Source organism: Hesperophylax consimilis, chromosome 25 (genome assembly GCF_061612785.1).
Source record: "Hesperophylax consimilis isolate HC1 chromosome 25, BYU_Hcon_1.0, whole genome shotgun sequence".
In the NCBI taxonomy this organism is placed as follows: Eukaryota; Metazoa; Arthropoda; class Insecta; order Trichoptera; family Limnephilidae; genus Hesperophylax; species Hesperophylax consimilis.
The window spans coordinates 14,198,957-14,487,314 of NC_142860.1; the positions used below are offsets into that span (position 1 = coordinate 14,198,957).

The window sequence follows — 288,358 nt, forward strand, 5'->3', positions numbered from 1 at the left end:
GATAAGCCGAGTGATAGCATAGCCAAAAATTACTACTACACTACACTCAGGGCCGAAAACGGCGCCTTGCATAAATAAAATTTTGGTATTTTTTTCCTCGTCAAAACCAACAGACGTTTAGGTCCGTAGGCATAGGTCCGGCCCTGACTACACCGGTCATATATCTTTACACTCGCTAATACCCCTTCAGACAGAGCGATTTTAGTTGAACGACAAAAGCCAGACATGAAAAAGAATCCCCGTTGCCAGGTATCTTTGCGTAATTTGTAACTTAGTTTTTGCTGGGACAGCCGCGCGCATAATTGTGTTCTGTTTTTGGATTTTTTTAAATTTAGACAACAGTACATCACATTGTTCTTCTGAAATTCGCAAATGATTGCAATAGCCTTCGGTCTCTTCTAACGCCATCTCTCAATATAGCATTAGAAGCACCCAATTCGTTTCTCCTTATAATCCATTATCTGGCCCAAATACAACGTTTTTTGCGCTTTTTCATATTCTAAAGTTCGTTCCGTATAAGGTGAAAAATCATAGGGACTCACGCAGCGATATCTTCACTCGACGCCAACTAACTTCTCTTGATTAACATTATCGGTATTATATTCCATTTTATTTGATATTTTGTTCAATTTTTGTCGTTTAATAAAAGTCGTTCAACGAAAATCGCTTGTCTGAATGGATTATTATTTAAAAAAGTACTCAAATGTTGTGTTATTGCATTATTTATGGGCATGTCTACTGTTTCTCATGTCTATGGGTTTCATGTAATTTTATCTATGCGTTTTCAACAATTCACATTAAAATGTTGGCAGTACTTTTAAAGCAAAGAAAAAATATACTTAGTTATCAAAGAAATGTCAAAACCGTCTGATTCTCAGCTGGACTTTTGCGAGAAACAATCAAACATAATCATTCCTGGGAAGGAGTCAAAATGAAATTCGCTGAGCACTTAGGTGCTCACATCACGCCAGAATGGAGGAAACAATATATCAATTACGATGTGAGTACACATTTTCAATTATCTCTAATCGAAGGAATTCATTCGCTCCTTTAAATTGCTCTGTTTTCCTTATTTAATTGATAGCGATATTTTGTTCAATTGTGTTTAATTTTCTGTGATGTCTTTGTCAACATTCGGCAACAGTTTAATACTTTTAAACTAATTGTTTATTTATTTACCCATTTTCTAATTATATTGTTTACAATAATAATAATTATGTTATTATTTATTTTTTTAGGAGATGAAAACTATGCTGTACTCCGCGGTGGAGGCAGCACCATCAGCAGAAAATGTAGAACAGGAGATTGTTTCCAGGCATTTTGCAAACTTTGACGAAAACTTTTTCCATTATTGCGATCAGGAATTAAAGAAAATAAACACCTTCTATTCTGGTAAGTATTTGCCACAACAAATCAAATAATTCACACAGTGGTCAAATTCTTGTAAAATTCTTTCGATTTCTTTCAATCGAAGAACCAAGTTTTAAATTGCAAAAAAATCGTGAATGCAGCTCTGCAACCCAAACTTCAATACGTTTTTCTATTAACTTCCATGTTTTAATTTCTAATTTACATTCTTTAAACACTTCATATTGAACATCTTTAAATGTCCCGACTATCTCAGAGTTAACGGACTTAAATTACAGATTTACTTTTAAGGTATATAGCTAATATAAATAATATCTCCATCGAAGCTAGAGTCAAGTTAGCCTATCAGAAGCTGGGCATACTGTACAGGGCCTACAGAAACCATACACAATTGCTGATCCTGTAGAAATCATAAGCGCAATTCACTTTTGAATTTGGCGGCTCCTTTGGTCTGTATCCCCAAAACACTTTTAAAAACCCATGACTTTTCAGAAACTGGAGGGCTGTTTGATAAATTCCCCTATAATAATAATAATAATAACAGAAATGCACAAAATAATTTGCAAGGCAGATAGAAATATTACACCTTTAAATTTATACGATGAGAATGGCAACATTTTTATAAATCCCAACCAGGAATTATTAGATTCCTGGTCAAATAAAATTTTACACGCAAAACACTTCAATTATCTCAACCAAACGTATGTTGACACATTTTCGTCAAACAAATGGTTGAGTATTGGAGAGTTGAGCACAGAAATAGAAGGATTTATGCTTGCCATTCAGGATAGAGTCATTAAGAGCGTTGTTTTCGTGGACGAAATTTCGACTCCCGAAAAATAATTATTGTCCTGTGTCCCTCTCTAACGGAGCGTGCAGCGGGGAACGGAGAGGGAGTACCTGGCTTTTAGTACGGCTGACGTTGCTAGCGATCAAAAAAAGTTAGATAATATGAGATTAAATAAAAAAGAAATTAAGTTATCTGACCTATTCTCTTAATAGTATTGGTATATGCACATGTACACGTTAGGCACTGACAATATCACGCACTGAAGGCCAGTAAAAGAGAAATGCTTTTTTTCTTTTGTGCGTGAATATATTTGCATCAAAACGGGGAATCACCCTTTTGTTTAGTTCATTTAAATTAGCAGATACGTGTATTATTGTAGGAGATACGGAAATTGTACACGTGCATTGTACATGTGGCAGCGGGCCACAGACGAAATTATAATAATAGTAATAATAGGTGTATAAGTTTATAAATTAGATAAGTACATAGAATTAACAGCAGTAAATAATATATGAACAGTAAGTAATATAATTGTAGAGAATAGAAATATACACTTACTTAAAATTTGTGTGAGTGCACCGGTAAAGGCCTTACCGTTACTGTTGACATAATCTTTTAATTTTTACATTACCTTTGAAATTTTTTTGTGAATCACATTTTTTTTATTTTATCTGGAAGAATGTTATAAAGTCGTGTCGCTGTGTATATAATTCCGAACACGCACTGACTTTATCACTGGGATTTTGGTCGAGATTATTTTTAAGTGTTGTGTAAGAAGAATATTATGTGAACAACAAAATTAAGTAATACAACTATAAATAAAAATAACAATAAAAATAGCAGCACAATAATAAAACAATAACAGCAAGAATAATAGCATCAAGCATATTTTATTAAAAATATTCAATGAATCGGTATAATTATTTCCGTCCATTCTAGGCAGTGAGGAATACATTTATGGTAGTTAGTCCCAGATTTTTTATACTGAAAAAAATCCTATTTTATAATCTACACAATACATGTGCACAAGGTGAAAAATAAAAAAAAGTCGGACAGGTAGTAGTTGTATAGTAAGAACAGACTCCAATATAAATAAGCAAATAAATAATTACATAAATATCAGAAAATTATCACACAATCAAAGAGGACCATCGTATGTGTATAAGAAATTGCATTTTCGAAGACACAAACTGTTCAAGCAAAATAATTCAAGTTTCTTTAAAATATCTTTAAAACATCACGTAATTAAAGTGGATATTAATCACAGGTAGATAATAATACAATTACAATTAGGACGTATTTCACTACCAATCTCTCAATAAGTTGTCAACAAGCTGTATAGCTTACCGTTTGCTCAAAATCCCACAATTCACATCGATGTTAGCATCAAAAAAATCCTTGTTGGCAAATTTAGCCTGACAATCTTCAACATCATTTACGGAACTGAAAACAACAAAAAGACATTACATTTTTACCGTAAAAAATAAATACTTATAATAAATATTGATTTAAATATTTCATTTAATTTTCACCTGTTCCGAGTTCTTTCTGTCTTTTTGACATTGCATTTCCTCTTTTTCCGGTGCATACTGGGTGGCTTACCGTGTATCCACTTTCGACCTAAAACACAAATAACATTTTATAAAAATCAATAACGTAAGTACCCTAATTCATAACCTAATTATCATTGTTAAAAATGCTCAAATAATGATTACTTACCCATGTTGAATGAAATAAATTATTTGGGGATGCTTCGGTTAAAAACTGTGGAGTTTAAAAATAATATTATTCGTAAACAAAGTAACAAATTCGTCAATTATATATCCGCGCGGGCTGACTGCGAGCGAATGTCCGACTAACACATATACATACACTAGCAATAATAATAAAAAATGACTCTAAGGACGATTGACGTAGGTATGTATGCATGTATTTGTTAGGCGGGCGATCTCTCTCGAGCCCCTGCCCCCCGGCCCGTGCTCCACCTACTCTAGCCAGCCCGACTCAAGAAAGTGCGAATGAGACAATAACAAAAAAGCTAGTTAAATATACGTTGAATTTGTGGCCACCAAATTCGGCTTTTGAAGCAAATAAAACTTTTTTCAGTGAAGATTCAAATTTTATTGTATAGTTCATTATATGCCTGAGACGGGATATGTGAGATTTTTTCAAAAAATATCTTTCATTTGGTCACAAAAAATTGCCAAAGATGCCTCGTAAAATCATGTAAAATCGTCATCTTCTGGGGCCTATATTCTATAATTTAAGGCAAAAATCGAAAATCTGATCCATATCTGTACTTTATATATACCATGTCTCTTAACTAAAAAAAAAAAAAACAGTTTACTCTAGTATTTTAGCCGTAAATCCAAATTTAAATTTTGTATGAAACAGGCACCGCAGCCGTTCCTCTTAATACTAAAAATTATAGGAAGCATATAATCAAAGATACAAATCAAATTGATGATTTGTGTAGAAAATGTTTGGCTATTCCGGAAACTATAGAACATATTATATCGGGATGTTCTATATTAGCACCGTCCGAGTATACATTTAGGCACAATCAAGTTTTTAAAATAATTCACCAAAGTTTGGTAATTAAACATAACTTGATTGACTGCCGTAATATAGTACCATATTATGAATACGAACCAAATTCGTTTTCTAGAAAACGAATTTTATAAAATATATTATGATAAAACTATACTAACAGACCGAACGATTAGTCATAATAGACCCGATATAGTTTTACATGACAAAATTAACTTATATCATTGATGTCACTATTCCAAATTCCTGTAATATTCAAAAATCTGTTAATGAAAAAATAAGAAAATACACAGATTTAGGAAATGAAATAAAAAGAATTTGGCGTTCTCAGACTATAAAAATATTACCATTCGTTATTTCGGCTACTGGCATTATAACTAGGTCTCTCATTAAAAATTTAGGCGTATTAGATCTATCAAAAAATTTATATATAAAGATGCAAAAGTCAGTCATTTTGAATATTGTTGGCGGCCGGCATAGTCCAGTGGCAACGCATTGGACTGCCATTCCGAAGGTCGCGGGTTCGAACCCGGCGTGCGCAAATAAATTTTATTTGATTGATTTGTGTTATTTCACAATTAATTAATTAAATTAATATATAGTATATTTGCGGAGAAGAATTGAAACGTTGCTCCAAATGGCTTTAGCCGTGTTTAGTGACTAGATCTGAATAGCCAGGTACTTCCCCACCTTCCTCTTTCCCTTCCCCACTTACCTTCAGCCTCACAACATCCCCCAATTGGGGATGCCATAGTCTCACTGGCTCCAGACGGGAGCAGTTGGGACTCTTGTGAGGTATTCACTATAAAAAAAATGTAGGATAACGAAAGATTTTTTAAATATTTATGTTGAGGGATCAGTAGGATTTATAGACCCTGTTAGAAGTTCTACCGAGCCGAACCCTCTGATATGAAAATATCTGGAGTGGGTGAATTATTTTCCCATTTGATCTCTGGTGAGTTGACGTGTTGTTCTTGTTTTATTTTGCTTATATAATGCACTTGCATAATGTTGATTGACTAGATGATCATTTGTGGAAAAGTGTGTGGAAGGGTTAAGTTTTTCCTATGGGGAAGATTTAACCCGGACAATAAAATCGGAAGTTCAAAAAATAATTGGACAATTTTTATAGCGCCGCTTTTGTGAGTTATCACCTCAGGGGCGCCTTAACAAACATGTTCTAATCTTTAGGGCATGGATGGGAATACTGTCCTTGTTCTATCATGTTTAATATTGTATGTATGCACACGGTTGACATTTGTCAATTGAGAATGGGTCGTTTCTTGAGTTCAACAGCTCAACTGTGGAACGATTTGTTCTGTTTTTCCTCCCTCTTACAGCATGGATCTCTTCAGAGTTGGGTACCAGATATGAATAGGACGAGGGGAAGATGAAATTAGAATTAAAAAATCGGAAATCAATAGAATGTATTTATATTCGAGTAGCAGAACTGCATTTGCGATTTTGTTGCAATTTATAATACGTTGACAAGAATTTGGCTGCTAGTGCGAGGATTGGTTAAACTGCTTTAATGTTACTGTGGTAACACAGGAAGATAAAAATAACTCTTTCTATCCTATTATTTATCAAAAAATTTATCTGTTTTTTCTTTACAGAGAAGTTAGCCGAAGCCACTAGGAAATTTGCAAACCTCCAGAGCGAAATGAAAATATCCTCCGAGGGTCACAAGCAAAGATCCGATGGCAAAAAGCAAGTTCTACCCAATAGGAAGGTTCAAGAACTAAAGTTGGCCTTCAGTGAGTTTTACCTTAGCCTTATACTGCTGCAGAATTACCAGAACCTAAATCATACCGGATTCAGGAAGATCCTAAAGAAACACGATAAGGTAGGTACTTGAATATTTTCGTCTTAAAATTGTAATTTTTAACACCAACCCTGATAGCAGTGGGATATGTAACTACCAGAGAAACGATGAAAGTAGACTGAATACTGCAGAAATGAGATCCCTAAGGCGTATGTGTGGTTTTTTTAAAAGATAGGTAGACAAATATTTCCGAGTTACGTGACAAAGTGATGTGGCAGTCCATCCTCTCTCCCTACCGAAAAAAGTTATTTGTCTTTTTTACTCCTACCATCATGTAAAATCACCTCCCAAAGTTAGCGCACTTTATTCCCGGACACCCTGTATATATATTCATATTATTCAAAACATTTATTATAGTTATTCAACGTGAATATGAATGCATTTGAAACTTATTAAAGTAAAATTTCTATCGCAGGGGTAGGGAGAGAATATGGACTGCCACACCACTTTGTCATGGCGCACAATCCTGACTTCATTCCCACATTTTTTTTTATTTTATAGAATATACAAAAACATTACAATAATTTACAAATGTAGATATTTCGAGGCTGATTGCGAAAAATTAGAAATTTTTAACGAAACTGCCCAACTCAATTGAGAAATTATTTCTCGTGTTGGAGTTGGGGAGTGTTGGGAGTCATTATGGTTTAAAGGTAGTAAAATTTCATTAATTGATGTACCTAAAAAGTTGTCTCGTATTACTCCTATTTTATTCTGACTATTGACATGACTTGACAAAAGTATTTAATTCATTTGACTGTGCAATGTCTTCCTCGGTGTCCCTGATTTCTTCTGCCATTCACTTTCGCTTCATGTATTCTCTTCATACGTCTCGCTCCTCATGCTCAAATCATCTGAGCATGCTTGATGACAAAATTGTGCTGTAAAGACATCCAGACATACAGACCAGACATCCTGGCTGAAATACAATTCTGTGTCCTGGATAATTTCACTCGAGGCCGCCAACACAGGCTTCTGATTCTTCCCAGATAACTTACTAATTCTGATACCCCTGGGAAGACATAATAGGTTAATTAACTGCCTCTCAGGAAATGTGTAAATTTTCACACGGTGTGTATATTTAAACATAAAAAAATCTTCAGCACGGGAGATCCCAGTGAAGATATTATCATCTTTATTTGTCACAAGAAAAAGAAGATAATAAAACATTTATTATTATTATCTAGAATTGATAAAAATTGGCAATTTTTATTTTTATATTTTGAAAGGTGATTTTTTTTCATTTTAAGTTTTGATTTGATAAAATGTTATATTTTTGGTAGCATGAAAAATTATCAAATAACTACCAATTGTTATCAAGCATCAAAGTTTTAATTCAGGTCTGAAAGGGTTAATTGTATGTGCCTACATCCATCATTTTTGTCCTACATGAGACCTGCTGATATTTTATGCTGACTATATTTTTTGTAATTTTGTATGTATTGGTTTTTGTACTGTCAATTAAAAATACAGTTATGTAAGATAAATAAATACATTTTGCCTTTCACCATTAATCAAGAATATTATTGCACAATTTCATTAGAAAACTATAACAAAGCTAAAACCACAAAGTAAACCACAGAATTTTATCTTTTGCCAAAAAAAGTTTGATTCTCCACATACAAAAACCATTAATCATCTATCTGATGACTGTTTCAATTTAAACTTCATCCAATGAAAATACAGTAAGCCTTGTTTTATCAAAATTGACCTCCATATTAATCAATTACAACAGAACTCACAATGTCATCATCAGAAGTCATCAAAATTGAATGTTACCTATTGATTTTAAATTTGAAATGATTAACCGAATGTGAATCGAATTTTTACAATAGTGGTTGATGCCCTCAGTATTGCCTTGATGAAATTCCATCATTCAGAATTTAACGTTGCTTGAAATGACGTTAGCCGTGTTTGGTGACCAGATCTGACGAAGGAAGGGTGCTTCCGAAACCGGTAGAGTGCAATTAAAATTAAAGTGGTCTAAAACAAATTGATATTTTTAATTGTACTTAATTCAGTCGGCTCTCTGAGTTACCCGGGAAATGTTAAGATATTTTGGTATTTAGCATGTATAAATGATTTCGTTTTTGAATCATATTTACTGCGCTATATATTTGCGTGAATTTGGTAGGGAAAACTAACTAGCCATCACGCCGTTACTTAGCAGGAGTAGGCAGATAATATAGACCGCCACAAAACTCTGTCTTCTCACACACTCCTTGCTTCATTTCAATACTTTTCTGTTATTCTGGTTCTTGACATAACCTGACGCAAGAATTTGATTCACTTTTTTGTGCCACGTTCCTCGGGTATCCCCGACTTCTTCTAATGTTATCTTTCTTATATTTTCCTGATCGCTGGGTGCTGATTTTCCTCATATTTCTATACAGTGTGGAAACATGGACACTTAGAGCCAGCGAAAGGAAACAGAGAGATGTCCATGTAATGTGATGCTGGAGAAAAATACTAAAGACAGCAGAAACACTAATATATCCACTATGGAATAGCTAAGCATAAACAATAGGCTGCCGTATTTAAAAATATTTTCGACACGTTTCTCGCCAAATTGAGGACTGGAGAGACTCACGTTCACTGGCAAGTGTTTGTCAGACCAAGTATCACAGCTAAGTACATCAGTGTCCTTAGCTCATCACGCAGCACAGAACGGCAAAGAGTGGACAAGCCTTATCCACCACGGAAATTCCTCAGCAATGAGGAAGGAGAAGACTTTCCCTTACACTCCTTTCTTCGTTCATCCCCTCCACGTGCCCAAACCATCTAACCGTTAATAGAAAATAGTTTTCTCATGATACAAAGCAATCAATGATATTTTTTAATCTACCGATGTTTGCTCCTCATTCAGATAGACAAAACCACTTGCTAATAGTGTTGTCTTATCTAATCTAAGAAGTGCAAACATTAACTGTGAGATATTTCTCGTGTGTGCTCAATGAGACGATAATATCACACTTTGTTTACACAGATTATCCGAAGTTATTTAAGATGCACAGATTCCTAATAAGGTCTTCTGTATTGTAAAGGATTTCGTAGAAGATTAGAGAAATGCATCTACAAACAAAATTTTGTTAAAAAGCGATTTTGTAACAGGATTATTAAATAAATGCACAGTTTTAATGTTGAATACAATTAGTCTTTATTTTGGGTACAATCAATTTGCAAGTATGACACGTATTTATAGCAGTTCAACAATAGTAATACAGTGTAATAAACTTTTACATCCATTTTATGGGTTCATTGAGAAACAGGTTACACATATATCGGTCCTCCCAAAGAAAACGTAATATGATTCCTTAAGGCCCCGTAGTAAGCGTTCAAAGATGGTTTGAAAGGGAGATATGTAAATACGAATGTTAGAGGGAGCGCGCTAATATTAAAAAACGATAATAATTAAGCGAAAATGGTGAAAATATTTAATAAAACACGACTTGTTTGAGATAGAGCAAAAATCTCTCAACCAATGTTTTAGTCGCATTTAAAGATACGCTGTGAATATTTTCATGCCTATAACATATTAAATAACAGAACAAAACGTGTTTTTAATAATTTTCAGAGCTTACTTTGCGATTTTTTTCTATCGAGGGAATTTCATATAATTAACGTTTCTCAACGGGTCTCAAAGGGCCTCAACGAGTATTTTCTCTCTCTGGGTTAGTTAGATGTTTGTTACACTATATTAGTATTGTTATTATTATTCCACATTGATACATTGTCTCTTTCATACTCTTCTGTTATTCTCAATCTTAACTTTATCGGACTTAAGTATCTGATTTACTTTTTCAATTCAATTTAAATTTTTAATTTTAGTGTGTTTTTAAATACATTTGTAAAGAAGAATTATCATATAAATATAAATAGTGGAAATATTAACTATATATACTAGTAATAACGGAGTTTGCCTTTTAGGCGGCTTCATTGATGCTAAATATCTCAATATCTAAATTGATTTTATTCGACAGCAAGATTGCTCTCCCCAGTGGTATGACCATAGGCAAGTTACTCCTGCAGGCTGGAAGATAGATTAGTCGATGCTGTCGGTGACCGAGATATCCACTGGGAATATAGAAACGAATGCTCTCTATGATAGACGAGTTTTCTAACCATCCACGAATCAGTCTGATGAAATGTGTATTAATTAATCATGCCACCTTTTCCACGGGCATCACTGACTTCTTCCACCATTCACTACTGGGTTTATCTCTATTTCTCATCAAACTCAATACAATTATTCTACTGAATTACTTCAGCATCATATTATGACCTGTACCATAGAATAAAGAATAATACTAGAAGTTCCTTCCATACAAATTTTAATAGCCGTTCCGTCTCATTTACGCCCATCTGGCGTCGTGGATTTCCATCCCATTTCATAAACACAGGTTTGTATTAGAAATTTAAGCATCGATTACGCAAATATTTGGATGACGAAAAGCACCCGTAAGGCACTTCTTGTGTTGTTCTTTTTTCTATGACCTGTACTAATTGTCCTCCATCAAACGAAGAAGTAAAATAAGAATATTTTATTTAAATAATGCTTTTTTCCAGTTGTTAAATGTGTCGGTCGGTGCAAAATGGCGCACCGAAAACGTGGAGCAGTCTCACTTCTACATCAACAAGGATATCGACCGGCTTATCAACGATACGGAGGCGGCAGTGACCAGCGAACTGGAGGGCGGAGACCGCCAGCGCGCCATGAAACGGCTTCGCGTACCCCCGCTGGGCGAACAACAGAGTCCGTGGACCACCTTCAAAGTGGGACTGTTTTCTGGATCATTCATCGTACTGGTTATTTCTGTGATCCTTTCAGGTAATTTATATTAAATATTCTTCTTATGTCTTCATAAGCCTCTAATGCTCAGTTTTTGATAACCATAGATATTTGGCCTCTTCCAAATGTCAATGGACCTCATTGAACAAAGTGGGACTGTTTATCATGGTGATTATTTCTGTGATACTAGTGGATCCCCCACAATGCTTCCTTATTGCTAATGTCTTTCTGGGGCACCTCCGACTTCTTCCACTATTCACTGCGACATACCACAATGTTACTGTTAAAACTACATTACATTGACTTTATTTCAACTCACTACGGTGCAGATTGCGTTAAGTATTCTTCAGGCGTCCCTCACTTCTTCTACCATTTAAACATCTCTAAACACTATTGGCGCTAATAAAAAAAAACTTTGAAATTTTCAGTGATATCGGTCGACTACTTTTGAGTTTTGCCTTCACAAACATATGCAGGCTGAATTTTTACATACTATGATTAGAAACCAGTTAGAATCTAAATCAACCATTTGGAAACATAGACATATGAATATTAGTAGACCTGCCCTAAGTGATTAAAAGCGTATTATTCCCCACTCCCCATACCGGTTCCATTGGAGCCGGCTGGGCGAGTATGGCTTCCCGTGAATCTTGAGAATGTGACGTCATCATTCTTGTTCGAACTAGCGTCGAGCTATGGTCGAGGCATTTTACGAAATAACACGGCAAAATGGTGGCTTAGCTATGAAAACTTGTAAAAAATAGATGTTAAAAAGAGAATAAACCCAATTGTCGTATTACATTCCATATGTAAGCATTATTTTAAGCGTAATTACATCGTATAATATGGATCAGTTTGTAGAAACATATACTATCACATCGAGATATATCTGTACGCATCGTTGGTTACTGGGAACTAAATTATGAACACTTATAAAAGTGTCTTAACTAAATACGTAAACAAAATATAATCGTAAATAAATATAATCGACTCTGAAAATAGAAGAAATTTTTTTTTGCCGAATTTGGACTTCGCAAATTTGTTCATAACGTGGCGAGTAATTTGCGCTCCCATGTAAAAATGTCTATTCATTCAAAAGCAGATTTTACTTTTAAGAACTAAATGGTGATATTATAATGCGAGATGCCTATATACTGTCAGATTGATTTATTGACGAATCACAGTCAGCTTTACCCCCTTCGTTCTTCAACAGTTGATTTTACCCCTCACCTTTAATTTCTAGTCTATATATTCATATGTCTGTGATTTGGAAAGCATTTTATAAGAAATCTAAAATTATCCTATATTTAAAGCTGGAACCAACCGCACACATTCACAAAATTTCATTAAAATCGGATGGGCGGTTTCGGAGATTAGCGTGTAGAACACAGTGACACGTGATTTTTATATATTAAGAAATTCTTCTTCATATATCATCCTTCTGGCAGCCAGCTTTTATTTTTCAAATAAGGAATTAAATAATCTTCAGGCTGGTAGGTACCATGATGTTGATTATTCCGATTTGACAGTTCGTAGTAGGAACCGCGATGGTGGGAACTTTGACAGGATAAAAGGTAGTATCCAAAACTGCAACTACAATGAACCGGAACCGGAAAATAACAATTAAATTGCAGACGGATGAAATTCCAAACGGTTGAGTTAAAAAAAGACTTTGCTAAGCTCGGTTAGTAAAAAAAATGCGCCTCTTTTTACAGGACTCTTCCACAGCACTTCCGAAGAAGTCATCATGGCTCTGCGGCTATACCGCGGTCCTTTCCTCATGATCGTGTTCCTCTTCCTCATCGGGGTCAACGTCTATGGCTGGCGTTCCTCGGGAGTGAACCACGTCCTGATCTTCGAGCTGGACCCTCGGAACCACCTGTCGGAGCAGCATCTGATGGAGATGGCGGCTGTCTTCGGAGTGGTCTGGGCTCTCAGCCTGCTGAGCTTCTTCTACAGCTCCAGTTTGAGTGTTCCCCCGCTGGTCAATCCGCTGGTTCTCACCGGGATGATGTTTGTGTTTATTTTGAACCCCTTGAGGATATTTAAACACGAAGCTCGCTTCTGGTTCTTGAAGATAATTGTAAGTATATTCTTTTACGCTCTGATTTTTATTATTATTATTACGAGGGCAGATCCGAGAAAATAATAATTGTAAGATTTGTAAAGTTGAAAGTAATTTGCCTCAGGATCATTGCCTTTCAAAAGAAGAAATTTACCTTTCTTTTTAACTTGAAAAATTACGAAATCTATCCAATGACATCATAAAAATACAAGACATGTTATTTTTATACTAATCGAACAAAAAATGTAGCGCCGTTTATGAATAGGATGGCTATTCAAAGAATATGTGTGTACAAATGAAATAGCTATATGAACGGCCAACTAAAGTATGTCCACTGGACCTAGTTCAGTGAAATCACGTACGTTGTCTCAGTAATGTATCTTTCCTCTATAAATTCATATAAGCAGCTGTCAAACATTTAAACATAGCAAATACACACTTTGACATAAACATTATTATGATACTACCTATGCGCCAACAATCGACATTAGTATGTTTAATCAATTCCCATGCAATCTCGAGTGCTTTTTCTTCATATGATTCTTTTCTAAACGACTTTGTAATGATTTTTTCTGCTATATCTTTTAATGGACTCCCTTTTTAAAATAACAGAAGGGACTTGAAAATTAGCGAATTCTCTTAATAAACACAAAGAAGAGCGAAAGAAGAAATGAATACGGCTAGAATTTGACCTAATTATTAATCCACCCTTGTATGTCCTACATTGGCTCTATGCTGTTGTGTATATCAACTGATTAAAACCTACCCTGGTCCCATCCTCACAGCAGGTAGGCTCTTAACTCCCCAAAATACCACGCCCCTGATGGTCCCGCGTAACATGTTTTTAATTGAAGTTGAAAGTAAGCAGTATTTATTGTTTTAAATGTTAAAATTATCCTATAATTTGTGCAGTATTCAAACAATCCCTGTTACAATAGTGTGTTACCTAATTTCTGAAGACAATCGTCTCCTACTTAATTTTCTCTAATCAGTTTCCACTTTCAATTTTGCTTTGATTTTTTCAATTAACAGAATATTTGTATTTGCTAATCTCTGTTTGTGCGTGAGTTGACACAAAGATTAGCCCCAGACCACAGAAGTTAGCTAATAATGCCTTATCTTGTGCACATTTAGCTTTAATACTGTTTGAATTGTTTGTTGACAAACACAATATTTAACTAGTGTTAGATACTTTGTTGCCAACATTTTTTTCATATTTTGAATGCCTTTTCTGCAAATTAATTATGTACATACCATAGACATATGAATATTAGTAGACCTGCCCTAAGTGATTAAAAGCGTATTATTCCCCACTCCCCATACCGGTTCCATTGGAGCCGGCTGTGCTCGCGTATGGCCTCAAGTGAATTTAGAAAACGTGACGTCATCATTCTTGTGCGAACTATGGTCGAGGCATCATCGGTTCATTTTACGAAATAACACGGCAAAATGGTGGCTTGCGGTATGAAAACTTGTAAAAATAGATGTGAAAATGAGAATAAACCCAATTGTCGTATTTCATTCCATATATAAGCATTATTTTACTTTATTTTAAGCATATCCACATCGTATAATATGGATCAGTTGTAGAAACATATACTATCACATCGAGATACGTCTGGACGCGAAACACAAAGCTGGTTGGTTGCTGGGAAGTAAATTATGAACATTTATAAAAGTGTCTTAACTAAATACGTAAACGAAATATTCGACTCTGAAAATAGAAGAAATTTATTTTTGCCGAATTTGGACTTCGCAAATTTGTTCATAACGTGGCGAGTAATTTGCGCTCCCATGTAAAAATGTCTATTCATTCAAAAGCAGATTTTACTTTTAAGAACTAAATGGTGATATTATAATGCGAGATGCCTATATACTGTCAGATTGATTTATTGACGAATCACAGTCAGCTTTACCCCCTTCGTTCTTCAACAGTTGATTTTACCCCTCATCTTTAATTTCTAGTCTATATATTCATATGTCTGTGGTACATACATACCATATCATTACATGATTATATATTTTCATACAGAGACAGTGATTAACTCCTGTAAGCACTCGGTCCATAGACCAGTTGTGATGTCTCTCATGTTTCACCTTGTTCCAATGGTGGTAACCCAGTCCCCTTAACCCTTGAATGCCAGCTTGTACGTAGCGGATATGCTAGTAGCTCACCGCACTTGCTTTCATTTTATGGTATTTCGAACCTTAAAAAATGCTCCTAGCATACTAAAATATATTTTATGCTCTTGGCAAGGAAATATTATAATTTTATTTTAGCTTGTCAGTTCGTCACTTGCAAACGTATTTAATTTATCTGTGAAAAAGCGCATCGCAAATTCCAAGTCGAATGTGTGACTGTGTGTTATTTACGGTAAAGCCTCTTATTACTTATTTTTATTTTGAAGAATGCTTATTTAGCTAGAATATATAATTAAACTCCAGAATATTTTTGTATTTCTTAAATTATATATTTTTTTAAACGTAATAGATGAAAACAAAACATTTCTCTGAATATAAGTAGCTATCATGATTTATCTCATTTTTATAAATATGTTTTCTAGTAAGCCGGTACAATTATACTACGAAAATAGTTTCAGCCAGCGCATGGCGTGCTTCTCAGCATTTTAGCTTGGCTTTCCAAGGGTTTAAAGAAGGTTGACATAGTCTCCTGGTTCCACAAAATGCCCATAAATCTGAGCCTTCTTCCCCACAGGTGGGATATTGGCGCTCATTTTCTTGAGTGATAGGATGTTTACAAAATTAATTCCTTGAGCGATGTAGATTTCCAGGCAATCGGTTTTGGATTTGGCCGCTCTCAATTAAAAAATCATACCTCCGAATACATAAAAACTGCTTACTGTACTTTAAAGCTATGAATCCACCTATATTTCGTTGTTTATCCCATATTTATAGGTTTTATAATTGAGCTGTTTGCGGGAATTTCGAAATAAATTCTAAAAAAATTGTCTACCTAAATTTACGCAGCCATCGCTCAAGGCCCAGAGCGATGAGACCTAATGTCTGAATTACATCTGCCATGTACTCGGCCGAGACAGTGCATTCGGCCGAGTGCTCGGCTGATGTGATCAGTACAGTCAGTACTCGGCCTAGTAGCGGGCCTGTGAAAAAAAAGCCTGTGCTGCCTAGTTCTGGTGAAGTTGTCGGGACATAAAGCGTAAAACGTTCGAGAACATCAGGATGGCAAAGTCTTACTAATACCATTGCAATTTTTCTGCTAATGCTTAGACGATCTAGTCCTAGCTTTCCAGCGAGAAAGTCCGTGGGATACCTAAACTCTTGCATGATAAGATATTGCATAAACTTTTTTTTGCACCATTTGAGTATACGGTATCTTCGGGTCGCCATATTTCTCAGCAAATCTGCGAGAATCAGCAAGAATGCTGCAAACCAGAGTAAAGAAAAGCATTTTTATGACTGCCACATTAGAAAAAGATTTTGGATTGCAGATTACAAAACCTAGCAAAACTTAAATGCATAAAATGGATTATATTGACAATGGAGACATAGTGCATCTAATTTTAATTATTCATACATAGACCTACATTGCAAAATGTATTGTAATTTATTCATATTGTTATCTTATATTTATAAGAGTTATTGATATGGAAAACCTGTTGGAAAATACTAGTTTTATTGAAAAATCAATGCTGCATTGTGTTGTGAATAATTGTGTTATCAGGCACATATTTTATGCTGCGGTTAATTGTCATAACAATTTTTGGTATGGGCGTGAGAAGGCTATTGAATAAAGAGTGTCACGTAATGTTAATTTTGCGAAGGCCATTGAGTAATCTATTTCTAGGTTAACACGGAATTATGCTACCAAATCTATTTTTATTGAATAGTTTGCATTAAAATGCAAATCTAATAGTAATATTCAATAATCTCGATGTAGGAAATATGTACACGATAAAGTGAATGATATACTTGAGTCGGGTCATTTTTTTGTTTTTTTTTTTAATGTACACAACTAATGGTTAAGGCGAAATAGGTAGACTTGACCTGAAATTTGGCATTTTTGAGGCCACTTTTAGACGTATGGACACTTTTCTAAAACAAAACACAAATTGATTTCGAAAGATCGTTATTTTATCTAGTAAAGTAAGATGTTAAATTTTGAAAAATAAAATTATTTTCATATCATAATAAAGTGTTATCGTTGGACGATGCGCAGACATATTGCATTTTCAAAGGTGAATTGTATTATACAACAAATATTTCAAATCATATAATAATACAGTATAAACAATCAATAAATTATCTACCAGAAGTATGTATAAGAATTTTGTTTTTATTTCAAATAAAATTACTAATAAATAAATCCGAGCACGCGTTTTGTGACGAAAATCCCTCAATTGGACTATTTATTTATGGTCTTACAAATTGGTATAGTTCAGATTTTATTACAAAAATAATTTACCAAGACATTATTGAAACATTAGAAATAATTTATGACCAAAAAATATATTCTTAAAGTATATAATAGTAATTAATTTCGATTCGCATTTGTGCATTTTTATTAACTCGGCACAAGACAAAATTTTGTCAGTCTCCGCCGCGACCGGGTGGCGAGCGGACGTCTAATCCACACCAGTCTAGTTAATGACATTTTAAAGAAATTCCTCGCTTAAAAATGGGGAGGAAAATACACTTGGAAAAAAGTTTTATTAGAAAACACAAATTACGACATCAAAAATGTACGTGGGAGATATATTTTCAGAAAAAACAAAGGTTAGTGATATTTAATTATCCGTGTACATTGTACGTACTTATATGCTACAGGGTCGTTCGAAAGAATCAGTCAGAGTAAGCACATATTTTTTATAACATTTGGCGATAATTTTGTGTTGTTTAATTTCCAGGGAAAAGAATCAACTATGGACTATCAGGAGTTCATTCTGACATCGATGTTTCATGTATAAATGTTAAAACTTATGCCAAAGTACGTGAAACTGTTTGTGATTGGTGGTCAAAAAGTGCCACGAACCAAATGAATTTTGATTCGTGATGTGCGATTCAAATCATCTTTGTTCATAATTTCTATTTCATTGTCCAATTCACTATTACATTGGTATAATTCAACATATTTAATATTTTTTGTGTTACTTTTTGTCAGTTTCATAATGTCATATTGTGAATTGAGCTTCTTGTTTTAGGAAAAAACACGAGGTTGTTTTTGACATACTAACCTATGATTTTTTAATCACAATTTACCTCGTGAAGTTAATAACATTTCGACATTTGACGACATTAGACGAGTCAGGTCGCTCCGTTAACTATGAAAACAAATACATGAAAGCGATACAATATTATGCAATCGCATAACTACATATGTAGGTAGGTACCGTAGAAAATAGTTGGAAATAAAACCTAGTTTTAATATATATACTACTTCAGTTGTAAGGAATAAACCTTATTTTAAATGTCATACATATCAAATCAAGTAATACTTTAAAGATAAGTATTAGAAATAAAACTTACCGGTAATACCTTTCGGACAAACGAATAAATAAGTTAAACAAAAGATTTTTACTCACCTTTGGAAAACTCATGTAAAATATTAAAAAAAAAACAAATTAAACAAATATTTGAAATGTTTTTAAATGTATATTCATATACCTACATATTTTATATCTACCATGTCAACAAACTGCACTTGTATCTTATTTATGTTTACGCACTCCGATGTATAATTTACAAATATGTATGTAACTACCAGAGATGTGCTTTATTTCAAATAAATCCATTTCAAATGGAAATGCAAAATGCAAAATGGGTATTTTCCATTTTGCATTTTGCATTTTAAATGCTTTTCTCAATGCATTTTCCATTTTAAATGCTTTTTTGCAACATTCTTCCTACTATCTCCACTAATCTTTTTTTCATAAGCCCCAAATATCAGTCGGTCCTCAACCTCGCTATGAGAGATAATTTACATTTGTCAAGTTGCTCCCCGGTAGGAGCCCTGGCAATTGAGTGATACCATTACAAAAAATACTGATTCAAATACTGAACATGGGGCCATGTCGCTGTAATATTAACTGCTAAGTTTCTATGTTTTTACGTTGGCAACATTAGTCCCGCGCAAATTTTTTGTGGTTTCATAATCTGTAGTCGTGGTGTTTTTGGATTTACCATCATGTAATATGTTTGTTCTACATTGATATCCATTATTAAATGACAAAATTGTTAAAAATTCTATAAATATTTTATTGTTTGACTTGAGAAACCATTTTGCATTTTCAATGCATTTTGAAAATGGGTATTTTGCATTTTGAATTTGAAATGCTTTTCTAAAAACCATTTTGCATTTTGCATTTTCAAATGGAAAAATTTTGACCCATTTCCATTTTGCATTTCAAATGGTTTTGGGTACCCATTTTGCACATCTCTGGTAACTACTTATTAGGAAGAAAGCTACAACCGAGAATTCAACAACAATAATTGTTATTTCATCGGAACCATGCTGTAGTTTTCGTCAGCCCCCCGAGTGTACGGTTCGCAGTGGAATGAATTCGGTATTTCTGTCTCGTTCTAAAAAAACGTCCGATCGCAAGACCGTCTTTTAACGAAATTTGAATTCTCGTCCGCTGGTTAAGACGCCTTAACATAAAAAAAATTAGAACGAATATATACCAACTGCCCGACAACGGTGTACAACAATAATGTAAACATAAAACAACAAGTATAACAAGACATATAAGAAATTTCATATCAATATTCAGAATAACAGAAGAGTGCTCTAAGACAGAAATATCATAGAGATAGCAGTCCATTGTCTAGATTCTGATACATCATAGAGATAGCAGTCCATTGTCTAGATTCTGATATATTATAGAGATAGCAGTCCATCATCTAGATTCTAATCCATCATAGAGATAGCAGTCCATTGTCTAGATTCTGATACATCATAGAGATAGCAGTCCATCGCACAGTGGTCCCTCGGTAGGTCATAGCCATAAAATATTGATGACCTCATTATAAGGTTTTTATTGTACGTAAGTCTTGCCTAATTACCAAACTAACTGCGTGTATAAATACAATTTATTTATTTATTTATTTTGTAGAGAGACAAACAGCTTTAACAGAGCAAATATAAATATATATATGTTAATTATAGTCAAGCCAAAAAAGTCTCCTATGTTAGAATTGATTGGAGATGGAGTTTTATTGCATAAAAAAAATATATATATATATATATATAAATATATTATAGGTGAGGAGGGGAGGAATAGGAATTAAGGATGAGGATAGGAGATGCTCTGGATACATTCCATACTATTGTATTAATTTTCGATTGTACGAGTTACTTATAATCGATATTTGTGAAGTGTATTGCTAAAATAGTCTATGTTTTGAAATTTAGTATTATATTGGGCACATATACGTGGAATGGGTGAATTTTGCCAAAGATTTTATTATTTTATTTGAAATCCCGGTTTGCCAAAGATTTTATTAGTATTTCGGCTTCGAAAGTGATCTGATTGCTGGAAGTGCTAAATTACTATTATCAGAGCCCTTATTAGTCACCGTGTTTACCGTTGCTAATTTGTTGTAATTTTTTATTTGTGAGTGTTGTTTTACAATGGAATTTCAAGTTGAAGGTATGTTAAATTATTTTTATAATTTTTTTAATTTATAAATAAATAGGATATGAATTATACGCCTGCTACGCGCGTATAAATTTCTTGGTTATATTTAAATTTGTATTTGTGTTTCCATAAACTTTTAACTACTTTACCAAACGATTCCACTAGTGTTATTTAATGAAAAATGTTCTTTAGAATTAGCAGTTTAGGAGATACTTTTTTTTTACCGCACATTCATGCTCTGTTTTTAATTATGGGTCATCTACGCCGTTCGTAAACCGTCGTAGAAGTTACGGTCTACGCAAAAACATACGTATGGTTGGTAATCGGTTTATGTACGCGTCATCCAAGCGCCGCGCGCCGGTTTACGACGTTCTACGTAAAAATCATATGTACATATAGTTTTGAATTTAAAATAAACGATTAGAATTTAAGGCAAAATCTCTTAATTTTATCAATTATTTTATCATTACCAAATTAAACATCTCTATTACCATAAATTCCTGCAAAATTGCAATAAACACTCCATGCACAGTACTTAAAAATTATTTAAGTAATTAGTTATTAGTTTACGTACTGAATAATTCCAAAAATATCAATAAACCATTACTTGAGAAATTAGACAATAAGTATCTCTACTGCATTGGCAAATATCACATTCATTATTAATATAAATTAATACCTGGAAAATAACATTAAGCAACAATGTAAATTATTAAGGGAATAACACAATATACTAATAATATGGGTTATTCCCAATAGTAATTAGTAAAATAAATCTAAATTTTAAGTCATTGAAAACAGGTAATAATGCTAGTACCAAACAATTTTAAATTTAAGTCCTCAAGCAATAAGGGTGGAAAACCCCTTTGGAAAAACAGCTATCTAGCAGTTTAACGGGACTATTGTGATTATGTAATAGATTTAAATAAAAAGTCCTAAAATATACACATAATTATATTATTAGCATTCACCAACCATTCAAAATATATAATCTCTTTATAAAATCAACCACAATCACTTTTACACAAATTATATAGTTTTAAATAATTAATAAAGCCATATATGTATATATAGTTAACAAACTAATTGTTTTTATTAAGTATTTATCAATATAACGCATTTTAAAATACAATAGCACATGATTTCAATGTTTATCACAACGTCAACATGCTATAACCGCCCTCCCTTGAGCGCTGGCCCACTGTGCATCGTCTAGATTCTGATATATTATAGAGATAGCAGTCCATCGACTAGATTCTGATACATCATAGAGATAGCAGTCCATCGTCTCTGCTTACTCCTCTGGAGAAACGGCATGATGGTTGAATATGATTAAGATTTTCACGGCCAAAAGTATTATAGTGATTAATTTTTGGGTTATTATGCCGTGTTGCGCTTCCTTCTTTACTAGTCAACATTTCGGACAGCGTTACAATGTCCATCATCAGGGCAGAACAATGCCTATGTTATTTGTTAAAAACACAGTATATCGAGTATCCAAAGCAAAAACACACTATATTCTTCGACTATATTGTTTATTTTTTTTTGCTCATGTAACTGGAACACCTACTGTCTTATTGCTTAGTACTACTGCCATTTTTGTGAAGAAATGAAAACCAATGTGACATTTTTTACACTGAAATAAATGTCATATGTACTGCTATTTTCTTTAATGTAAGGGGTCCAGAATTTAATGTAGAACATTTTTTCCTCGTACATATTTATTTCAATTTGTGATTTTTTTTAAATATCTGCCTTTTTACTGATGAATGCATTATAGGTTTCCCAACACTCCTTAATCTTTCGGCTTCTTCGCATTTCTTCCAAACATGCTGCATATCCCGCCCAGCGGGGTCGTCTCAGTTTAATAATTTTTTTTACACATTGGCCTATGTCTTCAGTTCATACATCATTTTGTTTTTCAGGGAAGAATGATAGCCGCTCCATTCTTCCAAGTGGCCTTTGCTGATTTCTGGATGGCGGATCAGCTCAATTCTCTCGTCACCGCTCTGCTGGACTTCCAGTACATGACTTGCTTCTATATCACCAACGGGATATCTTGGGTGCCTGGTTGTAAGTAAATTTTGTAAAAATCTAACTATCTCATACATAGTCTGTTTACTATCAGTAATAACATAACATTTATATAGCCCTGTTTTGTGTTATTTCACTTCAAGTGCGCTTTACTATAACAAACTTAAAAATAATATTTTAGGACATGTTGTATCACAGAATTTGAACAATTCCTCAAATTCCAATGTCGATTTTCAAGATCTGTGAAGTTTCTATTCAAGTTCTGTTATTCTGACTCTTGACATGACGCATCTTAAGTATTTATTTCACTTGATCATACAATGTCTTCCTCCGGGTATCCCATACTTCTTCTGCCATAAACTTCTTCTCACCCCACAGCCGGCGAGATCCTGGAATCATCCTCCTGTATGGAGAAGTCGTTCTTCATCCGTCCGATTGTTAACTGCCTGCCGGCGTGGTTCCGCTTTGCGCAGTGTGTGCGCCGATACCGAGACACGCGTGACGCCTTCCCGCATCTACTGAATGCGGGAAAGTACTTCACCACGTTTGTGGTGGTGCTGGCCACCACTCTCAAGAATTACAACGAAGGTGAGTGGGTGGATTATAATTATATTAATAGGAATAAAATTAAAGTGATAATAAAATGGTTATTTACCAATTTAATAAAGTATTAACAATAACAAACATTATAAGCAAGTACCTAACATGTGTACACATTAATGATTGACCCTTCCCTGCCGGTGCTGTCAATTGATTCGACATGTCTATAATTATTTCTATATTTATACTACTTTTCCGTTAGAAGCATTAAATTTACTTGTGGATGGAGTGGAACATTTGAAAAAAAACAGTTTAACAATGTATCGTACATGCCTAGTTTTTTTAAATAGTATATTTTTCTGTTTGAATTAAGGACTTTAAAAAATATAAATATAGTTAACACACTTCTGCCGGGAAAGGTAGTTCTACCGGTTCGGTCGATTGATGCTTAAGGCCGGGAAGGGTAGTTCTACCTTTTGCGCTGGCCTCATTTTAATGGCAGAAAAGACGGAATTATTCAATGTTTTTACATTATTAACTCTTTGCACGCGGCCGTATCAACTGTTGTTACGGCAAAAAGTCCATATTCACACGCGGTTGTATCAACAGTTGATACGGAAACTTTGAATGCCGATAATCCAGCGGTCTTTCGACATAAATTTATTTCCCACTCGCTTGAACATTCGTAGAACTATCACGATGCTGACATCTACAAGAATTTCTCGAAAATAAAATTTTATTTCATTAAAAAATATCGATAATCAAGTGAGCCTCTTTGCGCCTTCGAGTGCTATAGTTTACAATTTTGTCAACGGATGGCGTTAGTCCAATTTTGTTATTATATTAAGTGACATAAAATTTAAGTGTTCAGTTTTAGAAAAAGTTTTCATAACTAAAAATGATAAGTGCTCATGGTGTCCCACTTGTGTCTATCACCTAAGTACACACACGCCGAGTGAATGGCGGGACCACATTCAAAAGATACGGTACGTCTTTGTATGAAATTTTATGTTTTTGTTTTTATAAACATCTAAGAGTGTTGACACACGAGGATTTGTTTTCATATTGTGGAGATTAATTGCGTGCATAGGTATTTGAAAATATGTACCGCGTACGGTTATAGATAAAACAGAGCAAATTAACGCGTTCAAAAGGTTAATATTATATACCAATCTCTTTGTAAAGGTCCCAACTATATGTAATAATTATCGAATCGTAATGCAAGTCTTTTTTTAAATTTATTTTTGTGCCTTTCGTATACATCGGTATTTCAACAAAAGGTTAGTATATTATTTGTTAGTGAAATAATTAAATTCCTGGAATGAGGGTTTTTATGACCGTGAAACCCGATTCGAATCTCTTTCTCCGTTCTGCACCCACTCAACTCCTATGTGCAAGCGAGTAAGAGATGTCGGGCGTATTTAAAGAAAGCAGGTATGAGTAAATACCGATATGCGGACCGTAATAAACTTATTACAAGATTAATAGAGTTGCATTTTAAATAATATTCGATTTTAGTTTAGTACGTTTATAGCTTGGATATGCGGAGTTACAATGTACAAATTTTTATTAAAATATTTTAATTATTTTCGAAGAGATAGCGATTTAAGACAAATTAAAGAAATTCTCACGGGACATTATTTTCGCCTGGACTCAGCATAGCACCAGCTCAAAAAATACCCGGCCGTAATGTATACTATGATATGTAATGTCTTGTGGACGTTTTTATGTAATGCTTTTTTTGTCATACCAAACCCATATGAATAATCTTTGCTTAACTTAATCTTTGACCGGTCGGTGGCCGAGTTGACATCGCGTTTGGGTCCCACCCAGGCGTAGTGTGTTCAATTCCTCGGCTGGCTAAAGTCCTCCATCACAACAAAAGCAACATTTTCAGCTTACTGTGGTGGTAGTAGGAGATTTTCAAATATTGCCAGGTTATTTGTAACCCGGGAATGTTTGTCTTTCTTTTAAAAAAAAAAATATTAACATTATTATAACACAATTATTTTCAAAATTATGATTTCATAGATATTTGCCATTTTCGAAGAAGTAATATTTTGGGGTTTATTGTAAAAAAATGGCAACACCTTGAACAAATAAGAGAAAAAAATACTAATGAAGTTTTTTAAATAAAGCAGTTCTAATTCCAAAATAATAATAAAAATTATCTAGGGTAATCGTAGCTTTACTTTTGCGAGTCGTAATGCACGTGTTAGTATAACATCTGGGAGGTGTTAGGTACATGCCTAGTAACAGCGGTTATTTCTTTTGGAAACTTGTTACAACCCCCCAAAGTTTCTTGGTGTGTATATAAATTTATTGAGAACCTTATTTCTACATACGTACGTGCTAAGATTCAAAACTTCTACCGGTAACACTGCGTTACATGATGGCGATACAAAGGTATTTCTTTTCGCCGTTAAGGTAAAATTTATGAATAATTTAATAAAATGCAATGATGATGAGTTGTCTAATAATGTCCGCCATCTTAAACTGTACGAAAATCGGTACCAACATAGAACACATTTTTTTTTTTAATCTTGAATCCATTTGAAAAGATGACCCATGTGAAAACTGGATGAAAAAAACATGTTACATTTGCCATTCCAGGAACCTACACGAGCTACTTCGACAGCCCATACTTCTACATGTGGATCCTGTCCCAGTTTATTTCCTCCATGTATGCTTACCTGTGGGACCTGAAGATGGACTGGGGTCTTTTTGACGGCAATTCCGAGAACAAAATACTGCGGGAGGAGATTGTCTACAGTTCTAATGTAAGTTTACCCTTCTATTAACTACCCTTAAAATGGTTATCCAAGTATTAGGCTGATAATAATTTCAAGCGCACGTCGGTCGCTGACCATCAGTCTATGCTATGATGCCGCGGTTACTTGCCAAAGTCACCTGAGTACAGTCATCTTTAATTGATTTAGTTGTTTTAATTTAATATAATAATATAATACATACAACCGACATGTTTCATGAGCAATGCTCACCTCATCAGGGTTTACTTGGAGTTTCAACCCTTCAGGCTAATTTGTTCGCTTTTGGGAGCAACTCATACTGTCTCCCTTACTCTAATGGTGATAAATATGATCTAAACAGTGTTAGAAAGAGAAAACACCACACTTTATATTCAAATCAAGAAGTTAATAACAGAAGAATAAAAATATGCACCTTTATGAAACCAAAGGTTCCGAATGCAATTTGAAACAAAATTGTGAATATTTGTGAATTTTTCGTTAATCATTTTTATAAAGTAAAGACAGAAAAATGAGGTGACAGTAACGTTTGTAATACACATCTAATAAAATGCATTATCTTTAGTTGTTCAAAATATGAATATCAATTTTGCCTGTCCTGGAATTCCTTCTAGTTAGACAGACAAAACATTTTTCACATGTATATAATAAATAATAACCTGTACTAAATTAAATAAATACATATTTTTTCTTTCTCAGTAATTTTAGTTACGAAAAATGCCATTTTTATGTTCCCATTCAAAATTTTTATGTATCAAAAATCATATTTTTATTTATAATTATAAAATTTTAAAGCATGTTTTATCACCTTTCAAAATCAGTTTTTAGTTTTCGGATACATTCAGAAATATTCCATTTATTTGGATTTTATTACAAACGGAAATATGGCAGAGGTAAGAGTTAAGTAAACCCTGGTGGGGTGAACATTGATTGGGGTGTCACGAAACATGTCAGTTGTATTGGTAAAAGTGTTTAAAACTAAGTTATTATTATTTTATATTAAAATGGTACCACAAAATAAGTTTGCTTTGTTAGAAGAAGTAAGTAAGTAACAGCTCATATGGTCTCATAGAAATCGTTGCCTCCCTTTCTGTCATGGTGAGAAATATCATCTAAACGGTGTTAGAAAGAGACAACACCAAGCTTTATATTCAAATCTAGAAGTTAACCACATAAGAATTAAAATGTACAACTCTATGAAACCATATCTACAATTTGGGAGGTGGGTTTGGGTACCGCCGCCCTGGGAACCATTTATTGGATAAACAACACCTCTGCCATAGGTCACCCCAAGTGGTTTGCTACGTTTGGTGACTTAGCAGGGGTGCCCGGGTTCATCGGGTGAGGTGTGTTCAGAATGCGCCTGCCCAGCTGCATTGCGTGCCAGATCCGGAGAGGCTAGTTCGGGGAGACCCTTGGATACACGGATCCCTAGATTCCTACCTAACCCTCATACCTTTTACCTTCCCAAAACTTCCCAGAAAAAAAAGACCCTCCACACAGCATCCCAAAAGATGAGATGAGAGAAATTATTTTCATCGGGCCCTCCTGTGTGGGGTTAATGTAAAAAAAAGGTTCTGATTTGAAAAAAAAATTTTGAAATTTTATGTGATTTTTTATTAATTTTATATGAAACGAAAAAAGATGGTGAGAATAATGTTTAAAATACATTTGTCAAAATGTCTGTTTTTTAGTTCAATGTTTAGGCGAAAAAACGTAAAGTATAACATAAGTTGTTTTTCTAGAACTACTACTACTTCGCAATCATTGAGGATGCCATCCTGAGATTCCTGTGGGGAGTGTCCTTTCTGGTGGTCCAGAACAACTGGATTAATGGAGAGATTATGGTCTCCATACAAGCGGTCATGGAAGTCTTCAGGTGACTATGAATTTTTTTTTACAATCTACGCGGTAAGCTCCTTGACCCCAGGTCCAGAAATCATCTGGCGTGATCAAATAAAATTTATGTGTATTATTTTACAAGTAGTATCTCGTTACGGTGTGTAAATTTTTTTTTCTTTTTCGCCCTGGTGTTAAGATCTCTATTAAAAAAAATTATATTGCTCGAAATAGCTGATGATACGTCGTTGATTGCTAATAGTATGGAAATTCTACAGTCTCTCGTGTCTAGGATGAATGAAGTATGTATGAAGAATGAGTTAATGATGAATGTAAGTAAGTCTAAAGTCATTGTACTTGTATGCCTTTCGTGAAAGAACTGAGTTTTTATAAGGTTTAAACTATTTATTCATATTGCGTTTGTACGGGCGCAAATGAATAATTCGTCTTAATATTTTAGAGTATAACTTGCAAAAAGTGTATTTTATTAAAATAATTAAACCCCATCTACGAACGCGTAGATTTTGATGAGCGTTACGCTTACCCTTAATTGGATTTTATTGCGAAACGGAAATACTCTGACCTTTTGAAAGAATATGCTAGGGGCCTGAATGTTTAAGGTCAAAGCCATTGATGAGTATTTTATTGTGATGTATGCAATATTAAGATGTTGCGATCTGACTTAAATGATTCAAGCACTGTTTCAAAGATTGTAGATCTATATATATTAATTTTTCTTGCAGACGTTTTATCTGGAACTTCTTCCGCCTGGAGAATGAGCACCTCAACAACTGTGGTCAGTTCCGAGCCGTGCGGGATATCTCTGTGGCTCCGCTGGACTCCTCGGACCAGATCACCATCCTCAGGATGATGGACGAGGAGAACGGAGTAGTCAACAGGTACAGTTAAACGGAGATCACTGAAAATCCATACATTTTAAGTTCTATCCCTCGACGACAGCGTAATTATTATTATTGATTTGGAATGCTGTGTAGAGGGTCTTTTTAAGTAAATGAGGGTTGGGTAGGAATCTGGTGGTGTCCAGGAGTGACGGACATCTGAATTCATTCCTCCGACTGACTTGCAAAGCGATTGGTCAAGAAAGTCCAGCTGGAGATGTCAAAGGGTCTCCTTCAAACGGCCACGCAGCTGGCGGGCAGACGCTAAGGCCACCAGGACCTAGACAAACCTCACCCCCATGAACCTGGACACCCCTGCTAAGTTACCAAACGTAGCTTGCGACTTGGGGTGACCTTTAGCAGAGGTGTTGGTTATCCAACGAATGTTTCCCCTGGCGGCGGTACCCGTAACCGCCTCACAAATTACAAATTTCTATTCATATTGAATGTAGTTGCCCAGTTCATTTTTGGTATGGGCAGTTAAGAAGACTTTAAATTATCTAATTCTGAGTGTTTTCTCCTTTATCTTATTGACTATCCTGTATTAATTGATTATTGTTTTCAGGCATCTAAAGAAGAAAACACCCAAAAAGAACAAGGATCCAGAGAAAAGGGCCTTGATCAAAAAAGACTCCATCCACGACATGCAGCTTGAGATGGACCTCACTTCCAAAAAGTTATAGCAAAAAAACACCTAGAGGTCTGAAAGACAACATTCTTCTAGATATGGAAATTCACAAATTGGTCATCATTATTTCTTTTTAATGATTTTGAAACCAGGTTTTTTTATAAAGTAGGGATGCAATTCCGATGCACCGTAATCGCTGGTAAAGTAAGTTTTTTGTGTCACGTAATTACCAGTAATCAGTATGATTAGGCATGTAATAGATTTTTTGCTAAGCGTTAACCGATAATCAGTTTCCTTAGGAAATCCTATTTTCTATACCCGCCTATACATTTTATTTTTTATGAATATATCTGTACATTTTATTGAACTCTTTGTATTGTGTTAGATTTGTTAAAAATGTTTAAGTATTTCATACAACATTAATTTAGATGTTGTATCAATCAATAATGTATGAAGTGTTGAAAGTTATATTTGGAATCATTTTATCAGCAATAATCGTGGGTTTATTAATTTGAATAATCGTAACTGTTATGGTACTTTTATTGATTGAAAAGACATAACGGTATATTATAGTAATTATGCGTGATTGAATAATCGTAATGGTACATTATCGGAGTCACGCATTATTGAATAATCGTGATGGTGATACTTTAATTGATTGGGTAATTGTTCGTTTATTGATTGATAATCGTAACGGTATAATTTATTATTTATGGAATACAGTAAAACTCGCAGTGCCAATCACTCCTATGGGCAGCCAATCGTATGAATTTTAATGGTAACAAAAGCTCCTGGCAGCGAATGTGTTAAGAAGTTTGGTTTTTTCAGTCCCTTATATATTTTTTTTCTCGGTCCTCTTCTCAGTTTTCTTCTTAAGAGGGTTTCACTGTAATCATAACGGTACATTATCGATGCGTTTATTGATAATTAATCGTAATGTTACTTTATCATATCATTAGTTCATTCATTGAATAAATAATCATAATGGTAACGGTACGATTATTGATTGAAAACTTGTAATGGTAGTTTATTGATTGATTATCATAGTTATACATTTATTGATTGAAAAATCGTAATCACAATCATTAAATAAGAATATTTGCTTCACATCATTTTATTTACTCTTCTTCTATGTTACTGACATTCCTTATGCTATATTTACGATGCTTGAATATTACTTTTTTTAAATTAAATTTGTCTTTGATTTAGGTTTTTTAAAATCCGTTTATCTACATTTTTATATATCACAATTACCATGAGCCTGTAAATGTGAACACTTTTTGAACAGATTTTGTGAAAGTTAATAATTTAATTTATTTTAAAATTAACTAAATTTCTTTGTGCCCTTAAAACTCATATGTATTATGTTAAATAGAAACATTATCATATATTGTGTGTACATATGTATACAAAATTTCAGCCAAAGTTTGGCAGTAAAATTTGTAATTATTACATATTACAGTTTCCTTGGTAAATACTACAAAATATTAAAATTTAAAAAATGTATGTTGACTTCTGTAGTTCTTGGTATTGCCACAAGCTCTCAGTGGTGGGAGTGTATCTATAAGATGTTGTGCAAAGTTGACTTGATCACATACGTGTCTTAAATGAGTATGTAGAATGACTTTTTCAGAATGTATAACATACGTACAAGTATAATTGAATCTAATCTGAAGTTTTTGTAACTCGATTAAATGTTGTGATGGAAACAATAGCTTGCTGTAGAATTATTACTGTAGAACTTCCCTGTAAGATTCTTTATGATTCCCAAAGTTGGTGGGATCACCCCTTCGGGAGTGTGTTGTTTGTTAAATAAAATATTTTTCCATATGACTACAATAATCACATATTGTCGTAAGAATCATGTCTATAGCGGCCGCTACACTACTCGCTTCGACGAAGTCCTCGACGAAGTTCGAAGTGCGTGCCCACACACTCGTGTACTTCGCGAGTAACTCAGTCCAACCAGTCAGTGATTGGTTTATTTATGCCGTGACGTTTCGAGTCCTTTGACTCGGGCGCATTTACCGACAACAATCGGAAGTCTTGCGAAGCGAAGCGAAGATGCCCGAAGCGAAGCGAAGTTCGTGCCCACACTATCGTATTCGGTCAACTTCGATCAACTTCGCGAGTAGTGTAGCTGGGCTATATGAATAATTGTAACATTTGTTTCAGCATGGTTTATTTTATGTGTAAAATGTACATAATTCATATTCTTACAACTAAATCAATTTTCATGCAGGTGTTATAAATCTCAAAATTAAAGGCGACCAACAAATACAACAACGATTGTGTGTATTGCTGATACTTCCGATAGTGATCTCCTGGCGAAACGTCACTGAGAAACAGCCTTTTGTCTTGCTTACACGTACTTATTGTTTTTAGAGTGTGTTCTTTTTATTATATTAATTTTTTATTTTTTATTATCACCGGAATTTTCTTTTCTAAAGTTGAATAACAAGGTTGAAAGATGCTGTATACAACAATACATCTGTGTGATTAGTTACTGTATTCACATCAACTTTCACTGGGATATCTATAACAAACGCACTTTCGATGATTTATTTTTTTATCTGTTTGTTTTAGTAAATCTCTTTAAAATTCACTAAGCTAACTAACTGACCTTCACACCCTTTCTTGTAGGGGTAGGCAGAGAGGGTGGAACGCCACACAACTCTTTATTGGCACACACTTCTTGCTTCATTTACACTCATACATTGTTAGTATTAATCAAAAAATATATTTGAAAAGGAGTGGTGAGCCAATAAGTTTGGAAAATTCTGATTTAGGTAATGAATATTTGTTATTTTGTAGGGTTTTAAAATTAAGCTTTAAAATCGTGCGAAAATCTATATTTCGATTTGTAAAAATAATTTTGTTACTTTCAAAATTTGTGAATTTCGTATATCCATTTAAGAAAAATTAGAATCTATGTCTTTATTTTTAGTTTTTAAAAAGTATTATATTTTTATAAAATAATATTAAGATTTGTAGAAGAGAATTATCATTAGGTATAAAGTTTAGAAATTATTGTTTAGGCAAACAACAAAACTAATAATTATTTTATGTAATGAAAATGTATACAACTTTATTTTATACTTTGTCAATTTAAAGTAGTCAAGTACATATTTATCTTAACTGCAAATATAAATCTTTAATAATTAAGGCATAATTCTCTTAACATCTCCAAATCGTCATTCAAAATTATCTAACTACAGTAGAACCTCGTTAATTCAAAATCCACGGGACATCAAAAATCAAATTTCGAATTAACGAATTCCCACGTATTTCGAAATTTTGAAAAAAAAAGGCCTCGAAATTTGGTTCGTCGGCCGCCCCTTCAAATTCAGGTAGTATCTTTGGAGTGAATTCGTAATAATACGAATTATTCCCGTGTAAATCGAATTTTCGCAGCCGATTACTGCCGCGGTCGGCCCTTCAAGTTCAGTTATTCAAAGTAAATTGGTAAAAATACCACACATTTCTGCGTAAATCAAATTTTCGCGGCCGATTTCCGTCGCGGCCGGCCCTATAAATTGAGATATTCTAGGTAATTTCTTAAAAATATGATATATTTCCGCGTAAATCGAGCATTCGTGGTCGATTTCCTTCACCGCACCTTTAAATTCAGATATTTGATGTTAAATTCAGAAATTCGAAAAATGGGGTTCTACTGTATAGAAGAATTGTTTTCGCCATCCAGTGTCCTTTGTAGAGCATTTTGCTCAACAATTCCGCTGAACAAATAATCTCTAGAAGTGTGATTTATACCGATTTAAAATACTGATGTTGACAATTCATATAAGACATTTTGGCTTTCAGACCCTCCACTAAAATTGATTTTTTTCAAGGTAAAATTTCGACATTTAAAATTCATTTGATTAACTTCACCATTAACCACTCAGAACATTAGAACGTCAAAAGACGTAAATATGATAATAGCCGTCAAGACATTAGAACGTCTTTTCACGTAAATGCGCGAGATTTTACAAAAATCGATTTATTTCCATCACTAGTATACGGATTGCCATGATTTAAAAAACAGAGTATCGATAATGAATAACGCTAAGCGTCTGTATTCAAGAATATCTATGGAACGTTGAGTTGCATTATCTAAGCCGATTGAATCTGTCATCTTGTTCGTTCATAATTTATTGCGTTTCTAAATAATTTATTAAAAATATTTTAGTTTGAACGGTTAATATTTTGAGGTGACTAATAGTTTCTAATTATATTTCTTCAATATATAAAGTGTTATTTCTTTATGATACTCAGAAAAAAGTACATTTTTCAAAGCTTTGAAATAATTGTAAGCGATTTTTACATTTTTTTGACGTTTTCATAAAATGTATATTTAGAAACGCAAATATTTACGTATTACAACACAATGCGATAGTTGATTTCATAATCTTTCCAAAACATTTTTTAGAATGAGGCTACGTTTCCCAAAACGTGAGTTATGAAGCTTTTAGCAAAACTCGTAAATAACACAAAAATTATCACGTTTTGACAGTTCTCAAAGGAACACATAGTAGATAAAAGTCTTTGTCTGAGAGGTTAAGTAATGTAAATTTGCTTACTTTGGGTACAAGGACACGCTGACAACACTTCTATAGGTTTATATCTTCGGTGGTCTAATATTTAGATGAAGTCTAGCTGAGGTCTCCGGCGTTGCCCGGGCTTTATACAGAGTTTTTCGAACTCTAATAAAGACGGTGACCTTCCTCTTGTTTTGAAGGACAAGAGTATAAAATTTCATCACTTTGAATAAAACTTTAGATTTGTAAATCAAATCCACGCCACTCACCACAGACGCTCTTCTTTATATAAATAGATAGATTACGCTAATGAATGATTTAAGTGAGGTTTACTAAACTTTAACTTTCCTTTAATTATCATTTACGTACTGGATAGTGCTAATAAGAGGTGAAAAAGTGCAACATAAATTTTAATTTAAGTAGATGACGATAATTACAGTTCCATGCTAACTCAACACAGTGACAATTCAACACACTTTTAAAAAGTGATATAAAGTCATTAGAAACGATGAAAAATTTTTTTTTTTAACCTAACCTTACCTAACCTACTCCCAGTTAATAAAGTTTTTGTTTCATCATTTTCCATGACTTTATATAACTTTTTAAAGATGTGATGATTTATCCGGTCACCGATAATTACGTATCCGAATCCTATCCACTCAAGCGATAGCCACCCAAATTTAGGAAGTGATTTTTATTATTTAAAATTAATTATAAATTTAATAATTTTTTTGAAATCTCTAAATAGTATAAAATAAAGTCACTATCTGCGTCTGTCTGCTTGTGCGCTTATTTTTAAACTATTCAACGGAGTTTGATAGGATTTTTCCGAATAATTTCTTCCGGAAGGTTTATATATATATATAATATATGGATATTATATTTTAATATATTATAATAAAACAAATAAAAAACTTTATTCCACTTAATTTTATCAATTAATTGGGGGAATTCCAGCAATAACAGAGCGGTTTACTGGAAATATATCTAGAATGGGACTAAACGATAAATTAATTTGGTAACCAAATTGACGAAGGAAAGGTGCTTAATTTATATAAAATTAAGTGGAATAAAGTTTTTTATTTGTTTTATTATAATATATTATAATGGAATTCCACCACGAATTATCGGTCTCAAAAATAGAGATATTATATTTATTGAAAGTAGAGAAAAGTTGTGCAACGTCGGGTACACGTCAGCTAGTATTTTTATAAACCTAAAAATATGGGATAAAAAATGAAATCTAGTTGTATGTATTGGCTTTAACCGCAGTAAGCAGTTTATATGTTTCCATATTAACATTTGGAGGTATAATATTAATGTAAATGAATGGCCGAATCAAAAACCGAACACCCAGAAATCACCATTGCTTGAGTGAGTTTGAAGAATGAGATTTGGTAAAGTAGCCCTATAGTGTAGAAAAATATGTCAATGAACTTCTTGCCTTTGTAAAAAAATTTAAATGTGCATTTTAGGAGACTTTTGATGCTGTATGAATGTGGATGAAGTGAAATAGATGTTTTTGTGTGATAGCTGCGTGCAAAAAACAAATAGTTTGTTTTGGTACCAATTTACGTAATTTGGAGTACAGTTTGTTAAAATACCATACACAATACTAGCAAAATGTTTTAGCCTTAAAGAATATTATTGTAGGGATAAAAAATTATAAAACGTCGTAGTCGAAGTATTGCGACTTTGTGAAATGTTCCAAAATACAGGTTTTCCAATAAGAGGTGTTATTTTGAATAGCCCGCTATTTCGGTAGATGTTACTTTTGAAGCTGTCATTTGACAAGTAGAAACTACGCCATTAATAGAAATGGAACGATACACGCTTCAACAACGCATTGAAATTATTAAAATTCACTTGAGTGAATCAAATGCAAATCATCTTGAGTGATGAGGCCCATTTCCACCTCGGTGGCTTTGTCAACAAGCAAAATTGTCACATCCGGGGCTCGGAAAACCCAAGAGTTATTGTTGAAAAGCCTCTCTATCCTCAACGTGTGACTGTCTGGTGCGGTTTATGGTCCGGCGGAGTCATTGGACCTCACTTTTTCGAAAATGAGGCTGGAGCAATAGTTACGGTGAATGGATTGGGCTATCGAGAGATGATTAATGATTTTTTATGGCCGGAATTGGATGGTATTGATCTGTACAACGTTTACTTTCAACAAGACGGCGCTACGTGCCACACAAGCAATGAAACCATTGATCTTTTACGATTGAATATCAAAATAACACCTCTTATTGGAAAACCCTGTATAATATTTTGTCGCGATTAGATTATCGAATTCTTGTATTATTTTTTAATGAAATTGTAGTTTTTTGCATTACCCTTCCAATGGGCTTAAAGTTATTATTCTCCTATAACCTTTGCAAGCCGAGCTCCCGCGACCTAATATATACATCTATAATGTGCAAAATACCATAATCAGAATGTATTATTGTCAGATTACCATACGGATGTACCGGCGCTCAACGGATGGGTACTTTTGACGCTTGAGAAGTTGCACCTTTTTGACGGTAAATGAGTTTTGAGAATAACGGTTCAAATATGGACATGTTTGGATGATGTAGATCACTATAAACTTTCTTTATTCCACTATTTATGTCCTTTTACATGAAATGGCAAAGTCAGTGCCAGCAAGAGAGTTCTGTGAAGGTTTTAGCGCAGTCAAAATAGCAAATGTGCATCAGAACACAATTATTTCAAATACATTTAACTGTCATCAAAAATGTATTAAAATAATACGAGAATCTTGATTAGACACCAGAAAATGTGGATTTTTTTAAACAGAGTGTGATCATTATTTATATAAATAGGTTAGGTTGCCGCTATTCCTGCCGCATTCTTCTTTTCGAATAGGTACCCATTACTTAAATACAGTCTGACATTTAATAGTCGACAAAAAATTAGGGCGCTGCGATCGTTTAAAAGGATATAAATGGCAACACCAAGATGGCTCATAGGACGAACACTAAACATCAAATACCCTTGGTGTTGCCATACTATTGAAAAATTTTATATTTAAATGCCTAACTGTATCGGTGCTCGTATTTTGCTGATAGAATACAATTTCTGTAAGCAGTATCTAAAAACATATAGAATAATCAAGCTATAAAATATTTTACGGGAAATCCATGTGATACGATTGTACCACCCTAGCCAGGAGTACTACTGTCCTGGTGCGACTAGTATACCACCAGGGGGTACTGTATCGAGGAAGGAGATTGGAGCAAATTTTTTTTATTTTATTTGCAATTTAAGTTATTCAAATCATACTTTTTTTTAGAATGATATAATTAAGTAGCTAGTAATAGTGCCAATTTATCAGTATTGTTATTTTATAAAAATTGTTTATTATTAATTAATAAATAATTGTTTTACTTTTTATATATAAAAAGATTTCATTTTAAGATTCATTAAAACACATATTTTGTCTATGAATTTTTTTTTAAATACTAATATACTCTACTAAAATATTATTACATTTATATTCAATTTAACCCTTGGAATACCAACGTGTCCGTAGCGGATTTGCTAGGAACTCACCGCACTTGCCTCGATTTTTTGGTATTTTGTACTCTAAAAAATGCTCCTGGCATACTAAAATATAGTATATTCCCTTGGAAAGGAAATAATGAAAGTTTGTTGTTTCGTCATTTACAAACATATTAATTTTATCTGTGAAAAGACGCTTTTATTCAGATTTTCAAAAGTCATGTTAATAATGATGGTTGGATTATTTGTATAGCGCCGTTTTCGTGAGAAAATCACCTCAAGGGCATGTTATTGTATTTATTTACAAAAAAGCCTCATTTGACTTATTTTATTGTGAAGAATGCTTATTTAGCTGGAAAGTATAATAAAACAAAAGAATATTTTTGTATTATATTTTTTTATAACATTAGATAAAAAAAAAAACATTTCTCTGAATATAATATGTAGCTATCCTGGGACATTGGATAGATACATATACAATTTTAATACTATGTACAAAAACATAAGTTTGCAAAAAACAAGTAAGTTATTACGAAAATAGTCAGCCGACGCATGACGGGCCACTCGGCTTGTATCCTGGCATTCCAAGGGTTAAGAGTAATTAAGATTTGCTTGTTTTTGATGCAAACATAAAAGACAGTATATAAAACATTATTTAAACTGAAGGAAATCGAAAAAAAAAAAAACATTAATTCAATCTATATTATGTCAAATGTGAAAACTAAATAAAAACATCACGAAAATGTCATTAAACCTTTTTTTAATGTATCCGAAAACTAAAAACTGTTTTTAACCCTTTAAATGCTGGAAGGTATTTTGCTCGGATGTACCGACAGGCCGCGAATTTTTTAGCTTTAAAAGAAGCTTCATTTAGATCACTCTAAAGTCGATATAATCTATGAACTGTTACATTATAATTATTACTTCATCTTCTCAATAGATGAAACCGTGGGTTCCATATTTTAGATTTTTCAAATTACAAGTTTGACAAGCAAAATCGTCATATAGAACAGCGTGTTAACGCGCTCATTTTGTATGGCCGGCCTTGTGAGCACGGCTACCTAGAGCGCGTAAACACGCTTAAGGCACACAACTGGTTAAAGGTAATGAAATAGGCTTTTAAATTTTATCATTAGAAATAAACATATCATTTGTAAAGTATAAAAATTTTGAAATCAAACAAAAAAAGTTTTAAAAATGGCTCATCTTGCGTTGTTTCGTCTAAACACTGAACTAAAATTACTGATAGCAAAAAAATACACTGTATTATACGCATTATGGCCACCTCACTTTTTTTCATTTCATATAAAAATAATTAATTAAAAATTTACAAACTTACATAAATTTTTCTCAAATTGCTATTGAAATTTTTTGTTTCATATAGGTGTATATTTTGATTAATCTGTGGTTAACTTCTATATTTGAATTTAAAGCTTGGTGTTTTCTCTTTCTAACACCGTTTAGTTCTTATTTCAAACTATTGCGGGAAGGGAGACAACGATTTGAAAACTGACAAAATTATCCTTAGGAGTCAAGTACCACATTTGACATGTCACAATTCTGCATTCAGCGCCATTTTGATATTGGGTTGGTCACCAAACTGTCGATTCAGCCTGTGAGCATTTATTTAATTTTTGGTGACCATTATGCTTGTCAGCTTAATCAACAACCGATCTAACTATCCAACATAAAATTTGACAAACCAATTTGGTCGAAGATCATCAGTTAATGGGGACCGCTAGCCATGTTTTTAAATGGAACTCTTTGTCAATTCGTGACCAAGTCAAATGTGATGGTCGGTCAACAACTAACCCTAAATATTGATTAACATTTTCACGACATATAATATACAATGCTATTTATTTTTATGTATTGTCAAAACAATAATATTATGGGTAAATTTAATGTTATATATTATTTGTAAATTATTAATTCCTTCCCTTAAAAAATAGTTTTAGCGGCGATAAATACTATCTTTTTCCGTGTGCTTAACTATTATTCATGTTAATTTAGAATTATAATCTAATTTATACTCTGCAACACCAAAACTTACCTTTTTATTACCTACTCCATCCTGTAAATAAATATAAACTCAAAGAAAAATTATATTGGTGTGTAGGTAGGTACATACTTAAAAATATTGCTTTAAAAAGTGACTTTATGAAAAATGCACAAATAATCATTGAAATGGAAAAATAAATGATAAAAGTTGTAGGCTGATTCTAATTAGAATAAATTATTTTTGTAAATACTGATTTTGATGCTGAAATCAAATCTTATTATTTGTGCATTAAGGCGATGCCATACGTAGTAATGCAAAATCATGTGTTTTTGGTTTGAAAATTTGGTCGCCTAGAAATGTTTCAGATGCTTTAAGTAAATGCTGCGAGTAGAATACATCTTGGCCTTCGAAATAATTGAGTGTTTTTTAGATAAGTCTTTTTATAAGCCCAGAAAAAAATATAAAAGGCCTATGAAAACTGCTTTAAAGTTCAAAATCTCCTACTTACGAACCCATTTTCGGTTATGATTTTATTGTATAGTGTGGCAAATTAAGTTATTTATAAAATGATCGAAAAAAAATTAAATATTTATGCCTGAACATCCACAAAATAAAATAAAAGGCACTTTTTGGCCATGTTTTTTTCTTGCATAAATCAAAACAGGCGGATGGTGTTAAGCGGGAATTTAAACCTTATCGCCATCTACGTAAGGCTTGTTATTGATAACGGCTCAATTTAAAATATTACAAGACGTAGTGCATCGCCTTAAAATGAAAAACTACAAATTTTTACTCACCAAAATGAGGTATAAGATTCCAATCATGTTTTTTAATATTTTTTCTACCTTTCTTATCGAAGGCATAAAACAACACGATTTAAAATTCATAATTCTGTCACTTATAATATTGTTTAAACCTTTTTTCGTATGTTGCCATTATAAAAAATTATAATTCATTTTTCTCTGGTGTTGCTTGTGTTAGAAATAAGAACCTTTTTGTCCATGCTTTTTATGTTTTTTTTAGGGCTCATGTGAAGTCTTCCATTATACATATATTTTTGAAGTAAATAAATAACATTATATATTTGTATTATGTTAAGTTATTGGGATCAATTGAAAAAGCGATAGTGATAAAGGGAGGTGCTTAATGTGATTGTTTATTTATCCCTAGTTGGTTATTAGTTTAGTAAGTATTGAAATGTTGAATAAATCACGAATTTAATGATTGGTCTCTTTCATTACAACAAAAACGGGTAAAATAACCATACTTCTGTTCCTAATATGCGCAAATTATTTAAATACCACTTCGTTTCAGCTTAATTACTAGAAGGAACCATTATTTACATTGGGGAAGATGGCAAAAGACGCGTTAAAGCTTTTTTGTTTCAAAGTTCAAAATTTTCCTTGTTTTGATGCCATTTTCAAACATGGCTAGATCAATCTTGTTAGTATGATGTTACGTTTGCCAAAAGGTTCTGCTTCAATCTAAATACCCACAAATTATTTAAATGCCCTAAACTAATAACCTGTTTTTTCCATTTCTATCTCCCCCAGCATAAATAGTTATTTTTTGCAATAATTAAGTTGAAACGAAGTGTTTTTTTCAATAATTTGGGCATAACAAAAACTATTGTTTTAGGATAAACCACCCGTGTTTTTAATAATAATACAAATAGTTCATTTATATACATAGGAGCAGTTTTGTAAAGGTTTACCTTAAGTTTAAAAAGAAGAAGAAAATTCAACCCAAGGTTTGAGTGTGAGAAAACAATATTATTGATTAGATATTATTTCAGTAAATAATAAAAGAAAAAAATGTTTGTAACCTGTAAAAATTGACTGATTGTTAAAATTCACAATATTTAGGAAAGGTAATATAGATATATACACATCAATAAAAGCACATATTTATACATACACATTTTCATGTTATTATTTTATTTTCCAGTTTTTCATACATTCCAGTAATCCGGCACCATATTTTTTTTAGTTTCTACTGTACAGCCATAATATAAGATCTCATTTCAGAATGGTACATTCTCTCAATATCGGCCCTGTGAAAGACCACCATTCAGAAATCGAAAAGTTGCTTGAAATGGCATTATATAACTATATCTGAATAGCCAGGTACATTTTTCCCAACTTGCTTTCCCATGTAGTTACCCTCCCTTCAGTCTCACAATGTACCCAAATCGGAGATGCTATAGTACTATTATTTCTGGGCAGATGGGACTCTTATGCAGTAGTCACAAAACAAATTATAGTATACTAATAGTAGTAAGTTAGAATTTAATTTAATTTTTTGGTACGTAATTATTCTTATGTCCAAATTCAAACTTTAATCTTAACTCTCCCACCTTAGTTTTAGGCAATATATTTGGAATCCATTGTATACAGAATGGGTTAGGTACTTTTTGTTCTGGTGCGGTGTTGCCAACCTTTAAATATGTAAGAAACATTTCACGCGGGGTAATTTTGATCGGTTGGCTATGGTTATTATCATTTAATTTATTTTTGTTTGCTTTGGTTTCTTTCGCCTTTGGTTGATATGATTTTTTCTGCTTGAGACTTGGGTTTTCAATGTGTGTGTAGGTACCATCGGAATTTTGCTTGAAAAATCTTGTGATATCCAATGCGATCTGGAATGAAATATTAAAAACAATTTATTTTTTTAATCTTTATGTTGCCTAAAATTAACTCCTTACGGCCTGAAAAAATTACTTTCCTACTTTTCAGTACCTAAAAAATCACGCATATCTTGCACTTATCTTTGGAAGATACTCATAGTATCGCCCTGGTGAACTATCAGAATCTAAATGTTGTTTGAAATGGCTTTAAAACTGCACAGTTATCTACAAATAACAAAATATACTGTTGTTTTATGCTGATTGATGAGTCAAAGTGCCTTAAAAATAAATTTATTTTTATTGCATAATATTTCACGGGTAAAATTTTCTTAAAACGCCAACATTGGCTTCAGGGATTTGCCAATGTGTGAGGGCTCGCGTATGTCAGTTTCATCACTGTTGACGCAAAACAACACGGAGAAACTCTCTTTCGACCCTTTACCACCGTGGCAGGACTCCCCCTTTAAAGTCAATAGGCCTTTCTAGTTTTCGAAGATTTTCCGCACAGTAAATAGATTGCATGTGCGTACTGCCGTGTTTGACGTCTAACAATCTAATGACTAATGTCAAAAATTTCGAATGTTCCTCTCGTTATTTTAAACCGAGCATATTTACCTACGAAATATGGTTTTTTGTGTTCACATTTTGAAAAATGATTGATCGAGAAAATATTTAGTACAAAATCTGTGTGCTTTAAACGACAAATGCGGTTAAACAATACATGGAGAAACCGTCGATGCAATCTATTTTTTCGAGTTTTTTATGAAATTAATTCAGTGCTGAAAGAAATAAATAACAAATGCGAAAAAACGATTATTCGGTTTACAATCGAGCGAAAATTCACCGTATATCCAATTAAACAATAAAGAAAAACCAAAACTTACATCCGCTGTATCAAAAATCTTCTTGACCTGGAAGACATTAATGATATTCCAAGTGTACATGGTGAACTTGCCTAACGGGACTGCCTTCTTCCTGACAAACTCCGAAGTAATGTTGGGCAAGCGCTTCTTGGTACCGAAATTACTGATCCTCTCTTGGAGACAGTCGAAGAATACCTGAAAACAAAACATGTAAAGTATAAGGTGCAGTTTTGCGGAGTTGTTTCGAGCTACAGGATGCATAGTGAAGATTGCCTGCTGGCCAGTAAAGGACGCCAGAGGAAGAATAATATTGTTTTACAGGGTGGCGCAAAATGACCTACAAGGTTTAAATTCGTTATAACTTTATATTTCAATAATTTTTTTTTTGTCAGAATTTTGCTAACAAGACTTTTGGGGAATTTAATAATTAGATAACGAAAGAATGAACAAAAATCATTGACTCTTTTACGGTTACCAGGGACATCTACGACGAGCGCATTATTTCTTGCAGTGGCAACTTCAATTAACCACCGCGTTCACCGGATTTAATGTGCCTATTTGAAAGAAAGAGGGTACGTCAATAGACCAGCGACCATCCCCAACTGAAAACCATATTACAATGTGTGCAATGAACTCTGTGTGCCATAACACCTGACATAATCTTTCACGTTTAGGTCAATAAAATTCCGTATTTTTATACTGTACTTAAATAAACGTACATACTAAAATATATTATAATTTACTCATAATAAATTCAAACCATGAAGGGTCATTTTCCAACTTCCAAAAGCTAGTATAAGCCGCTTTTCTTCAGATTGATTAAAAAGCAATACATATAGACAGATTTTGGCATTGTTTGCAGCACAAACAGGCAATCTTAACAAACAGATTTCGGTCTTAAAACATAGATGAAAATGCTTTATTTATTCTACCAGTATTACGATGGACAGTGCTCCAAAGAACTAGCACCATTGATCTCTTCACAGATGGGTGACACGTCAAACGCTTGCTCAACAATAAATTTCCACATTAGAATGAGATATGACACAAAACTGCACTATATAAATGCTATGTTATTATTATTGGAATGATTTGCCGGCTTAAGTTTACTTGTTTCTTTCCAAAAAAGAGCCTCCACACAGCATCCCCAAAGAGGTTTCCCCCGGGGCCCATATTATCATTGTTGGACAGGGTGGAAGTATATAAAATAAATAAGAAGTAGAAGAAAACAATACCTGTGGAATGTGAAACACCAGTGCATCTGGTTTACCATTGCACTGATAATGCATGGATTGGTTAACGCTCTCCGTAGCACTGGACAACCAACTTAAAAAACTAAAGTTTGCATCGTATTGAGGACCGGGCTCCTTGCTAACAGCCGACTCATTATTCTCCAGCGTTTTCAATTTCTTCACTGCCTTTTTCTGCACATCCTTATTCGAAGTGAGAAAATATTTAGTTGAATAATTCGACAGATTTATTACATTCGATGGATTAACAATTTCGCTCTTTTCAGGTTCGTTCAATGTAATTATATTAGAAATCATTCCGTTACTACTAGGAAGAAAAGTTTCTGTGGAATTATCAAGATAAATATCGGTATTGTTATCTATATGTACCGTCGGAGTTTGGCTAAAATTAAAATTATTGTTTTCGACGAATTCGAAACATTGGCCATTGTTTAAGTTATCCATAACTGTAAAACTAGATTTGCTCTTATCACAGTTGGTAGTTTTCTTTCTCTTCTTGCAATTCTTAACTAAAATATTAGATTCGCATTGTATATTTGTAAGCAATTCATAGTTGTTGTCTAATGAAAATAACCCTTCATCTGCGTCTGGGATATAAATATTGTGGAATGTGTTTTGTTTGCTCACTTCATTGTCTTGACACATGGAATCATCGTTGTTTAAATTCTCGACTGAATTATCTATAAGTGTACTGTTAAAATTATAACCGGCGCTTTCGTTGCAATCTGAATTTGAGAATGAGTTTGAATCGTTTGCTTTTGTAAACAAGGATTCGTACTGCTCGAGCGATATGATTTTTAATGAGGTGTCGTCACCCGCAACGGTGTAGATATCGTTTGAAAAACTGGGTTTTTGAAGAGCTACTTCTTGAATGTTGATAATTTCACTGTTATTTTGTAGAAAACCCTCGCCGTTATTTAGTTGGTAACTTTGCCCGTTTGTGACGTTGGTTTCAGAACTATCTTCGACGATATCTGACAAACTGATCAAATTTCCGTTGTCTGATAGCAAAATTTGTATGTCTAGCGGTCCTAAAGATGACAGATTCCTTTTATTTGTGTTGAGTAGATTGTCAGCGCTGTTTGCTAGTAAAACATCGCAAGCCTTGACAACTTCGTTGCTGTTGAAATTAGACTTGCATATAATGACATCATTGTTTTGTTGATTCTCTGCCAACAAATCTCTTGGAGAATGCTGAAGATCTGCTTGCAGCTCTATCATGTGTCCGTTGCCATCAGGTAGTTCTATCATCTGCGATACGAAGGGAGAAAGAATGTTCTCTGTCATTTCTTGAGAAGAAATATTCTCAGCCAATTGAATCAGATTATCGTCAGGATTCATACTTGATAGAAAGATATCTTCACCACCTGGAAGAAGTAAATGTTTATGAACTCACTACGAAATTTATTAAAGAGATGCGGTATGTAACAAGGTGTAGCTTATTACTTTTATCAGGGCTGTGTCTATACGTGTTTATGTGTGTGTATACTGGTACTCTTCTGTTATTCTGAGTTTTACGTGACCCGACCGAAGTATTTCTGTTTGTCTGTTTGTACGTCTTATGATATTCTCCCGATTCCTTTGTCCATTCACTCTACATGTCCAAAGTATCTAAGCGACCCTTTCTTAATGTTAAATTAAGCTAGTGTGACCTTCCATTCTTTTTGAATCTGCTTCTTTGTAATACAGTCATTTACATGGTTTTATCGCATTCGTCTGGCAGTTCCATGCCTCCCTACAATAGGGTTGGTATAAAAACTCCATAGTGAACTGCCAGCCTCACCGCTTTTGACAACTTTTTATTAGAGACTACTGCATTCACTGAATTCAGTGAATTAATTAGTGATTAAGAAATCAATTGTCTCGACGAACAACGTCAGATGTGTAAATTGATAAATCTTGTAGGAAAAAATAGTGTTAACTAACTAAACAGTTTTCTTGCAGAGATAAGGATAGAGGATGGACTGCCAAACAACTCGATCTTGGCACACACTCCTTACTTCATTCACATTCATATATTGTCTTATACATGTAATTCTGACTCTTGACAAAGCCTGACTCAAATATTTGGTTCACTTGATCGTGCCATATCATTCTCAGGCGTTCCAGACTTCTACCATTCACATTACCCTATACATATATGTATTGTACTTACACTCCTTTCTTCATTGATTAGCTCTACATGCCCAAACCATCTAAGCGTCCCTTTCTTAATCTTACTCATTACGCTTACATCAGCCTTTGTATTATTTGCAAATATCCACACTTCTCACACTATCATACATGGTTTTATTACACATACACCTTAGGGATCTCATTTCTACAGCATTAAGTCTACTTTAATTCTACTCTTCCAGTTCCTTGCCTCACTGCCATACATCAGGGTAGTTACCAGAACTCTATTATAGGCTGCTTGCTTCGCTTCTTTGGACAATTTTAGTAATAATAGTTGACTAATTTAATAGGGCCGTTTTCGTGAAAAATCAACTCAAGGGAGCTAGTTAAAGCCAATTACACAGCTCTAATGCAACGTTAAAACCACATTGCTTGTTGGGACAATAGAAATTATTGACTAAGCTTAGCGAAGTTCTGGCTTAACTCGACCTTTTTGCACATAAATGGACTTTTTTGTATGAAACAAATTTGTCCTAAAAAACCATAGATATGCCAATATATAGACAGTAAAATTCTCATTCGGAGCCTACTTATTATACTATACACCAATGAAAAACTTTGAAAGTTTATTCCAGAGTTTTTCATTGGTGGAAATAGTTAGGCAAACATTTGACGACACAATATTTCGGTTCAAATTTGCATTTCGTCAATCCGTAAATTTGTATGTTCCGTTTCCAGATGGTGGCCGTTTTAATGGTTCAGTAAATATTCTTTTTTCAAATGTGAAATTGTCATATTTAGAATTTCTTATACGCATTTTTTCAATACTGTTGTACCTACCTGCCTGAAGAAAGTTTGATAAAAGAATTGTTATTGCAATGATGACATTTCTTTGGACAAATTGTATAATTCTATTTAAAATAAAAATAAAGTTACGTAAAATATTTATGGCTTGCAAATAAGTAGGTAGGTATTTAAGTGCCTACTTACAAGTCTTGACATTTAAAATTTTGGTTTCGATTTATTAAATAAGAAAAAAATAAAAACATATTTTTTTGGACACATGGTCAGCAAACTGTTCACAGAACTTACTAGGGTTAATTGTAGTTTATACATACCCAAGTCGCTTTCCTGGAAATTAGGTAGGCCTAAGTTGACATATGTTTTAAATTCTTGAAATAGATTGCGATTGGAGGCAAAAGCGCAAACACACAAATAGAAATGAAGGCAATGCTGCAAAGTTCTCTTCAGATTATTTTCTGTTGTGCCTTTTCGATCCAAGGTTTTTCTCTTCAAATCGTTTCCATTAAAATCACAATTACAAGAATATCTGGGAACAAAATGATAACATTAAATCGAACATTTAGTATTTTGGAAAACTAGGCAACTAAAATTTAAGAAATGCCGTTATATTATCACACTAACATGGAAAATTAAATAAAATAAACTACTGAAAAATGTGTCGTGTTTTATTACATTTTTAACAGTTGAATAGATATTTCAAAGTTCCGTACTCCTCACTAACACAAAGTGGGGACTGTCTACATTGTTCTGTTTTCTGAAATAAAAAAAACTGACACTGTGCTGTTTGTGACTTATACCCATGACATAAACCGTTTTAGTAATTTTTCACGCAGTTATTGACTTTACCCACAGAGGCGGTGTTCAAAATTAAGTACTTTGACGAGTCTAAAAATGTTTTTACCAAAAATGGTAGTGATTTTTTTCTCCACGGCGACGACACACAAGCATATCGATACAGCCAGGCAAAAACTACCAATTTTATTATTGATTATATTTATATCATATTCTATTTATTTTACTTAAATATATGCATAAATTTAAAATACATTTTATGTAATAAATTAATATTTTGATGTTGTTTACTTACGGTGCATTATTTTTACCAGATATGAAAAAAGAAATATGCAAATATCCCAGATGGTGTTTCTTGGTAATGGGGGTTCGCACCACCATGACCCGAGGCCCTACCCTCTGCACCAGGGGGCATGTGGCGTCGGAGTTCAGCTTCCGAATCTCCTGTTGCATGCGCTCATTTATTGTCAGCATGTTGAACACGGATTGCTTTATGTTCAGCGACTCTGAAAGAAAGAATAATGAATTCAAGTAATTTTTTTTTTAATGAATTTTCTATTTCTAACTTTTAATGTCGATTTCATTGTTAAAATAATTTTCAAACTTTGCATTTTTCAAAGACCGCCAAAACAATTGAAATCTGGCAGGGTACGCGTGACGTCATTCGTACCTCGGGTCAGTATGAAATCAACAAATCCCAATTAAAATATTAAGAAAGATTTTCAAAAAACATGAATTGTTTTGAAATAATTTGTATACCGCAGTGGTGAATCATGTGCTAGTCTACGCAGCGCAACGTTGCACAAAGTTAGTCTGCATTCTTAATGCACGCGGCCGGCTTCTTCATTCCCTAATTTTGCCTGAACTTTTCATTCCTATGGTACCTACCTGTATGAAGAAAGTTTGAAAAAAAAAAATGTCATTGAGATAGTGACATTTCTGTGAACGAATAGTATAATTTGACAATAGAAATAAAAAATGTTACATACAATATTATATGGTTCGTAATTAAGTACCTACTTACAAATTTTAATTTATTAATAAGAGAAAATTAGAAAAATACTTTGTTGTATGCGAGGTTTACTGTTCACAGAACTACTAAAAAACATATAAATATCCTAATAAAATGTAAAATACAAATACATAAATAACGTAAGCGAAGAGAAATAAATAATAATAGAGCGCACTTCACAATGGCGCTATACAAATTATCCAATCATTATTTAAGATGTAACAATATTTACCTGCAACAGTGGAGCAATTCATGGCTGCCTCAATATGTGTACAGCGAGGCAATTTACTAGGCGCATCAGTCGAATTGGAAATTGTCGAGCGAACACAAAACGTAAAACTACATCTTGCAGACACTACAGTCAAACTTAATTTGGAGTTACTTTGACTATTTTGAATTTTATTTACTTCTACAAAAGCCCTATAATCCGGTCCTTTATTCCTCACTCTAACACTTACGCATTTCGGCGAGGCAAAATTTGTTATTATTTGGCATGATTCAACTGGAGATATTTTGCCGTTTGCTTTAGGTTTTAATGGATGATTACATTTCTTATTTCCGCACACGTTAGCTCTGTAGCCGTTGAAATGTTCGCATTGTGGACATCTGCGGATACTTTTCATGGTATAACGCGGCAAGTCGGAAAACATTTTCATTAAATAAATCTATAACTAATTGAAAGTTTTCAAATTAATAAAAATCATAAATGATTACACTCATTAGTTAATTATTTATTGTCTTATTATTAATTTCTCAGAATTCATTTTTCGCTCTTCGGTTTGTTTTGACATAATTTTGACGTTATTGCAAATGTTGCCAAATGTGAAAAATCAAAAAATTACAATTATTGACCGGAACACTACTTTGGCAGCATTGCCACCTCAATTTTTAAAATAAGCCCGTCGTCCCACGGGTCGGTAAGCAATATAAACCGAGTGATATAAGACCCTGCGCAGAAAATTAAGTTCATTATAGTTAGGCAACGGTCTGCAGCGCAGTTTTATGTGGAACTTTTCTGCACAGGGTCTTAGAGCATTTGGTTTATGACGGTTGCTTACCGATCCATCGTGCTAAGTCTAGAAGTTACCCGAAATGGAAGCAAAGTTGAAACAGAAAATTTTTCACCCTTGGATTGGCTAGAAATACCAGAATTTTCAACACAAAAATAACAGATAAGACAAATATGATTGGTAATTATTTACCTAACCACCGTACTTTTAGTCGCGGATTTTAAAGAAAATTACACCTTGTTTCACCAATTACTACAATAAACAACTATTTACGTGCACAAAATAGGTGTTTAGGTTCTTAATTTGGGTTAGTTAGATAATCTCTACGTATTTAGATTGACTTTCGAAAGTGTTTAAACAGGACCAAATTACGGCGCGTAACGCCGCTTGCAGATGCTTCGTTCCTTTCCTGTAATTCGTGGCTTGGCTCGCGGAAATTTTGTCGTAGCTCTCATATCACAGATTCAGAACAATACAAACTCAGAATAGTACATTTTCAGCACACTTTTTGCAGATTCACTGTTACTATGTTACTAATAGACACGGGCCAAAACTTGCCTTCAAGTGTATGGCTGTTCAAGCTTGTCAAAACCATAGACAATAAATATTTAGAACGTAGGTACCTACTTTTGGAGAGAGGTTTATTTATGGTCGACAGAGATGGGAGTAGCGCCTACTGCGGCAAATCAGCGAACTAAACTTAGGGGCGGAAGCATTTGAATGTGATGCAACAGTTTATTGTAATACTGGTTGATACTATATCACAATTACTATAGTACTGTACTTATGTCATGGGGGATATTTCAATAATGAAAAAAATGTACCTTAATAATTTTATTTGTATAATAATGTAAAATATGGAAGTGCCTACCCTCCCAAATAAAGACTCCATTGAAATGCTTTGAGTAAGTATATCAGACCAGTTCGAGTATCAGGGCTCTACAGAAGCCCAAGTTAATCTAAGATACCTAGAAAAAATTAATACTTGGCTTCAATCAAATATCTCAGGAATTGGAACTATATTAATTAAGGAATTGTATTACTTTCCTCTCAATATTACCTACTAAGAATATACATTGTGTATGTAATACACTATGTACTAACCAAGAAGGGTTAATATGGACACACAATTATAATATTAGCGAGTGAATTATTCTTACGGACAGGCTTTGTGAGAACACTCTTCTCTTCGTTATTTAACATAAAATAGATAAACTTCATTTCAATAGTAATTTACTATTTTCTTTCTACTTTACTGTTATATTTACTGAAAATAATTAGTATTATTCAAAAAGGTTTTCAGACTTGGATACATATGTCATTGTAACTCGCACATACTTATCAACAGTTTACCATATTTTTAAATTGGCTTACCTAGTAACACATACTCACTTTGTGCTATATGTATATAATTTTAATAACTTCTTATATATGTGTATTTTTTTTCTTTAAATTCTTTACTTTTTACGCATTACAAAATATATTGAAATTGTACAGCAGAACCCTGTTGTTTTCTGTATTATTTGATAAAAAATGTGATGTCTTCATGTTAAATATATTTTTTTATGATCACACCATTGTTTTCTTAGATATAATTTGTCTTATTCTTTGGAAATAATACAAATATGGTGGGGCGAGACCCAACAAAAAGGGCCTGTATAAATGTTGGCGATGGGGCTTGTTTGCACAGCAACTGAATTCAACATAATAATTAAAATAATAAAACCCAAACACACAAATAATATGCAGAGAACAAAATAACAAAATGGAAAAAAAGACAATTAAAAGTATAAACATTTAACGGAAATAATTTTGAACAGCTCTACCGGCTACAAAATCTGGGTTAATTCTAACAGCGCCAGACCCACGCTCAGCACCTATTCCACCAGCAATCAGTTCTAAATCTAGATTATGATCAATCACATATTTTGGAAGATCAAATTTATCATCTACACACATATTATTGTGAAGCACAATGCATGCATTGATAACTTTGGACGCCTTTTCGGGAGAAATCAAAAATGTATATTTTATTAAAAAATAAATAAACGAAACTTAAGGTGATGGTTTAGGTAAGTTGAACTGACTTTTTTAAAGGTATCACCTCACAACGTTGCATTCCTCTCAGCAGGCCAACAGCCGAGAGGAAAAATACCTAACCAATTCACTTCTCACCAAAGAGGAGGATCTCCTCGTGGAGGGCCCGATTTGAATTTGCCCTATAAATAGAGAGCCAAATTCTATGAAAAGTCAGTTTAACAACTACCTCTGAAAGAGAATCCTTTCTACTGAAGAACCATAACCAAGTCTCCAAGTAATCTATTCAAGTGTTTTATTAAGTAAATAAATTCAGTTTTTGACCAGTTCATTCATTTCGTCAATACAGATTTGGAAACCAATTCCTTTCTACACTTGACTTAGCCTCACTCCCCGAGACTGATACGTGACAAGTGTGCACAGCACCCTATTCATCTACAGTATCTGTGCGGACGATTAATTGTCTCGTACAACATGAAAAGATCAAATTTCTAGGTTCATCCATTACGCTGGGCCGCGTGTCAAATTTTTTTTTTCATGACTTTTTCACTTATGTCGTTAAGATTCCCACATTATTTTAGAGATTTTCTAGGGCAAATTCAACTGTAGGTTTGTTCAATACACAAGGGCTAAACGTTGCATAATTTTGTGCATGCTTCTTCACTTACGCCGGTAAGATACCAACTATATTTTAGGCTATTGTCCTGTCTTAACCTTTCCGGGAGTAAGTTATGTAATGCTGGCCGTGCTCTGGGGAGTGAGTTTTTTTTACAAAAATAAAAAAATATATTTTTTGATTAAATTTTATGATAGTATGGAAAATAAATAACAGCCAATATCTCTGTCGATAATGATGTAAAATGTTTAAAATTGGTATAAAGTAACAGTAATATGCCCATAGATAGCAATACGATGCATATTTACAGAATATGCAACCCCTGTCGTCCATACTCCTTTGGCGAAAGTGTGTACCGTCGTCCATTAGCGTCCATACTCCCGGAAAGGTTAAACTCTTTTGGTTTTCTTTTTCTTTCAATTTGTCGGGCACACACACATGCCTAAAAACACACTTCTAACAGTGACTTATATTACTTTCTTATTTTAGGGTATTGTCGCGCCTTAAGAATCTTTGTTATGTTTTCTCTATACTTCTGTCCTGGAAATATGGACAACTAACAATTACCACGGAAGTTAGAAGCTTTTGAAATGTGGATATACAGTGTCCTGAAACTAGTGGTACAAGTGGGGAACCGATGAATCTACACCATACCCAAAGATTTAAAACAACATTAGGGCTGGGTCTACGCTTTGGCGTCTTTTAAAGGACAATAAACAGCTGACATTATTGATTAAATTTTGAAAAGTCTAAACCATGATAAAAAAATTATGTCCTGATCGAATGACAAGTTGGTTTTGCTTAGAGTCGTGCTTATTTTGGTAATGAAGCTGTTTAATGATCAAAATTTTGACACAAAACAAAAAAAGGAACAGTAAAAATTCTTGATCCCCATGAAGACTAGTGTAAAAAGTAGCTCGAAAAGATTGAGAACCCTTGGCTTATGGAATCCCCAATTTGGTGGAGCTGAAGGGAGTGGAAAGTAGGAGATTTGAAAGAGAAAGTTTAAGAAGTACCTGGCTATCCTGATCTGGTCACTCAACACGTCTAAAGCAATTTCAAGGGAATATTGATGGAAGGTGTGTTGTCAAGGAAGTTGCCATGCTTCAAGGTGAAAATAAAACAATAGATTTAACTTGAAAATAACATCGCTGTTTATCTGTTTCCAATATACATAATATGATACATTACAACATTATACCCAAGTATTGGATTATTCATTATGGTTAAACGTAACGTAAGTTATAATCTACGCATTCATATATGGCGTAAATTTAATTATTTTATGAAAATACACTTGTTGCAAGTTATACTTTGAAATATTAATACAAATTATTTGTTTGCACCTGAACATAATATGCTATATAACACAATTCTTTCAAGGCACAAACATACAATATTGCATCGTTGATTAAATCCAATTTTGTATTTGTTTGCCTTTCTTGAAATAATTCAGTTGTATACAGGTAAAACTATCTATTCATATTCATATTGCGTATCTACGGGTGCAAACAAATAATTTGTCCTAATATTTCAAAGCATAACTTGCAAAAAGTGTGTGTTCCATAAAATAATTAAATTACATAATGCCATCTATGAACAGAAAGATAATAAATTATGTTCGTTTAACCTTAACGTGATATTAATTAGTCCATATTCGTAATAATAATATATTTATATTTAAATCGATACATGATGATGATTATTAAAAAAGTCACTATCAAGAATATAATATTATGATACAAGTAACACAAAAGGGTAATACAGATTTATAAGACATGAGATTTAATATACAAAAATCAGCACTTGTTAAAATTATTTATCAATAGTAGGTACAGTTATTTTTTCATATAATAAGGACAAAAGGCATTATTTTAATTTCATATTTATGTATTGCGTAAAAATATTTTAAAAAGGTGATGCGGCAATATACAACAAATCTAAAAACATTTAGACGAACGCAGACAGTTGAAGTAGGGATGGAAATCGTAAAGGAAGGAAGACATCGGCTAGAAATGATATCTCCAAGGCAAATGCATATAGGTTCTTCCCAATCTTCATTCTTCTTATATCAACTTCCTTTAGCATCAAAACATCTGAAAAGTGAATGTCATAGTTCTACTAGATCCGGGCAGTTAGTTTATTAAAAATTTTCGGCTACGTCAATGATGTCGTATTTTGCAATTTTAACACTCAAGCTCACACAAGTAACGTGTCGTCACTGATTTGGACTCGTGTGTTGTAATTGCATGAGTGTTTACGTAACACGAACGAGAAATCGGAAAAGAATGCAAGGTTTAATTTTAAACGCCATCAACGTAACATGCATATATCTCATTATGCCGTGCAGGGCCCGCCCTGGCGCGAGTAATATTTTGGTGCTCCTTGTCAAATTGCCTTTTGTGTAAAAATGAATTCAAATAAAGCAAGTGTTAGGAAAATCTGGGCAGTATGAATCATATTACATACAGGTATAGTGAATAAGATTAATAAAGGGATATTTTGATCGCTTGGACGTGTATAGTGGATGGATGAAGTAATGGGTGAAGGATAATGTATGACATGAAAGGAGTCAGGGATGACACGGAAATTCTTGGTGCGATCAGTGGATAAGAATAAAGGGATATTTTGATCGCTTGGACGTGTATAGTGGATAGATGAAGTAATGATTGACCGGTCGGTGGCCGAGTTGACATCGCGTTTGGGTCCCACCCAAGCGTAGTGTGTTCAATTCCTCGGCTGTCAAGTCCTCCATCAAAACACAAGCAACATTTTCCGCTTACTGTGGTGGTAATAGGAGATTTTTCAAACATTGGCAGGTTATTCGTAACCCGGGAATGTTTGTCTTTCTTTTTTAAATAATTCAACAATGAGTTGAAGGAGAACGTATGACATGAGAGGAGTCATGGATGACACGGCAAGACTTGGTACGATTGAGTGAATCAAAGTATTGAGTCGGGTCATGTCACTAGTAGAGTCCTAGGATAAATTAGAAGTGGAAAATAAACAAAGTATAGATCTACTGGGATATTTTGATTCCACTTTCCATGTTTGCATATTTTTAGAGGTGACTGCAACATTATAGAATATAGGATTAATATTAATTATGTATAAACAAGCTGAAAATATGTTTTTGTTCGGATAAATTATTGCAAAGGTCTTTAAATTTAATAAATCATTTAAGGTTTGTAAATTCTCAGGGCAAAGCACATGGTACATACATATTTGTATGTTGATGGACTTTCAGGATTTGGCCAATTTTACAATTTCTGATGGACACCTCAAAAATTGTCCTCATATTCATAGGTGATGTAAAAAGTCAGAATAGAAACATCATTTATTACCACTGAACAAACTGTATCTTTACAGTGATTTATTTATGAGGTATTATGACGTGTTTCGCTACCTCCTTTTTTAGCCAACATTTCGGAGAGCGTTACAGTTGTGTAATAATTACATATCTGACCTGCTGAACGCTGGCTAAAGAAGAAGGTAGAGCAACACGGCATAATACCCCAAAAATATATCACAATAATACTTTTGGCTGTGAAAATCTCAAATTATATCAAACCATACCTTGATCAAACTTCTACATATAAAAAATAATATTTGGATGATTTATATAGCATCATTTTTGAGCAAAATCACCTCAAGGAGCAAGAGCAATTTCGTTAAAAAAAAAGACTTTTCGCTGTGAACTTAACCCAACTAGTCAGAGTTTTTATCGAAAGTTATTAGGGCAGCAATTAACTTCCACAAATTCAAAGATATAACATCTGAAAAAATCTAGCTCTTAATCTAAAATGCCGATGGTTCAAACGTTACCCAATATTTTAAGAAAAATGAAGAATCAATTTTTACATTAACATAAGGTCAGCAATAGATTAAAGCGTGAAGAAGATTTAGACGGCGTATGTCATTTCATTTTCATCACTAATTATATAAACAATAACGTTTTCAGCTTCAAATTCCACATTCCCAGTAACAACTGCAATCATTGTGAATTTCTTCTTCTTCTGAATTGATTTAACATGCATACATGTCTTAATGCTTTGTGAGTTGAAGCGTGTATACATACAGGGTGTATCGGCAAGAACCCGACAAACTTTAACCAGCTATTCCTCAGCACATTTGGAGTAAAAAATGTTATGGGCGCTTTGCTGTCCGGTAACATTTTTTTCCCATTAAAAATAAAAAATAAATAAAAAATCCACACTCCGTCACTGTCATTTGCATTGTTTCTCGAGTTCAACAGCTGTTATTAGCAAGTGTGTCAAAAAGTGTCCTCGCTCTTTCGTACACACTAAATAATAATAGTTAAAAATGAGACGAATGGTGCCGTGCCATTTCGTTGTGATTGTAAAAGCGCGCCAACGTAGGTACGTATGTACATTATTCAACGAAACTCGAACAAAATATTGCCAGACGGGTTTTCAAACTTTGACGAAGGATAAAACATTGGTGACATGTGGTGAAAATATGAATAGTAAATTTTTTATTAAAAAAAATGTTACCAGACAGCAAAGTGCCCATAAATTTTTTTACTCCAAATGTGCAAAGGAATAGCTGGTTAAAGTTTGTCAGGTACGTGCCGATACACCCTGTATATGTCATTACAGTTCAAAGGGTTAAATCAATTATTATTAATAATCAATCAAAATATGTTTTAAAGAGAAAATCAAAGTCTTAAATCTATGAATCTATGAGCGATATTCATTATTTTGTGGTTTATAAAATTTTTGCCTTTTGTGTAAAAATGAATTCAAACAAAGCAAGAGTTCGGAAAATCTAGACAGTAAGAATCATAATATAGGATTAACAATCACAGTTTTATAAACATTATAATTAATTAAAACAATATTGGTTACTCAATTTTATAATCTAAACCTTGCGGTACATTAAATATAATCATTTTATTTTCTATCTATTTACTTTATGTACAGAAAACACTAACACATTAAATTATATAGCCTAGTCACAAAAAATAATTCCAGTCAAATAGTTAAAGAAAAAATAATACAAATTACTTATTCCTTTTTTCTTTACATTCAGTCAAACATTACAATAAGGATTAAAATAACTTAATTATGTAAATATTTTTAATGGGGGATAAAATTAGGTTCTTAACAATAACTTATCGTATTCATTGATAGTCATTAAAATTTGTTATTTTATAAAATGAAAATTTAATATGAGAAAAAATGGGCAGCAGCATTTTTTAGATTGTTGTGTGAAGTCAGCTAAGTCAGAAAAAAAACAACTTTGCTATTTTTTCAGACAGAATAATTCTAAATTTGAATTTTTGACTTATAACTTTATACCAACGATGCACTACATTTATTTTTTATGTTAAAATCGTTTGTAAAGAATTGTCTTTGATGCAAGAAAACGACACCACATTATCATATTTTTTCGTTGGTCATATATAAATCAGAGAAATGATTGCATTACTAGGTATTATTGCTGGCTGTCGATTAAGAAATTTAATATTCTAGATATTATTATAAATGACTGCCGAATGAAGGCAGTTCATATTTTCATTTATTCTTGAATTATTTTTTTTATAAATTCTAATATTTTCAATTCAAATTGTAAAAATTTTCGCTTGTCTTATTTCAATGTTTATTAGTTTATTTTGTTGAGTTATATATGAATGTCAATGTTAAAATATAAAGTCAAAGAAAATCTTAGTAAAATATTAATTTAGTCAAATAGATATGAAATATATATTTTTTAAATATTAAAAAAGTTAATTTTTATAAACTGATTGGAATAGCATTATGCTAAAATAACTGCAAAATTATATTTTTCACAATTGTTTTGGAGATTTGATTAAAGATTTATGGCTATGTGTATTTTAATAAGTTGAATTTAATAAATACATTGATATGGTTTCATCAAATTTATAAAAAAACAGTAACAAATCAAATAAAAAAATTTATATCTGCAGACTTTCAAATTATGAAAAATTTAAGCATGTTAAAAGATGGAGAATTATATTGACATTATTAATTTATTTTATTAAAAATATGTGATAGTTCATTAAGAACAATTCAATTTGTCAAATGAGCAAAGTAATAAAAATAAAATATTTATTAATAAAAAAATTATAGTCGAAATGTCTTTTATATATTTGTACAGTGTATGGTTTTTTTTTTACACAAAGGTACACGTTTTAGACTTACGGCTATAGTCCAGTCATGTAGATAACCACCCCATTTCAACTAACGACTGAGAAGGATATCTTAGGAATTGGACTGCAGCGATGATTCAGATTGATTTATAACAATAGTTTAATGATTAAATATAAACAATTATTGTTATTCTTCACAATAGCCTGTTCAAAGCAACACATAATAATTTCATCAAAATTGTCAGATTGTGTTGAAGAAAAATATACTTGAAAAGTGGCCAAAAAGGTTGGGAACCTCTGCTCTAAGAAAAAGAAGTTGCGAGTTACGAAAAAAAATTATAAGGAGCCTTTATAAGCGCTTCCCGGGTGAATAATCTTGCAATAATCTACTTATTTTACATCATCAACTTAAAGCATATCAATAATCACAAAAATATATACACACATTTTTTTAACCCCCTAAAGGCTGGTCTTTTATATTTTTATTTATTAATTAATTAAATTAAATTGAATAAGTTAATTGTTTAATGTTTTTCGCCCATCGTGATCGCCCGGGATGCGGCAGAGTGCACATAATATTTTAATTGCAAAAAAAAAATTGCAATCATAAAATGGTCAGTTTTGAAAATGAAACTACGCCACAAGCAGAAGTCATCAAACATTTAAAATTTAGACAAAGAATTATCGGGTGGACAAAGATAGTTTGAATTGAGGCTAGAACTCAGACTCGTCCGTACGACGAAGTCTGACGAATTATCAAACAAAAAATGTCAATCATGGTCATGAAACATATAAAATTCAGACGAAGAATCATTAGGTGAAAATCGACAGTTTGGATGGAGGGTGGAATGCAGACTCATCTGTGCGAGTAGGTCTGGCGGCGGGAGCCGTGGACGCCTGCTCGGCTGTGGTGCTGGGCGGTGTGGTGGTTCTGCTGCTGCTTCAGGCTGGTGGACTGGAAGCACTCCTCACACACGCGCACCGGTTTTAGGTGTCCGAATCGAGGAAGCGGAATGGAGTTTGAGCTGCAGGAGGCGCAGAACACTTTTCCTGGAAGGTGAAACAATGAAAATTAAAAAGTGTAGAAACTAACTACGCAATCATGAAGTCTTTTCTGCATAGGGGTAGGCAGATAGGATGGAATGGCACACAATTCTGTCGTGGCACACATTGGTTGCTTCATTCATATACTTACAAGGCACACCGTTGATAGTTTCGTTGTAATCTTTCCGTCTTTTGTATAAATATAGCATGATATAAATTGATTTAAAACTACTTTTTTTTTAAAAGAAAGACATGTGTTCCAGGGTTACGAATAACCTGACAATATTGGAAAATCTCCTACCATCACCACATCAAGTGGAAAATGTTGCTTGTATCATGATGAAGGACTTAGCCAGCCGAGAAGATTGAACTCACGATGCTTGGATGGAACCCAAACACTATGCCAACCAAGCCACTGACTGGTCAATTTTCCATTAAACTTTTATTAACCTCTTGTTCGCCAGCGTATCGGATTCTATTAAAAAATCATTTCTCTGAATATAACTAGCTATTCTGGGGAAACCGTGGTAGATTATATACTATTTAAAAAAAATATTTAAACACATTATCTGGTAGGACGGTACAATTTACAAAAACATAATTTTACAAAAAAAAGTAAGTTATTACGAACATAGAATCAGCTGGCACACGGTGAAAATTTTGCGTCGGCGATCAAGAAGTTAATAGTCAATTAAAATTTGTGTATATATAATTCTTGATTTAAAAAATTTCTCCACACACTTTCTTCCTTTTTATTATTTATTCATCATACCTACCTATCCATTAGTTAACACACTGTAGTCGGGCGCTTCAAACAATAGACTCTAGCCTATAGCGGGTGTTTTTCGCGAATAGCGCAAAAATATATCGCTTCAGCTAAATCTTCATCAGAATGGGCAGACAAATTATCGACGAATATTTCCTCATGACTTTCGTTATTATCTGAAGACATTTTTGAAGGGTAAAAGAAAATATCAATTAAATAAATTCCACTCATAGACATATGAATATTAGGTAGACCTGCCCTAAGTGATTAAAAGCGTATTATCCCCACTCCCCATACCGGTTCCATTGAGCCGGCTGGGCTCGCGTACGGCCTCAAGTGATATTTGAAAACGTGACGTCATCATTCTTGTGCGAACTATGGTCGAGGCATCATCGGTTCATTTTACGAAATAACACGGCAAAATGTTTACTTGTACTATGAAAACTGGTAAAAATAGATGCGAAAAAAGAGAATAAACCCAATTGTCGTATTACATTCCATATATAAGCATTATTTTATTTTATTTTAAGCATATTCACATCGTATAATATGAATCAGTTGTTACTATCACATCGAGAAACGTCTGGACGCGAAACACAAAGCTGGTTGGTTGCTGGGAAGTAAATTATGAACATTTATAAAAGTGTCTTAACTAAATACTCTGAAACTAACTACGACTCTGAATATAGAAGCTGCCTTACTTTGCCGAATTTGGACTTCGCAAATTTGTTCATAACGTGGCGAGTAATTTGCGCTCCCATGTAAAAATGTCTATTCATTCAAAGCAGATTTTACTTTTAAGAAGAAAATGGTGATATTATAATGCGAGATGCCTATTTACTGTCAGATTGATTTATTGACGAATCACAGTCATCTTCACTCCCTTCGTTCTTCAACAGTTGATTTTACCCCTCGCCTTTATCTTCTCGTCTATTAATTCCTATGTCTGTGATTCCACTAAAAAAACACGTCTGTTTTGTAACTCTGTATATCATAACTAAAGCATGTGTATATTAGCGCCACTCTATCTTCACAAGTAACGAGTGCCAGGAAAAGTCATTCAGGAAATGATTATTGTAATAACATCCTCGGGATTATCTCATAAGAGAGGTCCAATGAATTTATAACACGTCATAAGAATATAATAGGTACTCATATTCCCAGTACAACTAACAAACAATCTTTGAAATTTAACACGATAAAATTGCCTAATTATTGCAAGAGTATGTGTGTACATAAAAGAAACAGGAAATAATAATAATAATTTTCCTTCCTCGTCTTTGAAGTGGAGCCGGCGTAAAGGGTATTTTTACCCGTCCCGCTGATAAGCACCAGTCGGCCGCGCGGGTAAAAATACCGTTCCCGCTCATAGCGTGTTAAGATTAAGAACCATAAAAAATTACTAAGATACATTGTATGGACTTATGTAGCAGATACTTTTTAAACTATTTAATATACATAACTTTTCACTTGTAATAAAATGTGTATTGAACAGAAAGAAAGGTAAGAACAGAGCTCTTAAAAGGAGAATTATGTTTTACTAAGCTTGATTAAAACTGACTCAAATATTAAATCCACTCGATTGTGTTATGGATCTTGGGGCATTTCCTTTCTTCAATTTATTGATACAAATGTTCCATTTAGCCAAACTGCCCACCAATCCGTCTCACTAACACCCACTGGATATTGTAGATCTCCTTCCCATTTGAATTTCAAAACAGTTTTGTAAGGAAACATAGGTCCAAATTGGGCCCATATTTGGATCACGAAACTCGCCCACACATGTGTTATTCAAGGGCTTGCACGGATAATTAAAATTTTGGACATTTTGATTTAAATATTGTCATACATGGTATTAAAATACATACGCCTCAGGAATCTCATTTCTACTGCATTCAGCAAACTTTCATTCAGTTCCGTGCCACACATCAGGTTAAGCATCAGAACGACATAATAATACACGGTGTACGGAAACTAGTTGGAAAATGAAAATAACATAGAGAACCCAGAATACGAGGGTGGGTCAATAAGTCCTTAGAAAAGCCGACAGGTGGCGCGACTAGTACTGTAAGCGGTTTGTTTTCATGCAGCGGCACTACCGATTCAGTATGCTGCGAAGTTTCAAGCAGATTGGTCGGGTTGTTGTGTGTTTCTCGTACATTTAAAATTTTTTTTTTGCTTGTTTACAAAAATGGAGAAAATTGAGTTTAGAGCTGTTATTAAACATTTTAATATAAAAGGGTTAACAGCAAAGGAAATAAAAAATGAGTTGGATTTAGTTCACGGCACATCTGCTCCTTCACTTGCAACTATTTATAACTGGTTAAATGAATTTAAACGTGGTCGTACATCAACAAAGGATGAACCACGCTCAGGACGTCCTGTAGAGGTGACTACACCAGAAATGATCAATAAAATCCACGATATGGTGTTAAGTGACCGAAGATTAAAGTTGAGTGAGATAATTGAGGTTGCAGGGATCTCAAAAGGAAGCGTCATTTCTATTTTACATGACAAATTGGGCATGAAAAAAATTTCTGCAAGATGGGTGCCGCGTTTGCTCACAGTCGACAATAAACGCAATAGGGTGGTGGCCTCTAAAGCCCTGTTGTCGCTCATGCAACGCAATCCGGATGAATTTTTTCGTCGCTTTGTGACTGTAGATGAAACATGGATACACCACTATACTCCCGAGACGAAAGAACAGTCAAAGCAGTGGATTGCGAAAGGCGAACCATGTCCAAAGAAGGCGAAAACCGTAAAATCAGCTGGTAAGGTTATGGCTACTGTATTTTGGGATGCACGTGGAATTATTTTTGTTGACTATTTGAAAAAAGGAAAAACAATAACAGGGGATTATTATGCATCTTTATTGGACCAGCTAAAAAACAAAATTGAAGAAAAACGGCCTCATTTAAACAGGAAAAAAATCCTCTTTCATCAGGACAATGCCCGTGTTCACACATGTTTACGATCAATGGCTAAAATTGAAGAATTGAAGTTCGAATTGGTCGACCACCCACCGTATTCGCCAGATTTAGCCCCCAGTGACTTTTTCCTTTTCCCAAACTTAAAAAAATGGCTAAGTGGACAACGTTTTTTTTCAAATGAAGAAGTCATCGATCGGACAAATGCTTATTTTGAGGACCTTCCGAAAACTTATTTTTCTGACGGTTTAAAAAAAATTGAGAAACGTCTAACCAAGTGTATTGAGCTCCAAGGAGATTATGTTGAGAAATAAAAAAAAAATACAAAAATACAAACTGTTTTAATGCTTTTTCTAAGGACTTATTGACCCACCCTCGTAACTAAGTATTTTCACTCTGAGCATTCAGATTTTCAAAACTAATGGATTAAAAAACTTTTGGAGACGGCTTTACTCTTCGACGCATTTTAACACAGTAAACAGCTGATAATAACATCCTAGCAACTGTTTTTTTTTTTTTAAATTTGACTCGAAAACGGAAACTCAAATCAAAAAAGTTATCCCACAAATCGACTGTATTTAGATTAGACTGGATTTAGATTCACCAGTTTCCCGCTTGTACTACTTGTTTCCGGAGACCATGTATACTACCGCCAAATCGTCTAAGCTTTCCTCTTTGTAATCTGTTTAATTATTGCACTTACATCAGTTTTGCATTATCTTTGGAAATTTACTTACCGCAGTTTCTACAATGGTGCCGTCTCCTAAAAGCGGTAAAGTGCGATCCACACCTCATGCAGTCCGGTGCCGCTATATCTGGCACCCATTCAGGTGCCCTCTCAAAACCGGCGCTGACAGACTGCGATCTGTGAGCTCTATCTCCGGTTCTATCACCAGCTCTATTTCCACTTCTGACACCATCTTCCCCAGCATCACCAACTGACCTCAAATTACCTCTCGTATTCAATCTAGCACTCACATTTTCATTGAGCATAGTTTGTTCAGCGACGACTTGAGAAACACGCGAGTTAGAACCGATACTCTCAGTATCGTAGTAATTCCCCGTCGTCGGATTTCTGTTTGAATCGGACGATGTACTTGATGAACTTCGAGATGGCGCATTTTTCCTCGTCAGCGAATGCGGGCTTCCATTATTATCGGCCAAAATTTCGACATGCTCACTATGCGGAGTCGCACTGATGTAATTCGCCGAACTCCGCGAATTTAACGACCGTTGTGATGACGGTTGAGAGTCTCTACGTTCATTCAGATCATTCTGTGTGTTTTCTTCAGTGTTGGAAGCGCCTTCCAACGCGGTCAAGCTGTGCTGCGATCTTCTAGAAGTAGGACTGTTATCCGCGTAGACTTCCTCAGCAGAGTAGATGCTATCGAAGGAATCTCCGTTAGTTAAAACCTCCGATTCGGAGACTTCATACTCTATGGTTTCAGCGTTCTTTTGTGAAGTGGATTGAGGGTTTTCGGGAGTTGGATCTTCGGGTTCCGCTGGTTTCTCAGGCTCTATTTCGATGGTTTGATTCATGAGGAAGACAGATTTTAGGATGTTGCGGAGGTCTGTGGCGAAGTTGGTTTGAAGTTGATCGGCTACTCCGGCTATGCAGACGAAAAGGCGATGGATAAGGTCTTCACTGGATCTACAACAGAAAAGAAAAAAAAAATTGTTTACATTTTTGTTTATGTGAATACATACATATACATGTGGTTTACAAATTAAAATACCACTTTGATCTATTCACTTGATAAAAAAATACACAAAGTGAATATGAACTCTGGCAGTTACAAAACAGCTTCTTAATAAATATTACAAAAAATAATGTTGAAAGCCCACCACTCTGATGAGATCTGAATAGCCAGGTACTTACCATCTTCCTCTTACTCATCTGCTTCCCCTCCCCACATCCTCCCCCAATTAGTCCCAATGGCTCTGGACAACTGGAGAATATATTCCAGTCTATATAATGAACCCATCTTACCTAAACTTGGCCCTAGTGTGGTGTCTGGAAGCCAATTCCTGGGCCTGCAGTGCCAGAGCTATTTCCTCGTCATCAGCACACTCCGAGTGGAAGGAAGAAGTGGCACTGGACTGCGATGACTGCCAGTCTCCACTGTTAAAAGGTGAGATTTAAATCAATTTCAATCAAAAGGCATCCATCTTTTGCACATTTGCTTCCAGAAGCTTTTGATAGGTACCATTAAAATTAAACATATAATGGGACTGCCCATGGGAGTGATTGGCACTGAATTGGTTAAAGATAAAGTTAAGCCAATGTTTGGTAATTTCGGTTATGTAACATAAGTAACAGTCTTTGAAGTATGATAAACAATCGAGCGATAGCTATCCACATTTGATTCAATCACAAAGTGATTTTTACTAATTAAAATAAATTACGAATTTAACAATTTTTTTTATAAAACCTATGCGAGTTTAAACCGCAGTATGGTATGTTTCCATATTAATATTCGGAGGTATGATATTAATTGAATCAAATGGCCGAATCGTAAATCGAACACCTGGAAATCTCCATCGCTCGAGTTGTTAAAGACAAGTCAAAAAAGAAGCAACAATCTTTGAAATATATTAAAAAAAAAAAAAAAAATAACCAACTATCACGCCATGCAGGGGTAGGCAGAGAGGACAGACTGCGAAACAACTCTGTCTTGGCACAAACTTCTTGCTACAGTCATACATTGTCTCATATATACGCTTCTGTTATTCTGACTCTTGACACAGCCAGACTGAAGTATTTGGGTAACTTGATCGTGCCACGTCTTCCTCGGGCATCCCCGACTTCTTCAATCATTCACATTCGCATCATATATTCTCCTTACACTCCTTTCTTTGTAAATTCTCTCTACATTCCCAAACCATCTAATCATCCCTTTCTTAATCTTAGTCATTATGCTTCCATCAGTGTTGCATTCTTTGTGAATCACCATATTTCTCACACAATGTTTTACACACATATCCCTCAGAGATCTCATTTCTACAGAATCCAGTCTACTCTCATCAGTCCTCTTTTAGTTGAAATTATTTAATGTTAGTTGAAGTTATTTCCTAATGTATGCCTCACTGCCATACATTAGGAAATAATTAAAATTAAAATGTGTATGTATTAAAAAAAATAATATCTGAAGCTATGTGAATTGTATGAGATTAACCAAATTTTGTGTTCAAAGAAATAAAATAAAATATAAGTTACCCGTCATCCACCAGCTGGTCCAAATTCAGCCTCATGGGGCTGCGCTGCTCCACTCGCGACCTGTTCTCCAGGACAAACCTTCCCGGAGACCAGATCCTCGTTTCCCGCGTGGATCCCCTCGACTTCTTCTTCTTGCTCTTCAAACTGGAAGCGGACTTTCGCAACTTCCGCTGGTTCAAAACACCTGTTGCGTTCGTACACGTACTCAACTCCCGATCGACCGACTCGACCGATTCTACAATTTGATTTTGAGGCAAAACATTAACATTAGAATTATAAACACTTTCAGAATTAATTTCATTTTCATCCACTTGGACGATATTTCTTTCGTGCGCGTTTGTCACTATTGGAATTTCACTATTTGAAACAGAAGCACTAACGCTACTTTCGTTCAAACTACGAGTACTAATATTATTATCACAATTTTCAACCTTATCAATAACACTCGCGTCTAAATCGTTACAAGTCCGACTGGGCGACGATTCTACTGCAGTCGCCGCAACACTACTATTTTCATCGGAGAGCTTTTCGGCAATCGGATTTGAACACAAAATTTTATCACATGGCGATCGGTTCACCTCTGTTCTGTCACTAACGCTAATATCACTCAAGTCTGCCGTTGGCTCACTGATTAGATTCTGAACGAACTCGGGGCTTTGCATCAAGTTGTGAGAAGGCCCTGCATCGTTCTTCTGAACATTAGCGGAATCCTCGGAATAATTAATATGCAGGGAACTTATCACGTCTGGTTCGCTGCTGTCGGATAAATTGATAGTCACGGATCCCTTATTGCTCGACGAGAAGGAACTTCTGAGTTGCGCCGGGTCGTCTAAGAGGACTTTGTCATCGCTACTATTCAGTCTTTGTTTATTGTCGCTCGACAATATGCGGTTTTGATCCATGAAGTGTCCGTGAGACGTGTCTTTATCTATTTCGTTGCTAATGTTTTGAACAGCAAAACGATCTTCTCTATCATTCGCGTTCATGGACGACGTTGCCTTATTCTTTTCACTGTGGAGATCTTTGATTTCAGAGTCTGGAGTCCTGTCCAAACTCGTATTCTCTGTACAAATACCTGAATCGCCAGGAGTGGGTTCATTGTTATCACTGTCGTAACCAATCAAGAACTTTGCTCTCTGACGAGCCGCATTTTCTTCTGCGTGATAACCGTCGAGCCTCTCGGCGGTGATTGTCTCATTACTAGCAGAATAAAAGCCAGCTACGTCACAGTTTGCCAAGGCGTTAGAAGTATCGGCGGTTTGGGCTAGAAATCTATTGTGGAATTCTTCATTCGTCAATAGCAAAGAACTCAAGTTTGCATTTGCGACGGATATCGAATCACTGAACAAATCATTTTCTAAATTGGCTGATTGTTGGCTGATCATCATGGGATTGTTGATCGGATTCAGAAACAGGTCTTCGTCATAGATTGCGGAACTGTTATTCGATAGGGTCGACAGAATAGCCGGTTCGTGACTGATTGCGTTAGGAATAAGATATCCGTGACTCGTGGAAGGCATATTTGCCAACTGTGAGATGACTTTATCACTGCGCGTCGGCGAATAGTTAACATTATTAATAGAACTCTGAAATTCGGCTCCGTCTGATCTGTGCATCAAATTCGACACATCGTTGGAAGAATATGAATAAATTTGTGCGGCAACTTGGTCCTGTAATAGATTACTGATGGAGGTATCAATGAGAGAATAATTCCTACCAGAATCCATAGAATTTTCCGGAAGATCTCCGTAAGTTATCTGAGAGAGTTTATCAGCGATTTCAGAAACTTGATCGGAAAGATTGGAGACCAAAAACTGATCAGGAAGAAGGATGTTATTCTCTGATGCGATTGGATTAATATTCACAGAACTAGAGCTAGTAGCTGCCAAAGGATCAAACATGGATAAGGCATTACTGGATAAGTTCCTGATCATAAAATCATGGGAACTTGACGTGCTTTCATTACGGCTGGATTTCCGACTGGCATGCGAGAGGTTGGAATTTCTTCGTTCTGCTCTCGTCAAAGTGAGATTAAGATTCTCTTGTATCGTCTCCAGTTCTTTATTGACTGTAACTTCACATTCCGGCGCTTGAACATTGAGCCTAATGATGTCTTCCTTCCGAGAATGGAACTGTAACTCTTTGCTATCATTATTATCGACTGTATTATCATCAACGCTGGATTCAATCTCGTTGTCTTCGTGGTCTTGAAGAGTGTCGTGCGATGGTTGGATGTCTCGGAGGGATTGGGCGATGGCTGCTTCGTAAGACATTTCCTCGGTGACAGACCCTTGCAGGGCGTTGAAGCCGTCCAGAATCGGAGACATGACTTCCATGTTTTCAGGCAGGTAGTCAGAGTCGTTAATTAATCTCGCACTGCAAAGAGAAATAAATAAATTAGTTTTGATTACTGAAAATTATTGTTTTTGAAAAATCCATAATGGTGTTTGTTTATTTGTTTTTATGAAATGTGTACCTGTTATAATTTTTAGCATATTTTGTATGTATGCACTACAATCCGCTACTTTCACTAATTGGATACTTGTCCGGTTTTAGGGATGGCGGGTAAGTAAGAAATTACTGTAGTGATGAAACAGATTACTTTTGAAAAGTGTTGTCATGGAACCGTGCAAGAAATGACTAATGAATAACCCAGTAGAAGGAATTCAGAGACAGAGTGCAGAAAGGATTGGAGGATGGGAAAGGAGGCCTAATTGCATCCCTGGATGGAGCACCATGATGAGATGTATTGCTGCTAATGAGTTACCTCAGAGCACTGTCTCTGGCCTGAGGGTCTGGCTGCTCCTCCGTGTTGCTGCCCCACTCACAGCTGACCATCTGCTTGAGCATGTCCTTGCAGTGAGCATTGTCCGAGTAGAAGCGTGTCACAAACTCTGAGATGTCGGGGTAACAGTCGCTCTCCATCTTCAGGGCTAGCGAGCCTGGAATCAGAAATAAGGTTAAAAAAATATTTCTTTCATACATTTGGGAGGCGGGTATGACATCTTCGGCCAGATGACATAGGCCGTGAGGGAAATTATTTTTCTCAGGCCTTGAAAAAAAAAAATTATGTCTTCTTCCCCTTGTACTACTCGGGTACAGTAGTCCCCAAAGATATTAGAAGAACGAGATGTGCTATGCGCAGTTCGTACTGAGTGGAATTGTTTTGCCAAGTGTCGCCGGTTTTGTTCACCAATACTACTGCACACCTTCGCTTGCGCTAAGGTATCCGCACTAATACATAGAACAGATTTCTGTGCATACGCGTCCCGATACCGTTCAAAGTACCCTAATTAGGTAGTACTCCGGCTACGGTCCGGCGGCCAACATAGCATATCTCGTTCTTCTAATATCTTTGGTAGTCCCAGAGAGAGGTTGTACGTACGTCATCGTCCTTCTTACACGTCTTGTATGAAAATGAAAAAAGTTAGAAGAAACAATAACGGAATTAACAGGAATTTCAAATTGTCATCTCACCATCGGTGTTGGCTGCATCGACACTGGAGCGGATATTGGCGATATCCTCGTTGGTGCAGAGCAGCTTCTCCAGAAGATACAATTCCCGGCGGTCCAGGGTCCAGAGCAGTTGTCGGATCTTGTGCAGCAGAGTGCGGAACGGTCGGAACATGTCTGACATTTGATCTGCAATCACAGTTATAATAATGGTAAGAAAATATACATATTTTACTGAAAAGTAGTTTATCCAAGACTTAACCTGTTTTTAACATTCATTTTGGGTGGTTGGACAAATGAAGTTGAAAACCACAGCGGGTACCGACTTAGAATCTTTTCAGATCAACAGAACTATTGTAAAGGTCTGTATGTGCTATAAATGTATGCATGTACTATAATCCTGTATGTACTATAAACTTGAGCAACTTTATTTATTCTATACTAATTGCTTTTTACAGAATGGCGAAACGTTAATAATTCTTGTTTATGATCTTGGATGAATTAAAAGACAAGATAGGTTACTGAGACAATGAGCGTGGTCGCACCGAACTAGGTCCAGTGGACATACATGAGATTTACTGCGTTTAGTATCACACATTTTTTTTTTTTTTTTTTTTTTTTTATTATTGTACAACAGAACATTCGTTCCAGTTACAGTACAATTTTACAAACAGTATAATTTAAAACAAATTCAATACAATTTTACAAAAAATTCAATACAATTGTACAAACAGTACAATTTTACATCATATCAGCATTTGGGTAAGTGACTCTTCAAAAATTGTTTTAGGTCGTTTAAAGAACAGTCATTTACATCCAAATTCTTTGCTAATTCGTTCAACAGCACCACTCCCCTCGTCATGCTATGCTTTGCCAAGACGTCGGTTTTGCCATTTGGTACTCTAAATAAGTCATGGTATCGACTTCGGCTGTAGTGGTCTGGTACATATAAATCATAGCATCCCAAGAGGAATGGGCTATCAATAAAATTGTTCCAAATTTTGAAAGATATAGTGGCTAGGCTTGCTTTCCGCCTAGTTTCCAGACTCACAGAATTGGTTTCCTCAAGTAAGTCGATATGGTGCATGAACCTGGGATAGGTTCCATGCGTCCGCATATAGACATACCTGAGGAATTTCTTCTGGATTTGCTCTATCATTTCAATGTACTTCTGGTGGTACGGTGCCCAAACATCGCTCGCATACTCCAGCTTGCTTCTCAGTATGCCATCGAACAATGCTAACATAGCATCTTGGTTATTGAACTGCTTGCATGTCCTAATGACGAATCCAAGAAGTTTGTAGCAAGACTGAGTGAGCTGCGATATATGGCCAGAGAATTTCAGTTCAGGATCAAAGACGACACCGAGATCCTTTACAGAATTTACACGTGATAGTGTTTCGCCCTTTATCTTATAATCGTAAAGTATAGTGTTTAAAGAGCGAGTGTAAGCCATAGTGACACATTTTTTTGTATTGAAATCTAATTTGTTTATCAACGACCATTCAGATAGTGCATCCAGATCAGCTTGCATTTTAAGACAGTCTTGTTGGGAGCTTATTTCCATTAGAATTTTAAGGTCATCTGCAAACAGTAGACATTTACTATTCTTAACATAGTTTTGGATGTCATTTATTAGTATTAGAAACAACAGCGGTCCGAGGTTAGACCCTTGAGGAATTCCAGATTTCGCTGAGAATTTTTTTGAATTATGTCCATTTACCGAAACAAATTGTTTTCTGGATTTTAAATATGATGAGAAAAAGTTTAGTGTTGGTAGGTCGAAACCTAGTTTAAACATTTTCCTCAGTAAGATATCATGGTTAACACGGTCAAATGCTTTGGCAAAGTCGGTGTAAACTACATCTGTTTGGTGCCTTGAGTCTAAACCGGTGGCTACCAATCTCGAGAAAGTAAGCAGATTTGTGACTGTTGATTTCTTTGGAAGGAAACCGTGTTGATTTTCTCCAATGAATGGCATAATCTGGAGACTTAATTTGTCACAAATCATTTTTTCAAATAGTTTTGGTAGCACTGATAATACGGCTACCGGTCTGTAGTTTTTGACGTCTGTCTTGTCACCAGCCTTGAAAATGGGACTGACTCGGGTCAGTTTCCATATCTGGGGGAAAGTAGAAGTCAAAATACTGGTATTAAATATATGACAAAGAGCTTCACTTATCATTGGCGCTATGCTAATGATAGTACTGGAAGGGATTCCATCCGGCCCTGTAGCCTTGTCAGTCTTCAGTTTACGGATATAAGCTTCTACCTCTGTCGGGCTCGTTAATCTTAGGGAAATGTTACCTACGTTCCATGGGACCTCTGTTCGCGTAAAATCTGTACTAAGATTAGGGGTTTCACTATCATACACAGATTGAAAGTAGTCTGCAAATTTCTGACAGATAGATTCTGAGTCCGTTATAAATTTGTCTCCACTATTCAGGCCGTTATGTGACCTGGAGTTAGCTTTCTGTGATTTTATAAAATCCCAGAAGCATTTGACATTGTCTTTAATCCCGTCCTGAATTCTGTTTAAATATTGTCGTTTAGTTATGACAATATCTTTTTTGAGCTCGGATCGCATCGCAGAAAACAATAAGTAGTCTGATTGCTTTTTGTGTACTCTATATTTTCTGCGATGCGCTTCCTTGATTTTTATTTTGTCAATAATTGATTTTGTGAACCATACCGGGTAGGTTGCACTCACATTTATTGACTTCTTAATTGGAACACATAAATCAAAAACACTTGTTAAAACATTATAAAAATACTCTACCGCAACTCAACAGAATGTATACTTTTAAGAAATTTCCAGTCAAAATGTGACAGAATGTTTTGACACAGTTCTATATTAGCACGTTTAAAGTTATATTGCGAGTAGCAGTTGATATTGTGTGTAGACGAGGCGGGGCGGGCGCGGGCGCGGTGATGTTTGTGGCCGTTGCTATGTGATGGTGCGGCTCGCGTTAGACGCGCCGCGACGGCCAGTGTTGGATGATGATGGTCTTCCTTGACTAGCGGCTCTTCGCTTCTAGTCACTTCACACAGGGACAAGTTACTTAGGACGAGGTCCAGGATATTGTCATAACTGTTTAATACTTCACTGTGCTGAGTTAATCCATTTGAACCACAAAAATATTTAAAGTCGTTTAACACGTCCTCAGGTTTATTATGTAGGTTAAAATCACCCAGTATAATAATATTTTTATTCAATAATAAATTGGATTTAGTATCTAGATGCTCATAGAAGTTGCGTCTAATTTCAGTATCGTCTGAGCAATAAAAATACGTAACACATATGACTACGGTAAAGTTAGATTTAACTACCTTTACCCATAGATGCTCGCCGTCTGTTTCTAGTTCCTTTAAGCGCATCGATGCAAGTGGTTTGCGGACAGCAAGAAGTACCCCTCCCCCTCGCTGCCCGTCTCGATCCCGCCGATGTACTGTATACTGATCGGTAAACAGTTCCTTGTCAAAAACAGAGGTTTGCAACCATGTTTCTGTCAAAGCAATTACTTCTGAATTTTGTGAGATAACGTTTCTTGAAAATTCATCTATTTTCGTGTTTAGGCCACGAACATTTTGATATTTTAATTCTAGTATCGCCATTAAGTCGGCACGCTTTTTCCTAGGAATTTATATTTTGAAATTGAAATTCCTGCCGGCCAATTTGCTGCGTTTAAGAATGTGTCTTCTTTGTCTTGAGGAACGCCAATTTTAAAGGAACTGTAGTTCCCTTTCGCATTCAATTTGACAATGTCAAAATCTATGTTTGCTTCTATAGACCTAAGAAAAGTATTTATATGCGCGATTTCGGTGTTCGGGCTAAAACGCCAAGCGTGAATGTAGAATTTACGTTCGACGGCGCGTAAAGAGGTGTCTTTCCTAGTACCCGTTATTGGTCGCGTGCGTGTCCGAGGTTTGCGGGCTTGTGTTTTCCAGTCTCCTTGGTCTTCCGGGTCGAGAGAAGGACGGTTTGGTTCTTCTTGATGTTGCGCAGCAGGCACCACTTTCCTCTTTCTCGGTTTTCTGTTTTTCTTCGGTTTTTCCGTTTCTTCAGGTTTATCTTCACCGTTGTGAAATATTTCGACAACCTCCGGAATTTTCGATGGTGTCGGGATATTGTCCGCAGGTAGGGCGGGCGGGGCGGGTGGGGCACCCGGATCGCTGGTTGCGCGCCCCTCCGTACGGTATGCCGCCTCTAGTGCTACTATCTTCGCCGATAGATTGGCGAAGGTAGAATTTTGAGTGACAATAATATTGGATTGCTCACCAATTTTGATGTTGAGCTCCTTTATATAATTTTTAAGTCCTCCTATTTGTTCCGTGAGGTCCTTTAGGGCCGTGGTAATTGTTTCCCAAGCTTGGGATGATCTGGTCGCCATATCAGATAGTTGCGATGCAGAGCACAGTCCGACACGTCCGACTCGAATTACGACAGTTACTGTTTCTCATAACACACATAAGTTCGTTCTTCAGACCAGCTGTCTTTAGCTGCCACAAACACGTCACTCTGGGCTCTTTTTTTGTGAAAAAATTCCTTCCGGTACTTCCGAGGTGCAAAAATCATTCTCGTGCAAAAAACGAATTCAATGGAGTTTCTTTCCATTCGTAAATACACACAAATCGCTTAAATAAATAAATATAATTATTCAAGGTTTTTGGCTACCTTAAATCTGTAAATGTTGAAATAAAAGCGAGACAGGGAATGCAGAAATATATAAGTGTAGGAAGGACATCCGTAGTGACAGTACGTATTCTACTTTATAAATAAATAAATACTAAATTGTTAATAAAAAATATACATTATCCTATGATAAGCTATCAAGAGGATGGTTAAATACCCCCTTTGTATTTTCTTACCGGGAGCTTTGTCGATACTGAGTGGTCCGTTGGAGAATATGAGCAGACCACTGACGATGGCCAACCTCGGAATGGCAAACATGAGGGCGGGGTCATAATCGTCCACCTAGAGCAGAAAACAAATTTTTCATTAAAAAGTTGTACAACTTTCTATTAATAGGTACATATTATAATCCACTAGATGTTTTATTAGGCGCACCCGATTGGGAAAAAAAAACAGGGCGTCCACAGACGAGATAGATTGACAACCGTAAAAGAACTGCCCTCTTCGAATTGGTGAGAACAACATAAGACAGGGCACATTTGAGGCAGGCCCATCTCCAAATCTGGAAGCCAGAATGCTATGAGGAAGAAGTCAAAGGCATGTTGAAGGTCTTTATGCTGAAGTTGGCATTACCTGGTCTTGATTTAGAAGTCCTATTCTCCTGGCCCTCTGGAGTGTTTCGGAGAATAGAACGCAGATGTGCTGCTGGACTTCAAATTCTCCGGGAGACTTCACTGGAACCATGGCTGACACGTAGCACAGCTCAAACTCGGCAAATAACCTGGAAATACAAAATAAAAAAAGGGTTAAAAAATGACAATAATTCATCAGACAAAAGCATTTCGTAAACTGGTGACTGGGCAGTGTGAAGGCAAATACCACAGCCTTATTCATAAGAAACTGGAGGGAGATATAAGGTGATAGACCAGCGATTCTTAACCTCGGGTCGCGACCCAAATTTGGGTCGCGAGAGGTTTTGGGTTGGGTCGCGGAAATCGCGTATTGATATCCCGATCGATGTCACTAAACTAGTATAGTCACAATTATTACTACTCTCAGAACAAGGACATCTATTGTTCACAATCGCGACATGTTAGTTCTGTTTTAATGGGCGGAAGGGCGCGGGGCGCAAAGCGAGGAGTGCGCGCCATCGCCACCGCTCGGCTCACGCAGTCGGCATCGCTCGGTTCGGCTCGGTCACCACCCGCGCCGCCCGCCGCACCGCGCTGGTCGGTCGGTCTCGTCTCATCTCGGTCAGTTTGCTAGCGAGTTTGTTTACGATTGCACGCTCGTTCTCATACTGTTTTACGTGAATAACGTTTATACTTGACTACAATACACTCTTTGTTGACAACTACAAAGTGCTACAAAATTGTGATAATCAATTGTGGAAGATTAAAAGTGCAACTCGCGATTGCTGTTATCGAAAGAAGGTAAAATATTTTTTTCCAATAAATGACATTGTTAGCCTACAATTCGCCGATGAACGAATAGAATAGTATATTTCTATAATTTGTCATTTTGTTTCAGTAAGTCTTTCGAATTGTGGACAGTCATGGCGAAACGGATGTTAACATACAAGCAAGAATTTTTAGCCTTAGGATTTATTGAAATAAAAGATCGCTCTGGTGTGCCACGTCCACAATGCGTGGTTTGTACGCAACTTCTTTCAAATGAATCGCTAAAAATAAACAAATTGAAGAGACATCTCGAAAAAGTCCATCCAACGTACGCAAATAAACCGCTTGCTTTTTGGAAAGAAAAAGAAACACAAACAAAGCGCATGAGACTTGATGCACCATCAAGTTCAGCAACAGTTTCGTTAGAAAAAACTACCTACGCTTCTTTCGAAGTAGCTTTAAAAGTAGCTCAATGTAAAAAACCCCATAGTATTGCTGAGCAGTTGATTAAACCAGCTGCAATAGCCATGGCAAGAACTGTCTGTGGAGATGAAATTGCGAAGAAGCTGGAAATGGTGCCAATTTCAAACGATACTGTGAAAAAGAGAATAGATTTAATGTCATCAGATATTTTAGAACAATTAATAACGGATCTCAAAAAAGCCATCAAATTTTCAATTCAAATCGACGAATCAGTTGATATTGAAGATTTCCCACAGCTGTTGGTGTACGTAAGATACAGAACTCCACAAAATTTCAATGAAGAGTTCCTGCTTTGTGAAAAGCTCTCTGAAACTACAACTGGGGCTGATATATTTCTTTTAATAGACAAGTTCTTTGTGGAACACCAATTACTGTGGGACAATTGTCTCGCAGTCTGTACAGATGGAGCACCGGCAATGATAGGGAGTCGCATCGGGTTTTGTGCCAAAGTCAAGGAACGAAATCCAGAGGTTGTTTTAATACACTGCTTTTTACATCGAGAAAACTTGGCTACACGTGATATGCAGCCAGATCTACATCAGGTGTTACAGGACGTAATACAAATTATAAATTTCATAAAGGCACGCGCTATGAACTCTCGGATATTTCGACTGATGTGCGAAGAAATGGGTTCAGAACACCAGAATTTATTATACCATTCGGATATTCGCTGGCTATCCCGCGGAAAGATTCTAGCTAGAGTTCTTTCTCTTAAAACAGAAATAGAAATATTTTTGACAGATAAAAGACACGAATGTGCTGATCGCTTCAGTGACAACAAATGGATGGCTAAATTGGCATATTTGGGTGATATTTTCCACCACTTGAATCAGTTGAACACAGAAATGCAAGGTCAAAATCGCACTGTAGTAGACATTTATGAAAAAATTACTGTTTTTAAAAACAAAACAAAACTTTGGCAAAATAAAATTGCTCAATGTCAATTGGCAGCGTTTCCAACATTAAACTTGTTTTTGGAAGATCTTAATCTTAATGGCAACCGTATTTTCGTGGAGACCATGCCTATTTTTTTAGAACATTTGAGAAGACTTGAAAATGAAATGGAAAGATATATTCCACAAAATGTCCATATCGTGAAATACAGTTGGGTAAGAAATCCATTTGAAGTAGATGTAATGGGCGTTGAAAACGATTCAGCTGGATTACAAGAAGAATTGCTCGAAATGCAAGGTGATGCACTTTTAAAAGAGAGATTTGCCAGAACGAGTCTCACAAAATTTTGGGCACAATTATCTGGGAAGCCTGTTCTGAGCAATGAAGCTGAAAAAGCCCTGCTACCTTTCCCAACTACTTATTTATGTGAAGCAGGATTTTCATGCCTTGCTGTTATGAAGAATAAGTACAGGAATAGGTTGGATCCTCAGCATGACATGCGGTGTGCACTTTCTATAAACATAACTCCACGTATACATGATCTTTGTTCAAAAATACAACACCAGGGTAGTCACTGATTATTTTGCTGTAAATTTTTTAACTGTTTTAATGCTGGTCTGATTTTAATACAGAACATTTAAATAAATTTGTTTATTTCTAATTTTACCAATACATCGTATAAATTTTATAGTATAAAATTACATAACCTGTCAATGGAAAAAAAATAAAAAATTAGATTAGGGTCGCGTACTTCAAATATATTCGTACCTTGGGTCGCCAGCCAAAAAGGTTAAGAACCACTGTGATAGACGTATCATAGAGGCTGTTAGGATTTTCCAAAGGTTGTAGCTAATTATTGTGAAATATACCTATGATATTTGATGAATCCGCGAGCCGAACTGACGAACTGAACCTCAACTTATGGAAAAGAAACGAAGCAACCGCAAATGGCACGAACCGCCGCTTGCAGTGGATTCGTTCCTTTCCCGTAATTCGTGGTACGGTTCGCAAATGTATTCGTACCCTTGCAAGAATGCTCTTCCAGCTTTTGCCACGAACATTAACAAGTAAATAATGAATTAAATATCATCATGCCTCTATAAAATTATGATTAACTTTTTGATTAACTGTGTAGGCCAAAAAGTCTCTTTTGTCAGCAAATTCTCAAATGTATGCTAGTTGGAAAGACCCAGGCAAACCACTACATCGGCATAATATACAGTATTACCAGGGTCTTGGCTTCAATAGAGCATCAGGCTCTTGTGCAGCATCTCGCTACAAAAGGCTACCAGGTATGCCCCCTGTTGGTTCAGTGCTTTTTCTAGTATTACCAGGGCCTTGACCTCAATAGAGCACTATCTTATTAATATCTTCAGGCTCTCGAGCAGCAAATAACTGCAGGAGGAGACAAGGGAAGCCCCATACTGGTTCCGTGCTTTTTCTAGTATTACCTGAGTCTTGATCAGGAATACCAGCACCTTGAATTCGATAGAACATTACCTGTTGAATATCTTATGGCTCTTATACAGCATTAGGAGACAATTTCAATGCTTTGTCTAGTATTACCAAGGTCTTGGCCTCAATAGAGCATTACCTGTCGAATATCTTCAGGCTTTCATGCAGCATCTCGCTGCAGCAGGAGACTAGGGAGGCCCCGTACTGGTTGCAGCGCAGACAGTGCTCTCTCAGCAAGGCTCTGACCGTCTCCAGGCTGCGGGTCAGGGCCTTGGCAAGTGGACGCATGGCCGCTGATTCCTCTTCACGGTTCATGATGGAGGAGCCAGCTGCTAGGCACTGAAATACCGAGAGATAATGGTTAAGATAGCTTCCTTTAGGAGGTTAGTTATGATTTTATTTTAAACTTATAATATTATTTTCAAATAAAATTAATGTAAAGGCATACCGGCCTCTGAGGTTCAGTTACGTGGTTAACTAAAGAAACCAGAGGTCAAGGGTTCAAATCCCGGCATGCATGAGCAAATTTTATTTGATTAATTTTAATTATTTAAAAATTCATTTATTTAAAACTAGCAGTACTCCAACACACATTGCTGTGGCTTGCTGTCAGTCTGTGCAGAAAGAGAAAAAAAAGCGCTTTACGTCCAACAGATGGCGTAGTTTTAAAAAAAGCATTTTTTTACCTGTCACAGGTGACATAAATAATAATAATAATATTGGGATGATTTGTATAGCGCCTTTTTTCTACAAAATCACCTCAGGAGTTCACATCTATATAATATAGGTGTCAATATTTCAGCAATCGGTGAATAATTTTCGGAGATTTAAGATTTTGTACAAACAAACATTTACATTTTGATTTATAACGATGGGTTATATATATTATGTAGATAGAAAATTTGCCGCACTTTTCAGAGTGGAAGATGCTTTCAGTATCGCCCTGGTGTAAGACCACCTTTCAGAATCGAAACTTTGCTTGAAATGGCTTTAGCCACGTTTGGTAACCAGATGTGAATAGCCAGGTATTTTCCAACCTTTCTCTTCCCCACCTCCTTCCCATCGTCATCACAACATAACCCAATTGTGAATGCCATAGTCCCACTGGCTCCAGAAAAGAAGGAAGGTTGGGAGCTTTGTGCGGTATTCATTTTAAAAAAAGTTATGAAGTAACTCTCAGCGGCAGAGCCATTTACAGTTGCAAATTCATAAAAAAATAATCTTTTGTTTAGTTCTAAGTTATGGCGTATTCTTCATAACTTGACTATCTATATACAGAAATTGTTATGAGTTGAATTATTCCTAACCGCTGATGCACTGACATTGTCACCTTTATGTCAGATGACATTGTGACATAAAGGTGACAATGGGGGAAGCAATGATTCTTGTCATATTGTGTTACTGTCATCTGCGACTCATGTAGTCAGAAATTTTGAAAGTGTCGGAAATTTTTGTCCTCGTCGTAAATGCTTATCTAAACATACACGCTTTAAATAAATACCTCATTATTAACCTAAATTATAATCATTAACCTTCTGAATCACACATGATAACGTGCGTTGATGTACACAATGGCAGGTGAATCACAAATAATCAGAAAACTTACTATGTAATGTGTTAAAATTAACTGCCTTTGAAAAAATTCCAAGGGGAAAACATCCGACACAATTTTATAAATAGTTTAACAAAAAACGAGAAAAAGCTTTGAAGGGATTCATCATAACAACATGAGTGAAGTTGATTCATATGTTTTAATGTTTTAAAGTAGGTAGAGTGATAAACAATATTTAAAAAATAAAAACATGCCAATACAGTAATCTCTTGGTTATCCGCAACTCGATTATTCGACAACTATCATAACCTGCTGTTTTTTTACTAGCTCAAAACACAAAATCAAACTTGTAGCGGTAGGAACCGTCCGCTTACATAGCAAGACTTCTAGACACGCGTTGGCATTGAATTACAGCTGCCACTCGGAGGATTCAAATAAGCTGCGCGTTGAATTCCAGAGAAGCCGGAGTTGGTTTTCGAGGCTAGTGGGGAACACACCTGAGAGCGAGCTGCTTGACCGTCGGGAGATTATTCACGCAAGTGAGACATTTTATTAATCCTCATGAAATAGACACATAATCTTTTAGATATCACCATATTTATAAATTCGTTTAGACTAGTTTCTAGACTGGCGCTATGTGGTGATGTCTTATTTTAAGATGTTTAGTTAATATAATTTTACGAGTAAATGTCGTGGCCAAGTTCAAATTACGTTGTGCTTTCAAATAGCCAACCACCCCTGGTTTTCTAAATTTAAGTCCTTGCTCTTGTATTTAAAGTTTAAATTAAATATACAATCATATTATTATATCTCAATTGATATTCTGAGTGTTCATTTCAATTCCCCTTATTGCTGCAAGCTATGGTGGAGCATATTACTAGAATACGGTAAGTTTAATACATGTGGTGACAATCTACGTTACAAACTCTATAATTTGCTGGTATTTGTATGTCAATTTCAGTAGTCTGCCGCGTTTCTAGACAAAAGCAAAAAGCTTTATAGACCGACACTGCGACGGGTTGGGTCATCTTGCTTGCACACGCTCAGTTACAGTATACAGCCGCGCTATCTGGCTTGCTGCTAGAGCTGACCATTTTATCTTATTGTTGTTTTAGGATATTTCACAGATGTCAGTCCTCTGTGCGTTCTAGTAACAAACTGTCGCTTGTGTTCGACGCCTTCCCAAGATTGTCTTATACAATGTCCCTAAAGGAGAGCAATCTGCAGACCAGGAGCTCTTCTCTGAGGTCTTTACCAATAATCTAGTAGGTCAAACGACGCTTTCTCTTGAAGATCATCTTAGAACCATGCGGCGAGTTTCGCTTTTTGGCAAGAGAGACACTCCCACCATGAACATGGTGGTTACATGTCACCCGTTAGCCAGAAAAGTTCTCATAGACAGCGGTATGTGCTTCCTTGGATGGAATGCCTGCCGTACTCGGGATTATACGGGGGCAACCAGGTGTTTCAAATGCCAACAATATGGGCACATTAGTAAGTATTGTCAGCAAGACAATGAAACCTGCCGTCACTGCGCCACTTTGGGGCATAACTACGAGACTTGCCCTAAGAAAGCCCTTCCCGCTGTCTGTGCCACTTGTACACGTTTCAAAAAACCTGCCGACCATCCCACAGGGGATAGAGATTGCCCTGCCCAAGCTGCTGCAATCAATGTACAAGTGAGGATGACAGACTATGGTTCAAGTTAATCTTATGGCACTGGCAACTCTACGTGTTTCTTGTTTCTTCTTTCTAGCATATACTTATCTACTTTTATAGTAATCCAAACAATGTGTTTCATATGTTTTTATTTTTACTTCTTTTATCTAATTCTCTTATTCTTTCAGGTAAAACTTTATGATTGTTAAATTGTTGACTTTATATTGTTTATTGCGATCTTAATTTTCATCTACTTAATAGACACTAATGTTTTCTGACTGTATGTTTTTTTTTTTCTTTTTTTTTTTTCTTTTCTTTTTTTTCTATCTTAGATCTTGAAACCATTCAGACCAGAACTGAACTCCATTGCTTGTTTTGTGTTGTTTGATATCCCCATAAGGGGTTGTTCACGGACCTAGTCCCCGCATAAGCTCACTGAAGCTCTAGCACTTATGGAACTCTGCCAGACATCTGTGCCACCCCTGAGGGTGGTTGTGGGTCAGAGGGAAGTCCGTGCTGACCTGGGTGCCTTCCGCCCTGCCTCCGACTTCCTGACGCTTTTCTCCCCTAGGGTCTTTAGGGTTAATCCCTATCATCCCATATACTTTCTTCTGGGCACCACCACGAGGTCGGCTTAGGGGCGCGACACTTGGACCTGCATTTGTCTTCCCAACCACCACCAATCCATCCTCGGGACTGCCAGCTGCGAGGCATTGAACCACTTTTCTTTTGTGTTTTCTTTTTCTCTTGCTTACAGCTCACCTGAATTCGGTGACCACACGATATTCGCGATGGTTACTGATCATGTATTTTTTTTTTTTTTTTTTCTTATTTACCATGTACTTCTCATCTCTTTTCTCTACTTTAGGTTGCTGATACTTTGGTACAATATGTTCCTCTTTCTTTTTTCTCCCTTTTTCGTTCTCGTAAATAGACTGTGAATTCTACGCTTTCTAACTTTGTCCTGATTTTCTATGTTTATTTGTTCTTGTTTTAAATTTTTGAGAAGTATTCATTGATCATAACACCCATTGTAGTCACTCATCTGTAAGCGCTTGCATACCGCTTCCTAACACCGTATGCGGGGACATTGAAGGTCTAACTTCACTTTAAATTGTAGAGCCGTTTATTCAAAAAAATTAGATTCTTGCGAGAACTCCGAAGGGGTGACCATAAGTCACCTATACCGGGGTGGGAAAGCGGTGGGTAACTTCAATGTCGCTTGTGTTTCTGTTTGTTTCGCTCTGCCACGTTTTTTTTTGTAATAAGTTTAGAAAACGCAGTCTTATCGCAAGCGTAAACATGATGACCGGTCGGTGGCCGAGTTGACATCGCGCTAGGGTCCCACTCGGGCGTAGTGTGTTCAATTCCTCAGCTGGCTAAGTCGTCCATCACAACACAAGCAACATTTTCAGCTTACTATGGTGGTAGTAGGAGATTTTCAAATATTGTCAGGTTATTCGTAACCCAGGAATGTTTGTCTTTCTTTAAAAAAAAAAAAAATGACACCCCAGGTAAACTAAAAATACGGAAATTTTATGAAATGGTGTTATTATTAACCTTTTGAACGCGTTAATTTGCTCCGTTTTATCTATACCCGTACGCGGTACATATTTTCAAATACCTATGCACGCAATTAAATGTCAAATTATAGCATTCTGGCATGATTTATTGGACTATATAGACAGAACAGATTATTCTCCACAATATGATAACAAATCCTCGTGTGTCAACACTCTTAGATGTTTATAAGCCCTGATATATTAAGCCTAATTACCTTCCATATACCCACTAGAACCACTCGATCCAAAATTCTTTTTAATTTCAATAACAATATCAGGACTGAGTCATTTAGAAACTCGCTTATACCTAGATTGCATGCAGTTGGCAATGCTTTCTCAGAAGTAGTAGATGTGTTCAACTGCACGGAATATAGTTATAAGAAGGCTATAATAACATACCTCTGTCGTAATTATCAAAGTTATTAGGCATAATACCATTCTATTCATAAGTTATCACAGAACCTAAACTATGCACTTACATCAGATATCAGACAGAAGAGTGTTATCTAATAATTTTATATACTTAATCAAAACTATAATTTTTCCCAAAATTGTTATGAGATGTCTTACTGACAGCCCTGTTTCAATAGAGCTAACTCTTAGTTCTCAGCAAATTCAACCAAATCCAATATTGAAGGTAACAATAACCTCAATACTAAACTACTGTACGGATTGAAAATAAAAATGCTATTGTACCTATGTATACCAGATGTTATTCTTGTTTAATTTTCAACATAATTTCTCAGTAATTATTCTGTTTAACATAATACTGTTTCGCTCCTGTGAACCACTGTAAACATAACTCATGTATATTGTAAAAGCCTTTTACGGCGTCTAAATAAATAAATAAAAAATAAAAAATAAAATAAAAAACAAAAACATAAAATTTCATACAAAGACGTACCGTATCTTTTGAATGTGGTCCCGCCATTCACTCGGCGTGTGTGTACTTAGGTGATACACACAAGTGGGACACCATGAGCACTTGTCATTTTTAGTTATGAAAACTGAACACTTAAATTTTATGTCACTTAATATAATAACAAAATTGAACTAACGCCATCCGTTGACAAAATTGTAAACCATAGCACTCGAAGGCGCAAAAAGGCTCACTTGATTATCGATGTTTTTTAATGAAATACAATTTTATTTTCGAGAAATTCTTGTAGATGTCAGCATCGTGATAGTTCTACGAATGTTCAAGCGAGCGGGAAATAAATTTATGTCGAAAGACCGCTGGATTATCGGCATTCAAAGTTTCCGTTGATACAGCCGCGTGTGAGTATGGACTTTTTGCCGTAACAACAGTTGATACGGCCGCGTGCAAAGAGTTAAACAAAGTTATATTTTAAATACCCTATTCACAGTTTTTGCTTTAAGTCTCAGGCTTCGCCCATATTTTGACAGAAGTTCGGAGTATTTACTGTCATAATAAAATCCAAATGAATGGAATATTTCTGAACATTTTCGAAAACTAAAAACTGTTTTTGAAAGGTAATAAAATACGCTATCAAATATTAATATTAGAAATAAACATAATTTTTTTTTTTTTAAATAATAAAATTTTTAAAACACACACAAAAAAAAAATGGCACACTTCACGTTTTTCGTAACTAAAATTACTGATAATCTAAAAAATGTTAAAAAAAACACGCATTTTATTATACAAATATATTACAAACGTTTCGCTCACCTCACTTTTTGTCATTTCATATAAAAATAATTCATAAAAAATTCAAGAAATTTAATTTTTTTTTTTCAAATTGCGTTCGGAATCTTTGGTTAACTTCTAGATTTGAATATTTAGCGTGGTATTTTCTCTTTCTAATACGGTTTAGATCAAGGGTGGCCAACCCGCGGTCCGCGGGGTTTCTACTTGTGGTCCGCGGATCATATGCACGCATTTTATAAAACCACCAAAAGAACATTTCAACGTGAGTAGTTCGTATCATATCTCATATATGGAAGTATCTAGTACATTGATTCAACTATCGTGACAATTTCTTCTATGGTATATTCGTGTTAAACTATTATGAGGCGTGTCGACGACATTGGAAAACATATTGAAGATAATTTGAAAAATCGAGCATCCAAGTTCATATTTTATGCTCTAGCATTGGATGAAAGCACAGACCTAACAGATTTTTATCAGGAGTGTTGATGTCCATTTTAAGAAAATAGAAGAATTAGCGGCATTGTATCCACTTAAGGAAACTACTTGCTCACAAGATTTGTTGCTGTTACATCGACATTGAATCACTTTTCGTTACAACTCAACAACCTATCGGGTTTAACAAGAGATGGTGCTCCAAAAATGGTAGGGAAACACAAAGGTTTAGTAAAATTGATTGAAAATGAGGCCTGCAAAGTTGGTAATACTTCAATGCAAAAATTTCATTGCATTATTCATCAGGATAATTTATCAATTATTTTACAAGCAATAATTATTCGCCTGAAACACTCATCCACATTGAAAAATCTCCTGATAAAAGATATATGACGCCAACGGGACTCGAACCCGTGTCCCTGCGATTTCCGGTCGACAGCTCTGACCACTGAGCTATGGCGGCTTATCTCTTATCCGCGAAATAATTCAATATATACTAGTGTTTCATTCAACAATTACTGCTTGTTACATTTTTCCACCAGAAAACAACCAACTTTTATTTTATATGAGAAAGGCATTGTAAGTGCTAACTCTCTCACTAGATGGCGTCGAGAATAATAAATAATTGTTACCCTTTGTGCTATGCATAAAAAATCTTATCTTAAACATTAGTTTACCAAAAAAATAATAATTAGGAGAATTTATGTTCCAAGTCCCTTAAAATGGATCATGTCATGAAGGTGGTCATCAAAACAGTGAACTTTATTATGTCGAAGGGTCAACCCCTTCACCGTCAGTTCCACGAGTTTCTCAAGTCTTTGGATTCACAGTCTAATGACATGTTACATTTTATGCAGAAGTAAGATGGCTGAACCATGCCAAAATGTTGAAAAGAGTGTTTGATTTGAAGCAAGATATACAATTATTCTTCGCAAGCAAGTCAAAAAGTATCCCAGAATTTGAAGACAAGGAGTGGGTTAGCGACTTTGCATTTCTGGTCGATATAGTTAGCCACCTAAATGTTGTTAATACTCACCTACAGGAAAGATCAACTAATTAATAACATGTATTATCTTATTTCCGCATTCCAAAAGTGTGGCAAGTGAAGAAAAGGGGCAAATACATATAGGGAATAAACACGAGCGAAACGTAAATGAAAAGGGCGAAAGAGCAAGCTCTCTCTTATAATGGATTCCAGGCATCGATAGAAACAAAATATAAATTTTATTGGTAGGTATAATTATTTTATTATCTTATTTCCGCATTCCAAATGAAACTTGGGCTTTGGGAACAACAATTAGAGACAAAAATCTTCAAAATCTTCACCACATTCCTACAATGTTATTGCAGCCAGACGTCACACAAATGGCGGCGGGTAAATACGCTTCATTGATATCCGACTTGAACCTGGAATTTGAAAACCGATTTCAAGATTTTAAAAAGCATTGTTTGCTTTTTGCTGCATTTGCAACGCCATTCTCCGTAGACGTGAATTTATTGCCAGGAATTTTACAAATGGAACATTATGAATTGTGTTATAATGCACGGTCAAAGGAGAAGTTCAATCAGGTTGGTTTGGAAGAGTTTTACAAAACATATTTGGACAAGGAGAAATATCCTGCATTTTATAAACATACTCTATCGATGATTTCACTATTTGGAAACACTTATGAAGCATATTAAATCTCAAATGAGAACACGAATCACTGATGAGCATTTGGAAAAGTGTTTGCGTTTAGCAACAACATCAATCGTTATCAACATCGATGCACTTAGTTCTGACAAACAAAAGCAGACGTCTTACTGAAATTTATTATATTATGTTTATTTTTTATTATTATTTTTGTATTGCCTAATTTTAATCTAATAAATATGTTTGATTCTCTATATCTTCTAAAAATATACAATATATTTCTTGTTGGCTTTGAATATTAAAAGAAAATTTGCTGTACGGTCCGGTAGGAAATCTCATTTCTAAAATCTGGCCCGGCTGCTGAAAAGGTTGGCCACCCATGGTTTAGATTATATTTCTCACCATGACAATAAGGGAGATAAAACGATTTCTGTAAGACAATGTGAGTTGTTCCAAAAATGAAAAAAATTAGCTTGAAGGGTTATCCTCACCAACCTATTATGTTCAACACTTTTTTAGAGGATTATTTTTCAAGAACAATTTAATGTCATGATTCTGATTGCTACTCATTTTTAAACAAGTATTTTACAGAGCAAAACTCGCGCAAACCGGGCGTGCTAATACTGAATACATACTGTCACTTTCGTATCTTGATTATGTAGATCTATAACATCTAACATTGTTAATTAGTTCCAAATCCATTAATCCTAACTAATTCATTCCAAACGTTTGGTATTACGCAAATTGTCAACGATCAAGGATGCTTCTACACATGAGCCGCGAATGCACGCAAGACCCATATATGTCTTCACTGCTCTAACAGATGAATTGCCGTTAGAGTAGTTTATCTCCCTCATTTCATGGTTTCAGCCACTCGAGAGAGTGCCCACATTGAGAACACGTCATGTGACGTCACAACTTCGGCATTTCGACATATGCACGACACTTTTGCGTATTAGTGAGAGTCTGGTGAGGAGTTGCTAAGGCTTAAATCATAGTGCAGGAATCCTTCGTGAGTGGAGCGGAATTTCGTTTTATTGATGTTTGGCGCACATATTCTCTCGTTATTCCTGTGCTATTATATATTTTTACCATTACTGTTCTGATGTATCTAATGTAACCATGGATGTGTGGCAGTGCATTGCACACATGCACTAAGGCGGGACCGCCTCTGCCAGTTACCTGAGACTACCGCACAAGAGTCCCATCTGCTCTCAACAGACTGGAGCCAGTGGAATCTCCAATTGGGGTATATTGTGAGGATATGGGGAAGAGGAAGGTAGGGGTGTCCTGGACAGAAGTGTAAATAATTTAGAAGTTCTTCATTGAATGACCAAAAAGTAAGAAATTGTACTTTTTTTTAATGTAAATACCGTACAAGAGTTCCAACCTCGAACTGTCCAGAGCCACCTGGTAGAGGAGATGGTGAAGAGGTAGGTTGGCAAGTATCTGGTTATTCATATCTAGTAGTTAAAGCCATTTCAAGCAACATTTTGATGATGAAAGTAAGTACAACTCTGAAAGTAATTACCTCGGCTCCGAACCACAGCTGTCCCGCTAAATTGTCCTGAAGAACGTCTTCAGGGAACTTGACCCGGAATCCTCGCGCCACCCTCTCGCTGCCCAGGAGCTGGTCCATTATCTGCCCGGTGATGTTCAGTACTCGCTCCTGGAATAAAGAAGAAGAATTAAAGACTTCCCAAATGAAGAAATATTGTTATAAGTCTATGTAAATAACAGTGATAATAATCAAAAATATTAATTTCGGTTGTGAAATTATTGACATTCAGTGAACTCAAATTTGGTTTGAAATTTTCAAAATTGAAACTGAATGTGTTAAAAAAAAAATTATATGAATACCGCACAAGGGTCCCAACTGCTCCCTACGGTCTGGAGTCAGTGAGACTATGGCATCCCTGATTGGAGTATGTTATGAGACTGAAGGAAGTTGAGAGGGGAAGGAGATAGTGGAGAGGAAGGTGGGGGAGTACCTGGCTATTCAGATCTGGTCACCAAACACGGCTAAAGCCGTTCAAGCAATATTTTAATTCTGAATGGTGGTTTTAAACCAGGGCGATACTGAGAGTATATTTCACTCCGGAACGTGCCGCATTTAAGCTATATATTATTTTAAATGAATAAATCATGAAATAACACAGATTCATCAAATAAAATTTACTTGCACATGCCGGAATTGGAACCCGTGCCCTTCGAATTGCTTGTCGAGAGGCTTACCCTTCGACCACGGAGACCGTCAAATTTGTGGGTGAATTAAACAAACGATAAAGTAGGTACCTATCTATAATTAGAAAATTATTTATTTTTATAAAAAAAAATAATTGTATATTTGAAATGTGAATTTCTTTTGTTTAAATTTTTGACAATTTTCAAATTTAATGTCGGTGTTCATTCGAAAGGTAAATTTATAATTGTCTGTAATAATAATCTTCTTGATTTTTACTACTGCGATAGTTAGAGCTACAAGACATAGACGGCCCTAGTGTAAATATATCTTAGAAGTTATAGATTTATCTAACAGATGTCGGTAGTATTCAGGTTTGCCCCTCCATGTTGAGAACAATTATCTACGGCTGGACGTGTGGAAAATAATGGATGACGTATACGGAAAATCTTAGTTAAACCGGTGCCACAGTAGAAGGAAACCAGCGACAGACCGAGGAAGAGGTGGACTGACTGCGTGGAAGAGGATTGGAGCGGAAGAAAAGGCATTATCATGGTCTATTCTGCATCATCACCTGGGCGTGTCGGAGCTGGTTCACCAGGGTGGAGCAGCGTTCCGGGTCCTCGCGCCCATCGAAGGAGTCCAGCTCTGCAGCCACCATGTTGAGGGTCTCGTCTGCGAAGAAGAACTGGGCCAGCAAGGAGCGGTCATCTCGCTGAAACAATTAAGCAAATTTAAAATTACTTTTATGCCGATATCATAGTAGATTTCATACTCGGAGGAAATAATATACATTGAAAATACTGTAATTTCAGTTGTGATTCCATCTGTCTGTATATACGGTTCGATGAACTCTTCGATATGCTTTACATTTAAGCCCTACGCGATTCTGATAAACGCGACAACCTAAACTTGAATGAAATTCGATCAGAACGATATGCCAATTTTAGAAGCAGACGACTTGCAGTGGGTTCCTGGAATGCACCTTCTCTGAACAACAAATTAGAGGAGGTGGATGATGTTTTGGATGATGGTTTTGTTTTCAACATTTTCAAAAGTGTTTGTTTGGAAAATTCGGACAAGCGATAAAGTAACTATCCTTTAATTCAATATTTTGAACAGAAAATTATTTTAATTGCCAATTTAATTGATGTATTATATTTAGATAAGAAATAATGCAATCTGTCTTCCAATGCTCTTACTCCGAATGACAGGAAACTACCAAGTCCATTTCCCGCGCACTGCCACAAACACGATAAAAGTGGAACACGCTTCGACGAGATATTAGTATGCAATAGAGCCTATATGAATATCCCGTGATTTTCAAGGGGCTTCATGGCCCGGAGCTGGTGGGGCTAAGGTACTTACAAGTTGGAGGATCCAACTGGGGAAAGAGAAGGGTTAAAGGTAGGTGGGAAACACCTGGTTTTTCAGATCTGGTTAAAAAAATCAATCTATTTCAAGGAACGCTTCGATTTTGAACATTGATCCCGAACTGAGGCAATATTGAGAGTATCTTCCAGTTTTGTTTTCTATTTCTACATATTTTGCCATCGTTTTAAGACCTAAGTTTGGATTGAAATAATTTGATATTTCACCGTTGATTAATTCATTTCAAAATTATCAATAGCCTGGTGTGTAGGAAGAAAGTACACACTCAAATAGTTAGGCTTGGTGAACAGGAATACCTTAAAATCTCTAAGTGTACAATTTTACAGCATCTCTCATAAAATCAATTGATTAAAGACAACAACAACAACAACAAAATACACAATGTATATCTATGAAACTCTTGATGTGAATGTTCAATTGTACTTGTGTGTTATATAATGCTTATACATACAGATATTTATTTAACCCATTTATGGTGATGATAAATTAACTAACTGTTAATTTATCATCACCATTATTATACTTACTCCTGATGAGGTGAACTTCATTCATGAAACATGTAAAGGTTGTATATAATAAAGTGATGTAAACAAAGTTATTTGTGTTTTAATAAAATAAATAATCCCATCACAAAATGATAAGCTTTCAGAAGAAATTTTCTTCGAAAATTTTTCAATTTCTATGACTACTAATTATGGTTAAACCCTATTTACCAATGAAATAATATACCATTGGTTTCCCTATCTTTCCAGTACGACTTGTACAATATCTCAGCATGCATGTCGGCATTTTTAAGTTATCGCCGGAGACCTGTGCCCGGCGAGCACTTGTAACTGACGGAAGCCCGTAGTATCGCACCGCGGACAATTAACAGATGTTTGTGGCCCATACATCGAACGCAGGTGTCAGTTCTATCCACAGACATAGGAATTAATAGACGAGAAGATAATGGCGAGGGGTAAAATCAACTGTTGAAGAACGAAGGGGGTGAAGCTGACTGTGATTCGTCAATAAATCAATCTGACAGTAAATAGGCATCTCGCATTATAATATCACCATTTACTTCTTAAAAGTAAAATCTGCTTTTGAATGAATAGACATTTTTACATGGGAGCGCAAATTACTCGCCACGTTATGAACTAATTTGCGAAGTCCAAATTCGGCAAAGTAAGGCAGCTTCTATTTTCAGAGTATTTAGTTAAGACACTTTTACAAATGTTTCATAATTTACTTACCCCAGTAAACAACGATGAGCACACTTGAGAATCGCTACATTGTGATGTGATAGTATATGTTTCTAAAACTGATCCATATAATACGGTGTGAATAAGCTTAAAATAAAGTAAAATAATGCTTACTTATGGAATGTAATACGACAATTGGGTTTATTCTCTTTGTCACATCTATTTTTACAAGTTTTCATATCACAAGTCAACATTTTGCAGTGTTATTTCGTAAAATGAACTGATGATGCCTCGACCATAGTTCGCACAAGAATGATGACGTCACGTTTTCAAATTTCACTTGAGGCCATACGCGAGCACAGCCGGCTCCAATGGAACCGGTATGGGGACTGGGGATAATACGCTTTTAATCACTTAGGGCAGGTCTACTAATATTCATATGTCTATGGTTCTATCTATATACCGCAATGGTTCAAAGTGGCATTTAAATGGCATCTGTCAAAAAATATTAAAAACATTTCCTGACAATGACAATGCTTGGAAAAAAATGTTCCTTTTTGAGGGGATATAAGAATAGAAATAGGTGAATCGATTGTTAATCATAGACACAAAAGAAATATGAATCATTTATTTATTGCTTCGAGTACAAGTTAATAAATTAAAAGTATTGAAGTTTTGAGTATTGAAGTCTTATAACAATATTAGAATTATTATGTAGCAGATTTAAAAAACAAAGTTTCCTAAGAATAATAATATTATGCAGTGAGTTGAAGACATTATTCATTGTGTTCATTTGTAAACCGGAAAAAAGTATTCAATGTAATTTGACAAGCCATTGGATCAGCTGGTGAATTGCTGGCGGCAGGGGCAGTCACGAAAAGGAGATTTCACCAATAAATTAGGGCTGCCGCAAACACACAAAAAATATTATTTTTGAGAGAATATTTTATTTTTATTTTTACAAATTTGCAAAAAAGGAAGATATTACCGATAATTGGTGAGATAAGTAAAAATAACTTTATAACTTTGACGAAAATGTGATTTTAATAAATATAGAAAATATTAATTTGTATGCAATATGGTTAAAATAGGTAGTTAACCAGTGATGTTACCAGAAGAAATAAAATCAGAAGAAAACATAAAAACATTTAAAATTAAATTACGAAAATATGTGATCGATTCATTTTAAATGTGTTACTATAATTATATGTATATAAGGATTGTATTAGGACATAGATAACTATGTACCTACTTAAAATACCGCAATAAACAATAAACAAGTTAAATTATTTTCTTTACGGCCTCCTGTGTGGAGTACAAGTAAAAAGGTTTTGATGCTGAAAAAGCGTACAAAGATGGAGCAGCATATTTCATTGAAGGTGATTTTTTTTATGTGTACGGAGTGGAGGAATGATTTTTTAATTTTTTTTCTCAATGTGCGCAGGTTTTTTTACATAATTAGAAAGCGAATTCATAATATTATTTTTGTATAACCTTCAATCACTCATTTTTTGCCAAATAATTAAAATTAAAAAAAGCATGAAAGTCATCAGGTCATTTTTTCGAAACTTTGGGCCAGATGGCAAGTCTGGGTATTTTTTTTAATTTTAAAAGAAAGAAAAACAGTCCCGGGTTACGAATAACCTGACAATATTTGAAAATCTCCTACTACCACCACAGTAAGCGGAAAATGTTGCTCGTGTCGTGATAGAGGCAATGCCAACCGAGGAAATGAATGCAAAACACTTGGGTCAAATGGACAGCAGGTCATTCCTTTGATATTTTCAGAAAAGGCTTTTTTTAGTCAAAAATAACATTCCAATGTTGTCCAGAAAAACAATTTAGTTCAGAATCGAGGATTTTAGTACGAAATAAGAATGTCCAAATGTCAATATAACATTGGAGGACCTATAAAAGTAGGGTTTTCGATATCTCTAAAAAGTATAAGACAATGTCGCTATTCGCATCGGTCTGTTTGTGCGCTTAGTTCTTCTGAACTACGCTACGGACTTTAATACGGTTTTTACTAGCATTTATAGAATTTCTTCCGGAAGGTTTTTACATATAAAACATGGATATCATATTTATAGAAATTAGAGAAAAGTCGGTGGGTGTAATCAAGACGTAAAAAAATATTTTCGGGCGATTACATTGCTAACGCCGGCTAAACGTTATGAGATACATCAAAATAGCGTACTACGGAATTGTATATCTTAAAAAGGACTACAGAAAAGTCCATGGTGGTATATGTCTATCTCCTAAGGATAACCCCTAGCAACGCCGGGTACACGTCAGCTAGTTATTTAATATTTTGAGACCAAAATTAATTAAAGGATTTTGTAAGATCACCTAAAAACACAAATAGTTGCAACTTACCCCTTCTAAAAATAAAAATATATCAAACAAATACCAAAAAGTGGTCCAATGTTACCCGAAATTACTGTTATGTATTAATATATAACTTTTACTATTCAAATGTAAAGCTCCTAAAAAGGGAGTTAAAAAATTATTAAAAAAAGTAAATAAAAAAAACTCTTGAATAGTTGTAAAATTATTTTGTGGCGTCATTTTGATAATATTTAAATGAAACACATTTTAAAATTACTTTGTGGCGTCATTTTATTATATTTAAATGAAACACTTTGTGGCGTTATTTTTAATAATATTTAAATTAAACACTTTGTATACACCACTTTAAAAAAAAGTGTTTCATAAATAATAAAAAATAGTTTGTTTGATGTGACAACCCTGCCCAAAAGCAACCAAAAAAGCAAGCAGGCAATTGGATTTCACTTTCGTGGGCACCTCGCACCGCTGATTTCACTTTCAGCAGACGAACGAGCAAATAAACCGAATTGTTGTTATTATTTACATTATAGATTCAGACCATACAAAATGCACTCCAATATTGGGATTGGGACAACAACTGGCTTCTATCAGATGCGAACGCGGGCTAAACGCAATTATATAAATGATCTATTATCTAAACCCGGCGCGTTACTGAGGTTTTGAAAAGTATAAACATGTTCGTAATTTTTCTTTCTATTGGGAGACACCATATCATATGATGATTTGTATTTTCTGGGTTTATTTAATTATTGGTTGTCGGTGCGTGAGTAATGTGAAATATTATCAATATCCTGCGTAATGAGAACATCATTCAAGTTCATTAAATTTTCTTATAATAATACTGGGTCCTAATTAGCATAATAAATAAATATTCCAAGATGTTTCAAGAAAATTGGCCGTGTTTTTCATAATTAATTCGATGTTTTGTCGATATTGAAAAAACAGAAACCTTTAAAATATTATACTCCTCGAGGAATTGGATTCCCGGCAGAAAAAGTCGAAAAAACATGTTTTTTTTTCTAAATTTTTCTCGAAATCCTCGAAGTTTGTTGAAACAAGGTTTCCCAAAAGACATGTCCATTAAAAACATAGATGTAATATTATTTTTAATTAGCTGGGTAAGTAATAGTAAGTGGGTGGTACCCCCAGAGGATTTTAGAAAAATAAGCGTTTCCTTTCATTAGCCATATATTTTGGATTAGAAAAGCAATTTTTGAAAGAAGAACAGAACAAATAACATTCTACTGCGCCTAGGTACACTGTAATTACGTACGTTATCGAGTTATACGTGAAGTTTCCATTGAAGACAACAACTAGGCATATAAGCAAACAACTTTTGCTCTCTTGAAAATCTAGCAGGTACTCCAACGTTGTGCTGCGAATTTTTAGGTGAACTCAAAATTTTATTTTAGTCGTTTTAGTTTTGAAAAAAAAGGACAAGAAATGGTATAATTTCAATAGAAATCAATCAACAAAAATAATAATGTGAATAAAATATATTTAGCAATGCCATTCAAAGATGAATGTTATTAAAACAAATTATTGTTATTTAGCTCAATTCATTACTGTAGTAATTATTTTGGTAACATAAAAATGATGAAATAGAAAAAGACACAGAAATTTCAATGTAACTTTTGTGTTTTTGAATGAAGTGGAATCTTGAAAGTGAAAATTAATCCACTTCCCGAAATCTGATCGAGCTGAAACTCGTCACATAGACACGTTGTCGATGACAATGCATTCTATCAACTTTTGGTGGCAATATACATACGCATTTCTCTGAAATGACAGCAGTTAATATACGAAATAAATGTCTGTCCTACCCAATTGGGATTTTGCTCACTAATCGCGGTTGACTCTAGTCCCTGAGGAGGATTTTTTTTTTTAGTTTTAAAAGATATTTTAAAAGTTCACGACAGTTAAGAGCCAGTAACTGGGGAGAAAGGTTCAATCCTCAGTCAAAAACATTTTAACATATTATTTATTTTTTGATTTTCACTATCAAAATGAAATCACGTTGCTAAAATTGCGTAGTACCTACGTTAGTGTCAATCGTCAGATATTAAATTCATAATAATTATTATTATTTATCATAGTTCACGTTAGTGTGTTTAGGATAAAATACAGATTACATCACCGCATATAAATAATGAACAGAAGTTACAATGGAAATAACCAAACAGGCTATAAACAGAAATACATTGATAATATCGTATGCACTGATGTGATACGGCTTGACAGCTGCTGGAACTTGGTATCGATGTCAGCTGACAAGTGATTCATCGAGAATCACTAGTGAATCAATGACTAATCTCTCTCCACGTAATAATATCTACACAAACCAAAGGTAACAATGTGTATTGTGTGCATTAAGTCAATTTTATTTGTAAAATCAGCAAAGACCTTCGGCAGTTAGTACCTACCTACGTGGGTCGGAAAATCAGCAAAGATTTTCGAAATTTAGTACCTACCTACGTGGGTCGTAAAATCAGCAAAGACCTTAGGCAGTTAGTACCTACGTACGTGGGTCGGAAAATTAGCAAACCTTCGGCATTTAGGACCGACCTACGTGGGTCGGAAAATTAGCAAACCTTAGGCACTTAGTACCTACCTACCTGGGCCGCAAAATCAGCAAAGACCTTCGGCAGTTAGTACCTACCTACGTGGACCGGAAAATTATCAAACCTTCGGCATTTAGTACCTACCTACGTGGGCCGGAAAATCAGCAAATACCGATGAATAGTCAATTTCCTTCAGTGCGAAAACAATAAAAAATCATTATGTGTCAAATATAAATCAAACCAAAGGTAACAATATGTATTGTGTGCATTAAGTCAATTTTATTTGTCTTGTTTATGTTGGTGAGTGAGTGTATGAAGCAGACGCGGCCCGTGACTGTAATTACCAGCAGTGCATTTCACTTTTAAAATGTACCTAGTCTGTAATTTAGGTGGAGCAAATTAATGAATGGGAACACCTACTGCAATTCCTTCTATCTTCTAAGTTATATTTGTAAAATAACTGATTAAATAATACAAAATTATCTTGAAAATAAAGGACACTCAATTCATCGTTGAAAATATAGCGAAACCGTTTGATTTCACCGCGAACGAGTTCCAATGTGTTAATGTTGTTGCGTTAAGGCGAAATAGGTAGACTTGACCTGAAATTTGGCATTTTTGAGGCCACTTTTAGACGTATGGACACTTTTCTAGAAAAAAACACAAATTGATTTCGAAAGATCGTTATTTTATCTTGTAAAGTAAGATGTAAAATTTTGAAAAATAATATTATTTTCATATCATAATAAAGTGTTACCGTTGGACGATGCGCAGATTTGTTGCATTTTCAAAGGTGAAGTTGTATTATACAACAAATATTTCAAATCATTGAATAATAATGTATAAACAATCAATAAATTATCTATCATATGTATGTATAAGAATTTTGTTTTTATTTCAAATAAAATTACTAATAAATAAATCCGAGCACGCGTTTTGTGACGAAAATCCCTCAATTGGACTATTTATTTATGGTCTTACAAATTGGTATAGTTCAGATTTTTTTAGAAAAATAATTTACCAAGACATAATTGAAACATTAGATATAATTTATGACCAAAAAATATATTCTTAAAGTATATAATAGTAATTAATTTCGATTCGCGTTTGTTGTTTGTGTCTTGCCCCGGCGCAAGCCGAGATTTTATCATTCCCCGCTGCGACAGGGCGGCGAGCGGACGTCTATTCCACGCCAGTCTACTTGATAACATTTTAAAGAAATTCCTCGCTTAAAAATGAGGAGGAAAATACCCTCGAAAAAAAGTTTTATTAGATAGCACAAATTACGACATCAAAAACGTACGTGGGAGATATATTTTCAGAAAAAACAAAGGTTAGTGATATTTAATTATCCGTGTACATTGTTCGTACTTATATGCTACAGGGTCGTTCGAAAGAATCAGTCAGAATAAGCAAATATTTTTTATAACATTTGGCGATAATTTTGTGTTGTTTAATTTCCAGGGAAAAGAATCAACTATGGACAGGAGTTTATGTCTGTTATCGTTTTTTCATGTATAAATGTTAAAACTTATGCCAAAGTACGTGAAACTGTTTGTGATTGGTAATCAAAAAGTGACACGAACCAAATGAATTTCGATTCGTGATGTGCGATTCAAATCATTTTTTTGTTCATAATTTCTATTTTATTGTCCAATTCACTATTACATTGGTATAATTCAACATATTTAATGTTTTTTGTGTTACTTTTTGTCAGTTTCATAATGTCATATTGTGAATTGAGCTTCTTGTTTAAGGAAAAAAAAAACAAGGTTATTTTTGACATACAAACCTATGATTTTTACTCGTGAATTTAATAACATTTCGAAAATTAGACGAGTCAGGTCGCTCCGTTAATCATGAAAACAAATACATGAAAGCGATACAATATTATGCAATCGCAAAACTACATATGTAGGTAGGTACCGTAGAAAATAGTTGGAAATAAAACCTAGTTTTAATATATAAACTACTTCAGTTGTAAGGAATAAACCCTCTTTTCAATGTCATACATATCAAATCAAGTAATACTTTGAAGATAAGTATTAGAAATAAAACTTACCGGTAATACCTTTCGGACAAACGAATAAATAAGTAAAACACAAGATTTTTACTCACCTTTGGAAAACTCGTGTAAAATATTTAAAAAAAAAAACAAATTAAACAAATATTTGAAATTTTTTTTAAATGTATATTTATATACCTACATATTTTATATCTACCATGTCAACAAACTGCATTTGTATTTATTTATGTTTACGCACTCCGACGTATAATTTACAAATATGTATGTAACTACTTATAAGGAAGAAAGCTACAACCAAGAATTAAACAACAATAATTGTTATTTCATCGGAACCATGCTGTAGTTTTCACTGCCGCGCGAGTGTACGACTCGCAGCGGAATGAATTCGGTATTTCTGTCTCGGTCTAAAAAAACGTCCGATCGCGAGATCGTCTTTTAACGAAATTTGAATTCTCGTCCGCTGGTTAAATCGCCTTAACATTGAACATTAGTATTTCTAAGCGAATCCATTCCAAACGCATTGGATTACGCATGATCAAAGTGATGCAAAATTCACTCGCCGTCAAAGCACTTCGATAATGCACGGATTGGTTATGTATCTGCACTGCTCTAACACGTAATTTGACGTTAAGAGTGTAATCTGTCTCGCTCATGTCACCGTTTCGGCTACTTCGGGCTGTCTCGATACCGCCCGATGCTGTTTTAGTAGCATAGTAAAAGTTGGTTCTGTGCATATCGGGGTATGCACGACCGCTTGCTTTTGAGCGGGATTTTTTTACTAGAAGATAGATCAAATAATGACCTGACGGGAATTACGAATTTCTTACATCGATCACTGGGGCACAGATGTCGTTGTAATTTGTTATGTAGAGATTGAAGACAAGCAGTGCAATGCACAAATGCACGTACCAAGGAACCGCCTCTGGTATGAAGCAGTGGAGTATTGTCAAATCCAAGCCCGCGGGCAATATTGATGATTATTATTTTTAATTAAGCAAAAATGGATGGTGGAAGATTTAGATGTTATCATTGCACCACCAAATGAAGCAAATACTTGAGTCGGGTAATCAATCCGAACAACAAAAGAGTTTAATTATGTAATTTAAATCATTTAAAGAGAGTGCAAATTGTTTTTGATGGATCAAAAAACAATTTAATGTAATAATATTATTGTTAATATAAGTCGGGTCACCAGCGACCAAATGTTTTCAAAACATCGGATAAAAACAAAAGTTTTTTTTTCGGCTATGGAAAATGAATAAATAACGGCTGTCACAATGTTTCATGTTTGCACAAACATTTGGTTCAATGTTTGTAGTAATATTATCGCTGGTGATACGCCTAAAGTATGAAACAAAAAACAAACTATTCCCAGCGAGAGCTCGTAAGGGTGTTTACGTTTATCCTCTTCCTTCTCTTGTTTCAAAACAGCGACAGAAGCTACTAGAACGATGAAGCCACATACGATCTATCGCTGAGACTAGTATAAAAAGAACATGGTCGAATTGAATCTCGAGTCTAAATTCCAACAGAATTGGAAACGTCGCCAAGCACCCAGTATCTTTGGGCATTTTGGGTAAGAGGGGACTGTGGGCCTGTATTCCAAAGTAGTTCGAAAAAACATTCGATACTATCGGTGTGCACAAATACGTTCAAACGTGTACTCTTTAAAATGATTTGCCTCAACATTCTGTTAACACACCTGGAAATAAACTCAAATATTCTTTAGGTAGGTGGTACATGTATACAATTACGCTACTGTAAAAGCTAGTTATTGAGTAAATTTTAGTTTTTACCGGTAAATCCTAGCATTTACCGGAATGGTTTTGAAAAAGTACGACTTGGTAAGGTTTACAACTTTCAACTAACCTAACCTAAAAGTATCAGATATTTCTATTTTTGGGTGACCGGATAACTCATCAAAATGACAATTCAACACACCTATAAAAAGGGATATAAAGTTATGAAAAGTGATGAAACAAAAACTAGGTTTAACAAAGTTTTTGTTTCATTACTTTTCATGACTTTATATCAGATTTTGGAGGTGTGTTGAAATGTCATTTTGATGACCTACCCGGTCACCGCTATCATCGCCCTATAGGCTGGAACAACACAGCGGAACTGTACTCTGTAATGATCTGCCCTTTCTACTTCAAACTTTTCCTTCTCTTCTTTCTACGATACATTTTCCTTAAGTCCCGTAGGTAACTTTTCCATAAGGCTTTGGTTATATATATATCCGGGGTAGGAAGGTCCTCCCTGCCGTCTTTTCTTTATTACACACCCCTTCAAGTGTGTACATCCTAGTTTGTCTACGTGACGTACGACCTTGAACGTACTCATTTCACGTGACGGTTCAGTATAAAAAGGCTTCACCGAACGTTGTGTTGGGTTTTTGTTTCTCGGTTTAGAAACCTAGTTATTTATGTTTTGTGTGGTATCCCTTGGTTCTTTTGAGATAGAGTGAGTTGAATCCATTACCGCTGTTTTTCAAAACCATTTTATAAACCTTATCTTCTAAGTCGCCTGCTCACCCCCCCCTAGCTACTCGATTCTACCTATCGTAGGGTAATGTGAATATAATAAAGTGTTAGCTTTTATATATGTGATATACATACGATAAATTTATGGTGTTAGTTGTCGGCGCCATCCATGTATATATTTTGGGAGGGGAAGGAGAGGAAAGGAAATGAATTTTTTTCAAGTTAAGATTGGCTCCTCCGCTTACCAAACAAAACTGATGGATGATAATTTGAGCAAGGCGATCGATATCTGCGTGTCTGGATATCACAACCGGCCGGGTCTCCCCTTGTTCCAAATCGGCAACCTTCACGCCAGAATAAAGAAAACCAGGTCTCTTCACCAATTTCAGAATTGCCCCAATCTCAAACACCTCCAGGATAAACTACTTTACTGAGTGTAGAAGGGGAAAACCATAACATCCCTTTATCACGAATCTAGTCGCGAAAATGTGACACGCAAGGTCCTAAGTTACGTGCCACCTCCAGAAAACGTTGTAACTCCCACGCCGTCGGGGATTTACATCCCTTTCTAGGTCAATACATAGGTAACACACGACGATCTTGTCGACATTTTGCCTGCTTATTAACGATAGGTTGTGTGCCTACCCATTCAGCCAATTATCATGTGAGATATATGTAAGGTCTACTCGAAATGCCAAATTTGGGATGAGGACTGTCTGTATTTTAATATTTGGTTCCAGTATTTATTTTATGAGGTTACTAGCATCCTCGTGTATTAGGTATGGGTAACTCCTACTGAATACCTATCCTCTCAGGTAAGGTATAAACGGATAATTGGTTTGATTTTTTGCATTTAATTTAAAGAGGCTGCCTACCTCTCGAAAGGTACCTGTTGAGAAAAGTTGTTCGGTTGGTAGTTTTATTTCGGAGATTACCATCTCCCTCTTTCGACTTTAGATTTGTTTTTGTGCATCCCAATTCGTAACTTAGAAAGTCAAATAATAGATGAAAAGTATTAAATTAGAAGGTCAAATAACGGAAGAAAAGTTTTCATTTTGTTCCGTCTGGTTGCGTCCGATCGCTTTCAATTTGGGACGGCATACGCTAGCAAAACTTCCCCCTTTGACTGACTGTACTCCGCGCCTCTCGGCCTATATATGAAAAGGTCGTTGACTCGTCTCTCGCTCACAGCTGATTGACAATGCGTCTAGCGTATCCCTTCTTATGGGAAGATTATTTGGGTTGCAGGCGTTGCAAACTCGGTTCCTGTACCTCGGTTGTATCCTATTATTAAAAGGGTCCTCTGAAATTTAATAAATAATATAAAAAAACTCACCCTGTTAGTCACCTCCAAATCCTCGTGTGAAACTTACCTGGTTACACTATATAGCTAAATCACTTTAATTTTCGACCTCCTCCCTACGCTTATAAAAGGGTAATTAAATATTCCTGTAAATAAAATTGTACCTCCCTAATCTGTTAGGATTCGAACCCACAGTTAATAATCTATTTGATTCTCTGGTTTTCGGTCTCCGTGGATAGAATGCCATCTCGCCAAATCAATAACTTAGCCCGATTAAACACTTCCTGCCTTTAAGTACATTCACTCTATTTTAAAACGCAATCAATATTTTTATTATTTTCATGTTTTTAAGACAAGCAATCTAGTTCGAACTGTATACGAAATCACGTTTAAATCAACACAACTTTATAACACAATCGCGATTGCACAACACCTGGCGCCCCTGAGGTGGGTTTTTACAAAACGGCGCTCTACAAATTATCCAATTATTATTATTGTCATTATTATTAATTGTTTTCCCACTGAGTCGAATCACTTTCACTTCACACAAACACCGGATCAATAATCTTTCACTTTAATTCAATATTCCGCAATATTCTCTAATACCATTTGAATTCAATAATTAACTGCAATTTCAAACAACACTTCTGATTTGTATCCCTTTCTCGGGGCTGTCAATCCACCCAAGTTCCAAACTCGACTGTCCTCCGGTCTCTCCTTTCCCGTGGGAATCTGTTTACTCAAGGCCTGTCTGTCAATAAATCTTCCGTCGTTGTTTAAACAAAAAATTTTTAGAGCACGTTATTTTATTATTTATCGTTTATTTTTGTGGATGTCCAAAACATCACAACTCGTACCAGTGGCGCATGTTTTAAATCTGAGATTTATTAACTGAACATATTTTTAAGGACTTAGATCTCATCTGGATTTTCAAAATTATTAACAGTATGATTGACTCACCTACTTTGTCGCAACTCATCCCTTTCAATATCCCTTTCCGTAGACTCAGAAATAATGATTTGGTTTTCCTCGATCAACACTCCACAAATTATGGATACCATTCACCTAACTGACTAACTAACATCACGCCGTTTCCCCAAAGGGGTAGGCACAGAGGACGGACCGCCAAACAACTCGGTCTTGGCACACACTTCTTGCCTCATTCACGTTCATACATCGTCTCATACATACTCTTCTATTATTCTTGACATAACCCGACTCAAGTATCAGATTCACTTGGTCGTGCCATGTCTTCCTCGGGCGTCCCCGACTTCTGCTACCATTCAAATTTGCATTGTATATTCTCCTTACACTCCTTTCTTCGCTCATTCGCTCTACATGCCCAAACCATCTAAGCGTCCCTTTCTTGATCTTACTCATTACGCTTACATCAGCCTTGCACTCTTTGCGGATCTCCACATTCTTCACACGATCATACATGGTTTTACCACACGTACGCCGCAGGGATCTCATTTCAACAGCATTCAATCTACTTTCATCCTTTCTTTGCCATTTCCATGCCTCACTTCCATACATCAGGGTAGGTACCAGCACTCCATTGTGGACTGCTAACTTCGTTTCTTTGGACAATTTTTTGCTAGCGCCAACTGCGTTCAGTCCTCCATACCTGCATTTACCCTTCTTTCAATATCTCTGTCAGCCTTCCCATCTCTCGTAAACATGCTTCCTAAATACACAAACTCATCCACCTGCTCCAAGTATTCCTCATTCACAGTTATATATTGCACACTGTTTTCGTACTCTCTCTTTCAAACACCATTACTTTAGACTTACTTACATTCATCATTAACTCATTCTTCATGCATACTTCGTTCATCCTAGACACGAGAGACTGTCAGCATCTTTAATTTATTGGCGTAAGCCTTAATGATTTTTGTCAGTCGTCATTACGCAAGTAATATTTTATATTGTAGTGGCAAAAGTCATGAACTCCATCAAATCCTTGTTCTTAACTTGACTTGACATTATCTTTATAGTTTATGTGCCCCATTTTTGTCATATGAGTAATGTTTTAATTATCCTGTATTGTAACATTTATCCTTATACATATATTATGTAATGAGTTGAAATTGGACATGGTACATTAGTAAATAAATAAAATAAAATAAACTTTCGGACTTCTACAGCACCTAGCACTGAAGAGATGGTATTATTTACAGTGTTCTGTGGGCGTTTCTAACTTCTGTTTCTGAATACTGCTGATCATATTCAAATAATACATGATTTCCTCAGCAGAAAAACAACTTAATTGGAACGTCTGTGGTTTAGGGGTCGAGAGGTCGTATGGAAATTGACGACATCAGCTATCTTTCAAATCGGTGTAGGTCGCACTTATAGATTATATTTTAACCCTTTCAGACCGTGTGCATATTTGAAAATAGATTTTGGAATGTTTTCCTCAACATCTAGAGCGAATAAAAATTAGCGACTTTCGTTTTTCAACTGTTAGTATAGCCATATCTAAATAGTACAGGGTTTTCCAATAAGAGGTGTTATTTTGAATAGCCCGCTATTTCAGAAGATGTTACTTTTGAAGCTGTCATTTTTTGACATTTGACAAGTAGAAACAACGCCATTAATACAAATGGAACGATACACGCTTCAACATCGCATTCAAATTATTAAAATTCACTTGAGTGAATCAAATGCAAATCATCTTGAGTGATGAGGCCCATTTCCACCTCGGTGGCTTCGTCAGCAAGCAAAATTGTAGCATCTGGGGATCGGAAAACTTAATATTGTTGACAAGCCTCTCTATCCACAATGTGTGACTATTTGGTGCGGTTTATGGTCCGGCGGAGTCATTGGACCTTACTTTTTCGAAAATGAGGCTGGAGCAACAGTTACGGTGAATGGATTGCGCTATCGAGAGATGATTAATGATTTTTTATGGCCGGAATTGGATGGTATTGATCTGGACAACGTTTACTTTCAACAAGACGGTGCTACGTGCCACACAAGCGACGAAACCATTTATCTTTTACGGTTGAATATCAAAATAACACCTCTTATTGGAAAACCCTGTAGTATAAAATAAAGTAGCTATCCGCGTCTGTCTGCTTGTGTGCTTAGTTCTTCTGAACTACGCACCGGATTTTGATAGGGTTTTCACTATCATTTAGAGAATTTCTTCCGGAAGGTTTATACATATAAAGCATGCATATCATATTTGTAGAAGGTAGAGACAAGTCGATGTTTTGTAATCAAGACGTTAACAAATATTTTTGTCGCTTGCATTGCGCTTGCTTAGCAATGTAAAACCTTATGAGACACATCAAAATAATGTACTACGGAATTGTATATCTTAAAAAGGCATACAGAAAAGTTCATATAGGAATATATACATTTTGAAAGGCGATTTCTATGTGTAGTGTCAACCGGTTTTTTTTTCGCTTGATTTATTTTATATGTAAATTTTTAAGTTATTTTTTCAAGATTTAATTTTTGGAATAACTTAAAGAGAAAAACCTCAAATTGTAATTTTAGCATTGAAGGAAATAATAATAACGACCCTTAAACTAAATCTGTGAACCAGAAAATCATAAAAACATTTTTCAGTCGCATCTAAGAAATGAACCCAGGACCTCAGCCTTGCCGGGGTTTTGCTCTTCCACTGAGCTAATTCGATCCTATCCCCTTAGGTAATATTAAACTGCATCATACTACAGATAAGAGCTACTAACAATATCTTCATTTTCTTAACGCATACTTTTATTGGCTGCTATCTTTATGTTTGATTGCCAGATTCTACCCGAAGTAAATGCAATCTAGACGGTGTCTTGGATACATATTTTTAATTTAATGTGCGACATCTTTTGACTTTTCTACAAGTCTGGAAAAAATATTTTTATTTTTGTAATAACTTACGAGTAAAACCTCAAATTGAAATATTTAATTATTGAAGACGATATTAAGGACTCTCAAACGAAAAATGAAGAGAATGCGACCGAAGAGACCCAATATTCTTTACAAATGAAAGAAGGAATAACTTCTATACAATCTATACTATTGAATTAGACAAAATACTCATTAACCAATTATTATCAACTGCCACACGGAGAAAATGATCCTGTTAAAAAAGTGATGCCAATTTCCTGAGAACACTTGTTCTTTTCCTAGTAAATATCATGACGGAATGCGACAAAATCAATATTTGTATGATTCCACCGTCCTATTATACAATATTTGTATGATTCCACCGTCCTATTATACAATATTTGTATGATTCCACCGTCCTATTATATAATATTCGTCTTTGACTGATACTTTGTCGGGTATTCATATTCACTATTCATTTATTCGTTATAGCAGCAAACCAGCAGTCCCATTTTTAACAGGAAAACGAATAATTTGACCAGATTTTTCATAAATTAACAGTATTTCATATCAGTAAGTTTTCGTCCTCCAGTTTTAATTCAGGTCTGAAAGTGTTAATACAAGATTAATTTTAATGCAAATTGTATGAATAATAATTATAAGTCATATTAATTAATATGACCTGGACTTCAGTTTTTTAAGCCCACCTTAGCCCACTTAATTGACATTGTAGGTATAAGATTAAAATAAACTTTTTGTGCACAGTTATCATACTTATCTTTTCGAGTTTAACCGTATCTTATCTGCGCTATTTGCGGGTTACAGTGGATAGATAAAAAAACTGTACTTTTTAAAGCCAAGACAGGTGACTATGTTATTGCAAAAAATCAACTCAGCTAGAAGTGCCTAATTTGTGAATTGCTCATGATATAAAAACGTTTTTGATTATTTTTCCCGGCGTAAAAAAACATGAATCAATATTTACATTTTTAGATTACGTCGGCAACAATTTCATCAATTTACAATTTGAATGGACGAAGAATTCAGGAACCTCTCGAGAAAGACTTAAGGCGATGCACTACGTCGTGTAATATTTAAAATTGAGCCGCTATCAATAATAACCCTTACGTAGATGGCGATAAGGTTTAAATTCCCGCTTAACACTATCCGCCTGTTTTGATTTATGCAAGAAAAAACATGGCCAAAAAGTGCCTTTTATTTTATTTTGTGGATGTTCAGGCATAAATATTTAATTTTTTTCGATCATTTTATAAATAACTTAATTTGCCACATTATACAATAAAATCATAAGCGAAAATGGGTTTGTAAGTAGGAGATTTTGAACTTTAAAGCAGTTTTCATAGGCCTTATACAATATTTTTTTCTGGGCTTATAAAAAGACTTATCTAAAAAATACTCGATTATTTAAAAGGCCAAGATGTATTCTACTCGCAGTATTTAATTAAGGGATCTGAAACATTTCTAGGCGAACAAATTTTCAAACCAAAAACACATGATTTTGCATTACTACGTATGGCATCGCCTTAACGCATTATCTATGCACTGGAATGAGATATGGAGACGAATTAAAGTCTAAATATTGTAGTTTTTTTAACAGTAACAATGTGGATTTAATGATACTACACGAAGTGAATGGTAAAAAAAATCGGGGATTCCCGAGTAATACATGAATAAAATAATTATTTGAGGTATAATGAGACGTAAGATATGAACGAAGATGTGTAAGGAGAATATGTGACTTGGAAGTAAATGGTTGAACAAGTCGAGGACGCCCGATGAAGACAGGGCACGATCAAGTAAAATAAATACTTAAGAGGAAGCTACAAGCCAAAAATGTGTATATTCTTGGTATACCTTATATTGTAGGTAATAGGCATTAAAAACTGGTTTTTACTTATTTTGTAAATAATTTTATAAGAAAGCAAAAAAGTTACTCAAGTGAAACTGTCACAGATAATCTTAGCTATAAGACTGTATTTTTTAAAGTTGTTTCCTTTACGCTTTCATACATTTCTATTGAAAAAATATTTTTTTTAGTAGTTTACATTTATATTTTTTATTGAGTAATTTGTTATTTTATTTGTATTCCACTCAAGCGAAACGATAGGAAAACCTTCAATTTATCTAAAGTATATTTTTTGGTATTCATAATGTACCTACACCAATTCATTATAAAGATTAATCAAAATAGTGATTTGGCATTAAGCTTCGCATTAATACAATAATATCCCACATTTAAAATGCACCCAGTTGTCAGGTACTCTAGAATTCATAACCTCAAAACTTTTACTGTATCCATTTGTTTTAAGTCCCCGAGCAAAGCCGGGAACACGAAAGTTAGTTATTTATAAATTGAACAACATAAAAAAATATATTTATAAAGAAAGAGCAGTAGAAACTCTGACTAGTAACCACTAATATACTTCTATTAATTTAATTAAGTACAGGGTTTTCCAATAAGAGGTGTTATTTTGATATTCAATCGTAAAAGATCAATGGTTTCGTTGCTTGTGTGGCACGTAGCACCGTCTTGTTGAAAGTAAACGTTGTCCAGATCAATACCATCCAATTCCGGCCATAAAAAATCATTAATCATCTCTCGATAGCGCAATCCATTCACCGTAACTGTTGCTCCAGCCTCATTTTATAAAAAGTAAGGTCCAATGACTCCGCCGGACCATAAACCGCACCAAACAGTAACACGTTGAGGATGGATAGGCTTTTCAACAATAACTCTTGGGTTTTCCGAGCCCCAGATGCGACAATTTTGCTTGTTGACGAAGCCACCGAGGAAAAAATGGGCCTCATCACTCAAGGTGATTTGCATTTGATTCACTCAAGTGAATTTTAATAATTTCAATGCGTTGTTGAAGCGTGTATCGTTCCATTTTTATTAATGGCGTAGTTTCTACTTGTCAAATGTCAAAAAATGACAGCTTCAAAAGTAACATCTACCGAAATAGCGGGCTATTCAAAATAACACCTGTTATTGGAAAACCCTGTATTATCGCTAAACGTATTTAATTTAAATTGGTCAAGCTTAGTAATTAGTGTAATTACTAATTACTCACTCTTACATCTGAAGAACCAATCAATACCAACCACTAACCACTCATCAAGAGAGGCAAAATTATCCACTGATTGTTCGGATTATACATAAGACCTTTTGACTCCTAGGCCCCAGACATCAATAAAATTGATTAACTATCCAAGACAATGTTGGTTGCTTGAAATTAGCCGTGATTAGTGACCAGTTCTGAATAGCCAGGTACTCCCCACCTTCCTCTAACCCATCCCCTTCCCCTCCACACTACCTTCAGCCTCACAACGTACCCCAATTGGGATGCCATAGTCTCACTGGCTCTATACGGTTGGGAGCAAGAGCAGCGACTCTTGCGCAGTTTCACATAAAAAAGTAAGTTTTCTCCGTTCAGACGGTTGGGAGCAGTTGGGACTCTTGTGTAAGCAAAAATTGATCTTATTCAGCATTCGCAGACACGCTCACATTACACTTCTACGGTTTACATCTTCAGCGCATAATATAAATAGTTAGTTCTATTCTACACTTTTCAGCAAAATTCATCCAACCTATTTAGTTCAAAGAGCGAATTCCACGAACACCACAACAAATATAACAGGAATTCAAACGTTGTAAAACACGTCACACACGCGCCGGGAAATCATAATACATTATTATGTTTTATCAAAGATGACTGAGTGCAATGATTAGAATCACCGTGGCTGCGTCATCTTACATTTGCGGAACTAATTCCAGATAGACAGATTGATTATTTATTATAATGACTGTTCCGAGGAAATGCGCCAGACAATGTGGCGCGGACATGTAGCTTGTTGAAAATTGGCTAGGAAATATAAATAGATAGGTACCATAGACATATGAATATTAGTAGACCTGCCCTAAGTGATTAAAAGCGTATTATCCCCACTCCCCATACCGGTTCCATTGGAGCCGGCTGTGCTCGCGTATGGCCTCAAGTGAAATTTGAAAACGTGACGTCATCATTCTTGTGCGAACTATGGTCGAGGCATCATCGGTTCATTTTACGAAATAACACGGCTAAATGTTGACTTGTACTATGAAAACTTGTAAAAATAGATGTGAAAAAGAGAATAAACCCAATTGTCGTATTACATTCCATATATAAGCATTATTTTACTTTATTTTAAGCATATTCACATCGTGAATCAGTTGTTACTATCACATCGAGAAACGTCTGGACGCGAAACACAAAGCTAGTTGGTTGCTGGAAAGTAAATTATGAACATTTATAAAAGTGTCTTAACTAAATACTTAAACGAAATATTCGACTCTGAAAATAGAACCGAATTTTTTTGCCGAATTTGGACTTCGCTAATTTGTTCATAACGTGGCGAGTAATTTGCGCTCCCATGTAAAAATGTCTATTCATTCAAAAGCAGATTTTACTTTTAAGAAGTAAATGGTGATATTATAATGCGAGATGCCTATTTACTGTCAGATTGATTTATTGACGAATCACAGTCAGCTTCACTCCCTTCGTTCTTCAACAGTTGATTTTACCCCTCGCCATTATCTTCTCGTCTATTAATTCCTATGTCTGTGATAGGTACTCAATTACTTTTGCTGATTTATATGTTACTAGCTGACGTCTACGCGGTATTGTTCGGGGTTATGAATGGTTTGAAGTAAAGTTTTGAGTCTTCCTCGGGCGTTCCCGAATTCTTCTACCATTCAAACCACTCTCTAAACACTCTTGGCACTAATAATAACAAACAAAGATAGATATTAAATAGAAAGATAGATATAGCATAGATATATAGATATTACATAGATACTTAACATAGATGGAACTTAATTGGTCTAGAATCTAGAACATATGAATGTTTATTGTTATAATTTTTTACTGTACGACTGTTTGCTTCTTAAATAAAAATAAATAAATGAAAAAATATAGATATTACATAGATATATAGATATTACATAGATATATAGATATTACATAGATAGGTATTAAATAGATAGTTAGATATTACTGAGATAGATAGATAGATATCACATAGATAATTAGACATTACATAGATAAATAGAAGATGGATAAGTTAAGTTGGATTGAATTAAGTTAAGTTGGGTTTCAGACAATGCTGTTGAAAATTAATTGTAAACATAGATTGCTATTGAAAAACCCACATTGAAATTTTGCTCGATGGCTATACGTAGAACATGTAATGGTTCCATCCTTCTTCATTTATACCTAAGCTGTTGGTGGCGCCCTTAAAAGGCTACCTTAGGTGGAAACCCTAGCTAAGCCTTTCGACCCCCGTATGGAACATACGGCAAAAGATCTTAAGATTTTAATTCGCAATAATGCCCCTTTTTCAGCGTTGTGTATTTTTTGGTTTTGAAATTCATATGAGATATGAACGGGCTATTAATGCATATATTTGTGGTAATCCTGGTTCGTTTAAATTAGAGTGAATTATCCCTTTACTATTGAAATTTTAAAAACTTTCTTATAAGACCGCGCGTTTAGCCTACTCTCGTCTCCTACAGTACCCCTAACTCTAATACAGTAGTAATCAATTGTAAACCTTTCCTTTTAAGCTCTTTCCTACCTTAAATAAATCCGAGGACATGAAATAGTTTCGTTATTGCACAAATTAGTATAGTATGGTATTGACATGCATAGTGCGACGGTTTTCACCATCTCAGCTCCGGGGTCGCCTTCATTCTGTTTTACATATATTAATTTTGTTATTCGACACTTAATCTTTTATATGGAAGGGACGAGAGGGGGGGGGGGGGGGGGGGGGGGAGAGAGAGGAAGGGTAAACTATGTGATCGAAATGTTTTTTTTTTTGCAAATTACGTTGGCTCCTCCGCTGACCAAATACGAGAACGGTGGATGGTGATCAGAAATCAAACGCTGACTCCGACGTGGCTAGACTATACCCCACAGCTGGCGATCCATTTCATAAAGATACCCTGACCTGTCGGATCCATTCACGTCCAAGAGAAAGCGAATTAAGTCATCACGCCACTTCCGAAATCGCTCCAACGCCCATTCCTCCGGACGAGCTACTTTACTGAGTCTAGATGGGGAAGGTAATTGCATCCCATATCATGATACTAACGCGATAAGTGTGTCGTGTAGGTTTTGCCTGATGAAGCTCAATCTCCCACGTGCCGTCAGACCTACAGTTCACCTCAAAGAAGCTGCTGTAATTCCGCCAAGGGAGCGTTCCAGTTGGCTTACATCAGCCTCTCGGTCGACATCATTGGATAATGTGATAGTGCTGCGGACTTATCCCCACGTCATCTCACGCCGCCGCCCTCCACGTGGATTTTCACAGACGTCCAAAGTGCCTTCGTCCTACACGCCCCAACTGCAGGCCATGTTCCCGTTCATTACCAATTGGCATCACTATTTCCATTCCACTTTCGTGCCCAATAACTCCACACGGCTCCGTCAGAGGGTGTAGTCCATCCAGCGCTTCGTTGGCCCGATCCGTCCACGCTGACAACCCCTCTCACGTGATAGCGTGAGAAAAAAAATCCTTCTGTCTAGTCCGTATTTGTGTGATACGGATTTGCAGCGACGCTATCAGACATTACCCAACTATGAAGTTTACTCGAGGGGTAAATTTGGGAATGGGGTAAGGCTTGAGGGTAATTATATTGATATTGTCGGGGAATCCTGAAAATTGACATGTTGGTTTTATGTACATATTAAAGTGGATTAGTAGTAACTGTCAGTCGGCAAATATCAGCTTCACGCGTTCCAAGTCCATCTGGGAATTTGGTTGAATTGAATTGGAAATAAAAAACACTTACCCAGTCCCTATCCGCTAAATAACAACATCCGGGTTGGGTTTTACACAACCGTTGCCATTTTGGGCGGGGTGTTCGCGAATATCACTAGATTTACCCTGAGCTTATACATAATATCTTTACCTCCATCTGATACATCCTCAACCTTATTTTCCTAATTTTTATTGTGTTACCCTCTCTACCGGCCGTAATGAATGTGCTTCGATATCCCCTCCCTAACCAAGTAGTTATTGAAAAATTTCGTTGTAACACGGCTTCGATCGAGCCCAAAGCGCGGTAGCAAGATACTTAGGTATATAGATTTCAGTTATAATTTGACTTTAATCCGAGGCTCCATTGAAGCTCCCAATTAAAGTTTTATCACTTTCGTTTAATTTTTTCCGAGAAGAATATTCTTGGTTTATTATCTTTTGACCACAATCTTTTGTTTATGATCCGTGACTCTAATTGAATCCATAGCAATCGCGCTCAACTTTATTCGAGAAGAAATTTTAACGTTTATTAATTTTAATACAATTCATTTATAATCCGTGACTTTATTTGAATCCATGGCAATCGCGCTCAACTTTATTCGAGAAGAAATTTTAACGTTTATTAATTTTAATACAATTCATTTTTAATCCGTGACTTTATTTGAATCCATAGCAATCGCGCTCTACTTTATTCGAGAAGAAATTTTAACGTTTATTAATTTTAATACAATTCATTTATAATCCGTGACTTTATTTGAATCCATAACAATCGCGTTCAACTTTATTCGAGAAGGAATTTTAACGTTTATTAATTTTAATTACAACTCGTTTATAATCCGTGACTTTATTTGAATCCATAACAATCGCGTTCAACTTTATTCGAGAAGGAATTTTAACGTTTATTAATTTTAATTACAACTCGTTTATAATCCGTGACTTTATTTAAAACATAAAATCGCGTTCAACTTTATTCGAGAAGGAATTTTTAGCGTTTATTAATTTTAATTACTGAATTTAAACCAATAAAACCTTTCAACCTGAATTTAATTATTACGTCAAGGACACTGAGTCTAATTTCTTCAAACACTGAATTGAACTGTATGTTTTTGACCAGAAAATCTCTAAGTCCGGGATAAGTTATCAAAGTGATAATTTCTCCTAGCGCGGCGCGTATACTCCCTTAAAAGGTCCTCGGCGACTTGTGACGAACTATCTCGATTTGTGCCCGCGCATGATGTTTTATAGCAGTAATTAACTACGCTTGTCATTGCGATCCAACCTTTATTGAAGCGTTACGGTCTTATATTTCTCGCACACTATCCTCTGTGTGACTTAAAACTTATCAGACCTACCCTTCTGCGTTTCTCAGAAAAAATGGGCATCTGCTGTCTCACAACACAGGCCCGTACTGGTGAAATTCTGAAGTTTGCCCCATCCTGCAGGTGCCTTATAATCCGTCAAAATTGACCTGTTTTTCTAATTTAAATTTTTCGCGTTCCTATTTGGTCCGTGATGTGTGTTCTGATGACCTTTCCTTTAGTGCGCTAAGACGTCCTCTTACGCGTAATTAATCAAAATTTTCCTCTTAACTTTCCGTTTTCGTGGATATATCCTACAGCCTACCTCCAATCTTCTTTCTTCCGTGTGAAAATAGAACTCGCAACTCGCCTTTTGTCGAATTGAATGCTGTACACGTCCGTTCCTCCCTTTACCTCCCGAATCGATCACTTCTGACAACCATTCCCCTTCCTCCGTATGATAAGTCCCTTGCGTAAGGTCGCCTCTTACATTGCACATTTATTCACCTTCCCCTTTCGTAGTTTAGTATAATAATCACACTTTCCACTGATTATTCCAAGTTCCTAAGGCCTTTTCGGTAGTTGTTCTAGTTGAAATGTCCCAGTACACATCATATCGCTCACCCTTTGCCTTTCGTCCGAGATCGCATCGGTTTGATAACCTGTTTATTTCTTTGGCCAGTTTCATTTTAAGAACTATTACTGAATTTTCACGATTCCTCTCTGCAATTATGGGTGTTGGCCTTAATGATTCTGTCACACGCCTATCTTCTCTCTTCGTCCCTCAACTCATTTCAAATCAATCAGAGGTCTCAAGTTCCCTTCACAACAAACCCGTATGTACTCGGTCATAATTCCTCTGCCAAGCGTCTATACATTAATTTTAATGTATTTTCGTCTTCCATAAGCCACGTATAAAATTAAGTACTTTCGATAATGGTTATTACCGACTAAATGACGCAGAACCATGTTCGAAATTTTCCCAAAATCAACACTCTCAAGTGTCTGAAATTGGCAACCCTCTTACTTCTCTTAACCTCGAGTAACAGGCCTGTTGCCACCAAATCTCGCTCCGTCCGAGTGAAGTTATGCGTTCAAAAAAGGTTGTGAACTCCTAGAATGTCAAGTGATTTAACCTTGATCCTAGCCCCGTTCGTTCACCTATTCATTTTGTGGGAATATTTCCAAGGTCGATGCTATATAAATCAAAACCTAAACACGCCCCCTATCTGTAATTCCCTTTGTCCTGTCAGAAAGTCACGCCTACCCCTTTCGTCGCAACCCTAAAGGAAACTCCCCCACCTTTGTATGCAGTTCCCTGTAATTCATATGCGACTGTGCCGACAGATAGCGCTACTATGACGGATTATATCATCTACCTCGGGAGAGACCTTGATTCATCACAAACACCAATCAATTAGATAGATATATAGATATTACATAGATAGGTATTAAATAGATAGTTAGATATTACTGAGATAGATAGATAGATATCACATAGATAATTAGACATTACATAGATAAATGGAAGATGGATGAGTTAAGTTGGATTGAATTAAGTTGGGTTTCAGACAACGCTGTTGAAAATTAATTGTAAACATAGATTGCTATTGAAAAACCCACATTGAAATTTTGCTCGATGGCTATACGTAGAACACCAATCAATACCGGGAATTGACTCCGAATGGCAAAAGATTACTGTGAAAAGCTTATACTGTACCCGCTTCCAACAGCCGGTTTTTCGTGTTTATTACAATACAATTTCCAAGTCTTTCACAGGAATTACACTTGCGGTCTCGACGCTGCTACAGACATAGAAATTCAAATTGATAATTTCCCTAACGTGAAATCTGGGTATAGTTTCGACGAGCTGGAAGCAAATCACGTGAATATATTTTTGGAGCCAGGAGGGCTCGAGAATGCTTTAAATAAGCTAAGGCATTAGTCGTACATTGACCGCCGAAGAGCGCATATTAAAAAGCAAAGTACGCTAAATTAAAGCAAATGTGTGCAGCGCTGTCCATAGTGTCATTGTGGGACTTTTCTGCGCAGGATCTGAACGTTCATTCAAACGAATTGCCTGACGTAGCGACGCACAGTGGGCTGAAAATCGCCTTTCATAGACATAGAGACTTGAATTTTCAATGGTATTTTTTTTGGCTAGAAATGGATTCTGCTGATCATTACTATGCTATAAAATTTTGTACGAAGCAATTGCGTGTACAAATGAAGGAGTTATCATTTTTTAAAGAAAAAATTGTATGGCACTGACATTAAAAATGAGGCTATCTCTAGAATCATAAGGTTGGCCATTATATCCTTACACACAGATATACTACTATTTATTTGTATTTTTTTGACATACTTCGTATTGTGGCGCAACTTGTGCTTTTTAAAAAAAAAATCCTCATAGTTGAAAAATTTTTATAGCATAGCATATCGTCGACGGCATTCCATCACCGCGTATGTAACATCACCGCGTAAGTCATCCTGAAATGCCATTCGACAGCGGTCATAAACCTACATCGTTGGGATTTTTATAGGATTTTTTCAATGTAAGGAAATAGTCCTACAACGAAAATAGTATCACCGCGCATCTCATTTGCCTTCCGTTTGGGTAAAATCATCGCCTATCTCAGTCGTTGACCAACCGTCATTGCCGCAACGCGTTATTTCACTGATTACAACAGTTTTTTTTTAAATTTATGTGTTTTCTGTTCATCGGATGTCTTACAAAAGGTATGTATTATGAGACTAAGTAATTATATATTGCAAACATTGTTTTGTGCACACGGTAGACGTTATTATTAATCATTATGAACTTACGCGTTGATACATTTCGCAATGATTTGTTTCATTGTATCGGAAAACGTGAGATACGCGCTGATTCATTCTTTTTTGATTTGTCCTTTTTGAAGTGAAACTTCTTTAGGCGCGTAATGGATTTTCGGGGACGGAGTAAAACCGAGTCAGGATCGACACGAAAATGCGGGTACCCCCACCACCGCTCACCGTTCACTGTCCCTCTCTCACCATATGCGCTTGTTGAGGTGGGGGAGCCGCTCACGAACGTTCTCTCTCTTCTCTTCTTTCCTCTCTCTCAGACACCAGCGAACTGCGCCACGCCAAGCATCAGCTGCTTGGTTAGTATACTGCGTCGTGAGTGTAATACGAGTGAAATACGTAATTGATTGTGGTTCATACGGTTTGGTACAGAATTTCAGTGTTAAAAATGAGTAGTGACGAGATAGAGGTGATGAACACATCATTGTCATTGTAATTTCTTTGTAATTTTTAATTGTAATATTGTTATTTATGTAATATTGTATACTTGTGAATAAATTGAAAATTTTTGGAACTATACATTAATCGAACGTCATTCATCTATAAGAAAATATTAGAAAAAGCAAATCCATGCTTCGTCGTTGAATTATTTAACCTCTAATTTTCAAACTAACCTAAGAGAGAAAATAGAGATGATGAAATGAAAATAGAGAGAGAGGAATACTAGAAGTTTCACTTCTGTCTTGCGTAGGCTTGACACACCCACTTTTTTTAATTTTTGTGACTTTACTAATAATTATATACTATACTTTACTATTACTTTACTAATAGTATATAGCGAAACAAATATATTAATTCTTTTTTTTATTTTTTATTTCAGTAACAAAATGTTCGATTCTAGCGATGATGAGTTATTTGTTGATGCCATGTGCAAAGAACTCGGAATAAATACATTATCTGACAAACAGGGCAGTGGAAAAAAAGTTGGTGAATGTTCTACAAATGAAAATATAGAAAACATTGATATAAATAATTTGGAATTTTCTATCGTTGATTATTCCCAAAATCAGCCACCAACAACAGAAGACAGTGCGGAGTTGATCTCGATGGTATCTCCTGAATACATATGCCAAGATATTCATAGCATTAATAATAATTCAACATATTTTGTTATAGGTAATAAATAATGAAAAGATTATAGTTGATTCATCTTCAATTGAAATGCAGGTGGTGGATTACAGTACTCCTACACCAGGTACTATATTATCTCCCTCGGAAATAATAGCATCCCCATCAAATCGGCCGAGTGATATACACGCGACATACACGCAGATTCATCAAGATTATTAAACAAGAAATTGAGGATGCAAGGGAAAGATTATTTAGGCTACAGAAGAAGTTTACTGCAAGATGGGAAATTCAACATGGTACACGATGTGCCTAAAGAAGCTCGTCAAATGGGTCCAGCTTGCAAATCCAAAATGTGCATTCGATCAAAACTACGAAACTGTCCCAAACTTAACCAAGGTTCTAGAGAATCTAGGTATTTTCCAAATGTTTCAGTCAAAACTAAATTGGGATCAGAGAAAACAATTTGTTGCATCTAATGTAATGAAAAAATAACCCAAACAAAAAAGATCGGAAACAAGTGCTTCTCGTAGACAAGGCACGTTGGTGTATTTTTCGCCCATTGAAAATATTACAGCCCAAGTTTGCAAAATGTCGTTTTTGAATACCCCGGGGATTAAGGAATGGACCGTGAGGTATTGGGCAGAAAAATCAGAATCTGCAATGATTCCGATGTCATCCATGACGAATCAGAACAGGCGACGAACAACAGGAGAAAATTCTAAAAAAATTTTATTACTGAAGTTTTTTCACGATCTTCCAAAAGTCGAATCGCACTATTGTCGTAAATCTACAAAAAAGCTGTACTTAGAACCAATAATCAAAAGCTTGGCTCAACTGTATGATATTTATTTAGATTATTGTAAGGAAAATGTAGGAAGTCCCATGAGTCGCAGAACTTTCGAAAATGTGTTTAAAAAAGAAAACATGAGTATTTTTATGCCCAAAAAAGATCCGGTGTGACACATGTTGTGGTCACGACGTTGGGAATATTAGATTTGCAAGCAGTCAAATTGGCACCAAATTTAAACGCAAGTGCAATTTATTATAAGACGAAATTATGTGTGCATAATTTTACCGTCTTTAATTTGGCAAGTAAGGCTGTAATGACATATTGGTTTGACGAAACCCACGCCGGACTGGAGGCATCTGTATTCACCTCCTGCATTATTGATTACATTGTAGGAGAATTAAACAAAGCCCCTGCTCGTCCAGTTATAATTTATAGCGATGGATGCGGCTTTCAAAATAGGAATGTCATCCTCAGTAATGCTTTGCTTCGTCTCTCCATGAAATTCAACATCATCATTACACAAAAATTCTTAGAGAAGGGACATACCTACATGGAATGTGATTCAGTACATAGTAGAATCGAAAATAAATTGAAAAACAAGAAATATACCTACCAAGTCAGTATGCTCAAGTCACTAAAGAAAACCTCCTAATAAGCCATACGACGTTCAAATACTGACATTCGAATTCTTTTTGAATTATGCACAAAAAAATACTTTTTTATACGATTCAATCAGGCCAGGCAGAATAGTTAGTGATCAAACTGTTAATAACCTACGTGTGTTACAATACTCACCAGATGGGATAATTCGTTTTAAAACAAACTTCCAAGACGATTTTGCCGAATTGCCACGACGACCAAAATTATCGAATAATAAAAATTATAATGATAATATTCCAAAACTTTACAAAGATAGAATTAAAATAAAAGAATCCAAGTGGAAACATTTACAGGAACTGAAATCTGTAATACCGCAAGATTGTCATAGCTATTATGATTCATTACTATATCAATAACTTTATTTTTTATATTTTTAACATTACACGAGGTACCTACAATGTAAGTTTATTTTTTTTAAATAAAAAAATTGATGAGCTTAATTTTTACGTTAATGAGTAACTAATAATTTTTTGTATTTTTATGATAAGGTACCTATCTACTATTTTATTTGTCTAAATAATATCATGTAACATAATATTACTTTGTTGTAAAATATTATTATCATTAAAAATAAAAAATAACATTTGTTTCCACGTTCCCGTGTTTTAAAACTATAATGATATTATAAACCTAACTCCCAACAAGAATAAATTTCCGCGTAAGTCTAAAATTTTGCCGTATTTTACTGAACATCACCGCTTAAGTCATTTATTATTTTATTTTCGGTTAAAAACGTATATGTGTTTAAATACATAATTGTAAAGACAATTGAACATGAAAAATAAAATGATTTGCCGCGATTTCGATGTAAATATATTAAGAAAAGTGGTTTTATGTCTCTCCTGAAAAGTGGCCAAATATGATTTACGCGGTGATGGATTGCCGTCGACGATATATAGATCAGCAGAATCCATTTTTAACCAAAAAAATACCCTTGAAAATTCACGTATCTATGTCTATGAAAGGCGATTTTAAGCCCACTGTGCGACGCTGAAATTGAGTAAGGCGGACAAATTGTAACACATTTGTAAAAGTGTCTTCAGAGTGGACCAGTCTGAAGGTGGCTACAATAAGCTGAAACCGGTAACGGTGAAAAAATAAAATCAGTGGAAAAAAGTTTAATTATTTTTCAATATATCATTGTGATTAACGTCGTGAAATTATGTTTCAGACGTATTTTCCTTTGCCAAGAAATATGGTTTTCACGCAAACAATAATTTTAATAAAATCAGGGTTATTCCATTTTGCTCTTTCGGTGATGATATATTATTAAATATAAGAATTGTGTATCTGGGGATTATTAAGTTATTATAAAGTAGATCTTTTCTGCCTACTACACAGTAACCACATAGTAAACGACGACAACATAGTGAACAATCACGAGCTACTTTTTACGATGTCAATTTCACAAAAAACCACGTGGGTCATCAGAGGTCACATTTGTGTATTTGTATATATTAAGGAAAATATCCGATATAACTCAGATATAAATAATGCTAATCTATGCATCATTTTAGTTCGCAGTAATACTCCAGGAAAAAAACATTTTTATTGAAACTGAATATTAATTAATTGTTATTCTAAAAAATATTAAATGATCCAGCTAAGAAAAATAATAATGATAGCGGAAAATACCGCTTAGTTTATAATACATCGGTGGATGTCATTAGCCACCCAAAATTAAATTTTTTCACATGAGGGAGCGCGGTTACTTTTTTAGACGCCGAGGCGCTAGCAGTCACATGTCAAACTCATCGATTACGCAAATAACTTCGCATCACACCGACTATTATATTCATCGAGCGATAAGGAATGCCGATGTTATTAACGGATAATCAATTATAAATAGTGAGGGATTTCAGTGCAGGGTTCACATGCGGACAGTACAATACTGTCTTGTCCCGGCTCCGGACCTACTGTCCTAGTGTGAACTGTAGTTTGGAAGACAGGACAATGAATCTATTTATTTATTTTTTTATTTATTTATTTATCAAAAGAAAGTACATATTACATATTGGATGCTTTGCCTGTCCAACTAGGAAAGTTTCCCGTTCTAGGACAGACAAATTGACATGTTTAGTTCATATTATTACTGAAATGTACATAATTACATAACAAAAACCAAAATCAAGTCAATGTATGGATTAAGTTCCAAGCTGCGCTAAGCTCATATTCCAACCAAGCCTAGCTTAAAATCAACTGATATACCGGGCCTATATCTAACAAACTTTCTTCCCGGCATGCTCGAATTCCACTCCCTGCTTCACTGGGAGAACACGGTCCGGGTACGGGACAGAGTTCGGGGCTGGAACTGTGCGTCATACAGCTCGTACGCAAGAACTCGGAAATCGGACCCACTCCTAGAACTCGAGTTCTTATCAAGCAATACTTGTTGAATATCAATGCAAAAATATATAAAAGGGTGTATCGGCACTAACCCGACAAACTTTAACCAGCTATTCCTTAGCACATTTGGAGTAAAAAATGTTATGGGCACTTTGCTGTCCGGTAGCATTTTTTTTTCAATTAAAAACAAAAAAAATAAAAATTTCCACACTACATCACTGTCATTGGCATTGCTTTTCGTGTTAAACAGCTGTTATAAGCAAGTATGTCGAAAAGCGTCTTCGCTCTTTCGCACACACTAAATAATAATAGTTAAAAATGAGACGAATGGTGCCGTGCCATTTCGTTGTGATTGTAAAAGCGCGCCAATATAGGTACACACGTACATTATTCAACGGAATTCGAATAAAATATTGCCAGATGGGTTTTCAAACTTTGACAAAGGATAAAACAGTGGTGACATGTGGTGAAAATATGAATAATAAATTTTTTATTAAAAAAAACGTTACCGGACAGCAAAGTGCACATAAGATTTTTTACTCCAAATATGCTAAGGAATAGCTGGTTAAAGTTTGTCGGGTACGTGCCGATACACCCTGTATAGTGTGAACTGTCTGGACGAACGAGATAAAACTTTACCGCAGTCATAAAGAGTCCATAACATTTGCGTGGTTCATAACAATATGTATGCCTAAAATGGCAAGTATTTAATGATCATTATAATTCTAATATCAATACACATATATGAAATGTAATTTTAACGCAGTCTTTTTTTAATCAGTACCTATGATACGATAACTTGCAAGTAACACACAAGCGCTTGCGGTTACCGGCATGATACGTAAGTTAAATAAGTTGCGTTGCAAGTTCATAGCCTAAGTACATATTAAATATCATTATAAATAATAAATTGTATTATCACTAGAGACACACATTCATAGCATTAACGATATTTTCTATAGTTTTTAGCGATAGTAAAAACGATTTTTTAGTCGCTATAATTTTGTATCGACAGATCGTAGAACGAACATGACACACTCTACTGTAGAAGCATGTGCCATGTTGATTTTCAATCAATAATACAATAAACATGTTTCAAGTGATTTTGCTAATTTAATTGTTTTTCCTCTCTTGCCGACTCCCATTCCTTGACGTTATCCTATTTTGCTATAAACGCTATGAAAATGCAAAATGAAAGCTATTTTTCAATAATTAATGCTACATTTCTTAAAAATTAAACGGAAAACAAATTTATAAAAATTTAAGAGAAACGGCTGCGCGACATTTTTCACGCAAAACTTAAATTTAGATTTGAGGCCAAAATCCCAAATAAACCGATTTTTTTTAAATCACAACGTATGGCAAATATCTAGTACGGATATGTGCTACTTTATTTATTTATGTTTTAATTTATATAATATCGGCCATTACAGAATTCAATTTTTCATGATTTTAGGGGCAATTTGTGAGTTGTGAAAAACTTTAAATATCTGTTTTCTATATAAAAATCACGTGTAAATGTGTTCGTACACGCTAATCTCCGAAACCGCCCAACCGATTTCAGTGAAATTTTGTGAATGTGTATGGTTGGTTCCAGCTTGAAAAATTCGTTGTCGAGATATAAAAAACAAAAAAAAATTTCAACAATTTTTTTTCTTCAGATTTTTCATCCAAAAATACAACCATACATTTTTAACTACACTACAATTTACAATAAATTCAAATATGAAATAAAATGATTTAAGTCCCCGCATTCCCATTTTCTACCGATTAATAACAAGTTTCTCTTTAACTTAAGTTATTTTTTAAGATAATATCTACAGATTTGTAATGCCGAAACGCTAATTGTTTCAAATTCACATGATAGAAAAAAATCGCAAAGTAAGCTCAAAAAATTACTAAAAACACGTTTTGTTCTGTTATTTAATATGTTATAGGCATGAAAAAATTCACAGTGTATCTTAAAATGCAACTAAACCATTTGTCGAGAGATTTTTGCTCTATTTCAAACGAGACGTGTTTTATTAAATACTTTCACCAGTTTCGCTTAATTGTTATTGTTTTTTTAATTATCGTATTTACATATCTTCCTTTCAAATCATCTTTGAACGCTTACTACGGGACCTTAAATAAGAAATATGTTGGACGACAAAATTTTAGGTAGGGAAATATTATTTTTTACTAACTACAATTAACTCTTTATTAAATTCTTTAATGGCCTATTTATAATCATTTAAAACGCATTAAATAAAATAGAACATATACGCACTAGATATTTGCTGTACCTTTTGATTAAAAAAATATTATTCTTTTTAGTTGGCCTTAAATTCAAATTTATGTTTTTCTTGTAAAAGACCGCGCAGTTGTTCCCGTTAGTGCCTCCCATATACTATTATCAGCGAGTTGTTTTAATACCGTATCGGATGAGGTTTAATACCGTATCGGGCAATGGTTGCTTGGATTATTACTATTGGTTGCGGTCGCCCTCACCCTTCTGCCAAAATCCTCATAAAAGATGGCAGGTATTGGCAAATAAAACATATCTGGCGACAGCTGCGGCGAGGAAAAAGAACGAACCAAAGTGGTAGGTACCGATGCGGGTAATTTAATGTGTTACCTTTGTCGTTCAATTCAGAGATGAAAGCAAACATTTTTCACGATCGCGTGCAGGCAGCATGTTTTAACGGCAGGTGTTTGCACCTGTGATTGGATACGTGTAGAAACCACAGAAAAACGATGATATAGAACGTACGAAAAGGTTACTCCTCGCTACAAACAAACTAGACGCAGAGTCTGTAATATTCAAACGCGCTTTGTTCTGTAAATCAACATGCGACAATATGCTGAAACATAAATTTAAGGGAAAACTTAAAATGATTCATAATTCTCGTTCATAGATGGCGTTAATTGAATTATTTCAGGAAAAAAATCACTTTTTGCAAGTTATGCTTAAAAATATTAAGAGGAAGCTACAAGCCAAAAATGTGTATATTCTTGGTATACCTTATATCATAAGTAATAGGCATTAAATCGCTTGACAAACGCAGTCTAGAAACGTTCGATTTCAAGCAAAAAAACTGGTTGTTACTTATTTTGTAAATAATATTTTAAGAAAGCAAAAAAGTTAACCAAGAGTTGATTCCTTTACGCGTTCATACATTTCTATTGAAGAAATATTTTTGTAGTACATAGTTTGCATTTATATTTTTTATTGAGTAATTTATTTATTTTTATTTTTTTCTACTCAAGCGAATTGACCTTCAATTTAACTAAAGCATATTTTTTAGTATTCATAATGTACACCAATTCGTTAAAAAGATTAATCAAAATAGTGATTTGGCATTAAGCTTCGCCTTAAGAATAATTGTTTGTTTGCGCCTGTACATAAGGAATGCGAATAAATATTTTTGTCCGTACAAAAACTCAATTCTTTCAAGAAAGGCAACCAAAACTATTAATTTTCCATATGTACAGACGCAAACAAACAATTCATCTTAATATTTTAAAGCATAACTTGCAAAAAGAGATTTTTTATAAAATAATTAAATTAGCGCCATCTATGAAGGAGCACCTTTTAAATACTTTTAATTTTACAATTAATACTCCTACAAATTTCATTAGGTCAATTTGCACACTTTAACTAGTGATAAAAAAATAAAAAGGTTTTCCGATCCCAACCAGCACTTAGGTGACCTGCAATTTAACGCATACTACCCGTTGCTGTTTTTTTTTTATTCCTAACAAATTTCAATATTAATTTATTAACAATCTGAGAAATCTCTTTCATCATTGTTGGGGAGACACGCCATAGTATGGAATCTATCCTTTCATTTCTCTTACATACTTTTGAGTAAATAATAATATTCTTGGCTGAGGTTAGTTTTGGTCAGGTAACGAAAGGTGCATATGAAGTCCACACAAAGCAACATCTGGTGCAGATGGTCAGATTTTTGGTCTAATATACTCCCTGTAGACCTACATATTTATATTATAAGCGGCCACCGCGTGTGCCAAGGAATTTAGTAAGGTTTTATGTTGATAGATCCAGTTTAACTCTTGGTGATAGGAGAATATTCTTTCAGAAAGTTGGAGTATTTCTACTTTGCAATAAAATCCAAATAAATGTAATATTTCTGAACGTATCCGAAAACTAAAATATGTTTTTGAAAAGTGATGAACATAAACATATCATTATTTAAATATTGAATGCAAACATAAAAAAATTAAAATGGCACACATAGCGTATTTTGTAACTAAAATTACTGATACCCATAAAAAAACACACACATTTTGTTGGACAAATGTATTACAAACGTAATTATAGTAACCTCACTTTTTGGTCTTTTTTTTTCATTTTAAAATAATTATTAAAAATTACGAATTTCTTAATTTTTTTTCAAATAGCACTCGGAAACTTTGGTTTCAAAGAGGTGCACATTTTAATTCTTCTGTTGTTATCCTTTAAATTTGAATATAAAGCGTGGTGTTTTCTCTTCCTAATACCGTTAAGATCATATTTCTCACCATGAAAGTAAAGAAGACAACGATTTGACATACTGACGATTTCCATACCAAATCATTAACTTCTAACAAAGTTATATACCAAGTGATTCATTTTAACAAATCTGGATACACCGAGCGAGTTACCTACCCACTTAAAGAATCCGGTTATTATTTTAATTTGTGAATTCCGCACAATAGACTCAACCGCTCCCATTGTTTTTTTATTCTCGAAAGGAAATACGATAGTGAAGGCATTTTTATTTTATTTTTAAACGTATAAATTCCCTACAACTATTTAAAATGTGGCATTTTTTATTTGCCGCCAAAATTACCTGTTCGTTTTTGTTCGTGAATACGGCGTCGTTGACGTCACACCGGTCAAAATCGGTGACGCCGTCTTATCACCCGGTAGCGTTTTGTACGTGATAATAATGTTGTAGCCAGTTGGAACCGAAAAGTTTTAGATCGTTTTTAAAAGCGGATCTATGTATATAATTATAAATAAATATGAATAAAAATGTTCGTTTCTTTCAAATCTTAAATCTCTGAAAGTTCTCCACATATTTATTTGAAATTTTGACACAACGACGCATTCGAACACGCGTGTGTTTTATATACTTATATTAATGTCACAGATGTCACATGTAACTGGTAAAAACATGTTTTTTTTAAACCGCGCCATCTGTTGGACAAACATGCTCTTTTTAAAACAGCGCCATCTGTTGGACATAAAAGCAACACGCGATATTGTTTCTCTATCTGCACAGAGAGACTGAGCTACAGCAACGCGTGGCGGAGTACAGCTAGTTATGAATAAAAATATTAAATTTACACATTTCTAATACGATGTTCAGAAATTTGTTAACTTTGTTTTGGGATGGGTTGTTTCCAAGAATTTTCAAGTTTCAAAGTTTATTTACAAGTTCTGTAAAAGATTTTATCAAGTTCTGTTATTATTTCAGTTCTATCAAGCTACTAGCCTATAATGATATAATAACAGAAATTGAATAAGACTTTCACAGAACCCGAAAATGAACGTTGAAATTTAAAGAATTGTTCAAATTCTGTGAAATAAACCATCCTAAATCTTCTGTAGATTTTGAACGGTATTCATAGTTTGTGAACATATCCCATTGGGGTATGTTACGTCGAGAGGCGGAAGGGTATGGGGAGGAGAAGGAGATGGGAAAGAAGAAGATACTGGTCACCAAACACGACTAAAGCCATTTCAAGCAACGTTTGGATTCTGAATGGTGGTCTTTCACCAGGGCGACAATGAGAGTATCTATTACTAACTACAGATTACAGTTCAATGTGATATGTTTTATTCCACACAAGTAGGCATTTGCCTTAATAATTTTATTTATTGGTAGTGGTAACTTTTGACTACATAACAGAGGTTAAATACTTCTAGTTTGCACGCAACGCAAAAAACTCTAAAATCACATAGAGCTAGGTTACATAGTAAATAACACAAGGCTGCACGATATCCCTTCAAAGCAAAATAATACATTTGCACGCTTTTCTGCGTTCTTTCAGCTAACCAAGTAGGAAGGTACCTACGTTTAAATACAAAACATTTTAAAGACCAAACTGGAAATCCAAAATAGATCTACACGGAGAAAAATGAGTATTATACTAATTTATTAAGAATCTCTTTATCGTGAAACCGATCAAAATCGGGCCTTAACGAATGAATTTATAGGTTTTCGGATAAACTTTTAGTAAAATACGAATATATTATCACGATGTAGGAACACATCCTAATAATTTTCCAAGTTGGGCCAAGGTGTGAACCCTGTGGAACTCCACTTGTTGCATTAATTTTTTTCCGACAGGGAGGATTTTATTCTAACAATTTGTTGTCTTCCAGTAAGATAGCTTTCAAACCAGGCTAATATATTGCCACGTATACCAAGCTTTCCTAATTTCCAAATGAGAATTTTAAGGGAAACTGTATCAAAGGCTTTACTAAAATCAGTATAGACAGAATCTACTTGCTTTTTTTCTATAAAAGCTTTGGAAATAAAATTTTCACACATCATTGAGTTGGAAAGAGTACTTCTACCTGGCATAAATCCAAACTGGTAAGGTGATATTACAGGTTTTATTTGTGTAAAAAGTTTGTCAAGGAGGTTTGGCTTTCAAAGAGTTTCGGTATGGTGGATTGAATGCATATAGGTCTGTAATTACAAAACCATCACTTTATCACCCTTTTTCAAATCGGGAAAATTCCACTGGATAAAATAAATTTAAAAATTTGGCTAATGGAAGAGCAATTACTTTGATAAATATTGTTGGGATATTATCCGGTCCCGCAGATTTGTGGATATCTAAGAATTTAACTTTAGTAATTAATTACATTAGAAAGACTTATGGTACACTGTGAAATGTCAAGAGTTTCATCTAGACTTGTTGGTGGAACAGGAGCATTATTAGAATCTGTTAAATAACACTTTAAAAAAATTTTGCAAACATGTTAACAATATCATCAGTATTATTGCTATGGCTGCATAAAGGTGCATAACACATTATTATGATATAAAATCTAAAAATAATAAAAATTCGACACTCCGCATTAACAATGGAATCAAAGAACATCGAAGAAAATCCAAGCAAAAGTTATGAGAATAATACCAAAAAAAGTTATTTCAAAACATTAGATGAGTCGTTTCGATTCCCCGTTAAAAATATTAACAAGTTTATTTTGTTTGGCAACTCCGGCGTGGCAATGCCTTCTATTACAATTTCCTAGATCGTGTGACGTAACAGTCCAACGATGACGAGAAGGCGAAACCGGTCATGCGCAACGTTTAGCACCGTTTTCGCTAGTACTACCTGTAGCACCGTAAAGCGGAAATTATGATTGTACGCTGTATTTTTCAACTAACGAGGGCTTGAGTCATCTCAGATAAAATTACGTGTTAAAAACGTATTTTGTTTGGGATTATTTTATGGGTAATATAATTGTGCTATCTCTATATCCTATCTCATTCCGTCATATTTAACTGTATCATAATTCGAATAAGAACTACCAAATCAGTTAAGTTATTCCAACAATAAAATTTTAAAAAATCACAGTCTCTTTTTCTTTTTTCGAATTGCGGTCGGAACACCTTTGGTGCACTTTATAATTCAACTCTAGTTAACTTCCAGATTTGAAAATAAAGCGTGGTGTTTTCTCTTTCTAGCACCGTTTAGATCATATTTCTCACCACAACAGTAAGGGAGATATAATTATTTCTGTGATATTATATGAGTTGTTCCCAAAAGCGAATAAATTAGCCTGACGGGTTAAATAATGATACAAGTTTGCATTCGGTGGAAGCTTTAGCGAAAATAGTTATGGAAAAGCAGTGACACGATGCTAGCCGGTTTGCCTCCACCTGCGCTCAGAAAATCTTGTTTAATTCAATTATGCAAGTATATTGATTTTAAAAGTTTTAAAGTTTTTTTATAATCATCAAGTAACTGAAATATACGTATCAAGTAACTAAAATTTTGAAAACGTAATATTTTCAGTTCTTTTTGACACTCTTAGACATATTTCGCGAAAAAAATGAAAAATTTACGATTTTCACATTGATAAATTGAAAGGTTGCTTAGTAAAGACCACAGACATATGAATATATAGACTAGAAATTAAAGGTGAGGGGTAAAATCAACTGTTGAAGAACGAAGGGGGTAAAGCTGACTGTGATTCGTCAATAAATCAATCTGACAGTATATAGGCATCTCGCATTATAATATCACCATTTAGTTCTTAAAATTAAAATCTGCTTTTGAATGAATAGACATTTTTACATGGGAGCGCAAATTACTCGCCACGTTATGAACAAATTTGCGAAGTCCAAATTCGGCAAAAAAAAATTTCTTCTATTTTCAGAGTCGAATATTTTGTTTACGTATTTAGTTAAGACACTTTTATAAGTGTTCATAATTTACTTCCCAGTAACAACGATGCGCACACTTGAGAATCGCTACATTCGACCAATGTTGGCTCGATGTGAAGGTATATGTTTCTACAACTGATTCATATTATACGACGTGAATAAGCTTAAAATGATGCTTACATATGGAATGTAATACGACAATTGGGTTTATTCTCTTTTTCACATATATTTTTACAAGTTTTCATATCACAAGCCACTATTTTGCCGTGTTATTTCATAAAATGCCTCGACCATAGCTCGACGCTAGTTCGAACAAGAATGATGACGTCACGTTTTCTAAATTCACTTGAGGCCCGCGAGCACAGCCGGCTCCAATGGAACCGGTATGGGGAGTGGGGAATAATACGCTTTTAATCACTTAGGGCAGGTCTACTAATATTCATATGTCTATGGTAAAGACATACACAAAGATTTTTTTTACGAAAACGTGGATGAAATGACATAACTTTTTTCTGCTATTCCAACACTCAAATAAAAAAAGGTTCCATGATATTTCATTAAAATGACAAACACACATTTAAAAAGTTATATAGTGTCATGAAAAGTGATGAAATCAAAAACTAGGTTAAACCTATGTAACTTCGAAAAATTCGGCAAACGATCAGTTTTCGAAGTTTTTAGATTACTAGATATACGGCTCAACACGGCTTCAACAAAAATGATCTTCTGTAAAATCTAAAAATGTTAAAAAGTACTAACTCGCATTGAGCAAACGAGGTATTCTTTTCGTTTATATATATATGACTTGCGTGTTGTTAGCAACACCATAACAAATCAACGAGTAACGCGGCATTGTAAATCGCAACTTGGAATAGTAAATAACGTATTTTTTTAGTGTTTTTATTAGTACATAATATTATGTATAATATCAGAATTCATGCGATGTTTTCACTAGTTTTTATATACATAAATGAATATTACACAAAGAAGCAAGTTCAAATGATCGCGTGCTAACTGCTAACTGGTAACCAACCGACAATGAACCATTACTATGTATTATTATAACGACTGTTGAATTGTTTAATTTTAAACGAAATAACACAACGAGTAGGTACTTGAAGATTGCACTTCTCTTCGACCTTTGACACTAAACATCAGTATTGTGATAATAAATAGAATGAAATGTAATGTGATATCTGTTACACAACTTATTTGGTTTCGCTGACACGATTAGAAATATGTATCCATTAATATTTGTATAAAATAAAATATAGTAAGAACTGACTTTTTTTTCCTAAAAACAAAATATAACATTTTTCTAAACCCTCTCGAGACGTCATACGAACTTCGGTTTTGTCGGTTTATAGTAAGGCAATTCCCACACGGGTCGGTATGAAATCAACAAATCGCAAAATCGTTGTTGAAAACGCTTCTGGTATATTGTCTAGTAGATGGCGAGTTTATCTTCTTCCAATTTGAGTGCAAACTTGAATTGGTTAATCATGTAATAAAAGCTGTATATTAAATATTTTTTAAGGCCATTCCCACACGGGCGGTATGAAATCAACTAATCCCAAAATAAATAAATAATTACTGTATCTTCCAGAATGCGACTATTACATATTGCTCAGTAAAATTTAACCTTCAAGCCAGTTCCCACAGATCGTATTTTCAAGTTTAGTGTAGTTTCCCACATTTGCAGATTCGACCCTACAATAAAACAATTCATTGGCCTGGTATTTTATAAAGATATTGTCTTGTTTGTGTATCATTTATGATTTAAGAATTAGTGACATTTTACTGCAAGCAGCGGCAGCTTTCAAATAGAGCTATTCGCTTTCTATTTTATGATGACCCTAGTTAAACCATTATGCCTAAAAATATTTGCCAATACCTTTCCCACCCCTGTCCCATAGTAATAAAAACCCCAAATAAAGTTTCATCTCCCTCAAAATAATTCCTTTAAAATATTTCTATTGTTTAAGTCACGTTTGTATCATTAAGAATAGTTAAATGCATTTTATTTTATGTTAAGAATGTTGTTTGCCAACGAGCGGGTGGAACATCTTTATTTTGGTAAAATGTCCTTCAGAATTTAGTTTAAATACAGATACCTCCCAGAAAAAGGACAGTATTAGAGTGTTGCTATAACTGGTAGGTACAGACGTACCTAGGCAGTCAGTCGTGAGATAATTACTAGGTTTATGTAAACCTAGGGAAAACTGAAGAATAGAGGAAACTAGACCTTTATTTCTTTCAGTTTAAGTTTTAGCAGAGGAAAATAAGATCCTCTGCAAATATATTGTGAATTAATAAATTTATATGTTAAGAAGAAGAAGTGTTTTCCTGCATTCCATCTGACGGCGTGTTCTCGTACCACGATAGCAGAAACATATGGTCCTTCGAGCCGCATCGGGAACAGCAGCATCATGGAAGCGGGACAACACTCAAAGACGTCATCTGTCTGCGGCAGCAAGGCGGGAACCAGCAGCAGCTGGACGGAGGCTCAAATAAAAGCTTCAGAAACCAAGGTGCACATCACGAGACAAAAGGCCCGCCTACTTACGGAGATGGCCGAAGCAAAGATGGCCGCTTCCGAAGCAAAGATGGCTGCAGCAATGTCAATATTGGATGCAGAGGAGCAACATGCGGCGCTCGTTTTAGAAGCTGCATCAAGGACTTCGCAACGGACTCTCGAGGATAGAGTCAATGACTGGGTGGACCAGTCACATCACAATTCATCATCAGAACTTGGAGATCACGATGAACAACCTCTTCGAGTTCAAATGGAGCAGCGACAGGAACTGCTCCATGATGGGCGGTTATCACTACAACCGCCCACAAGAACTGCACAGCAACAGCCCTTGGCAGGGCAGACTCTCCCGTCGCAAATGGAGCCTCGGGTAAAGCAGGCTCATCCGCTGCAATTGGAACAGCGGTTGGAGCAGCACAAGGGTGGGCGGTACGCGTTACTCCCACCAAAAGGATCCTCAGAGCAGCAGCCCTTGGCAGGGCAGACTCTCCCGTCGCAAATGGAACCTCGGGTAGAGCAGGCTCATCCGCTGCAATTGGAACAGCGGTTGGAGCAGCAGCAGCAGGGCGGGCGGTACGAGCTACTCCCACCCAGAGGAACATCACATCAGCAGCCCTTGGTAGGGCAATCTCTTCAGCTGCAACCGACGCAGCATCAGCAGCCAAGCAGTAGCTGCTGGGAGCTGCCTACATCAGTGCAGCCATTCAACTTAGCAGAGCAACGCGACGGGCAACAGTGGCCAGAGTCGCAGGGCCGATTCCAGGGACCAACACCTGCTATAACTGAAGACCGTCTCGCGGAATCAATTGGTAAGGCAATATCTTTATATAATACCAGGCCCAAAGTTAATGATCTTCCTACATTTAACGGCAATCCAATTGAATGGATTGCGTTCAAATTAATATTCCATCATACCACAGACTTCTTAAAAGTATCTGACAGCAAAAATTTATATACATTACAAAAAGCGTTAAAAGGAGAGGCGCGTGACGCGGTTTCTTCCCTTCTTATAATTTTTGGCGCAAAATCATCACCTTGTTCGGCGCAATTCGTAAAAAATAAAAACGCGGATCAATTTTTATCTCAGTATCCCCAGGCCGTCAAAGCAATAAAAACAAAACATTACATGAACGACTATTTAGATAGTGTAAATTCAGTAGAAAGTGCGAAGAAATTAATACTAGATATTACATACATACATGCTCAAGGCGGGTTTAAGGGTGGAGGTGAATGCGAAATTACCTACTACAACCATTTAGTCAGTCAGTAAGATATACATTTTTTTACGGAATTTCTAGTTTTAAGACATTACCTACTACACAATTTTTAGTCATAAGATTTACATTTTTTACGGAATTTCTAGTTTTAAGACATTACCTACTACACAATTTTTAGTCATAAGAGTTACATTTTTTACGGAATTTCTTGTTTAAAGACATTACCTACTACACAATTTTTAGTCATAAGATTTACATATTCCACGGAATTTCTAGTTTTAAAAGCAGCATAAATATTTGTATTTTAGACATTTTAATAAATTTAACTGGTAATTTTCGTAGACATGCAGTAGGTACCTAATAAAGATAACAGTCGCATTCTTAGCCTATTTTGTGAAGTACTTCACGGGAGGAGGTATGTATCTTCCAGAATGCGACTATTACATATTGCTCAGTAAAATTTAACCTTCAAGCCAGTTCCCACAGATCGTATTTTCAAGTTTAGTGTAGTTTCCCACATTTGCAGATTCGACCCTACAATAAAACAATTCATTGGCCTGGTATTTTATAAAGATATTGTCTTGTTTGTGTATCATTTATGATTTAAGAATTAGTGACATTTTACTGCAAGCAGCGGCAGCTTTCAAATAGAGCTATTCGCTTTCTATTTTATGATGACCCTAGTTAAACCATTATGCCTAAAAATATTTGCCAATACCTTTCCCACCCCTGTCCCATAGTAATAAAAACCCCAAATAAAGTTTCATCTCCCTCAAAATAATTCCTTTAAAATATTTCTATTGTTTAAGTCACGTTTGTATCATTAAGAATAGTTAAATGCATTTTATTTTATGTTAAGAATGTTGTTTGCCAACGAGCGGGTGGAACATCTTTATTTTGGTAAAATGTCCTTCAGAATTTAGTTTAAATACAGATACCTCCCAGAAAAAGGACAGTATTAGAGTGTTGCTATAACTGGTAGGTACAGACGTACCTAGGCAGTCAGTCGTGAGATAATTACTAGGTTTATGTAAACCTAGGGAAAACTGAAGAATAGAGGAAACTAGACCTTTATTTCTTTCAGTTTAAGTTTTAGCAGAGGAAAATAAGATCCTCTGCAAATATATTGTGAATTAATAAATTTATATGTTAAGAAGAAGAAGTGTTTTCCTGCATTCCATCTGACGGCGTGTTCTCGTACCACGATAGCAGAAACAATTACCTTAGAATACGATGTATAATCAACTCACATCGAAAAGTACCTACCACTAATTTCTGAACAAAGTGTGTACATGATGAGAAAAACATGCAAACTGAAAATCGGGTTTCATTAAAGTTACATCTTTTACATTTGAAACATCTATGTGTTGCAATTTAAAACATTTACTACTAAACATTATCTACTGCTCTATATAATAGTGGTGAAAATCGAGCCCACAGGGAGAAAAATTAGTATTGTAATTTATTAAGAATCTCTTAAAATTATGATAATCCGGTTAAAAAACGAGATTGCAGGTCGTGTCCTGATAAACTTTTAGTAAATTCGTAATAATAACGTAACAGGTGTTCATGAACCTGCGTTTGTCTTGATAACGTATGACGAAATGCGAAAATGTTAGGATTTTTATGAACATCGTGACAATATATTTGTATTTTTTTAACAATTCACTCGGGGCCTGAAATCCCATTTTTAACCGGATTATGACTAATTTGAATAGATTCTTAATAAATTAGCAATAGTTTTAAATATCAGTAGGTTATCTCCGTGAAGTTGCGTTGATGACACCTAGATTGCGTCTGAACTATATTTTAACTTAACCCTTCAGACCTATGGCATATTGACCTTTATATTTCTCTTAAAGATGTTGATAGAAAATCGGAAAGTTTTTTGTGCATTTCAGCATTCCAAAAAAATGGGATATTTCTAAAACTTGCCCTCCAAACAAAATGAAGGTTACTACATACATGAAAAGTCCGGGCAAAGCCGGGGATTTTGGGTAGTGTTTTATGCAAAACACCCAAGAAAAATTCACATTCGTGTCATATATTTTCTCACTATTTTCGGTGTGAGGTTTTTAATCCGCAGTCCGCACCATTTAATATTTAATAATATGCATTTTAAAAATGCACCGTATGCAGTAGGTAGTGTCCTTGGCATTCTCCACAAAGGTCAAGTTAAGCGTGTGTTGGGAATCGATTTTTCTCCAGCTTAATACACACATCGTTTTCTTTACATTCCGTTTTACGAGAAATTTAGCAGTATAAACACTTTCACCACTCAAACTGAGCGATCGAACTCCTCAGGCACAGACATAGGAATTAATAGACGAGAAGCTAATGGCGAGGGGTAAAATCAACTGTTGAAGAACGAAGGGGGTAAGGCTGACTGTGATTCGTCAATAAATCAATCTGACAGTAAATAGGCATCTCGCATTATAATATCACCATTTAGTTCTTAAAAGTAAAATCTGCTTTTGAATGAATAGACATTTCTACATGGGAGCGCAAATTACTCGCCACGTTATGAACTAATTTGCGAAGTCCAAATTCGGCAAAGTAAGGCAGCTTCTATTTTCAGAGTCGTAGTTAGTTTCAGAGTATTTAGTTAAGACACTTTTACAAATGTCTCATAATTTACTTACCCCAGTAAACAACGATGAGCACACTTGAGAATCGCTACATTGAGATGTGATAGTATATGTTTCTAAAACTGATCCATATAATACGGTGTGAATAAGCTTAAAATAAAGTAAAATAATGCTTACTTATGGAATGTAATACGACAATTGGGTTTATTCTCTTTTTCACATCTATTTTTACAAGTTTTCATATCACAAGTCAACATTTTGCCGTTTTATTTCGTAAAATGAACCGATGATGCCTCGACCATAGTTCGCACAAGAATGATGACGTCACGTTTTCAAATTTCACTTGAGGCCATATGCGAGCCCAGCCGGCTCAATGGAACCGGTATGGGGAGTGGGGATAATACGCTTTTAATCACTTAGGGCAGGTCTACTAATATTCATATGTCTATGTCCTCAGGCTAATTATTTTCGATTTTGGAAACAAAACGCTATTGCCCGTAGTGTCAATTTGATCGCGTATGGTCTCATAAAAATCGTAGTGTTTCCCTTACCGCCATAGTTAGAAATATGAATTAAACTGTGTTAGAAAGAGAAAACACCAAGCTTTATATTCAAATATAGAAATCAGCCAAATAATAAATAAAATGTACTATATCTCTATGAAACCAAATGTTCCGACCGCAATTTGGGTAAAATTTATGAAATTTTTATTCATAACTAGTGGACCCCGCTATGCTTCGCTATTGCTAATGTCCTTCTCTGGCGTCTCCGACTTCTTCCACCATTCACTACTGTATACCACAATGTTGCTGTTAAAAAACTACATAACATTGGCTTTAATTAGACTCCGTATCTCATTCCAGTGCAGACATATTGCGTTAAGTATTCTGCGGGTGTCCCCGACTTCTACCATTCAAACCACACTCTAAAGACTCCTGGCACTAATAAGAACAAACATGAAATTTTCAGCGATATCTTTTAGAGTTTTGCGAGCGCAAACACACGCAGGATAATTTTTTATTTATAAAGATTTTTATATGAAACGACGAAAAAGTGAAATGGAAGTAACGTTAATAATACATTTATCTAAAGAGTATGTTTTTTTTTCGCTGTCAAAGTGGCTATCCGCTTCTGTCTGTTTGTGCGCTTAGTTCTTCTAAACTACGCAACGGATTCTGATATGGTTTTCACTATCATTTAGAGCAAGGCTGCCCAACCTTTTTAGCAGTTGGGCGAAATTGACGATTTTGAATCATGAATCATATTTGGAATCCATGGGGGGGGGGGGTTGTTACGGAACTTCGCTAGGAAAAAAATCCGCACACCCGAACATCATATGTGATACCCCACAGCAATTTTTCGAATTCTATGGGGGGGGGGGGTGGCTACAGGATTCCATTTCGACGCAAAAAATATTATGTCGAAAACCGGTGTATTTTTGTTTCAAAAGTAAGTTCAACAGGTTAGATTTTTTCGTCGCTGATTCTCGTTCTGAGTAGCGTAAATAGCGATAAATCGCCGTCGTTGGCAACACTGGTGACCGCGCGCAAGCTGCATTGTTTGTTTTACCGCGGGCCCGCGACACTTTTTCAAATTGGCGGATTGGCGGGTTTTTTGAAAATGTTTCACGCGGGCCACTTATAATTCGTTCGCGGGCCACATTGTGGCCCGCGGGCCTGGGGTTGGGTAGCCTTGATTTAGAGAGCTTCTTCAGGAAGGTTTATAAATATAAAACATGCATATTATATTTATTTTTATTTTTTTATTTATTTATACGCCTATTGGACTTTTACATACATAGTTCATAAAAAAAATAATATTCTGAAGATTGCAAGTTCACAAAAGTAATAGTAAACATACATATAACCATATCCATTTGACATATATAACAGCAAGTAAATAGTACAAAAATAAGAATATTCCTACTCCTAAGTTATACAGACTTAAATTAGTTAATAAGAAATGTAAAGTTTATATGTAAATGCTAGGTAGTGGCAGCAGTAACATGATACAATACGACACATAGTGTATGAGGCCTTTGAGTTAGAAAGCTAACGAAATAATTATTGGCAGTATTGTTAACAAATATACTGCGTTTGACAGGTTGTAGTGGCCTGCTAAATCGAGGGCGATCGGTCAGCCATTTTACATAGTTTATATAAAAAAAATATTGTGAAGATTATAAATATAGAATAGTAAAGCAATAATATAACATTCACCATTAGACATATAAAACCAAGCAAAAAGCAAATATAAACATGATAGTTTGTAGGTATAAGCCTGTTTTGTCAATCTTGAGGAAATACTTCAATAAGAGGTGCAATAGCTAGATGTTTATTGTTTTATTTTAAAAGTTCTAATATTTTGGTTTTAAATTTGGAAACCGATTGGAAATGATAGACATCGATTGAACTATATTTGTTTCCAAGTGTATGAAGCCTTTGAATTGGAGAGTTTACGAAGTAATTATTGGCAGATTTGGTAACAAAATATAGAGCATTTAAACGGGTATCACGGGTAGGTATACGCAAATTAATTAAGCTCGTTAAATCGAGGGCGTCCAGGTTGCCATTTGATATATTGAAAATGCAAACTAAGTCACTCACTGTGCGTCTTGTAGTTAAATGGCTTAGGTTTAGTAATTTCATTAGACATGTATAATTAAGTTCTTCGATTGGTATTCCAAGTTTGTAATTAATAAACCTTAGAAACTTATGTTGTACTCTTTCGATTTTTTGCTGATGAGTCTTATAAATGAGTATTTCATCGCCTTGTATTCAGTTTTTAGCTTTCGAAAACGTTCACAAATATTGCATTGAGAAGCGGAAATAGAAACAAACTCTTCACAGCATCTTTAAGAAATATAACGGTCAATACGCCAGAGACCTGAAGGGTTAAGCTTAGTATTTTTATCAATAACTACTTTGCAGACAGCATTGTTAAAAATACGCCAGAGACCTGAAGGGTTAAGCTTAGTATTTTTATCAATAACTACTTTGCAGACAGCATTGTTAAAAATACGCCAGAGACCTGAAGGGTTAAACTTAGTATTTTTATCAATAACTACTTTGCAGACAGCATTGTTAAAAATACGCCAGAGACCTGAAGGGTTAAGCTTAGTATTTTTATCAATAACTACTTTGCAGACAGCATTGTTAAAAATACGCCAGAGACCTGAAGGGTTAAGCTTAGTATTTTTATCAATAACTACTTTGCGGACAGCATTGTTAAAAATACGCCAGAGACCTGAAGGGTTAAGCTTAGTATTTTTATCAATAACTACTTTGCGGACAGCATTGTTAAAAATACGCCAGAGACCTGAAGGGTTAAGCTTAGTATTTTTATCAATAACTACTTCGCTAACAGCATTGTTAAAAAGATTTGTTCCCTGTGTAAGCTTTGTGTTAGTTAACATCACAATCTTACATAATAATTATACAATTGTACACTCGTTGCACATTAAATCACTGTAGTATAGGCACCACTTCTACCGACTTTCTCTAGAAGGCAGCGAGCCGTGAATTTGCCGGACGTCCAAATGCGGTAAAGAACAACTAATCACCACTCGAGAGAGATTGAGAGTTGAATCATAGATTTGGATGGTTGATCCACAAATAAAATAAAATCTACAATCGAAAAAATAATAAAAAAAGTAAAAAATTTAGCTCTCTCATTAAAAATTTAGGCGTATTAGATCTATCAAAAAATTTATATATAAAGATGCAAAAGTCGGTCATTTTGAATACATGTAGGATAACGAAAGATTTTTTAAATATTTATGTTGAGGGATCAGTAGGATTTATAGGCCCTGTTAGAAGTTCTACCGAGCCGAACCCTCTGATATGAAAATATCTGGAGTCGGTGAATTATTTTCCCATTTGATCTCTGGTGAGTTGACGTGTTGTTCTTGTATTGTTTTGTATTTATTTTGCTTATATTATGCACTTGCATAGTGTTGATTGACTAGATGATCATTTGTGGAAAAGTGAGTGGATGGGTTTAGATTTTCCTATGGGGAAGATTTAACCCGGACATAAAATCGGAAGTAGAAATAAAAGAAATGAGAGTTCGTAGATAGATATCAGAGTGGGATCCTTGCTAACCGGAGTCAATGAGATTATGCATCCGCAAACTTGGGGTTCCGCTCAAAGTGTGTAATCACTATTTTGATTAATCTTTATAACGAATTGGTGAACATCAGAGGTTCCCAAAGCGGTCTATATGGGCCCCAGGGGTCGATATCGGCATGCTGGGGTCTATGTCAGCGAGAAAAAAATTTGGGGATCCACGAGATTCAAATGGGGGTACATACGAGCGGACCCCCATTTACCTCAAGTCAACATGTAGGAGTTCCGTAAATGACACAATAGACCTAACACAAATATAATAGACTGAGAAATTACTTATTTGATATTTGTATTTTTATATTTCGTAATGTTGTTAATTGAGGTACATAAATAGAGTCTACGTTCCTTTTCTCGTCAGAATTCAAGCAAAACATTGCACATTGGAAGCCGCGAGTTTTCCTAGTACCCCAACTTCTTTTTGAAAAACGTCCAGGGTAATAATGACGTTCAACATTTAAATGCACTTCGCACAGACTTCAAAACACAGACAAATAAAAAAAAAATTACTCAAAAAAATATATAAATGCAAACTACTAAAAAAATATTTTTCAATAGAAATGTATGAACGCATAAACGAAACAACCTTAAAAAAATACAGTATTATAGCTATGATTATCCGAGACAGTTTCACTTGATTGACATTTTTGCTTTCTTAAAAAAATTATTTACAAAATAAATAAAAAAAAACAGTGTTTTGCTTGAAATCGAACGTTTCTAGACTACGTTTGTCAGGTGATTTTAATGCCAATTACCTACTATATAAGGTATACCAAGAATATACACATTTTTGGTTTGTAGCTTCCTCTTAAAAGGAAGCCACAAGGAGAAAACTTACTGATTTGAAATATTGATAGTTTATCAAAAATCTGGTCAAATTATTCGTTTTCCTGTTAAAAACGGGACTGGAGGCCTATAACGAATGAATTGACAAAATTCATAACAAACTGTCAATAAAGCACGAATATGTTATGAGGATGTCGGAACACGTGTTCTTACAAATAATAAAATTTACAAAATCGACAAAAAGAAGCGGCACAGAAAAATCTCACAATGGCTGCTCTGCAAACCGTAGTGAACTTTACCTTTCTGCACACGGTCTACGGTTTTTGTCGATTTCCTACCGTTACCGAGCCAGTGGGACGACGGGCTTATTCGGACCACGTGTTCAGATATATTCTGAATGACTAATTTATATTAGGAAATGGTCGCGCAGTCACATTTTTAATAGTGTCTTGATAAAAAAGCCGTACTCATTTTTCTCCGTGCACAAGCAAAAAATTTGTATATTATCAATCTTGTATCGAATCGACTAAAAATCGCTTGGCAAACGGAGTATAGAAACGATCGATATCAAGTGCAAAAGTGGTTTTTATTTATGTGGTGTATAATTTTATAAGAAATAAAAAAGTTAATCAACTGTCACAGATAATCTTAGCCATAATATTGTATTTTTTAAAGTTGTTTATAATATGCGTTCATAATTTCTAATGAAAATATAGATTTTTAGTAGTACACGCTTATATTTTGTATAAAGTAATCAACAATTTTATTTTAATTCTACTCAAAGGAAACGATAGCAAATGCTTCAATTTATCCAAAATTTATTTTTTGGTATTTATGATGTAAACCGATTCGTAGTGATGATTAATCTAAATCGTTATTTCACATCAGACGAGGCAATCCCCTAAAATAAAGTCGGAATCTTAATGGCGTAAGTGAAGAAGCCATGCACAAAATATGCGACGCGCGGCCGTCTATTATTGGACAGATCTACGGTCGAATTTACTACTGCGAATCTCTAAAATAAAGTGGGAATCGTAAGGACATAAGTGATGAGTCGTGTAAAAACAATATTCGGAGCGCGGTTCGGCGTAATGGACGGACCTACTGTCGAATTTGCTCTAGCAGGCCTAGAAGATCTTTCCGTGTGGTTTATTTTAATTATATCAGATCAACTTATTACTAAAATCTCAGATGTTTCTAGAGAAATCCATCGGGAAGTTAATAATTCATCGTATAGAAAATTAAAATCTGACGCTTACCGCTAATTTTATAGTTTAATTTTTTGTTTCTAAAATTTTCCAACCGTTTTACATAAAATACTTTAATGGTAAGGTACTATTTTTATTAAAATCTTAAATATAATTAACTTACATCCGCAGGGGTCGCTCTAAATAAAATATATATTATCTTAAAAGCTTATTTTTTTCTAATTTAGTAAGATGTGTAGTATATGTAGATAATTTTATTATTTTCATTAAAAATTATTATCGATTTTAAAATCGAAATCTAAACCGTACATTTCCTAAACGGTTTGAACTGGCGACAACGTAATTATGGTCATTACGTCGTTATAGCGGTATTGACCCACTCGGTCATAAAAATATGTACAGTTTTAAGTCATTAGTTAAAAGTCTCCTTATACAGTTATTGGTAATAATTTACAAACAAAAATAAAAAATCATCGGTGAATAAAATAAAATGGAAATTTTAACAGCAGGTGTAAAAAAAGAAAATTCTTTTTATTATATTGAAAATATGTTCAATAATGACACTTAACACACTTTAATCGGGAAGAGTAGTTCTACCCGTTCGGTCGATTGATGCTTAACGTCGGGAAGGGTAGTTCTACCTTCTGCGCCCGCCTCATTTCAATGGCAGAAAAGAAGAAATTATCCGATGTCTTTATATGAATATTATATACCAATCTCTTTGTAAAGGTCCCAACTATACGTACATAATTATCAAATTGTAATGCAAGTCTTTTTTTAATATTTATCTTGGAGTCTTTTGTGTACATCGATATTTCAACTAAAATGACCTATATTATTTAAAACTTGACACTTGATAGGTATTTCATTTGAAGATCAACGAAATAAGTAATTTAGATGACATATTCTGTTATTCTAATAATTCAATTCTTGGAATGAGGGTTTTTATGACCATGAAACCCGAAACAAATCTCTCTATCTCTGTTCCGCACCCACTCAACTCCTAGGTGCGAGCGAGCGCACAGTGTCTGACGCGACTAACAAAAGCAGGTATCGGCAAACACAGTTAGGCGGACCCTAATAAATATTTACAAGACAAGTGCATGTCAGTTTTTAAAACGCAAATTGTCGTACGGTTGTGTTCTGAGGAGATAATATTTATATTAGCTTTTTCAAACCTTTCAAAATGGATTCTGAAAATTACGAAAGTGATGACGAAATCGTTGCAGATAATTTATCTGCCTGTTCTAGTAATTATTTGCCTGAATTCGATAGTGAAAGTGAAGAATCTAGTGGAAGTGAAGAAATTCCTTGTAGGAGAAGAATGTCAGTGATGCCATTACAGTTTAGTGATTCTGAAGAAAGTGATATGGAGCAAGAAGGAGAAGAGTGGTCTCGAATAGATAATCCGCCAAATATCGAATCATTTTTAGGTCATCCTGGTGTTTGCGTAACACCAGCTGATTCCAAAAGTATTATGCAAGTAGTAGAACTATTTATTGGAAATGATTTGTTTGAAATGATGGTAGAAGAAAGCAATCGTTACCATGCTCAAAATGAATCAAGATTCAAACAAACGAACAAATCCATCAAGTGGAAGCCCATAAACATTCCAGATATGAAAAAAATGTTAGGATTGATTCTGCTTATGGGTCAAGTGCAAAAAACTACGAGACAAGATTATTGGTCTTCAGACCAATGTATCGAGACGCCCATATTTTCAAAAACAATGAGCCGTGATCGTTTCAATCAAATTTGGAGATCTTGGCACTTTTCAAATAACCAAAACATTACCGATTCCAGCGACCGCCTTGAAAAAATTCGACCCGTTTTGACATATCTCATCCCAAAATTTAATTCTGTTTACAAGCCTCAAAGGGAGCTTTCTCTAGATGAAAGCATCATACCGTGGCGGGGAAGGCTAGCATTTAAAGTATACAATGCGTCAAAAATAATTAGATATGGTATTCTCGTGCGAATGGTTAGTGAAGCCCCTACGGGATATATTTGCAATTTGGAAATATACTGTGGGCAAGGAAAGCGACTAATAGATACAGTTGAAACATTGCTTAATCCATACCTAAATTTGTGGCATCATGTATATATGGACAATTACTATAATAGCGTTAAAACTAGTGAAGTGTTGTTGAAACATAAAATAAGAACGTGCGGAACAATGCGAATTAATCGAGGTTTTCCCGAATGCCTTAAAAACGTAAAACTCAATCCAGGCCAAAGTATTTTCCGTCGAAAAAATGATGTGTTATTGCAAATTTGGAAATCTAAGAGGGACGTCAGAATGATTTCAACTATACATTCTTCGATCATACTTGAAAGCGGCAATATCGATTGGAAGACGAAACTACGAATCTGGAAACCACAGAGTGTTATTGAGTATAACAAATATATGAAAGGAGTTGATCGTGCAGATCAGTATCTTTCGTATTACTCAATAATAAGAAGAACCAAAAAATGGACTAAGAGAGCTGTGATGTATTTATTGAATTGTGCTCTGTTTAATTCCTACAAAGTTTACAAGGCCTTGAATGCAACCAAAAGACTGACTTATAAACAATTTTTACTTAATGTTGCCAAATATTGGATAATGACCGAGATTTCTGAAACTGATGCAAATTTTGAGGAACCGAGACCATCCACTTCACAATTACAAAGGAAAGTCTTGAAAAAAGATCCTCCAGGGAGATTATCAATGGACACGAAAAAACATAAAGCGATAAAAATTGTCACCGGCGGTAAAAAGAAATATCCCCAGAGACAATGTCGCGTGTGTTCTGCGCACAAAACGAAAGGTCTGACGAGTTATATGTGTCAATTTTGCGACGTCCCTCTTCATAGGGGGGAATGTTTCACTAAGTATCACACCGTATCCAAATATTAGATGAACAATTTTTAGACGTGAACTGAAACTGATTAGATAAAAGTGGTTAGAAACTAAAACCTAATAGTGTATGGTGAAAAACAATAAACAATATTACGTGAGCAATACGAGAAGCATTCTACCGTAAGTGATTATTTTAAATTTCATTTGAAAAAATAACCAATATTATTAGCATGTTCCGATGGTTTTGGTCCGCTGTACCGTGCGAGGAGCAATTGTACACGTGGTATTTCAATGGGTAATAATGTGTTACTTTGACGATACTAGAGAAGTGGCAATTGTTTTTGTTTTTATAATGATTTGGGCTTGGTGAAAATATAATAATTTGTAATTTTATTAAATTGAAACCTAGTTTATACTTAAAAAATTGAGCCCTAATGACACAACAATGACTTTGTTTTCGATTTATTATGTTGCATTAGAAATAATACTTGGTTTTCGGCTAGAAATTTTATAGCTTGGGTATGCTGAGTTAGTATGTAGAAAATTTTATTGAAATATTTCCATTATTTAAGAAGATATAGCGATTTAAAACAAATTACACAAATTCGCGCGGGACCTTTATTTTCGCCCGTTTTCAGCGGTCAGCCGGCGAAAAAATAACCCGATCAAAGTGTGTTAAAATTTATTTCTGGCGTCGAATATTGAAACATATTGTATGCAAGCAGATATGTGCAAAATGGGTACCTAAAACCCATTTGAAATGCAAAATGGAAATGGGTCCAAACTTTTCCATTTGAAAATGCAAAATGGTTTTTAGAAAAGCATTTCAAATGCAAAATGCAAAATACCTATTTTCAAAATGCATTGAAAATGCAAAATGGTTTCTCAGGTCAAACAATTAAAATAATTATAGAATATTTAAACAATTTTGTCATTTAAAAATGGACATCAACGTAGAACAAACATATATTACATGATGGTAAATCCAAAAACACCACGACTACAGATTATGAAACCACAAAAAATTTGCGCGGGACTAATGTTGCCAACGTAAAAACATAGAAACGACCATCTAACATATATTACAGTGTCATGGCCCCATGTTCAGTATTTGAATCAGTATTTTTTGTAATGGTATCACTCAATTGCCAGGGCTCCTACCAGGGAGCAACTTGAAAAATGTAAATTATCTCTCATAGTGAGGTTAAGGACCGATTGATATTTGGGGCTTATGAAAAAAAGATGAGTGGAGATAGAAGGAAGAATGTTACAAAAAAGAAAGAAAAGCATTTAAAATGCAAAATGGAAAATACTCATTTTTCATTTCCATTTGAAATGGATTTATTTGAAATAAAGCACATCTCTGTATGCAAGCAATGTTACCTACCTATAAAACTGCACAAAATATGGGTAAATCTGAAGAAAATAAAATTCTTGATAATCTCTTAATTGTATAAAATAAAGTCGCTATCCGCGTCTGTCTGTTTGTGCGCTTAGTTCTTCTAAATTACGCAACAGATTTTGATAGGGTTCACTATCATTTAGAGAATTTCTTCCAGAAGATTTATATATGTATAATACATGTATAATACATTTATATAAAGTAGATGTTTTGTTACTATGTCGTAAAAAAATATTTACGGGCGCTTAAATTGCTAACGTTGGCTAAACCTTGTGAGATACATCAAAATAATGTACTAAGAAATTATATATCTTAAAAAGGCCTACAGAAAAGTCCATGGTGGTATATGTCTATCTCTTAAGGATAACCCCTAGCAACGCCGGGTGCACGTCAACTAGTATTATTATAAAAGAGAAAATATTCAATGTTGATCTGTTGTATCCATCCAATAAAGTAGAGAGGTATAAATCACGACACAATAAAAAAAATGTCCGGAAGAGACTAATCACTCGCGTGATAAATAAGTCGTAAGTTTACCTCGTTTGGCAATAATTATCTCAACGTCCAATGACACAGATCTGCGAATGTCATCAAATAAATATAATGCCATCACCTCACTGTGCACTGAAGAGAAGGGAAGTGGATAGCACCAATCGACCATTTACATTAGTTACAAAGGACGACTTGGAACTTGGAAAGAATAATTCGTTTTCTTTTTCAAATATTCCGAATGGAAAATCAAAATGACCATTTGCAGCCCGTCTAACAAGTTGACTAATTTATAAAATAGGCATGTTTTTATTTGTGTTATTATTACAATAAAATTATTTGTATCGACCAGTTTTCAATCTGGTTTCAATACTCTTTATGCCGATATTTTACTTATTGAACAAAGGAAAAATTTAGAACAAACAATATGGCGTCATGTCCTAATTTCTAGCAAATAAATTGATTTTTCCAGCGACGGAAATAGGGTATTTTCGCGTTTTTTTTATTATTATGAATAAAAAATTACTATTAAGAAGGTATTTTATTCTTATGTTGACGAATAAATTTAACGATTTAAATTGCACCATTTTAAATTTGCCGCCAAAATGACAAGTTCGTTCTTATTGGTGAATTCTGCAGCGTTGACGTCACGCCGGGCTACGCTGGCGTAATCCATATCATAATGACGTTGTAGCCAGTTGGAACCGTTTCGGAATGTGTGGTTTTAGATCGTTTTTAAATCAATAATTATGAAAGAAAAAAGGTAAAATTACACATTTTTAGTACAATGATCAGAAACAGAAAGAAAACTTTAAATCTTCCACACATTTTGAATGGTATTCAAACTTGGTGAAAATACCCCTCTACGGTGCAAGCTGAAATATTTGTATTGTCTTAGAAATTTCAGTCAGAAAAAGGTGTGAACATTTAATGACGCCAGATCTTACCGATCAGGAAAATTTGCAAGAAAGCAGTTTGTACAAAAACCTACGAATGGCATATTACAAATTGTCATCTTTTAAGGACTTGACAGATGAAACAAAAGCGAAATCATATTTATCGTTACTATCTTTATACTATGGTGTCTTTAACTGCTACTAACCTAACATACAACAAAACTTTATCTTAAACGTGAGAACACCTCAGCACAGGTTCTCCTAGTGGTGAGGTGTTCACAAAACATTGCTACTTAACCATTTACGCCCTTGAGGTGATTTTGCACAAAAACGGCGCTTTAAAAATCATCCAAATATTATTATGATTACACCTACATAATGATAATTTTACACTCAACTACAATGTTTCATATTTATTTATTTATTATTAATATCCCAAACCAGGCGAATGCACGTATTATGATGGTAACATAAATAAGAAAATATTTAAAAAAAAAACAATAATACAACGTTGTACATATACCGTAGTACAAATGTTGATACAAAAACAACAATAACTATATATATAGAGTCGGAATGATTTCACTTAAGGGTCTTTCTTCGGTCAGACAATAATTTCATTCGGGAAGCTTTCCGATTTCGTTGTGCAACCTTCTATCAGCCTTATTAATATGTTTGTATAACTCGCACGCATCATCTATTTACCTGTAAACTGTATGTACGAGTATAGAAATAAATAAATAAAAATAACGCACTTTCATCTCAACGACTTTCCCAAAAACCAGTAAATTTCCCTGTAAAAAATACCACAAATCTAACATTTCGAAAGCGCTGATTACAGCGATATCCACGGTTACAGAGCTCCGTGGCGACATAATAATATTATATAGGCTACGTGTTAGTATGCATCACATTTTCTTTGTGGTTAAACAGGTTGAAAACATATCAACAATAATGTGTTCTAGAAACTACTGCGTATTTCCTTTGATTGCTGGCTAGTTTCGTTGCTAGCAAGTATTTCTACTGTAAAAGGCATATCGATTCACCTTATAAAGATAGTGCCCTGTGATTAAAAAATGCACAAAAAGAAGTTAAAAACATATACAAGTTATTATACTATTGTATACAGATAATTATAAAACAACCAGCTGAAGTCCCCGGCGTTGCCCGGGCTTTACGTAGAGTTTATCCAATTCTCATGCAGATAGTGACCTTCCTCTTGTTTTGATGGTCAAGTGAGCAAAATTTCATCAACCTGGGAATAAAACTCTAGATTTGTAATGTATACAAATCGAATCCACGCAGCACGCTTCAAACATACAATCAACGTTATATATTAGAATAAGAAGATAGAAGAAGAAGATAAAAAACCCTCTGGGCTTGAGCCCAAAAACATTTGATAACTTACTTGATACTGTGCAAAGAGCGGTCCGTCTGATTGACAATCCATTGTTAGTAGACTGATGTCTGTTGATGATGATTCTGAGTCTGTTCTATAGGTATTTTAATGGAGCCTGATCTAAGGAACTAGCAGCTTTGATTCCTGGTGCACGTGCGTGAAACTCGACGTACAAGAACGGAACACCCATTCACGGTTGATGTTGGCTTCATGAGAAAAGCTGCTTCGGCCGCTCTTCAAGACCTGCATTAATAAATCCATTCATCCACATCCACAGCCCCCACCTTAATCCGCATCACAGCGCTGCCCAACCGGGTGGTGACAAAGCTCCCCTGCCTTTAAATTGTACAGACAGGTGTAAGAGTATTGTGACGTGTAAAATTTAAAAAAAAAACTTTGTTTTTAGTATTTTTCCAACCCGTTTCGGAGCCCCTGTTCCTTCCTCAGGGTAAAATATACAGATTCGTTACTAAAAATTATCATTTAGTCTTCAATTTGCAGGTGGTTTGCAGATCCAAGCGAATGTCAAGGAATATGAAGTCACGCATATAATAATAACTAGAACTACGGCGGCGTCAAGAAATGTGCATATTTTTAAAATTCTAGAATTTATTTAGGTCAACGCAACAATGTAATATACAAATTATTGAACTGAGCATTCTTTGAAACGTATTTTGGTAATAGGTTGTTTATTATTTTATGTATAAATATCATCGTGTTCGATGCCAGCATCTGTTTCACAATTTAGTTTATTAAGCATAATAGTTACTTATGAAAATCTATTTCACATTGCTCTATTTTGGAGAATTTGCACCTTATTTGGTTCTGTGTCGTTATACTCGTATAAGAAAATAATCGTTGGGCAGTAGTTAAAATGTGGAGCAATAATGGGATTGTATATAATGATTACAGTTTATCTGGATAATTTGTAACGAATTCTTCCCAAAAAAGAAAGCTTCTTTGGAATCTAATATAACTCCAAGGTATTTCATAACAGTAACATTTTGAATAATTTGACCATCAATTTCAATTTTGCTTTCACTGAAAATAAATTTGTTTTGACGGCTATTATTTTCCACATTAAGTAAAGTTTTGATTAAAATACAGCATAAATGTTGCAGTTAAAAAAAACCTGGGCGTATGTTTCGGAGAATCGCGAAATTATGGTCCTTCGGGAAATGAAACATAAAAGTGTTTATTTTGATGCCAACAAATAATGCGAGTGACCGTCAACCACAATAATATAATCCGAATGAGTAAATTTCTGCGATTTCCATAAAAAGACATGGATAAATGCCAACAGGACACATTGGTTTTAAGATAATGGTTAATATTACCGTACTCTTTGTCTAGAATCTAGAACTAGAATGTAAACCCCTCCAGTCTTACTTATAAAGATTCCCTAATACGCTGGTATACCTATACGGTTAACAAGGCCGTATGTATACTGCTCGGATTAAAATATTTACTCGTAATAATATTCATGCAAGACTCGCACCACTTTGTTCCAATCCTCAAAAACACGGCCATTTACCCATTTCGCATTTAGTTGCTAACTTTAGATTTTTATTTTTGAAGAAGATTTGCTTCCTGCAGACCAACAAAAGGTAAAAAGCAATGTTCCTTTCGATGTTTCGAATATTTTCTTAAACTAATATTTTTTGGTTTTGGTGTTGAATTTAAAGGTTCGCAGACTTCGCAGGTCGATGGTTTCATACTTTATTAATTTATTATTATTAAGATCCACACCGACTATACCTAGTGTGCAGATACATACTATTATAATATATGGCTAAGCACGTAAAAGGTAGGTAGGTAGGCTGCCATTGGGACTGCATTGAAAATAGACGTTATGCAAATAAACGACAAAAAGTTGTCTCGATTGATTTTCGAGGCAAAATCAACCTGCGAATGTAATATTTGGTCCCACCCATATTTTATTGACCAGGTAAGCAACAAAATTCATTCTGGACTGGACGGTTTATTTATTTATTAAACTTGAGGTAGCTCATATCATTATGTGTGCTAATAATTTACAAACAAAAAAATACAAAACCAACACTGACAAATACATTTTTCAACAATTTTAAAGTAAATATTTTTACAAACTTCATTAAAACAGACCCTCCACGACCACACAGCATTGGAAATTATTTTCATCAGGGTCTCCTGTGTGGGGTTAATGAAAAAAAAGGATTGGAAGCGTTTCCTAGGTACCTTAGACTAGCCCTGCTAACACTGTATGCCAGGACATTGGGAGTCTAGAGTAATTTTTATAAAAAGTAGATTCTTTTATAAATAAACGTTAGAGTCTTGACGTGTTCGTTGAAGGAGGATACCATCTGTTTACTTAGAAGGCTGTGGGAAAGTGGTAGGCAACCTCCAATGGCTCCAACTCCAACTCTCTCTCTCTCAGGGAGAGTCCCGACTGTCAGGAAGTATTATAAAGATTATATTACAAGACCACAAGGGAGTCAAGAACTTGATTCACAATCGACGGCCTTGTAGAGATAACTAACAATACGAGTGGATCCCTTCGCATATCAATTTGCTTTATACGACGCTATTGTCGTGACAACTGTCAAAAATAACAATTAGCAAACAATAAGCTCTTCTTCTTGCATTGTTTTGCGATAAGATAATTAAAAATAATTATTATATCTGTGTTAAAGTTTTGAATATTTGTCACGTGGAATGCAGTAGAAATGCGATTATCAAGGCCAAAATCGTGTATGACCTAATTACGCAATACGGATGCGGTTATCCGAAAATAGTGTAAGCAAGAACAAGTTTAAGGCGATGCACTACGTCGTGTAATATTTTAAATTGAGCCGCTATCAATAACAACCCTTACGTAGATGGCGATAAGGTTTAAATTCCCGCTTAACACCATCCGCCTGTTTTGATTTATGCAAGAAAAAAACATGGCCAAAAAGTGCCTTTTATTTTATTTTGTGGATGTTCAGGCATAAATATTACATTTTTTTCCGATCATTTTTATAAATAACTTAATTTTCCAAATTATACAATAAAATCATAACCGAAAATGGGTTCGTTAGTAGGAGATTTTGAACTTTAAAGCAGTTTTCATAGGCCTTATACATTATTTTTTTTCTGGGCTTATAAATAGACTTATCTGAAAAATACTCGATTATTTCAAAGGTCAAGATGTATTCTACTCGCAGTATTTAGTTAAAGCATCTGAAACATTTTTAGGCGATCAAATTTTCAAACCAAAAACACGTGATTTCGCATTACTACGTATGGTATCGCCTTAAGAAAAGGACGTTTATATGGTTTGGACCCTGGACTTTCAGGATAATCTATCGATAGCCTAGCGCACACATGTGTTAAGTGCACTTTGAAAATTAAATTTATAAGAATACTCCAGGTTAATTATAAGATGTTTATCCACTTTTTATCCATTCTGAAATAAATGATAATTCAAAATATCCATATGAAATAAGTAATTTATTTTTCCCACGAAACATCTATTTACAAAGTGATCTTGATAAATGCTTAACAAAACACGTAATTGTTTTTGTTAAAACTGCACTTCACACATGTGTGCCGCTAGGCCATCGATATTATTATGACGAGAAAGCGATTTCTTTATGCGAATACCGCACAAGAGTCCCAACTGCTCCCAACCGTCTGGAGCCAGTCAGACTATGACATCCCCAATTGGGCTATGTTGTAGGCTGAAGGTAGGGGGGCGGGGAAGGAGATCTGAATGGTGGTCTTGCACCAAATTCATCAAATAAAATTTACTTGCGCACACCGCGATTTTAACCCACGACCTTCGAATTGCTAGTCGAGAGTCTTACCCCTTGACCACGGAGACCGTCCGTTTGGACGAAACATGCTGTTTATTTTAGGGTAGGCACAGCTTTTCAACCTGTGTGGAGTGTACGCTACTGGACAGTGGACACAAGATATATCTCCTATCATCACAATTGATTTTTTTTAATATTTACCTTGCATACACCTGATGAAGTTATCAATTTAAAAAAAACACAATAATTCACTCCGTTGTTAATTTATTCTCTGGTCGATAAATAGTTTAGTCACGGCCGTGGGCGCTACCTGCCAAGGTAACGTTCGTTTAAAGTTGGTGGACACAACCTAACCTCACCTGCTGATTCAAGATCATTAGCGTGTTATGACGGATGCAGTGTGAGTTTGGTCAGTCGAGAATAACAAATCGATGAATGCAATTCTCGATCTGTTGCGTTGTTGTCTAAAGAGTGCAAAAAATCTATTAAAAATAATAAAACTAGCAAATAATGAAGATATTAAAATCACTGAAGATGTGAAGGCAGACAGAAGTGTGTTTTGGGCATGTCCGTTTTATCAAAGTAAGCACAATTTTTCCTCACTTCTGTTGGAATTTATCAAATCTATGCTGTATCACAGAAAACCCAAAAAACAATTTTTTAAACATTTTTCCATTTTTCTGGCAACTAAAGGGCAAAAAAAAAAACTTTTTAAGGCGGGTCTACTCTTCAACGAATTTCAAAACACATTGATATTGATATTAAACCCACAGCGATCGACTTTTAAAAATTTTGAAATAAAAAATTCCAACTTCGGTCTCGATTTACTCGAAAACGAAAGCTTAAATTTAAATAATGTTATACAACACAATCGATTTTAAATGTGAAGTAGATTTATAAGTTTCCCGCTTGCACTACGAGTTTCAGGACACCGTGTATAAGAGTGTCCCATTGTGGGTTTTGAATTTTAAACAAATCTATATAATATTCAGATTGATGAAAATTTGCACACTTGAACTTCGAAAGAGAAGGAAGATCACTGCCTACATGAAATTTCACCCGTTAAAGCAGAATTTTGATACACTTCTTGATGAAAGTTTTCAGGAGAAGGGGCAGCCCGATTGCTAAACGAATCATCAATTGCGCAGTTATGGCTTAGATTATTATCGGTCGTTTTGTGATAGCGTTCTAACATAACCAGTACCCCTTCACGATCGAATAAAAAATTGAGTAAAAAAACGGACACGGGACATAGTAGCGCAGGCGAGAGTACAGAGAAGACATGATAATAAACCTACATATTAACCTTTACGTAGACGAAGATAAAAATCACGTACCGCCAGAAGGGTGGCACTAGCGTCCCCCGTATGTACAATGTACACCCTTTACGGTTATCCTCGGGCACAAAAATCGGACACGGGACGGAGTGCAGGCGAGGGTACAGAGAAAGCATGATAATACATACAGGGTGTATCGGCACGTACCCGACAAACTTTAACCAGCTACTCCTTAGCATAATTGGAGTAAAAAATCTTATGTGCACTTTGCTGTCCGGTAACGTTTTTTTTTTAATAAAAAATGTACCATTCATATTTTCACCACATGTCACCACTGTTTTATCCTTTGTCACAGTTTGAAAACCAATCTGGCAATATTTTATTCGAGTTTCGTTGAATAATATACGTAATATACCTACATTGGCGCGCTTTTACAATCACAACGAAATGGCATGGCACCATTCGTCTCATTTTTAACTATTATTATTTAGTGTGTATGAAAGAGCGAATATGCTTTTTGACACACTTGCTAATAACAGCTGTTGAACAAAAGAAACACTGCCAATGAGAGTGACGGAGTGTGGATTTTTTTATAATTTTTTGTTTTTAATTGAAAAAAATGTTACCGGACAGCAAAGTGCCCATAACATTTTTTACTCCAAATGTGCTAAGGAAAAGCTGGTTAAAGTTTGTCGGGTACGTGCCGATACACCCTGTATATTCGATACGTGCCATTATACTGAAATATTACACATTATGTCTTTATCATTAATGCGTAATTGTTAATCAAATAAAACGCTTGCACTTTGATTGTAGGATAATTTTATTGTTATGTAAACATTTTAACAGTAAATCAAATTGTTTTTCATAATATCGCTGTGGCAATGCATATAATAATATTTCATGACGCTATGTTTATTCGCAATCCATATTACTCGTATATTTTTCAGTTCGATGTTTTAGGTATTATATGGTTGTAATATTGGGTGTTATTGGGATCGTCTAAAAATAAATAAATATTCAAGAAAATACATTTTTTCTGTTCGGAAAACAATCAGTTACACAAAAAAATGGTCGTAATACTAATTTCTACAGTGTTGCTGGGCGAAGCTTAATGCTAAATCTCTATGTTCGATTAATCTTTATAACGAATTGGTTTACATTATGAATACCAAAAAATATGCTTTAGATAAATTGACATTTTTCCTATCGTTTTCCCTGAGTACAATTCAAATAAACTTTTTTTATTTACTCATCATAAAATACAAATGTAAACTACTAAAAATGTATTTATTCAATAGATTGGAAGAACGCATGAAAGAAACAACTATAAGTAAAATAATATTATGGCTGAGATTATCTGTGACAGTTTACCTTGATTGACTTTTTTGCTTTCTTATCAAATTGTTTACAAAATAAATAAAAACCACTTTTACGCTTGAAATCGAGCTTTGTCTCCGTTTGCCAAGCGATTTTAGTGCCTATGCATGACGATATAAGGCATACCAACGATATACAAATTTTTGGCTTGTAGCTTCCTCTTAACCAGTGTTACGAGGAAGGTACCGCTTTACAGCGCCCTTGAGGTGTTTTTGCACAAAAACGGCGCTATACAAGTCATCCAAGTATTATTATCATTATTATTATTATTATTATTAGGTAGGTACCTACATACATTTGTAGAAAAATATATTTTTTTTACAAAATAAGGTAAAAAAATTTTAAGAAAGAAATTAGGTCCACAAAGAATTAAATTTAATTCAAGTTTTTTTTAAATTCATATTTGAGGAAAATAATTTCCCTTGGGGCCTTTGTCAACTTTGGGGATGTTGTGTGATTGGAAGGAAACAAGAAGGTCACTTCCGATCAAGACCTGGACAAACCTCACCACATGACCCCGAAAAGTCACCAAACGTAGCAAAACACTTGATGGGATGACCTACAGAAAGGGTGTTTATCCAATGAATGGTTCTCGGGGCGGCGGTACCCATATCCGCCCCCAAATTAAATATATGTATATGTTAAATCTCTACAACGCCGCACAATGTAATAACTACACTATGATAGTTATGTGAACAGTGTAGACCTCCCGTCCAGAAAAGTACGTTTATCAAAACCAAAATATCCTCTGAAATCATAAGATTTATAAGTAGGTACTTAAATACGTACCTACGTTAATATAAATCAAATGTTACCTAAAAAAAGGAATTACACAATTTGTCCAAATAAACGTCACTATCTCAATGAAAAATCTTTTATCAAACTTTCTTCAGGAAGGTTTGTACTATAACATTGATTATTCCGATTTTGAAGCTCGTGGAAGAATCCAAGAAAATCGATAATAATTAAAGTGACCGAAAAGGTGTAACGTAAGTGTAAAAAAAAAAATTTCTTCAATCCTCTGTACATTTTGTACAAAATAGTTCATAAGAGTATCTGTAAACATTTTTTAAATTTATTTATTGCATCTCACTATACATTAATCATGTTTTTTCTCATAAAAATCAACCTCACTAGAGCTAAGCCTGTATCGAGGTTAACAATTTACATTTGAGTGAAGAAAACATGGAGTAATCACAAACCTAAAGTAATACTACATTCAAATACAAAATATTTCCAAAAGAGAGAAAAAATATGTATTAGATGTGTTACCAAATGGGTAATTTCGCAGTATATTGTAACTATATTTGAACCATAACTACTTATGAATCATTATTCCAAAGAAGAAACAAACTAACAAAGACAACTAGGGTGACATTCAGTATTTAGCAAATGGGACTTATATATAATCTTATTTTTGAAAAAAAAGGTCAAGAATTAAAAAAAATTACGATAATCGTCTGTAAATACAAACATCTTAAGTAACCTTTTAAATTTAACTAAGGAATTGATAGAATTAATTTGATTTGGAAGAATATTAAAAATAAGTGGTGCCTGATATAAATAGTTTGCCTGATATTAATAATGACGTAGTAACCTGTTCGAACGGCTTCAGAATATGCAGTTTTAAAAATCAATGATTTTGAATGAAAATTTTGAAATTACACATTGCATTACATAGTTGTTGAAAATACCCTTGTTGCCACGATCCATCGAATTTGGTATATTCTTTATTTATTTACCATGTTAATAATATTTACAGTGACAGGCATTCGAGTCACTTGTAATGTGAGTGACCATAGAATGACTCATAACCTAAAGTGAGTACCTACATTGACACCTCGTTCTAGAGCGAAAGATAATTCTTTAATGCATAGGTAAAATTCTAAGCAGGTGCCTTCTGTTCAAGTATGCTTTGTTAAGGTGTTTCTAAGTAATACACAAGAGAGAGGGGATCAGCTGGCCATTAACGACTAGGCATTCGACAAAAGTGACCCAAAATTATCGGCAAAGGTATTTATTTGTAAAAATAACAAACGAAAAGCTTGAGAGAAGTTTAGTACCTACCTGATAATGTGTGAAATATTCAATGTAGATTCTTCTTTACTTATGTGACCCTGGTCATTCGCGACTGGGCATTCGACAAAAGTGATCCAAAATTATCAGCAAAGTTATTTATTTGTAAAAATAACCAATTCAAAGCTGGAAAGAAGATTCGTACCTACCTGATAGTGTGTGTAGTATTCAATGCAGATTCTTCTTTACTTATGTGACATCGTACGAGAGTTTCAGTTGCCCAGAGCCAAAGAGACTACGGCAGTCATATTTCGGGGAAATGTTGTGAGACTGGGGGGTGTTTGAAAGGGAAGCAGAAAGGAAAGGATATTTTTTTTTTTTTTTTGACGCCTCACAAGAGCGCCTCTGTCTTCACATTGTATAAAGACAGGGTAACTATATTGGGCAGCGTAGCGAGGCGGGTTAGGGTAGCGTTTGTTGTATAAATTTATTAATGTGGGTCTTGAAGAGGTCCGGATTATATGAAGGAGGAAAAACAGATATAAACAAATTTCATAAAAAATTATATAATATGGTATTGAAAACATGCTGCACTTAAACCGAGGTAAGTGTGAACTTAGTGTATGGCCTTAGTGTAGAAAATAACTTGCCCTAGGATTACACAAAGGAAGTGGTCAATGACTCAATGTAGTGAATTACCAATCGTTTATTTCACGGCAGATTAACTATTATTCGAAGGGGAAACGCGAGGATATAGGTCAATTCTAATGGATGTCGACCAGACAAAATAATAATAATATAAATTCATACTATGTACATACCTAACATACTTAGATAATACGGTCCTTCTACTGAGAGACCTGAGAGCTCTGTTTTGATTGGCCACTTTCTGTCACATGCGTATATTGTGAGAAAGTGGGAGAGTAGTACGTTTAATAATTTATAATTATAACGTGAGGCATAATATTAGTAATAACGGAAAGGATGTTTGAAATAGGAATAGAAATATATTTTTTAAATAAGCAGTACTTACCTAGAATTTTGTAATAAAATAGTGATGAGGAAATATAATTCGAAACATTTCGTTTAAAAAATATGGGAATCGCATAAATAACGTTTGACGACGAGTATTTTGGGTAAAATTGGATATTCATAGCGTTTTATAGATATGTGTACATAGTAAAGATTGTCATCGTTTTTTACAGAATACAGTTATTAGCCCAAACGACGCTGATCTTGTTTTTCATACATTTTTCGAAGCATTAAGATCAAAATCGCATCGCAAATTATTTTAACAAAGATCATATTAGAATGCTAGCCAAAGACCAACCCATCGGCGTTCCACTGGTTAAATTAGTTTTATTAGAGGGTAAAATTAGGTAATTCATAATGTACCATCCTTTTCATAAATACAATTTATTTGGGCACTAAACAATTTTGTACAGAGTGAAATTCGTAGCGCTAAATCAAAAGGGGATAATCGAACGCATTCGATTCTTTTACACAATTCGAAACAATAGAATTTCCATCACTGTTCCATAAGTTGTGCCGGGGGACAAAATATTTACACACAGATAAAAAAGCCGATAAGGATTCTTGATTAGATTGGAGAAGATAAAAAGGTTTATTTTAAGAGAATTTTGAATTCTTTTCAGGTATTTTCATGCGAACTTGTCCAAAATATTGACATAATGTTTACTCCTTATCACTGTTATCAGTTTTAATGCCAGTTTTCGAATGATAAATAATATGTCAATCTTTGTTTTACATTAGATTGATATCAGGAATACAAATGCTGTGTTATTTGACCGTTATTTCAATGAAAAGGGCACCGAAAAATAAAATCAAACTGTGTTTAGAAATTAGGGAGAGGTATAGGAAAGATTCTACATATTATGAGGAAATTTAATTTAAGAACTTATTTTTTAACACTTGGCGAGAAATCACAGGAAAAGGTAATTTTGCATTTTTGAAATGCAAAATTACCAAATAATGAAATATTTAATTATTAATTAATCAAATAATGGTAAACATGCCGAATTCCGCTGCATGCAAAAACTCTTTTAAAAAAAAAACACTTTATTTCAACTTGAATATTACTGATTATTTCAACATAAGTCGGGGGTTGAAGCAAACATGCACATAAGAGGTTTTTAGGGTTTTAGTTTGGGTTATTTTAATAATGATTATATTTCCTAACCCTCAAACTTAACATTGATTAAGAAAAAATTGAATTTTAATGCATCTTTTACCATCTCCCACGACATAATAGTTATTTGTAGTAATTAAGTTGAAACCGATTGGTATTTATAATATTTTGCGAGCGGAATTCGACATTTTATCAAAATAAGATATTTATTATATGTTAAATTAAACCATTTAAAAAATGAAATAAAGGGATTAGAAAATTGAGTTAGTCATTCTTACCGTCCAGTCAAGCTGTCAAATTCGGAAGTCAAACATAACATCACATTTTTGTACCTAAAATGTTTTTTATTCTAAAAACGGTGTTGTCATAAGGAATAATGATTTTTTTAAATTCCATTTTAATAAATTTATAGATTTCGTTGACAGAATCCATATTATATGATAACTTCGAGGGTATTTACCATAGACATCCAATGTCAATGGTAGTTACCTACATGGCAGTAGCACAATGAAAAAAAATCAACAGGCTAGGAATGATTCCATTCCACACAGGCTGTTTTACAACAGCATAAAAAATAGGAAGTTAGTAAGTTGTTAGGTAGGTACCGCTAAATTTGATTATAACAAAACTGCGCTTAAGAAAATCCGTTATTATTATTAATACCTCTTCATTAAATTGAGAAATAGACGCGGGTGAGTGAGCAAACTATATATTTTTATTTTTATAACGTTGAACCGCTTTGAACTTTTTGGAGTTGTTTAGTTTCTGATTTTGTTTATTAAATTGGAGAGAGTTTATAGGTAGGTTCATATCTACTTTCATTGTACATTATTAAACAAGTAGGGGGAAAAAGTTGATATGTAAGTAATTAATAATTAGGGTACGCTCGCAGCGCGAATTTTTTTTTTGATTGACACTGATTTAGTTGTGTTTAGACCAGATTTGAATAGCCAGGTTCTCCCCAACCATACTCTTCCTCGTCTCCTTTACGTCCCTATTCATTCAAACTTCATAAGTCATAACATACCCCGATAAGGGATGCCATAGCACGGCTCTGAATAGTTGGGAGCTTTTGGAACTCTTCCGGAATTCACATATAAAATTTAACAGTATTTCATAATTTCACTTGATCGTGCCATGTCTTACTAGGGCGTATGATATTTTGAAATAATTATTGCAGAATACATGAGCAAATAATATTATTTGTTTTGAGTGTAACTTCTGATTCAGTAAAGCGTTATCGATATATACTTAATTAGATTGTATTGTATTAAGGCCATTGAGGAAATTGAAAACAAGGTTTATCAATTTTTCGTACTAGAATAGCAAATAAATGTAGAGATTACGAGAAATGCAACCAATGTCCAAACGAGAAATGTTACAAAACTCTTACTTCAGGCGAGGAGAAAATTTAAGTGACAGATGGGCCAGAATTTTATATAACAAAAAACTCAAATATTGCAGCAATTATAAACAAATTTAACACTATTCAAAAAGATAAGACTCTGATCTTTGGTGTTACGTATGTTAAAAACTATTTGGGATGATTTAAAATGATTTTTAAGGTAATTAGGTTGATGACAGTGCAGGTTAGGTTATGTGTGTCAGTTTTTAGAATGGATATTTACTTTATTTAACGATTGTTTGAGAACAAAAAACGAGATGTAAACATTTCCCAGTGCCTCGGAAGAGTTTCTGGATGGTTGCCATTAATCTACACGACGAAAACAACACCAAGATAATATTTATCATTACTGTGACTTACCTTAGGTTTGTAGAACCATTTTCGCAGGGACTCCATAGCACCAGTTTTATATAACAACCTCATATGAATCTGTCAAACCACTGGCACACATATTTTAATAACATTTAAACACTATAACTGCTGTTTGACGTGTTGAAAAATACAAACAACTTGTGTCAAACGAAACACATAACGGCGGACATGTTTCTCCCGAGCTCCCGACCGAGAATTTTTTTTTACGGACTGGACAGCGAATACTGTACAAACCTTTTTGAATAATAAGGTTTCATCTGACACATTTATGTTATGTGATAATAAACTCTATAATCACTTTCTATAGAGCTCATTATCGCACAACTTTGCTATATCAGTTGAAACTTTGTTATCTTAGTTGTCAGAATAGTCCATGCACAAACATGACATGTGATAATAGACTCTATACAATATAAATTTAAAGACCGTTATCACATAATATTATCGTACCAGATAGAACTTTGTCATTTCAATGGGTCGTTACATGACTATTCAAGAAACTTGGCTATCAAATCGAAACTAAGACGCCAACATTCTTTTCAGTGGAGAGAAATAGAACTAAATAATATTTTACAAGCAAAATTTCGCTGATCCTTCAATGCAGAATTTTCTCAATAATTTGTATTACTTTACATTCACGCCGCCAGACTGAACTATTGTAAATAGTAACTTCGTCAATGTAAGGAATTTTAATTTAGCTTCTCACCAATATCATCATCTCATAGCTCAGTGAGTCATTTCTTTGTGGATACTGTCCGTCAGCGGTGGAATGCGCGCGCAACTCAAATTCAAAATGGCGGTCAATGTCACTTTTTGATTTTGAGCGCGATTTAAAGATTTTAAATTTCACAGAGTTTTAGTTTTTATTATGATAGTAATTATAATACAAATTTATTTTATAAAATATGTTTTCAATGTGTGTCACCAGTCTGATAACGTATTGTCACTTTAACTTTATCATTGTACGTAACGCAGGATATAAAAACCTTAAGATTTGAAATACTAAATAGACTTGATTTTTCGTATACGTCTTGAATAAATTTACGAATAATTTTACTCTGTTTTACTCTATCCGAGAAATGAGTAGCAAAAGAAGCACCCATTTCGTGATCTACAGTGACATCTGTCGGACAAAAGTGGAATCTTTTGAATTTTTACCTCAGGTAACAATTTAGAAGTTGCTTGAGTTGTCCCTAGAGATATTCAATTTTCAGAAAAGAGAAAGCATTGAAATACTAAATCGAGAAAATTTCCCTGAATATTTTAATCATTATGTTGTTGTTGTTGTATATTTTTAAAATAATCTCTCTTGGGAATATTACAATAAGTTAACATAATGGAGAAGGCTCTAAAATAATATTAAAAAGCTGCGTTATATGAAACTGATCGATATGGTCCAAATGGATAGGGCCTGTCCTAAGCCAAACGGCGCCTGGCGCAAGAAAAAATTTTGGCGCCCAGAGTCAAAACCATTTCGCTGGGTGATCACTGTAGGTGGGTATTCGTCATTCTACCCGTCTACCGTGGTAGTGTGTAGACGTGTTTATAGAAAGACAATACATTATTAGAGAATTGTCACATTTATCTAAGTTTTGCCGGGAGCGAGGTGTTCCGCGAGGCGGTCACAAGCTTAACCCATTATGGACGTGCTGTCGATAATAGAAAACATAAAATTAGAAATTTCAAATATTTCTACGGTAAAGGACTCGAAAGCTAAAAATAATTGAAAAATGTTATGAACCATTAGCAGCACCAAAAAGTAAACACAGACACATAAAACCATGGATTACACGCGGATTAATAATCTCAATTCAGCATAGAAATAAACTGTTCAAATCTTATAAAACTCATGAAAAGCATTGCCTATCCACAAATGAAGCACAAAATTACAACAAACGTAACCATTATATTATATATAGAAATTATCTAAATACTCTTATAAAAAAATGCAAACACCAGTATTACTCTGAACAACTACAAAAAGCACATAACGACTCACGAAAAACATGGAACATCATAAATGAGATCTCAAACAGGAATCAAAAAGAACACAAAATTCCTCAAAAAATTATAACTGAAAATAATATAATCCTTGATAATCCTAAAGATATTGCAAACAATTTCAACCACTTTTTTACAAACATCGCCTCTACCCTAATTGACAATAATCCTTCTCTTAGCTTGCACTCTGAGCATGTACCCCCAGACTTTTTGAAGATTAAAAATTCTACCTTCGAACTTTCCGAATTTCCCGAAATAACTGAACTTGAAATCACAAACCACATTGACAATCTAAACGCTAGGTCTGCAAATGGCCCAGACAACTTAAGTAACACTACAATTAAATCTATAAAAAAACATATAATCAAACCATTACACCATATATTTAACGCATGCATCAGAGATTTTTTCGAATATTTTATTTTTCCGAATAAATTCAAACTAGCTAACATCATCCCAATACACAAATCAGGACCTAGATGTAAAACAGACAACTACAGACCAATCACATTAACTTCTCAATTGTCTAAGATATTAGAAAAATGCATTAAAAAACGTATCGTCGATTTTCTGGAATCAAACTCACTCCTTTCACCTAACCAATATGGCTTTAGAACTAAACTAGGTACTGGTGATGCTATATTTAATTTAACCAAAAACATTTATTCTAACCTGGACTCAAACATCAAAACTTTAACCATTTTTTTAGATTTAAAGAAAGCCTTTGACACAGTCAACCATAGAACTCTCTTAAAGAAAATATCCAACATTGGAATTCAACACAAATGTCTCATGCTGTTACAAAATTATATATTGAATCGCCAACAATGCACAAAAATTGGAACATATTTGAGCAATTTTGATTTAGTAAAACATGGTGTACCACAAGGAACTGTATTGGGGCCGTTACTCTTTCTAATATATATAAATGACTTATGTAATATTAAAATACCTGGTAAAATTTTCTCATTTGCTGACGATACTGCAATAACAGTCCAAGGAAAATCATGGGAAGATACTACTAATAAAGCTAACAAATGTATTACTATTGTCAAAGAGTGGCTAGATAGAAACCTACTTACCCTAAATTATGATAAAACTATTTGTATTCCTTTCTATAACACACAGAAGTCGGCTCCTAAAACCAATCTTAATTTGAAGTTTCATAACGTAAATTGTAACCCAAACACATTCTGTAACTGTGAGGAGATGAAATCTGGAAAACTTATTAAGTATTTAGGTGTAACTATAGATTGTCAACTTAAATGGACCAGCCATATTGAAAAAACTGTTAACAAATTGAGATACCTAAAATATATTTTTAAAAGAATGAGTAATGTAGTAAATATAAAAACCATGAAACTAGTTTATGACTCACTAGTTCATTCATCTCTTTCCTATGGAATAATTGGCTGGGGCGGAACTTTCAACAATCATGTAAAACCACTAGAAATTGCACAAAAATCAATTATTAAGATAATGTACCAAAAGACTAAATCCTATCCCTCTAAAAAATTGTTCCAAGAAACTGAAATTTTGGACCTTAAGCAGACTTATAGTGCTCAATGTCTTAAATTTATTTATACGCGACCAAACAACTTTATTAAAAATTCAAATCGTGCCAGCCAACGACATGGCGCTTGTGAATATGCTGTGCCTCACTGCAAAACCAGGTTGGCCCAAAGGCATATTAGTTTTATTGCTCCAAAAATGTATAATTCTTTATGTACAACCTTTAAGGCCGAGTGTAGACCTGTCAAAATCAACTATTTTCGACACACAAGAACTCTGTTGTTCATTTCCAAAACAATATTTTTTCTAACTAGAATTTATTTTAAAAACGTTTGCCTGAAAACAGTAAGATGGCGGTAATGTAAATCTTCGTTATCATCGTTATAAAAGTTATGAATTTCAGTTACCAGATGGCACTATTTTTTTGTATTATTACGCATTGTAAAAAATATACCTACATTCCTCTTCCTAGCATCCCATGTTTGTATTGACATAAAAAAGATAGTGCTATTTATTTGTCTTAGAGAAAGGAATGAAGCAACCGCAAACAACGCATAACGCTGCTTGCGGTTGCTTCTTTCCTTTCGTTTCAATGTGTTTATAAATTAATACTGTCACTTTTTCATACAACATTTTACATTTTATCTTTGGTGACACCTATAGCGGAGCGGGTGGGACTTCAACACTTCTCATTTTAAGCAGCCATATAATGTTGGAGATTTATTGCTTTCCCTACTTGAGATAGACAATAGATAAGCCGCCACCATTCTCGCCTTTACCGTCGCCGTTATAGACATCTGTGGGCCATATAGCCTGTCCGTGTTTCCGTCACTGAATCGCCAAAGACCATCGCCCTTACAAGAGAATCATCTGGCGATTCCTGCAACCCCGCTGCACAACCCCCGCGTCCCTACGCCCTTGGAAGTAAGAAATCCAACTGAAGCCGCGCCCTTTGTCTTCTGTCGATACGCAGTAATATTTTCAACAGTGAAATGACGATGAAATTAAAAACCGATTTACTTAGAAAATCATCGAGTGAAGAGTGCCTCACCATGAGTACCGTTAATTTACCCCCCCCCCTTCCTTTAATCATAGCTGGTTGATTTTAATTTCTTTGTAATATACAATTACATTTTTACAGCATAACATCCCTTTACTACTTTGTTTTATTGCAAATCATCGATCTTTTACCATGTTCACCAATTCATTACTACGCGGATGACAAAACAGTTCATGATAGATTTTTGTTTTACAAGCCCCCGAAGGGCACGAGGGAAGAGTTTTTTTTATTAAATCTATTTTTTTAATTGTTTTATCTACCTATTCTTAATCAAGGTGTCAGATGTTTGTTTAAATAAGCAGAGCTTGGTATGTTTATTTAATTTTTAAATTTGTTTTAAACACTCGAGAATTTTTTGGCATACAAATATGGCGTGTTTGCAAAACATCTTAGTAATACTATTAGGTACTACCTAGAGTACTTATAGAACCTGAAAATATAGACGAGCCAATTTTGTAGAAAAAACTCCAAGTTAGGACAAATAACGGTAAAAGGTCTGTGAATGTTTTTTTTTCATGACCAGATTTTTTCATTATTACTTCGACGGTCTCCGTGGTCGAGGGGTAAGGCTCTCGAAAAGCAATCCGAAGGACGCGGGTTCAAATTCCGGAATGTGCAAATAAATTTTATTTGATTATTTGGTGTTATTTCACAATTTAATTAAATATAATATATAGAATATTTGTGGCACGTTCCATAGTGCAAGATACTCTCAGTATCGCCCTGGTGTAACACCACCATTCAGAATATTAAGCTAGCTTGGAATGGCTTTGGCCGTGTTTGGTGACCAGAACTGAATATCCTGGTACTTCCCCACCTTCCTCTTCCTCGTCTCATTCCTCTCACCTACCTTCAGTCTCGCAACATTCTCCAATTGGGGATAGGCCATAGTCTCACTGACTCCAGACGGGAGCGATTGAGACTCTTGTGTGGTATTCAATTCAAAAATGTACTGCTAGACGTAAAAAGTAGAAGAAAAAAATAATATAACTGGAAGTGGGTGTACAAGCGTGTCTCCTGGGCCACGGAAAAAACATCATTGTGGTCCTGCCCCATGGTTGACCTTAGTTAATCTCGGTAAACCATGGTTATCGTAATAAATATTTAGAAAAAAAAAATCTACCTTTTTAGCCCTGAGGGGTTTTACATGTAGGTAGTACAATTTTAACATCATTATTTAAATTTAGACCGCAGAACGGGTATTATTTATTGAATAAGTGAATCTACCTGGCTATTTGCAGATTTGGTCACCAAACACGGCTAAAGCCATTTCAAGCAACGTTTCAACGAAAGATCTGTTTTTGAAAAAATAATAAAATACACAGATTTGGGAAATGAGTTCAAAAGAATTTGGCATTCTCACTATAAAAATATTACCATTTGTAATTTCAGCTACTGGCATTATACCTCGCTCTCTTATAAAAAATTTAGGCGTATTCATTGTCAGGATATATTCTTATTACTTCTACTCCACTTTCAGAATAAATTATATTGTCACAGAAGTCCTTTCTTGTAATGAATAATTGTCCTTGAACTTGAAATGAATAATTATGTGACTTCTTCAACACAAGTATTCCATTCTGCACGGCAACGAAGATATTATCTTCCAGAGCTGCGTCAAAAATAGTTTTGTTTCCGATTGAGGGCAGGCATTTTACTTACGCTATACCATTTTCTCCAACCAATCCATCTGGACTTGCCCCCAAGTATGGCCATTCCTTTCTCACAAAAATACCACATGGCGACACTTTTACCTTGTATCTTTCCTCGTACAAGTCAATCGCAGTCTTTTCTTTGATTCCAAAATATTATCATATTATTAATATTTAATTTTTAAAAATATGGTATAATATCATATAATTTAATAATAATAATATTTTAATATAATTAAAATTATAATATATATTTTAATAATTATCATATAATTTAATAAATAATAACTTAATAATATAATCGGTTTGAAAAATAAACAGTAACCAAGACTCCGACCATGATAGCGCCATCTGTTGGGATATTTAAAAGAAGCTTTTAGTTCGATGTTCTACCGTATTAAAATTTTCAAATAGGCGCCACCAGACGGCCTATTTTAAAAGTCATTTAAAAATCTAGTATTCTTTCTTAAATTATAGTATAAAAAATATTAAATTAACTTTCAAAAATGGAAAAATATAATACCAATAATTTATCGTTTAGTTTTGTTAAATAAACGTATCCAAAGTTTTATAATCTGCATTTTAAAAACAAGAACAATTAGTGTTTATGAAAAAATTAAACTACGAACCTATTTTATTTATTTTTTAGTTTTTTTTTTCGTACGTTTAAAAAAAACCCCTTCAGGTATTTTTTGACGATATTCAGCCTTTAATAGTATTTTTTAAAACGCACGTATTACAGTCTGAAAAAGGTCATATTTTCGATTTGATTTTGATAATTACTAAGCCTATGTTAATTTAAAAAATGTATAAAAAAAATTTACTTGTTGAAAACACTATCATTATTGATTTGCTTAATAATATTATCATTATTTTAAATTAATAAACAACTACACTCGGCCTTAAAAGGGACACGTGTGTAAACCTTCAATCTTTTAAAAAGTACATCAAATCTTGGCTAAAAAACACTGAACTAGATATTTTTTTCTTATAAGTTTTAGCAAAGCTATCTGTAACATTTATATCAATGTATACATTATTTTTTATTATTTCACATACATACAAAACAGCGGATATATTTTATTGTTTGTAATGCTTTGTCTGCTAATTCACTTTTTAAGATGTCTTCAAAAACTAGTATTTACCTTATTTTTTGTGTTATTTTAAAACTTTTACATGTTACATGATTTAGTTTCTTGTATTGTATCTCTACAGTAACTCTTTTAAAATAACTTAAATTTATATTTAATATTGTATCTTCACTTAAACCATAGAAATAAGATAAAAATACTTATAATACCCACACTCAGGCTTCGCCTTCGTGGGATTTTTTTTAAATTATGTACATTTATTTCAATATTTTTTATACATTTTTCAATATTTTATGTAACCATGTATGTATAAAAAAAAAAAAAATTCAATAAAAAAAAAAAAAAAAAAAAAAAAAAAAAAAAAAAAAAAAAATCTGGAATTAAATATAAAACTATTAGAAGAAAAATGGACTCAGGAAAAAATATCTTTTCAAAACGAGATTGTTTGTCTCCAGTCAAAACTAATTGAAAAATTAGAAAAAAAAATCGAGAATACGAGCAATTTTGAAAAAAAAACATACGCAAGTTGTCTCAAAGTAATCCCGGAATCCAAATTCTCATTGATCATCAAAGGTGAAGATTCGAACATGACATCGGATGCTATTAAAGAACAAATCGTAAAGAAAATTAAAATAGCAAACTTGGGTATCGCAGTGAACGGAATACGAAAAGCCTCGCAAAATAAATTAATTATATCTTGTCCTTCAAAAGAACATGCAGAGAAATTGACAGATGAAATCAATAAAACCCTTAAAAAAAACATGGTTGCAGAGGAATTAAGAAAGAAAAATCCAAAAATATTCATAAGAAATCTTCAAGTAGATTTAACTGAAGAGGACATAATTGAGGCAATAAAAACACAAAACGATGGAATAAAAGATATCATGAATAGCGATACTAAAAACACGATTAAACTAATAAAAATGTTTAAACCAAAAAACCAAAATGGACTCACTAATTATATATTTGAAACCAGCGGAGCAGTAAGGTCATACCTCATGGAAAAGGAAAAAATTAACATTGGTTTTAGCAGAGTACGAGTGGAAGATGCCAGCCCCTTGACGCAATGCTACCATTGTCTCAAATTTGGTCACACTGCATTAAAATGTTTTAATAAGGACAAACGTGCGACGTGTTTACATTGCGCAAAAGATCACGAATGGAAGGAATGCCCTAACAAAAACACTAAAGAAAAATGTAGTAACTGTGCACATCAGAACACCTTATTCAAGATGACCCTAAATACCAATCACAAAGCTAATAATACTAATTGTTCTTACTACAAAAAGATGATGCATATCGCTCAAAGTCGTATAGACTATGATTAGGTATGTATTATAATTCTAAAAAACAATTACAATGCTAATCACAATTTTTTCATTTTTTAACTTCATATTATCACTTTCATTTATGCATCGTAATGTATATAATTTATTGAGACATAAATATTTCATATCCTTGCCGAAAATTTTTGCCATTTATGTTACAATGCATTATCCCATTACCACAGTGTTAAACGCTAGTATACTGAAATCTATGATTATATTGATGTTCGCGCACTCTTCGTGTATTCGTATGTGTAGAAAAAGTTCAATATGTAATTATTGGTGCCAATTAGTAAACCTACCTTGTTCTGTACAAAACTATAATCTAACCTGGAACATATCGGAAATACTTACTGCTATATTGTTATGTATCTATCGTATTTATATTTATAAATCCCAATACATGTTTATATATTATTGCTGCCAATTAAAATATTATTCTATATGGGTGACTTGAACTGTGATTTTGATACAGCAGAAATAGATTATGAACGCACGTCAATTTTTGAAAACTGGGCTACAAAAAAACATGTGTTAGGAAATAATAAAATAACTGCCCTCAACTTAAATATACGATCTTTATCTAAATATTGGGACACTCTACTATTAATTGTTTCTAGCTCTTTGAGAAACATCGACTTAATTTCGCTATGCGAAACGTCTATTAATGAAAATAATATAAATCTTTATAAATTACCGGGATTTAATTCGTACCATTTTTGTCGAACAAAAAGATCGGGTGGCGGTATTATTGTGTACGTGAAAGATCACCTTACATTTGAAAAAATAAGTATTATGACTAATAATTTTGAATGCGTTTACGGAACCATTTCAGTAAACAAACATATTCGCTTACATCTTTTAGCAATATATAGACCGCCTAATACAAAAAAAAAATTATTTCTTGATGAGCTGGAGACAATATTGGGAAATATTGATATAAAAGAATCCGTATTGGTTCTAGGCGATACGAATATTAACTTATTAAATGTACACGAACCCATAACTATGCAATATGAAAACCTCATGTCTCATTTTGGAATGACCAGATGTATAAATGATGTGACTAGAGAAGCGATATTGACTAACTATGTAACGGCTTCATGTTTAGACCATATCTATGTAAGAGTGAAGGAGACGACCGAAATCAGTTCATGCGTATGCGATTCAATAATAGCTGACCACTACCTAACTGCAGCTAGTATTAACTTCTGTTACTATGATAAATGTACCGTCGACAAATCGCACCAAGAGTATTACACTGCACTATCGGACAAAAGGATTGATTTATTGATCGAAATCACCGATTGGAATGCAATGTTAAAATTGTCTGAACCAAACATTATTTATGCAGAATTAAAATTGATTTTTAAAAATATTTATGAAAAAAGTACCTTTACAAAATTAAAAACAAAAAAATTTCGAAATAACCAAAAAACTTGGATGAATGACAGTCTCGCTGAAAGTATTCTAATACGAGATGCCATGTGGAAAAAGTGGAAAAACACGCCTAATAATAAAAAATATGAAATCTCTTTCAAAAAATATAGAAATAAACTTAATAAACAAATATTAAACACAAAAAAGGCATACTATAATAACAAATTTAATCACTGTTTCAAGGACATTAAAAAAACATGGAATGAAATTAATACAATTTTGGGTAGGAAAAATAAATCTGGTTGCGATGAAGTCTTATCTAAATATTTCCTAAAGTCACAATCTTCTGATGCAGTGGCAGAAAATTTTGCTAACTTTTTTGATGAAGGAGTTAATAAGTTGTTACATGAATGTGATTTCCGAGCGTCTAATCACTTGCAAGAATCCCTACCGCATTCAATGTATTTATCTATACTCGGTCCAAGATTAGAACAACCCGTGGACGCGCATGTCTCCGCCCCTTCTCCCCACTCCTAAAAGGACGAGCGTTAACACATTCAGACCCACTATTTTAATAAATTAATTATTTAATTTATTTTCCTACCGATAAATAAAATTAAAACATTTTAATATATTCAAATAATGATGATGATAGTATTACAATACATATTGTACTTTATTAGGCATCAGATTTATCAAATCGGCTAAGAAATCAATCCAAAGTTGAAAATATCATCATTGCCATTAAAAAAAAATTAATTTTCCTCAGATGATTCATTTTAAATTTCAAAAGCTAAGGAATTATCATTATTGTCCTCGAGTTCATCAACAATGTGATCGATATTCCAAAAATTTTTTTCGATACCAACAATATGTCGAACAAAGTTACTCCAATGTTCTGGTGTGACTTTTTCGATACCTTCTTGCATAAGTCGTCTTACGTCACTTATTTTGAAGGAGGTATTGTTAACTTTGACATGCTGTTTAACCATTGACCACACCAATTCGATCGGGTTTAACTCACAATGATAAGGAGGTAATCGGAGCACAGTTTTGTTGACTTCGCTCGCAGTAACATCTACCACATACTTATCATATAATCCCCTGTATGAACTGACAACCCGCAACAACTCCGCTTTAATCATACTTGTATCGATATTTAGTTCTCCCTTTTCTTCAAGCCATTGAATGATGTCACCTTTTTTCCACTGTCTCGTTGGAAGCTTGTCCAATTTGACAGAATGATATGGGGCATTCCCCATATCATTCTGTCAAATTGTTGTAAATCGCATTGTTGAAATGAATAAATAATGAAAAATAAAAATGCATTGTTGTAAATCGAATAGTCATACAAATAACACATAAATAATGTTTACCTGTCCTTTTTTGTTTTTCGTATTTGGTGAAAATGAATTCGGACATATCGGCTGAACATCCATTTTATAGCAGGGTCTGAATGGGTTAATTTCTCTAAGCGCGGGCACTAACGACTAACGAATTGTCAGCGAAGATTGCCGGAGATAGCCGAGCGATGGTGAAGGAAAGGAGCGGGGGGGTGGTATGCGCAGAACGAACCTAATTTGGTACTCCAACAGGTCGTTCTTAAGTTGGACGGAGAATAGAACTAATGCTAAGCAAATTGAATATATTATCGGAGGTATGAAAAATTCAAAGTCACCGGGCATAGATCTAATTCGTATGTTTGATTTAAAAAAACATGTCAAATTACTTAGCCCTGTTATTGCTCACTTTATCAACAGAATAATCGATACCAGCCTCATCCCCGATGAATTAAAAAATAGCATTGTAAGACCTATTTTCAAAAATGGAGATCACTCCGAAATTAACAATTACAGGCCAATTTCTATTCTCCCGGCACTAAAAATTTTAGAAAAATATATTTCGATAAATTTAGATAAATATTTGAATAATTTGAATATTATAGATGAATGCCAGTACGGGTTCCAGAAAAAAAAAAGTTGTGATAAATTGCTGGAAAAATTTTCTGATTTTATAAATTCTCAACTTAATTCTAAAAAACATGTACTGGTGCTTTTTATTGACTACTCAAAAGCTTTTGACACTCTCAGCCATATACAATTAATTAAGGTTCTTGAAAACATTGGAATCCGGGGTAAACTCCTCTCATTCTTTAAAAACTACTTAACTAATAGAAAAATGAACGTAAAGATTTTAAATGATATGAGTAAAGGAAGACATATTAAATCAGGAGTACCGCAAGGATCAATTTTAGGTCCAAAATTGTACATTATATATGTTATTGTTATGTCAAAACTCTTTAAAAAGGCCTTTAGATTCATTTTTGCTGACGATACTGCACTTGTAGTATCCAATGAAAATCCTATCATAGCTATTCAACAATTGCAAAGTGACTTTAACGAGCTACTTAAATGGGCTCATGATGTTGGTTTAATTATTAATGTTAAAAAAACAAAATGTATGTATGTAAAATCACCAAGCCTGGGAATATGGAATATACCCAAAATAATTGCTCATAATTCTGAATGTATTCATAGAAAAATTGAAAATATTTGCCAATGTGAAACAATTGACTTTACTAACGAATATACTTATCTGGGACTAATAGTAGACAATAAATTTAAATGGGATAAACAAGTGGCTAAAATCTGTAACCAGCTCCGATCTTTTGCAAGTAATTTTTATAAACTGAAATTTGTTTTGCCTCATTGTACTCTTAAAATAATTTATTTTTCTATGGTTGAATCCATACTCAGATATGGCATACGAACTTGGGGGCACTCAAGCAATATTTATATTAAATATATACAAAACTTACAAATTGCTATAATAAAAAAAATTGTACCACCGAATATCTACAGACAAAGAAGTAATCTAAAACTACTGTATGGTTCTGAGGGCCTACTTCCAATAAAGGGTCTTCTTTGGTACATTATTATAATGGATAATGAGGGAGATAGCAAATATAAAAAGCAACCGGTGCATAATCACACAACAAGATTCACTGAAAATAAGGGCCTCATTATTCCAAGAGTAACAAATAAGTATGGAAGCCGAACGCTTAAATATTTAATACCAGAGATTTTCAATAAATTTAATAATTATTTTAAACCTCAGAATAATGAGAGACCCTGCCCCAAAAACACTAAGCGTTGGCTAATAAGCGACGAATCAATGTATCTCTGAACATTATTATTGATGTATTCCTGAACATCTCAACGTACCTGCCTAAATAATTTGTATATAGGTAGGTACTTTGATATATATTATTTTGTGATATTGTTTTTTGTATAATTTTGTGTCATACATGTATTAAAAATTAAAAATGTTTATATATATTATTTGTAGAACCTACAGACAAGCCGTCATGTGTGACAGCTTTTTGGGACTGCATATACCTGTATCTCTAAAAATTTATAATAATAAAAAAAAAAAAAAAACCAAAATAAATGTAATTAGTAACGTGATTGATGTATTCTAAAAAAGGTTTTTTTAAATAATACACGTAAGAAAGATTGTATTAGGACATAATAAAACTATGCACCTAATTAAGATATTGATTTTTTGTTCTTGTTAATTTATTTCTCTCCATAGTATGTTTATTTTATTCTTTCGATTGCCGCTTGAAAAAAGGTTTGTTTTATTATTATTGGATTCTATAAATAAATGTACCTACTAATGTATGAACCAACATTTTATGAATAAATAAATGAAAATAAAATTTAAAAATTCCACAAATAAATAAATACATAATGGATAAAGATATATTTGGCATTAATTCTGAAGTACCTACCTGTTATGTGTACAGGACTTAATATACAAGTATGGATGTCCGGCACTTAGCGGCAAAAAGATTCCCCATCCATACTTTTTTTGCTAGTGTGTACCTGTACATTATATTTTTATTTGATTTTATATTTTTCAACACAAGAGTTGTGAAGAATCCAGAAGCAGGGCCGGCACCTAGGAGAGCGCAATCGGAGCAGTCCGCACCGGGCGGCGCCGAATTGCCAAGGCGCTGATAACAGCTGGTCCTAACACAAAGAGATTATTTTTAATTAAAACGGTGCTACGAAAAAACACAAATCATCGGAATATTAGTAGACGGAAGATTAGTATCGGTTTTGACAAGGGTCACCAAAATTTTACTCGCCCCGGGTTTGTCTCAGGGCCTGTCCATAGGAGATACTTATTCCTAACTATTTTGGTGCTAATTTATGAATGTAGTAAAAATGCCATAACATATTTTTTTAATGATAAACTAATGTTTATAAGACAAGGTTTTATGCATAGCATAAAGGATAACATATAATTGTAAGCAATAATTAGTCGCCTGAAATATCAATACAAATTGAAAATAAATGCCGCCAACGGGAATTGAACCCGTGCCTTCTGATGTCCGGTCAGGTGCTTCTTCACCCTTGCACCCTTCGTACTACTTCTTTGCTCTCAGTATAAATGCTGAAGTCGAAACAATACTCAGAGTTATACTTACTCCACAAGGTCGTCCATTGTACAGTCTTAGATATGTGATTCAATCAGACTCTGCCAGAATATCATCGATATCATTTTGATTCAATCGTCTTCAATACAAAGTAAAATGAATCACAGACCGCGGGAATTACCCATAGATTTAAAAAAAATTTCAAAATCGATTATTTCAAAATTATATCAAGAAACATCCCTTGTTTCTGATCTAGATCAAAAGAACCGTTTATCTTTCGGCTATCTTAGTACCTATTAAAAAACCCGTAAGGTGTCAATGCATAATACTCTTTACGTAACGCGGCTCGGACCGAATGGGTTAAGACCCGGCATTTTCAATTTCTACCGATTTTATATCAAGTTTCTCGCTAACTCCTTAAGTCTTGGAGTTCCAAAAAAAAAAAAGTTGTTTTTGAAGATAATATCCATACATTTGTTTTGCCGAAACGTTAATTATTTGAAATTCCCTCGATAGAAAAAAATCGCAAAGTAAGCTCCGAAAATTATTAAAAATACGTTTTGTTCTGTTATTTAATATGTTATAAGCACGAAAAAATTCAGAGTGTATGTTTAAATGCAACTAAAGACATTGGAGAGAGATTTTTGCTTTATTTCAAATGAGTCGTGTTTCATAAAATATTTTCACAGCAGTCGCTTACGTCTGTTCGTTCCAATCCTTTTAAATATTAGCGCGCTCTCTCTAACATTCTGATTTACATAAGACCATTTCAAACATTCATCAGTCCCGCGCAGTCGGCAGGCATAGTGGACGTGTGTCAGAATTTTTGGCATCTAAAATTACGTGATTTACTGTAAATAATATTTAATTTAAAATATTTGAATAGCTTATTTAACGTGAATATTGCATTTATCGGTTAAATAATATTGTTTTTCAAAATTGAAAAATAATAAACATAAATTAAATGTCCCAAGGCCGCGGCTTGTGTACAAAAGTACTATTCGCCAAAAATTCGTTTGCCACAAGGCGATGTAAGCTGATTGTTCTAAAACTGTAAGATTATTTCTTGAATGAATTCCGCAGTCGTTTTTTGCCACTCTGGAAATATTAGAGTAAAACACGTCAGGTGTTTAACAAATACTGGTTATTCAGACTTTGCCGAACATTTAATTAATACTAACCATACTTTTGATAAAAATACAGGAGTCAAAATTGTACATAAAAATAAAATAGGAATACGCCTTAATAATATAGAATCATTAGAAATAGTAGTAGATTGAGATCAAACGAAACCGGTCGACGTGTATAGCAAAATAAAGTGGTTTAAAACAACAACAAAAAATATTTTGAATAACATATTTAATTAAAATGTATCTATCACGTATACTTTTATAAAATTTACAAATATCTTTATGAAATTCAATTTTTATTTAAAAAATAAAAAAGTGAAGTAAAGCAAAAAATAGAGTATTAGAAATTATCCTCAAGGGACACCTCTGTATTACAAAACATATTCAACTATTTCAAGTTGTTTTTATAATTTTATACTTTATATTATTTTTTAGATTGCGTCCATTTAGACATATTTAATGCATTGATAACTGTAAAAACCGAGTAAGTTTGTTTTGTATTGGCCATTAAATGATGATGATGTTTTTGTTACGTAACTCCACACAGGATGCAGATAATTCTGCGTGATTATACAAGTAAAAAATAAAATGTTAATTTTTCGAAATTCCAACGCTTTAAGGTCGATACTTGATATTGGCGGACTCCTGTCGACCCTTACTACGTGTTGCCGTTAAATGCACGGCGAATTTGGAGAGTATGTCCAACTTTTGGTAAAATTAATTTTAGTTCTCAATAATATCAACAGATGTAGCAAACGCAAGAAGTGAAATATATAAAATTGCTATCTTAGCGACAGTCAAAACCCTATGCGCAGTTGTGAAAACTAAAAAAGGAGGGTGTTACCCAAATCGCAATAAGGAAGTTGAGTCCATTTTTTTTTATTTTTTTTATCAATGTTCGCATTCAAACTTAAATACTGGTATTTATTTATTTTTTTAAAGTTTGTTTTCATAATTAAATTAATTCTCAAAGTTTAAATTTTACTAAGCCCGCCAAAACGAGCGTAATCCGAGCGGTAAGAGGCGGGGTGTGGTGTGACGTCATTCGAACTGTGAAAACCACGTCGCATAAGCATTTTGTATGTAAAAAATTGTAATTCTTCAACAAGGAATTCCAGCAATTTTTTTACCAATGTTAACCGTCTATTAGAATTGATGTTATTAAAAAAAAAGAAAATTGATTAAGATTTCATAGTTAAATTAATATTTTAAGTTAGAATATTTGCTTTTCTCGCCCGGTTCGGTACTTGTACGGTATTGCCGTCGCTACTTGTTGACGTTCCCCGCGCGAATTCAGGACCACCGCGCAGAAAAGTAAAGACCAATAGTAAAATAACGGTTTACAGCCCAGTTCACTGTGATACTTTTCTGGGCGGCCGGCGGCCTGAAGTGTATCACATGCTATGTGACATGTATAATAATAAAAACTTCTAAGTTATGCAATAAACAACATATTATTATCAAGCACTATACGAATATGTATCTTTAGAAATCCATTTCATATAATAATAACAACAAATACGTACATATATTTGACAAACCCAAATAAACCTTTGGCCTATACACCTCTCTCATCTAAACCGACCATCTCTCATGTAATAGAAAGAGATGCACCATAGGTGATCCGTTGTACGTACAAGTCACGACACATGTGACGTCAGAATTCTTTCGACCAATCGTGGAGCGTATACAGTCTATTGCTATTGAATGCTTTTTCAAGAACGTTTAACTAATTCTAAGAATAATAATATAGAAATATATTTATATATTTAGAATCGATATTTTTTGATCTACATGAACATATTTTTTATAAGTCAAAATATTTTTCACTCAACTTCCTTATTCCAAACAGCGTATGCTGAGGCTTAAGACACTGAAATCTATGCATGTTTATTTTATAATGTGATAAATATAAGGATAGGAAGGATCACACTTAGCACTAAAAATCGGGACTTTTCAGACATTGAAATTTGATATGGAGACCACAAAAACGTATTAGGCCAAAATCAATAATTTAGAGTGTTGTATACAGGGCTAAAGTTTTTTTTAATATTTACGATCACGCATGTTTTATGAAGCTGTGAATTGTAATTATTTTTATTTTCTTGTCATTTTTTGTGGGTAATAAACGACAACTTCGATTTTACGTTATCTACATTTCACTTCCTGCCCAAATTTGATCAAAAATTGTAGTCATCGAGTGTCGCCTTTTTCAGTATAAAGAAAGACAAACGTTCTTGGCTTACGACGAAAAACTTGATGATATTTGAAAATCTCCTTTTGTCTATACAACAGGCTCTCAAACTTATTTGAACCACCGCCCGCTTAGAGATTAAAAGAAAATCTTGTACTTATCACAATATTTTTTAACTTACCTTTTAACATTACCATTTTTTGCGAATCTTAAAAACAATTATTAAACATACATTTTTATATGGATTGTGACCCATATACATATAGGTATACATACAACAAATCCTATTTCTGAGATCAAAGAATGTTTCAATGAGAGGAAATAAAAGACATACTATTTATATATATATATATATACTGAACGCGGCGACTTACGACTGTTTTTAAGTGTATTCTAGCCTGCTATTGACACTATTGAACTCGTCGAACTGCAGCAGATACATTCTTCACATAAAATAAGTTTTAAATTCAAAACCTTTTTTAATGTTTATAAAAATTCGTCTAAATATATATATATATATATATATACATTCTTCACATAAAATAAGTTTTAAATTCAAAACCTTTTTTAATGTTTATAAAAATTCGTCTAAATATATATATATATATATATATTTAGACGAATTTTTATAAACATTAAAAAAGGTTTTGAATTTAAAACTTATTTTATGTGAAGAATGTATCTGCTGCAGTTCGACGAGTTCAATAGTGTCAATAGCAGGCTAGAATACACTTAAAAACAGTCGTAAGTCGCCGCGTTCAGTAAAGGGCAGCCGATTATTTATTTTTATTTTGAAACGTTGCTACAGCACTAAATGAACAATCTCTTTTTAATTTCGCAGATTTCCTTAACGCCCCTAATTTTCTTTGAGCCTTCTACTGCCCCACTTGCAGTGCCCACAAGGCGGCGTTATCGCCCACTTTGAGAAAGACTGTTCTATACCGATTAGAGAAAATTAATGTCGCCATTTGTAATAATTGTCTCCAATTGGAAATCGTTGACCATGTAACTTATCTAGGTGTAATAATTGATGAACATTTAAAATGGACTGAGCACATTAACTATTTAAATAATAAAATTAAAAATTTATCGGGGAATAAATAATTAATAATAAATTTTATTACTTATTCCCCGCTTCTAAGTATGTTAACCAAACGTAAACAATATAACACATTTAAATAAATTTATAACTGTTACATCATTATTAAACTATTAAGATAGCATTAATGTGGGGAAAACAGACTTCAAAATACCCCCACAGAATATGAAATCTATTGTCACTATTATTTTATCAGTAAATCGGTTTAACAGGTAATAAATCATTTTAAATTGGGAGGGGGTAAAATAGAAACATATAAATAAGTAATTTTAATTATTTAAGACAATATTAGCGATTTCTAAACAAAAATCTGAAACAGAAAAATCAGAAAATGATACGGTCACATCTAGGACTCGAATCCTGGGTTCGAGTCCTAGATGTGACCGTATTCTTTTCTGATTTTTCTGTTTCAGATTTTCGTTTAGAAATCGCTAATATTGTCTTCAATAATTAAATATTACAATTTGAGGTTTTACTCAATAAAGTTATTCCGAAAAATAAATATAAATAAGTCGTCTAAACGTGGCTAAAACCACAGTTTGAAAACAACACAACACAATTTGTTACAAAAAAGATTATAAGACACTTATTATTATTTCTCAAAAAACAGAGTACCTACGAAAGCTGAACCATATATTTAGCTGTTTGAGACATATTCTAAACAAAGAACTACGAATGGCTAACTTCGATTTTTGTCAATTCATAATTCAATATAGTATAATAGGACGAGGCAGCGCTAATAAAACTCATACTAAATCTCTTTACATTGCAAAAACTGATAATTTAAATATTTTTAAAGTAATTTTTATGTCCTTCAGAACTAGTTTTCAAAGAATTTAAGCTGAGAAAATTAAATACTCCATAGTAATTGTAGTCCGTGTACCTACTGAAAGAATTCCAACCCTTTTCTTACTTCTAGTGAAATTGAAAAAATAACAAAATTATTTTTTGGATGTCATTTTCATTGTTCCCGTTTGATTCTAACTGGAATATCTCGCGTAATTTTGAAAGAATATAGATTGATTTCTTGCAAAAAGTTTATATATTTTTTTAAGCGAGTAAGTTGGAGTAGACGTAGGCAGTCCTTATGTGCCTATTTGGAATATACGTTTTTGGATGTAAGTACATGCTACATAATGCAAAAGTCCCATGGGCATTGTGGGAAATATACAATATACATGTAGTACGTACCTGCATACATAATGGTGAGAAAGTATTTTAGAAAACAACACCTTTTTTAAAAGAGCTAAAAGTCAAACTACTCAAAGCATCGCGCGTCCCGTCGGTCATAGGAATAGATTTCCGAAGAAAAATAACAAACTGTTCTAAAACAAGTAATATGATGTGTCAAAGAATGATTCTCTCTGATAGAAAGACGTAGCTATAATATTTCCAGGCAGAGCTCGTATGTATGTCATCATGGAGCATTCTAAACATTTATTACGATGTTTGAATTCAAAGTGTTACAAATTTAAAAATAAGTCGGACCGGACAGGAACTTATATATCCAGACTTTATAAATTTATAACTGTAAAAAAGCGAATAAGCATGTAATTAATATGATGCTGCGTATAAACAGAAAAAAAATTCCGCGAGCCGTACCATGAATAAGGAACCGCAGTCGATTTTTTTTAATGAAATTAGCATTTATTATTTACTGTCTTGTCTTTTTTGGATGTTCTATTTCGTTGTGGATTAAAAAACTAGACGTTTTTGAAAATTTACTGCGAACGAAAACGAAATATAGTGCGTTTTCGCAATTGTGAGTATTATATATCGATAATCAAGAAATACCCAGAATCCCCGCATTTACCCCACATAAAAGTTATCTCTGCAGACATCCCAATTCCTGAAAATCGTTGAAATTCAATGCAATTTAGGGAAATCTCCACAAATTGGCAACCCTAATGTGGATTTTGCAGAACATAGATATATTACTCACGTAGACTAGTTGTGATGAAGCAACAGGTTCAGTCGTACCGACAAAACGGTTTGTTTTAATGCGATGGTGTTTTGTTCGTTTTTGAATGACGATTAATAAATTCTAGGTTTAATGACATATCTTATATATTCAGAATCAGCGTTGCTATATTTTGAAGCCATATTTTTCACTAGAGTTCCTTCCCCATAATTCATGGCACGTTTCCCGGAAATTTTCTCATATATGTCATATTTTCTCAGCATCATATGTCTATCTCACCCTGTGAGAATTTTTTTACCATTGTGTCAGTTGTGTGCGTTTTATGGAATAAAGAATTTTATTTTCTTTTGCTTGTTTTAATAACTGGCAATACCATAGTAGTTACACAATTCGAAAGAAACATACGTTCGATTTTTTCGTTTTCATTCAAGACGATCGTCGATGACGTGCATACGAGGTCTGCATGGGACTAGTATATGAACATACTAAGTTTCAGAGTAGCTCGAGTTTCATGTCTCCACTGAAGCGATGTTTCAGATAAAGTTCTATGCGAGTACCTACTTGTAACGTAGGCGTCTAAAGTAATGTGAGATGTACTTACATTACGTTGACTTGTACCTTGTGCCTCCTTTCCAAATTTGAAGGTATAATATTATTTAGGTTTCCAGAACCCCTGAAAAAATAATCATATTTGCCGGAAACTTATTGTTAAATTTCTCTCTCTATATATACTAGCTAATTAGTCCACCACTTTTTAAATGTAAATAATGTATGAGAAATCATTATATTTTATTTCGATTTTCTATTGTTTGTTTTATACTGTTGCTAAAAATGAAATTTGTAATTTTTATGTATTAAAAGCCCAATAGGGCGTCAATAAATAAATAAATAAATATACGCGTAGAATGAATTTTTTATTTAATATAATTTTTTTACTATTTTATGTGAAACCTCCATTGATGTATTATACTAGATTAGCCTTGTCTAGTTAAATCCATTTTAAAAATGACACCACATAGCGTACGTCACAAATATGGAGATGAACTTAACAACCCAACTCTGTTTAAACTCCTTGTACAAACGTTCAAACTCGTAAGCGAAACCAAGGAACAGCGTTCAATTTGTTGCCGAGTTGTTGTTGTAATTTGAATACAAAATCGTCACCAAAATAAAATTTTTTTGCTTAACCAGGTCTGAATCAGGTAAAGGACTAATAAATAACACAAAATGATTTTTATTTTCCCATTTTAAGTTTTGGATTCTGTACACTACATATTGAACCAAAACGGGAAACGTACACATATTTACTATTGAGTAGAAGTTTTATGAATTTACAAAATTATTTATATAAAATTGTAAATAATTATCAAAGAAAGCGTTTACTTTGTGGCTTGACACTTTAATCAAATGAAAAGTTATTTTGTTTTTAACCGCTTCGTTAGGTTTATAAGACAGCATTATAAAAAATTAGTCTAGGTACTTAATAATAATGTGTAAAATATAATATCAAAATAAAGCGAGAGAAATCATATTAGACGAGGACAGAGCTTCAGAGAGGGTGTGGTGGGGTGGGACAAGGGAGGGTGGGGGTTACATGGTAATAATATCAATTTATTTATGCCCATTAAATAAGCTTTTACATTTTTACATTGTGTTTGTCTCCTTTTTTTAATATAGGCACAACTTTACATATCTACGGAAAAAAATATGATTCTACCTTCCTTCCCAAGGATTGGAGTGAACCGCGCCAACAACCTTGCCAAATGCATGCCGATCGGACTGAAATTTATTTCGTATATTAACTGCTGTAATGTCATACGATTTCAGAGAAATGCCTATTCGGTTTATTTTTTTAGTACCATTTTTGTGAAATATATAGATAGTGCTTAATCAAAGCTAGACAATAACAACCAGTAATTAAAAGAACCTTTCTCAGATTAAGCAACGATACCTAATTTGTGGGTATATTACATTGTCTCCTCCACACAGAATGCTCAAAGATTATAAAGGACCTGAAGGAAATTGCAGTCTAAACGTTTGGGATGAAAATGATTTGAGCACAAATGTCTTCCTGATTATGGTAAGGTCAACGTTTTCCGATATCATGATAATTAATGTATTCGAAATTTACTAACAATTTAACAGGAAACCTGTTAATTCGTTCGTTAAAGGCCTGCAATCCATTTTTTGAAATAAATTAGCAAACACTCTTTTTTCCGTATTTGTAAATATTTATTTACTTATTTTGTAAGAAACAAACAGCTTTTATATAATAAACAATGATAGATATAAATATACAAGTCAAGCCACAGAAGTTTCTTGTGTTAAAGTTTTAATATCTTGAAATTAATTTGGTGTTAAAGGAAGGGGAGAGGAAGAGGAAAATAGGAAGAGGATAGGAGATGCTCCCGATACATTCCATACTCTCATATTAATAATCGATCGTACGCATTACTTCATATCGATATTTCTTTAGGTTATTACCAAAAATGTCAATTCTATAAACTTTTGTATTAGATTGTGCACATATACGAAGAATTGGGGATTTTTTTCGAATGTTATACATAAAAAATATTATTACCTAGTTATTTTCACAAAATTGAATCCGGATTGCTTATATCCATTTTTCAATTTTTTCTCGGTTTGTGGGGAAATCTAAGCGAAAATAAGACATTTTAAGAATAATTATCGGAATGTATTTAGATAATATTTATTCCTGTACCTAACATTTTAAGCCTACATGAACGTTCCTTTTCATGTAACATATCTTCCACCACCTTCATCACCTCTACAGCAATAGTTATAATAAAAAAGGTAAGTGTAATATATATATATATATAAATACTTTGTAATTTGACTTAATACAACCCTGAATAGAGACAAGACTAAAAAATAACCAACACTTCTAAAGTTTTTTGCGCACATTAAGTAAAAACGCGTGATTTTAACCAACACACCAATAATTATCATGCGGCAAGCTCTTGCCATGTATTATTGTTTATATGTATTCGTTAAAAGTGTATAACACACTGCATGACGTCATGATTGTGACTAGTTTGAAAGATGACGTCAGAAAATTTACTTGTCGTTAGTGAAATTCTATTAATTTCTGATATTTGTTAATGCGTTGCCTTCAATATATCTGTAAGGTACTTATATTTTTTTTATTCAGATAGCTGATTACATTTTCTAAAATAAAGTCCGCGATAGGTACCTACAATCTAAAATATTTGGAACTGGGTTATTTTTGTGATTGAAAAAATTAACTTGCCCAGCATAGCTGACAAGCTAATTAGCTTAACTCTAGACCAACAAAAGGTAAAACGCAATGCACAGTGCCCATTTCGCATTGCAACACAATGCGTGCGCCTTTTCATAAATGTGCACGTGAACCAAACCAAAATTGTGTTGAGGTTATTTTTCAATGGTTACACGGCTTGTCTAGTTGTATTTAGTCTATGGAAACCTCACAACATAATCAATTGGGGATGCAATAGTCCCACTGGCTCCAGATGAATTGGAGCAGTTGGGACTCTTCTGATGTATTCACATAAAAATGTAATTTTCAAAAGTGTTACATACAAAAATACTAGGCATATCAGTAATACAATATACGAAATCGAAGATCACACAGATAAAGCTTTCATTGGTGCTAACATTCAGAGTGAAATACAGTGTGTTGCCATATTAATAGGGACAGTACCAATATTTCCTGATTTTTATGTTTACATTGTTTCTACTTCTAATTAACTTGGATATGATGGCCATTCTTTCGTTATTTTTGTTGCTGGTATCACCACTGACACTTTTAAGAAGTGGAAACACTCGCAAAGTGCCACATCCCTCGAAAATTTAAGGTTTTTTTTTCACGTGGCCAGCTTTTTTGTGAAAATACGTGATTGAATTTCTGGCAAATAAATATACATAATAATTAGGTTTACGAGTTTTAACAGTTAAGCTGTACAAAAATGTTCTTAAAAAACTCTTACGCCAGGCGGTGTCGGGACTCTTCCTGGACTGCTTAGACAAATGAGTGATTTGTCACTCAACGAGTGGCAATCTCGCTGGGATAGGTCGAATATGGGAAGATGGACTTTCTCCTTCTTCCCATCAGTTAAAATCAGAATGGAAGGAGCCCACATTAAATTGGATCATCACATGACCCAAATTTTGTCAGGACATGGTGAGTTCAGGGGGAGACTACATAGACTCTCCCTGTCCCCACATCCAAATTGCGCGTGTGGTAGTTCTGATCAAACCGCTGAGCACATTTTGTGGCACTGTGAGATTATGATGGATGCAAGAGATGAATTATTGGCCGGTTTGGAAGTAACAACGAGACCGGTTTGGAACTCCGATCTCGTCTCGAACAAAGTGAATTTCGAGTGTCTGAGGAAGTATACAAAGATCTGGGTTGAGAGATGGTCTGATCTTAGAGTCGAGTACTAGACTAAAATCGATAGCTTTAACGCCAGGTGTTGCTCCTGGACACAATGGACTACGAGACAATTGTTTTCATGTACATATTTATAACTGTTTTTTTTTTCTTTTTCTTTCTGTTTATTTACTGTATTAATTAGCATTCTACAAATTTTCTGTTCCTGATTATACTAATGTTTATTATTTGCATCTAATGTTTACTTTCTATCTCTTATTGCAGGTTATTTTGGATATTTTGTAACAGACTGATTCTGCTTATAATTTTTTTAAGATTTTCTTTTATTTTTATACACTGCTTTGTATCTTGTTCTTTCTTTTCTACTATAGAGTGACCTGCTTGCTGGTAGTAGCACTGAACTTATATTTTTCTTGTGTCAGTCCGGCGTACCCCAACTCTGGGGTGACAGAAGACCTCGTCCGTGCATATCAAACTTCAAGATCAAATCACGATGAGGGATCTGTGTCATCGTCTGCTCGCAGCGCCTCCCCTGAGGTCAGGAACTGGACTGAGGATGGGCCGAACGTGGATCGGCAACCTTCCGCCCTGCCTCCAGGTATTCCGACGCTTTCTCCTCATGGTCTTCGGGATATTCCCAACCCCAACTCACACTTCTCGTCGAGGCACAACCGGTTTCCTGGCTTAGGGGCGCGGAACCTGATTCTCGTGAAGCCAATCCAACGCCCAGCTTTCTCTCCCTAGGTCTGCCTGTTAGTGGGTATCGACACCCCCTTCACCACAGAAAGAGGCGCATACTTTACCATTTTTCTTTTTTGTTCTCTTTGTAGGTGGCTGTGTATTATTTTAATTCTTCTCTACCTATTGTTGACATTTTGTAAATGTGTTTTTATTATATTAACCAAGTAGAATAGAACTTACTAAAATTATTAAAACACAGCACTTGCATACTGCGAATAACATCGTATGCATGGACATTTTGGAGGTCTTGTTTTGAAATTTTAAATGTAGATTCGTTTTTTAAAAAATTAGCGTCCTTGCGAGAGCTCTGAAGGGGTACCATCAGTACCTAAAACAGGGCGGGGAAGTGGTGGGCCTCCTCCAAAATGTACAAAAATGTAAGTAATTATTCATTATTTATTAATTTTGTAATTTTTTGTTCATATCTTATTTCAATGAATAGTTTTGCCATATTGAGTCCAATGTTCTGTTTTTTAGTATGGCTAGATCTTCAGACACGTCCTCAAGAAAATTTCCGGAAGTGAAGTTGTTAAACAACAGTGTCAACATTCCCAAAGGGATATAGCAGCCATTACAGGTATTGTAAAGTCTGTGGTTAACAGGATAAATTAGAAAAACAAACAAAACCTGGCTCTTGAAGTATATCACAATGGGAAATGTGGCAGAAAACGAATCACTACGCCTTGTACTGACCGCAAAATCAGAGACGTCTGTCTCCAAAACCACAAAAGAGTGTGGCTGGTCTGACCTTGATGATCAACGAAGAATATATCGAAGTCTCCCAAAGGACAGTCCAGAGGAGATTGGCTGAGGAGAACCTCATTGGTCATCGGCCAGCTAAAAAACCTCGCCTCACGGTAGATATGAGTAAAAAACTACTGGGATGGGCCAACGCACACCAAAACATGACTATAGAGAACTGGAATATCGTAATTAACATTTTTTGGTTTTCAAGCTTAAAAAAATTCAATTCGTTTGATTATGGCCTTTTTTTAGGTGTGCTTCTCTGACGAGTCCATATTCCAAATTTTGGTGGAAAAATCATCGTTCGTCCGACGACGCCCAGGAGAAAAATTCCATCGGAACTGCCTTGTGGAGACGATCAAATGCCCTTCCAGTATCATGGTGTGGTCAGTCATCTCTTCCAAATGGATGGGGCGCCTCCGCATCGTGCAAGGGACTATGAGGCAGGATCAGTACAGACAAATACTGGAAAATCGATTACTCCTCAAGTCGGAGAATGGTTCCCTGGTACCAGGAATACGTCTTTATGCATAACTCCGAACCTTGCCATAAAGCCAGGATTGTAACTGCATTCCTGGGTGAAAAAAATGTGCAGGTTTTACCTTGGCCGGGGAATTCCCCTAACATGAACTCTATTGAAAACCTGTAGTAGCTCACCAAGAAGGAGATTGCCAAGGAGGTGATCACAACGAAGCAACAGCTCATCGAAACCGTCATCCGGGTGTGGCATCATTCTCCTGACCTAAAGATTAATGCAAAATTGTGCTTTGAGAGTATACCACTGCAAGTATAAGCTATTATTGCGGCTAAAGTAGATATTAAGAAATATTAACATTCTGTGCGATAATGTTTAAAAATAATAATCGCAAATTAAGGACAAATTCGGTGTTTAAATTTTCTAAATTCAATGTCCTTGTTAATAAATAATAATAACCGCACCTAAAATCATAAACTTCTTTGTTTTATGAACACAAAGTGTGAAAAACACATTTTCCATAGGTGTCCCTATTAATATGGCAACCCACTGTACTTGAGCATTGTTCCGGGGATTACGCCTTAAGACGAAATAAGATCCTAAAAAAATATCAGTTATGGGCGTGAACGCGATTTAAGTGGGCGAAGCAAATTAGTTTCACACGCGCTCCGCTCGAATTAAATATTATAATATTTCGGGGTGCAGATGAATGAAGTACGTTGCAATGGGGAACACCCGACACCACGAACAGTTCGAAGTCAGAGCAGCGATGAAATCCACTAGATGGTACCCATGAGTAAGGTTTGAACATGAAATGCTTAATAATGGGCGTCTTTCAAACTATGTGAATAGTAATATTAAGTTGAATGTGCATGTTTTAGGCAAATTTCGATAGAAACGTTACCTATTGCAGAAGGAGCTCATGATTTTATGATTCTTATCAGATTTCTGTAACCATACTGCTAGACGGTAGGCAGTAACTTATGACTCGTAACCGACGTGTTCTTCATTGACAGATGTCAAAGCAATACGGTATTCAATCACGAATCATTTTCATAATATCTGATCATAATTATATCTGAATATATTGACAAGATAAATAAAATATCAGTCATTTTCAATATTTATTATTATCGTTTACAAAAAGTTACATAAAACAAATAATTATGTAATGTAAAAAGCATAAGATGCAACTTTTTTTGTATAAAGGCCATCATTTATTATAATATAAGTTAGAAATAGTAAAAATAATTTTATATAAAAAACGAAAATAATTATTCAATAAATAGCATTTCGTCGAAATCTAAACGACGATTTCCAAATTGACGTTCTTTACATACAATATCTAAGATATGTGGAGGATCACGAACATTCATAGACCTTGTGACTCCAGGATCGATAAGCTCGACAAGAATGCAATCCATTTAAAAATTAGTTAATTTAATAAGCATTTTTTCTTCCCAGAACTTGTCATCTCGAAGTATACGCTCAACTATCTCTAAGTTAGATAATTACAATCATAAAAAGAGTCGTGCTGCGAAATTCTATTTAATACAGTTAAAGAAAAAATATGTCTTCTATTCTCCTTCCTTCCAGAATAACGGGTTTCTTCTCTTCCTGTGTAAACAAAACTTTTACTTTATTTACGTCATTTTTTTTTTTTTTTAAATTTTTTTTATTAAAAGTATACAATACAGAATATAGTATATTATATAAAGCATTGTACTCCCAGGAGTTAATAAACTCATTGCGGGAATGATACGCATTACATGAAACATATAGCTGTATGTATTAAATGGACATATGATGGGACATACACAACATTATTATTTCAGATAGTCATTAATAAGATGAAGTTTGAGCATGTTAGTTTGGGTCTTTTTACATTGACTTGCACATTTGATCTCGTTGGGTAGTTGATTATATTTTGTGTGAGCTATGTATTCCAGGGATCTTAGTCCATATTTTGTTGATTTGATTTTTGGTATATGTAGTTTGTTGTGATTTCTTGTGTTGTGTTGGTGTACGTCGTAATTGTAATAGAGTGTAGTGTTGGAATGTGCCGAGTGTTGAATTACTTTTAATATAGTTTTCGTTATTTCAAAAGTGGGAATGGTATTAAAATGAAGTATTTGGGTGTTTCTGTAGATGTCTTTGACATGTGTGTCCCAAGGTAAACTGAAAATATTTCGCAGGGCTCTATTTTGGACGACTTGGACTTCTGAAATCATTTTTTTTGTAGCAAATCCCCAGATTCCGGCGAGATATATTAGATGTGAGTGAATCATAGCATGGTAAATCGATTTTAATAGAGAGGGAGGAAGTAACCCGCGAAGTCTATATAAAACACCAGTTATATGAGTAATTTTGGATAGAACATGTTTAAATTGGTGATTCCATGTGAGTTGTGAATCAATGAAAAGGCCAAGATATTTTGTAACATCAGCCCTTTCAAGGCGGTTATTATCAAGACTTATATTAAGACATACATTTTTTTATTTGCAAACAGTATGTAATGTGTTTTTTTTATGTTTAGGCTAAGTTTGTTTAATCGCAGCCAGTTTGCCAGGCAAGCTACATCACTTTCCATTTCCTTTTCAAGTTCGTTTAAATCATTATTGTGATAAAGAATCACTGTATCATCTGCATAGAGTTGTATTGTACCCTTAAGTCCCCATTTAACAATATCATTTATATATATTAAAAATAGTAATGGTCCAAGTACGGAGCCCTGAGGCACGCTACATTTTATCGTTCCCATGCTGCTTGTCCCCTTTCCAACAAAGGTCTGAGAGTGTCGGTTAGAGAGGTAGCTACACAGTAACTTCAGGGGAGTGCCTACTATGCCTAGGTGTTCTAGCTTCTTTAGTAGTATCCCATGGTCAACCGTATCGAAAGCCTTTTTTAAATCTATAAATAAGCCTGCAGCATGCTTACCCTGGTCTATATGCTTTTGGAGGGCGTATACAATATCGAAGGCAGCACATTTTGTGTTAGATTGGTTTCTGAATCCATACTGTTGGGATGCGAGTAAATTGTTTGATAGGAGATATTTAGTGAGCCTAAGCTTAATAACCTTTTCAAAAACTTTAGAGACGACAAAGAGGATGGATATATGACGGTAATTAGAAGGATTTTTTTGCAATCATCTTTGTAAATCGGAATTATTTTTGCTATCTTTAGTTGATCTGGGAAGATTCCACTATTCAGGGATTGATTAATAAGAAAAACAAGGTGGTCAGCTAATATATCTTTGCGAAAGTTCAGGTACACTGGTGTAATTCCATCTAAACCTGGAGATGCATTAGACTTTAGTTGAGAGATGATACTGAGAACTTCTGTTTTATTTGTTTTGGCCATGTATAAGGACTGGATTGCTTTTTGATCCGTGTTTATAGTGATAGAATCATCTGGATATGATGCAATTGTAGCTGCTAAGTTTTCCCCAACTGATATAAAGAAGTTGTTAAAAGTTGAAGCTATCTGTGTTGGGCATGTTATTTCTTCATTCTTAATGAGAAGACATTCAATTTCATCTTTCTGGGGTGTCGAGCTATTTGTTAGAATTGCATTTATTATTTTCCATGTCTGTCGCGGATTACGCAGGTTTTCTTTAAATATAGTCGTGTAGTATTTGGTTTTAGCATATCTTCTATAGTTGGTAACTTGATTTCTTGTTTTATTTCTCAGTGCTGTGAATATATCACTTTGCTGATTTTTTTTCCAGATTTTAAACGCATTGTTGCGCTGTTTGATAAGTGCATTTAATTTTGCATCAAACCATGGAGTATTACCCCTCCGTTGGTCTCCTATGCGTAACTCAGATTTATGTTGGGATGATTTTATTGCTGTTTTGATGTATTCATTAAAATTATTATAGATTTCATTGGCATTACTGGTGGTTTCGTGTGGAAAGTTGTGGGATTCTACATATGTTTTTAACATGTTTTTATCGGTTTTGGTGTTGTTTGAAAAAGAATGTATTCTATTATTAGTGTGATGTTTCAAGCTGTTTTGGTAATCTAATATCAAAATGTTATGATCACTTAGGTAGGCATCTATATTTGCAGTAGTTGAGGAAATATTTTGTCTGTTTGAGATGATATGGTCTATTAGAGAAGTAGAGGTATCTTTTACTCGTGTAGGATAGGATGTGTTACATATGAAACAGTTGTATGAGTCTAGCGTGTTGATGTATTTAAGAGATGTATTATTTTTTTGAAGAATGTCAATGTTGAAATCACCAAAGATAAGGGTATCATCTATTCAGTTATTTAAAATAGATTCATGATACATTAAGAATTCGTTAATGTTTGAGGTAGGCTTTCTGTTTATAACATAAATATTTAACGGTTTAAAATTTCTATTACGGATATATAATTGAAAACAATATGTATGGGAAATATGTATTTGAAAATTTTTTACGACTTCAATACGTTCATAATAAAATTATATGTTTAAATCAGAATTTTTCTCCGGTGAAATCGGTCCTTTCGGCATCGGATTATTGATATATTAAGTATTTTCGTGATTAAATAAAAACAATATTAGAAACATTATGTTAATTCACTTTTCAATCAAATTTTGGAATTATACACACGAGCGTATAAGTACGTATAGACGGGTATATACAAGTGTATAAATTGCCTGCTGTAATATAGATAGAGTCTAGAAGCAAGCATTAATTGCACATTTTTTCTGTGTTCTTTATTCTGCCTTTGATTTTTTTCACCCTGCTTACTAGCGGATACCTGTTCTTTTTTTCTTTGTTGCCATATGCCTTTGCCTTTGTTGTTATATGATATTGGTCGGTTTTTGTATTGATTTGTTGATTATAAACGTACCTACATGTTATCTGGGTTATAAATGTGAGAATGTTGTCGATATATTTGGGGATTCCGTATTATAGGCCAGTACACATAGCGCCAAAAAGGGGGTTGCGATCGTAATTATTCCGGTAGTCCCAATTTTTTTATATGTTTTATAAACTGATCCCATGATGTATAATCTGAATTTCCGACCATGGCGCACCTGTGCTCGCGCCACCATTTAAAAAAAAACCGGCTGTAATCGCGCCAAAATCTAGTTTTTCCAAAATATCTCATTCTCAATGCAAATTTTGGCTAAATTAGCTAGATAATTAAAGTAAAACATAAAATTACCTACAACTTTTGTGAAAACAATTTTCTTCAATCTCTAATAGGTACCGAGGTAGAAAGTCGTAAAGGTGCGTATATTTTTGAAAAAAACAAGTTTTTTGCGCGACTAGCTTTGATTTTTTGTAAATATCTCGTTTCCAGTACAATTTTGTGTAAAAATTATTGATACTAATTTTGTAGAAAATAAAATTTCATAAAATAAATAGGTATATAATTTATGTGTTTTAATTTTAATACGTATCCAAGCTCTAATCCACCAAAACCAGGCCAAAAATTGAAACAGAGGTAAAGTGTTTTAAATTTCATTCCTTAATTTTATTTTTCTTCAACAATTATTGTTGTAAGAACATATCAGTTGACAACAATCGTCATGCCTGCGTCAGACCTAGCTATAAGGGGCTGGAAACGGCATGCACGTTAGTGTCATAAGAACTAGAGCCAGCAAATAGTGAAAACTTTTCAGGTTCATTCATCTCTGGTCCGTGCTGAAAAATAATGTCAGTTTTTGTTAACTTTTTTAGAGCGCTTATTTGATCATATAAAATTAATATTATTTACTTTATATTTACAGAAATTGTGAAAAAATTACCATGTTGAGTGTCGGTATAGTGTTTAACACAATACTCGTATTTTCTTTATTATTTGCAATATTATCTGGATGAAGTCTTGCGGAATTTTTCCTAAAATGAGAAATATTGTTAATTATTTATACTGTCTCTATTCCCTAATTATTTAGAGATGTATTAAGACATGCCCGACAAACTTTCACCAACAATTCCTGAGCTTATTTGGTGTAAAAAATGCATTTCGGTAAAAATAAAAATATGTCACCGGAAATCAAAATTAATTTACTTCTTATATTCCAAATTCAATATGCTCAGAAGTTTATCGACTGCGTATATATGTATATATCTACATATATAAAATTATTTAAGCTGACATTGTACAATTGTGTTCTGTAAAAAACGTATCCCAAAGATCTATTTTTATGTGTGTATTTAAGTAGTACCTTCTCCATTCCGTTAAACATTTTCCTTGGTGCCGTAATTTTGTTCGGGATAAAACTCCTTTTGTCTTCTGTTTTCCCATATTTAACTGAAACGTAAGTATATTTTAGCCAAGAGATTTATTATAAATTGGTTCAATTTTACCTTAAATTTGAAAATCATTTCAACGTAAGTAAGTGCAGTAACTTGGGGAGATAATTGCACAATTCTATCTACAACAAATGATCTAACAATCTAAACTTAAAAGATTAATGACTCTTTTTAATATTCGAATGACTTTAGGTACTTTATAGGTGACATATGTCTAATTGTCTGTATGGAGAAAAACTTTCGATGTAGAGTTTTTGTTTTATGGAAAAAAACTTTCGAATTTCAAAAATTTGTTGTTGGGTAATTTAACTGGTTTTGGTGGATAAGAGCTTGGATACATATTAGAGTTAAAACACATAAATTAAATACCTATTTATTTTATGAAATTTTATTTTCTACAAAATTAGTATCAATAATTTTTTCACAAAATTGTACTGGAAACGAGATATTTACAAAAAACAAAAGCTAGTCGCGCAAAAAACTTGTTTTTTTCAAAAATATACGCACCTTTACGACTTTCTACCTCGGTACCTATTAGAGATTGAAGAAAATTGTTTTCACAAAAGTAGTAAGTAATTGTATGTTCTACTTTAATTGTTTAGCTAATTTAGCCGAAATTTGCATTGGGAATAAGATATTTTGGAAAAACTAGATTTTGGAGCGATTTCGGCCGGTTTTTTTCAAAATGGCGGCGCGAGCACAGGTGTGCCAAGGTCGGAAACTCAGATTTTACATCAGGGGACCAGTTTATAAAACATGTAAAAAAATTGGGACTACCGGAATAATTACGATCGCGAATCCGTAATTGCCCTGGAGTATTAGTAATGAAACGAACTCTTCACAAACACTTTATTGAAATATAAGAGAATACCACTCCTTAGTAAAAAAACTCCTTTTATTTTACCATAATTTATTAGATATTCCATTGTTACAACTAACATGACTGTATAATTAGAAATTAATGTAAAAGCCCAGTAGGGCGTAAATAAATAAAACTAGGAAAACGATTCTAGTGAAGGGGCACTCTATAACATTCTGTGCCGCTGGTTGTGACAACCGGACAGACAGCCGCGTCGCGTGAGAAAAAAGATTAATAGTAAAAAAGTCTACTTGGGCTAGAAATGATATATAATAACATAACGACAATACTTTAGTGTCATCTTTTTTCTCAAGTGCCTACACATTTACGCATTTAACAATGTATTCTTTTGTATTGGTTATTATTTATATTTATATTTATTATTTATATAAAAAAACCTTTACTCACTTGAGGAAGAAGTTAAATTATAAAAAACAGAAAATTTCACTAATAGATTTCAAAGTAATCGTTTGATTAAATAAAAAAATACGTAAAAGAAATGACCGAAGCGACGGGCCGGGTGACACAACCTTACAGGCCGGAACTTTCGCGGCGTCTGAATCAATACGTAGTAACTCCTTGTCAACCCGCACACAAATATACTACGCACAATAGAGAGTTTTGAAGTAATGGCGGTCGTTTTTCGTGTATCTGGCCAGAAATTGGATTTTCGCGAGTGTTTTTATTTTAATTAATTCTTATGAATACATTAATAAAATCTCTAATCTTTTGTGAGGGAGTCGTCGGGAAGTTACTAATTCATCGTCTAGAAAAATAAAATCTGGTACTTGCCGCTTATCTTACAACATTTTACATTTAATAAAATGTACTTATCGTTTTACATAATATATTTAATTGTAAGGTCCTGTTTTTATTAATCTTAAATATAAATAACTTGCATCCCTTCGAATCCCTCTAGAAACATTTAAGATTTTAGTAATAAGCTCATCAGAAATAATTAAAATGTGAGCGTCGGGGCAAATCCCCGTTATCAGGGTATTGTGTCGCCTTAAGTTCGAGATGCCAACTTGACGGCGTTGTTAATTGCACGGACACGGTAGGTACACACCAATTAGCCGGGCGCCATTTTGCGGCTGCATCGAGTAGGTACTGCGTCGCCCTAAACTTTATATTATTATGAATATAATTACAGGGTGGCTAACTTTGGCGTTTGAAGGCTGGCAACAACATGGTTACATTGTAAAGGAGATTCATTGTACGGAATAATTGAGGAAGATTATTAATATTGTTAAGTTGGCGTACCTATTGATGGGAGGCAATATGCTCGCAAATTTGCAAAGTTTGAGTTTGACACAGTTAGAGCAATGTTTACCCACCCTTTTAATGAGGGTGTTCTATGTAAGCAATCATTGCACTGAATAATAAGCTTTAAATAAATCTAGCCTTAAAAAAAGTTTTTTTTTACTTTAAAATGGAAATGTTAATATCTTTTAAAAACATTGGTTGACTAAGGATTGAACCTTCCTACACGGGAACTTCGGTCGAAAACCCCAGACCATCGGATAGGACCGACATTTATTTCGTATATTAAATGCTATAATGTCATCCGATTTCAGAGAAATTTGCCACCAAAAGCTGATAGGATATCTAGTCTTGATCGCACGTCGGGAAGTGGATTAATTTCCGCTTCCGAGATTTGCATAACGGATCCATGACAACTCATGAAAAGTGAAATAAAGTAATTAAAAACGACAAATAAAAGGCCTAGGTGTAAACGTAACCTAACATAACATATTCAACCTAGTTTTTTCATCACTTTTCAAGAGTGTGTTGAATAGTTGAATTGCCTCTGTCTTGAGTTGCCCGGTTAGCGCGATTAATTGCATTTTTTCTTCTTTTTATGTATATTTAATTTAGGTATGAAATTTTACATTTTATATATATGTACGAGCTAACATACTCTCCAGGAGATTCAACAGGTGCAGTCCTCCGGTGCAGGAGTACCTATTCCAGACATATTGCATGAACTTTTACATCAGCGAACTATGAACAAGATACACACAAGGCACCATGAACACACTCCGAGTACGGAGCGTTGTTAGGCCTCCCTTGGCGATGCAGCGCCTCGCAGATGTTCATAGAGGGAAGGGAGAATGAGTTCCATGCTTTGATGGTAACCTAGAAATGGATGCTTTAAATAAATACCGCGAGTATAATACATCAGCGAGTATTTTTTACATAAGTCTTTTTATAAGCCCATAAAAAAATAATTTGTAAGGCAAATGAAACTGCTTTAAAGTTCTAAATTTCCTACTTACGAACCCATTTTCGGTTATGGTTTTATTGTATAATGTGAAAAATTAAGTTATTTATAAAATTATCGGAAAACATTCAAATATTTATGCCTGAACATCCACAAAATAAAATAAAAGGCAAATATGGCCATGTTTTTTTTCTCGCCTAAATCAAAACAGCTGGATGGTGTTAAGCGGAAATTTAAGCCTTATCGCCATCTACGTAAGAAGTGTTATGTGATGGCGGCTCGATTCAAAATATTACACGACATAGTGCATCGCCTTAAGTAAATATGTAAATATTTTATATCTCATGTTCATTTTTAAATCCTGTAATTCATAGATTTATTTGTTTCTTATATCGTATCTTTTTACGTTAGAATTTTTAACCTCACTAGGACAAGCCTGTGTCGAGATATTATGTAGGTATGCTCTTATGGCAAACAGAGTATTGCACTTGGTGATCTGTTCAACTGAATTAAATAAACATTATTATATCTAAAGCACATATATTCTAAAATTACTATAATAATATTCTATTATATACGTACTAAAATTAAATTATTTTACAACGATAATTCCCAATTCTTACCTTCTCCTTTTAAATAATTTCACTGGCCCGGCAGACTCTCGACACAATGATTTAATAAATTTAATTTTTTTACAAAATGGTTCTATTTCTAGACCACTCTAACGTTTCTTAAAAATACCCTTCTAACGACATCCGCAACAACGACCCAAGTCTCGAGGGAAACCTAAGATTCAGATGAAAAACAAACTAAGTATTTTTATACTCCATAATTAAATTGCGTAATTAATTCTCCTGATTAATTACGCAACGGAGTTACCTGCAGGTAACTCCATTAATGGAGGACTGAACGCAGTTGGCGCTATCGAAAAATTGTCCTAAGAAGCGAAGTTAGCAGTCCACGATGGAGTGCTGGTACCTACCCTGATGTATGGACGTGAGGCGTGGAACTGGCAAAGAAAGGATGAAAGTAGATTGAATCCTGTTGAAATGAGATCCCTGAGGCGTATGTGTGGTAAAACCATGTTCGATCTTGTGAGGAATATGGACATCCACAAAGAGTAAGGTTAAGAAAGGGACGCTTAGATGGTTTGGTCGTGTAGAGCGAATGAGCGTAGATAGGAGTGTAAGGAGGATATATGGTGCAAATGCGAATGGTAGCAAAAGTCGGGGACGCCCGAGGAAGACATGGCACGATCAAGTGAATCAGATACTCGAGTCGGGCCATGTCAAGAGACAGAATAATAGAAGAGTATGTATGAGACGATGTATGAATGTGAATGAGGCAGTGTGTGCAAAGAGCGAGTTGTTTGGCGGTCCGTCCTCTCTGCCTACCCCTGCGGAGAAACGGCGTGATGGTTACTTAGTTAGTTCTCCTGATCAAATTATTTTTTAAATTACTTCTGGGGGTCCTGCACTAGTGAAATCTATATCTTAACAATATTGGATCGATAGGCGTAACTACATACGATTTTATTTTATTTTACTAGCACGGTCGCTCAATTGATATCCAGACTGATATTGATAATGCAAATCGACGTACGGTGACAGGTGATATCTCACAAAAGCGGCGCTATACAAATTGTCCAATAAATAAATAAATAAACACTGGCGAATCTGTCTATGAATTGACTGAACTGACTTCCTAAACGTCAGACATAAAACAGGCTACATAAAAGTTAAACACACTAATTAATTGTCGAATTGAAATAATAACTTAAATATACATTGGTAGTCCGCAAGTAGGTACTTTTTGACACAAACAAGGGAGTAAATGAGTTTGTAAGGTCATCATCATTGTAACTAACAACTTTCGTTTCTCGGTGCTGGAACGGAATCAATTGATCGCATCGTACATGAATTAATGAAGTCTATGGATCGTGTGATCAGTAAGTTCACCCCACTCCCCAAGGAAGTTATTTTGCATATCGAACGACATTATCCAGAAAGTTGTGAATATTGACAGCTTATCCGACACCGTGGAAGCCGCGCTAAAGGTAGCGGCTTCTATCTACCGATTGAAACATATTCTGGCCGTGCTCGCAAATATCGCTATTTGACCATGGATGTCAGATTTCGTCAATATTGTATTGACATGGGGCTTTGGTCGATAGAGTTCTCCTGGAGAGGTCAAAGGATCTCTCTCAACCAGTGCCTTCCGATTCGGCCCGACGCGACGCGTAGAAGGTAGACGAACGCATGCGCCGCCAAAACCAAGACAAACTTCACCCCATGACCTGTATGCCAGAGGTGTTGATTTTACAATAATTGGTTCCCGGGCGGCGGTACCCATACCCGCCTCCCAAATTGCATATATCAAAATCAAAACCAAAATTACCTCTGAAATCATCAGATTTGGAATTAGGTAAGTACTTAAATTCATACTTACGTAATTATAAACCACAATACTAATATAATATTTTCAGTAACATTTTTTTTAAATTTTCACATAAGGAAAAATGTACATAATTTGTCTAGAGAAACGTCACTATCTCATTGACAATTATTTTTCAACCTTTCTTCCGGCAGGCAGGTAGGTACTAGGTACTAATATTGACTAAATTGATAAGAGTACGATAATGTTGATTATTCCAATTTGACAGTTCGTAGAATGGCGATTTTTTACATTGTCAATACCGCACAAGAGTCCCAACTGCTCCCTACCATCTGGAGGCAGTGAGACTATGGCATCCCCAATTGGGGTATCTTGTAAGGCTGAAGGTAGTGGGGTGGGAAGGAGATGCGGGAGAGGAAGTGGCTATTCAGATTTGGTCACCAAACACGGCTAAAGCCATTTCAAGCAAGGTTTCAATTCTGAATGAACTTGCACCAGGGCGATATCACAGTATAGGATACTAAATATAATTTTAAAATAATAAATTGTGAAATAGTATAAATTAATCAAATAAAATTTATTTGCGCAGGCCATTATTTGAACCAGCAACCTTCGGCTTGCTAGTCGAGAGCTTTACCTCTCGATCATGGAGGCCGTCATGCGGAATCTGACGTGATAGAAATACAGTATACAGCATGGCCACCACCTTGAAACGATAGCGGAAGGTTCATAAAAAATTACAGACAGACGAAATGCCAAACGGTCGAGTTTAAACAAAATGAATCGTTATACTTTATTGTATTCTTCATTAAAAGTACCTGCTGAACGGCCAAAACAGTTTGTCAGCATTATATAATCATAAGATATCATAAGATTTAATAATTATGCAGAGGCAGCTTCATACTTTAAAATTGATTCACTGAGTGTACAGAGGCATCATAAAGATGCACTATTCCTGTATAAAGTAGATAACAATAATATTCAATGCCCAGAGTTGCTAAACAAGATTCCATTCAATGTACCTGCGCGTTCAACACGCTCTTGTGTCATGTTCAGGGTTGATCAATGCAAAACGAACTCTAAGCAGAATTCTTGCCTGAACAGACTATGCAATAATTACAATAGCGTATTTTCCAAGGTTGATATTTTCAGTTTCGAACTTACCAAAGACAAGAGGTCCATAAAAGAATATTTCTCTGATGGTTTGTGAATAATGTTTATGTCTCTATTGTTTATATCTCCATTATGTTTTTTATTTATACCTACAACCTCTCTCCACGGCTATATATGTATTGTTTTGTAAATTTTTCGTTTAATATATAATATTTGTTTTGTATAATTTATTTAAATAACTTATTCCTAATTATGCTGTCTCAGTTAAAGTCACAAGGAGGAAATCCATAATTGGTTTTATTTTAATTATGTACAAAATGAATAAATTTAAACTGTCGATTGCCCGAATTTGAATAAATAAATAAATTATATATATAAATATACATTTTTTCCCTAAGAGACAATCTACCTGAATTGGGATCGAACCTTGGTCTGTGGGAGCGCGAAGCGTATTGCGTATGCCCTGACACCCTGCCCTAAACCCCACCGCTACAAAGGCCTAATAATTCATTCATTAATATCACAAAACGAATTGTCGGCGACGCCGTAAAGCCCACATTGTGTGCGGCATAATGCCCGTGCAAATTACAAGAGAATATCATAATCTGCGTGTTGTGGAGACTAAGTAGGGGATGAAAGAAGGTCTGGGGCAGGGGTGGACGACAAATGGCACGTGTAACGAACTTGCCAGCAGTGGTACAAGTCACTAGCGATAACCCATATTGTCAACTATTCCGCCTACCGAGATAATGCAGCGTTACAGAAATGTCCACACTTTCAGAGCATGGGAGGCTTGGGCGTCCCAGACTTTTTTTACCATTCACTTTTACGTGATATATTGATTTAATTTTCGGGAAATCGACAGTTTACATTTAATCAGTTTATACATAAGTAGAAATAAAACCAATTATGGATTTCTTCCTTATGACTTTACCTCTACTCACTGAGACAGCATAATATGGAAAAAGTAAATTAAATTTGTAAGAAAGGAATATGAATTCAAAAATTTATACAAAACAAAATATTATATAAAACGAAACATTTACAAAACAACACGTTTATAGCCATGGAGAGAGGTTGTAGATATAAATCAAATCATAATAGAGACATAAACATTATTCACAAACCATCAGAGAAATATTATTTTATGGACCTCTTGTATTTGGTAAGTTCGCAACTGAAAATATCAACTTTGGATAATACGCTACTGTAATTATTGCATAGTCTGTTCAGGTAAGAATTTAAATAGAAATATTTTGTTTAAAAATATATATTTTGCAACAATCATTCCGGGTTTAACTACCACTTACGTGCACCTATTTCTCGCCTTCGTGATCTGGGTAACAAATTGATCTCACATATGGACAAGTTTATTATAAGTCTACCTCAAGAAAAAGAGGTAGATTAGATTACCTTAAGGGGTACGTGAATGAAATTTTTACCTCATCGCAATAGGAAATATATAACCCGAAGAAAATTTTCTGTCTCGTTTTAGCAGAATGATCATAACATATTATTTCCCATCCCTGCCCAAGAAGAAACGAGATATAATAGATACCGACGCGTCCAGTGTCCATTAATTATGTTTTAAAACTGTAGATTAGAGGCGCCAGTTACGGCAAAGTGGCCCAGATCAAGCCGAATTGACGCCGAGAACAAAAGAACATATTGTTTTGTATGGCGTATGGCCCGTGGCCCCACTTGTGGGTGTCAGGAACTTGAGACAATGCTGTGCAAGCTTATACAATCACTTTGTATTATTTATTTCGTTACATTGTAGGGTATATTATTTATTGTTGTTGTTCCTCGTAATATTTATGTTTAATTACAGGCAAAACGTGTTTTGCAGTTTAATTAAAAAGTGTACTCGTCTGTGAATCTAATATTGTTTTTTTTTTACATTAACCCCACATAAGAGGCCATGAAGAAAATAATTTCAGGCCTCAGGGCCTAGGTGTTCTTTTGGGATGAGGTGACGAAGGTCATTTTTAAGGAAAGGAAGGAGAGGAGTTATGGGAAGGTAAAAGGTATGAGGGTTGGGTAAGAATCTAGGGATCAGTATGTCCAGGAGTGACGGAAATAATGAACATATCCTTGTCGTTGTTCAACTTGTCTAAAGACAAGTTGGAGAAGTCAAATGGTCTCCACAAACCAGCCTCTCCCGATCTGGTTCGCCACACAGCTGTGGGGCAGAGGCATCCTGAACACACCTCAACCAATGAACCCGAGCACCCCTGCTAAATCTCCAATCGTAGCGAACCACTTGGGGTGACCTATGACATAAGTGTTGGTTATCCAATAAATGCTTCCTGGGATTGATTTTGTTTTAATTTAATCATTTAGTTTAAGTAATCGTCAATTCTTTGCATTTTGCAATCGAATAATATACAAATGAGAGCCAGAGTTTGAGCAACGGTTTGTTAATAAATAATAATAATTTAAAATCTGGTCCGAATTTCTGCTGACGCATATAACTTACTTCCCTTGGACACTTTAAGTTTTTGAGTTCATCAAAAATATGTGTTATTTTTTAAGAGAATATCTATTCAGATGCTGAGTTGAAAAAGTAATTATATGAAATTCCCTTGATGGAAAAAATCTCAAAGTACGCCTCAAAAAAAACTAGTTTTGTTATTTAACATGAACAAATTCACAATGTTTCTTAGTTACTTAAGTTACATGTCGAGAGATTTTTGCTCTATTTTAAAAAAGTCATGTTTTATTAAATATTTTCATTAATAGGTTGCAGAAACGCGTGAAAGATAATACATACAAAAAAACAACACCTACTTACGTACCAGTGACGAGTCATATTTTTTTCTATTTATCTCGATTTGCCGGAAGAAAACTTGGGCATTTGAAATCTACATTAGGTATCCAAAAACACCCTGGTATGGATTTTATGACACCAGAACTCACAATTTGAGAGATTTTGCGGTTCAGAAAATATTTACTTATAATAAATAAATAACTGATCATTTTCGCGTGGCAGCAAATGGCTAAAACAAATACCATTCTTTTGAATTAAATACAGGGTTAAAAATTGTAATAACAAATGCAAAGAGATTACGAATAGATAACTTTGAAATTATAGAAATTATAAGAGGTGTTACTTGTCAATTTATTATTAGGAAAACCATTTTTTTCATATTTATAACTACTGATAATATTTTTTCACATTTACAACTACTGATAATATTTTTTCACATTTATAACTACTCAAAATATTTTTTCACATTTACAACTACTCATAATATTTTTTCACATTTACAACTACTCAGGATATTTTTTCACATTTTCAACTCATAATATTTTTTCACATTTACAACTACTTATAATATTATTTCACATTTATAACTACTCATAATATTTTTTCGACATAATATGATTATTGGCGACTGGTCTATTTTTTTTTAATTCCAGAAAAATGTCCTATTTTTAATAAGGCTTTCCTTTAGTGAAAAAGTAACTGTTTTTACGGTGGATATCAATTTAAATTATATCTCATCTTTTTTGAGTTGCCGTTTTAATTTTGTGGACCTCACCCCAACATTATGTGCTGTTCTTATCAATTGAAGTCTCTGATCCCCTTACGACTTCGCTCCTACGTCTTTCAAGATAGGTATATTTTCGACATAGGGGTTTATATTGAATCGCGAGGTAACCGTACGCGGTGGGAAAGTGTACGCGGCGATGTCTGCGATGAATTCGTGAATGATTAACCTGCGCTTATTCCTCAATTCTGGTTTGAAAAGAAAATAAAAAATGGACATGTTTTCTTATGTGTGTCGCCTCTGTTACCGATCGGTGCTATTGTGCTATTCAATTGTGTCAGAACGGTGTGGTCCATAACAATTTCTTATACAATATTGTTAGTTTCATGGTTGCAGAGAGACAATTACATTCATTCATTTGTTTGATTCATCTGTTTTCTTTTTTGAGGTTAATTTTATTTTGTTGTGATCTGATAAGTGTACGCGGATATATATGTATATATATCATCTTATGTTTAATTCTTATGGAGAAATATTCATCAAGTTAGAAAGCCAACGTATAGGTCATTTTGCAGCTAAAATCAGATTGAAAGCAAAATGCGAATTACACTACAGTATGGGTATACTTACGCTGCCTATGGGTCAAGTGTACGCAACCGACATGGATGCGAATTTTTCAGTACAACTTTACAACCGTATGAGGGTTGTGTTCGTTTGAGATACCTTAATAATCAATAATAATATTAAAGAAATAAAAAATAATAATTAAATATCTAAAGCTTTTAAATGCAAAAATTATGATATAAAAAATTTGTACGGTTACCTTACGTGACTCTAAGCTTCTTATGGTGTAGCATGAAAACCTATCAGCTAAGCTGAAGGTTCTAAAGAAGAGACATTTTAAAACCGAGCAATGATTGCGTAATGCGTATGGCGCGGTGAAAACTAATTATTTGTTCTGGAAGTGTCATAATTATTGGACACTTATTACCCAAAGTTCAACTTTAGAAAACTTTAAGCCCAACTTTAATTAAATTATTGCAATGATTAAACCTTAATTGGTCTTAAAGTCTTTTTGCAATGGGAATTAAATATTTAATTTTCTATTGAGTTACCCGTATTATGTGTGCAACCTAAATCTTATGCAGTTTCAATAATTGGTACAGGCTAAGCGTATTTTTCAAGATATTAGTATTTTAGTATTTTAAATGCGCTACAAATTTCTTATTTTTAAGTTGTCGTTAAAACAAATACCATTTTAGAAACAAAATAAAATAATCTTTTGGATTTTTGTATTTGAAAAAATCTTTAATATTTCTAAGTAATAAAATTTGATTAAAAGTTATTTTTTATTGTTGTTTAATTTGTAGAACCCAATTTAATTTTTGCTTTTTACTTCATATAAAAACAATTATAATGTATAATAAACAAACTCAAACTTGAAAATGATAATAAATAGATTATCTAAACATTTTGACAAGAAATCGGTATTTAGAAAAGAGTTTTCTTTTGTAAAGAGAATTGGTAAGAAAATTATCACTTCACTGTCTATGACTTTTACACAACAATAAAAAATATAAATACTGTTCAAACTTACAATTGTCAACGAAGGAATCCCGCTAAATTACACATGCATTTTAACAATTTTAGGATTTTATCCACGAAATGCGTATATATGTCTGAGACAAACTAAGATGAATAATTATTTATCTGTCTAGTTGAGAATAAATTACATATTTCTTTTTACAGAAAAACTAAATATATGGACCCAGGGGTCAGATCTGTACCTAAGATGCTCTAATAAGATATGATGTTCGTACCTAGAAAAGTTAAGTAAGTGTAATTCTCTTCACGTGTAATTTGTCCTTGTGTACCATGTGTCCGTCCATTTCTAATTTCATTTCATGCCGTGTACTTTTCTAGCAGTGTAATATTGATCCGCGTGCATTTCTCATAGTGTAATTTATTTATTTATAAAGACGTACACAGTACAATAAGATACAGTTAAGGATATTTTTCGTTATTACATAGTTGTAGTACCTATTGTGCATGTTCATAAAATATCATTACGTAATTTCGCCTGTGATTATTCTAAAAGTTAACTAATGATTTTAAGATAAAATCAGTGAGTTTAAATTTAAATTAATGTATGAGTAGGTAATAGTTATAAAGGGAAGAAAGTGTTTGGTGAGAAAAAAAATTGAAATCAAGAATTATAATATGCTCACGAATTGTAATTCACTATAATACATATACGTTTTTAAAAATGAAGTGAAAGAAATTTAATAAGTTAGTTTTGTATGACCGGTCGGTGGCCGAGTTGACATCGAGTTTGGGTCCCACCCAGGCGTAGTGTGTTCAATTCCTCGGCTGGATAAGTCCTCCATCACAACACAAGCATCATTTTCAGCTTACTGTGGTGGTAGTATGAGATTTTCAAATATTGTCAGGTTACTCGTAACCCGGGAATGTTTGTCTTTCTTTTTAGAAAATAAAAATAAAAATAAATGTTATGGCAGTTTGATCCGTGTGAATTGCTAACAGTGTAATTAATATTGATCTGTGTGCATTTCTAACAGCGTAATACTGATGCGTGTGTAATACTAGCAGTGTAATATTGATCCGTGAAAATCACTCCTGTGTAATTTCGTCCAGGCACCCTCACTGTCTACATCGACAATAATATTTAGGTTAGCATAAAGAAAAATAAAATTCCGGAAAATATTTTACAGTATCGGTCAGAAATCAATCACTGAAGGGTTGTAAAATGGTAGAGAAATCTACCCTTCAAATTCATTTATCTAAACGGTTCCAGATAAAAGTTAACTCTCGGCTTGTTCCTAAGGAGGGTGGGTCGTTTCAAAGAACCTTTACGGGTAGTGTAGGAGCGTTGAAGGAAATTGTGAATACTTTAAGAGGGGATCCTTCAAATGGTTTTCGGAAATTCAAAAAAAAAAAAATTGTATTATTCTTTCTACTTACGTACAGCACATGATTATCAATGCCAAACAATATTTACACGATCATCTCGGTACTACATTATATCTTAGCAGTATTGAAAAAAAACTCAAAACTCTTCTAATTTCTGTTGTTTAAGACGTCATCGCATTTTATTTCGCCTGAATACTTAAAAAAATGTGCATTTAAATCTATCTCTTTTACTTTTGTTTGCGGTAATGTATGAATTCAAATCTTGAATTCATACATTAACTGACCTGAAACTCGGCAGATTTCTTTTGGAGACAATCACGTACACACCCTTGGACGTATACGCATTTCTCTGAAATCGGAAAACATTACAACAGTTAATATAAGAAATAAATGTCGGTCCTACCAGATCGGCATTTGGCGAGGTTGGTATAGTTGACGACTCCAGTTCCTGGGTAGAAAGGTTCAGAAAAACCAAAAAAATATATATATCCACGTTTTTAAGTTTAAAAAAAAAATTTATAACTTATCTATTTTACTAAAGTAAAAAGAACTATAGTAAAAATCACGGGTTATTATAATTGCTGAATAAATTGTGAAGTTGAAAGATCATTTATTACCTTAAAAAAAAGCATCGTTAATTTTATAGTCGATCAGAAATTTATCTGTCGAAGAAACACTATTAAACTTGAGAAATTACGGTACCCGTCAAAAACAAAAGAAATACAGATTTAAAATGAAACATTTTTAATTAGTGAATAAAAACAAAATTTTTACCTACTTTATCGCTAGTCTGAATTGTTCCCACAATCAGTTCCAATATTAAAAATGACACTTACATTCAAAGCCAACCCTAGTTCTATTATAGAGTTCATTGTACAGACAGAATTACAACTGAAATCAGTATTTTTAACTAAGTGAGTTGTTGTATCAATTATTGTTCTCACAAAGTGAGAACATCAACTATAAAACCCCAACTATAAAAATACAAAAATTCACATAGATACAAACATTTTACTACATTTCTCAAAGCCTATTTTCTCATAATGGCCAGTTGAAACCTGCTGTGGTAAAAAAATTATATGTAGGTACTTTTCAAATATAGACTTTATTTTTACATGAATATTATAAAACAGGGTACAGCAAAACAGACAGTGCAGTTTTGAAAGGTCGGTACATCCCGTGAGGTGGGATAGGAACTGTGAAAGGTTTCATTGAATCGGGAGGGTCGTGCTGTTTTCAGTCGTTCCGCACGTTTCTTGAAAATGGCCGTTCTTTCATCGCCACCCAGCGGGACTTCCGGCTGCAATTTGCTACTTCTTCCTGTGGAGCTACCTGAAGGAAAATGTTTTAAAAAATCGGCCTTCACACCTTGGAAGAACTTACAGATCGAATTCGGGAGAAAATCGGGATGTCAATTTGATGAATTCAAAGGTTCCTGCCTATCTGTTTGACAGATTGCAGTGGTCCCGTGACTCTCATACACATAGCACGCGTCAAAGTAACCACTTACTCGTTCTCACCAAACATAAAACTACTGTGTTTGAGGGTAGTTATAGCTATTCTTCATCTAAGCTATGGAACGAAGTACCACTGTCAATTCGAATTTCGATTTCGTTGCATTGCTTCAAAAATCTTTGCTGCGAATGATTGCAATCGTTTCAATGAAGGGGATACTTAGGTACATGTTGTTGCGATTATTGTTTATTATGAATTTTGGTTGAAAATATTATTAATTTGCCTTGATTTGTATACCTACTATTTCTATTTTATTTTAATTTGTTTGTGTTGATTTGATTTTTTTATTGTTTATATTATTTCATTGTTCATTATTTTACCTAAATTTTTTTTTCCGATTTTATGTCCGGGTTAAATCTTCCCCATAGCAAAAACTAAACCCTTCCACACACTTTTCCACAAATGATCATCTAGTCAATCAACATTATGCAAGTGCCTTATATATAAGCAAAATAAATACAAAAAAATACAAGAAAAACACGTCAACCCACCAGAGATCAAATAGGAAAATAATTCACCGACTCCAGATATTTTCATATCAGAGGGTTCGGCTCGGTAGAACTCCTAACAGGGCCTATAAATCCTACTGATCCCTCAACATAAATATTTAAAAAAATCTTTCGTTATCCTACATGTATTCAAAATGACCGACTTTTGCATCTTTATATATAATTTTTTTGATAGATCTAATACGCCTAAATTTTTAATGAGAGAGCTAGGTATAATGCCAGTAGCCGAAATAACAAATGGTCACAGACATAGGAATTAATAGACGAGAAGATAAAGGCGAGGGGTAAAATCAACTGTTGAAGAACGAAGGGAGTGAAGATGACTGTGATTCGTCAATAAATCAATCTGACAGTAAATAGGCATCTCGCATTATAATATCACCATTTACTTCTTAAAAGTAAAATCTGCTTTGAATGAATAGACATTTTTACATGGGAGCGCAAATTACTCGCCACGTTATGAACAAATTTGCGAAGTCCAAATTCGGCAAAGTAAGGCAGCTTCTATATTCAGAGTCGTAGTTAGTTTCAGAGTATTTAGTTAAGACACTTTTATAAATGTTCATAATTTACTTCCCAGCAACCAACCAGCTTTGTGTTTCGCGTCCAGATGTTTCTCGATGTGATAGTACCAACTGATTCATATTATACGATGTGAATATGCTTAAAATAAAATAAAATAATGCTTATATATGGAATGTAATACGACAATTGGGTTTATTCTCTTTTTTCGCATCTATTTTTACCAGTTTTCATAGTACAAGTAAACATTTTGCCGTGTTATTTCGTAAAATGAACCGATGATGCCTCGACCATAGTTCGCACAAGAATGATGACTTCACGTTTTCAAATATCACTTGAGGCCGTACGCGAGCCCAGCCGGCTCAATGGAACCGGTATGGGGAGTGGGGATAATACGCTTTTAATCACTTAGGGCAGGTCTACTAATATTCATATGTCTATGCAAATGGTAATATTTTTATTGTTTGAGAATGCCAAATTCTTTTTATCTCATTTTATTATTATATTATATTGGAGGCACTGCTGAAAACCAGCTGCATTCCCGGAGAGATCCGGAATGCATAGCTGAGCAGTGACCTTTTTGTCAATAGAATTTATGTTAAAAAATATGTAAAATTTATCTATTGGAAAATAAATGTTTTTATTATTACTATGTGACAAAATGCGGTCGAAAACCGACAGAAATCGCTGTTGTAAATGTATCGCTGCTGGGGGCTATCATGTTTCTGATGTCAATCTTCAGGACTTGATGCATAAAACGACATGGTGTACCGAAAAAAAAAAAAAATTCCCATTTCTGTTTCGCCATTTTTAAAAAATTAGAACCTTAACAACTGCACTGTCTGTTTTATCACTGTTTTGCCGCACGCTGCGTACAGGGAGTTAAATGACGTAATTGATTTACTTTAACCAGTGATTCCTGATATTATTTGGATTAAAAAAATGTAAAAAAAAATTTGGCCTCCGGTGAAATATTTTATGTTTTTTACGGATTGATTTTTTAACAAAACTCGTGATGACTTTTCACTCCACTGCGAAGAACGCCCCCAGTGAACAGATGACGAGAAATGTTTTGGTAATATAGTATCAAATAAATTTATTCTATACCCTCTCTGCAGCAGAACTTCTCTCTTAACAATAAAACTTTTCGAGAAGAAATTCTTTTCCGATAGGTGTAACTAGAAAGATTTGCATTCATTTTGTATCAATAAGAGAGTTTCTTACTCGATGAAAACGTGTAAAAAGTATTCTGATTTTTGATTTTATTTTTCTAATTAGCTTAAAAGGATAGCCCTTTTCAAAACTGTAAAACTAAAGAGGCGGGGAATCGTGTACTTGAACATGAAACAGTTAATTTATTAGCTAACGGGTAGTGGTTTTCTGCAAGTTTACTTTTAGATGAAAAATATACACATGTGAATACCGCATAACAGTCCTAACTGCGTCCGGAGTCAGAACTGTTCACCAAATATAATAAAGTTATTTTAATGATACTGAGAGTATTTACCACAAATTAACATACTATATTATTAAAAAATAGCGCAGACCCGTAAAAAGTCACGGGAAATTCTTAATCGGATTCTTAACAAATAAGTTCGAATTTTTTTTTAAATTACTCAATGACGATGTCATCTTTGAGAATGTTGTGTGTATGGTCTTTTTAGGGAAATAATGTTCTGTGAAGGAAAATCCTCACCTCATCCAATGAACCCGAGCACCCCTGCTAAGTCACCAAACGTAGCGAACCACTTAGGGTGACCTATGGCATGGGTGCCAATAAATAGTTCCCGGGGGTTGGCGGGACCCAAACTCGCCTGCCAATTTGTAAAGCAAAATTGAGATCATTGAATCAATTACGCAGGACAGACACACAGACGAAATTAGTATTTCGATAATTATGTATGTTTAAATATGTGAAATAACACATACTTATTTGATTAAAACTTAATTGCGTAAGATCTGTCGAAATTTAAAATTTGCAGACTAAAATTAAATTAATATTTCCACTTTGATTTGAACACGTGGCTTCGAAAATAAAGCAAAAATTTTATCGCCCTACCCCAAAGAGCGAATACAATGCAACAAAAAACGTTGCATTTGATTTTATCGCCCTACCACAGAGATTGAATGCAACAAAACGGTTCTCACCTAACCTCACATAATATTATTTAATTCAGTAAAACTTTATTTTGAATACTGTACAATGTGGAATAGTATTGTGTAATATTCGATATTATTAATTGAATTGCACGTCCGAAACTTATAACGATCTGAACATTATTTTGTCCCTCCAGTTGTCATTATTACGACCGAAATTATGTTTTCCGACAGCTCTCTGAGAATTACTTTTCCCGTACTGTTTTCCACGTGGGTACATCGTCAACTTGATACTATGGGTTTGTCCGTATGAAATCGTGGCCAGAACTATCAAAATCAGACGGGATGGGCCTGAAAACTTCAGCCGTAGTTGTCACGACTTGTTCAAGATACCACACGGCAGAGCAGATGTTCTAGCACAGCGTAGCTTGACAAGAGGAATGATGCCCAAATATGAAGAATATTAAAAATGAAACCTTATGTAGATGATTAATTTGTTGCACAATAACTGACATGTATTTTTTATTTTTATTTCTGTCCTGGCACACATTCCTTGGCCTTGCTTAATCAGATTCATGATTCATGCTGTCCTTGTTCTACCGGTATTTCAATGGAAGATGCTCCGAGGAACTAGCGTCATTGATCCCTTCGGCAACGATGTATAGACGGGAAACACGCGAACATTTGTATTCGGTTGAAATTTTCCATATGAGAAAGGTTCATTTCTACGACTCGTACTTGAGTTCAATAGAACAGTGGCTGTGGATTCCACAGAGGCCGGCAAATCATTCCACACTGTGTTTCACTCCTCCTGTTCCATATTTACTTCCACCTCTCCTACAAAAGGACCCTCCATAAAGCATCCTCAAATATGATAAAGGACCTGAGGGACATTATTTTCCTCAAGGCTGAGAAATATTTCCCTGTAAATTTATATATTAAAAAAATTACCCGACAAGTATTTGAAACTTGATCGTGTTATGCTTTATTCGGGAGTCAACGACTTCCTCTTCCATTCGTTTTCGCCACATATAATCTCTCTATCTTTTTCATAAGTGTCTCTATCTTGAATATTTACATTCCACTTAGGTACAGCTTTGAATTATAATTCAAAGCTGTACCTAAGTGGAAAAATAAATCAAATAAAAATAATTATTTTTGAATTTCCAAATTCGTAATACGGTCTTACACGGAAAAAAACTTACTGTTAAAAAATATTGCTAATTTATAAATTATTATTCATCCAGTTAAAAACGGGATTGCAGGCCATTCGAGAATGAATTGATAGGTATCCTGATAAATTTTTAGTGAAATACCAATATTTTCGCATTTCTTTAATATATATTATTACGACAAACGCAGGTGCATTATATTATAACGATTTTACTAAAAGTTTATGAGTAAACGGCCTGTAGTTCCGTTTATACCAATAATTTGAAGAGATTTTTAATAAACCAGCATTAGGTATATATTTATACTACACATACCTACGTCTTTTAGCATATTTTTTTCACGCTACATAGCAAAAGTTATTTCAGAACGGGAGAAATTTACAAAAAATCAGTGGGAGATAATGCAATTTTGTATATTTTAAGAGAAATAAAAATTATAAAATTCACATTAAGGCCCCGTAGTAAGCGTTTAAAAACGGTTTGAAAGGGAGATAGTATGTAAATACGAATGTTAGAGGGAGCGCGCTATTAATATAATAATTAAGTGAAAATGGAGAAAATATTTAGTAAAACACCATCTTTCGCAAATGCTATAGTTGCATTTAAAGATACACTGAATTTTTAATGCTTACAACATATTAAATAACAGAACGAAATGTGTTTTTAAGAATTTTCGGAGTTTACTTTGCGATTTTTTCATATAGAGGGAATTTTAAATACGTTTCGGAATAAAAAATGTATTGATATTATCTTAAAAAATAACTTTTTTTCCGGAACTTCATAACTTAAAGAGTTAACGAGAAAGGGTATGCGGGGGTTTAACAATGCAGTAATAGGTTAGGTAGGTACTAGATACCCAATAAATTTAACTCCTCTAATTCGTTCGGTTTTGTGAACAAACAGCTATTATCTGTACAGTCGAGTTTTTTTAAATTATATATATATTTATTTATTTAACACCCAGAGGGCTTTTACATGGTTGGTAGTATAATTTTAATTTGACAGATACTTTGAAACATAAAAAATAAGAATAAAATTACATTTGATAAAAGCTATGCAACAAGTCATACAAACACAAGAAACAAAAACAGAAAATTACAACTATTTGTAGGTTTACATGATGTGTTTAGGAGTATTGTTGAAATAAATGTTTTAAATCATCCACAAAACTTGTCAATTTGGTATTGAATATGTCAACATCTCCCAAGATTACATTTGATAAAAGCTATGCAACAAGTCATACAAACACAAGAAACAAAAACAGAAAATTACAGCTATTTGTAGGTTTACATGATGTGTTTAGGAGTATTGTTGAAATAAATGTTTTAAATCTTCCACAAAACTTGTCAAGTTGGTATTGAATATGTCAACATCACCCAAGTAATGATTTCCCATGGTGTGAAGTCGTTGTATCGGAGAGTGGGCAATGTAGTTACGCTGCTGCTGTAGTGTGCTGCTGTAGAATATTGTATTTTGTCGTGTTGTTACTGTGGGTGTATGTATGTTTATAAGTTGCAGGAAATTCCGCTTTTCGGAACAGCTCATTTGGTCTCATACAAATAATTGTCTCCCTTACTGTCATAGTTAGAAATAAATAAATCTGATAATTATTATTATCTGTTTTATTAACAAATGTATTTTCTTGGTTTGATTGACGATTGGATCTTCCTCACTAGGGACTTGACTGAACCACTCTATCACAAATTCTAATTCGATTATTTCGCATATTAACTACCGTAAATGTTTACAATGTCATTCAATTTCAGAGAAATGCGTTTGTGTGCATGAGTACCACCTTTGATAGAATTTATACAGATTTCTGAAAATATATTATTGTATTTTATTCACGTCCTTCTGAAAATACATTATTGTTTTTATTAAGGGTTAGCTAGTGTTTACAACACAAGGGTTTTATGGAAAGCACAAAGGATAAAAAATTGTTAAAAGCAATAATTATTAGCCTGAAACACAATTATAAAGTGAAAAACCTTCCGAGAAAAAATAAATGCCGCCGGCGGGAATTGAAACCGCTCCCCTTAATTGCCAATATTATTATTATTAGTTTATTTTTAACCGACAAATAATTCAATATATATGTATTATTCAATATATGTATTGAATTATTTGGCGGTTAAAAATAAGCCGACGTAGCACAGTGGTTCCGTGCACCTGACCTGCAATCAGAAGGTGCGGGTTCAATTCCCGTCGGCGGCATTAATTCTTTCTCAGAAATTTTTTTCAATTTATATTTGTGTTTCATGCTAATAATTATTGCTTGATATATATTATCATATTTTGTTCACGTCTTGAGACTGGAGTTTCGTACTGGAGAGTGGAAATCAAAATGGAAATGTTTTCTAGAAGGCGTTGCTGGCGATTTTTAATTAAAAATAATTACTAACAAAAGTGTAAAATTATCCTTTGGATTCTTTTTAATAACCAAAAAATACTCAATACATTTGATTAGCATTTCAAAGGAAATGAAAAGATCACCCCGAATTTGAAATGTATCAGATTACGTTTTCAAATGAAATACCCTGCAAAGAAAGCATTTTGAATTAAAGATATTATTATTTTAAATTTTACATTGGATAAATTGGAAGAGTTTCTAGCCAAAATGTTAGTGTTCAATTTATTTGTTGTTTGAAAGGATATTATTCCTGTTACCTCAATCAATGCTGCAATTGCTTCACGATTTTAAAGAAATTACATCATTATTTATCGGTATTTTATGACAGACAAACATATTACAAATAATTCTAAATATTTTTAATTATTTTGAGTTCGAATCTCAGTCGCGACCATACCTCGTTATTTTCTGCGTCGTATTCTGCTAATTCTTCAAGGTAGTGTTTGATGATACTACCTTGATGATGTATCGCAGTGAGGCATGGAACTGACAGAGGAATGATGAAATAAGACTGAATGCTGTAGAAGTGATCCCTGAGTCGTATGAGTGTTAAATCATTTATGATCGTGTGAGAAATATGGAGACTCGCAGAGAATGCAAGGATGATGTAATCATAATGAGTTAAATTAAGAAAAGGCGCATAGAGGTTTCGGGAAGAAAGGAGTGTAAGGTAGAAGAAGTTAAGGACGAGCGAGGAAGACATGCCACGATCAAGTGAACCAGTAAAAACCGAAGAGTACATATGAGACGATGTATGACATGAATAGGCAAGAAGCATCTGCCAATACATTTTGTTTGGCGGTCCTTCCTCGCTGACTACACCTGCCGGGAAACGGCGTGAAGGTTAATCAGTTAGTTATTTTCAATGATCCATTCAAGTGGAAAACCTTCATATGAATTGGGTTATTTTTTTTTTAGTGTACAAATATGACACAAAGTTATATTTTAACAAACGAAGGTGTTATTACTTTGACGTGCTTCGAGCTTTATTAGATACTTTGTTTACAACTTTTGCAAGGGTAGGAGATATACCTTTAGATATATATCGAGGTGTTATAGTTGTTGTTCAGTCTTTCCTCTATTATTTTATAACTTTTATAAACAACACTAAAATAGTAATCAATCGTTTGGTTATTCCAGTCACATAGTTAACCCTTTCAGACCTGAATAAAAACCGAAATAAAAAAGTAATAAGAGATAACACATATTTGATGCTCGAAGAATTTATTTGAAAAAAACTAACAAAGCAACCTTAACTGCGTAACCTAATTAACCTAGTTTGTGCTTTATGACTTTATATCATTTTTTAAAGTTGAATTGTCATTTTGATGAATTATTCGTTCACCGTCGATAATTATTTTAACATATCTGTAAAAATATTTAAGACAGTGTTCATATTTTAGGTGTTTCCCAGCAATACATTTATGTATCGGATAACATAATTAAAAATATATAATAGACCCCTTACTTATAAACGCGGTGTAAATATTACGCGGCGCGTAAGGTCATACCAGTGAAAATCTTGACTTATTACCATGACTTTTGTTTGGTTAAAAGGTTTTTAAACCGGGCTCAAGGCCGGCTTTACAACGTCAACGTTGAACCTGCGTGTAAGAATCTATTAAGTAATATGGCAAGTACTTATCAAACGCAACAGAAAAAATGTCCGTATTTGTTGATAACTTACCGAGTGGTGCAGTAGTGAGCGAGAAGGGTATGGTATTCCACTCACCACGCTATGATGTGCGGTTGTCTGCCGGCAGTAATGGACTATAATTCCTTTTTATGCGTGGTAGAATAAAATATAATATTTTAGGTATATCCATTGTCCATGTGTCCATAAGTAAAATGATTTACATTGGTAAAAATCGTATCCATTCATTTTTATCCAACTTAAAAATTACAACTTTCTAAATTTCTCCGGTACTGTTACTCTATTTACTGAGTACGCAGTACCGGAGGAATTTTTAGCACCATAAGAGAAGGGTTAAATACGCTCGGTACACACTACTCTAGAGGGAAATTTCTCGGGACCGTCATAATTTTAATTATCACCTTTAAATTCTACACACGGGTCGTAAAAAGGGAGTTAAATTCGAAACATTCAGATTTGTTATGCTTGTGACACATCAGGTTTTCATACTTCTTGAAGAATCGTATGTCTCAGAAGAATCTGTTTATTAAACTATAGGGTGAATAATGATAAGTTAACAAACATTATTTGTTTTTGTAGATTATTTTTATTTATTTTTTAACTCTGGCCGGATGGAGTTTAAACTTTATTTTAAAGTAATTCGACTGTTTTTTTTTATTTCGTCTGTCTGCAAATTTTTTTGTACATTCCGTTTTCGTTTCAAGATGGTATCCATTTTAATGGATCGGGAAAGATTATTTTTCAGTTGTTAAATTGTTGTGTTCATTTGGACTTTCTTATTCGTATTTTTTCAATATTTTGTAGAAAATTAAAAAAAAAATTGTCATTGAGATAGCGACGTTTTTTTGGATAATACAATTTTTCATTATTAGATCGGTAGGTTAAACAAAAACAGAACATTTTAAACATTGATATATATAACAGTAGTTTCCAATTGGTGAAGGCGCACGCACTGTACGGTCACTGTGCTATACGGACTGTACAGATCATGGAGGAAATAAGAGAGAGTACATCATGGCATTAGGGCAACCAGGCACAACGCGTCAAATCAACTGAACTGTGCTCAAATGGGCGTTGGTTACTAGGTTAGTTTGATTTCACCGCCCATCACCGCCCGTCGGGAGCAGACTGTCCTTTTAGTTGTAGGTTGCTAAAATGATAACTGTTCCTACATAAATCCTAAATTGACCAAAAATACAAGATCCATTCATCACGAGGTTGACATATAGATTTGTTTGAGATCTATAAACATCACAACATTGTATTTCAAAATGGAAACAAATTCCCAATATTCTGTATTATTATTACGACTGTTCGATTGTCAGTAAATATTATTATTATTTTAACAATGTTTCAATTTAAGTCATCATCGTGGCCATTATTTAATGATCAATTTTGTGGTATCTTACATATTAGTTCGAGATGCTCTTCACAGATGTCACTTGTAGCGGTAAAGTAGAACTGTCGATAATACAGAGATTCAGATATATAGTAATAACTACTAATAACACGAATGCTCAATTTCAACACCTTATGCTCTACTCATGATGAAAGAGAAAGGGGCCTTTTTGGCCCGGAGCTCTGTATGCCATTATTTATGCTACGCATTGATGCAGTCTAATTTAGTCTATGATGCTACGTATACATCCACAAGCTGAACTTCCGAACTGCCAAACTGAACCTCAACTTATGGGAAAGAAACGAAGCAACCGCAAACGGCGCGAAACGCCGCTTGCAGTTGCTTCATTCCTTTCCCGTAATTCGTGGTACTGTTCATTTTAGGGTTCTCAAATGAACACGTACCCTTAGAAGAAGACTAAAAATCAACCCGGCAAATTTTTTTTAAGAACAACTCTTTCGAACTATACTTAATCCACTTGTATTGAAAGAGAAAATTAACTTAACTTAAATGTGCCTAACAAGTATACTCGTAAAATAATTATACTAGTAAAAGCGAGTACTTCTGCCTTTCAGAACTCGCCAATCAACAGAGCGACTCATCGCATTGACCATCGGAATTTTAAACGTCACTTACAGACAGGTCAGCAACTATCATATATCACCTAATAGTTAAAATTCCCCCCTGACCTTTTATATTTATATGTACCCCAAATTTGCGATCTTCTCCGTAATATATTGGTGCTTAACCATTTTATGGAGAACATGAATAAATAAATAAATAAATACCATTGCCATCAAGGTCAGCAACTCTAAATTATTATTTTATTATCTATTATCCTGCTATTTAAGGACACTGGCCTACTGATTGTCCAAGCTCAATTCTTCTAAATGCCACGGTAAAAGTCCCTGTCTTTTGGATACGGGAATTTTTATTGAAGCTAATCAGACGCCGGGAGTTCCGGGTGTCACAACAAAAGCCCTAAAAAACAAATTCCTTCCGTTTCTTAGTCTGGTCATTAACCTTCCTTCCTTCGATGACTTCGGTCCATTCCAAGTTCTGTTTTTAATCACACAGCCACAGTTGGCATCTTCTCTGAAATTCGTTATAGAAATTATTTTATATCTATTTAATTGCCCCATGTCAACAACTAGTTGAATTTGTGTTTCAATTTCACCAAAAAAATTTCGAACGGTGAGTTCTGCCGTCTTGAATTTATCTCTCTGAACTACACTTACCTACCTACTTTCTAAATTAATGGAGCGATTTTTTTAGCTCGTGTACACATTTTAATCATGACTTAAAGCTTTGAAATTTCCAATGAACCTGAACACACATCGACATGGTGGTATAGCACCAAATTCTTTGTTTCTTATTAAAAAAAGATATTTCCTTCAAATTGTGTGGAATGGCAGTGCCGATTGATAGAACAAATTTTTAATTATACACTGCCAATGAGTTGGAACAAACTCGTTGTGAGAAGGACCAAATCGATGAAAGATTTTAAATATTGAGTAAATGTAATTGGTGGTACCTATCAGGAGAATATTTAACACGCTGGTTGATGGAATAATAAGTCGCTGATGCCCAGGAATACACGATGATGAAATTAATAAAATGCTTTAGTTGGTTCACGTCAAGGGACGGAATAACATACGAGTAGTAGTATATTTATATGATAAGATGCATAGATGGTAATGAAACAAGTTGTACTGCATTAACACTGCCTACTTATGCATTACGAATTAAATTTATTTAACCCTTTGTGGTCTTGTGGACTTGACTTGTGGTCGATTTTCACGATACTTTATTTCGTCCAGTTTAAACTTTACATCCGGATGAAAAACGAGACGATAAAAATGGCGGACATTATTTGACATCTGTCGACTGCCTTTGTTTTACGTAACTATACCTATTACGTTTGTGGAAATATTGCTTTTTTATATATGTGTATTTTTGATAATTTATTGACGGCAACGGCAAAGGCAAATGACAAATTCTTTTACGTAATTTATGGGCAATGTTCGAGGTGTTGCCATTTTTTGACGATTTAGTACCTACAGTCTCAAAATAAACTTATTCTCGAATGGCAACTATCTGTATTAATACTTAAATATGAATAATAGTAATGGTTATAATACAATAATAATGACTGGTCAGTAGCTGAGTTGACACCCAGGCGTCGTGAGTTCAATTCCTCGGCATTCAAGTCTTCCATCACGACACAGGCAACATTTTCAGCTTACTATGTTGGTAATACCAGATTTTCAAATATTGTCAGGGTATTCGTAACCCGGGAATGTTAGTCTTTATTTTAAAAAAATCTTCACGTAAAACAAACATTTTTTCATATGGGTCCCGATAATGTTTTCATATGGTGATCGATATGAAAAAAAGTATCGTGTAATTTTTTTTTGTTTAAATCTTTTGCGGTTTTCTTGTTTTCATTCCGTCCGTTTGTGGAATTCAAAACATCACAAATAAATTAATCAATCCTTCTCTTTAAGTCAATAAGTACCAGAGCTTAGTTTAAAATATCGGCTTGATTAAAATTCTGCGGTCAATTGTACTAACTCCAATTGTTTTAGTTTCAATGAAAAAGTACGTAGATTAAAAAAAAACAAAGATTAAGATTTTTTCATGAATAAATCATTTCGTTGATTGGATAGTGGTTAAAAGCGGTTTTGGGATAAAATCAGGATTTTGATCAAAATTGTAGAAACGTTTATCACAATTTCTTAGGTTTGTGTTTTTAGTTTACAGGTAAACGGATTATATTGGATATTGGCCAGAGTTTCAAAAGTTTAAATTGATGTTTGTTCATTTTATGACAGACAGAGGGATGAAATGTAACTACGACTACCAGTATTTTAATGCAAAATGCTCTCAAGAATTTCAACATCGCCTTTATGTTATATAGTGACAGTAAGACTGTGGAATGTTTTTTTTTTGCTTTTGTTTACAACTAACAATATGGGGGTCTCACAATTCTAACAAAATCGAACCGATCGAGTATCCGATGTAAATTTTTATTGCACACGGAGAAGAATGAGTAAAGCTGATTTATTTAAAATATCTTTAAATTATTGGTAATCTTGTTAAAAGCGGGACTGCAAGCCGCTTTCCGATAAAGTGATTCATGATAAAATCTGAACACGTGCTCATACACCTGCGTTTGTCTTAATAATATATAATGATAAAATTAAAAAAAAAGTTATGATTTTAATGAACACGTGTTCGGACGTCTTGACAAAACATTCGTATTTTACTTTAAGTTTATTAGGATACATATCAATTAATTCATTAATGGCCCACAATTCCGTTTTTAACAGGAATATGAGGTCAAAGGGTCTCTCTGACCCGGCGCCAAGATCTCTGCAAACCCCACCACAAGCACCTCTGCACAACAGATGATTCCCATGGCGGCTATTTCCACACCCTCCACCCAAAATTGAAAAAAACCATTAATTTTTTAGCAAAAAATTTTGTACACCGTGTAGATAAGTAATAATTCGTTTTTCTATCATATGTACCTGCAATCTACATATTAATACGTACTAAATTCGCGGCACATTAACGCCTGCAATAAATGTTAACGAGAATGTAAACCAGATGCTTTTCATTTCTTTGCGAGTAGTTTAAAACAATGGGATTTTGCTCACTATCCCCTCTAGAAACCCCGACACCTTCCACAGTTGAGGGTGGGAAAGGGGGAGGTATTTCCACCCTTAAAGCTTCGGTATAAAAGGCTTCTCCGCTTCGGAGAAAGCATCCTTCATCTTATAGCCGTTGAGAGAATAACAACTTGTATCGGGTAGCATCAGTGATATATAACTACTTTTTCAAAATTCACATTTGTTTTAACAAAGTAATCATTTCGTGATTGTCTATTTTTTTTGGATTCTAGAAGTTGAACCTTGTTTCGGTAAGTGGTTATTTTATAAATAAATAATAGATAGTGTTCTTCTTCTTCATTTATCATTCCTGGATGATGATAAAAAATAATTATTAAAATATTAATCCTACTAAGGCCCTTAATAATTATTTTAAATTTAATTTAAAAAACTTGCAACACTTGTAACTTCTTTTATATTTTCTTTGGAGTTCATTTAAAATTGAGTCCTTATTTAAAATAATTGTAATTTTGACTTTTATTTTGGTTTTTGGATTCGAAAATCTTCTTTTAATTAAATGTTCGTGTGACCGTGCCTAAGAAAAGCGTCTTCTACATTTCAAGATCTTACATAATCTAATATTATTTCAGTTTAAACACATATTTGTTTCAACCTAAATACTCGGATTGGTAATTAAATTTTTGGAGAAGTACCTACCTATTTTGTCCAACATTATTTCAGTTTCATTCTACAATATATTGTCTTCTATGTATTTCCAAATTTGAGAGAAGATTATTAAAAACCTTCTATTTTTGAAATCAATTATAATTTGTCAACGATTTTCTACTGTATAATTTTAGGCAGGTAGGTACCTTTGTACAGAGAAAAATGAACATTGCTGATTTATTAAGAATCTCATTATTTTTAATTTCTTAATGTTTACGAGACAAGGTTTTTATGCGTAGGCCAAAGGATAACATATAATTCGGCAGGATTTGAATGAACGTAGCGCAATTTGTAGAGCCTCTGACCAGCAATCAGAAGGTTCAATTCCCGTCGGCGGCATGTATCTTTTCTTTTTTTCAATTTATACCGGTGTTTCAGTCAAGTAATTATTGCTTTAAATAACATATTAAGAATCTCTTCAAATTATTGTAAACAGTTAAAAACGGGATTGCAGGCCTTTAACTAATGAATTAAAAGGTTTCCTGATATATTATAACACGTATTTCGATATCGTGATAATATATTCGAAATGCACTAAAAGTTAAACACGAAACTTGTTATTTGATTCGTTAAAGGCTTGCAGTCCCGCTTTTAACCGGATTACTAATAATTTGAAGAGACAAAGATTTTCTACCACATAATATTATGTAGGTAGGAACTAAATATAATAAATTTTACAACCCAACTAGGGTTGCCAGACGTCCTTTATTTTAAAGGACGTCCTCTATTTCAGACCCAAAAATTGATCTTGTCAAAAATAAATGAATCAGCGTAAATTGATGCATTGTATGAAGAGTTCTGTATATTAAAGCCTCTTCTGACGAAAATTATAGACGATAAAAAGTGAAAAATATTCTTGAAATTTAGATTCAGATTCTCAAATCTACGGATGAAAACAAGAATCTTCTAAAAATAATACAATACGTATTTTCCATCCCCGTTTCTAATGCCCAAGCCGAAATGATTTTTTCCTTGTGTACGAATACGTGGACCAAAAACCGAAATAAGTTAAATATTGATACTGTAAAAGCAGAACTACAAATAAAGTCGAACTTCAACATGAAATGCAAAAAAAATTATAATTTCATTATAGCAAACGAAGAAGCTCTTAGAGCAGCCAAAAGTAATACCAAGTATTAACTTTATTTATTACTTTAAATGCAAAATGAATAATTAAGGTGGTACTACTTACTTGGCTTCGATTAAAATTGTGTATTAACATTGTTTTTTATTAATAAATGTAACTACTGATACCATAACAGCATTTTATTAAAAAAATATTGATTTCCTTTATTTTCATCATATATCCTTTATTTAATCGTATCAAATCATCTAATTCATAAAACGGGAGCTGGCAACCCTAAACCCAACGTACTTTTGCCCCATAGAAATAAACTCAAAAATTTTTCCAAATTTAAAATTTGAAAATGTTGAAAATAGAACACATCATATTGTAAAGAAAATTCCTTATAAAACGTTAGCTATAGGTGTTAATAAATTTTAAAAGCTTTTATGCTATTTTGTATAGAAACTTTGTAATGAATTGATGTGACAAACGACATATTTCAGGGGCTTAATGCTAGAAGTGCCTATGTAAAATTTGAAAATCGCTTTTGAGTGAAGATTTTTAAAATTTCTTAGCGTAAAAAACGATGGAACAATATTTTATTTTCTACATTAGATAGGTCACAATTTCATTAACATTTATTTATTTATTGTTCTTCAAAGTATTATCCCGTTAAACTACAATTAAGCAGTTTGTCAAGTGGATGTACATGTTCAATTAAAATGACAATTTATATAAATAACATTATTACCAATTATAAATATACGTTTTATTATAATTGACACAAAAATTCTAAAGCAACACTAAGGACGGCTTGTTTCAGAGAGTTAGTTTAGAGAATGTTAATTTTCAAGTTCTGTGAAAGATTTTTTCAAGTTATGTTATTATTTCAGTTATGTCAAGCAACTAGCCTATAATGATATAAACCTTCACAGAACTTGAATATCAATTTTAAATTTGATGAATTGTTCATATTCTGTAAAACAACCCATACTAATGAATAACAACAACTATTGATTGATGGTGATAACTAGTATGTCTAAAAAGGGGCAATATTTTCAACATATATTTGAATCTATTTAGTAATTCACAGTTTTTGATGTTACTTGGTTAAATGTTGAATATTTTGAGCACGTTATACTGTAGGGTTCGCTGTCCGTATTAGAGTTAGATAAATACTAAATCAATAATTTGTCAAATAGTAAGGCCTGCACAGGCAAGATATTTGAATTCAGATACAAAAATGAAAAGTTTCGTCTCTGACAAAAAATATTTTTTGAACATTTAATTTAGTCGAATTTTGTACTGATTAATGTAATTTTAATTGGTTTTAATTCCATATCGGAAAGTAGATTCAGCGATTTAAATAAGGTACCTTGCAGAGTACTTTATGAAACCTAAAAAATACCAAAAATTGACTTAGGCACTTCTAGCATACTAGCATTAACCCGGAATTTAACAAGTTTCAAAAAGTTTTCATATAAGTTGAGCACAGGGATTTTCAATAAAAAAATTGGCAATAGTTTCTATATTTTGATATTAGAGAAAAAAAGTTTTTTAAATTCTACCTACTCCTGTTAAAAATCAACCCGTAAAAATAAATATTTTTTTACTACAATGTAAAACTCCTAAAACTCTTTAAAAGTCTTTTATAACTTTTTTTGTTTGACTGAGGATTGTACCTTCCTTCCCAGGGTTTGGAGCTATCCGCGATAACAAGATCGAGAAATGCCGATCGCGTAGGACCTACGCTTATTTCCTATATACAGCTGTAATGCCATACAATTTCAGAGAAATTTGCTATTTTGATAAATTTGCTATTTTGATAAATTTGCTATTTTGATAAATTTGCTATTTTGATAAATCTTTATAACAAATTGGTGTACATTATGAATACCAAAAATATGCTTTAGATAAATTGAAGGTTTTCATATCGTTTCACTTGAATAGAATACAAAAAATATATATTACTCAATAAAAACTATAAATGTAAACTACTAAAAATTTTTTTTTTCAGTATAAATGTATGAACGCGTAAAGGAAACAACTTGAACAAAAAAAAATAGTATAGTAGCTAAGATTATCTGTGACAGTTTCACTTGATTAAACTTTTTGCTTTCTTATAAAATTATTTACAAAATAGATAAAAACCAATTTTGTGTTTGACTCTGTTTGTGAAGCGATTTTAATGCCTATTACCTACAATATAAGGTATACCAAGAATATACACATCTTTGGCTTGTAGCTTCCTCTTAGAGCAAACGGAAGATACTCTCAGTATCGCTCTGGTGTAAGACCACCATTCTGATTGAAACATTGCTTAAAATGGCTTTAGCCATGTTTGGTGACCAGATATGAATAGCCAGGTAGTCTCCCATCTTCCTCTTCCCCATCTACTTCCCCTCTACAGATCCTTCAGCATCACAACATACCCCAATTGGGGATGCCATAGTCGGTTGGTAGCAGTTGGGACACAAAAAGCCCAACATTTCTTCTACTTTCATCCGTCCTCTGCCAGTTCCATGCTTCACTGCCATACTTCAGGGTTGGTATCAACACTCCACTGTAGACTGCTAGTCTCGCTTATTTTAACATATTTTACTTAAAAAATATATACGAGACATAGGACGGGTTACATCATGGAATTTGAACAAGTCGTCAAATTTCAAAGTCGATTAGCAAGTTCTGTGAAGGTTCTATTCAAGTTTTGTTATTATTTCGGTTTTTTGAAGCCGTAGAACTTGAATAGAACCTTTACACAACTTAGAAATTTGATGTTAATTGAATTATTGTTGACAAATTATTCTAAATTTCGTACCATTGTTCCTTTTTCTAAGTTAAGTACCCACTCAACTAAAACTGTACACAACATAGTCTATCTTTGAGTACAAAAAATGTGTTTGGTGCTAATTTATTAATAAAATCACTCTAGAAAATTTTCATATGAAATACCAGTGAAATTTCACATCACACTGAGAGGACGTTTAAATTAAAATCTCATCTCCTTAAATAAAAGCGACTTGAACATGGTTGAAGTAATTTTATTTGATTTCCCCACATATCGCTTTATTAAGCCCGCAAGTAATAAATTTATTCAAATCTATGATTCGAAAAATGCGCAGGTAAAAAAATAACTGTATATCAAGTAGGTGGTGGCGGAAAATTAAATTACTGTACGTACCTACCTGCAATGTCTTTTTGAAAAGTGAAAATACACAAAAATCTGTGTAGGTACTGGCAATAAAAAAAAGTGTTACAACTGTTCCCAACCGTCTATAGCCAGTTATAAATTATGTCATCCCCAATTGCGGTGTTTGTGAGACTGGAGGTAGTGGGGGGGGAGGAAATGACTATGTGGAAGGTGGGGAAGTACCTTTCTATTCAGATCAGGTCACCAAACAAAGCCAAAGCCAAAATCAACCATGTTTCAATTCTAAATGGTGGTATTATTACACCAGGGTGAAACTGAAATTATCTTGCAATGTATTTATCTTAAATCAGTAAAATGCGAAATAACACAAATTAATCACATAAAATTTACTTGATTTGAACCTGTGACCTTCAGATTGCTAATAGAGAGCCTTAGACCACAAAGGCGGAGGATACTTTGAATGTATTTGGCGCAAACGAAAGTTTAATAAAAAAATCCGAACGAGTTTGAAAAATTCACAAAAAGGAAAATGTTTCTTGAGCAGAAAATATTTTCACTTTTCCTCTCTGGGGCCTGGGAATCGAATCGACTTATGTAAAATTGGTCACATCACACGGAGAGATATCAATTTTTGATTTATTAATAAAACAAAATTTTAAGATTGTCTTATCAATTTAGCAATACAAAAAAATCTAACTTCCTGATATTAAAAATTGCTAATTTATAAAGAATCTCTTTAAATTATTCGTAATCCGGTTAAAAACGGGATTGCAGGCCCTCAATGAATGACGTCGAAACACGTGTTCATAAAAATTCTAATATTTTCGCATTTTGTCATTATGTATTATCAAGGCAAATGTAGGTGTATGAACGCGTGTTCCGATATATTGAGAATTTACTAAAAGTCTATCAGGAAGCGGTCTGCATTCCCATTTTTAACCGGATTACCAATAATTTAAAGATAATTAGCAATATTCATCTTAACTCCGTGCAGTTTTATTACAATTTCGTTTAGATTACACTTCTACGAATTTTCTGATCAGTGGTTTCATCAATCCAATGAACGTTTGGGTTTATCATTTTGTATTGATAGCGATTTAAATTTAAAAAAAATAACAATCTCATTATAAATACGCCAAAATCACAGAATTAAATTTTTTTTTGTAAAAATAATACAATTAATTATTGTAAAAATTATTAAAAGTGTAGTTTCTATTCAAAGAACAGCCTTATAATTCTTAAGGTATTATTTGACATGGTCACGTATTTACATTAACAAAAATAATGGAAAGATCTTCTAAGAAAATATTTTATATTGTTTGAAAACCATTCTTCCATTGATATATTAAAAATATAATTTGTTGGAACTTTTATCAAATTTACAGAGAGTTGTATTCTTGAATGATTCCACACAATGAGTCTAGAGAATTTTAGTATTATCAAATTGTTGCTTTGTTTTTTATACTTGGGAGGAGATTCGAATGAAAGTGTCAATATTTCTCTGTTTAGTGATTTGCGAACTATAAAGGATATCTGCAAAAATAACATGATAGTTCTTAAATAATAATTTAAAGTAAATAAACTTGAATTAAACTTGGGTGTCCTGTCAACTCAGCACGAATCAAATGGTGCCTGGATGAGCCTGAATTTTGTCATCGTCAATGTCTCTTGCTCTTTTTAGTTCTTCAACGAGTTGTATTATTTTGATAACTCCATGAACGTACTCTTCATTCGGACATTCAATAATAGTTTTTATAATATTTTTTTCATTTTTATTAAGTGTACCTGTTCTGTTAGTGTGGCTGCCTCTTCGGTCATGGCATTCATTACTTAGTGGTCTACGCATTTAATTTAGATGCTTCCTGATTCCCTAACGGTGCAAAAAATACATGGACTTCAGATGCTCACGCTCACCCCTCTTTCGAAAGATTAACGATATGAATTGTACGCTTTATGTCTCCGTAAGAGGGGCGTGCAAGTTCAAAGGTATCCCGCTAACAGACTCGTTGCAACATCTAAATTTAAATGACGAATCTAATAAAAATAAAGGTTATAATTGCCCTTCCTTAAAAATAGCATCTAGTCGACACCAATTGAGCTATTCTGATCAGCGTTTCAGATAACCTGCTACATTGATGTTTTGTGTTATGAGTCAATACGATACAATACAAATTGAAAAATGTGAAAAACATTAAGAACCGGTTGAGCGGACTCACAAAGACTATCGATTTTTTTAATAAATGAAAACAAGGTGGAGAGAAATGATCTCCATAAAGAAGTTGTAAAAGAAAACATGAATTTAAAACACATTGCCAAATTCCCTTGATACATCACTTGACATCAATGGAACTGACGCAAAGAAAGATGAAAATCCAAAAATTCTAATATTTCACATCTTTGAAAAAATAGGGTGTAAAGACTGACTTGATTATATACGATAGGGCCTCCAATCTACTATCGGCATCTCCAAGCTAAGCTTAGGTATAGAATCAGCACACTGTCTTTCCATCATTTGAGATGATCCACCGCTTTCCCGACCGTTCAAGGTAACATGAGTTACTCCTTCAAGGCATTCTTAAGTACTATAATTTTGTTAAAGGAGGCTACATTTGTATTGCACAAATCTAGATCCTTGAGTGTCCCTGCACGAAATAAGTATTATGGAACCCACCCATCAATAAAGTAATGACATTTCCAGCCATCAAAATGAACTCCAACCTCGCCTGTTTCGTGTTCCTCACCGCCTTGCTGGCTGCCTTGTCGGCCGCTGACGGGCAGACCTTCCAGTATTCTCGCGGCTGGACCAATGGCAAGCGGAACGGGCTGGGAGGTGGCAACGGTATCTATGAGCTCAGCCTGATCGACAAACTGCTCGCCAACCCCTGCCAGCTCGAGAAGCTGCGCTACATCCTGCAGGGAAAGCCTCTGAACGAGAAGGTAAAGTTTGGGCTTTTCAACAAATTATTGTTTTTTATAAGTTAGATTTTTGCCCGCCTAAATTTGACCTAATATACTGCAAAGCTGTTCGGCGTGCTCAAGAAGGATAGTGCTCAAGAGAAAGCGCACACGGCTAGCCTAAAACTACCCCAAAATTCAAACACCTCTAAACATAAACAGGTAGATCAGCACTGACCTTTTTGCAAACAAGTGCATACTTGTTTTCTGCAACTGATTAAAGTGGTCTCTTTAGCTTATTTAGTCTGATTTCGCTTAACACGATGGAACGAATATTTTATTCCCTTTCGTTTTTTAAAATCATTATTATGATGGTGCTATATCCTAGTTCCCAGGGTGAGATTTTACCTCCTCCACAAATGTTCTTGGCTGGATCCGGCCCCTCATCATTCATCTATATCGCTCTTCCATGATTCTCCAATCCATTCAAAAGCAGTGTCTCCAGCTCTCAATTTGCCCTTGGATAGCTTCCACGGGGACACCCACTTGGTCTAGATTTTCAGTATCTTGTCATCTAGCATTTTTTCCACACAGCTCCCAAGCCCATCGCAGTATTTCGAACCTAAAGCAATTTCATGCTCAAATACACGTTTCCAAATACATTTTATTCATGAATTTAGGTTATCTATTCAACGGTTTGATTTTTTTTCTTCTTTTTCTTAGTTGATGGTGCCCTGCGAACTTCTGAGCATGGGCCCTTCGGAGAACGAACCCGAATCTTCCGGACTGCGCCTGAGAAGATCTACCCCTGACTTCGAACCCAGGCCCCAGGAAAACCGATACAACTTTGTCTGATCACATTAAATAAACAATATTAATTTAAAGCGAAGTATGATATTAAATAATATGCTCCATTTCAATATCGTCACAACAATAAATTGATCGAATTACTTTTGATTAACTTGAAGCTTTTATTACAGAGTTTCTTTGAATGTGTAATTTAAAAATATTTTTTGCCAAAAATAAATTCGTTTTCTAGAATTCTTCTTTGATTTAATGAAATTCTATAACTTACAGTTATCATTTTTCCCTTATACCCTACATTCTTTGGTAAATTACTATTAACTTTGAACGCTTGATACAAATTCATTGAAAACAGGTTATGATTGAACAAGATTTGACTGACGATTCAATTAAGTCTTTCTGTCAGTTTTAAAATTCATATTTTAATGGAGAAACGTGGTGGGTCTGAGGTTGTCACAATAGCTCAGCGGTTATAGCAGTTGCCCTGAAATGTAAGCTCATGAGATCAAACTCTGGTTGCGACTAAAAAAAATTATTGTGGGTTCCGAAAATAGCTATCAGAATTACCTGATTCTTTTAATTATTCATTAAAATCATATGAGTAATATGTAGTTTTTATTTAAACCAGAATAGTTTGTAGTGTTCCGCAAGGTTTTGCTTTGGTACCTTTTTAATTGATATTTTTATTTTCATATATTCCTTGATTGATGAAAAACTTGACTTTGGCTGGGTTATCGGGTTTTTTAAATATCTCTGTATATTAGTATTTTGTTAATGTGGCGATATTCAAATAAACGCGTTATTTTGAAACTAATATTAACGATAACATTTTGATGTTATTAAACGTGTATTTTGTAGTTTACTATTTAATTTGCATGATATAGTGCAAAATCTTGTAATACCTACTAAATTTTATTTTGTCTGAATAATAAATTTGTATTATGAAATAATAAATCATAAGGCAACGAACATTCTGAAAAAAAAAATTTTATTTCTTACCCCTTTTACACCCCTTCGAAATATTTGTTTTTTTAAATCTCATTTTTTGAATATAAGAAGAATATAAACAAACTTCGATGAATTTTAATATCTATGATTGTTGAATTAATTGGAGGAACTCATAGACAGATAAGACATGAGATTCTAGGTGTAGGTTAACCTTGAAAATATAACATTTTACTCGTATGTTCATTGTCATGTTAGTCTCATTTTTAACAGCAATTTATTGAAGTCATAAATAATATGTTAGCACATATACAACATGTTATTTTTTATGTGAATGCCAGACAAGAATCTCAACTGCTCTCAACCGTTTGGAACCAGTGAGACTATATGGCATCCCCAATTGGGGTATGTTGTGAGGCTAAGGTAGCCATGAGAGGAATTTCAATGTTGTTTTCTTGATTCAATTAATGAATGGAATGGGATATTGGAAGTGGAAATTAACCTACTTCTGGACATCCGATCGGGCTGAAACTCGCCAGATCGACTCGTTGTCGATGACAATGCATTCTGTTCAGTCAGTGGCACTCATGTACACAAACTCGCGCATACACGCATTTTCTGAAATTGGTAGATATTATATTTAATTAATTTATTTGTTAATATACGACATAAATGTCAGTATTATCCATTTAGGATTTGGCTTAGGTGTTAGCAGTTTTGACTCCAGTCCCTGGGGAGGAAGGTTCAATCCTCGGTCAAAACGAAAAATCTATGAAATTGGCTGACATGTACCCGGCGTAGCTCGGGATTATAAGTAGGAATTAGAAATATACCACCGTGGACTTTTATGTAGACCTTTTTAAGGGTTCCATGATAACTCCTCAAAATTCAACACACCAATAATAAGTGATACAATGTTATGAAAAGTGAACACTTTTAACAGGTGTATTGAATCGTCATTTTGATGAGTTATCCGGTCACCCTTTTTAAGATATACAATTCCGTAGTACATTATTTTAAGGTATTTCATAAGGCTTAGCTAGCGATAAGATTACAAAACATCGACTTTTCTCTACTTTCTATAAACCTATCATGCATAAATTATGTATATATACACCTTCCTGAAGGAATTTTCTAAATTATCGTGAAAACTCTATCGAAATCCGTTGCGTAGTTTAGAAAAAATAAGCGCACAAACAGACAGAAACGGATAGCGACTTTATTTTATACATACCATTCTACTATTAATATGTAAATAATATGTTAATGAAAGTCTCAGCACAGGAGATCCCAGTGAGGATACCATTATATCTACGTGTTACAAAAAAATCTTTATTTTTAATTTCCGACTTTATGTCCGGGTTAAATCTTCCCCACAGGAAAAACTAAACCCTTCCACACACTTTTCCACAAACAAATGATCATCTAGTCAATCTACATTATGCAAGTGCATTATATAAGTATAATAAATACAAAATAATACAAAAACAACACGTCAAATCACCAGAGATCAAATGGGAAAATAATTCACCAACTCCAGATATTTTCATATCAAAAGGGTTCGGCTCTGTAGAACTTCTAATTGGACCTATAAATCCTACTGATCCCTCAATATAAATATTTTAAAAAAAATCGTAATCCTACATGTATTTGAAATGAATGATATATATTTATATATATAAATATTATATTATTATAATTTGCTTTCTCCAGTTAGGTCTGTGCTTCATTTACAAGTATGTCTAAAAAGTTTTCTCACATGAGGAGGTCAACATCATTTAGAAAAATGTGAATAATGCCTCAGTAATAAAGTTTTGAAGTGAGATTCTGAAATCGGTAACACGAGTAGGAGGACACCTCTTCGAAAGGATGAGTACCCACTAGTGAAAGTATGAAAACTAAAATAAAAGACTTGCTAGCATATTAATTTGCTATAAATAATTTCAAGTCAAAGCTTTTGAAGGATATTGTATTAGGTACTTACAAAAACCTCACCCGAGTAAAAAAATATTGGATTGATGCGTGAGTTGTTATCGTTTTAATTTACAGGGTGTTTAATGCTATATCATATTTTGTTTTGAAAATTTGATCCTTTAAAAATATTTTAAATGCTTTAATTAAATGCTACGAGTAGAACACATCTTGCTTTTCGTTTACGGTTTTATTGTATAATTTGGAAAATTTAGTTTATCTGAAATATATAATTTTATTTAAATTATCGTAAGACATTTAATTATTTGTGCCTGAACTTCGCAAAATAAAAATAAAACACTCTTTTTGGCGATGTTTTTTCTTGCGTTAGTCAAAATGGGCAGTTGGTGTTCGTAAGGATTTTTAACCTTATCTCTATCTACATAAGAAATGTTATTGTTAGTGACCCGAATCCAAATCCAACACGACGTGGTGGATCGAATTAAGGCGAAGCTTAATGCTAAATCACTATTTTGATTAATCTTTATAACGAATTGGTGTACATTATGAATAACAAAACAAATGATTCAGATTAATTAAAGGTTTTCCTATCGTTTCGCTTGAGTAGAATATAAATAAATTAACAAATTACTCAATAATAAATAATGTAACTACTAAAAAAAATATTTTTTCAATAGAAATGTATGAACTCATAAAGGAAACAACTTTAAAAAAATACTGTATTATAGCTAAGATTATCTGTGACATTTTCACATGATTTAATTTTTTACTTTCTTATAAAATTATTTACAAAATAAATAAAAACCAGTTTTGTGCTTGAAATCGAACGTTTCTGGACTCCGTTTGTCAAGCGATTTTAATGCCTATACCTACAATATAAGGCATACCAAGAATATACACATTTTTGGCTTACAGCTTCCTCTCAAGAAACGTACCTGATTTGACTTACTTACTTACTCGACTGGGCGACCAGTGATATGTGAATGTTTTTTGTTGTTGTTTTTTACCATAATTTCATTTAAATGTTTCAAATCCAAGTAATATCAGGAATCACTAAAGTAAGTACGGTACGTCCCTTTTCTGTAAATTTAAAAAATCATAATATGGCGATGTTGGTGAAGAAGTAGTGTCAGGCGTAATTGTCACCAATGCCAATCAGCGCCATTTTGTTTCTTTGACATTTTAAAGGTCCCGTTAGAGTAGGTTTCAGCATTTTAACTAATTGTCGTGTTTTCATGATTGCCAAATGATATAAAATTTGAAACGAACCTTGAATCGTCTTTTGACGGGGACTTTACAAATGTAAAAAAATGGCACTTATTGCTTACGATTGATTGATGAGAATGTCTCATTTTAACGCCAATTGAGTTTGAAGAGGTTAATCAACCTGTTAGTAACATATACTAAATACTTACAAGAAATGACAAAAAGATAAACGAAAAGATTCAGATTTGAAACAAGCCTAAAAATAGGTAAATTATGTCTATGGTAAAATATTAAATATTGTTTTGTACGAAATATCATGCAAAACAGAAAGGAGTAAGGGATATTTAATTATGTGAGCAAAATTATACACACAGTCACTGTTCAAAACTAATTTATTTAATCCATGGAACTTAGTTCAACATATTCTTCTTTATACAAAGCTTAAATGAACGTAATTTAGGCGTGGCAGGGATTAAAATATTTGGAAACGAATTAATTTTTATCTTCGTGATCCGTAGTTAGTTTTAAGCCGTAGAAACGATACAGATTCCATGGCCTAATTTTTCTATAGAGCTTCCAGTGAAGGATCAACTAAGTAGTCAAAATAAACTAGAATTTTTTTTATTTATTAATTTTCGGGAAATCGACTGTTTACATTCAATCAGTTTGTATAATAATTATATAGCCAAAATAAAACCAATTATGAATTTCCTCCTTGTGACTTTACCTCTACTGTGACATAGGTGTCCGGGATCAAAGTGCAGTAACTTCGGTAGGTGATTCTACATGACTTATGAGTTATGAGTATTGGTCAATGCAAAGGAATCTTATACGCATCATGACTTAGCCTATTTCAGCATATCGCTCACCATACACTACCAACGGAAATGTATGGCGAGCGATATGCTGAAATAGGCCAAGCAACGAAAATATAGCACGTTTATACAATACCAGTAACAGCTTATAGCGTGGTCTGTTATAGGATTAAATTTGAAATGAGCACCTGTTACTAAAATTCGTGACATTGTTGAAGGACATTGCGATCATAAATAACACTCTGTTATGATAATCTTAACTCCTCCAGCGTTTTAGAGTTATATTTGTAAATGTTGTGTTCGCACAAACAGTTCTCCAACTCGTCGTAGAATGAGTTTATAATAATTGGTTCTGACTCGATAGTCGACCTAACTAGAAGCTTGCTAATTGGAATCTGGCCCAGTGAGATTCTCTGAGAGCCTTCGCACTGGCCCTGGCGACTACTGGCCACTGGCTCCATCTTGCGGACTTTCACGTAAGCTCTATGCACTGCCATCTGTGCGTGCATCTATGAAGCTCTTACTTCCTAACAGTAAATAATAATTCTTTCCAGTTGAACTCAAATATTCATACTGGATGCCATTCATAAAATCATAGAAATAGCCAAAATAAATCATTTTTATTTCGAGTAGCTATCGCAACAATCGGTTTAACTTTAAAAAATATTTTTTTCTTTATGAACGAGATAAAAGTGAAGTTCGCAGTTTTCTTACAAATTCTCTAAACAAAACGAAGGTGTTTTCGAAATATCGAGTTCTCTCAATTTTTCTACAATAGTAAAAAAATATGCAAACATGTGTTGAGCGTTTTTGACAACCTTTTTTCTCCTTTGATATTAAAATTTTATTATTTATATATAGTAATGTTTATTTTCATCAGTTTATTTTTACTTTTATCAGTTTATAAAACAGTTTTTTTTTACGGAAAATCAAAAAAAAAGTTTATTGGGTGTCCGGAGGTAAAGTGCACTAACTTCGGGGGATGATTCTACATGATGCTAGAAGTAAAAAAGAAAAATAACATTTTTAGAAAAAAAAAAAAACTTTTTTTCCCATTCTAAAATAATTATCCATATAAGAATATATTTTCCCACACAAACAATTCAACTTTTCTACCTTAAACTATTTTAATGCGTTGGAATTTCGAAAAAGTTATTTTTATTTTCTACTTCTAAAATCATGCAGAATCACGCAGTGTATAGCGCTTTTGAAATACACAGAAAACATTGCAAACTGAACAAGTGTTGAAAGTACCGAAGGATTAAAATGATAAACGGTGGGAAAATGAATCATAAGACTAAATTATTTGTAATAGGTATTGTTGTATTCATTCTGGAATGAACAGAATTGATTACCTTCTGGATTTTTTTCCATATAAAAATAAAAATCAATACAGATAACAACCAACTTCATTCCGGTACCTACCTATTTGTGTTGACTATTCATTAGCCTAAAAATAAATTGGAGAAATATTTTCGTCACTGGCAACACCAGAATTTTCTTCTCACTTATCAATCTGACAATCTGACGTATGAAGTCAAAAGAAAAGTTTAACCTATCTTATCTGCTGCCGACTACTGCCGGTGACCCAATTAACAATAATAACGCTAATAATTGGTCAACATGTCTTTTGTACTTCGTAATATTCTGAGAAAGGTTAAAAACGCCTATTTTATACGTCTGCTAGTTTCATTTGATGATATTTGCTTCGATTTATTTTACCTACCTACATGAACATGACGATTGATTTTTTCTTTTTTAGGTTTCTGCTCCTAGTGCATTTCAATATGCAAATTCGTCGTTTATTCATACTTGTAAGTCATAATTCCTGTTATCTATATTTATATCTATTTATACACTTATCCTATATTTCTTCATGGGGTTGCTTTTATAACTTTGATTTGTTATTTTTCTCAAATAAAATTATGCTAAATAATCACATATGTGACGGTTATGAGAATTATTCACAATTGTGTAATTGTTACGAAATAAAGGCTTCCCGATTTTTTTGAAGAATCTAGCAGTTTTTCAGAATATTTGTCATCTTTTATAGTTCGGTATTTAATTACCAAAATAATTAAAGTTATTGTTGTGCTTAAACTAGCTCTTAAACATCCCAGAGACGGTTAATATAATCTCTAAATAGTATAAAAGAAAGTCGCTATCCGCGTCTGTCTGTTTGTGCGCTTAGTTCTTCTAAACTAAGCAACGGATTTTACTAGGATTTTCCTATCATTTAGAGAATTTCTTCTTATTTTGAACTTTCAAAAAAAATTGGAACCTTAATGTATCTTTTACCATCTCCCCGTCATAAATAATTGTTTCTTGTAGTAATTAAGTTGGAACTAAGTGTTATTTGAATAATTTGTGCATATTATGGAGATTGTAGCAGATTTTTAGAATATTACCAGCATTTCCATTTGAGAGTGATGAAAATTTTAATGTACTTATAACTTTTAACCTCTTTTAATTGATATGTTTGTAATTATTTCCCTAATCACCACACTTTTAGGCACAGAAATTACACTTTATTTCAACAATTACTACAAGAAACAACTATTTACATGCACAAAATAGGGTATTTAGATCGAAACAAAACTTTCGCAAGTGTCACTCAACATAATTCGAAAATGGCGGCAAAGGGATTGTTTTGTAAAGTAAATTTTGAACTTTGACTGAATAAAAATGGAATTATAATGCATATTTTACCATCTCGCTCCACGTAAGTCGTTGTTTCTTATAGTAATTAAGTTGAAACGAAGTGTAATTTCCATAATCTGTGCCTATTAAAAGTACGGCGGTTAGGGAAATATTTACCTATATGTTTTATCACTGCGGGTTGTTCAGCCGTGTTATGCGATTTCTCCTTAATTTTGAGCTAAGTTCTCACTCAGCCTTGCCGTGTCCATCATTCATTCTAATACCCACATCTGCTGTGATGGTGAACAATGCAGGGTTGTCTGAAACGTTAGCTCAAGAAGGAGGAGAGCGCTCTACATTACTCGTAAACAAAACAGCTGTAAGAATCTTATTCATACATGATTGATTAAATATAATTATTTTGTTTTAAGGTCCTCGCTTGCTCGCTCCTCGAGTCCAGAAATCTGCCCCCGAGTTCAAAGGAGTGGCCGTAGTCAATGGGGAGTTTAAAGATATCCAGCTATCAGACTACAAGGGGAAATACTTGGTGCTAGTCTTTTATCCACTGGACTTGTGAGTTTATTTTTAATGAGAAAACTACGCAAGACTCCCCCTTTGGGACAACGATTACTTAAATCTTTGTATGCAATTTGTAACCAGTAAAAACTGGACTTGAAAGCATGACCGTATAAATCACTTCCTATCTAGAATATTGCTTAATTTTTCACTGGTTATATTTATGTACCAACAAAATTAAATATCTGTACTCGAGAGTTCCTATGTGCCCCAATGGTCCTATGTTCCCAATGGTCATTTATACACATTTAATAGGAGGCCGTTCATAACATAACAGTTTTCAAAATTGGTTTACCTCTAAATCTATCTACTTTTTCTTTTTAAAATAATTACATAAGTCCTGGAGGTTTGTTAAAGATATCTTCTTTCGCTATCTTTCATCCTAATCAAGCTATCAGCTTTATAAAATATAATAAAGTTCCCAAACAATGAGTTTATTATTTGTATTGGTGAGTTGAAGGCCAGCAATGGAAAGAGATGAACTAATAATGTGCATCATTTTCCAGCACTTTTGTGTGTCCTACGGAGCTGGTGTCCTTCAGTGACAAGGCCAAGGAGTTTCGAGACATTGGATGCGAAGTTATCGGAGTCTCCACTGACTCCAAGTTCAGCCATCTTGCATGGACACAAATTGACAGAAAGGTCTGCTTATATACATTTTACTAAATATACAGTTACAATAATACTTATGGTTCCATGATAACTCAGCACAGTGATTATTCAACACACATTTAAAAAGTGATATAAAGTCATTAAAAATGATGATTTTTTTTTTTAACCTAACCTAACCTAACCTACTTAACCCAGTTAAAAAAGTTTTTGTTTTATCACTTTCCATGACTTTATATAACTTTTTAAAAATGTGATGAATTATCATTTTAATTTCAAATTAAACAATAACTTTGTAAACATCACTTATAGGTAAATACTTAATGCCGACCGGGTTTCGCTACAACCGTAGCTTCATCAGGACAGTATAGTAGTATTATACTGCCCTGATGAAGCTACGGTTGTAGCGAAACCCGGTCGACATTAAGTATTTACCTATAAGTGATGTTTACAAAGTTATTGTTTAATTTTAAATTATAATGTCACATCACAAAGTAACCGCTTCATATGAAGAAATTATCATTTTGATGATTTATCCAGTCACCTACATCATGCTGCAAATCTTCAAAGTGTTTGGATTGTAAAAGTAATATTTATATTGAACTCTGGTAGATAGGCCTTAGTCGTAGGTCAGTAGATACGTGCCCTAATGATGGATACTGTAATGCTGTCCGAAACAAAGACCAACAAAAATAAATCACTTTAAGACATGATGGTTAGTTAGTTAATAAGTCTCTATTTCTGATGACCATCAAAGGCAGCTTCAGTATATTGTACATTTATGAGGAGAGAACAAGGGATGTTTTTTATATTCTAAAAAGGAGATTTCAACAGAAGTGTAATATGTACCAATTGTGGTACTTCCAAGTTTTGTACAAATGTCCAGCTTCTGTGTGGCTTTCTGTCAATTAAAACTCTGTTCCTGAGCTGGTCTCTTCAAGTCATTTATCTTTTTACAGGATGGAGGAGTAGGCAAACTGAACATCCCCCTTCTAGCTGACTTTAACAAGGAAACAGCTAAGGCCTATGATGTCCTGATCGAGGAAGAAGGAATTGCGCTGAGAGGTAAACATTCTTCTATCATCCTTTTCCTTCTAAGGTCAAAGGGATTTCAACATTGCAATGCCTTCGTTTTAGCAGCGTAATTTAGGCTGGAGTGTTTCACAGAAATTCAAATATAACATTGTCACCAAATAGCCAATCACTGCCATTTTCTATTTTTGACATTTGAAAGGTCCCCGTCAAACCTCGATTATAGATTCTTTTCAGCTTTTGAACAAATTATGTTGAAATGGACCCAGAATTGACATTTAACGGGGACCTTCCAAACGTCAAAACAAAATGGCGCTGATTGCCCATTCGATGACAATGTTACATTTGAAACACCCCAATCTATATAAATAAAAATGTTAGTGTTTGTTTGTTTGGTCTCCAAAAGTACTTCACCGATTGCTTTTAAATTTTGACACAGCGTTGCATTCAAATACGCATGTGTTTTTATATACCTATATTACGTAGATGTCACATGTGACAGGACCAAAATAAAATCAAAACAATCCCTTTGCCGCCATTTTCGACTTTTGTTATATGGAGTGACACTTACACTAAATACACATAAATTACTTAATAAACACAAATACCATATTTTGTGCATGTAAATAGTTGTTTCTTGTAGTAATTGTTGAAATAAAGTGTAATTTCCATAATCTGTGCCTAAAAGAGCGGCGATTAGGGAAATAATTACAAACATATCTGTTGCGCCATCTGTTGGACATAATAGCAACATGCACCGTTGTTTCTTTATCTGCACAGACTGAGCCATAGCAACGCGTGGCGGGGTACACCTAGTTCTTAATAAATTTAACTTATTTCTTTAATCCAGGCCTCTTCATCATCGACAAGGATGGTATCTTGAGGCAGATGACCGTGAATGATTTACCCGTGGGAAGGTCTGTGGATGAAACCTTGAGACTGGTGAAAGCTTTCCAATTTGCCGATAAACATGGAGAAGGTAAATTTTATTTAATTTACTTGCAATAAATAAAGGTGACACCAAAACACATCACAGCATAACACATGTGTTACAAAACTTTTCCTGAAGAATTTAAATATTATTTATTTTAAAATACACCGTGTTTTCATAGTACAAGCGGAAAACAGGTGAATCTACATCCAATAGAAAACCCAAACATGTTTTTCGATCTGATTATTCCGATTTAAAAAAAGTTTTTTTCTAAAAAAACAATTGATATTGACCACCTAAATTCCAATTTTCGACTCGATTTACTAGAAAACGAAAGCTCAAATTTATTTATTTATTTATACTGTGCTTTTACAGACGATCTCACTTACGTGAGAACAATCCAGTAATAAAAACTCAGTTAATATACAAATAGGTATAACAGTTTAAAAAATCTATTCAGACATTGGATACATTAATTTTCATACATTCAAAACAAAAATTCAAAATTATAAAATTATATGGAAGACAAATGCCCTTGTATTATTTTTGAATTAATTGAGAACTAATAATAGTCAATGCGATTGGTTTAATTTCAAACACTCAGCCAATAACAGTAAAGGTGGAAATTTAATAACCAATGAGAGATCTCCGCATTGACGACACTATTTTGATGACCAATGAGAGATCTCTGCGGTGACGACACTACTTTGTCAATTCAATATTTATGTTAATTGATGTTTATCAGCGCTTGTAGATCAGATAAATAATTTTACTTTGTAGATTGAGAAAAACTGTATCGATTTAGTACCGCAGTTTTAGATTAGGATACTTATTTTTATCGATAATCACAATAATTACAGAGACCAATGCTTATCAACTGTTAATGGATGCTTTAGAGTTTTGTAGCTTATGATGAAAATGAGGTTGCAAGCTAAAAATAATGTTTTTTATTGGTTAAAGAAACATACGTTATAGTCTATGCATTTATGGATGGCGCTGGTTTAATTAGTTTATGAAAAAAAAACACTTTTTTCTAGTTATGCTTTTAAATATTAACATGATTTATTTGTTTGTGCGTGTACATACGTAAAATGAATACGACTAGATAGTTTTGTATAAAAACTCAATTCTTTCAAGAAAGGCATACAAATTTAACATTGTTTCAATGATTTAATTCATTAAGTATTGTATTTGTATGCCTTTCTCGAAAAAAAAAAGTTTTTATATATGCAAAACTATTTATTCATATTCGTATTGCGTATGTTTTTTTGTTTGTTTGTTTTTGAATCTTTATTTAGATGTACGCAAATTTTTTCATACTTACATCTAGTAGGAAAATATAAAAAATACAAAAAATAACAAATTTTAAGAGAAAAAGATAAATACACAAAATTATATTATATAAGATATCTAGGTGACTAAAATAATATTGGTGAGTATGTTCAACAATCAAAAATTATTTTTTACATATAAAGCGCATGTCCTACGAAAAGTGCTAAGGCTTGTGGCTTCCTTTATGACATTTGGTAGGTTATTATAAAGTTTTTGCCCTTTATAAAACGCGCTGTTTTGTGTGCATGAAAGTTTAGTTTTGGGAAGCCTAAAATCTCTGCGTCTTCTCGTAGGATAATTATGAACATTTTCATGGTACATAACATTTCTTTGCAGATAATTTGGGAGCATATTATTTTGAAGCTTATACATCATTGTTAACGTATTATATATTATATGTTGTTTGGTTGTCATCATATTTAAATTTTGTAACATAATTTTAACTCTAGTAAAAATGTTGCGTTTTAAAATCATCCTCATCCCCCTATTTTGTATAACCTGGAGTTTATTATTTTGGGCTTCGTTACATAAGAATAAAACACTAGAACAATAATTTAAATGCGGAGTAACAATAGAATTGTAAACAAGGCGCGTTGTCTTTAGATCCAAGTTATTTCTAATCCTTTTTAGGATCATTATTATGTGCGAGCGCAAACAATTAATTCTTCTTAATATTTTAAAACACACCTTGCAAAAAGGGTATTTTCATAAAATATTAAAATTAGTGCCGTCCATAAATGTGTAAATTATAACATACGTTACGTTTACCGTTAAACTTAGAAATTCCAAACAGAAAATGCTGTGCAGTTTTCACGACGCTGGTTTACTGTTTACTTAGCAGAACATTTTACGTATTTTTATTTTCCAGTTTGTCCGGCTAATTGGAACCCGGAGTCTAATTCAGCCACCATCAAACCTGACCCCAAAGGAAGCAAGGACTACTTCAAGAAAGCTAACACTCATTGACCACAATTATTGTGGATGGCTATTGTCGAACCAGATATGTACTACAATAATTATAATTTAGGAAGCTCTCTTCAATTTGTTGCATTTCATAGATCACCAATCATTGCATTGCCATCTAGGCATGCGAATGAGAACTAACTATGAACACATGATTATTTTATGATAATTAAAATTTACTACTGATATTTTGTTTAGTTCCCTGCCAAAAATTTGCCACTGATTATTCTCAGTATGTTTTTCAACTGAGCTTCCTTTATTGTTAATATTTCATGGCTTAGTGTTTAGGTATATATATAAAAAAATGATATTGTATTGATAATTTAATTATCTTCAAGGCCTTTTGATCAAATCACAGAGTCTCAATCTCAATATGTATCGTTATCATTATGTTAGCATGTTGTAACTTCTATTGTTTCTATTTTAAGGAAATCTAGTGATGCCATTGTATTTATTTTCAAATGTAATTGTGTATTTGGATGTGGAAAAAATACAATTTTTTGATAATTTTAGAAATTTTGTTTTTCATTTTCCTATTTTATGCAAATCTAAAATTATCTATACAAAGCTATAAAAATATACAGTTAGAATTGTGGAAGATTTATTTTATTTTTATTTTATATTATAGAAACAAACAGTACATGATTTACAGAGATGAAACAATATACAGGAATAAGATACTTCATGTTGTGTACCTATGATATGTTTCCTTATAATGTCTGCTAGTGGTATGTTTATTCCTTAATTACCAGGTGACTTGTGTAGTTTATAGGTGTGTGTGTGTGACGTGTGTAATGTATGTGTGAGTGTTTGTGTGTCTGTATGTATGCGCATTGAATAGTTTAAATTATTGACATGATGCCACATTTGATTTTGGGCAGGGAATCCGAAAAAATGTCAATGTTAGAGTTAAGACAAATATTATTTAGAGCAGTCATACTCAACCTGCGGCCCGCCGAGCTATTTTGTGCGGCCCTCCATACATTTAATATCAGGAACATGATTTACAAAATCTGGCATTCTATATCACGTTAATTTGAGATTAATTGCGACTTTGACGTACAGACGTTGAAACTCGAAGAGGATAGTATAAGTATAATATACTATCTATATAATATAATATTCTATAAGAGTGTTGCTACTGCACACCATAACTGCACACGCTAGATCTATCTCTAAAAAACAAAAATTTGACAGACAAACATGCGCGCAAATAATTTTGCCCGTGGCAACACATAAAATTTTGACAGTTCTAAAGTAAAATGGTTACCAGTGTTACTACCAACGAAGGCTATAATATAATATGATATAATATTTTTCGCGGCGGGAAATTATCGAAAATGGAATTCCGTAGCTACCCCTCCCCCCATGGATTTCGAAAAATTGTTGTTGGGAATTACATATGATGTCTTTGGCTGTGCGGAATTTTTTTTCAGCGAAGTTCTGTGTAACAACCCCCCCCCATGGATTTCAAACATTTTGTGGGGAGCACTCATTTTGAATTTTTTTGTGGGGAATTATTATGTTTTACAGAAATTCTCTAACACCCCCCCCCCCATGGATTTCGAATAATAAAAGGGGGAATCAAGCTCACACCGTTGGCAACACTGACCAGTATAGTGTTGCGGCCCGCGTAGCTTTACAAACATATGAATGTGGCCCGCAGAAGAAAAAGGTTGAGTATCACTGATTTAGAGTATGAAGAGCTCGGTTGATTGTCGAATTAGATGCTGCATTTGTTTTATAATTTAGTTTATAAAGTTGGGTATTTAACAGTGGCGGTCGGTGACTTTTTGTAGAATGGATGCTAGACATCAAATGTTTATACTTGTACTTACTACGTACTTGATATCAAATATGCACAACTAGACGCTAGCCCACGAACAAGATACAATTAGGTACCGTCTAAAATTATCTCCATAAATCCATTAAGCTCCATAAATCAATATGTCCAGTATCCAGAATAAAGCATTAATGATTCAGTTATAAAACCACACAATTCACTATTATCATTTAGAAAGCATTGGCGAAGTATCCAATCTCAAAGCAAACTGTCAAAGCAACACGCACATACAATCCAATGGATTAGTAATAGAGTATACGATTCTGTGCATTATACATATGAGCTTTAAAGACAGTTTTTGCACGTTGGATGCTGTCATTAATATCGTATAAAGTTGACGAAGATATTGGCTTGCGGGTCTCAGTGCGCACGCGTCACGTGCTTTGTGTCGTTCTTTGTGCGTACACAGGAACAGGATGACAACATGCACAATGCCTTATAAAAATAATATTTGTATGATTTTATACAGCGCCGTATTTGTAAAAAAAATCACATAATATTAAAATATTTAAATTGCAGTATTACTCTTTACGGCTAGAAGTCCAAATCTTTTTACTCTAAAATGCAAGGGATGCGGACCGCGCCTGCTACTTAACCCATAGGGGCAGGCAATACAATACAATACTTGATAAAGTGATTTTATTTTATTTTGTCTTTAACTAACCCAGTACAGGTAATATCCGAAAGCAAAATCAATGAAAAAAATCATGGGCACGATTCGTCAACACTGCAAATGCAGGGCTCCAGTGCCTAGGAGTAAAGGAAGTAATTATGAAAAATAAATCATGGAAATTCAAATGTTCTCTCTCTTATTATATTTCAAATTAACTTCAGGTTGCTTCTGTTGATTTGTGATAAAGCAAAAATGGTATTATTACGAGGAGCATTCTTTCGAATTGAGAACATAATAATTTACCACAAAACATTATTTTGAATAAAAAAAATCTAAAAAGGTTTGCGTCCAAGATAAATAAATAATACTTCAATAAATAATTGCAGATGGCAGTAGTATGCCTATTAAGACAATTTCGCAAACGCGCAATCAGGAATCTATTCTTGAAAAAATTGAGATTTGAATGTCGTTATGGTCATGGCAATTGGAGCAGTACGCTCCGGGCGCCGAATCGCCAAGGCGCTGATAATACCTAACAGTCCTAACACAACGCATTTGAGATTATTTTTCCGAAAAACGAGCTTACACAAAAAACAAATCATTTGAATATCATATTATTGATTACAATTACAAAATGGAAATTTTTAAAGAGGATATAAAGTTATCAATCTCGGTAAGTGGTGTTTGCGAACTTATCGAAAAATGCAAAACTAGCCTGTCACGACACAGGATATCCCTAGAAAGACAGACACGGTAAAACTAGCCTGTCACGACACAGGATATCCCTAGAGAGACAGACACAGTAAAACTAGCCTGTCACGACACAGGATATCCCTAGAGAGACAGACACAGTAAAACTATCCTGTCACGACACAGGATATCCCTAGAGAGACAGACACAGTAAAACTATCCTGTCACGACACAGGATATCCCTAGAGAGACAGACACAGTAAAACTAGCCTGTCACGACGCAGGATATCCCTAGATAGACAGATACTGTAAAACATATAGGTACGTGAACTATAAACCTTATATTTAAATACAGAGTTTTCCAATAAGAGGTGTTATTTTGAATAGCCCGCTATTTCGGTAGATGTTACTTTTGAAGCTGTCATTTTTTGACATTGGACAAGTAGAAACTACGCCATTAATAAAAATGGAACGATACACGCTTCAACAATGCATTGAAATTATTAAAATTCACTTGAGTGAATCAAATGCAAATCATCTTGAGTGATGAGGCCCATTGCAAGGTACATACATAATTATGTCACAATCGCTTTCAGAATCGTAAACCATTATAAATATAGCATTTAGTTTCAACCGCACGTGTTAACAACGAAAATCTGGAATAATTATTATCTTATCTATGGGAGGTAAATATGTAAAGTAATAATAATATTTGGATGATTTGTAAAGCGCCGTTTTTGTGCAAAATCACCCAATGGATGCTGTGTACGCAATGTATGCATTAAAGCAGGGGTGCTCAAACGGTCGATCGCGATCGACCGGTCGATCGCGAGTGCTTTTTGAGTCGATCTCGAGAAAAATTTCCCATTTTTCATGCCTTCTTTTTTGTTATTATTTGTAGCTTGTAGAAGTCAAAATATCGCAATCGACTAACTGACGAACATAAATTTCATCGTGCTTGCGATTAGCACTCGGTAATTTCCTTACAACTTTACGAGAGCGGACGTGTTTTAACCGCTCCGGTTTGTTTAATCCTTTCAGAAGGTTTCCCTTGTTAAGAGATCGCTGAAAAACGTTCAGCATCCGTGTTTTATATAGTGCTTACCTTCTTATTTCACGAAATGCGCGTAACTTCTACCGTTTAGCTGGAATTTGCAATTATTATAGCATTTTAAACCGATTAAATTTTGAAAGTGAAGCTAGAACAGAGATTCTCAATGCAGTCGAAGATTTTATACCTGACTCAAGTGTCAAGTGGTGTCGGGATTTACGGGACCTTTTCAACCGAGGATGTCTGCCTGGAGGACAGATAAGCCATATTTTGATTAAAGTTTTTGTTTTTGTTTTTATTTTCTGTTTTTGTTTATGTATTTTGTTACAGATAACACACATAAACTTCACTTTGACTTTGGTTCAAGATTTTGCTTATGATAGCCTGCGATTAGCGAGCCCTAAGGGTCTGAGACAGAGGTGTGAAATCGTCGGATCACGACAATAGAAAGATTTTTTTTTTTTTTTTTTTGCTGGATTTTATTTAGGTATTGGAGCCAGGAAGGAGTCTGAAAGGGTCGAGAGGATGCACTAGGTAGCATGAAAGGCTGGGAGGTGACTGGAGAGACTAAGGTAGACTAGGATGAGGTGATTTTGCACAGCGGTGCTGCCAAGGTCTGTTATCTATGTGAGGATGTTGTGTCGGCGCTCTTTATTGGCAGCAGACACATGTCAGCGCTATATTAGCGGCGGACACATGCCTGAACGGATGACGAGCCTCGTGCTGGCACAGTTGGTGGACGGGGTAGTCTCTCTCCCTGCAGCAGCTGGTACAGTTCCTTCGCTACCTAGGACTCATCTATCTCTATCTCTATCTCTATCTCTATCTCTATCTCTATCTCTATCTCTATCTCTATCTCTATCTCTATCTCTATCTCTATCTCTATCTCTATCTCTATCTCTATCTCTATCTCTATCTCTATCTCTATCTCTATCTCCATCTCCATCTCCATCTCCATCTCCATCTCCATCTCCATCTCCATCTCCATCTCCATCTCCATCTCCATCTCCATCTCCATCTCCATCTCCATCTCCATCTCCATCTCCATCTCCATCTCCATCTCCATCTCCATCTCCATCTCCATCTCCATCTCCATCTCCATCTCCATCTCCATCTCCATCTCCATCTCCATCTCCATCTCCATCTCCATCTCCATCTCCATCTCCATCTCCATCTCCATCTCCATCTCCATCTCCATCTCCATCTCCATCTCCATCTCCATTTCAATTCCTATCTCTGACGTCATCCCAATTCTTAAATCCAACATGATTCGCTCCTGGGAAGAAAATTGGACTAATACGAAAACCCGAACTGGTGCTTTTTATGGTGTAATACAAAATCATATTCCAAGTAAACCTTGGTTCCACGGCAAGAAAAAATCCAAAAGATTTATATCCTGTATCTCGAGAATGAGAATTGGTCATTGCTCCATTGCATCCCATTTGTTTAAAATCCGGGTCCTAGATAGTCCACTCTGCCAGTGCGGCATGGAAAATGAGATTCTTGATCATGTTTTCTTTAATTGTAAAAATCATTCATCTTTCAAAGGCATTTATGGTTTACTTATAAAAATCACCCACCAATCTCCCCTTAGTATTCCTTATTTACTTTCTTTAAACAATTCTCGCATTTTCTCAGTTCTATACAAGTTCATAGACTTGAATGACTTCAATATTTGAGATTTCCTATTCCCTTATAGATTTCCCATAAAATTATAACCATCTCCCTTAACTTTAACGGCACACAGCACTCTCTTTAGGGTGAATTGTCTAATACAAAAAAAAAATATATATTTTTATTTTTTTCAAAAACACAAATACTGTTTTAGAAACTTAATAAATATTTTATCTTTCGGGGTATCTAGCACGTTCGATCCATAAAGGTTTTATCAATATTGTCAGTAAATGGTCTTCGCTCCCGAGCTTGAACGCAGATCGCTAACGAACAAAAACAGTTCAAAATAACTAAGTGTTCTTAACTTGTTCGATGTGAACTTGTTCTAATTTGAACGTGTTCTTAATTTATTCAACGTGAATTTATTTTTAATTGAATGTGTTCTTAATTAATTCGACGTGTACTTGTTCTTAATTGAACGTGTTCTTAATTTATTCGACGTGAACTTGTTCTTAATTGAAAGTGTTCTTACTTTATTCGATGTGAACTTATTCTTGATTGAACGTGTTCTTCATTTATTCGACGTGAACGTGTTTGTACTGGACGCCAGTGACATCGACATTTTGTTACTAGCTGAAATCCCCGGTATTGCCCAAGGCTTCACGCAGAGTTTTTCTAAATCAGATGAAGAGATTAATTTTCCTCCTATCTTGAACGTCAAGTGTGCAAAATTTCATCAAGGAGAATCAAAATTCTGCTGTAAGGGGTGGGAAAAGGAAACGGAGAGGCTTTAAAAATGAATACTTGGATAATTTGAATAGTGCTATTTTTCTAAAATATCTCCCAACAAAAAAGAGTATAGAGTAGCGTTCGATTGAGCCGTGGTACGATGTACCAGGAGTCGTAGGAATATGTCTCATTAAAAAGAGCTGGCTCAATTGTGCGGCTCGCTCATGAACAACTCATTGCTAGCCACAACGCTATGTCAAAGATTATGGGAAAACTTGATATCTTCGTAAATACGGTCTTCATATCATTGCTGAGAAACTAAACAGTGTAGATGTTCATCCTCTTCAATTTCTTGCAGATGTTCAAAAGAACACAAATAATGCTTTTCAAATAGAAGCGTATTTTAAAGGAAATAATAACTTATTTGTTATTGACATGCCTTTGATCAAACGAGTAACATTCCTATGACGTGTTCAAGTTCGATTATTAGACCTTAAAATATCCTCACGCGAAGAACAATGATAATTACTTGCCTGACTTCAAAGAATGATTCAACTTGACCTGATTAATAAAGCTACACAAATAAATTGAGCGAGTTTATTGATCTGACAACGAAAATAAAACCATAATGAAATATTGATATAATTTTTATTGGAACGATCGAATTATTAAATCATATAAGTAATAATATAATATTTTACAAGCAATAATTATTCGCCTGAAACACTCATCCACATTGAAAAATCTCCTGATAAAAGATACATGACGCCAACGGGACTCGAACCCGTGTCCCCTCGATTTCCGGTCGACAGCTCTGACCACTGAGCTATGGCGGCTTATCTCTTATCCGCGAAATAATTCAATATATACTAGTGTTTCGTTCAACAATTACTGCTTGTTACATTTTTTCACCTGAAAACAACCAACTTTATTTTATATGAGAAAGGCATTGTAAGTGCTAACTCTCTCACTAGATGGCGTCGAGACAAATTGTCTACATTTTTATGTGAAATACTAGAACTTGTCAAATAATAATTAATAATATATTGTTAATAATAATAACAAAAGAATAATGCAAGATTTATCGATAACAGAAAATAGTTAAAAAAAATAATAGTAATTGACAGTTTTAAGTAACTTTTCAAATTAAGCTGAAATTTATAAATATTTTAGATCATTTTTAGATTTAAAGGAAGGTTGTTAAAATAAATTAATCGTAGTTAGATGTGGGTATTTTGAACATGCTTTATTTTCAGTTGAGATATTAATGCTTTTTCATTGTTTTTCTATCAAAATTTATATAATAAAATTATTTTTCTATTAAATTACTCTTCACACGTAACATATTTCGTAAATATTTTATCGTAACATATGGCTAGCTTTAGACTTGTAAGTTTTTTCGTAAATTTACGACTTCTAGCCAATGGGCATATTGCATTTTGAAAATCCAATATGCCCATTGGCTAGAAGTCGTAAAAAACTTACAAGTCTAAAGCTAGCCTTACAATAATAATATATGGATTGTTTCGATAGCTATTGGAATATTTCCGACCGCGAGTTTCTTGTGTATCAAATATAGAAAAGGGAATGGAATGGAAGTCTTAGGAGATTCCACCAGAATATTGAAATTCCTACCTTTGGTCTTGGTGTCATCAGTATTCCTTCTCTCTGCCAGCAAAAAGTACTCCACGGTGGATTGTACGTAACCCCGAATTGCACTTGCAACCTTTGGTCAGTTGCGTGGCAGAAAAGGTACTGTTTTGGTACTTCCCGTCTACTTGTGACAAAGATTATAGGACGGGTAGGTGGGAAGTAAACTATTGGAGATAACAATCGGCTATATGCCCGAATATGGATGATTTTAATAGCGCCGTTTTTGTAAAAAATCACCTCAAGGGCGCTGTACAAATATAAAATATATTTATATAATGCTCTATCTTATTACTAACTATGACAGACTATTATATCAACTGACTGTAATATGTATAATGAATTTGACCAATGAGCCTTTAAAATGTACATTTAATATTATTTATTTATATTTTGTGGTATATCTTAACTGGTTCACTTGAAATTAAAACGGTTTATTGTTTCTTAGTGAAATTTAGATACAGTTCGACCGCAGAGGACATAATTTTTGGACACGTGTTATTGGAAATACTATTATTTTTACCTGCAATACCAGGATATGATAAATGTGTCTTAATAATACAACCCTTTCGGACCCTGTACTCACAATTGTGAGGGTAATAGTTCAATATTTAATTTCGGATGGTTCAAATGCTTTTATAGGTTTGGGACCGGGCTAGATTTTATACGTATTTTAATGAATATATTGAGCAAAATCTTTTAAGAAAAATACCCATCCCATTTTCGATGAAAACACAACTAATAGTTTTTTTAACATTTCTAAGTAGATCAAATCGTGAATTGAATTTAAATAGTACAATTTTATTTGTTGTGGTATCATTAACATACTTGGTAAATCCCGCCATAGAAAATCAAATGTTGATTCAAGTTATGCAAATGTTACAACCGCAGAATTAGCATAGAAAACAAAATAAACTTTCTTGTGCCTCGCTCTTGAAAAACGACAATAGATAATTTAATTTGTAAACAACGTCACGCCTACTTTTACGAAAGGATAGTGGGAGATCAATAAACTGCACATTTGGGTTAACCCATGAAATATATACTTATTTAATATTCATTATATTAAGGGGGTATTTCACTATGTCGGGCTAAATATCTGACTAGCTATCCGTTGGCTGGATTTAAAGATCAGAATAACTTCGTTATTCAACGGCGACCGTTTCACCATTGTTTCTAGCTTTCGGATAGATAACACTCGAAATAGTCTGGCAACATCGCAAAATGTTTGAGTTACTCCATCTACTGCCACGGCTGTCATGCGTCATAGTCCGCACACCGCGAAGTGTGCATTTGTTTGGTTATGTTATGTTGATTATCAGGTCATTTTAGATAGATTCGTGTCGAATTAATACATTGTTTCTTATTTTGAACACAATCAAATAATTCAGGATGGATCATACAAGCATTCAAATTCATTCTACAAAATTCGACTCACTTCTCAGCTGTTAAACTCGGAATGTTTTGACGCCATCTTTGATTCGAGGAATAGCGCCTAACGTGAAGTTCGAGCACTGATTAGTCAAATCTAACATTAACCCGAGCGTTAGCGTTATTCAGATATAGTGAAAACGAAAAAATGACTATTCCGCGGATTAGTGCTTGGTCAGAACATAATCAGAGATAGTGAAATACCCCCTAAGTTAGTTTGGTATAGTCAGGTTTTATTGAGTAAGGTCTGATTTCAAATGATGTATCTCGTACGACTGTACGCAGTACGTTAGTACGGAAAATACAAAAATTATTACAAAATTATTTACACATCATAGTTATACCTAAAAGAAAAGAGTAATTTCCGCAAATCGGGCGACTGCTCTAAACTATTGAGCGACATGGCAAACATCCGATGCCGCAATCTTCTAAAGCTCAGATATTTCAAATATTAAGCTATAAACATTTTTCAATTAGGTTCAAAAAGTATTTAGTTGAGTGTTTCCTCGTTCCTGCTGCCCTGGTAAGATACCATCATTTGAGTTTAAAATGGATTTCGCTATGTTTTACACGATGTTTTTTTTCATCAAGTTTACGGATCGTCTTTTTATTTTGATGCATGATAAAAAAAGGACGTGTTTTATTTTTATTTTTCGTACTATTTGACATTCTGTCGTTTATTTATTTTTTTACTTAACTATGTTATCTGGAAGTATTGCAAGTTTATTACGTTTTCTATTTAAAAAAAATGATAAAAATACTATAACACAAATCAAAATCATTTTTTGTGAATATGTATGTATTACTGTTAGGTACTGTGATTTTTCATGTGTTTTCAAAAAGTTAAATGACCGATGTTTTCATTCGATCTACGGATATGTTTAAGGTGTTGCCATTTTTTGACGATTTAGTACCGTCTCAAAATATTATTTCTTCTTTAATGGCAACTATCTATATGAAATCGTAAGTATGAAAATAATATTCGTTGAAAGCAAAGATTTTCCGTGTGGGTACGGATATAGTTTCTATATGGGTATCGGTAGAATGCTTCGTGCAAAAGACACACTACCCACATTTGGGATGCATTGTTGTACAAACTATTAAAATATATTAAAAAATTCATTCAAAATTTCAACAACGATATATCGTTCCTAGCAGCTAAAGGGTTAATACTATTTTCATCACACAGCATACATAATTAAGTACCAAGAGATTGTCGGTTAGAATAATATTAACATGTTGATGTATCTTAAAGGATATTACATAGCGTAAATTCACGGTACATATTTAGCTCTATTGATTAGCGTTAATTTTAATCAGCGAGCAGCAGATTTGATTGTGCTGTCAATCAAAGAGCGATTTCCAAATTTTGACACGTTTTTTCATAGTACTACGCAGCTTCGAGTATTTTTTGCAATCAAGATGAACCGATTATGTAAGAGTCGAGATAAAAAGTTCACAGAAACTCCTTTCCAATATTTTCGCTTCAGTATTGGTGTATTCCAACTCTTAAAGTAATTAAAACTAAAATAAATATTTTTTTGTTTTTTTCAAAATGGAAAATGCAAAAGTAAAATAAAAAATTTTTTTAGCAGTTAACATTTAAAAATAAAATAAATTCGCCATCATAAAATGAAGGATTTTTTTTGTACACTTATGTACCTATATATAATATTTTATACGCCCATGGTGCATTTCTTTTAGATATATGAAATGCTTGTAATTTTTTAACGGTTAGTAGGTATAATATGAAATATACTAACTACATAACCTAACCTAACCTACCCATAATGTAATCATTTGGAATCAAATATGTGACCTCAGCACGGGTAACACCAATAAATTTAGAGTTATGAAATTAATAATATATAAAGGTGTCCGGGGGTAAAGTGCGCTAACTTGTGGAGTTGACAGATGATGGTAAAGTAAAAAAGATAAATAACCTTTTTCCCCATGCTAAAATATTTTTCCATAGAAGAATATTTATTTTCCCATACAAGCATTTTAACATTTTTTACCTTAAAACATTGGAATTTCCGTTTTTTTTTTTTTTCATTTTTTAACATCTAAAATCGTGTAGAATCTTCCCGAAGTGAGCGCACTTTACCCCTGGACATCATGTATATATATATATATATAAATATATGTATCGGACTTTATGTTTTTTTTCATTGAACAATAGATTGTAAAACGACAAATAATAAAAACGACTACTATCATTGAACAGTTCTGCTAGGACGTAAATACTATAACATATATATTTATGTACTCATAAGTAGTTAGTTTTACATGTGACATATATTTCACCTAACTAAGTTATTATCATTCAACAAAACAAAGATGAATATTTATCATTTTTATTTAAAACTATGCATATTGAAACAAAGGCTGTTACATATTAGATTTATGACAAGGTGCATCACTTTACTTACATCGCATCTATGGTCTTGGTGTGTGGGACTATTAAGTACCTACACATTGTCATTTTGCTATTGGTCAAATTGACAGCCCTGGAATTCTGACTTGGAGAGTTGCCAAACCTGAGGGTGTAAGGATCTGTGATTTGCATTGGAAGCAGTCGCCATTCTTTTATCACCAGCCCAGAGCACCGGGCATTTCCTCTTGGCTGAGGTTCGACGAACACATTTGCCAATGTTTGTGAGCATCAGCTTTGTATATGGAGCATTGAACATTGGATTCGGATGGCATCTGCCGATCCTCATTGGTTAAGAGGGACCCCTTTGGAGACCAGCAGCGTGAGGCTGTTTTGCATTGGACTACAAGATTATTTTTTTGGATAAATTATAAACTGGAGTTTTTTTATTGGTTTTCAAGCTACAATTCCGTTAAACTGCAATAAAGCAGTTTGTCAACAGGATGTTAATGATCAATTACATACATACACACATTCTATTATTACTATAACTATACAATTAACACACCTAAATTAATATAAACTATCTCTATTTAGTAACCATTATTTCAGCATATATCTCAATCTATTTGTAGAATCGCAATTTTTTATATTAATGGGTAACATGTTAAGCATTTTTGGCACGTTAAATTCTAGGGTTCGCCGTCCGTATTTATTATTATATTTCGGAACAAGCATTCCTTCATTCTTTGTAAACCTTGTATTATATTCATGTTCCACTTTCCTTTTATAATCAGACTCAGATATATGTTGAATCAATATTTTGTACCATAATAAGGCCTGCACCGGTAATATTGTTAAATTCCGATACAACAATGATATGTTTCGTCTCTGTGAAAAAATATGTTTTTGAGCTAATAACTTAACCATAGAATTAGTTATTATTATATATTTATATTAACTTCATAGTTACTGTGAAAAACCGGAATCTACTACTTCGCATCAAGAACGAACTGGTATCAAACCTTCATTTTACCTATGTAAGCCCTTTGCCAGACAGATTATATAGTAGGATGCGAATTAATTTCTTTTTATTATGTCTTTTTTTGTGGTAATATTTTTTTAATATTCTTAAATGTTTTTTATTTTTTATTTCTAGATAATACACCCATCCTTACGGTAACAAGGCTTCATAGCTCATGGTGGAATTGATGTTATTAGCTAAAAATAGTGGCATCAATCTAGAAATTCAAGAAAAAAAACACAATTCATGACGCTAGATCTCACCGTTCGAGAGTTTTTATCGCTTGATACAAAAATTTTCTGCTTTATATTATTAAAATCAAATTGTGATTCACACATAACGAGGACAACTAATTTATATCATCCGTCGGACATGAACCCGATTCATTGACCTCTCTTCAACATCATCCAAAACTGGTTTTTAAAAATAGATTACTTGCAGTGTATACATATCCACTTAATATTTGTGTACAAATAATGCGTAATGATCATTAATACGGATATGTGTATTTATTTTATGATGACTATATGTTACAAATAACCCACCGGCAATCAGACTTGTGACTGAATCAGCGACCGCTAAAATCAATTAGTAGATGTCATTTATTGTGGTTGTGGATAAATGTGTAATGGCCATTATTTCATTTAAAGGTATGTATAAATATTTTTAATAACTTTAGAACTCAATTTTAGTAATAAAAATGACATTGGGTAGTATCTCGATATTCAGATTTGGTCACTAAACACGCTTAAAGCTATTTCGTCAATTTTTTGTTAATTAATAATTCTTTATTTGAGATGTATTCAAATGTTTTTCTTAGATTATTGAATAGAGTAAAAGGTATAGTCGACATACTTTAGCGGGTCGTTCATATAGCTATTTCATTCGAATCCTTTTCACTAGAGATTTAACATTTTTTAGATTTTTTTATATTAGCTAAATACAGGAGACCCTGAAAAAAAATCCCTCAGGGCGTATGTCTTCTTTGGGGATGCTGTACGGAGAGTCTATTTAGGGAAAGAAAGGAAAGAACATTTTAGGAAGGAAAAAGGTATGAGAGTTGGGTAGGAATCTAGGGGTCAATGTGTCCCACTGCAGTGCAGGGCGATGGGTCGAGAGAGTCCAGCTGGTAACATCAAAAGGTCTCCCACAACCAGTCTCTCCCTTTCTGACCCACCACGCAGTAGGTCTGCAAGACCTAGACAAACCACACCCCATGAACCCGGGTACCACTGCTAAGTCACCAAACGCAGCGAACCACTTGGGGGTGACCTATGGCAGGGATGTTGGTTATCCAATAAATGGTTGCCGGGGCGGCGGTACCCATACCCTCCTCTTAAATTGATTAGTTCGAATACAACATGTCTTGTATTTTTATAATGTCATTTGTAGATGTCGTAATTGTTCATATTTATTAACATTTGAAAGGTATAGTTCTTCCTTTGGAAGGCAATGCGTCAAATATATTTTTAATCCTTTCTTCGGCTTCACAAATCTTGCAAACATAATATCCCGTGATTTTTTACGGATCTGCGTTAGTTGCTTACATTGATTGTCAGAATGTTTTCACAGTGGTTCTAAAAAGAAGCATTTGAGATTTCTAGTCAAAATTTAATTATGTTTGGAACACACCAATTCTGAACCGGCCGCGGCATTTAAGATAAAAAAAACGGTAAGCAAAAAAATATTTCGCATCTTTTAATACTAGTACATGATTTCTTGAATTGAAACACGATTTGTTTTGCAACAAGATAGCAGGTACCTACCTTGTAAATCTAGCAAAAAATGATTCGCAAAATTAAGTCGTATCATGTGAGTTCACGTGTTATTATAAACTGCGAGATATTATAAGTAATATTGTCCCACCATTGTAAAAGAATTCACGAGAGTGGACTCAACTTGTGTTAGTTAACAGATTTTGTGATGTACTGGAAAATCAATTTGTATTTTTTTAATGATATACAAACATTCCCGGGATACCCTATCATATCAAGCGGATTACAATCTTTAGAGGACATGGGTCAGGTAGGTACGCTGTCTGTTTTAACAGTATTACCATGGAAGATGCTCGGAGGAGCTGGCGTCATTCAGCACCAGCGTATAGACATTTGTCACATGAGGGTCGTGGCTGTTGGACGATTTGGCGGCCTCTGTGTTTCCTCCCTCCTACAACATGGGTCTCTTCAAGTCCCATGTTCACTTAAAAAGACTTTTTTGAAATTCTCCTTAAAAAGACTCTCCACACAGCATCCTCAAAGATGACATAGGCCCTGAGGAAAATTATTTTCCACAGGGCCTCCTGTGTGGAGTTAATGTATAAAAATAAATGCATATGTAGCGTATTCCCCTAAGCAGACTGCATATATAAGTATGTCGTATATTGTTATTCGGCCGTCTTCCTCTCTGCATATCCCTTCGGGGATTCTCAGATAAATTATAATATATATGCGTATTAGTAAAAGTTCAAAAAGCAAATAAACTCAGTGAAATTGGATAATGATATAATGTATCCCTTAATATTCTTTTACTTAATCTATACTATCTAGCATTTTTTAAAATTTTTGGCTATTTTTATAATCTAATTCTCTAAAATTGTGTACATTGAATTATGTTTTTAGTTAACTTGAACATTGAATTATGTTTGTAGTTTACTTGAATATTGAATTATGTTTGTAGTTAATTAGAATATTGAATTATATTTATGGTTAATTTGAATACTGTAGTATGTTGAATTACGTTTGTAATTATTTAATAAGAGGTTGAATATTGTTTACACATAGCCTTTTAAGCATTATTTTCTTTTTGTATATACTTTTAATCCTTCCATAAACATGAACTCCTGGAGCTCACTTTATGAAGTAGTAGAATAGTATATGCAGTAGTATAGTATATGCAGTAGTATAGTATATGCAGTAGTATGCAATAGTATATGTACTATTCGTACATACATATAGTAGATGTAGCGTATTTCCCTAAACAGACTACATATATATGTATATCAACTTTTGCCATGGATTAGTCATCTAACTACGGTAGTGGATAGTCGTGCTCTGTGTTTGACGAATTGCCTACCTGCTGTCGCGGACTTCGTACAGATAAGAAAATATTGTTACATTTTTGTTTTCTATTATTTGTTTGTTATATTTAGGTTTTGATAAATAAGTGTGTACAGTCAATCAAATAGACTGTATTATTATTTTTTTTTGTTAATTAATTAATTATAAATATGGAGGAAGATGAAAATCGACCTCCTGACCCCGAGTCCATATTTAATATTGGAGATGAGTATGAATCGGATGTTTCTATAATACTCCCTTCCAGAAAACGAAGACCATCGCTCTGTCTTAATGTACCACCCAAAATTAAACCTTCGCAATCCGATGAAACCTCAAACCCTAAGGAAAGTCGTAAGGATACCATATTATCAGAATCTAAAAATACTGAACTAAGTTATTCCCCATCTTCCTCGGCTCCATTCATTGTCAATGTCCAAAGTACTGAACAAGGAAAAATCATTCATCCTCTGGATTTCGGGAAATTCATTTTTAGTTCAAAAAACAGTAACCTTGGCATAGTTAACGGATCTATTAAGCCGGAAGGCCGCTATAAGTTATCCCTAGAATTTAAATCCGCAAACTTTGCAAATGAATTTGTCCAAAAAATAGATACGCTTTCACACCACAAATTTAAATCTTATATTCCAACTTACAACCTTACTAGAATGGGCCGAGTGAGAGGTATACCAACCGATCTCTCAGAATCTGAAATTGTTGATGCACTTAATGATTCTCAAGTGACCCCCAAGGTTTTAAAAGCACGTAGATTAAATTACAAAGATACATCTAATGGAACCACTACATGGAAACCCTCACAATCGGTTGTTATTACTTTTGAAGGCCAAACTTTGCCATCTCGGGTATTTATTTATTACAACGCACTCTCTGTGGAAGTATATAAATTCCCGACGATCCAGTGTTTTAACTGCTGCCGTTTCGGACACTCAAAACCCATATGTCGTTCCCCTCCACGTTGTTTTCATTGCGGAGAAGACCACCCCTTTGATCTTTGCCAAAAATCATCGAATGATCCACGTTGCATTAACTGCAAGGGAAATCATACAGCAGTTAGTGTGGCCTGTCCAGAATTGACTAGACAAAGGAATATTAAACAATCAATGGCTTCAGACAACATTTCATATTTCCAGGCATCAAAATTATTCCCACCTGCAATAAAATCGTTTGCAGAGGTAACATCTACCTCAATTCCTAGCAATCTATCTTACTCTAAATCTCCTCCATCATCTTCTCACAGGGAAACAATTTTTATACCACTAAAACCAAAACCAAAATTTATTGCTTCTATTGATAAAAATCAACATAATGATATTTTGTTTAACCCAAATGGGAATTATAAATCTCAGACACTCAATGGGAGTGCTTTAAATAGTTTCCAATCTTCCACTAATTTAGGGAAAGTGGTGAATGAAAATTCTGCTTTCATTCAGACTTTAATTACCCTCTTAATTTCTATTCTTTCAAACAACAATAATATACCGTCCAACGCTGCCGATTGCATTAAATCATTATTATCCTGTCTTCCTAATGTCTCCGAAACTGAACAGAATTCTTCAGTGGAATATCAGAAGTCTAATCTGTAATAAATTTGAACTTGTAAAATTACTCGATGAACATGAAATTTCAGTTGCCGCTATTTCTGAAACGTGGTTTAAACCCTCGTATCTATTTAAGATTTCTGGATATAATTGTCTTAGACATGATAGACTGGATGGTAAAGGTGGCGCTGCCTTAATCATCCATGACTCTATCCCTTTCAAACCAATCATGTTTCATACTCTCTCTAACAATTTTCAGATAGTAGCAGCTGTTGTATGTGATATTACAATACTATCAATATATGTCCCTCCCTCCACTATTTTTGATGAAAACGAATGGTCATCATTTATGTCTCAGATCCGTCCCCCGTATATGTTACTGGGCGACTTTAACGCTCATTCTACCTCTTGGGGTAGTGAATTAACGAATCGTTCGGGCCGTAATCTTTTAGATTTTATTGATTCCCATAATTTATGTATTTTAAACGACGGATCTCCAACCCGATTCACCCCCCCTCAACAAAGGAAAAGTGTTGTTGATTTATCTCTCTGTTCATCTTCGGTGATTCGTAAATGTTCTTGGAACATACTTAAAGACCCCCTTTCCAGTGATCATTTCCCTATTATAATCCTCTTTCACTATCTAACCACCTCGCATTCCTTTACAATTAACAATAATTTTAAATTTAAAACGAAAGATGCGAACTGGAGATTTTTTTCTTCTGTATTAGACTCTCTTGTTCACTCTGTAAAATCTTCTCTTGGGAACATCAGAACACAATGTGAATTATTTCCTAGTATAGTTATAAAAGCAGCAGAAAAATCCATTCCAAAGCGTAAAGTTAACATTAAAACTAAACATTCGACTCCGTGGTGGGACGAAGAATGCACTCGTGCTGTTAACTCTAGAAAAGAAGCAGTTTCCATTTACCGCAAATGCATGTCTTTTGAAAATTTCTTATCAGTGAAACGCGTCCAATCAGAAACTAAACGTATTTTGAAAAATAAAAAGCGGTCTGGATGGCGAAAATTTTGTGAAAACTTGTCTCCTGAAACTCCCCAGTCATCTGTTTGGACTAATTTAAAAAAATTCGGTTCGTCATATGCTCCGGAGCGTACCAAACATATTCCGGAGGAAATTATTATGGGTTTTGCTGATAAGATTGCCCCTCCTTCAGTTGCCAGATGTGAAGAAATGCCCTCTTTTATTTCATATCCATCTCACTCTAACTGGCTAGACTCTCCTTTCTTAGTTAGTGAACTAAAACGAGTAATCAAATCTCTTTCTGACTCTTCTCCGGGTCCTGATGGAATATTATATAGCTTCTTTAAAGCATTCTCCGACATGTCGGTTGAATATTTCTTATCCTTAATTAATAACATGTTTGAAACAGGATTTATTCCGGATGTCTGGAAAGTTCAAAAAATCCTCCCGGTTTTAAAACCAGGGAAAAATCCGTCCGAAGTCTCATCCTATCGTCCTATTGCTCTTTCGTCGTGTTTAATTAAAGTAGTGGAACATTTGATAAAGAACAGATTAGAATGGTTTGTTGAAAATCACAGTATTATCCCTCCTAATCAATACGGCTTTCGTAAAAAGAAATCTACTATGGATAATTTAAGTTTGTTAACAACAGATATCCGTATTTCTCAATCCCTTAACTCTTGTACATTGGCCACATTTCTAGATCTTTCTTCAGCTTACGACGATGTATTAATTGATGTTTTGAAGGAAAAATTAATTAAAATAAAAATCCCCATAAAATTAGTTCAATTTATTATCAACTTGCTAACAGACAGAACCATTATTATCCACTCTTCCTCAAACATATTGAAGCGCAAACTTTGGAAAGGGCTACCCCAGGGGTCTGTAATCAGTCCATTATTATTTAATATTTATATAAGTGATTTAGACATTGTAATCCCTTCGTCTATTAAGCGACTTTATTTTGCGGACGATTTTCTCATATATTTATTTCACAAAAATTTATCGCATGCTGCGAAGGAATTAAATTTGGCCTTACATAATATTAAAGTTTGGATGTTGACAAATGGAATGAATTTAGCTACCTCTAAAACCAAGGTAGTGGCTTTTACTCGCAAAAGAAAACTGCCTAACTTTACAGTCTCTTTTGATAATTTCCCCCTTCAAATCGTTAAGCAAATAAAATTTCTTGGCCTGCTTTTGGACCATAAGCTTTCCTGGCTCCCGCATATTCAGAACGTTTCTGCTAAGTGTGAAAAGGGGCTTAATATGATGCGAGCTGTTTCCAGAGTATGGTGGGGATCCCATCCTACTACTCTTAAACTAATGTATAATTCCCTCGTTCGAAGTCACTTGGATTATGGCTCATTTCTTTTCGACCCACTTCCTAAATATCTGGATAAAAAACTTGAAAGAATCCAATCAAAAGGGCTTAGAATGATTATTGGGGCAATGAAATCTTCTCCAATTAATGCTCTTCAGATAGAATGTGTAGATCCTCCCTTATTTTTGAGAAGACAATACCTCGCGGATAGATATATCTTCAAAGCGTTATCTTTATCGCGTCACCCATTGGAACAGAGTCTCGATCGTTTGTTCAGTATTTTAAATATCAGAAGGAGGGTAATAGATAGAGATCGATTCCCTCTCTTATTAAAAAGTTTTCTATCATTTAGACATCTGTCTTCTTACCTTCAAAATCTACAAGATGATCCAATCCTTCCTATTTACAGTACCCCGTTTAATGCTATTAATTTTATCCCAAACGTAATAATTTCTGACTTCCGGACGAACATTTTATCATCAGCTAATAACTTTCAAAATGTTGAAGAACATTTTAAAAACTTTATATTTTCAAAGTTTCCTGGATTTTCCCTCATATACACAGATGGTTCCAAATCCGACCACAAAGAATGTGGCGCATCGGTATATATTCCTGAATTCAATGTTAATCTGTCTTATAAATTGCCTAAAGAAATTTCCATATTTACTGCAGAATGCTTCGCAATTGAACAAGCTTTAATTCAAATCCAACTCCTCAATATTCGTCGAGCCTTGGTGTGTACTGACTCTCTAAGTGCAGTATTAAAAATTTCCTCTAATATCGTTCGATGTCCAGAAGACTATGTTATTTGTAATATTAAAAAAATCCTCGATTCTTTAAATGAATCTATGTTTGAGACAATACTGGTTTGGGTGCCTGGCCATCTAGGAATTGAGGGTAACGAGAAAGCTGATTCTCTCGCTAAACTTGGAACTGTATCTGGTTCTATTCCTTTAGATTTTAAAATTCCTGTCTCTGACGTCTTCTCTATTCTTAAATCCAACATGTCTCGTTCCTGGGAAGAAAATTGGACAATCACGAAAACTCAAACTGGATCTTTCTATGCTGGAATACAAAATCATATTCCAAGTAAACCCTGGTTCCACGGCAAAAAAAAGTCCAAAAGATTTATTTCCTGTATCTCGAGAATGAGAATTGGCCACTGCTCTATTGCAACTCATTTGTTTAAAATTCGGGTGCTCGAAAGTTCATTATGCCAGTGTGGTGTGGAGGATGAGACTCTTGACCATGTCTTCTTCAATTGTAAAAACCATTCTTCTTTCAAAGGCATGTATCGATTGCTTATTAAAATCACCCACCAGTCTCCCCTTAGTATTCCATATTTGCTGTCTCTCAACAACTCTCGCGTATATTCTATTCTTTATAAGTTTATAGATTTGAATGACTTTAATATATGATATGTCCAGTCCCCTTATAGATAATTCACATCAGTTTAACCATATATCTTAACCCAATCGGCACAAAGCACTCTCTTTAGGGTGAATTGCCTAATACAAAAAAAAAAAAAAAAACTTTTGCCATACGGCTGTATATCCTCGCATGCTTCACCAATGAGGACATACAGAAGAAATAATCGTTCAGGGGATCAATTGTCGTAGGGATCAAGTGGCAGTGGGTTCACGTGTCCTGGGACTAACTTTCCGGGGGATCAACTGACATGGAATCATAACATATATACTCATTTATTTACTAGAGATGTTATTCATAATACCTATCAATTTGAAATAAAACTGCTACAAAAATTTACATACTAAATTCAACTCTTAGGGCCCAGACAGGTCGGTACAATAAATATTTTCTAGAAATATTTTGATATTTGATCAAATCTTTGTAAGTATGGTTATGTTCCCCTCATATATAACTCACAAAAATCGGTTTATTAGTTCAGTGATTTGAGTGAATGATGATTTATATGACAATACTACAATACACATTATATATACACTATCCCAACGACGCAATGAAGTCGGTTTTGGTACCGTAAATACCAATCTTGTACTGTTTATATCTATGCTATTGACATACTAATAGTAGTTCCACCTTTACTCTAAGAGTTCCACGGAATACGTTCTTTTAAGTGCCTTTTTTATGTTCAAATTAGGTACCTACGTATACAATTCCATGAGAAATTCATTTATGTTCTGTGAAATGAGTTTTTAGTTAGGTACGTACATATTGTTTGTGACGTACACAAGGTAATTAATATTAAACGACGTTAAGAGGACACAATACTCTAAAATAAAATCGGCATCTCAACTACATAAGTGAAGAAGGCAAGCACAAAAATATGTGGCGCCCAACATAGGTCGATTTTGCTCTGGCAGAACTAGAATTGTCCGCGGGGTACATTTTAATTGCTTTTGATAAATGTATTACTTAAATCTTATATATTTCTGACAGAATTCCCTAGGAAGTTACTAATTCATATGTTTTAATAATTTAAAACTTACTTTGTGTGGTCATTTTAATTTAAATAAAAAAAAACATTAAACCGTTTATCGTTTCTTATTATTTTTATGTTTATCGTGACACCCTCCGTGGTCGAGGGGTAAGGCTCTCGACTAGCAAGAAGGATGTCGCAGGTTCAAATCTCGGCGTGCGAAAGTAAATTTTATGTTATTAAATTAAAACAATGTATAGTATATTGTTGCAGAGTGAAAGATTCTCCCAGTACTACTACGGTGTAAGATCACCATTCAGAATTGAAACGTCGCTTGAAATGGCTTTGGCCGTGTTTGGTGACTAGATAATAGTCAGATACTTACCCATCTTCCTCTTACCGATCTCTTTCCATTCCCCACTACGTACAGCCTCACAACATACCCCCATTGTGGATGTCGTAGTTTCACTGGATCCTGAAGGTTGGGAGCAGTTGGAACTCTTGGGCGATTTCACATAAAAAAGAAGAAACCGTTGGTTTTGAAACATGTCAATTCTTTTTATTAAATAGTGATGTAAACAAACTTATTTATTTCACTTAAATTATAATAATTTATCTTCTAGAAAAATTAAATCTGGTAAATCTTACAGCAAATTTTTATAGTTGAAAAACGTATTACAATTTTTTCAAACCATTTTACGTGTATTTATAAACGGCAATCACTTTTTTTATTATTCTTAAATTTAAATAACTTATATCCCGTGGGTATCGCTCTGAAAAAGAAAATATTAAGAGCCTCGAGCAACATCGGTTATTAGAGTCTACTTGCGTCTTAAGTTAATTCCGAATTTCTACTGACTTATTTCTATAACATATTTCTTTTGAACACTTTAAGTTTTTAAGAACCTCTAAAAATAAGTATTATTTTTTAAGACAATATTTATACATTTGTGAATTCGAAATAGTAATTATATGGAATTCCCTACATAGAAAAAATCTCAAAGTATGCTCCGAAAATTATTTAAAACACAATATGTTATGTTACGTAATATTTTATTGGTATGAAATAATTCTCAGTTTATCGTTAAAGGTAAACATAGATATTTATTTATTTAAAAGCATACGACAAACATGTGCCATTAACAATTCTTCGTGATATTTTTCCTTAAAGGAAAAGTTCCTTCTTTAATTTCATTTTTTTTTTTTTTTTTTTTTTCATTTCCTTGTTTTATCTATTAATATTTCTTTAGTTTATTATATCAGCTAAACAATAGAAAAAAAAAATGTCGTGGTATAACTGAAAGTATACTAGATTATGAATATAAATTTGTATTACTTTACCAACAGAATTTCTTCAATTCAGTTTCATTTTCAAATTCATTTTCTTGTTTTTATCTTTTAATATTTCTTTAGTTTATTATGTCAGCTAAACAATAGTAAAATATGTCGTGGTATAACTGAAAGTATTCTAGAATATGAATATACATATGTATTATTTTAACAACAGAATAGTCAACACTATAATTTACTATAATTTACATGTAAAAACATTATCATATTGGAATGTCCTAAAACGGGCAATCGCCTAGTTGGACATTTTAAGTTCATTAATTGTATTATGTAATATTTACAAACAAACAATAAATAAATAAAAATAAAAATAAATAAATAAATAACATATTTATAAACAACTATACTTTGCATATGTATGAATTAAGAGTTTGAATCGACTATGTGGGTTTCATTTATGCATTACATATACAGGGTTCTCCAATAAGAGGTGTTATTTTGAATAGCCCGCTATTTCGGTAGATGTTACTTTTGAACCTGTCATTTTTTGATATTTGACAAGTAGAAACTACGCCATTAATACATATGGAACGATACACGCTTCAACAACGCATTGAAATTATTAAAATTCACTTGAGTGAATCAAATGCAAATCATCTTGAGTTATGAGGCCCATTTCCACCTCGGTGGCTTCGTCAACAAGCAAAATTGTCGCATCTGGGGCTCGGAAAACCCAAGAGTTATTGTTGAAAAGCCTCTCTATCTTCAACGTGTGACTGTTTGGTGCGGTTTATGGTCCGGCGGAGTCATTGGACCTTACTTTTTCGAAAATGAGGCTGGAGCAACAGTTACGGTGAATGGATTGCGCTACGATAGATGATTAATGATTTTTTTATGACCGGAATTGGATGATATTGATTAAGACAACGTTTACTTTCAACAAAACGGCGCTACGTGCCACAAAAGCAACGAAACCATTGTTTTTTTTACGATTGAATATCAAAATAACACCTCTTATTGGAAAATCCAGTATAATATACTATATAATTTAAAAATATATGAAATACATTTCTTACAAATCGCAAAATCGATTTTATAATTAATTATCTTGTTGCAACGGTGTTTTTCAAAATTTGATTCATTGAGTGTACATAAACAGTTTGCAGATATTATTTTATAAAATCGTAAAAAACTTTACCTTATTGAATTATTAATGAATTGAATTGATAATACCCACAATAACCAGAAGATAGTAAAGAAGTAGAGTTGTGTTTTACTAAATATTTTCATAATTTTTGCATATTTATTATAGTTTCTAATAATTAGCATAGTTATTCCTCTAACATTCGCATTTACATATTTCATGTCAGACATGACAATGAAATCAAAGTAATTTCAGTTATTTAAAAAAAAAACTGCAACGCCCACCTTCAATTTGAATCACATGATTGCATTCTGGACAAAGGGTGATCCTGGGACATAAAGCATTGTTCTTTTTTATTCCGTCATTTTGCATTAAATACGTTCTTATAGATCGTGTTCTAATTTATCATCAATTTAATAAATTCTTATGGATCGTGTTCCAATCTATCATCAATTTAATACATTCTCATGGTGCGTGTTCCAATCTATCATCAATTTAATACATTCTCATGGATCGTGTTTCAATCTATCATCAATTTAATACATTCTCATGGATCGTGTTCCAATCTATCATAAATTCAATACATTTTCATGAATCGTGTTTCAATCTATCATCATTTCAATACATTCTCATGGATCGTGTTCCAATCTATCATCATTTTAATACATTCTCGTGGATCGTGTTTCCAATCTATCATCAATTTGAATTATTTTTTGTTAACTGTTTATTTCATTCACTGCCGATGCGAAGACACCAAAGACGTCATAAGTTTTATTTCCGAAAACAATCCAATCATTTTTAATTAAAGTCAGAGTACCTACCTGTGACGCTATCAAGTCAATAACGCACGAAGAAAACTGATAAAATATTGCTAATTTATTACAAATTTCTTCAAATTATTTGTACTCCTGTTAAAAATGGGACTGCATGAATGAATAGGCAGATTTCCTAATCAGTAAAACACGAATGTGTTATTATTCCCATCTCGGAACTCTTGTTCAAAAAAATTCTAATATTTTCGCATTTCGTCATTATATAATAACAGGATAAATTCAGCTACTGCGATACGATGTGTTCATTTCTACAAAGCCCGGAATAACTATTCCTCTTGGATAGAGATTTGTGTACATAGCTGTTGAATATTGGTTACTAAATTATAGTAGGTATTGTATTTTAATGAGTGGGTTAAAGTTACATTATTTTTTTATGGAACTGCTTTGGTAGGTACTTATCGCAGAGCGGGAGATACTCTCAGTATCGCCCTGGTGAACGATCACCGTTCAGAATCGAAATGCTGGCTGGTTGAAATGGCTTTAAACTTTTTGTTGTGACCAAATCTGAAGAGCCAGGTACTTCTCAACTTTTCTTTCTCCATCTCCTTGAACGCCCCACTACCTGTAGTCTCACAACTGGGGATACCATAGTCCTAGTGGCTCCGGACAGTTAGGATTCGTGCGGCAGGTATTCCACATAAAAAAAATTGCTAGGTAAGTCATAATTAATAATGCATTCAATTTGATATGTACTTTTGAGGAGAGTGCTATTTATGGTAGAGTTTTAATATAACAATTTAATGAGCCAGTGGTATGTTATGAAATGTAAAAACTTACAAAAAATTGTTACCATTTTAAATCCCTGCGAAGAATAAATAAATTAAAGTAAGTACTTTTGACAAACGTTAATATTTTATAACAATTTTAATAAAGTGTTGCGCGTTTGTTTGATTCTGACAAAAACAATGTAACATTTCAAAAGCAAAAAAAGTCATTACTTCCCCCCCCCATAGTGATAAAACTATTATATTTTTAATTTTAATATGCATATATTTATAAATAAAATATATTAATTGCTCCCCTCAGAAGAGTCTTTATCTAGTGAAACCGAAAACAAAATATAAAAACTTTCCCTCAGGGCCTATGTCATCTTTGGGGATGCTTTATAGGGTGTATTTTAAGGAAAGGAAGAGGAAGAAGTTCTGGGAAGGAAACAGGTAAGAGGGGTGGGTAGGAATCTAGGAGTCAGAGGGTCGAGGAGTGACGGACGATTTAATATATCCCTCCCACTGCGGCGCAAGATGATGGGTCGAGAAACCAGTTGGAGAGGTCAAAGGGTCTACCCAATCCAGCCTCTCCCGATCTGGCCCGCCACGCAGCTGGTGGGCAAGCGCATCCTAAACACACTTCACACGATGAACCCGGACACACCTTCTAAATCACCAAACGTAGTGAACCTTTTAAGGTGACCTATGGCAGAGGTGTTTGTTATCCACTAAATGGTTTCCGGGGCGGAGGTACCTAAACCCGCCTCCAGAATTGAAAGACTGATAGTATAAACACAAGAAAGTTCAAACTTTGCCAAACACCAAACACATGTAAACACTTCAGTAGTTTCTTAGTAAGGTACTGATATAATTTTTACATAATATTTATATGAACTGAAGTGACTTCAACTCCACCAAGTTAAAACGACATGATTGAAATACCTGTTATGAACGCTCCTCGAAGATATTTATCATACAATAGTTCCGTTAGGTACACATTGACCAAACAACGACATGTATTTGCTTCAACAACTTGAGTTAAGACTTGGGATGTAATCTGAAGTCTGTTTTCGTAATTTTTATGACGATGGATGCGTGCTACAGAATCAAAATAAAATTGATACAAAAATATTGAGAAATTACACCTAAGTATATGTTTTATGATATTTGATCATATTCTTGAGGTGATTTTGCACAAAAACGGCGCCATTCAAATCATTTTAATATTATTATTGACTGTAGGTATTTAACAAAATGCGTCTGAAAAAAATACGTTTGAAAAATCCTCTAAAATTGACATTTTTTTACGAATATCTCCTCGTTTTATTTGTTTATGCCATATTTTCCCACATTTAACAAAAATCACATCTAAAAAGTGATACCCATCACACTCTAACCATATTTTGCCACACTTAACAAAAATCATATCTAAAAAGCGATACCCATCACACTCTAACCACATTTTGCCACACTTAACAAAAATCACATCTAAAAAGCGATACCCATCACACTCTAACCACATTTTGCCACACTTAACAAAAATAACATGTGAAAAGCGATAACAATCACCGCATTCCTGTCTCCTAACCGCTCGGTGGAAGTAAGACTACATCCTACGTCTCCAGCAATCAGATTTACGATTTATATATGTATTCAATTTAGAGATTATTGTGACGTTGATTGAGGAAAGTTGAGAGGCGATGGAAACGGGGAAAAGAAAGATCAGAAAATATCTAGCTATCCAAAATTTTCTAATTAACAAATTAATTTTTTTTTTAGAAAAAGTCTGATTTTGAATCGTAGTATCTGACAAGGGCGCTACAGAGATTAACTTGACTGTGGTATAAAAATACATGCCGCAATGTTTTCTTCAAATTTCAATTGTATCAAACAAATTTCAAAACTGTGCGTTATAATATACGCGTTCATCGATGGCGTTAATTTAATTATTTTACGAAAATTAAAATTTTGCAAGTTATGCTTTAAAATGTTAAGGCGAATTATTTATTTGCCCCCATACATTCGCAATATGAATATGAATAAATAGTTTTGTCAGTATAAAAACTAAATTCTTTCAAGAAAGGCATACAAATACATCATTTTATCTGCTATTTAATCTAATATTTTACTTTATAATGTTAAAGTTTATATGTATGGTAGTATTACTAAAATTATTTAATATTGATAAACTTAAGATGACCCCCCCTCCCTAAACACGAATTATTCTCAATTAAGGAGGTATTAATTAACAGCTTGGAACATATACTACACACTTACCCCTATGCAGATTATTTTAAATAAGAAATAACATACTGTTGTACACCGTCATTTGTCGGTTGAAATGTATTCTTTGTTATTACTGTGAAGTTTTCTTAATTTATTTTTTTTAAAGAAAAACAAAAATTCCCGGACTACGAATAACCAGACAACGTTTGAAAATCTCTTACTACCACCACAGAAAGCGGAAAACGTTGCTTGTGTTGTGATGGAGGAAGCCAGCCGAGGAATTGAACAAACTACGCCTGGATGGGACACAAACGCGATGTCAACTCAGTTAACCCTCTGTCTGTTATACACTTACTGACTTCTATCATAATGATAGAATATAATTTGTTCCATTGTCATTTCAAAATTGATTCAATCCAATATAACAATTCATATTATCAATATTGGTAATATGAAATAATAAATTGAAGTACAATAAAATAAAATTGATAGGAATCAAAAAAATACAACAATAAAGGTGGTAATAATAGTAGGTATCTTCCACCATCAGCCTAGCATGGTGGTCAAAAATTCTAAATGACTGTAATTAATAATGGACTGCATAAAGACAAACTTAACAAAATTATATTTAAAAAATCGGCAAATAATATTATGAGGTTGTGTATTAAGTATATAATAGATTTGTTTCTTTTACGTTATATATTTTTTTTGTAACATTGACTTTTGTTCTTTAATCCATCATTTAATTTTGTTTTCGAAATGTTTTTTTGTTTCCTCCAATTTTCGTATCGAGTTAAAGATTGTTGAATTTTTTTTCACTTGGTATTTGTGGTGTCTTAGTCCACAACCCTACAAACATTACTTTGTATTTGATAAGGATATAATAAAAATAAAAAATGATTAATTAAAATAATTTTGCACGTTTGATACAGGCGATTTTGGAAAATGAACAAAAAATCCTCCCATTTTTATAATTGTCATTATTTTTCGAAACGAAAAATGGAAGAAGTCCTAATTTAACTATTCTATTCACCAACAATAATTTTGCTTACTCATGTATTTACGAAATTGCAGCTGATGACGTCAAACATCAGTAAATTGGTGTTGCGAAGTTCACCATCTTTAATTACAATAATAGCGTTGATTGTAAAAGTATAAACACATGAAAATTTAACAATTCAAAACATATTAAATCTCAAAGGTACTATGGTCGTCTCATTAATTGTTGTCATCATTTTTTGCAGAACAAAAGTCATTTTGCAAAAGTGGACTTCGTACCATCACAAACTTTATAATCAATTTGGGACTACGTGTAGTACGTCAAAAAAGATAACTGTTAAATTTTAATACATCTTTTTTCTCCTTCCTTCGTGCGGTGGGGGAATAGAGGGGACTTACCGACTCACATGCTCACAAAACATCATTGATTGGTAGCAGATTGATGTAGTAACAAAGGTTGCCAACAGGTGAGAACTAAAAAGGATGTTCGGCGTCAGATGCGTTAAAGCCGCAAATAACATGCAGATCCATGGATACTCAAGGCAGTCCCAATTGAAACTTTTGAAAAGTGGTATAAAGTCAATTAAATTGGCCTCTAAATCTAACCTAACCTAACATAACCTATTTAATCTAGTTTTTTTCGTGATGCTACGTCAATTTTTTGATAGAATATTAATCATCCAGAATTAATCGAGAACACGTGTTCTTTTCCTATTAAATATTATGATGGAATGCGACAATATCAGTATGTAACTATTACTATCAGTATTTGTACGAACACGTGTTCCGCCGTCTTCATAACACATTCGCTTTTAACTGATACTTTTTTTATGAACTCTGTCAATTTATTCGTTGAAGGCCTGCAGTCCCGTTGTTAACAGAAAAAATAATAATTAGACCAGATTTTTAATAAATTAAAAAATTAATAACGTACTAATATTAGTTTTTAATATCAGTAAGTTTTCTCCGTGTACTTTTCATCATTTTTCAAGAGTGTGTTGAATTTCCACTTTCCCGAGTTTCCCCGTTAGATAATTTGGATACATGGAGATCTTATTTTAGAGTGTTACTATACTATTAGTATAGTTTTATTATGAGAAAGTATTAGGAAGACTTATGTCCAAAGTTGGACGTCAGAAAACTTATGAAATAGTAGAAATAGGTAGAACTACCAAAACTCCTCTCTGGGCGCAGAAATATTCACAGGAATACGCTTACAAAGGGAGTATTGGTAGTAACCTTTTCTACTATTCATCTTTGGACATAAGTCTTCCTAATACTTCCTCATAATCAAACTATGTTAATAACTCTTCTGACGTCCAACTTTGGAAATAAGTCTTCCTAATACTTCCTCATAATCAAACTATGCTAATAACTCTTCTAACGTCCAACTTTGGACTAAAGTCTTCCTAATACTTCCTCATAATCAAACTATGCTAATAACTCTTCTGAAGTCCAACTTTGGACATAAGTCTTCTTAATACTTCCTCATAATCAAACTATGTTAATAACTCTTCTGAAGTCCAACTTTGGACATAAGTCTTCTTAATACTTCCTCATAATCAAACTATGTTAATAACTCTTCTGAAGTCCAACTTTGGACATAAGTCTTCCTAATACTTATCAAATTATTAATCAAACTATGCTAATAACTCTTAGGACGTCCAACTTTGGAAATAAGTCTTCCTAATACTTCCTCATAATCAAACTATGCTAATAACTCTTCTAACGTCCAAATTTGGACATACGTCTTCCTAATCCTTCCTCATAATCAAACTATGCTAATAACTCTTCTAACGTCCAACTTTGGAAATAAGTCTTCCCAACACTTCCTCATAATCAAACTATGCTAATAACTCTTCTGACGTTCAACTTTGGACAAAAGTCTTCCTAATACACTCTTATAGTAAAATTATGGTAGTATTATAATGACATTAAAAAAAACCAAACAATTATGTTAAATTGTCACTGTACATGATACAGAATAAGACACAAAAAAACCAAAAAGATAACGGTCTCAACTGGGAATCGAACCCACGATCTCTGGCTATTATTTATCTATGAGATATACCTACTATCTAGGTTACAAACCAATTCTTTAGAACTTTTTAATCATTAAAAATATGGTAAAAAATAGTTGCAAGATTGTATCGTTATTTCTGGATTTGAAATGTGAGATCGACAAAAATGACGTTTAATAATTAGGTCCTACTGGTCGTAAAATAGAATTAATAAATCGGGAATTTATCGAAATTGTGGGATTTTTTATTAAAGGGTATTAAATTGAAAGACTGATAAATTAAATAAACATTTTTTGTGCCTTACAGACTGTGTGTCCATTTACAATACACACATAACATTAACTTTATATTTTTAACCTTATTACAAACTCACATAACCTTGACTCCCGCAGTGAATACGCCCTTGGGATGATATTGATAAAACTCATGCTGTAGAAAATTAGCCAATCATTATTATTTGAGGGTTTTATTTTTTAAATCGGTTTAAATTGCAGTTTAAGTGGATAATTTTACGAAAAATCAACATATTATTTAAACTAAATGTATGTTAATTTTTCTATACCTTACCTTTTTATCTAGTTCTTATTACAAAGTATTTAGTTATTCGGATTTTGTAGAATTTTAAGCTAAATTAAATAGAAAAACAGCGTAGATTTTCAGATCAATAACTGTGCATAATTACAATACCCAAGCAAGAAATGTCTTATAAAAACATTGCTACTATACATATTAAACCTTTACCATGTATAAAGTATGTTTGAACTAGGATATGGAAATCCCGCAACTTTTTCAAATCCAGTGGGATTGCGGAATAGAATTAAGAAATCCCGCGGGATTGCGGGATTTTTATTAAAGGGTATTAAATTGAAAAAATGATAAATTATGCAAACATTTTTTGTGCCTGTGTGACTGTGTGTCCTTTTACAATACACAAGTAACATTAACTTTATATTTTATATGCATTATTTAAAAGATGAAAAAAGAAGAAAAAAAGGAAATATAACATAATATTAGAGGGGGTAATGGGTTATGTGTTATATAAATTTCTTTAAAATTGTTAACAGTCTTGAAAAAGTTAAAACGTTTATTTAACATCGCCATACCTCTTGTCATGCTACGCCGAGTCAGTTATTATATGGTTCCAATCATTTTTTATACTTGTATACTGTGCTAAAAGACATTAAAAGTACCATAGTAATTTAATCATTATAATCATCATTGGGACTAGTCATATGATGAAAATATATTTGAAAGGTAAAATAATAAGTATTTTAAGAAGACTTTGAAAATAAAAGGTTGTAAATAAATAATATAAACATAATTGTCACTGACAGGATTCTTCAAAGTCGTTTGAGATCAATAAATCAATGAGATTAAGATCAATCAATCAATGAGATCAAGATCAATAAATCAATGAGATCGAGATCAATCAATCAATGAGATCCATATCTATCAATCAATATTAATCAATCCATGAGATCAAGATCAATCAATCATTGAAATCAAGATCAATCAATCAATGAGCTCAAAATCAGTCAATCAATGAGATCAAGATCAATAAATCAATGAGATCAAGATCAATAAATCAATGAGATCGAGATCAATCAATCAATGAGATCCATATCTATCAATAAATATTAATCAATCAATGAGATCAAGATCAATCAATCATTGAAATCAAGATCAATCAATCAATGAGCTCAAAATCAGTCAATCAATGAGATCAAGATCAATAAATCAACGAGTTCAAGATCAATAAATCAATGAGATCAAGATCAATCAATCAATGAGATCAAAATCAATCAATTTGGTACCAGTAACATTATAAAAATACATTGAGAATGTAACTTGACAAAAATTCTCGAAAGTACTTACATTTTAAGAAGATTTTGATAAAAAAACATGATCGCGAAATCAAGGAATGCTGTGAAAATTAATAAAACATTTTTTGTTTTATTATTTATTATGTTATAAGTATGAAAAAAATCACAGTGTTTCTTTAAATGCAACTGCATAAGTTTTGCTCTATTTTAAACGTGTTGTGTTTTATTAAATTGCTTTAGTTAAGTTTCTAAGATCTGAATAGCCATGTACTATCTTACCTACCTCTCTTCTTCCCCTCACAGAGGCGCACAAGCAACTTATATATAGAGATGCATGTATATATATATAAGTTATTGCATTCGTGCAAAATCGAATCTCCTCTAACACTAAAACTTTCTAATAATACAGTATTTGATCTGATTCAATTCCCGTCAGCGGCATTTATTTTTCTCGGAAGATTTTTATGAATCATATATTTTTGTTTCAGGCTAATCATATTTTTTAATACTGTGTTTATCTGAAGTGACCTGCCAGGTAAGTAAGTATATGTCTGAATGTATATACATATATATCTGTTTGTACATACTCGTAGATATGCGCAATAAAACGGCGCTTACAATTATGTAATTATTTGTATGATTAGTGTATAAAAACGATGCAGTCAGTTCCAACATAAATATTGTTTGTTTTTCCAGACTTGATGCGACGTTCACATCATCGAACATTTTTTTCAAACTCCACAGTTTACAATATAAAATGGTTATTTATTTTTAAGCATGTGACTAGGCTGACTCATCCATGTTATTATTGTATTATTAATAGGATAAAATGATTACAAAACCAACCCGTTTTCAGTCAGGTTGCAATATATTTACATAACTAAAACATCTTTTCAATATCAATTATTCAAATACGTACAATGTACTTAGTAAATTCAATAAATGCATTGGCGTACATTGCTTTTTTTCCATGAATATTTTTTTGCTTTTCCTGTGCTCTTGTTCGAATTAAGTTTTCATCACAGACATAGGAATTAATAGACGAGAAGATAATGGCGAGGGGTAAAATCAACTGTGAAGAACGAAGGGAGTGAAGCTGACTGTGATTCGTCAATAAATCAATCTGACAGTAAATAGGCATCTCGCATTATAATATCACCATTTACTTCTTAAAAGTAAAATCTGCTTGTGAATGAATAGAAATTTTTACATGGGAGCGCAAATTACTCGCCGCGTTATGAACAAATTTGCGAAGTCCAAATTCGGCAAAAAAATTCGGTTCAATTTTCAGAGTCGAATATTTCGTTTAAGTATTTAGTTAAGACACTTTTATAAATGTTCATAATTTACTTCCCAGCAACCAACCAGCTTTGTGTTTCGCGTCCAGACGTTTCTCGGTGTGATAGTAACAACTGATTCATGTTATACGATGTGAATATGCTTAAAATAAAGTAAAATAATGCTTATATATGGAATGTAATACGACAATTGGGTTTATTCTCTTTTTCACATCTATTTTTACAAGTTTTCATAGTACAAGTCAACATTTTGCCGTTTTATTTCGTAAAATGAACCGATGATGCCTCGACCATAGTTCGCACAAGAATGATGACGTCACGTTTTCAAATTTCACTTGAGGCCATACGCGAGCACAGCCGGCTCCAATGGAACCGGTATGGGGAGTGGGGATAATACGCTTTTAATCACTTAGGGCAGGTCTACTAATATTCATATGTCTATGGATTCACCATATTTTTTGTGTTTTGAAAGTTTGAATTTTTTATCAGACAAAAGGTTACATATTTTAGGAGTTAGGAAGTTTTAGGTATGTAGTATAGGCACTGTGTAGTGTCGGTTGGTTACAGTTCTGGTGTTGGAATTTTATTGTAACAAGAAGAAAATTAAAAAATAAATCATTCTTTGTTGTTGTTGTTTCTTTTCCGCCTGTAAAATTGAGTATGTGAAACTGGAAAAATAAGTCTGGTGTTTGCAAGAAGAATTATTGGAGCAGGCTGTTTTATCCACTCGAGCGATTGGTGTCATATATAAACATTTACCATATTAATTAATTGATTCCATTCCTCAAAATATTAATAAGAAAACATATAAAACTGCTTACTGTGGTTTAAAGCCAATAAATCCACCTAAATTTCACCATTTATCGCATATTTTTAGCTTCTATAAATTTGGCACATAATGGCAATCGATTGCTCAAAACTTTTTGGAATAATATGACAAATATCGCTCGAGAGGATGTAACGCTTTTCCTCAGTTCAATTTTCTGTTAAAGGATTTAGTAGTTGTATAAACTAGGTTGTACTTTACCGAAATTCTACAAATAGGTGAATAAAAAAATCATTTTTATTTCTTGGACATTAACTATGGAACAATTTCTAGACATTTTTGTTTTTTTTTGAAAATTTTCAAAAAAAGAAAAATTAAATAAAAATCATAGGCATAATTTTGCTAGCAAAAATATTTTTTAAATAAATAGTAATTATTAACGATAGCGGTAAAAAAAATCTAATCGTCGCTTAATTACATTCATACATCATCATGACGCTTTGCCATGTGCAATATATGTACTACAACCCTATCAGGGAAATAATGTTTTTTTTTGTATTTTCGTTCTTGTCCGTGCGTTGATGTTTTTTCAGTTTGCATTTTGCAACAGTTGCCAAAAATAAACCAAAAAAGGCACCGATTTAAGGCCCCGTAGTAAGAGTTAAAATATGGTTTGTAAGGGAGATATGTAAATACGAATGTATATGAATTTAAAATGAAAATGGTGAAAATATTTAATAAAACATAACTCGTTTGAAGTAACGCAAAAAACTATCGAAAAATGATTTAGTTGCATTTAAAGATGCACTGCGAATTTTTTCGTGTCTATAACATACTAAATTACAAAACGTGTTTTTAATAATTTTTGGAACTTACTTTGCGATTTTTTTGAATCGAGGGAATTTCAAATAATTGTATAAATATTATCTTAAAAAATAACTTTTTTTTTTCAACTTAAAGAGTTAAAACAGACATGTTATAAATCGGTAGTAATTGGGTATGCACAATTACACATAATATCAGCTCGTCACCGCTTCTCCTCATTTCACTAGCTTGTCCCGAGGCGAGGCGATGCCGTTACGATGATAAGTGTCGGTATGAAGTTTCACACAAAAGAATACAAGACGACCCGAATAGAGTCGATGCCGGTTTAGTGCCAGGGTGCTATGTCTGCGAAAACCTTTAATATCACTTTCCGTCATTTTGTGCTTTTTATAAATCAGTAATCATAAACAAAATGATTTGCTTAAATCTAATAAGAAGTTAAAGGGAAGAGGAAGATAGGAACAAAAAACTACACGGAGAAAACTTACTGACATAAAATATTGATAATTTATTAAAAATCTAGTTAAATTTTTAGTATTCCTTCTAAAAACGGGACTGCAAGCCTTTAACAAATTAATTGACAAGTTTCGTAACAAACTGTCAGTAAAACACGAATGCAAGTTTCAATTTAGTGACGATTTACTAACGTTATCATCGTGCACGGAGAAAAATGAGTATTGCTCATTTATTCAAATCCTTTTAATTTTTATATATTCAATAATATTATTTTAAGATTTATAAAAAGAGTTTATTTTAAGTTCTGTTGTGTAGTTATTATTACGCGTGACAGCTGTTTTGCCTCCAGAAGGCGAACTTGTTTAAAAATAAACTGTTTTTATAAATCTAATAAATTATTATTGAATTTATAAAAAATAAAAATTAAAATGGAGTTCTACAAATTAAACTTGATAACAATAAATATTCAAATCCTGTTAAAAGCGTGATGGCAGGCTATTTCCTAACAAACTATTAGTACAAATAATACATCGGAACACGTGTTGGTGCAGCTGCGTAAATATATTGACAACATGCGAAAATATTAGAATTTTTAAAATCTCCATAATAAATTTAGTTTTGAAACCTCGATTCATTTGTTAAAGGCCTGAAGTTCCATTTTCAACCGGAATACGAATAATTTTACAAGATTTTTAATAAATTTGCTATATTTTATATCAGTAACATTTTTCCGTGTGTAATCGCAAAAAAAATTACGACAAGGCCTTTAACAAATTATTATAAGCAAATAATTATTAGCCTGAAACACATATATAACTTGAAAAAGTGTTAAGGAAAAAATAAATTCCGACGACGGGAAAAAAATGACAATGACTTTAGTTAATATTTCTCGAAATTCTTTTGACGTTGATAATTCCAATATAATTTAAGAAAAAAAAGCTTTATTTGCCATTATTTCTTACGCAATTGCATGGTCAACGCAACATAGAGTAGTCGCATCACCTTATATGGGTTAACCGTGCGTTGTTAATTTCAGGTTGGATTTTTTTATGTTCTCCTCCGCTGCTGCTGTCCATGGCAATTACTTTTGAATTATACCTTTCCATCCATCCCGATGTATATTTTTAGCCAGCAGGTTTCTACAGAGGTTTTCAAACAAGAAGAGATGAGAAGAAGATATACAGATTTGTAAATGGGGTATTATAACGAACTATGAATATCGACCGTTAAAAATGTGTGGAAGACTTATATTTTATTTTTCTGGTTGATTATCGTTCTAAAAATATGTAATTTATGTATTTACATGAATTATTATTGATGCTGATGTCTACTGATGATGCGGTGCTGATTGCTAAGAGTATGGAAGATCTATAGTATCTCGTATCTAAGATAAAAGAAGTATGCATGAAGAATGAGTTAATGATGAATGTAAGTAAGTCTAAAGTCATGGTTTTTAAAAGGGAGAGTACGAAAACAGTGTGCAATATAGTTGTGAATGAGGAATACTTGGAGCAGGTTTTTTTTTATTTTTTATTTTTTATAGTGAATACCTCACAGAGTCCCAACTGCTCCCGTCTGGAGCCAGTGAGACTATGGCATCCCCAATTGGGGGATGTTGTGAGGCTGAAGGTAAGTGGGGAAGGGAAAGAGGAAGGTGGGGAAGTACCTGGCTATTCAGATCTAGTCACTAAACACGGCTAAAGCCATTTGGAGCAACGTTTCAATTCTGAATGGTGGTCTTACACCAGGGCGATACTGGTAGTATCTTCCACTCTGGAACGTGCCGCAAATATACTATATATTATTTAAATTAATTAATTGTGAAATAACACAAATTAATCAAATAAAATTTATTTGCGCACGCCGGGTTCGAACCCGCGACCTTCGGAATGGCAGTCCAATGCGTTACCACTGGACTATGCCAGCCGTCAGGTGGATAAGTTTGTGTATTTAGGACGTATGTTTACGAGTGATGGGAAGAGTGACAGAGATATCGAAAGAAAGGTAAATGCAGGTAACTCCATTAAGTTAGTTTAATTATTGATTTCTAAAACGATCTTCAACCGCACATTCCAAAACGGTTCCAACTGGCTATAACGTCATTATGACATAGATAATGTCTGGCGAGATGTCAACGCCGCCGAATTCGCAAATAAAAACGAACATATCGTTTTGACGGCAAATAGACAAAGGCACATTTTAAATCGTTGTATAAAAATGATTCGTGAACATAAAAATAAATTTAAAATACATTATGTATCGTTATTTTTTTAGAGAAGTAAAAAAACAGTAAAAATACCCTATTGACGAGTTCTTTTGCCTTCTAGAGTGGATAGTAACTTCTAGGATCTACCTTTTAGCCACATCCCAGAACTTCTCATCCTTCCCTTTTCTTAAATACCCTTCCACACAGCATCCCCAAAGATGATATAGGCCCTGAGGGGAATTATTTACCTCAAGGGTAAAACGGTTAAGTGTGAATTTATGTATGTATAAGAAATACCGCATTAAGAACGTTATGTGATTGTCTACGTTTAGTTTTGTTATAGCCGATTACTAAGAATAATTAAGCTTGGCCCTGTCTAAAATTTATTGGATTTTGTTATGATTTAGATCTAATGTGTCTCACAACCAGAATATTCATAATTTTAATCATTAATTATTTTATTTTATATATGCACTAGCGCACATTATACCAATCACGTGTTGTTTACATCGACTCTTAATTGCGCGACTCAGAATATTTTATTTGATTTTAAAAGTAAAAAGGTAGATACATTGTTGCTACAAAACGAACACACACCTAACCTGACGAGAAAAACTAAAGTTGAATATAATATATACAGGATGTCCGGGGGTTAAGTGCGTTAACTTCAGAAGGTGATTCTACATGATAGTAGAAGTAAAAAACATGAAAAACTTTTTTTGAAATTCTAATATAATTTTCACATACAAAAATATTTTTCCACAGAAGAATATTTTTTCCCATACAAACAATTCATATTTTTTTTCCTAAAAACTACCTTGAAACATAAGAATTTATAAAAAAGTTTTTAATATTTTTTACTTCTAAAATCAGTTAGCGCAACTTACCCCCGGACACCCTGTATAAATATAGTGAACTCGTGCTTTCAAAGATGGATAAATGATTATATATATGTAGAGGTAAAAAAATCATTACGGGGAATACCACTGACTCGGGTTTTTGCGTCATTAATGTTTTTTCGGCGCCGAGCTCTCATCCTAAATCATTTTACTTGTTTTTTGTTCCAATCATCAATCATATTATTATAGAAAAAAGTTACTACCAATGCGAAATAAATACTATATTTTTTTATTTATTCGTAGAAATGGTAGATTTTTGGCCTAAGTAAGAAGGTGTGTGGCAAAGCCATAAGTTCCTTGACTCTGAAGACAGAATGGGTCGCGGACTCTTACCCGGCGCAGGTAAGAAAAATAATAATTTTTCAAAAATAAAATTATCTAGCTGACGTGTTCCCAGCGTCGTTCAGAGATTAGAATGGTTTGGAGTAAAATTTTGACCACACCAATAAATATTTTTAAATGCCTTCCTCGGACGTCTCCGTCTTTTTCTACCATTCACTACTGTGTACAACATTGTTACTTTAGAAAAACTAAATTACATAACCTTAGTATCTCATTCCCGGACAGAGATCATGCTTAAGAGGAAGCTACAAGCCAAAAATGTGTATATTCTTGGTATGCCTTATTTTGTAGGTAATAGGCATTAAGGCGAAGCTTAATGCCAAATCGCAATTATGATTAAACTTTATAACGAATTGGTGTACATTATGAATACCAAAAAATATGCTTTAGTTAAATTGAAGGTTTTCCTATCGTTTCACTTGAGTGGAATACAAATAAATAAAAAATATAAATGTAAACTACTAAAAAATATTTTTTTTTCAATGGAAAAGTATGAACGCATAAAGGAAACAACTTTTAAAAAATACTGTATTATAGCTAACATTATCTGTGACAGTTTCACTTGATTAACTTTTTTGCTTTCTTATAAAATTATTTACAAAATAAATAAAAAACAGTTTTTTGCTTGAAATCGAACGTTTCCAGACTCCGTTTGTCAAGCGATTTTAATGCCTATTACTTACGATATAAGGTATTCCAAGAATATACACATTTTTGGCATTTGTAGCTTCCTCTTAAAATCGCTTGACAAACGTAGTCTAGAAACGTTCGATTTCAAGCACTGTGATTGCATACATTTCTATTGAAATAAAATATTTTTTAGTAGTTTACATTTATATTTTTTATTGAGTAATTAATATTTTAATTTGTATTCTACTCAAACGAAACGATAGGAAAACCTTCAATTTATCTAGAGAATATTTTTTGGAATTCATAATGTACACCAATTCGTTATAAAGATTAATCAGAATAGTGATTTAGCATTAAGCTTTGCCTTAAATCTTCTTCGGGCGTCGTTGACTTCTTCTACATTTCAAACTACTCTCTAAAACTTCAGGAACTTATAAGAACAAACTCTGAAATTTTCAGCGAAATCGATCCAGTAGTTTTGTAGTCTATAGGAGACAAACAAAGAAACATTCGTTGTTATATATATATGTATATTTACATATATTAAATTTAATCGACGAAGTGTGGTCACCCCAAGTGACTCATGGATATTGCGTGCCATAAATAAACCACTCACTTGCGTGCGTTCGGTGAAGTGCGGTCGTTCAGTTTTCAGTGCAAAAAGTGTAAAGAAATAAATGCATCGCTTATGGTTTGTTGCGGTGAAGAGAGGCAGGGGTGTGCCAAGTGCAATTTTCTAGCCAGAATTAAAAAGTCAACTACACATTTTTTTTTTTTTTTTTATTTATTTATCTATATACAGTTTTTTATAAGTGGTTTTTCGATGCCTGTCTCACTAGGGTAAACCTGTGTCGAGACAGACATTAAAATGAATACATTGACCGTGATACACATACTTGATATTTTAATTTTGTTATCCCTGTTTTCATATTATTATAATATATATTTTTCCCCTTTTCTAAAAGAAAGAAACATTTCCTGGTTACGAATAACCTAACAACATTTGAAAATCTTACACTACCACCACAGCAAGCTGAAAATGTTTTGTTGTGATGGAGGACTTAGCCAGCTGAGGAATTGAACACATTACGCCTGGGTGGGACCCAAACGCGATGCCAACTCAGCCAATGACCGGATGAATTATTTTGTAATGAGCATGTATGTGTAGGCATGTCAGTATACATTTGTATAAATTGCATAATAATTAGGTACATGTACATATACATGTAAGTTGTATATACTTACATACATGAACTTACTGATATGAAACATTAGACAACGGGACTGCAGGTCTCTAACGAATAAATTGACACATATCATAAAAAAACTAAAAAAAATTGTGAAACATGAACGCGTCATGAGGATGTCGGAACACGTGTTCTTAAAAAATATAATATTTT

General features: G+C 34.0%; 5 protein-coding genes and 1 non-coding gene across 7 annotated transcripts; 4 read left to right on the forward strand and 2 right to left on the reverse strand.

Moving 5' to 3' along the window:
- Positions 1 to 862: 862 nt before the first annotated feature.
- LOC149411563 (solute carrier family 53 member 1) lies at positions 863 to 30,851 on the forward strand. Its single transcript, XM_089646637.1, has 11 exons — positions 863 to 1,000; positions 1,239 to 1,392; positions 6,325 to 6,554; positions 11,100 to 11,361; positions 13,038 to 13,405; positions 22,929 to 23,073; positions 23,416 to 23,625; positions 26,191 to 26,357; positions 28,091 to 28,224; positions 28,928 to 29,083; positions 29,649 to 30,851. The coding sequence occupies exons 1-11, from the start codon at positions 932 to 934 to the stop codon at positions 29,764 to 29,766; spliced, it is 2,013 nt and encodes a 670-aa protein (XP_089502763.1). The 5' UTR covers positions 863 to 931; the 3' UTR covers positions 29,767 to 30,851.
- Positions 30,852 to 36,354: 5,503 nt separating this feature from the next.
- On the reverse strand, positions 36,355 to 50,747 carry LOC149411564 (uncharacterized protein C2orf42). 2 transcript variants are annotated; one of them, XM_089646808.1, is made up of 7 exons: positions 50,720 to 50,747; positions 49,450 to 49,823; positions 48,501 to 48,711; positions 47,728 to 47,939; positions 44,480 to 45,861; positions 43,266 to 43,439; positions 36,355 to 42,393 (listed from the first exon to the last, which is right to left on the reverse strand). In XM_089646808.1, the coding sequence occupies exons 2-7, from the start codon at positions 49,469 to 49,471 to the stop codon at positions 42,049 to 42,051; spliced, it is 2,346 nt and encodes a 781-aa protein (XP_089502934.1). In that variant the 5' UTR covers positions 49,472 to 49,823; positions 50,720 to 50,747; the 3' UTR covers positions 36,355 to 42,048. The 2 variants fall into 2 exon arrangements, with proteins under 2 accessions (XP_089502934.1, XP_089502933.1); XM_089646807.1 differs by lacking the exon at positions 50,720 to 50,747 and having other exon boundaries at positions 49,450 to 50,133.
- Positions 50,748 to 58,707: 7,960 nt separating this feature from the next.
- LOC149411565 (uncharacterized) lies at positions 58,708 to 163,446 on the reverse strand. Its single transcript, XM_089646776.1, has 12 exons — positions 163,190 to 163,446; positions 90,555 to 90,695; positions 89,330 to 89,467; positions 79,425 to 79,624; positions 75,687 to 75,834; positions 75,290 to 75,395; positions 70,445 to 70,609; positions 69,735 to 69,909; positions 66,968 to 69,343; positions 65,741 to 65,872; positions 64,488 to 65,401; positions 58,708 to 60,063 (listed from the first exon to the last, which is right to left on the reverse strand). The coding sequence occupies exons 1-12, from the start codon at positions 163,250 to 163,252 to the stop codon at positions 59,870 to 59,872; spliced, it is 4,752 nt and encodes a 1,583-aa protein (XP_089502902.1). The 5' UTR covers positions 163,253 to 163,446; the 3' UTR covers positions 58,708 to 59,869.
- A 54,147-nt stretch (positions 163,447 to 217,593) lies between these two features.
- On the forward strand, positions 217,594 to 217,666 carry TRNAA-UGC (transfer RNA alanine (anticodon UGC)). Its single transcript has one exon. It is a non-coding gene; the product is annotated as a tRNA-Ala (tRNA).
- A 7,037-nt stretch (positions 217,667 to 224,703) lies between these two features.
- Positions 224,704 to 234,087, forward strand: Crz (Corazonin). Its single transcript, XM_089646792.1, has 3 exons — positions 224,704 to 224,840; positions 232,171 to 232,409; positions 233,091 to 234,087. Exons 2-3 carry the CDS (start codon positions 232,179 to 232,181, stop codon positions 233,220 to 233,222), a joined length of 363 nt encoding a protein of 120 aa, XP_089502918.1. The 5' UTR covers positions 224,704 to 224,840; positions 232,171 to 232,178; the 3' UTR covers positions 233,223 to 234,087.
- Positions 234,088 to 239,589: 5,502 nt separating this feature from the next.
- Positions 239,590 to 246,617, forward strand: LOC149411568 (peroxiredoxin-2-like). The gene is made up of 7 exons (XM_089646773.1): positions 239,590 to 239,725; positions 239,832 to 239,883; positions 241,141 to 241,282; positions 241,792 to 241,927; positions 242,854 to 242,959; positions 243,777 to 243,905; positions 246,058 to 246,617. Exons 1-7 carry the CDS (start codon positions 239,693 to 239,695, stop codon positions 246,153 to 246,155), a joined length of 696 nt encoding a protein of 231 aa, XP_089502899.1. The 5' UTR covers positions 239,590 to 239,692; the 3' UTR covers positions 246,156 to 246,617.
- Positions 246,618 to 288,358: the final 41,741 nt, after the last annotated feature.

Bases quoted from the DNA above. Each gene is read 5' to 3' on its own strand.
- LOC149411568 (XM_089646773.1), top strand. From the start codon at position 239,693: ATGTCTTTTGTACTTCGTAATATTCTGAGAAAG. The intron at 239,726-239,831 runs GTTAAAAACGCC...TTTCTTTTTTAG, and splicing joins TTCGTAATATTCTGAGAAAG to GTTTCTGCTCCTAGTGCATT. The intron at 241,283-241,791 runs GTGAGTTTATTT...ATCATTTTCCAG, and splicing joins GTCTTTTATCCACTGGACTT to CACTTTTGTGTGTCCTACGG.
- LOC149411564 (XM_089646807.1), bottom strand. From the start codon at position 49,873: ATGAAAATGTTTTCCGACTTGCCGCGTTATACCATGAAAAGTATCCGC. The intron at 48,712-49,449 runs GTAAATATTGTT...TCTTTCTTTCAG, and splicing joins GAATTGCTCCACTGTTGCAG to AGTCGCTGAACATAAAGCAA. The intron at 43,440-44,479 runs GTATTGTTTTCT...TTTTGTTTTCAG, and splicing joins TGGTGTTTCACATTCCACAG to GTATTCTTCGACTGTCTCCA.
- LOC149411565 (XM_089646776.1), bottom strand. From the start codon at position 163,252: ATGAGGTTGTTATATAAAACTGGTGCTATGGAGTCCCTGCGAAAATGG. The intron at 75,396-75,686 runs GTAATGCCAACT...TTTCTGCTCTAG, and splicing joins GACTTCTAAATCAAGACCAG to GTGGACGATTATGACCCCGC. The intron at 70,610-75,289 runs GTAAGAAAATAC...CTGTGATTGCAG, and splicing joins CAGTATCGACAAAGCTCCCG to ATCAAATGTCAGACATGTTC.
- LOC149411563 (XM_089646637.1), top strand. From the start codon at position 932: ATGAAATTCGCTGAGCACTTAGGTGCTCACATCACGCCAGAATGGAGG. The intron at 23,074-23,415 runs GTTGTAAGTAAA...CTCACCCCACAG, and splicing joins CGGGATATCTTGGGTGCCTG to CCGGCGAGATCCTGGAATCA. The intron at 23,626-26,190 runs GTGAGTGGGTGG...TTGCCATTCCAG, and splicing joins TCTCAAGAATTACAACGAAG to GAACCTACACGAGCTACTTC.
- Crz (XM_089646792.1), top strand. From the start codon at position 232,179: ATGAACTCCAACCTCGCCTGTTTCGTGTTCCTCACCGCCTTGCTGGCT. The intron at 232,410-233,090 runs GTAAAGTTTGGG...TCTTTTTCTTAG, and splicing joins GAAAGCCTCTGAACGAGAAG to TTGATGGTGCCCTGCGAACT.